This window comes from Pogona vitticeps, chromosome 3, assembly GCF_051106095.1.
Source record: "Pogona vitticeps strain Pit_001003342236 chromosome 3, PviZW2.1, whole genome shotgun sequence".
NCBI lineage: Eukaryota > Metazoa > Chordata > Lepidosauria > Squamata > Agamidae > Pogona > Pogona vitticeps.
In genome coordinates this window covers 20,655,211-20,943,568 of record NC_135785.1, presented here as the reverse complement: position 1 = coordinate 20,943,568, position 288,358 = coordinate 20,655,211, and the positions used below count along the sequence as shown (strand labels likewise).

Below are 288,358 nucleotides of genomic sequence, written 5' to 3'. Positions count from 1 at the left end.
GGAATTTTTTATTGGCTCAACAGGGTGACCAAAAAAAGAAGTGGGCAAGTGAAAAGCAAGACGTCACAGGACACAGAAAACAATGGCATTAGTAAGAGCTGAAACAATAATATCACATAAATGCAGAAAGCTGATGAATCCCCAAGATCATTTAGAGTTCTCTGCAGATCCTTAGTTGACAAAGTTATGGATCTTTCCTCAAAGCCATGGCTTTTCAAACATTGGAAGAGATCTACAATGTCTCCAGTTTTACATTGCTAATCCTTAAGCATCTCCAACATTATCCTCTTGACTTCACTCAAGTGGAGGGCTAAACTATATAATACATGCATGGTAGAAACAAAGAATATATGTATATTTCTACAGTGCAAGGGGTAGGATTTTTCTCAGGTGTTTGGGGCCAAATTCATGGGGCCACAGAATTACAAAATAGCTTATTTCATTTTTTATTTTTAAAGGAATGGGAAGTGTTTGTATGGGCACTCCTGGTTTATGGATTTTGGATCTCCCAGGTTCTTACTGTGAAACTGCTGCTCCTTGAGGATTCCAAGAATTTAATATTACTATTTACCTACTTACCTGCTTGTAAATGCATGTTTGGTGGGGGGGGGGAAGGTTGCAATGAATAAAAAATGTTTTGTAAGAAACTTGCAAGATTGTCCTGGGAACTGCATTGTGCCAAACCCTGCTATACTGCATAGACATTCATCATTCCTTTTTCTTTTTTTGCTTGCTTGCTTTGTTATTTGTTATGATTTTGCCACGATCTTGCATAAAACCACTTATTGGGACATTATCAGTGATCAGGAGATGATTACTGAGCTTCAGAAAAATGTTAGACCTATTTAGATGTCACCTGCTTGCTTTCATGTGATGCTTCTTCTGAGTTACCTTTTGCCCTTTTCCAACACTTGCTTCTTTCTCAGCTGCTCTTGAAAGATGATGTCAAGTGATCTCATTAGCTTTTTTAAAAGTTCTGTAAGCCATGCTGGAAAAGAACCTTGGCATAAGAGAAAAGCTGAAACAACCATCAGATCCCCATTTATTAAATATCCTATATCATCTGAAGTACTGTTATCCCCTTCTAGGTAATGTCAAGGCAGGATATCATCCACATTTTTGCTGACCTCAGCTTCCAGGCTTCTTGCCCACAGATAACAGAACTCTGCTCTAAATAACCATTGATTTTACAAAGAGTCTAAATTGGCCTGAGGCATACAAGACCCAGAGTATAACAGCCTAAGGCATTCAAATGCCTTGGTCTCAATATTATGACTTCAGCAGCTCCTTTGTACAAAAACAGCAACAAAAAGGTCATGCTGAGAAGGAAGAATTGAAAAGTTTTGTCAGGAGTTAGCATAACTCCATCTTTTAAAACATAGAAGTTTGCAACATTCCCAATGCATTATTGACTCAGAGATCTGTTGTTGTTATTCTTGTTGTGTGTTATCAAGTCGCCCTTGACTTATGGTGACCCCTAATGAATGAGTGCTCTCCAAAATGTTGTGTCCTCAACAGTTCTGCTCAGCACATGTAAATTCAAGCCTTTGGCTCCCTTTAAGGAGTCTGTCAATCCATCTTGTATTTGGTCTTCCTCTTTTCATGATGCTTCAGACCTTTCCCAGAATTATTGTCTTTTCTAGAGAATCCTTCTTCTCATGAATTGCCCCAAGTAAGACAACCTCAGTTTCAGCATTTTTTCCTTCAGAGAGTTCAGGCTTGATTTGGTCTAGGATCCACTTGTTTGTCTTTCTGGCAATTCCAGGTATCCAGAAAGCTCTCCTCCAGCACCACAACAAATCATATTTTTTTTCCCTTAGCATTCTTAATTTCCAATTTTCACACCTGTAGACAGTGATTGAAAATACAGTAGTGCGGATGATCCTGGTCTCCAGTGACATCTCCTTACACTTGATTATGTTTTCTAATTCCTTCATTGCTGCCCTTTCAAGTCTCAGTCTTCTTCTGATTTCTTGGCTATAGTCTCTATTTGGATTGATGGCTGAACCAAGGTATACAAAATTTCTATTTCTCAATTTTCATCTTCTTCACAGAGACGGGTTAGGCCATGTATTTGCACACCCTGAAATACGTCTTCAACTGTCTAAAAGTTTACATTACTTCTGAATCTTCTTTTGCTTCTCACAGAAGTCAGCAAATATTCTGATTAAAACTAAAGTTTTAGGCGGAATTTAAATAACGTAAAAACAAAAGAGCTTATAGCCTAATAAGGCACACTTTAAAAAAATACATACATCTCTATGTAAAAAAAAGCACTATAACTTTAAGCAATCTTTAATTATACTCAAAATATCAAAGTTGTTGTTCCATGTGTCAGCACATGGAAATAAAGCCTGCTGCTAAGCTGCTGTGTGGTTGTTGTTTTTTTATGTTTATTTTCCAAAGCGGCAATAAAATGATGACTGGAGTGGATGAATCACTTTTTCTTAGCTCCCTTTATTGATAATTCTTACCAATTCTTATCTGCAAGCCTTGGAAGTCAAAATGGGAAATTGTATTTTGCTGCAAATACAGTCGTGCCCCACTTTACGATTGCCCTGCATTACAATGAAACCGCATTATGAAGACGTTTTTGCGATCGCTTTTGTGATGATCTGAATGGGCTTGTTTCGCTTTGCGATGATCGGTTCCCTGCTTCGGGAACCAATTCTTCGCAAAACAACGATTTTCGGACACCTGATTGGCGGTTTCAAAATGGCCACCGGGTAAATAAAATGGCTCCCCACTGTTTTCTGGGACGGATTCCTCACTGCACAGGCACCTAAAATGGCCACCCTATAGAGGATCTTCATTGGACGGTGAGTTTCCAGCCCATTGGAACACATTGAAGGGGTTTCAATGAGTTTCAATGGGCTTTTTATTTTCACATTACGACGTTTTCGTTCTACAGTGATTTCGCTGGAACGAATTAATGTCGTAATGTGAGGCACAACTGTATGATAACACTAAAGGTTTCTAATCTACAATCTGGCAAGATGTCATTATGCTGATGAAATGTTTACTTTGGCTAACAAATCTTTGTAGAACCTATATGAAGATGGTTCTGTAGAATCACAGATTTGAAAACCAAGAAACTGGAAAAAGACAAATAGTGCAATACAAAGACATTGAAACTAGAAAGTGTACCAGCTATCAGACATGCATACAGGCATTTATATATTTACAAGTCATAATCAAACATAATACAGCAGCCAGGATTGTTTATAATTAATTGACCTTGTTCAGCCTTAGCTGTCTAATTGTTTTGGTACACTTGAGGAATGTTTTGCATTAATTATAGAAAACAATTTAAGCCCCATTTTAAAATCGACTTTCATTTCCAGGGAAACTTTCCTACACCACCTTAACTGTAGTTTTAACACCTTATGCACACAGAATTTCAAATATCAGCAGCATTCTCACCCACAAAATATTGAAGGAGCTGCAGGTATCTTGTCAGTTATTGGTCAGCTGCTCTGGCTGTTCTTCCTATTCTTTCTCTCTGTATGCCCCTTCCTGAATGTCCTGGGGGGGGGGCAAAATCAGGTTCCAACAATATGATGAGAGCCCACTCAGAGAAAGGGAAAAAAGAAATCTTGCTACAGGAGAGTCAGACCAGGTATATCACCCATGCAGATCCTATCTTCCACCAAAAGCGAAATACTTCTACCCAGCATGAGAAAAGCTACTTGACGTCTATTCCATCTTTTCTCATGTTTTAGTTGTGTTTTGTGGTCTGACATGGATTTTAAAAGCTGCTTAGATTTCAGCAAATGGCTTTAGCAAGCAGTAGTCTGTCGGTGAATCCCTAGCAAAATGACTGAAGGCAAAGAGAGCTCAGCAACATTTAAGAATTATTTTCTTCATTAAATTCCTTTACTAAATTGGTCTGTAATTTCAGTTTTAAAAACTCAGGAAAAAAAAAGCACAGGGTTGCTATCAGCTATGAAATTATACAATCTTTAGTTTAAATTCATTAAATAGTTATGTGAAAACAGGAATGAGCCATCTGTAATACACTAAAATTGCTGACACAGTCCTCATAACAGTTTCTTTCCCAGAGGTTTTTATTACAGTTATACAAGAAACCATTGGCTTATGAAGTTCAAAGAAACTTTCAAAATAGATCTCTCTCTTTTCTACCCTCTCTGTTATATTTTTGAGGGATGAAGCTAGAAATAAGAAGATGTCACACATAGTAATTAGAGCTGTGACTTCATGGGAAAATAAACTCTGGGACTGTACATCATTTTTTATCATTACCTACTAGAAATAGAGAGTTTTTAAAACCAAAGAACCATATAAACCCCCTTTTTTAGTCTTCAACTGTTACAAATTATAGCTTAGGCATCTCACCATCCTTTCCATTAGTCAAATAATATACACTACAGAGTGCATTCATTACCTGTTACCTTTGACATCTTGATACTCTAATCATTGGTGTTTAAACTGGAACAATTAACATAGTCAGAGGGTTGGCAAATGCTCATTAAGAATAATGATGTCACCAGAGCTATTTCCTGGTACAAAACGTGAACCTCACAGGATGCTCTCCAAAGGAAGTACAACCTACCTATGTTTGGCACGTAAAAGAGTCCAGATTAGATATGGGCCCTTCATGTACATATCTAGGGGTGTGCAATATGAATCTCAACAACACAGGTGCCATGGTGATCCAATTCACACCCCCAGAACTGGCCCACTCACTAGGCTCTGCACGGAACTGGGGTCCTCCTTTGGTAACAGAGCCTAAACAGTCCTTCCCCACTTCCCTGTGCAGCTGACCATTTCAGCATGGCGGTGGGACAGGGTGTCTCCCCACTCACCTAAGGAGTGATTGGCTGCACAGGGAGGTGGGGAAGAGCCAGCTGTTCTCGTTCCAGGATTGTCTTGCCATTGCTGAAGGAGGAACCCAGTGCCATGTGGAGCCTGGTGAGTTCTGGATGTGGGAATTGGGCCACCACAATACCTGTGGTGCCATGATTTGTATTTCATATCTCTAGATAGGAATACGAAGTGCTCATGCCTAGTCTAGATATAGTTCCAGGTCTCTTCTAAGTAGGAATTGGAATATTTCCCATCTGAAACCATGCAGAGCCCTCCCCAGTTAGTGGAAACAATGCAGATTGTTGGAATCTAAATTCTATTAAAGTTCTACAGAGCTGTGGAAAGGTCAATGCCTCAAAATACCGTAATATGGCCTTGCATGATTAACTTGAAGTTGAGGAAACCATATAAAGAATTGTGACCTAACAATAGCAACCCTGTCTTAGCTAGCATCTGAATCAAAGATCCAATTCCTAAGTGGCATGAGAAATGAAGTCGATAAACTTTTCCACAGGAAGCCTGTAGTCTTTTAATTTGTCATGACAGTGCTGTTGCCCTTCCTCCAGTCCACAACTGCTCCAGCCAGCAGCACTTGATCATCCAAACCATTTAGTCTATGCCAGTATTTAAGAGGCCAAATTAATTCTGGCAGCAATTGAGTGAACTGGAGGTTCAGTCCTTATATGAGCCTAAGAAGTTCTTGGAAGGAGCCCCAACATTTGCTTCATGAATCTATTCTGCAGAACCTCCAGATCGAACTTGACTCTTTCTCCCCGTGCTTCTGCCCCATAAAGTATCTCAGCCAAAATTTTAGCAACAAAAACCTTAAGGATGGGATTTATTAGTTACTCTCTTCTAACATTTGGAAAAAATATTTTCAAATGTGAGATCTATTATCTAGCATACAATAAAGTAGGTGTTGCTTCCAAGATAATTTGCCACCAAAGATTCAAGCCCAGATATTTAAATGAATGCACCTGTTCAAGGTCATGCCCATTGAGTAATCAATTATACTTAGAGTCTTTCTTCTTAAAGACCATGATCTTGGTTTTTGAATAATTGTTTCTCAATTGTTCGTCTTTACGAAGCTGGCCAAATTTTGTTAATAGTCTTTTAAGGCCAAATTTGTTCAGAGACAGAAATACCAAATCATCAGAATAAAGCAAAACTGAGTTCTTGCAAATATCAATACCTGGAAGAAAGAAGGAAGCCATTCCACGGATCAGTCACTAAGATCAAAATTAAATTGAAAAGGCACTATAACGCAGCCTTGTTTCACACCTTGGTTAATACAAATTTGTTTTGTATTCACACCTACAATATATTATCTTGTTGTAGCAGCTGTATAAGCCATAGGAATCTTCTGTCAATATTTGTTTTGGCCAATTGTTCCACTCAGTTTATAAGAAAGTCACACTGTTTTATTCTTTTAAAAGGCTTTTTAAAATGGATCAGTATTTCACCCCTTGCAACCTGGTTTCCTTTAAAATAAAAGAAAGCAGCTGGGACTAAACATTTTCTTTAAATATAAGCAAGATTGGTCTTTCACATCATTTGATCTGTTTTCAATCTTCAGACCAAAATAGTCACCTGCTTCTGCATGAGGAGAGAATACTATTTCTTTTTAAAAAAATCATAACCTGAAAACTCCTTGACCAAACTTCCACCAATTTGGCACAGGGCAAGCGCAGAGTTGTCTGTGTGCCAAGTTTCATGTTGATCCAAAGTCCAGGTTAAAAGTTACAATATTTTTGTTTTGAGTGCCCCCAATTTTAGAATTGTCTAGTGGAATTTTAATTTGCTCCATTGCACAATATCATTTGCTGCACTCCCATGCAGTAATAATTTCCTAATCCACATTTCCCATTGAACAAAAGACATTTGGGCATATTTTTCAACCACACATATTTTTCATTGTAAACAATTGCTTGGTTGTAATTGGGAAGGGAAAATTTATTGCCCCGTTTCTTCCTGATAAAAGAAAAATGAAAGATAGCTGCACATGTCCATTAATAGTCTCACAGACTAGAAATTTCACAGATTTCATTTAAAAGTTTATGTTAATTCAGAATTCTTTTCCATCTGTTATTGCTTGGTGTGTGTATCCCACTTAATGTATCTGAAAGTTGAGTCATGGCATCTCTTTGTTATGTTGAAATGTTTTACTATTTATCCAAGTAGCTTTTTCAGATAACCTTACCTGGATGACTGAGAATCTTCACAGATATATCCCACTTAATGGCTCTAATCCAGTATAAAGTTACAACAAGAATAGACCCAGTGAATTTACATGGGCATTGATTCACCAAATCCCCATTGATCGCATTGGATAATTTAGCCTACTCTAGTTGCAACTTACTCCTGGATTTGAGCCACTATCATAGCTGTGATGTGATGTAAGAACTTTACATAATTCTTCTTGGTCTTTCTCAGTAAACTTACAAAGGAAACTTCAATGCTGAGCACATTCTTAGAACCTCTCTTTCTCTCTCCCTTCCCTTTTCTTCTTGTAAAGAAAATTTATTTGGATTTCTTTCTTTGCTTCTATGGCTTTACCTCTTCCAAATCTTTCACTATAAATATTTCACTCTTTGACTGACACTGCTGTTCAGTCCAAGTATTCTTGTCTTTAAAAGCAAGTCAGTCAAAACCCTTAACATTTTAATCGTACATCAATTTTTATTGTTTCTCAGCCAAAGTTATAATTACCTTCCTAGAATTAATTTATTGCAATATGGATTCTGCTTTCAGTCTATAGAGTAGATTGCAGCTGATATTGTGACCCTTGTATTTGCAAATTAGTTAATCCTGGCAGAAAGCTACAGATCCCTTTTAAATGTATTGATTTCCTGAGAAAATACTGAACTATATAATCATTAATGAATCTTTAAATGTTCACAAGACACACACACACAGGAAAGGCATTTCTAGATACATTGAATTTAAGGTTTAAAAATTGCACAGATAGCAAAACGTCAAAGCTGCCAGACTACACTGAATGTACTTCAGTTTATACATAGCTATCTGAGTAGCCTATGCTACTTGCTCAGTGTGAACCAAACATAAATCTCAAGTGAAAATACCAATAGCAGCTGAAAGGAAAATATTGATTTTGAATCAGACCAGTGAAATTGGTTGAAGAGCTTTGGTGTAGAGTTGGGCTATTATTAACTTTCACAAATAGTTCAATTCACAGAGAATCTGAAGGACTTTCTTAGTGAAAATATCCAAAGAATTTCAAATTGCAGCCTAAGTGTCTCTATTTTCATCAGGCTAGCCTTTCGAAGGTTTTATGGCATCTTAAAGACCAATAAGCATTATGGGATAAGCATTTATGTCAGTAGCATTGCTTCATCAGATCAAAAAAAAGTTCACCTAGTTGCATATAATCCACCCTTTTCTGACAAATCTGGAACAAATAATTTTTTCGACCAGCTAGCAGAGAATTCTGGGAGTCGTAGTCCAAAAAGGTAACATTTCCAACCCCTGCTTTAAAAGTTTATTCTACCTACTGAAATCATTTCTTAAAGCAAAAATAATAGCTATTTCATCTCTGTTTGTGTCCCTGGGGTTGTGTTATCTAATTTATGGACAAATTGTCCATTTGTTTCTATGTTCGCTCTCCTGCTTCCATCTCCTCATCTTGATTTCATGATCAAAGTGGGCTGTCTTTCCCTTCATATCCCTTAATGACATTCAACAACATAGGTAAGCTTCTTGTTCAATGTATGAAGCTGTAATCTAAATATAAAGAAACAATCACCTTGAGACCAAAGATGCCATTTCGGTTCTGCTACTTTCCAAACATAATTAAAGCTTAAGGTTGATAAGTGTGCTGAAAACAATTTTTCTTAATATTTGTTTACTGTAATTATAATGCGGGTACTTGAACTCTCACTACAGTTGTTAAAAGTGTTTCATTTGTTCAGTGGAAGTAAATTAATGTGGTCCATTAGACTTTAATAATACACTTGGTAAATATAACTATGTGATATGGATCAAAAGGAAATGTTTCCTTCTGACCTAATTACCAGTCAGAGACATTTAAATATATAGTGCATCTTCTTTGAAACATGGTGGTTTTTGGAGAGAGAGAAAATCTTGCTGTGAAAGTGTGGAAAATATTCAGCACCATCCATGTAACTTATTTTCACAGTAACGATGCAAAAATATGGTATAATTGCTTTTGGAAGAAACATCAATTAATTTAGATATGAATACACCAATGTATTACTGGCAAAAAACAGCGATGACTTGAAACAACAGCTAATGAAAGTAAAGAAGAAATGTAAAAGCAGTACAACAGTTGAGAAACAAAAAGACAAAAATGATGACTCAAGAAGATAGAACTGCATAACTTTTAAGGATGACATTGAAGAAGTTAAAATTGGGAGAAAAAAAATCCATACCTAGCTTCAATAATCAGTCCTACTGGGGACTTCAGCCAAGAAATCAGGAAACATCTGAGAGACGGAAAGATAGCTATGAAGGAACTAGAAAAGATCCTCAACTGTAACAACGTGTCACTGGAGACAAAGGCCAAAATCATTCATGATATAATACTCCAAATTGTTCTATGCAGATGTGAAAGCTAGGCAATAAAGTAAGCTGTCAGGAACAAAATTGACTCATTTAAAATGTAGTGTTGGAGGAGAGCTTTATGAATACCACAGACTGCCAGAAAGAAAAGTAAATGGGTGCTAAATTGAATAAGCCTGAGCTTTCTCTAGAAGCAAAAATGACTACATTGGGGCATGTGTGAGAAAGTCAACAAAGCAAGGAAAAGTTGGAAAAGATGAAGACCAAAGATGAGGTTGATTGGTTCAAGGAAAGAAGTCACAGACTGTAGTTTGAGAGAGCTGAGCAGCTCTATGAATGAGAAAATCCTTTGGAGATCATCAGTTCATCGTTCATCATAAGTCAGAAAAAAAATGAAGATATTTCAATGAGAATTAAGCCAAAGTTTCTTAAAAGGCATTCTTCCCATTCCCAAATAGTTAAATTACATTTATCTTTTGCTTATTCACACAGAAAAGATAAGTCCCTTTGAAGAGTTTTCTTCAGACAATCTCTATCCCTTTTGTACCCTAGTAATGAGGCAACTTCCTTTCTGCACTAGGCCTATGTTGAACCTCAGAGTCTTCCCAGTTACTCCTTTTCTCCAAGTGAACCACATTTAGGATCTCTGTAGTGGAATTTCCGGAATGGAGAATTATGGGATTTGTAGTCCAAGAAATCATAAAATCCAATGCCCATGCCTCAGCTTTAATACTCATATAGCAGGCAGGCAAACCATAGTCGTTTTGGTGCTAGGAATAGCTCTTGAATTCGCTGAGTACAGTTTCAGAAGCATTTCCCCCCCTCTCTCTTTTTTAAAGTTTGGCATTAAAGAATATATCAAAATTTGCAAATCAGGTATTTGGAGAGAAAAGAATTGAAGGCTTAAAAATTGTGATGGAGAAGAAACAAAAACTGGCAGATTTTGCCATCCTTTCAAAGGGGGGAAATTGCTTTTTAAGTTTGCATTTTTTTTTTTATCCTGGCAATTAAAAGTATGTTTGATAAATTTTATCTACAGTAGAGTACATTCATGTGACACACCATACAATGTAAAGGGTACTTCTTTCCCCCTCCAAATGCCTCAATATCACCCTTTTTATTCTGTTAGAAGAATGGATTTTTCTAAAAATCTTCATTTTCAATTAATTTCAGTTTCACGTTTTCAGTGTCTTACTTTTACCTAGCTTAAATAGTCCAAAAGCACACTCACACATGAGCTTTTAAAAAATAGGTCACTGTTTTTTTAACCCAGAAAATTTGTCATACCTTGAATACCTCATATTTTGAGATGTGCTGTTCTTCTTTCACTAAGGCACGAGATACAGCTTTCAACCTGAACAATTTGAAAGGTAGCAGAATAGCAATGAGAGATCTATATCACCTGGTACCATTACTGTGTGAGAGTTCTCTTATGAATTCGACTGCTGCCTAGACTATTATTACTTCTGTACTACTTGGAGTCTGAATGACTGTGAATTCTGTTTTATAAAGGCAAATGGGCTGTGTATCCCAAAAAAGGCTGTTGCGTTACCCATACGAACCATTTTTTTCCTTTCATTTCTGTGGTATTCCTGGTGGATATAGAACTTTGTATGGTATCAATAGATTCATTTTGCATAGAACCAATGGGTTCTACTGCAGAAGAGTAGATTTCAAATGAATGGAAGGTGGATAATTCCTAACATGAAGTACTGAAAAACAGCTGCCTTGGGAGACAGATGACTACCATCAGACATCTAGTAGTAGCATTCTGTATTCAGAAGGAGGTTGAGTTGAGTCATCTACTTGCCATCCCAGAGTGCAGGACATGCAATAATGGGCTCAAGATAAAGGATGCTAGATTTAGGCTGAATGTCAGGAAAAACCCCTTAACTATTAGAGAAGTACAACAATGGAACCAATTGAATGATCTGTCAGATCTGCTTTGGGTTGTACTCAATGGCCTTTATCCACATGCAGATCTCCTGAGGTAATCCCAGGTTGATCATTTTAAAAAAACAACCTATTTGGTAGAATGGTATTAAAAGCAGAGCTATAATCAACAAACAACAGCCTCGCATAAATTCCCTGTTGTTCTAAGTGGCTCAATACAGTATGGAGTACAATGGACACAGCATCATCAGTAGATCTGTTTCTCCTGTATGCAAGTTGCCATGGGTCGTAAGAAGGTGGAAGACTAGCCTTAATGTAACCCAGCACCAATCTCTCAAAACATTTCATAATAATAGATGTTAAAGCTACTGGTCTATAATCATTGAGAGATACCACAGCTGACTGCTTGGGGACTGACACTATAATAGATGTCTTCAGGCAAGTGGGGACTGAACACTGCAACAAGGATAGATTGAAAATATCCGTAAAAACTCCAGCTAATTCTGCAGCACAGCCCCTAACAATTCGTCCCATGATTCCATCTGGTCCAGCTGCCTTTCGAACGTTAATATTCTGGAAAGCGCGTCTCACATCTGAAATCTGCAGTACTAGTGGTTGTCTGTCAGTAGATTCTAGTGATGTATTATAGACAATAGGTGCTGGAATAATGGTTGTTTGGAAAGAAATGTCAGTCAGGGCAACATGCTGCTGCTGTTTTATTGAATGGACCCGAGTAAACTGGGGTGTATCCTTCCAGCCTTCTTGATTGACCATGTTTGCCCATTAGCACACTCAGTTTAAAGCAGGGAAGGGAATTTTACGGCTTCTTACTCTCAGTGAGAAAATGAGGGGGGAAATCCCATCTTTTCTCCTCACAGAGAAGTTTCTTTGTGCACGTTCTTTCTTTAAAAGAAGTTTCATAAACTTTCTTAGATCCTGCCCATCCATCTCCCAAAGAAATATCAATCTGCATTGAATTATTACAATTCTTTGAGCAATATGACTGGTTTTTTGTGGGGGGTTTTTTGTTGTTGTTGTTCATAAGATTACATGGAAAGGGAATTGGGTGCATAGAAGTTCGCAGTTTTTTTATTTTAATTTTAATTTTTTGCATCAATGAATGTGAAAAGAGAGGAGGGGAAAATGAGATCAGGATCTCATTTCTGCAAGGAGCCAAGAAATCTGATTAGATCAGAGGGGAGTCTTGGCAAGAAGATATGATATGGTGATGCTTGGAAAATCACCATGTACATTTTTTTTAAAGTATTATCCACATTCTTAATTTAAGGTGCTTAATTTGATGCTGAACATCATAAAGTACTCTCTGTATGGTTTTGTTAAATGGCACCTCATATAATTTCAAGGCCTTGCTCCCAGTGTATTCCTGACAAATTAAATATGTAAGACTTCCACTTGGAAGTGCCAATCCCCTGGAATGTTGCACAACTCTTCCTTCATTCCCACAAACATTTGTTTCACATCTCGTCAAAAAAACTACTTCCTTCTGAAGGTTTCTAGTTAATGTTTTCTTTCCTTTTGAGTTTGCTTAGCTATTAGCCACTCTTCCCATTTTACAATTGTTGTTTCTTAATTGATGCTTTTCTCTGGCAGTATTTTTCTTCCTTGAGCTTCCCTTCTTCAAAGGGTCAGGCACAGTAGTTTCAATAGAGTCTTGTAATATCTTAGAGATTATCATCTCAAGGATCATAACTTTTGTATCTTAATAATCAGGCAGTCTTCTGTGTTTGCTGTCTGTGTGTATGCTTTGCTCCTCAAAGTGAAAAGACACTAGTAACATTTTATGCTAATTGTCCCTAAGAAAAAGGCCCATACCCAACTCCGATAAATGAACACCGTCTTCCCTGTATAACACGCGCTGGTGCACTCTCACATCTGGATGCTGAATCACAGCTCCCAGACCAGCCCTCACAGCTTGACCTACCTCACAGTGTACACCACGCCTTGCGTGATCAATACATCTAGTATCACAATCCACCTTCCAAACCCAACGTGGAATAATGTTGGACCACAGAATTCTCATTGCAGGAAATTTATCCTTAATGTCTGCAGGTCCTGGATAACCTGCAATATTAAGGACTTGCCCGTTCTCATCGTCAAGTCATTTCCTCCTAAGTGTACTACAAATATATCCGGGAGCTTTCCTGAAATGCACCCAAGAGCGTGCTTTAATAGGTGAGGCCATAACATACCCCTTTTTCCTTTCCAGTCTAGTGAGGCACTGGCCTTGAGACCTAAGTTAGAACCCCAGTTGGTCCACAAGGCGTGGTTCGCCACCCAATGAACATAACTGTGGCCAAATATAACTACTCGGATAAGCGTGGGAGCTGCCTTGTCATCTGAAAAAGAAAGCAAATTCACATCCAGAGTGGTCGATCAGAGTGGTCGACTGGACCAGATGGGCGGGATACAAATCAAATCAAATCAAATCAAATCAAATCAAATCAAATCAAATCAAATCAAATAATAAATAAATAAATAAATAAATAAATAAATAAATAAATAAATAAATAAATAAATAAATAAATAAATAAATAAATAAATAAATAAATCTAATGTGGAAAAGAATGAACATGGCTTGAATCTGTGTGACAACCACCTTCCCACTTTCTTTATCTTTTCCTCACGGCAGCGCAAGGCTGCTGCTGTGGATGCCGCACCTATCTTAAAGGAATGGCTTCCAAATTTCCAATTTTTATTTATTTTATTTATTTGATTTATACCCCGCCCATCTGGTCTAAAAGGCCACTCTAGGCATTGAGCTGCCTGATGCCCTGTCCTGCCAACAGATCAATCAGTTCAGGGCATTGGCCCCGGAAGCTCAAACTCATATAGAGACATTACCTCTGGAGGTTTGGACCATTGGAGGATTGAGGCCAAGAGGGCAATCAGTTTAGCCATCGCTCCCAGTACCATATAAGGAATTTTTTGCTTTTTGCAGTAGAGTAGGCTTGGGGAGACCATGGCCTATGACAGTTGATCACTTACAACAATATGGGGTTTATCTTTATTGGAAAGGTTTGGCTCCTCACACTGTACAGGGAAAGATCTCTGCACTCGTGTTTTATGCTAAAGTGTGTTTTATGCCCCGATCCAGCCAGTGATTTTAGATTCAAAAAATGATTGAAGGGTGGAGTACAGAGAGGCGTAGGCAAGATGATAACTTAATAATGCTTGGGAGGCAGTGTGCACAGATTTATTTGAGGTCAAATTATTTAGGACAGCCACGTTGACTGCCTTCTTTGGGGCCTTCAGGGTTAGCTAATTGGTCAGGGCTTCCAAGGATGACACTTCTAGGACAGCATTGCAGATGGACGACTTATTCGTCTCCAAAGAAAAAGTCTTGTTCCATCTCCGCTGGTCCAAAACTGACCAGTACAGTAAAGAGCAAATTATAACCTTGGGAGTTTGTTATGTTAAAGATCTTTGCCCGGTTAAGGCCATTTCAGAATTTATGCAAATAAGAGGCAATTCTGAGTGTTCTTTTTCGCCATAAAGGTGGATCACCCCTTACAAGATATCCTTGTTTCCTCCGGTGCCAGGTCATCCTTTAAAACAGGACGAGGAACCATGCGCTCCACCACATATGGAGCACTGCTGTCTAAACCTGCATGGCTTCCTGTTACAGAAGCCGTTCAGTTCTTGTTACATGCAGTGCACATGTTCCTCCCACCAAAACATATTTAAAAGACACTTTCTCAGTGACAACTTGTTGCCAGTCTGAAATTTTCTTCTTCAAGGCAATATACTTTTGACAGCTCTAGTTTGTTCAGAGCTCGGCACACTGGAGATTCATCTGCGCACAGCTCATAATACATGCTTTCAGAATCTGAGTTATCCATGTTTCCGCTGTTATGTATTTGGAACCTGGCACTGGTATGGTTGTAATTTGTCATTTGTAGAGATGGATATTTTCTTTTACTGAAAAGCCTGTAAAGACTTCCCAATTATACCTTCTACTATTTTGTTTCCAACTTCCTTTCCCGTATCGGTTGTAACTGATGTAGAAGCCCCCCATGCCATCAACCATGGTCTTAAACTGAAAATTGCTTTTCAAAACAGTTCTCTTTTTTTAACAGTAATTGAAGAACATCCCTTCCTGTGTCCTTGAAGTCACACTGTTTCCTTGCATCAGTAGTTTCCTTCTGCTATTTGCAATGTATGTCTTCCTTGTATTCTCCGTTGAAATATTAATATCAGAACAAGATAAAGATGCTCATTGTGTTATGAGACTATCCCTTATCAGCCTATGCACTGTTTTAAAAACTCTCAACCGTTCTTGTTGAGAAGACTGGATTAGGGATTTGAATCTTATTTGTCTGGTTTTCACATGCACAAGTGAGAAACTATCTTTTTCTTTTTCTTTTTATTTATTCAAAATATTTTTTTGCCCACCTTTCTCTTTAAAAAGGAGCCAAGGCAGCTTACATCATTAAAAGACAATGTTTAAAGCAAACAACAGTAACTATACAAATACTGAAAAGGATGGAACGAATACCACACTAAAAGATAGTAAACAAGAGCAACACCATAAACATGTTCAAAGCAGTAAGACACATTTAAAAACACCACACAGGTAGCCAGTCACTGCGGTAAAGCTTGCCTGAAGATAAAGGTCTTTCCCTGCTTGCAGAAGAACAGTAAAGGTGGGGCTGGGCTGGCCTTTTGTGGGAGGGAGTTCCAAAGTCTGGGAGCAGTAACAGAGAATGCCTTCTCCTGTGTCCCCATCAAATGCCCCTCTGAAGGTGGTGGTACCAAGGGAAGGACTTCCTCTGATGATCTTAAGACTTGAGCAGTCTCATAAAAGAAAATGCAGTCCTTGAGATAGCCATTTAGGGCTTTATAGATGAGAACCAGCATTTTGAATTGTGCCTGGAAATGGATCAGCACCCAGTGGAGCTACTGTAACAGGGGAGTTATCTGATCTCTGTGATCAGCCCCAGCTAGAAATCTGGCATCCACGTTTTGGACCTGCTGAAGTTTCAAGAAACTTTCCAGAAGTGATTATCCTCCACTGAGACACGGCAAGAGTTGTTCTGCCTGTGTTGAGGAGAGTTGTATTTCCAAGATTAATTTTTCGCACAAATAGCATAAATTGCACAAAACAATGAAAGCTGAAGCCTGGTTGTATGGACTTCGTTGTCGTTTAGTCGTTTAGTTGTTTCCGACTCTTCGTGACCCCATGGACCAGAGCACGCCAGGCCCTCCTATCTTCCACTGCCTCCCGGAGCTGGGTCAAATTCATGTTGGTCGCTTCGATGACCCTGTCCAACCATCTCATCCTCTGTCATCCACTTCTTCTCTTGCCTTCACACTTTCCTAACATCAAGGTCTTTTCCAAGGAGTCTTCTCTTCTCATGAGATGGCCAAATTATTGGACTTCAGAAGCACCCAATACATTGGTTGTTGTGGGTTTTTCAGTCACTATGGCTGTGTTTCTGAAGGCTGTTCTTCCTAACGTTTCACCAGTCTCTGTGGCCGGCATCTTCAGAGGACAGCACTCTATACTCTGAAGAACATCCGTTCCTGTGTCCTTGAAGTCACACTGTTTTCTTGCATCAGTAGTTTCTTTCTGTTATTTGCAATGCATGTCTTCCTTGTAACCTCCATTGAAATATTAATATCAGAACAAGATAATTCCTCTGAAGATGCCGGCCACAGAGACTGGTGAAACGTTAGGAAGAACAACCTTCAGAACACGGCCAAAGAGCCTGAAAAACCCACAACAGCCATTAGATCCCGGCCATGAAAACCTTCGCGAATACACCCAATACATTGTTTGCTTCTTTTTCATTGATAAGATCGTCCTTCTGTATCTGCTTTCTGTGCGTGTCACTTCACAAAGAGAAAAGTTACTAGCTGGGCAGAGGTGTTTTGCACATATTTTGGGAATTTCAACAGCAACAGTGAATCCTAGTCTTATTCTCATTCTGGAGGTGAGAAATCTCAAAGGGGGCAGTGATTTCTTACCTTGCTGTGTCAAGAATCTGTCCCATTAAAAATGAAAAAAAAAAAAAAAGCATTCATCACAACCCAAATGGTGACAGATCAAAGAGCCTTTTCTTACAGCAGGTCATATAAAATAATAGATTTGAGTGGAACAGATGAAGGCTGTGACTCCCCAGAACCATTTTTACAGCCCTTCCATTATCCCTGTCCCCTCATTCCTTGCTGGGAAGTAGCATCAAGGAGACTGTTGTGCTCCAGGTAACTTGCCCTGTGCTGTCTATGCTAATCTGCTCCCTTCAGGTGTAATGACAAGTGCTATCTCATGAACAGTTGATCCCTGCAAGGAGGGCAACAAGGATGATCAGGAGTCTGGAAACCAAGCCCTATGAGGAAAGACTGAAAGGACTGGGCATGGTTAGCCTTGAGAAAGGAAGACTGAAGGGAATTATTATGGCACTCATCAAATATTTCAAATATTGTACAGAGTTGACTCAGAATGTGTTCTCGATCATCCTAGAGTGCAAGACATGTAATAATGGGCTCGAGTTACAGGAAGCCAGATTTAGCCTGAATATCAGGAGAAAACATCTTAACTATTAGAGCAGTACGACAATGGAATCAATTACCAGGAAATGGTGAACACTATATTGCAAGAGGCATTAAAGAGAAAATGGAACAACCATCTGTCTGATCTGCTTTGATTTGGATTTTTGCATAGTGCAGGTGGTTGGACTTTATAGCTTTATAAGCCCCTTCCAACTCAATTATTCTGTGATTCTATGATCCCTGTCACAAAGCAGCTTGACCTTCCGTATACAGTATTTTTTTCTTAAACACATACCCTTTCTCCCCCCAAAATCTTTTTACCTCCTTGGGATTATAGTTGCATATATTCATAGTCTGTTCCAAATTATCAAATCATATCTGAGACTCAGGTGTAGAATTTATTTCCCCATTCCCACCTAATTCAACATTTTGCCTGAAGACCTAATGGAATAACTCTCTTCACCCTGTCTCTGTTTTGAGAGATTTGTGGCTTAATAGTTGGTAGCCTGCAACTCACTAACTAGTTGAACATACTGTAGTGACAGATATTCCATGAAAAAATTGTTGAGTTTGTGCCAGTTTTGAGATTAATGTGTATTTCAAGCAAATACAAAATCATATTTTACATGTCATGTCTCACATCGCTCATCAGGTTTTTGATACTTAAGGTACAGTAACTAATAATATCTTTCAAATAGCATAATTCATAATGGACAATGAATACAAACAGATCATCAGGTGGAACCCCCAAACTCCCTATCAGATGATAATATGAAGAGAGTTAAGGTAAAGTTTTCCCTTGATTTTTAGTCCAGTCGTGTCCGACTCTAGGGCGCGGTGCTCATCCCCAAAGAGAGTTATTATATGCCAATTTCTTACCATCAAGAAGAAAGAAATACGAATTGAACTCTATCTAGAAAGGGTAATGACAGGTTGACTAGTGGATAGGGATAGTGGTCAGAATTTTATTGGTTTTGCCTGCATTAAGTGTAAGTGTAAGGTCAATGCTTGTATGCCTAATCATGTGCCAGTGACATGAGTTGACACCCAGCAAAGGACACAAGTGACAGCCTTTTAACTAGTGGCAATATGCCATTGCAGTTTACATCACTGCACTTGCATTGGCTAACTACCAAGATGATTCTGTCTGCTATGGTAGTGTTGGGAAAATCTTGCTGGACACCCTGGCCACTCGGTTCAGTTCTGTCCCTCATGCTATTTAATATCTACATGAAATCACTTGGACAGTTTTTCCAGAGTTTTGACATCCAGCATAATTAGTATGCTGATAACATCTAACACTGTCTCTCCTTCCCATCTGATTCCAAGGAAGCTGTTCGGTGTTTAGACCAGTATCTGTTGTCACTAATGGACTAGGGGAAGACTAACAAACTGAAACTTAATTCAAATCGGACAGAGGTGCTCCTGGTCAGTCACAATTAGGGGATAGCGATCTATCCTGTGCTGGATGTGGTTATACACTCCTTACAAAGTTTGATTTGTAGCTTGAGTATGCTCCTGAATTCAGCCCTGTGCTTGGATACATAGGTTCCAGCAGTAGTAAGGAATGCTTTTCTACAGTTTGAGCTGTGCACCAGCTGTGTCTATTCCTTCAGCTGTCTGATCTGGCCACAGTGACGCATGCATTGGTTACATATTGTCTGGAGTAGTGTATCACAATAAAATTTGTGTCTTCAAGGAGCGCTTATACTAGTGGGTGTCCATGGTGCTACAGGTTTGCTAGACCCCCTCTCAAAGAGGCATTTGTCTTGCCTTTTGGTGTTCTGCATCAGTGTTGGCTGGTTGGTGGAAATTACTCATCACCTGTGGTATTGGTTACCTGGTTGAGGCTGGCAGGTTTGAATTCAAAATGCCTGCTGTGTCCAGAGCCATGTGGGAGTTGCAACTCAACCAATATATCATTCAAGAAGTCTTTAATGAGGGTGTCATTGGAAACACCTCTTCCTGTTCCTTGACAGAGTCCCCAAAGGAGGAATCCCCTCCTCCTCTAACCATACTGTTTCTTCCTTCTCCTCCATCTCCTCTGAGTTCTCTGAATCATCTCCCTCCTGTGGCTGTCTTTCCACCTTTAACCTGGTCATCCTGGAGCAGAGTTCCACCCCCTGTTCCTTGCCCAAGTGACCTTTATCCTTCAGCTTCCCCTCTCAGCCCTGAGCCAGCTGACTGGCCTCAGTACTCACCAAAGGCCCAACAGGAAGTGAATCGAATGCGGTATCCAAGGGGGCCACTGTGTGAGAGCAGATGGGCTGCCCAGGGTGCTAGAGGTGACACCCTCAGAGAATGAGAGAGCAAGAGAACAATTTCCTTTATAATTTATAGTGCCCTAAAATTCTGACCACCGAAGAATTGATGCTTTTGAATTGTGGTGCTGGAGGAGACTCTGGACTGCAAAGAGAACAAGCCTATCCATTTCGAAGGAAATCAACCCTGAGTGCTCACTGGAAGGACAGATCCTGAAGCTGAGGCTCCAATACTTTGGCCATCTCATGCGAAGAGACTACTCCCTGGAAAAGATCCTGATGTTAGGAAAGTGTGAAGGCAAGAGGAGAAGGGGACAACAGAGGATGAGATGGTTAGACAGTGTCATTGAAACAGCCAACATGAATTTGACCAAACTCTGGGAGGCAGTGGAAGATGGGCCTGCCGTGCTCTGGTCCATGGGGTCAAGAAGAGGCGAACATGATTTAATGACTAAACAACAACAAAACTTTATTTATTTATTTATTTATTTATTTATTTATTTATTTATTTATTTATTTATTTATTTATTTATTTATTTATTTATTTATTTATATCCCGCCTATCTAGTCAACTCAGGACCACTCAGTTGGCTGACAAGCAGCAGTCTTCCAAAGACAACAGTCAATAGCTTGAGGTTTCCTTATCAGCCTGCTTCATGCACTGAATATCTACCTTCCTACATTATTTTCTTTGACAATTTTCATTAAGTTTACTAATGAGATTTAAAATGTTTATGGACCCTTGGCTGCTGTTAGTCCTTCTTTCAGTGCTAAACCCCAACAGAGTAGAATCTGTTTGGTAATGAACTCTGAACAAGAAATCTCATTTTTCTGATTTCTGTTACATGAAGGAGTAGGAAGAGGGCAAGCTTACCATCTTGTTTGTCTCACAAGACTTTACAAATTAGAATTATATGTCTAGCCTTTGTCTCAGTCAATTGTCTGATGATCAAGAAATGCTGGTGCAATAACAAATATTTGAAAAATTCATTTAAAGCATTATTCATTTATAGAAGCACATTATTTTCTGATTAATGCAGCAGTGTGGATGGATGACTCAAAGAAAAAGCAAAGCCTATTGTACTCATCTGGCGGCTCATTAAATGACTCAATCTCTCATCGTATCCGCCTACAAACGATCCTCATACCAAGAAGACAAGATCATTGCAGTGCAGATAAAAGGATGAGTCTCACCATGCAAATACAACAAATGCTTTAATTAGGTAGTGCTTTTAATATTCCCAGATTTTTCCGAACACACTTCAGTGAACACTGATTTGAGATCCAACCGAAAAACCTCTGGACTATGGCCATTCTGGTGTAATATGCATTGCATTTCATCATCAGTCCCTAAGACAGGTTCAGAAAAATGGGGAGGGGAGAAGCATTATGCTGATTTTGTAAGCTTGCCAGATCTTGGGAAGCCAACTGAAAGTCCAGGGAAATGCTATGCTTTCTTGAGTCTGTAAGTGATGAGTTGTATCTCAGGGCAGGCAATGCTGCAGGATAAAGAAATTGGGTGTTCTTGCATGTGGTGACTCTAATGTCTGGGAGACCAACTCATCCCCACTCCCGAGGTTCACTGGTTTTATTGCAAAGATACTATGTGTGTGTTGTAGTTTTGTGCAAAATACTTGTTTGGGAGGCTGTCCAGGAACTGTGCATTATCTCTTTTATGTTCTCATTACACATGCATATTATTTTGCAATTTTTGCACAAGCAGCTACCTTCTGTGACCTCATAAGGAACTATCCCCATGTCATCAGAAGGCTCTTCTTACATTCCACCAGTAATTAACCTTGGGTCTTAGCAGGGAAATGGAAGCTGCTAACCTGGCAAACCATGGATGGTCTGTGCTGCTTTGAGTACATCAGAATATAAGAACATAAGAAGAGCCCTGCTGGAACTCTCTGGCTTTCTCCATAATCCAGAAAACGTTAGCAATTTGGTCTCTAGTTCCTCTGCCCCTTCGAAATCCAGCCTGTACTTCTGGGATTTCTCAGTCCACATACTGATGAAGCCCACCTTATCAGATTTTGAGCATAACCTTGTTAATGTGTGCAATGAGTGCAATTGTACGGTAGTTGGAGCATTCTTTGGCACTGTCCTTCTTTGGCATTGGGATGTAGACTGATCTTTTCCAATCCTCTGGCCACTGCTGAGTTTTCCAAACTTCTTGGCATATTGAATGTAGCACCTTAACAGCATCATCTTTTAAGATTTTAAATAGTTCCACTGGAATGCAATTACCTCCACTGGCCTTGTTGTTAGCCAGGCTTTCTAAGGCCCACTTGACTTCACTCTCCAGGATAACTGGGTCAAGGTCAGCAACCACATTATCTGGGTTGTCCAGGATACCCAGATCTTTCTGGTATAATTCCTCTGTGTATTCTTGCCACCTCTTCTTGATGTCTTCTGCTTCTGTGAGGTCCCTCCCATTTTTGTCCTTTATCATGTTCATCTTTGCACAAAATATTTCTTTAATATCTCCAATTTTCTTGAACAGATCTCTAGTTTTCCCCTTTCTATTATTTTCTTCTATTTCTTTGCACTGTTCAATTAAGAAGGCCCTCTAGTCTCTCTTTGCTATTCTTTGGAAATTTGCATTCCATCTTCTGTAACTTTCCCTATTTCCCTTACATTTTGTTTCCTTTCTCTTCTCTGCTGTTTGTAAGGCCTCGTTGGACAGCCACTTTGCTTTCTTGCATTTCTTTTTCTTTGGGATGGTTTTTGTTGGTGTCTTCTGTACAATGTTACAAGCCTCCAACCATAGTTCTTCAGGCACTCCATCCACCAAATCTGGTTCCTTAAATCTGTTCTTCACTTCCACTGTGTATTCATAAGGGATTGGGTTTAGATTATACCTGACTGGCCCAGTGGTTTTTCCTGCTTTCTTCAGTTCAAGCTTGAGTTTTGCTAAAAGAAGATGATGATCAGAGCCACAAACAGCTCCAGGTCTTGTTTTTGCTGACTGTATAGAGCCTCTCCATCTTTGGCTGCAGAGAATATAATCAATCTGATTTCGATATTGCCCATCTGGTGATTTCCATGTATAGAGTCGCCTCTTGTGTTGTTGGAAAAGAGTGTTTGTGACGACCAGCTTGTTCTCTTGACAAAACTCTATTAGCCTTTGCCCTGCTTCATTTTGGACTCCAAGGCCAAACTTGCCTGTTGTTCCTTTTATCTCTTGACTCCCGACTTTAGCATTCCAGTCCCCTATAATGAGAAGAACGTCTTTCTTTGGTGTCAGTTCTAGAAGGTGTTGTAAGTCTTCATAAAATTGGTCAATTTCAGCCTCTTCAGCATTGGTGGTTGGTGCATCAACCTGGATTACTGTGATGTTGAAAGGTCTGCCTTGGATTTGTATTGAAATCATTCTATCATTTTTGAGATTGTATCCCAGTACAGCTTTTTGCACACTTTTGTTGACTCTGAGGGCTACTCCATTTCTTCTACTGGATTCTTGCCCACAATAGTAGATATGGTAATTGTCTGAACCGAACTCGCCCATTCCTGTCCATTTTAGTTAACTGATGCCCAGGATGTCAATGTTTCTTCTTGCCATCTCCTGTTTGACCACATCCAGCTTCCCAAGGTTCATAGATCTTACATTCCAGGTTCCTATACAGTATTTTTCTTTGCAGCTTAATGTTTAATGTTACGCAATACTTTATAATGTGCCGTCAATTGTGACTTATGGTTATTCTTACAAGATTTTCCAGGTAGAGAGTACTCATAAGCAGTTTAACATTCTCGGGGGCAGCCTGAGACTGTGCAGCTTGCTCAAGGCCACACAGACTGGCTCTCATCACAGGAGGCACAGTGGGACATTGAACGCCCAACCTCTGGCTCTACAGCAAGATGCCTAACTCACAGAGCTATCCAACCACTCAATAGTTTAGTCCCTTCTTAAAGAATAAATTGCAGATTAATCACCTTTTGCTTTTTTATATATGTTCAATCAAGAGTATGAACAGAATTTTAAGAAGCTTTATACAAACGTTTATATGGATCAATGTTTAGAGAGGCATTGAGAATGCTTGGTACATTAGAGCAGTCACCTAGAACTCTTGTATTTTGTCAGATAGGATTCTGAAGCCTTGTAAAATGCAACCATCAGCATATAAACTCTTTTGCAGCTTCATGCATACCTGGTGCTATTAAAGTGTCTGCCTGAGTGTAGCTGACACCTTGTGAGATATACGTTCCATTTCCGTCTTTGTTTTATGTCAGTGTTTACAAGCATTTTGCTGTTTAACTTGGAGTACTGTCTGTCCCTTGTGTAATTTCACTCAGCTGACCACACTTTTTAGAGTTCATGGATTTAAATTTTTCTTCAGAATTTTACAGGATTACATTTTGATGTGCTTCCTCGGAAATTGCCTCCTTTCCTAAATCCATTTCCGTGGCAACCCACAATCTTTGTTGCTTTTTTGTCACCTGTAGCCATTGACAGGCCTTGTTCCCATTTAAATCAATGAGAAAAGTCATCATGATGACTGACCCATTTTTTCCTCTTATTTATTTCCAGCCTCCTCACCATTTACCACAAGCTTCCACTCATTTCAGAAAACAGCTAGCCTTCCTCAAGGACAAATTGGGCCATTTACTTCTCTCCTCCAAAGAAACTGATAGTTGAGTGGGTAAAATGTCTAGAACAATGAAGGGAACTTGGTGCTGTATTTCCAGCAGAAATAGATCTTTTGCAAGCAGCAAGTAGTGACTTCAGCAATCTCTCACAGTTATGAATTCCAGACACCCTGTACTCTTACGCTTAGCCCAAATTATCTGCATAAGACTCCCCTCTTGTTGCTGTTCCATGGCCACTGGTCATGCTCAGTCCTTGGTGGAGTATCCGTGGGGTTCCCCCTAGGAGTTCTGGGTAAGGAGGATATTCTCTAAGTAATATCATTTGGTTTTTTTAAGCCTACCTATTTGTTTTGTTTTTTCTTTCATTAAGCCAGCATTCAAGAGCCACTGGCCTCTTCATTAGACTTCCTACATCTTTTCTAAAGGTAAACGATCGGGACTGCTTACAGAATTGTCGAGCACAATCTATTTCAAGGCAATCACATGACACACAAGGAAATGGGCTACTGCCCAACCCCAATCCATGCCCAAGCTTGGCCTTTTTGGTCCAGCTATTGGCCTTTTAGTTTTTCAAGCTGGGGTGGATAGAGTCCCCAATAAAGAGAAGGGTTGTTTTTAGGGAGATTGCTCCATTTAAAGTAATCATTTTCAGTGCAATCCCAAGCATTCAGTTGCAGCCATTTGATCCCATTCTAAAAGGTTTTTTTTTTTTTTAGGTCCTGAGAGAAATAATGAAATCCTCACTTGACACACACACAAAAATGCAAGGTACGTAAGTGCTACACAAGCCTTTGAGGGTTATTCTAGAGCTGGGGAGCTACCACCAAAAAGACATTATCTTCAGTGGCCTGCTGTCATATCAGTAGATTGAGGGAATGTAGAGAAGAGCCTCTGATGACGTGCTCAAGAGCCAGTTAGAGAAATGCAAGAGGCAGTCAAACCCTACTCTTAGAAACAAACTACCTCCCCTGTTCTCTCTCTCTCTTAACTGGAAATTCGGGCATTATTATTTTCTTTTTCCAGTTTCCATCGTAACAAGCCATCACAAAAGAAGTCACTTCTTAGCAAGCAGGTCATGCAATCTCAAATGGGAGAAAATGTTTCTCGTAACAGGACAGTTTTGTGTGCTTAGCTGTGTGTTATCATTGGCCATTTTAGTGACCCAGACAGAACAGAGGGTAACTGCTTGAAAAGGATTATAAATCAAACTGACCACAAAGGCTCAGAATCTTCCACTATGTAAAGCAAAAGGGATTTCTTAAATAAATAAATAAATAAACAGGCATTCGTGAAAGCAATAGTCTTGTGGAAAAGATACATTATAGAGGGAACTGAAAGAGAGTGGAAAGGCTTTCATGCATGTTCCAAAAGTGGCCCAGAAAGGTACTTTTAGATGAAGGATGCACACAGAAAAAATCTCATATTTTGGAAGAAAATGTTCATTCGTTCATTCATTTATCCAGCCAGTAGCAAATATCCTCTGAGAACCAATAAAACGTTAAGGCTATTGCCCTATTCAGTGTAGAATGCTGTCTGAGGAAACTGCTGTGGTGATATGACAAGGTGCTGGTCTCATGCAATTGCATGCTAGGTCACATGACTGGGTCAGCTAATCACCCATGTGACTGTGTATAACCACCATCATGTTATCAGAGCAGCATGGTGGGATGCCAAAGTTAGAGTGCCACATGCACCAATATTGAAAGAGATAATGGCTTAAGGGTATAAAATACAAATGTTGAATCCCAAAGATACACGTTTCAAATCCAAGATGAAAAAACAGCATTTTGACACAAAGTTTAAACCAGTGGCCAAGTAAAAGCGCCCTGTGATCTAAAAGCACTAAAAAAAAAACAGTAAAATTTCTGGGAGAGTAGAAATCTGGCATGAATAAAAACATTATGTAGACACCATCTGAGTCCCTGTGGGAAGAGCATTTTACAGATGGAGAGCCATGCTTCATAATGTCTATTTCTTATTTCCACCCACCTCTCTTCATTTGGTGAAGCCACTTGTGGGCAGACCTTATGGTCTGGGTAGGTAGATATGGAAGGGAGCATTATTTCAGGAAACCAGTCTCCAAGCCATTTAGTGCTTTAAGGGTTGGACATCCCAAAACTCAGTGGGACTTTAAAACAGAAGGGATATGAGAAAGGGAAAGGGAAACATCTATATTTCAGGGACTGTGGTGTTCACCCTTGTGGCCTCTGCTTGTCCTTCTGTCACAAAGGCTCACACCGCATTTTCCTCTCACTGCCACCAGTGGATTACCTCAATCCACAATACCAATGACGTATATCAGAACACTTGTTTCGTAAACAGAAACAGAACTTATTTGTTAAGTGAAGCAGATTGAATAGTAGCAGAAGTTTCTCAGGTACGCATTATACATAAGCAAATCATCAACAGTTCTCTCAGTACATACTTCTTTTCTCTTGCTATATCATTACCACCTTCTCTATCTAATTTCCTATCCAGCTCTATCTCTCTCAGTATCTATTCCCCCCCTCTCTCTGACTAACCAGCCCTATCTCTGTGTCCTCCTTCTCCCGCCAAGCCTCATGTAGCTGCTGACTCCATCTCTCCAGTCCTCACATAGGTTCATGCAAATCAGCTCATGAATATGAATTGCATGAGTGACATGGGCGATCATTGCAGGGACATTGGATTGATATTGTCTCAGAAGCACACCCATACTTCTGATGGAACTATATCCATGGGGCTGATCAAAATCCCCTCCCCTGGGTCTATTTGTTCCTCCGCAGATAGTAAATTTACTCTACAAAAATTGTGTGGAAGTTTAGTTGAATGCAAGAGCCCAATGTCACATTGTTAACTTCCGGTCTGATGGAACATTTTCCTCCACCATCTTCAGACTTCATTCTAACAATGTTACCATGCTGGTTAAATGATGCAACCCATTTCCTGTCTGCACATCAGTGGCACAACAAAACACAAGAAATTGTCATACAAGAAAACAGTATGACAACAAATAAAAGAATTGTGAAGGAGTGGGACCCAGTGTGCCGTCCCCAGAAGAAGAAAGCCCGAAAGACGCGAGTGGCTGTACAGAAGGGATACTAGTAGAAATAGAGAGTGAGGAAGAACTACAGAGAAGGCCTACCGAAGTGTGCTTGGTGGATGAGGGCGGAGCCGAGATGGACTTGATCATGTGGGAGGAGGTGAAAGGGGAAGGAGATTTTGCGCGGGAGTGTAGTTGGCTGGGAGAAGGAGAGCTGGGCAGATGCACCACGAGAGGGGTGCAGACAGACTGGTTAAAGGATGCCAAGAGCCTAGCAGACGGGACCCCAGGTGCCCAAAGCGTGCCGGGAGGAGGAGGTCCGCTGCCTGAGCCTCCTACAACGTGCGGTCGCGGTAGGACTTACGAACCCTTAGAATGGAGGGTCTCGGTCTTCCCGGTGGGTTACCATGGTGGGGGACGGAGAGTTATCCGCCCGGGCCCCGAGTTCCAACAGAAACCCCCGGAGGGGGATTGGGCCCGCCACCCCTGCTGTGGGACCATCTGCGCCGTCAGGAGTGCGCCTTTAAGACCCCTGACGGATCGCGAGCGGTTTGGCCCGGCCCCTTGGTAGATGAAGAGATGTGCCAGCCAGTTGTTAGACCGAAGAAGTATGCCCTGTTAACCGATGACGTTATGAAGGATCCGTTTGATCCCGTGGAATTAAGTGTTCATGCTAATAAAGTTGTTATTCCTCAAGACTCGAACTCGCCTCCGCGCTTGTTTCCCGCCTTTACTACCCAACCCCCCCCGGCCAAAGACGAACCTCGTCACAAGAATCAACCAGCCAAGTTAGTTCACAATGAAAGCCCATCAGAAGCCTGGAAAAATAAAAGGAAATTAACTGTCTATCAAAAAAGTGAATAATAATGCTGGGCATGACACCAAGTAACATAGATGGGATAAAGAGTTATCCAATGACGTATGCAGCTCCCAAAATTAAAAAAGTATTATGTTAAAAAACTTAAGAAAGCAGAGATACTGAAACAAGAGAAACTTATTGTGAAAATATGGGAAGAGACAAAAATGGATATCCTGTCCGATGGCTGAAAGACTGTTCAACTCAAAAGGAAACTGAACGATGGGATGTATTGTATAAATGGCTGCAGTTATCAGATAGCGTTGGAGTCACATAGAATTAAACTAAAATTAAATTATAAGATGAAAGCAGGAGGGTAATCAAACTGTGAAAAAGCAAAAAGTTGATTTGTGATTGTAATATGAATTGATTGGATGATGGTATACTCTGTGTTCTCCTATGCCCCTAACCCTTCTTCCCTTTTCCCTTTTCCCCCTTTCTTTTTGTATACCCTACACTGTCCTTAAATAAATACTTAAAAAAGGTGAATAATAATGCTAATAATAGACAGAGGGCAAGGAGTGCAACCAGAACCCCTGTTGTCTTATGGGGACTTCGATGAAGTATGCAATGGACAGCTAATTGAACTACAAGGGGCCATTTGCTGTGCAGATGGGAGGAGCACTCCAAGTGGCACAGCGCTCCTCTCCCAAACTCAGCAAACTTGATCCACTCCCATATCCTGACCAGTTCCTTTTCCTTTCTATGTGCTTTCACTCTGACACACTCTGTGAGAGCTCGTGTGACATTTGTCACTACACTGAAGAAAAGATCACAGATGAGAAAATAGATAACACTAGTGTGGCTGTTCTGTACAGGAATGATGTTTAACCTTGAGAAATTAATAAATGCCAAAAATGGAAACTGCATTTGGTGGTTTTGGTGATGGACGAGGGGAATACTGCCATGCATTGGCAGTCCTTTATTTCACCTACAGCTTCTGGAGTTACCACCACTGGCCTCCTTGTTCCCTGCTACTCCCAGAGGTGACACTTCGCTAGACTGGCTGCTTTAATATGGGAGTGGATCAAGTTTGTTGAGTTTGGGAGAGGAGCGCTGTGCCATTTGGAGTGCTCCTCCCATCTGCACAGCAAATGGCCCCTTGTAGTTCAATTAGCTGTCAATTGCACACTTCATCTGCAGAGACTTGAAGTGAATTTTTTTTTACATTGCACCTCTCTCCCTCTGTCAGTGCAATTCCATTTTCTTCCTCCATGCTCCTGGCTTTCCATTCCTCATTCTTCCTTCACTTTCTCTCTCCTCCATCAGAATCTGCAGCCATGATGTCAGAGGCTGCTGGAGGCTGCTATTTGTGGGCTAAATATGTGTGCCAAAAAAAGAATGCATGCCTTACTGCTGGACCAAAGTAGTGTGCAACAGCTCTTAAAGGGGAAGGATGGATCACTTGTGGATGAGGTCATTTTTTCCAAATCCAAACTATGCCATCAGCAATCCATATATCATATCTATATGCCAGTGTGGACAGGCCTACAGTAGATGGTGGACAAATGTGCTGCTACAGAGGTTACAGTAGAAACTAGTCAGTTACCATGAACCTGCACAGCCCAGGACACGGTGCTCCATCTTCCACTGCCATCTTCAAATGTTTAAAGATGCCATAGAATAAACACCAGAGGTTTCACTCAGAAAATTGTCTCACTGACTACTGCTGAATACATCCCCTTTAGCTCAATTTGTAAGTAGTTTTGATATGACTATTACTTTTGTAAAAAAAAAAAACCTATGCAAAGTGCCTATTTGCATAGATTCCTTCCTCCTCCGTTCCGGTTTTTCAGCTTACCTTCACTGTGCTTTTTCATAATGGCAAAAGAAATGCTAGCATGGTAATTATGTATTTGCTCTTTTTTTCTTAGAAAATCCTATTGAGATATAATTATATTTTCTAATTATCTAATTTCCTTCTCTAATAGCATTTTTGCACCCACAGGATCTGTCGCGCTGTTGCCTTCCGGTCTCCAATGAAGTAATTCAGAGCATATTGTTTCAACTCTGTGTATTCCATCAAAAATTACTCACACTTTGCCATCAACTATGATATTGTTGTTCTTCTTTGAAACAATTTGCTCATGTTGGTTTTTATAATATCTACAACAGGCTAATTAAATTATTTCAGGAGGATATCTCTACATCACACATACACAATTCTTGATATTTAGATACTGCAGCATTTAATTGGTCTACTTCTTAACAGGAAAATCACTTGGGGGGCATATTTCCTCTGTTCCTCAAGTTGTTACAAGGCATAAAAACAGGTGATTGTGATCAGCATTGACCTAACTCTAACTCTGAGCTTGAAAAAATTAACTTAGGAAACTATAGCAGATAATAACCACTGTTTACATATTCCACTTCAGCCATAAAATCGAGGCAATGTTAGTGTACATCGACCTTGGTTCCAGACTTGTCTGGAAAGCTGGCTGATTGCCCTGCAGTGACTTTTAGTAAGCTGCTCTTCGAGCCTCATTTTTGAAACACAAAGTACATTGTGTTTTTTTTTACAGTCCCCTTAATGATTTTAACATTTTGTATATACAAAATTTTAAACCTTGACACAAGTATCATTTACCTGTTACTTTTATTTGTTCCTTTTTCCCTCCCAGGTCAAAGTGCTTAGGGGAAATGCAAATTAGAACAGTTTGTTATTGTTGTTGTTGCTGCTGCTGCTATGTTATTAAGTATAGTAACAAACAGGGATTTTCCCCCTAAAGTGCACACAGAATGAACTGCTCCCTATCCTCTCTCTCTCTCTCTCTCTCTCTCTCTCTCTCTCTCTCTCTCTCTGTGTGTGTGTGTGTATGTGTGTGTGTGTGTACACAAAAGCATTATATTTTCAGGAGTCTTCTCATTTTAGTAGCATTATAGAAGGTATTTAGAAATGTTAGATCTGTTTACCAAAGAAATTTAAAGTTATTTATTTCAAATTCTTTCTGTCTCCTTGGACAAAACTATTAAATTTGTTTAATATTTCATAATCATTTATAGTGGATGTAGGCATGGAAAAATAGCAGCATTTCCAATAACAATCTATATAGCTAGAGAATTATAATATTAACAAAACAAACTCCAACATTCTATTTGACTGTAAAGCTTTCTACTATATGCTAGTGGGTTTTATGTTGATTAAGAGGAAAGTAGAGGTCGGGTATAATCCAGTTCTATGAAACAGATTAGTGAGTCCATATTTTTTAAGATTCTCCCCTCTTCACTGCAGTCATGATACTTTTTAATGTAACCCAATAAGTGCTAGAGATTTCCATCATTCAGCTTTGGACAGAAACATTTCCAGCACCAGGTTTGGAAGGCCATTGTGAAGGCACACCTTTGCTATGTCTCTAGGAAAGGAATGCTGGGCACCATTTTACGAGCTTGGGAACTTCTTTAGACATACTCTAATGAATGCTTGCAGCATCATTTGAACATAGGAATCGTGTCTCCTCCATTGGTCTGGCTGTACTTAGTGCCTTCCAACAGAATTGTTGTAAGGTGGCTACATATATCACCAAACCGAGAACATGCATCACCAAAGGAAGATCAAAGAGGACACCAACATGCATAGAACTGTCTGTGTTCACTTACATGTTGAAAACTCATGTGCTGTCAAGTCCATTCTGAGTTATAGACACCCTTTGCGATTTTTTCTAGATATAGATTATTCAGAACTACAGTAGTTTACAATTCCTTTCTTCTGAGGAAGCATTAGGACTGTGCAGCTTGCCTAGGCTACACAGATTGGCTTTTATCTGAGTATTGATAGGGGAGAGTCAAACTCTTAACCTCTGGCTCCACAGCTGGGTACCCTACTCACTCAGCTATCAAGCCAGGTGTAATTAACCTGTATAGACACAAAAAGATAGAACTTTTATTATTATTTGAACAAAATTATAACATATCTCACCTGATTGTGAGCAAGTAACCTGTTTGCCTGCTGACGCTGTTGTATAATCTCTCACTATGTATTGGCAATATCAAGGTCCATGACCTATCTCTTTGTGGTTTTTTAACTTTAAATCAGCCTTGGACTGGACAGCCCTTCAAATGGAGGCCACCTTTTCAATAAGGAGTTTTCTCTGGTAGGCCTTCAAATGAAAAACTCCCCCCCCAATTAAAAAAAAGATATATGCGACCATGGTAATGGTTTATTCCTTCTGGCTGTCCATTAAGTATCTTGAGAAGTGAAGCTGCTGACAACCACCTGGCTCAGATGTTGGAGGTAGCAGCCATATTCCAAGGTGACAAGAAGATCCCACATATTGGTCCATAACCTGCATGTCATATTTTTCCACTTGCCAGTGTCCCTCAGCTTGCAAACCAAGAAAGGCAACCAGCTGCCTGTTAGGCCCTCAGATGGTTGGATTTATGACTTGGGCTCTCTCAAATACTACACATTGTAATCAATAGAATTTTAGCTGTTGCATCACATTGGCAATGTTGCTTTACTTCTCTTTCTTTCTCCATTAACTGTAGTTGTTGTTTAGTCATTTAGTCGTGTCCGGCTCTTTGTGACCCCACGGATCAGAGCATGCCAGGCCCTCCTGTCTTCCACTGCCTCCTGGATTTGGGTTAAATTCATGTTGGTCGCTTCAATGACCCTGTCCAACCATCTCGTCCTCTGTTGCCCCCTTCCCCTCTTGCCCTCACACTTTCCTAACATCAGCGTCTTTTCCAGGGAGTCTTCTCTTCTCATGAGATGGCCAAAGTACTGGAGCCTCAGCTTCAGGATCCGTCCTTCCAGTGAGCACTCAGGGTTGATTTCCTTTAGAATTGATAGGTTTGTTCTCCTTGCAGTCCAGGGGACTCTCAAGAGCCTCCTCCAACACCACAATTCAAAAGCATCAATTCTTCAGCGGTCTGCTTTCTTTATGGTCCAGCTCTCACTTCCGTACATCACTACAGGGAAAACCATAGCTTTGACTATTCGGACTTTTGTTGGCAAGGTGATGTCTCTGCTTTTTAAGATGCTATCGAGGTTTGTCATTGCTTTCCTCCCAAGAAGCAGGCATCTTTTAATTTCATGGCTGTTGTCACCATCTGCAGTGATCATGGAGCCCAAGAAAGTGAAATCTGTCACTGCCTCCATATCTTCCCATTAACTGTAGCTGCAAGTTAATCCCATTGTGCTCAGTGGTACCTCAGTGTCTATGTAGGATTGCAGGTTTTTGCAGTCTCAGGCTTAACTCCAACTGCTACTTCTAACCAGAGCAGATCCATTGAATCAGTTGCTCTACTGTGAATCAACATGTATATGAATTCCACATATTCAATGGGTCTGCTGTAGTTGAGACTTCCAAATAGATTTAGACCTCAATATTTTCTAACTAGAGATTTGAATACCTGCACAACCCATAAATTCAAAAAATATTTATCTTTTGTTCCAATTTCAAGTTTATAGTTTGTAACCATGTTCCAGGATCTTGGTTAGGCATCCTTCAGTCTTGAGAGACTATGGTAATGTGCTCTGTATGGAGGATTTGGAGAGTGCCTTCTCTAGAGCACGAAGCCTGTGTAAAATAATATGGAGGACAGGCTGTTAACCAGGCAGCAAATCCCTCCTCTCCACATCGCTGAAATAATCCAATGGAGAGGCAAGAGCCAATACAACTGGTTTCAGCGGCGTCGCAGGAGTTTCCAGAACAACACGAACTGCCTACAGGACTCTAGTTCCGGATTTTGCCTCAAGGTTAACTCCTGAAGCCTTTTCCATCAGTGGATATAGCCACAAGGCAGTGGAGGTTGAAATTGGAGTTTTCCTTCTCCTAGATGGGCTGCCTTCCAAGGCTGACGAGCCCCACCTACCCAGCATTTTCTATATATCCTAATCCAGTTCATCTACATGTCTGAAGAACTTAGTGTGACTCAAAGGCTCACCCGCCACTCTGTAAATTCTGGCCTATCCTGGATCAAAGTATGATAGTAGCCCCACCTCAAATGCCACATGCTACTCTTCACTCACCCTATACTCTTCACCCTATACTGATACATTATAAGGAAAATATAATTATTATCATCTTAGAACTGCAGAGCTGGAAGAGACCCTGTGGACCATCGAGTCCATCCCCTGTCAAGGAAATACCGTGGGGGATTGAACTCCTAACCTCTGGCTCTGCAGCCAGATGCCTAAACCACTGAGCTATCCAGCAGTTCTATCCACTGAATCAATGAGACTTACACTAGTGTTATCTTAAGAAGTCCTGTTTACTTTCTGAGTCTACTCTAGTTAGAACTACGAAACTGGACTTAACTCTGAGTTTCCTGGGGACCTCTCAGAAAGCTATATGGGAAGCCTATCACTACAGCATGCCTAACTTTCTAATTAATCCATCCTCCCCTCCTTGCAAACTAAGAAACTTACCTCTCATGAGAGTGGTGTAGGCCTGTCCCCATGCATGGCAGTGGTCACTGGTTAGCACCCTCAGGGGTTCCTTGTCTGTCTTCCAAGATTCGCTGGAGCTGCCAGTGCAAATGGTCTATGGTAAGAGGGGTCCCATGGCTGTTGTACACTTCGAGCTGTGTCATGTTCGAGTCAGGATCGTGTTAATGTATTTAATAGGACGTCTCTCACTTGGGGTGGGTGGGAGTTTTGTGTGTGTTTTGTTTGTTTTGACACATAGGGTTAGTTTTTAAAAGCTAATGTTCCCCCCCTCCTTCTTGCAGTTTGTAGACTAGGCCAAATTAGGACACAAAATTAGGCAAATATTTTATCCAGATTTATCTCTTCCAAGAAAACTGAGATTCCCCAAATAAAGCTTAACAATCCCTGTGAAGAGTACAACCTAACATTCCTATGAGAAAATATGCTCCAAATCCTCTCTGAAAGATTCCCTTTAAGAAAAAGATATAGAATAAAATCACAAGCTATACATTTCAACTCATGTTGCGTTCTGTCTCTCTCTTTATATATGAAAGATCTAATTTGTCCACCTCTTTGAACTTGTTTCTGTAAAGCTCCTATTCACAGTAGACGTACTATTATTTCTTTCTCTAAGTCTCAGTCTGGTCACTAAAAGCTTCTTGAGTCATGTAGGGGCACCAGTTTTTATTAGTTCATACTCTTAAGGGTTCATTTTCCTTTTGAGGGGGAAAAAGTCTTTGTAAATGTGAGCTCTCCACAATATCAAGAAGAATCTCCTTAAAATGAGGAGTTAAGTGCCAGTTTCTTTAATGGTATGTATATCAGGTTCATGACACTCAATTTATTATTCCCCCCCCCTCATAATTTGAATTATTTTACTATATATTAAGTGAAAAGCATGAGTTTGTGCTTGTGTGGGTTTATTACTGTTTTCTATTCCTGTACAAGAGCAACAAGGAAATTGTGAGGAAGAAAGGGTCATGGTTGCCTTTGTGGCTGAGCCATCATGCTCCAACCAGGGACCAGAGATCCATACCCAGGTTGGTGCCCAGACTATTTCAACTACTTCACTGGTTGTAGAGAGTTCACAGAGCACCTTAGCACCTGGTCTTTCCTGAGAATCTAGAACACAAACTGAAGCCACAGTGATAATATCATGGCTGGGAGTTGGGAGGAGGTCCCTAGAGGAATGGTGGGAACTAGTCTACTCCTAGCAGATGAGGGATTTAAGAGAGGCTTTTCCACCAGCGGAGGCAAAAGCTTGGCTGGAGGCTAACAGAGAGGGAGATGGCTGCCAGGCTGAGGAAGAGCCAGTGCCCCAAAACAGAGATCCAGTCACCACAGAAATTATAGATAGCACTGTGCCAAGGGTGAGATAGATAGCCTAATGCCAGAGGGAGAAGTAGATAATTCTGTGCCTGAGGAGGGGGGGATCCTCCCATACATTGAAGGAAGCCACAAAGGGGGGGAGGGATAGACATTCCTTCCCGGTAGGGACAATCCCTATCACATGAATCCCATGGAACAGAAGGACTGGGGGAGATGAAGGGCCATCAGGAAACAAGGGGGGGGGACATCTTGAAGAGTAGTCAGGTAACGTTTGGACTGAGGAAGAGTCCCCTGAGGAAAAAGTCCATAGTGAATACGGCTACCTATTCACTATGGATCCCTCACAAGTGATCTGGGTCCAGTTTCTGGTACCTACCTAAGGAAGAGGGCTCTAATTGCAAATATTGGACACTTTTGTGACCCTCCTATTGGCAAGAGAGGGAAAGAGTAGAAGGCAGGGAGTGAAGAAAGGGAGGTGACCAGACCCCTTCCCTAAGTAGATGCTGGTGAAGAAGGAGATCTTACAACTGCCAATATCAAGAAGCAAGGAGACAAGTGACATCAGAGGGAGAGTCCCAGTATACATGCCCTCAATGTAGGCATGACACCTCTCTCTCCAGAGAACACCTGTAGGAGAGAGAAACCTTGGACATTGGACTGGACTGGTGGTCAATCCAGGGGGTTCAGTGAGTTGCCCAAAGGAACTTTGACCTTCTAAAAAAAAGAGAGAGAGAGAGAGAGATTGGCAGTCTGGAACTAGTGCAGGAAACTCAGTCTATAGACTATGCAATTGTTTATTATCACTTTTTCCAGTCCAAGTACCTATAAATCCCTTTGGGTTTTACTACTTGTGTACTGGTTGTGTGGAGCAAAGGATGGAAAGTGAAGACCCTGCTAAAACAATTAGGACTGGATGGCTTCAAAGAAACTACTACTACTACTACTACTACTACTACTACTACTACTACTACTACTAATACTACTAATACTACTACTACTACTACTACTAATACTAATACTAATACTAATACTAATACTAATACTAATACTAATACTAATAATAATAATAATAATAATAATAATAATAATAATAATAATAATAATAATAATAATAATAATAATAATAATAATAATAATAATAATAAATGGGAAAACCGAAATGAAATGACCTGAACAAGGCAGTCCCTTCTGTGAAATGACCAGTAAATAAAAATCAGGAAAACAAAGACACCACCAGTGAACCTGAAATGAAACAAATACAAATAATTTTTCCAATTTGCCTCTTTTCCTGTAATTAGTAGTGCAGACCCAGCAGTAATCAGGATCTTTCCTGATATGCCAGGTGTTACACTTAAGTCCATTTCCACAACCAATTGGCCCAGAAACAATTCTCCATAACTCTTTCTTGCTCCACCCCTGGTGACATCACAAAGCTACATCCCTTAGACAGGGAGATTTTGGTCCTGAAATCTCAAGGAATGTGATGCTGCTATCCTGGCAAGCCGAATAAGTCTAGGAAAGGTTACACAGATGCATTTAGAGATTCACAAAAGCATAAATGGAACTCCTAGTTTTTCTTGTAACTTCACCCAAGTCCCTCCAAACATAAAATTTGTTCATCGTTTCCTCTACCTTGCCCTCAACATCCCACCTCACATATGCAATATGCAAACTAAAAAAAAAAGGGTATGTTTTCAAGTCACATCTGAATGGCTCCCTGACTCCCCCATTATTTTCAAAATGTTTTCAGAGTAAGTCTGTTGGTTCCCTATGGTGTGAGTTCAGAAAGAGGCCTGCCATGCCCTCTTTTAAGTGATGGCCTCAAGTTAAACTCATGAAGTGGTTCAGAACCTCATTCTGCAGGAAGCAGCCAAGGCACGGCTTTGTCCCATCCTGATGGCATATCCTGCTGTTCAGTAACTGCCAGCTAATTTTCGCTCGCTTATTTCACATCTTTTAACTTGAATTATCTTTAAAAACTTGAATTGGAAGGCAGTAATTGCACAATCAGTCACCTGGTGAGAAGAAAGCATTTCCCCACTTTTATATGTCACTTGGGGAAGCAGCCAGTGATGAAGTACAAACTTTGTGTTTCTTAGTGGATTAAATGTAAGCCCTATTTCCCTCTCTACATGTAGGTCCCATGAGTTGGGGATTAAGGATATGCCCATGAGCCATTTCCCATCACTTGAGCTTCACAACACAAGCTTCAACCAGGGGATGATTAAGAGGAAAACAAGTACAAAAAAGTGAATGCAATTCTAGGCTGTGCTATGCCATTGGAAATATAGTGCCTAGAACAGGAGAAATAATAGTGCCCATGTACTCTGCTTCAGGCAGACTTTACGAATATAGTGTCCAGTTTTGATCACCACAGTTTATTGTGGATATAGCCAAGCTGGAATTTGTCCAGGAGAAGGCAAATAAGATCAGAGCTCTGATGTTGGAGAAGAACCAGCCATGGAAGTATATATGTCAGCTGGTAGGGTGTTTCTGAGGTTGTATCTTCCCCTTAGTGGTGGGATTCTTTCTCCACCATCAAAAGGATAAGGTACATTAAATTAAAATTATTTCTTAAAATATCTCTACTGTATATCCTACCACATTCCAAAAGAATTCAGGGTGTATTGAAGACAATTAAAAAAATTAAAACCATGGACAATTTTAAATGGTTTAAAATAAACTAGAATTACTTAAAATAATTTAAAACTGCTTACCCAGTAGTGGAACTCTACAACTTGGTTAAATTATGAAAGCTTTATTGAAGAGCCAGTTTTTTGGTTTTTTTGGTTTGGGTGCCAACATCTTGGGAGAGTGTTGAAATTTTGGCTAAAACCTTCTAGCTATCCAGCAGACAGTACAGAGAGATCTTTCTCTCTTCAAAATCAAAGGCAGAAAAGGAACAATTGGTTACTGCTGGATTGGTTGACAATCATCCCAGCCCAGAAAGGCATTTCCCAACTAAATCTCTTTAAAGCAACATAGATAAAGGTAAAGGTTCCCCTTGACAATTTTTGTCTAGTCGTGCTCAACTCTAGGGGTGGTGCTCATCCCCGTTTCCAAGCCATAGAGCCAGCGTTTTGTCCGAAGACAATCTTCCGTGGTCACATGGCCAGTGCGACTTAGACACAGAACGCTGTTACCTTCCCACCGAGGTGGTCCCTATTTATCTACTCACATTTGCATGCTTTCGAACTGCTAGGTTGGCGGGAGCTGGGACAAGTGACGGGCGCTCACTCCGTCACATGGATTCGATCTTACGATCTTACGACTGCTTGGTCCTCTGATCCTGCAGCACAGGCTTCTGTGGTTTAGCCCACAGCGCCACCACGTCCCTCTAAGCAACATATGAGGTGTAAAAATAATTCCAGCACAAAAGGAAGTAAACATCTATGCCAGATAAGCCTCCAGAAGAAAGGCATTCCACAAGCGTGTTGCCACAACATGGAGGACCTTCTTCTGCCACATAATGGTCGGAGTCCTGTGGTCAGTGTCTGCTTATGTCAGGGAAACTGTGGAAGTCTTGGCAACAACCAGCTGCTCATTAATGAGATGCTAGATGTGTTCCTGGGAGTGAGCTCTGGCTCAACAATAGGATTACTACCAAGGCATTGTCCCCATTGGTGGAACACAGGGAAGAATCTTCCCAGATCTCAATGACTGGGCAGATATATACAAAAGAGGCATTCTGACAAGTATTGGAGACCCAGGAGACTTGGGAGATTTTAAGTTGTCATTAGCAGCATCCTGAATTCAAACTGGAAGCTTCCTGGCTTTTTTGGAAGGCAGAGAAAATTTATTTTGTACAACATTATTCCTTTCGAAATATCCAAGGGTACCTTTAAGACCTTTTATTTTCAGGCAGGCTTTTGCTTGGTGACAGATTCAGTCTTGAGAGACTATAGTAATGTGCTCTGAATAGAGGTCTTGGAACAGCATCTAGTGTGGCTGAGAAGGCTAATGTGAGAGAGACAATCCCTTCCACACTGAAGACAAATACAATCTGTCCAGCTCCCTGATTTTGCTAGATTTGGGACTGCCTCTTTGCCTTGGCCTGCTGAACAAGTGTCTCTTCAAATTGGGAGAGGCCATGCTGCACCGCCTGCCTCCAGGCTGAACGCTCAGATGTCAAAGTTTCCCATCCGTTGAGGTCCATTTCTAAGGCCTTCAGATCCTGCTTGCAGATATCCTTGTATCACAGCTGTGGTCTCCCTCTGGGGTGATTGCCCTGCACTAATTCTCCATATAGGAGATCTTTTGGAATCTGACCAGTTATTCTCACGACATGCCCAAGCCAATGTAGACGTCACTATTTCAGTAATGTATAGGTGCTAAAAATTCCAGCTCTTTCTAGGACTACTCTGTTTGGAACTTTGTCCTGACAGGTGATACCAAAAATGTGTCAGAGACAACGCATATGGAACGTGTTCAGCTTCCTCTCCTGCCGTGCACGAAGGGTCCAGGACTCATTGCAGTACAGGAGTGTACTCAGGACACATACTCTATAGACCTGGATCTTTGTATATGCCATTACTCTTATTAAGCCATACTCTTTCTGTGAGTCTAGAGAACATGGTAGCTGCTTTGCCAATGCGTTTATGCAGCTCAACATCTAGAGAGATAATCCACTGTTTTTAGCTTTAATATTGTGTTTTAATGATGTAAGCTGCCTCAAGTCTTTCTTAGGAGAACGGCATGGTAAAATATTTTAAATAAATAAATAAAATACTGATACTGATGTGTAAGTTGATGTTTAAATGTAGAACAGAAGACTAATCGTGTAGATGTTTCCAATGGCAGTTTTGTTACAGTGCAATATTTTGCTTGAGAAGTACATTGCCGTTAATTTGTGTGAGCATGCATGACAGGAACAAGTGAAGGCTTTCCCTTTCAAGAGATGTCATATGGTTCAGTAGCATTTTACATGCTAATGTGGACTCCAGTGGAAGGTACTCAACAGATAAATGAAACAGATGTTTCTGGATTTCTACCGTTCATTACTATAATTTTTAGAATTGGTTATTTGCCTGTGTGTGAGTAATGAGCCTATGCATTTTTCTGATGAATTATTGCTACTTCCTTCTCCTCTTGCATGGCTACTCAGCTTTAATAGATACAAGAAAGGCAGACACGATTGATCCTCTCCATGGTGGGAATAAGAGTGCCTATCCAATTTGGTGATTCTACATGGTTGAAAATGATGTTCATATTACAACTTACCAAATTCACAAAATTCCCTCATTAAAAATATCTTTCTCAGCAGTCAGTCCAAAACCCACTCAAACAAAAAGGCTAAATGACACCAATGTGGGGTTTAGTCTAGCTTCCTGTATAAAGAGTTCCAGAGCTTGGAAAGAGTCACCAAGAAAACTCAACTAAATGTTCATGGTAATCTCAGCTGAAGAACCCTAACAAACAGCCCATTATGTCTCCTTTTCCCATAAGTCCCAGAACATTGTTTTTGGGACAGGGTGATAAATTACTTGTGTGTTTCAGTTTGATCAGCGGCATGATCAAGAACCTGAATAGAAACAACTTTACATACCAGGAAATGGGACCACAGAATCCTTTGAGTCCTTTGGCCTGATGCATGTAAGTCTCATTGAGGAGAGTATGTATCTCTAAATTTCCTGTGAATGTTAGAGTGTTTATGAACATTCCATGACATCACAGCAGCTGAGACAATGACAGAAGCTATTTTGCTTCACAAATGACATAAGGGTTTACAGATGGGCAAAAGGTAGGAACTTTTCTGAAGAAATATTGGCTCTCCAAAGTCACAGTGAATATATAACAAGTCTATTGTCAACATAATGCTCCGTTGCATGGATTTCATAGGTGGACACACACAGACATACACAGAGCTTTAAAGTCATGGATTTCTTCAGCAGCTGTTTGCTTTCAAAGAAGCGTCATTCTCATGCCTCTGATCAAACTGAAATACACAACTAATACATAGGCTGCATTTTTGACAAGATGATGCCCACAGTGCACTATAAAAATCCACTTGCCACAATGTGTTTTCTTCTCAAGTTGTCATTAGCTGAGGAGTGTTATCTTTTATCCCTTCAGCATTTTCCCCCATGACTAGATCTTTTGCCCTGCATCTCTTGTTAAAACATCTGCTGCAGAGGATACGAGTTCACCTCCAATCTCCATGTTTTGGAAAAAAAAATTCTTAAAAGATATTGTTACCTTTAGTGGGTTTATGTTGCTTTAAAGTGCAAACTTTCAACTGATGTTATTATATTCCAAAGCTGGCTCTGGGGTAGATGATATCCATTTCCTGTTATCCCTGAACTCTTATTCTTTTAAACTAAAAAAGAAATTGTACGGTCTGAGCATAATAAAACCCTTCACAATTCTCCTATCTTCCAACTTGTCTGTGTGTCCACTTGCTATTTCATATTTTCATTCACATCAATTCAAGCCTGACAGAAAAGATGGATCAAGCTTTTAGAGAGGAATAACTTGACTTGTGCGGGGAAATCATGTGCACTAACGACTCTTAGGCAATTTAACCAAACATGGCTCAAATATTACTTGGTTCTGAAGACATTGATAGTGTATATTTGCACTGAATTGAACAAATAGAAATCAGAAGAAAAACAAACCCTATATTGGCACAGAGGGGGAGTTTGCTACTTGAGGGAATGTGCTACTTTTTTTTGCTTTTAAAAAACTCCTTTATTATTATTACATAACACATTTTCTTTTATCTTTGCAAAGGGATTCCTGTAAATTGCATCAGACCTCCCTCCTGTATAGTTATATCTCTACTGTTTAATTTTGCACAATGTTCCCAGTATTTAATGGCAGTAATTATTAATGGATAGTGAATGCATTCAATTGAAATGCACATTGCAACTCCTGAGGGTTCTTTCAAGCAACCGAAGCTCTGGTTTGCCATGTTCTTGTACCTTTTACTAAACATACCCAAATATATGAGCCCTATTCTGACATTTTTTCCCCGAGGATCCTTCTAGTCCTCCAACTCCTGAAGGTTCATGTCCATAGTGAGAAGTCTTATTTTTCATCTTTAAGACATGGGAGGTGATGGGCATAGTACAGTGTGTATGTGGGTGGATAGCTATGCAGAGCTAAAGGTTCAGCTTTGCTCTCCTTCCTCACATATTAACTGAATGCAGAATGAGAAGGCCTGAAGGAGGCTGTAACTCGCCAGAAATATTTTTTCCTGAAATTAATATTAGGTTCTCTGAGTCAACAATTCTCAACCCAAGATCCACCATTGTCATCTAGGTGAGACAAGAATGTTCTCAACCCTTACTAAGAATGGACTCTCCTTCAACTCTAGATCCTCAGTATTTCTCATGATTTGAATGACAACTATAATAACAGCAGGCTTGTAAAGATAAAAGTGTGCTTCATGGAAAAATTATCCCAAGCTTTATGTATCTCTCATAGTGAGAGTCAGACACCTGGATAAAGTGATTGGTTGAGTGCAGGTTGCAAAAGGCAGACACATCCGATTGTTATTCTGTATTTTCTGTTAATCCTAGTGTAGCGTTCATCCTTTTTTGTTAGGTATAAGTCATGTATTATTCATATCTATGCTAATGTGGTGGAGAGGTGGAGCCGAGAGAGAGAGAGGTCAGTCAGAAGGCAGTCAGAGTAAGAGTTAGTCAGACGAGGAAACAGATACTAATAGAGTTAGAGACTGGTAAAGAGAAATAGGTGGCGCTGCGGGCTAAACCGCAGAAGCCTCTGTGCTGCAGGGTCAGAAGACCAGCAGTCGTAAGATCAAATCCACATGACAGAGTGAGCTCCCGTCGCTTTGTCCCAGCTCCTCGCCAGCCTAGCAGTTCAAAAGCATGTAAATGCAAGTAGATAAATAGGTACCTTCTTGGTGGGAAGGTAAAACGGCGTTCCCTGGTCACGCTGGCCAGGTGGCAATGGAAACTGTCTTTGGACAAGCACTGGCTCTACGGCTTGAAAACGGGATGAGCATTGCCCCCTAGAGTTGGACACAACTGGACTAAAATGTCAAGGGAAACCTTTAGAGAAGGTGGAAATTATATGGCAAGACAATAGTATATACATCTGAAGAACTTCTGTGATTAATAAATTGGCTTCACTTTAATAAATAAGTTTTGTTTGCATTCACAATAGAAGTGTCTGATCAAATGTCATTTATTTTGTGGATTGAGGGAATCCACTGGTGGCAGTGAAAGGAAAACATGACTGGAGCCTTTGTGAGGGCACAAAACATAGGTGCTTCAAGGAGGTGAATGTCACACTTAGTTTCAGATTTGCCCTCTGACAGGCAGTTTGAATGAGTGACTGTCTTCTACCACACTGACCTCACTGAGTTATTGTGAAGGAGCCTAATGGCTAAACTGCAGTACTGCAGTGGACTCTGCTCATGATCCGAGTTTGATCTCGATGGGTTCAAATAGCCCACTCAAGGTTGACTCAGTCTTCCATCCATCTGTGTTCAGTAAATTGAATACCCAGCTCACTAGGGGTAGGGGCAATGCATAGCCTGCATAATTAAATTGTAAACTGGCAAGAGTACTATCACCACTATGCAGCAGTATATAAGCAGCACACTTTGAAGATAAAGATAGAACTTTACACATAGCCTGAACTCTGTGGAGGGTCTACTAAATATAAATTTACAAATTATTCCTCAATTTCATCTGCCTCTTTGAAATCCAGATTGTACTTCTGGGAGTTCTTGGTCCACATACTGCTGAAGCCTACCTTTTAGGATTTTGAGCATAACCTTGCTACCGTAAGAAATGAGTACAATTGTACAGTAGTTGGAGCATTCTTTGGCACTGCCCTTCTTTGGGACTGGGATGTAGACGGATCTTTTCCAATCCTCTGGCCACTGCTGCATTTTCCTAACTTGCTGGCATACTGAGTGTAGCACCTTAACAGCATCATCTTTTAAGATTTTAAATAGTTCCACTAGAATGCCATCACCTCCACTGGCCTTGTTGATAGCCAAGCTTTCTAAGGCTCACTTGACTTCACTCTCCAGGATATCTGGCTCAAGGTCAGCAACCACACTATCTGGGTTGTCTGGGACATCCAGATCTTTCTGGTATACTTCCTCTGTGTATTCTTGCCACCTCTTCTTGATGTCTTCTGCTTCTGTGAGATCCCTCCCATTTTTGTCCTTTATCATGTCCATCTTTGCACAAAATGTTCCTTTAATATCTCCAATTTTCTTGAACAGATATCTGGTTTTTCCCTTTCTATTATTTTCATCTATTTCTAAGGCCCACTTGACTTCACTCCCCAGGATGTCTGGTTCAAGGTCAGCAACCGCACTATCTGAGTTGTCCAGGACATCCAGATCTTTCTGGTAAACTTCCTCTGTGTATTCTTCCCACCTCTTCTTGATGTCTTCTGCTTCTGTGAGGTCCCTACTATTTTTGTCCCTCCCTGAGCACACCTGTCCTTCACTCTCTGTCTCCTCTTTCAACTCTACCTCTAACTCCCCTGGCAACTCCTTTGCATCTCCTACCTCCCAGCTAGTTCCTTTTCCCTTCTTCCTCTAGGAGATGCCCAGTGCTTTCTTGTGTTAATGCCACTGGCTCTACAGGCAACACTGAGTTTGAATCTGACTGTCCCAGGCCCTTGGTTCCCTCACTTTTAGTTCCCTACTCCTGCTCTCCTGGGGCCAGGGCTGGGGTTAGACAGCCCGTCGGAGAGACCTTCACAAAAGAACAGGCCTGGAAGAACAAAGGGAGAGACTGGGTCTACTGGAGAAAGCAGGGCCAAAAGACAGGGAGGAGACAGCAAAGTAGATATTTGGGTAACCTACATGGGGAGACAATTCTGAAAATGGGGTGCCTCTGCAGAACCGGCCTTTCCTCACTCCACACTTGCATTATTTTGATGGTACTGGACTTGGGGGAAAGCATTCAAGAACCATCTGCATGCATCAGTAGGCCGGATGTGGAAACACATTTTCCTATCTAAATGCAGGCAAGATGGTTTCCCCTCTCATTCTTGATTTTCTGAGCAGAAGCCATCAGACCTGTGAGATGACATCACTGATGATGATCCCTGATTCCTCAGCAATGTGACAATATCCTTTACTGCTCCTGGACTAGCTTAGAGGAACACGGGAAGTGCACAAAGCTCAGATTTCTGACATGTGAGTTCCACCTCTGCCATCTGAGGCAGTCACCTCACTCTGCCTAATGATAGGGCCGGTGTGAGTGAAAGCAGAGCTTGCTGTACTATGAAAGAGGAAAGAATGAAAACTCACTTGTAGTATTCTTAGTCTGTTGTCAAAGGATATATGGGAGGATGGGTGACATGTTATTTTAGTTTATTTCTTGACCTATAAGGAAGTACTTCTCAGAAGAACTATTTCCACAAAACAAGTGGAAGAATGCTGAAGAGAAACTGCATCACACTGAAAAGGAAACATATATCCAAGACTCTCCAGAGATTACTCCAGATAATTTTGATGAATGGTCCTTTCATCGCACTGCTTTCAGGTGTTTAGAAATGATTTCTTTCTGAATGCAGTTGTGCCACTAGATGTAATGGGGGCACCTTTTGTCTGGCTTCATGGTTGTTTGGTCTAGGGAAGCTACAGAGCTGAAGAATAAGGCATGGCAGTAGTCAAAGTTATATAGCTCTACCATTATTTTTTTTTTTAAGGAACAAAGCATAATTTAATTTTCTGTTTAGGAACAAGCAATTCTTATACCAACAGGAACAAGCCATAATTATTAAAAAGGGAGTATTTTGATGAAAAAGAAAGAGGATTCCTATATGTTTAAGAGTTGTAGAGAAAGAAGAATATAGTCTAAGTGCAGTTTTCAACATATGAATTAAAAAAAAATCTGCACCTGTTGAAATCTTGCCACGAGTCCTGTCCTCATGGCTCAATTCTCTATTTGTTGTCTTTATCTATTATACCATTGTGACGTTTGCCCCTTGTGCCTCCTGTTTGTCTCCCCAAAACAGAGAGCTCATGAAGGCAAACCAAAAAAACCACCTTTTCACACGCTGCCACCAGTTGATTACTAAATCAGCATACTTTACTTAGGAAACACGAAGGTCCATTCATCACTGTCTTTTGAATAAAACAGATTTATTGATTACAGATGTTTCTATAATAATTCATAAGTATCTTCTTCAGGTTCATCAAGCTTCAATAACAATCTTCTCTATTATCTTACAGGTTACTATTCACTCCTCAGACTAATCATTTCTCAGATTCCCAACTCTCTCTCTCTCTGTATAACTCTCTCTCTCTGACTCTGACTGAACTCTCCTCTCTCCCTCTCCTCTCAGGCTCCACCTTTTTAACAACCTTCGTGGCCACACCTCTCAACCACATCAGCATAGAACATGAATAACGCATAACCTATTGAGCATAATGGGGTGAGCGCCGCAACCATCCTTTCAGTGTTTACAGACTATTTGGGAAGCTAAAAAAACTACAGCAGTGTCACAATAATACTACAAAATATATTTTTTAAAATAATTAATGTGCAGTATTTCATAAAAGTCATGACCCAAATGCCTTCCTTAAGAGGAAAGTTTTTGTCATGTGGTGGACCACAGTTTGAGATGGTGCCAGACTGGTCTCATATTTAGTCAAAGATTTGCAAAATTTTGATGCTGCCACCAAGGCCCTTTCTCTTGACCTTGTAACCGTGGACTCTGTTAGGCCTCTCCTAGGGCCTTTGTTAATATTTACCCCAAAGGAGGCCAACTACTCCAAAAGGCTGTTGGAATTTGCATCTCAACCACCTGCTCCTGGCAGTTGATACACCCGATCCAAAATGGCTTTTTGTAATGAGACCAAGAAAGAACAGCTCCTAGGCAATATTCTGGAATTGATTCCAAAGGAGAGAAAAGTGGAATGAACAGATGTGACAAAGGAATGGAAAGGAAATGGGTGAATCACAGGGAAGAACCAACTGAGGGTATCCTAACTCCCACAAAACCTGGAGCCACCACTTAGTGCTTAAACTAAATGAGTCAGTGTTTTAACTTAGGAGAGGCCAAATGTCCTCCACATTTCATCTCCGTTAAGAATGTGTGAGTAGCTCCAAAGCCAATAAATAGCTATATATTTGTTATACAGGTGAGGACCAATTCATTCCAAACTGTTTTGGAGGTGACCTGTTCATGGGTTCATGCAAGTATTTTTACATTTTTGGATCAGTGCAGAAACCTGCAAATGAGGTAAACAGAGGCTGTACATGAGGTGGAGGAGCGTACTACACAGCACCATCATTTTGGGAAATGTATGGCCTTTAAGTAGAGGACTCAGTGTGCTTATATTTCTGACACTCGTGCACTTTTTCAGGTGTGGGTGAGAGTCCCCTCCAAAGTATTGTCTGGCATAAGGAAATGAATAATCTGCCAGACAGTTCTAAATGCTAAAATGGTGGCAGTGCTTCACAAGGAATCCACATCTGTGTAGATAATTCATCTAGTCAGTAAGCAAGCTTCCCAGGCAAGACACCAAAAAGATTTTGTCCCCAGTGATGACAGCATGCACCAAAGATCTAACATGAACATAAAAGCTAATTCGAGCTGAGAAATGCTCAAATCTTCATCATTCCACCAATAGACAAAAAGAGTAGAAGGCACTGACATTTCTTTATGGTGGACAAACAAGTAGAAAAGAAAAAAAGGGAGCGTAGAAAAGGGAGAGGGGAAGATTATCCCTAGTGCTATTGCTACCTGCACAATCAAAACATAAAGAAGAAAGAATGCATTCATCAATCTGCATTAATACAAATACACACAACCCACTGGTGTAATGTAAAAGTGTAACCTAGTTAACATATTTATAAAGAAGAAAATTCCAGAATGCAACCACTGGCATGAAAGCAACACAGTACCATCATTTTAACTGATCCAAATGGAAATGGCTGAAATAGATATCCAGGGACCTCACTTTGAGCCCTCCCCAGTGTCTCAGAAGATAGCTCTAGGGTTTTATTAGTGGTCCAGTTATCAATCTCCTTCTCTTAAAGCTCTTGTGCTCCTGCTTCAACTCTAATACTGCTGGAGCACTCTTGCACAATCTGTTAGTGTCTTACTCTGTCCTACTATTGACCAATAAAAAGTAGAATTGTTTCAATCCACTTTGCAACTTTTCTCTGAGGACAGTGGGCATCCCTGATCTCAGTGACTGAGACCATATTGAATTTTGTGTGGGGCAAATTTATGCCTGTAGATGTTCAGTTGCATGCCTGACTGCAATTAATTGTGCAACTAGTTTTGTAATTATGCTTGTGGAAATACTCGTTGAATATGACTACTGCCTTTGTGCAATTTCATGACTCTTCGTGCAACTTCAAATTACACAAGAACAACTACAGAATTTTGGCCAATAGATGGAAGCCAAGTTGTAACCCTTTTGAGGCATTAATTCTGCAAGTGTATTACAGGGCTAAAAGACAGGAATGACATGGGAGTGCAGGTAAGGAGGAGCTGATAAACAAGAACTGTCAGAGAGACATTGAAGGAGGATAGACGGATAGCTAGCCAGTTAGACAGACAGGCAGACAGACAGACAGACAGACAGGTTCTATTCCTGTATGCACTAAAAACACCTAAAAGCAAGTCAGAGATAAAAGATCCTGAGCGTCAAAGTCTTCATGATGACTGTGCTGCTGTTTTGAAAGACAGCTCTCCCTGCATGCCAGTTTCTGCAGTATCCTTGTGAAAGTCAATGTGATCTGTTAGAACCATCTGTGAGGCTGTAATAAGAGTTCATCCATGCAGGCAACGTCCACTGTGTTACAATTACCCGCTGCGTTGTCTGTGGCAAGCTGCAGCTGCAGCACAGCACTTGCCAGGTTTTGACATCACATGATTCAGACAAAAGCCACCCGTATGGAAGGATGCTGTAGATTTGCTTATCAACATGCTCATCCTGTCGTGTTTCAGAGTGAGAAGAAATAACATATAATATCCTCTTTTCATTTGCCTTGGATGTACTCCAAATTGCAAGGTCTTCTTTTGGTAACACACAGCATTTAGTAGGCTAGGAGGTGTGAAACTCCCAAAGAGGTTGTGTGGAATTAGTGAAATATTTAAGGGCTTAATTTGATCAACGAATCATTCCTGGGAAATCTTTTTTAAATCTCACATTCCAGGCCAGAATATCAGAATAGAAAGATAGTTTTCACACAGAAAAAGCACTTGCTCTTTCTTCGTCGCCCACACAGAATTCACATACCAGCAAGCTGTGGTTCAAGGAGGCGCTGTAAAATAAAGTTGTCAGATCAACAGTTCCCATTCACTGGGCTTTCAAGCTTTGGACTTGAAACAAGGAGGCGGTTTCCTGTGTGATGTCACTGGGTATGTCCTTATGATATCACTGGCAAAAGGCCTGTATTTAATCATTGCAATATAATACATGTGTTTCTGTGACTATTACAAAGTGAGTCAGATAATGTGTTGTCTACACTGTTTCTAAACAAATTCTATTGCACAGTATAGCAAATCACTATTCTATAAGTCAATTTTTAAAATGGGACAACCCGAACCAAAAAAAATTATATTTTGAAACTGGACTTCCAATTAGCACCAAATTTTCTGCAAGTGTAGTAGACAGACTGCTCTTGTTCTGTGACAAATTTGGGAAAGTTTGGGCAAAAGGGTTTTTAAGGCAAGATTTTTTTAAAAGTCTATCTGTTTTCACACACACACACACACACACACACACACACACACACACACACACACACACACACACACACACACACACACACACACACACACACACCATTCAGAAATAGGCAATCCTAAACATCCCCAAGTTTAAAACATGTCATAGAAATTGAAAATACTATTTCTTTTCTTTTCTTGAAAGAGAATGATGGGCCCCACCCAGTTTTTTTAATTTGGAAAGAAGCTAGGCTGCAGATGCTGAAATATTGATTCTCACAAAAGAAATAATGATGATTTTGTTATAAACTGAAGTTCCTTCGAAAAGGTGTGCCACCAAGAACATTGCAAAGCAGATACATTGCTGCAGCTTTGATTGGGCAGGTTTATACGGAGAGAGCACCTCCTTCAAATGTGCAGGTCCCAAGCCATTCACCGCTTCCTAACTCTTATCATGAACACCTTGAACTCAGACTGGAAGAGTACTGGAAGTCAGTGCAAATCCTTTAGAACTGGTACCATGTTCTGAAGAATGTTCCTGCTAGCAGTCTAGCTGCTGTGTATTGCACATGCTGCAGGATCTGTAACATGTCAAGGTCTTGAAGAGTGAATTTCAGTGGTCTAACCAGAAAGATACCAGGGTATGAACTGTTGTGGCCATATTATTCCTGACCAGGAATGGTTGTAGTTGCTGGAAAAGTCAAACCCAACTCAAGGCACTCTGAGCCACTGAGTTCACATATTCCTCCAGCAATGAAGAGAGATCTTGGAATATCCCCTAACTATGCAACTGTTTCTTCAGGTCTTTATTCCAACTCCATCCTCTACATGTTGGTTTCTTTTTACTTGTCAGTGTCATAGCATCTTTGGCAAAATTCACAACCGCTGTCTCCCATTTCTCTTTTTATTTTGTTCTCTGGAAGTGGAAAAACAATCCTGCCAGAAATCATTCAAGTGATGTTGTGTAAGCCCTAGTTCTAAATTATATCCCTCTATGGTTTTTTTTTCCATTTGTGGGAGTGGTGTTTTCCCTATAGATATAAAAATTCACAAGTGCTAGCACAGACAGGCTTACAGATCAGTGTATTACCAAAAGAACACAGGGTGAAATGAGCACTGACCTGTATATTTTCATTCAAACACAGACCAATTTGTGGGACAGTATACCACCCTAATTGCAACCCAATTGATCAAGCACACTGATTACTCTTAGAAGTTTTGAAGTACTTGTTTTCATTTTGTTTTGGATTCTGTAAAAACGCAGTTACTTAGTCATTTAGGACAACTATGCTTCTCTATTTTCAAATATTTAAATAGGTGCATGTATTCAAATGTCCTGAGCTTCTGCTTGATGTGGGAGCTCTGCTTTTGTTTTTGCATGGAGCCAGACTTTTTGAAAAGGAAACAAGACTGGGAAGAATCAACCCCCCTTTCTTTAGGTTTTTGCCAGCAAGCTTTCATTTGATTGGTCAATTTCAAGCTCCAATCCTGTCCCTTCCACTTGTAGTTCACATTTGCCTGGAGGATCATAGACTCTCTTTTGGAGAAAAAATATGAGCTAAAGTAAGGATTGAGTATCTTGTCTTTTCTTTGTTATCTCTTACCATTTTTCTATCTCACAATGAGTAGCTCAGCTACTATTTCTTTTCTCTGTCTTTTGCTATGTGTGTACCTGAGGAATGCTTTTTTGTTGCTTTTAGCATCTATTGCTAAGCTCAGCTCATTCTCAGCTTTTGCCTTTCTAACACCATCCCTGCAATTCTTTGCTACTTGTCTATACTCTTCCTTTGTGACCTGGCCTTCCTTTCAGTTCCTGTATGTGTTCTTATTTTTTTTCAACACTCTTTCAGCTTTTTGTGAAGCGACATTGGCCATTTTAACTATCTTTCAGCTTTTTTCCCTTGTTGGAATTGTTTCTAGTTGTGCCTTATAATTTTTTTAAAGAAACTCCCACCCATCTTGGACTCTTTTTTCTATTAGGATTTCATGTCATGCAATCCTGGTTATTATTATCCTAAATTTATTGAAATTGGTCTACCTAAAATCCAGTGTGCACATATGTCTACTCTGTAGTTTTACTTCCTTTGAAATCCAGAACTCCAGAATAACATGGTCATTTTCCCCACTATTCCCCTTTCTTATTTTTCATTCTTCAAAAAAAATCATAATCAAATTGACAAAAAGGTAGCAATTAAACCTTTTCCCTGTATTTTTACCTTCCACTTCCTTTTATATGCTGCAATCTCTCATTACAAGTGTTTTTATCTCTCTCAGCACTGCAGTCATCTTTATCTTGGGTATTGGTAACAGTCTTGGAGAAATCTCTTGATTAATCTTTTTCAATACAGTTCTCTGGCTAACCTTCTCACTTGCCCATATTTTGTAAGCTGCGTTGTCTTTTGAAATAATCTGTTCAACTGTGAAGTCTGACAGTGCAATTGTTTAGGCATTAATAATAATCTCTTTGAGAAATGCCTTTAATGATAACATAATATCTTCATAATGGCCCATTGCTCTTTGATATTTATATCTCAAGTGAAATCTTGCAGAAGTATCTCCTTTACAGCCCTTGCTGTCTGAACTAATTACTCCCTGTTTAGAAGTCCTTTGGAATCTAAGTGTTTCCTCCACAGTTTATAATATGCTCTGTTTTTGAAAGGCACATCCTTGCCACATCTTATGCTGGAAAGTGATGCTGGTTGGGGGAAAGAGCTAGAGGCAAAATGTGCTCCTCTCCAGTCACTTAAAAATAATAATAATAAACTACTGTCTTGATTTTAAATTTTGGTGATGAGGAGGCTCATGGGGGGCTGAGGGAACCTTCAGAATTGATTGATGCTCCATAGAAGGCACAAAGGGACATCTAGAGGCCAAAAAGCTTTAAAAATAACACAATTAAGTGTGTGGAATACTGGAGACCTTGAGTGCTGCCCATTGGCCTCTAAGTGTTGCATGTGACACACAGGCTGAATAGGGCCCACCTCCTCTTCCAAACAAGGAAAATCCAAACATAGGTGTGGCAATCAATGTTAGATCAAGATGCATACATGCAAGTCAGTCAAAGTGATCCCCGCCCACACTGTCTTCATACTACAGTAAGTAGAAGAAAGATGTGTCAGAAAACATTATCACTGTTGGGGAAGTTTGGGGGGGGGGGGTAGAAGAAACAGGTCCTTCCTTTTCCCTACTTATTATCAGAGCACTTGTACTGCACCAAACAAATAACCAGAGTGGGAGGAGTGAAGGAGGGATTGGAAGATTAGTGTGCATTTGAAAACAAGGCGTTGAGTCTATAAGGGAGGGCTTGTGATGGAGAGAGAAGGAATTTATCTGTAGCTCAGATTAAAAATCAGGCTAGCATCATGAACCCCTGAGGGTGTTTCCAAACTTCACTCAGAATGTCTTGTTTGCTGAGGTTTAGAGAGCAAGCTATATATCACAACCCTCTATTTGTAGCACTCATGTTCCCTTTGTTTCTTCTCCACATTTATAGAAGTTTCATCCCACTTTAACTGTCATTGTTCCATCCTATGGAATTCTGTTTTGTAGTTTGGTAAAATACATAGAATTCTCACTGAAGTTCAGGGAGTGTAAGAGGTTGTCCTTGTAGAGTTTTCCAAGTGGCCCATCAAAGTACTTAGCCTTAGGAATTCACAGGATGCAGCTGTGATAGCTCAGTGGCTTTGCTATCTAGATTTGCAGCCAGAGGTTGGGAGTTTGATTCCCACTGTGCCTCCTCAGAAGTAGAGCCCTTTCTGTGTGGCCCTGGGCAAGCTGCGCAATCCCTGGGCACCCCCAGAAAAGAATACTTCCAGGAAGTATTCTCTTCCTGGAAAAAACTTTGAAGAGGGTCACCATAAGTCAGAATTGACTTGATAGCACATCATCATCATCAGTATTACAACAACATAGAATTAGAATGTTAAAGTGGGATCAAAGTGTGGTGTAGAGGTTAAAAAATGGAATAGCTTCTGATTGTGAGTGATAGGAGCTCTCTAGAAGCACCCTTATATTTCTGAGCCCAGAAGTATGAGTTTTGGTGATGTTCCTTACACCATACATGCATGCATACTGACACATATCCACAAACATAGACATATAGCTAAGCAATGTCAGTGGAGTTTTATTTTCACATTAGTATAAATTACAAAAAATATCAGAGCTTTGTTGTGTCTTGTGACACATTCTCACACTGATAATCATCATCATAAAAAACAATTGCATAGTCTATCATGTTAGGCACTTAGCTGTTACAATGACATTTTAAGTCCTATGAAAAACCACCCTCGCCGCCCCCCCCCCCATCAAATCTGATTTCACATAGATTACCCTACCATAATGAGGGGTTTTTTTGGGCACTTTCTATTGGCTATTTTACAAAATCATAATACTTTTCTGTGCTTCAATGAAATAAACACCCATTCTCCTTTCTGTCTTCAGTGGCCACCACAGCATTCTACACTGGTCATGTACAAGTGAATAAGTATGGCTTCCTTTACAGGAAAATGAAAATGTTTTATGACAAATATTATCTGCAGTGATGTCATATCAATTTCTTCATTTGTATGTTGCAATTATAGCTGAACAAAACATAGTTCAAATCCGCAATACATTCATTTGTGACGAAGCAGTTGTCATCTTGCTTGTTTTTTTCATGGATGGTTAAGAGGTTGTCACCCATTTTACTTGGTCTAGCTGATAAATGAGGTAAACATTGCCAGTGAAATCAACTTCTAGAATCTGAATAGAAGGGCAAGAAAGAAAGGAAAGCTGATTATTCAATACTGCTTTTAGAAAAAGAAATGTAAAACAACAAATACATGACTAGCGTCCCACAAGGATTCATTATTTGGAACACCTTTGTCAAACAACACCTGTTGACAGGAGTCTGCCAGGAACAATATCTAACAGGCTAACCAACTTTAAATACCCCCAGATGTCACGTCTCACTGGTATCTTATACCTTCTTTCAGAGAGACAACATTTTATGCATAGGAACTGATAAGCATTACATTTTAGTTTGATTTTCATTCTAGTTTATTAAAAATCTGCTCATTTCTTCATGTTTGGAGTGGAACGAACTTGAAGCTCTTTAAAAACATCAAATTTAGGAGAAATCAAATTTGATGGAATTACTGATTCAACTCAGAGATTTCAGTTACTAGTAGTTGAATATTTGCATATCCCATCCTTTTAATATTGAATGAGGATTACCACCTTTTCTTTGCCAGTGGGTCCTATATGGCAGGCAGGTACAGTGTGTGGTCCTCCTCATGCTGGCTAGATAGTTCCATGGTTTAGGTGTGGAGCCAGAGTGTAGGAGTTGATCACCCACCATTGTGCCTCTGAGACATAAGCCAGCCTGTTTGGCCTCAGGCAAGCTGCACAGACCTAGGATGCCTCAGAAGAAGGGAACAGCAAACCACTTCTGAATATTGCCTAACTAGAAAATCCTGGAAAGGGTTGTCCTAAGTGGGAATCTACTTGATAGCACAAAATTTATTAACAGAATTTGGCTAATATTAATGGGGGAGAGTTTTCACTGAGTGTGTTAGGACAGGGTACCAGAAGCTGAAAACGTTTTCATATTCAGGACACAAATATGTTGGCAAAAATAAAACTGACACATTTCAGTTGCTAGTCACAGCTGCTGGAAATTACCTTCTTTGTACTATTCACTTCATCACACATGCTCAAAAGGGCGCTCCTCCCGAGGTTCTCTACAGAACTCACTCAAGCTAATACCATAATATGACAGATTTGAGTCCCATTTCTGCAACCATTGTCAGTCCTGATACAATTTAAATTTTGGTGCAGCGCACGGAATGTAAAATTTTTATAGGACAAGTTTTTATAGGACAAGATTCAGAAAGGTTTGGTGCAACCACTCAACATGTGGGCATGCCCAACGTTTCCCTCATCTTTCTCTTGTCTCCACAGAACCCAGACAATGGGAATCATGGCACAAGAAAGTTGTTATTTCCAAGCTTTTGAAAAATTATCTTTCACTTTAAATTTCAAAATGCGTAACCGTTTGAGGTAAATAAAAAAGGTGAGGGAAATATCTTCACTTTCTTGTAATATATTTCACAATAATTATGACCAAATATGCTATACCAGGGAGCTTTTTCCTGGGCCTCAAGAATCAGAGCAGTCACTCAGCAAAAAGAGCTACATAAGAACATGGGGATGAAACAAAGGGGATTTGATTTGTTTGCGGGGGGGGGGATATTTAATATTTTATTTGCATATTTTTAAACATTTTAAGCACTTCTATTTAGCTCAAAGGGACACTTAAAGCACCCTGCAAGTAATATTCTTATAATAACATGACTTGCCCCTACACTCAGGTTAACAATCTAAAAGACACATCATGAAAATAATAGCTTGGGATGTAACAGAAGGGAGAAGCAAACTTAGTCTCCAGATCTTAATGAAACAATAAGAATATTCCCCAAACAGGTAGACATAACATTCTGGGCTCCTGGTGGCTCAAAAATAAGCCTCTGACAAATCAACTTACCCTCCATCTTCTCCTTTTTTATTTTAATGACCTCTTAAGTGGGGGCAGATAAAGTGAAAGACATTTCCTACTATTCATTTTTTGACATGTTACTAAAACAATCTATTTACTATCATAGCCCTATGCACCATGGGCAGAATATGCTATCCATTTAAACAGAAACATGTCTACCTATTAATGGATCCCAGAATGTTTTGGAATGGGTTTCACTTCCATATGTTTTGGATTAAGTGTGCATTGGTAAGAACATAAGAGGAGCCCTGCTGGATCCGGCCAAGGACCCATCTAGTCCAGCTTCCTATATCTCACAGTGGCCCCACCAGATGCCTCTAGAAGCACATAAGACAACTAGATACCTGTCTCCTGATACCAATTCTCTGCATCTGGCATTTTGAGGTACCTTCCTTTTAAGCCTGGAGATGATGCACCCCCATCATGACTTACAACCTACAATGGACTTTTCCTCCAGAAATCTGTCCAATCCCATTTTAAAGGCATCTAGGCCAGATGCCATCACCAAATCCTGTGGCAAGGGGTTCCACAGACTAACAACATGCTGGGTCAAGAAATATTTTCTTTTGTCTGTTTTTACTCTCCCTACACTCAGTTTGAGTGGATGCCCCATGTTCTGGTATTGTGTGAGAGGAAAAAGAGCTTCACTCTATCCACTTTATCCATCCCTTGCCTAATATGTCTCAATCATTTCCCTCCTCAGGCACCTTTTCTCCATCCCTTGCCTAATATGTCTCAATCATTTCCCTCCTCAGGCACCTTTTCTCTAGCCTAAAGAGCCCCAAACGCTGTAGCCTTTCCTCATCAGGGAGGTGCCCTGAGTGCTCCCTGGAAGGACAGATCCTGAAGCTGAGGCTCCAATACTTTGGCCATCTCAGGGGGCAACGGAAGACGAGATGGTTGGACAGTGTCATCAAAGCTACCAAACTCCAGGAGGCAGTGGAAGACAGGAGGGCCTGGCATGCTTTGGCCTTTGGGGTCACGAAGAGTCAGACACGACTTAAAGACTAAACAACAACAACAAAAGCATGGAATTGGCCTTCTTCACTGCCACTGCACACTGGGTTGATACTTTCAACAAGCTGTCCACCAGCACACCAATATGTCTTTCCTGATCTGTCACAGACAGCTCAGAACCTGTTAGCTAATAGTGATCCATCATGGAAAGTCTTAAGTCATCCATCATGGATTACATTTTATGTCAAAGTCAACACTTCATGAACTCTATGGGCATCAGGTTATCCCTGATAAGAACAGGAAGTTCCCAATCTTGGGTAACCCTGATGTTATTGGACTGCAATCCCCAGAAGCCTTCACCACTAGCTGTACTGGTTGGAGTTTCTGGGAGTTGCAGTCCAAGAACAGATGGGTTACTCAAGGTTGGGAACCACTGTTCTACAAGGATGGCTTACTGAGAAACCTCTATAGCTTTCACAAAATCCTTAGTTGTTCACATGAAATGCCTTGTCTGTTCTGTTTTAAAGCAGGATCCTCCAATTTTAATGTTACAGTTTAAGCAAAATGTAAAGTCTTGCCCCTGGTTTGGAAAAAAAAAACCCACCCCCAATCAGGGAAGAGCATTATCTTATCTAAATGCTGGGGGAAAGGAGATGAGTCTAATGGTAAAACTCAAATAACAGCCTTTGTGGGTTTCCACTAGACATGTAGAGAACAGCCCTGAGATATTGCGTTAAACCATTGGCTCCCAACCTTGTCTGCAGATGTTCTTGAACTAAAACCCTCAGAAGCCTTGACCATTAGCTGTGCTGGCCAAGATTTCTGGGAGTTGTAATCCAAAAGCCTCTGGGGAAACAAGGTTATGGACCACTGCATTAAACTAATTCAGAACCACCTTTTTGTTTTCTCAAAATTCAGCTGACATTTTGCCTAACTAAATAATAGCAATGTAGGCAAAAAGGTCAGCTTGAAAAAGCTATGGTTTTGAACTACAAGTCCAGAATTATCCCACCAGCAAGACCACTGGGAGGCTCGGAGCATTTTTGTCCTAATAATAATGTTCATAAGCTTGAAAAATGAGCATAACTCTATTGGTAGGAATTAGAACTTTCAGCAAACATTAATTGTATGGTAAGTCACTAAACAGGAAAAAAAACCCTCAGCTTTTTATGATCAGTTGTAACTAAATTGAGAAAATTATGGCTTGACTAAAAAATGTGGTGTTCCCTCATATTTTTTTTTTCGCACTGTAAAATACTAGGCTTTTTAGTGTGGCATTGAATTCCACATTAGAAAACAGGCAAAGACATCCCGTTTGATTTGGGGATAAATCTAAAGTGTATAAGAAGGTAAGGTTATGCAAGAGTAAAGGCAGAAGTGGGACAAGGATAACAAGGAAAGGGTAGTCATCCAGAAGTTCAAAGTTAGGCAGCTGATCAAAGGTTAAACATTAGATAAGAAATAGTTCTATTAAAGATGGTTCTATTAAAGATGACGAAAGGACATTGTAACCCAAATAAACGTTTAGCTTCAATTAATATTCTTCAACATAGGCTGTTTCTATGCCAGGAAAAGTTCTCAAAGTCAGACCTTGGGCTTCTCTCATTTTGCTCTCCACCTTCCAACTTCAAATGTGAGATGTCAGAAGAGAGAGATTTAGTTTTCGCTACAGGAAGAGATCTCTCAATTTCATTTAAAAAAATGTCTCTTGTTATAGAAAAGGGAGGGCAAGTAAGATAAGATACCTTTTAAATTACCACATGGAGATGTGGCATGAAAATATTTGAGCATTCTAAAGCTGGTAGGGAAAAGATGGAGAAAGTAGAAGCTTAAAAGCGTTTTCTCCAAACTGATAGCAGCAGAAGGTCAGTAAAGGAAGGAGGCTGCCAGAGGAAATGAGAAAAGGAAGAACTAGGAGAAAGATTAGCTCAGAGTGAAATGCATTTTCTTGGAGGTAGGAAAGGAGAGTAACCAGCTTAGAGAAATGATTAATAGAGGGTTTTCGTGTTTCATTAACCACCAATTAGTTCAGTGATTTGGGGATATGTAGAACAGGTAAGCAAAAAAACACAAATTGAAAGCAATGCAAGAAGGCCTATAGGCTGGGCTTCAGTGAATTTACTTTCAAGAGAATTGATAATTGGTCCTCTTGCTCTTAAGTGAAATGCTGTTCTAGGCATATTTTTCCTTAGCTAACCAATATGAGCCGGTGGAAGGCAGCACTTAGAAAAACATTTTCTCTACTAGACTTGAGGTAAAAGAAAAAGATGAGGTTGTAGCAGCACAGACTTAAAGAAGTGAAAGGTGACTCTCATTCAGAACACCTTTGAGCCATATTCTACCTTCAACAATGTGATCCTTGCTCTGTTTCCTATGATATACAGTATAAGTGATAGTAAGCCGGGGAGTCCAAGAGTCTCAATAATTTATATGGATCTGGGCATGTCTACATACTATAGATGGACATGCAACATGTTGTTGGAGGTGGCTTCAATCTGTATTAACTATAGCGGACCCACCCGGCTAATAACAGAAATAGCACCAAGGACTGCATTCTCCACAGATCAGAAATGGGAAAAATATATTTTTTGGACTGTAGCTCCCCAAATCCCAAAGTCACTATAGCCCTCACAAATAATATTTTCTTTATCTGACACAAGATATCTTCCTGCTGTTTGGTATGAGAGTTCTACCTGTTGCCAGTTGGAGGATACAGGTCTAAATAAGGAGCTAGAGAAACCCATGTAAACAGCTTCTTGAAAGGAATGAAAAGAACCAGAGACAGAAAGGGATTTACATGAGCCTCATGGCGCAGTGGTTAAACCGCTGTACTGCAGCTAAAACTGTGCTCATGACCTGGGGTTCAATCCCAGGTAGCTGGCTCAAGGCTGATTCAGCTTTCTATCCTTCCGAGGTCGGTAAAATGAGTACCCAGCTTGCTGGGGAGGCAATGTGTAGCCTGGATAATTAACTTGTAAACCACCCAGAGAGTGCTTGAAGCATATGAGCCTACCCGGCAGTTAAGATCTAGCCAGGGGGCCCTTTTGAAAGAGCCATCCCTCGAGGTAAGAGGGATGGCTTGTAGACAAAGGGCCTTCTCGGCAGCTGCCCCCAGACTATGGAACGCCCTCCCAACTGAAATTCGTCTGGCGCTGACGTTGATGACTTTTCGGCGCCAGGTCAAAACCTTCCTGTTCCAGAAGGCTTTTAATTAAAATAACATCAACTGTGGGTCCTGATGATGGCAATTTTAATTGTATTTTAATTGTATTTTAATTGTATTTTAATAATTTTATTTTTATTGTATTGAATTTTTAATTATTGTAAGCCGCCCAGAGACCTCTGGGTAGAGTGGGCGGCATATAAATAAATAAATAAATAAATAAATAAATAAATAAATAAATATAAGCAGCACATTTTGCTTTGCTTTTTGCTTTAATATGTTGTATAGCTTGTTGTATAGCTTATCAACTATACAACCACCCACCTGCCTCATGTTCAGAACTTCATGTTAACAACATGATCACTACTAAACAGGAAAAGACCTCCCCCCTGCTTTAAGAGCAATGGGGCACTTTGTGCTGGTGTAACTTTAAACTCCCTTGGAGCTGAGATTTAGATTTGAAACCATGCCTTAGGGAAGGAGAAGATATATGCTCTGAAATAAAACAAGAATATATGCTACCAAAGAAAAGAAAAAGTAGTACCAGGTTAATTCTTGAATACTGAACAGCAACCATATTTGTTTGTTTGTAGTATTTATCATTCTGGTGGCCCAGGAGGGCACCCAACTCTTGGCAAAATGACATCAGCCAATTAATCAATCAACCAATAAAATTCTTTATAAATGGATAAAAAGACAAAAAAGTCTCTGAAGTCAACATTCTTTAAAAACAGAGCAATTTTAAAATGTGCTTTAAACATCTTCTACATACATGAGAATGACTATGCTCCATTGACTATGCAAAAGCCTTTCACTGTGTGGACCACAACAAACTATGGCAAGTCCTTAAAAAATGGGAGTGCCTGACCACCTTATCTACCTCCTGAGAAACCTATATGTGGAACAGGAAGCAACAGTTAGAACTGGATATGGAACAACTGATTGGTTCAAAATTGGGAAATGAGTACGACAAGGCTGTATATTGTCCCCCTGCTTATTTAAATTATATGCAGAATACATCATGCAAAAGGCTGGAATCCCAAGCCGGAATTAAGATTGCTGGAAGACATATCAACCAAAACATATGCAGATGATCCCACTCTGATGGCAGAAAGTGAGGAATTAAGGAAGCTTGTAATGAGGGTGAAAGAGGAGAGTGCAAAAAATGGTCTGAAGCTCACCATCTAAAAAACTAAGATCATGGCCACTGGTCCCATTACCTCCTGGCAAACAGAAGGGGAAGATATGGAGGCAGTGACAGCTTTCACTTTCTTGGGCTCCGTGATTACTGCAGATGGTGACAGCAGCCATGAAATTAAAAGACGCCTGCTTCTTGGGAGGAAAGCAATGACAAACTTCGACAGCATCTTAAAAAGCAGAGGCATCACCTTGCCAACAAAAGTCCGAATAGTCAAAGGTATAGTTTTTCCTCTAGTGATGTACGGAAGTGAGAGCTGGACCATAAAGAAAGCTGAACGCTGAAGAATTGATGCTTTTGAATTGTGGTGCTGGAGGAGGCTCTTGAGAGTCCCCTGGACTGCAATGAGAACAAACCTATCAATTCTAAAGGAAATCAACCCTGAGTGCTCACTGGGAAGGACAGATCCCGAAGCTGAGGCTGCAATACTTTGGCCATTTCATGAGAAGAGAAGACTCTCTGGAAAAGACCCTGATGTTGGGAAAGTGTGAAGGCAGGGGGAGAAGGGGATGACAAAGGAAAAGATGTTTGGACAGTGTCATTGAAACTACCAACATGAATTTGACCCAACTCCAGGAGGCAGTGGAAGACCGGAAGGCCTGGCGTGCTCTGGTCCATGGGGTCACAAAGAGTCAGACACGACTAAACGACTAAACAACAACAACATACATGAGGGGAAAAAACTAAGTAAATTTCCATTATTCATTCCAGTATTTGACCTACCTGGCTTTCTGGATCATACCGAAACAAGAAATCTTCTTCTGTTCCACCATGTGTCACAATTACATTTGTAACTGAAGCTGACACTCCCCAGATACGCAAATAACCAATTCTTAAATCAATTGAATCAGTTAAATAGTTGTTGTGCAGCACAGAGACCCTCAATGTATTCTGAAATTAGAGAAAGAGGACAAGTTATTTTTCTAAAAATACAGGAAGAGGTTTTACACGCGTTAGACCAGTGATTCCCAACCCTGCGTCCCCAGATGTTCTTGGACTACCACAGCCAGATAAATGCTTCTAGACCAAGAACATCTGGGGATCCAAGGTTGGGAAACATTGCTTTATATATATGGCATCTCTAACCCAGCCATTTGCACAAAGCATGAGTAAATGGCCCAATATTCAAACACATTGAAGTTCATCAAGCAGGAGCATGAAATCAATTAATCACAATTTCTTTTAAATCATCCAAAAACATGATATTCAAAGAGCTGCTTTCCACATGGCTACTCAATTGCTGATTCTGCCAACAGGAAAACTCCATGTTCTCCAACTCTGTTTGAAACTCTCTTCAGTTTTTAAAATTTGTAAAAGAAGTATCAGATTCTTAGAAACCTAGCCTATAATTTTAAGGAAGCGGATATCAGGTGATGTGCATGCATATTTGAAGTGGAAAGAAATGCTATTTGGAATGAAAATATTTAAGCAGCTTTAGAATATTATTATTATTATTATTATTATTATTATTATTATTATTATTATTATTATTATTATTATTATTATTATTATTATTATTATTATTATTATTATTATTGGACCCCCTTATCCACTGATTTAATATTAACAATATTAAAAGAAAAAAATCCAGAAAAAACTAGTCTCTTCTGTGTTACCAGACCTGGCCACTAGAGGGGGCAGAGTCCATGCTATGAATACTTCTTAGTGAAGAATACATAACATGGTCTCTGGCTCCCTCTAGTAGCCAGTTCTGTTAATACATGTGAAAAAAAAATTTCTGGATTTTTTACCTTTCCCCATGTTCTCTCTCTCTCTCTCTCTCTCTCTCTCTCTCTAGTTTGTTATTATCTACAATTTACAATATCCATGGTGAGCTTGGAAGCAGTCAGTATGGGGGTCCTACTGTTTAAGAATTCTAATATTTTGTTTCAAGGGAAAATATTGATATACATACATTAGACACTTGATATTCTGCAAGGAAGTAGTAACTGTTTTCAAATGAATCTGCAAAGAAAAGAATTTTTTTTAAAAAAAAGTAAAGAAAAACAAGAAAAAAGAAATGCTTCTTAGAACAACTGAGAAAACAATTAGCATGGTTGGAATGTGTGAGAGAGCATAATAAGAATGATTCGGGTCAGATTAACTGCACCTGAAGGTGTGTTTCCCTAGAAAATCTTTCCTATTATGCATCATTCTTGTTCCCCTCTCCCTTAAATAAGACAAGTGCCCCATGCAATGGTGAAATGGGTTCAGAGTTTTCTGATGGCCACAAATGAATGAAACTAGCCATCAGAAACTGAAACTACAGTAATTTTCTGGAGATGTTGGAAAAGCTTCATGCCTGACAACCCAACTAACAAATGAAGCCTGTGTTTATTTCCTAATGGCCAATTACACACAAGAAAGAAAAAGAAAAGAAACAAGCTAATTTTCAAATTGTAACAGGAATGACAACTTCTTGCTATGGCAGTCAGACACTTTCTGCATTTAAGGAATTCCCTCTTCTAATGAGATTCTCTCTGTAACTATAGTTTGGCCCTAAAACAACAACTGCTTTAACTCCTGCATTTGTTGCTTCTCATCAACCTAGGCTGTAAGATTACCCCGGGCATGCTGATACCTCCTGACAGAAATTCATTGCAACATCATGACAGCTTGTAGATTCCTCACCTACGGACAGTTTGAGGATTTTTGGAAGGGAATGTGTGAATTTTTTTTAACATAACACATTAATTTATTGATGCTATTGTCACCCAAACAGCTCCAAAGTTCAGTTGGGATCTGAATCTCAGCTTCTTCTCAACTATACCACACTGACAGCCCTAAATGTTTTTAGGTTTCCAACAAAGAGATGATTTTTATTTTGGATAGCAGATCTCCACATTTTATTTCATTAACATTCCAGAATTTAGCTGAATGGATACAGCTTCCTCAAAAGCCAAATAAAAGAAAGGAGTTTGACAAATATTAAAATACATGACTCTGTCCTAGTACTGCACAAATGCAAAATATTTTCCTAAAGTTGTTAAGTTCCAGCATTTTCAGCTTCTCTGACAAGCAAGTCTATCATCAGAGAATGGACAGAATATATAATAAAATGTGAAAATTAGGTTAGATATATTATAAATTTCATCTAGGGCCGATTATTATCTTTTCTTCTTCTGTTAAAATAAAATGGGGTATCACTATCTTGAAATATATGAAGTAAGACTCTGAAACTGAAATCCTGTTTTGTGAATTACACCACATAAGGCTGATGATGTAACCATCAACAGCAATTTTTCAGAAAGAAAACAGTTCCTATCCCACCTTTTAAGTTCCCAAATCTCCCTTGCACTCTTTTCATTGCCAGGAAGCTGTTTGGAAACTCAGCACTGCTAGGAAGTCTTTAATTTCCAAAAATCATTGGTGCCATTACCAGTGTGGTGATTTTTTGATAGTCGAAAATTCCCTATGCCTCACAGCCTTCAACGGCTTTCCAATAACAGAAGAGATTCCATAGGAGCCTCACCCTCTTTCCAGACAAATCAGAAGAGTCGTATTTCTGAAAACTCATTGCATCTGATGATGTCATCAGCCTTATGCAGCATACTTTAAGGAACAGGATTTCAGCCAAAAGTTAATATTTAGTATCCAATGTGTGAGCTCTGTTATGTCTGCCATACACTCACCAATACTGATTCCATCATCCCAATAAAGTTCTCCTGTAGCAAACCCGTAATCATCCAAAGCAACAGTGAGGCCCATGGGATTTGCACGGCTAGAAGAAAAAGTATAAATATTTTTACAATGGTGAGCTCGTCTGAAAAAATGGATGTATCCACTAAAGTTCAAATGGAAATACACTACTTAGTCTTTAATCTGCCACAATATTTTTACTTCTTTTTTTTCTTTAATTATGGCTGGATATGTTTGCACAAAGATGGCTACTCAAAGCAGTGCACTTTTCTTTGAAGACACGGGGAAGAGCATTACAGTCAGATGAGGCATGGAATTAAGACATACTGTATTAAAAGATCTGCAAGCACTAAAAATAGTTTGATTTCTCATAGCAATCCTCAGACAGCAGTTGAAAGACCATCTCAGATCCTCACAGAGGACTCTGAAGGGAGCTCAGACTAGAAGTATCTCGGAATGACATCATGTGCTCAACTTCACTGCACAGGCATTGCTTAAATTGAAGTGAAATCTGTATACAAACGAAGTTCCTTCTGTGACAGGTTGTACTTACCTGGCATTGGTTGTAATACCAGGCACTTGCCAGGGGATGATGTAGCCACCCCGAACATGAAGGTTTATATGTTCCAGTGGCGCATCCAACACTTGGAACTGTTTTCGCACTCCAATGTCTTTTCCCTGCAAAAAGATCAGCCAATATTTGGCATGGGGGCTTGGAAAGATGTGCAGCAGTGCATAGCACTGCAGTGGCAGAAGGTGCATTTCTCCATCCTCCCTACCTCTTATTTTTTTTTAAAAAAACAAACAAACATTTTTTTCTGGAAACTGTAGCTCGGCACTGGGAACCTCCAGAAGTCTGAACTACAGTATTATTTGTCATGTGCCACCAATGATCACAATGGCAAAAGCTGATGGGAACTATAGTCCAATAACACCTGGTCGACCATAGCTTCCCTAACCGCACTTGGGTAAAAGAAAATTAATATAGGCAAAGGTCTTCAATTTGCTAGACGATGGAATAGGCAGAAACTGTCACAGAGCTGTCAGTAAGAGGGGTGAAGTGCCTACTTCTTATAAAAATAACAATGGCATCCCATCAAGTCAGTTCCAAATTATGATGCTCATGACAAAATATTCTTGGTACAAACTAAGGTCCCTTTTTCTGGAGCCACTCCGGGGCCATGTCGTTTGCTGAAGGCCACTCAGGTTGGCTCCTCCCCCAGGAAGCATAAAGGGAAGTTGAACTCTCAGCCCCAGATCCTCCAAATCACCGAACTATCAATTTATGCAAAATCTATGCTATATATTCTGAGTGTGTGTGTGTGTGCACATGCACACATGCACACACACACATGTATGTAAGGAAATTATGATATATATATATCCCCCTCCATGGTAGGTCGGGCCTTGCCCTATACTTAGATTTGAAATATGGGATTGGGGCATCTGCTTAGTGGATAAAGTTTGAGAAAAAGAGTAATGGGCAGCCAAGAAAAGGGCTGCAGAAGAGCCAGGATATCATCATCTTCTTCTTCTTAGAACTGCAGAGCTGAAAGAAACCTTATGGACCATCAAGTCCAGCCACTGTCAAGGAGGCAAAGTGGGGAATCAAACTCCAAACTCCTGGCTTCATAGATAGATACCTAAGTCACTGAGTTACTGTGTCCAGCATTTCAATGGCTAAGATTGTTGGACTGGGCCTTGGGAGATTAAGGCTCAAAAATGCCATAAACCTGAAGCTCCCTGGAAACCAGTCATACTTTCTCTGGCATGGTTGTCGCAAGAACTTTGAGGAGGTTAAAATCTATGTTTTCTAAAGATGGAACAAATGCTTGTAAATGTCCTTATGCTTGATAATAAACATTGTCCCTTGACACAACGAAACACCCCATCAAATTCTTTGCCAGCCACTGGGGGGTTTTCATCCTTGAAGAAGAATGAAATGACCCAGCATCTTTTTTTTCTATCTGTAACATTTGCAGAAAAGTGGAGTGATGGTGGTGGTGGTGTGCACAGATTTGCATATGTCTTTTTGCACAAAATTCACACATTTGCACAAAATTACCTTTTCATAATTTTTCATTGCCACCTGTAAAACTGTCATGAATGGGGATTTACTCCCCAAATGTATACTACCTTGAGCTCACTGGAGGAAAGGTGGAATAAAACCAATTAACAAACAAACAAACAAACAAACAGGTAATGCCTCCCCCCCCCCCATTAAGCGCTTCTCCTCTGGAGATTAAAAGATTCAAAGAACTTTGAAAGGGGAAGTAGGTGACTGAGCACTGGAGACATAATTTGAAGGCAAAACGCATAATTGCCTGTCCATTTATACTAATGAATGAATTTTATTTTGGAGCCCGGTGATGTTTGACTTGCAAGAAGTATTCCATACTTTTAAAAGCTGGTCTTTTTCTCCTTCTGAATATATTGTATTTAACATTTAAACAGGGTTCTGATCCAAAGTGACATCTACTTTCAGATTTCTTAAATGGCTTACCGTATGATAGTCGTACCACCGTGCATCCGGTATGTAAGCATTCACTGTCACAGCACCCTAGAATTTAATGAAACACATGAAAAAATGAGGAGGAGGAGAAAATATTACGGGTGCATTCCAATAAAATATCCAGCTATTCCCACATTCAATTTAGATATAAGTTCTAGAATTTTGTTGCTTACTTCATCGAGAACCGGACTGATCATCAGTGCTGGGCCCCATAAAAATTGTCTGTAGATATCCCATGTCACCCTATCATTGACAAACCTGAGAAACATAGCAAACAAGAATTATTTCATCTTCCAGATGAACCAGCCTAAAAAATCAGTCTTACTGTGAAGCATAACTCACTCTTTTTGTTTTTAAGAAAGCAGATTTTTTCAATATAATGAGGTGCCCAGCTAGAATATTTATGACTCCCTACTTTATTATTACATTTATTAAAACAATTCCTAATGAATGCAGAGAAATGCTTATCACTAGATTCCCAAAAAATGAGTCATGGTTCCAATTTACAGTCAGGTGTAGTGACCAAATCCATTCATTTCATTGAGATCTGACAAGCAAACTAGCCGGGTACTAGCAACTGCCACATTCTGCATTTATATCTCAATAGCCTAATTATAGAAAAATATGACTGAACTTTGCTCACATGTAGTGGAGGGAAAATTAGTTTCCTTAATTCACTCTTATAGCCTGGGAAAGCAAGAGTGGGAGCGAAAATGAATAATTTGTATATGAATTTCCAAGGTGAACATTCACATTTCTCCCATGCTAGGTTGCCAGATGTTCTCACCCACCTGTTTAGCTGCAGAACCAAGGTAAGCCTGTATTCATGATCTATATGATCTTAATATGCTACCAAGGCATTCTATGCCAACCGCCAACATTTCTACACTCTGATTGTGTGTGGAGCGGTGGTGGTGGTGGTATTCTTAGCTTCCCTGTGCCAAGCCAAAGTCCTCCTTGACAATTTACAAGCCACAGTGTCAGGTCAGGGGTATTCCAAAGGTGCTAATCTAAGAGTAACAGTCACCTTCATTAAATTACTAAGAGTACCTTCACTTCTCCCCATCTCAACACTTCCTTTAGATTTTGAATAATTGAAATGGCTGGAGAGAACCTGGTTACCTATAAAGGTAAAGGTTAAGGTTCCCCTTGACAATTTTTGTCCAGTCATGTTCGACTCTAGGGGGCGGTGCTCATCCCCGTTTCCAAGCCATAGAGCCAGCGTTTGTCTGAAGACAAATCTTCCGTGGTCACATGGCCAGTGCGACTTAGACACGGAACGCTGTCACCTTCCCACCGAGGTGGTCCCTATTTATCTACTTGCATTTGCATGCTTTCGAACCGCTAGGTTGGCGGGAGCTGGGACAAGCGTCGGGAGCTCACTCCATTGCGTGGATTCGATCTTACAACTGCTTGGTCTTCTGACCCTGCAGCACAGGCTTCTGTGGTTTAGCCCGCAGCGCCACCACGTCCCTTTAGTTACCTATAGATGGGTGGAATGTGCCCTGGAAGTTTATTAAAAGGATGAAACCTAACATGTCCCGTTATCTACAGAGCTGTAAGTTTCCTAGGCATGCACTGCTGCTGCCATCTTCTCCCTATAATACTTGCTTCTGTGAGAAAGATGTTGCAGCATCCCTTCTCACATGGACAGCCCCTGGCTCCAAGATACTTTCAAGGTTCTCATTGAGTTTTGTTGCCTGGCATAATGATGTGCTTGGTTCTGTAGATTATTGGATCATAGATTGGTAGTTGTGAAGTGTTGGTTCGTGGACAGAGTAGCATGCTCTGCTCCAAATCTTTGGATGGTAGTCTTAGTTGCATATTCCCCCTAACTGGTTGGCAGGAGAAGGCATATTGCACAGGTCCCCTTGGCATCACTTAATATTTCGGAACTTACAGTAATGGGTCCAAGTGAAAACTGTGAGAAAAGCAACCAAATTATGTCATGATAAATTTCACCATCCATTATCTCCACCACGTAATGCCACTTAATACTCACTCATGTAACAAAGGACGTGCAACTGTACTGCCATATAAGTGAGCGTTATGCATCAGCGTGTACAGATAGGGCAACAATCTGTATCGTATGTTGAGCACATTCCTTGATATATCTTCAAAGGTTGAGTTAAAGGAGACAGGATCTTGCCTCTGCAAAAGATCACAAAGTTCTTTTATAACTTCAGGATATCTTGACTTGACTCAATGTACTCCAAAAGAAAAAGGGGGGAGGGGGGATCCATCAAAAGATATGCACTCTAGTTGAGCTCAAATAAAAAAAATAAAAATAAAAGCACAGCTTTACATTTAAAGGAATACAGAACAGACTAACCTGTATTGAGGGGAAAAAGGTGTAACAGTGTTTTATAGGCTTAGGATGAAGCTGGTAGTAGGATAGGAGGAAAAATACCAAACTGACTAAGGAATCTGGGATGCTGATTTATAGCCAACTATAGTTTGTCAAAATTGTACTATCAATGCCCACATACTCTGGAGCAAAATACAAGGGAAATGAAATATTAAATGAAACATCATTTGAAAATAAATACTGATGCTATTTGTACCTTTCAGCTTCTGAAGCAACGATACTCTGTCCAACCTGTTCCAAATGTTCCTTTAAAAGGTGCTTTGAGGTGTGCCTCTCACTTGACAGGATCATTGCTCTTCCAACTCAGACACTATCAGCTACTCACCCATTTCTGTGAATGATGTGTGTAACAAACTAGGGGGAACTGTGTTTGGGTGTATGCATGAACACACACACACATACACATCATTCAGCGCTGTGCTGCAATCTGAAATAACACTCAGTCAAGACATAAAACAGGCAGCTGTATTTAGCTAGCAGCCTTAGCCCTCAAAGCAGCCAAGTCAAGGAAAATGAAGCTTCCAAAGCCTTGCTTTATACCTGAACAATGTCAACAGTACTCTGTGGATAAATTTTTCTGTATTTATTCTTAGCGTCTTCATTTGTCTGTAAGCCCATTTTTGTATTGCTGTCCCAAATAGTGTATTGACATTGCACCAAGGAATAAGAACAGCAATTGTTTGACTTGCGCTCTGGAAACTAGACAGCTGAACCAATCTATCTTCTAGGGACAAACCACTATAAGTAGACACTGTATGAACGCATGGACTTGGTGGATGGACTGTTGTCTATTTAATATGTCTATGGAAATGGAATTTGTTGTTGAGATCCTACTCACTATTTCTGCCTCTGCATTGTCTTAGATCTCCTTTGAGACACTTGGTATTTCTGTTTCACTAGGCAGCATAGGTTTTAGGCCTTCCTGGGCATGGGATCTGTCCAAGTCCCCCAGACACTTAAATATGCAGAAAAACAGAACTTCTCTACTCTGGATAATCCCCGGTTGCAGTTCCCTGTACAAAGTTCATGGGACAGTGATGTTCTAAAGCAGCGGTCCCCAACCTTTTTGGGGCTGCGGACAGGCTAAGCCTCTGAAGAAGGTGGGGCACCCCCTGCGCTCGGGCACTCTCTCTCAGGTGCATGTGTGAAGCGGTGGGGGCGCACGCATGTGTGAGCACCAGCATGAACATTCCTCACACCTTTGTGCATGCGCAGGGGCACCTGCATGCCCGCACACCTGCACACCCGCACACCCCTTCGCACAGGCACATGGTACGCGTTTGTGTGCACAAAGCAGCTGTGGGGAAGGGAGTGCACGCGCGGGGACAGACGGTCTGTCTCCGCGGCCTGGTCCGGCTCAGGCCATGGACTGGCACCAGGCCGCGGACCAGGGGTTGACAATCTCTGTTCTAAAGCATTTGAAATAAATCTGTCAAACAGACACCCAGAGAAAAATGAGGTTGAAAAGAAGTGTTCAAAAATCTCTCTGTAGCTACCTATTGTGCCAGCCAACAGAAGCTGCAGACCTCAAGTCAAATTGAATGAGGAGGAGCCTCAGATACCCCAAATAGTATTTATTTGCACCAAAACATGTGCACCTCTTGACCTAGCCAACAGGGCTATCATTTGGCCTTTACCATGACCTTCCCTGCCTTGCTGTTATTCTGAAAAGTTCCCTCATAAAATCCAGAAAAGAACCTGAAAACTTCGAAGAGCACATTTCAGTTCTGTCAACCTAAATTTCACCTACTTGGATCATGTTTTCTCTCGTGGTTCCTGTTTCTCTACTAATGACTGCATCATAGCTGTCTTGTCTGTTCCTCACTGTATCACAAAGAGGAAGTTCTGTAGCTTTTTTGGATTTGCTGATTATTTCGGACAGTGGATTTTGAATTTTTTTGCTATTGTCAATCTCTGATTTTGTTACTCATTGTGATGCTCAAGATCTGAGCATGAAATGAACAAGCTCTTGTTCTAAAACTGTTCTTGCTTTTACTCTTTCCTTGGGTATCCTCAATTACACCAAACTTTTTCTGCTTATTTTGTGTGTTTTTTTTTTGCGATGGTGATTCTTTTAAATCTTATTCCTCATTACAGTTTCCCATCCTGTTTCTGTGCTTTAACAACAGCTGCATTCTTCATGGAAAAGTTTGCAGAACCAGTCCTTAGGTACTTATACATTGCTTTCGTTCCCTACAGTGTTTTGCTCTCTTCTAGAGCAGTGTTCCCCAACCTTGGGCCTCCAGATGTTCTTGGACTATCACTCCCAGAAGCCTTCACCACCACTTCTGCTGGCCAGGATTTCTGGAAGTTGAAGTCCAAGAACATCTGGAGGCCCAAGGTTGAGTAACACTGTTCTAGAGGACAAAATCTCAGCATCTTTTGCCTACTTGATTTCCAAATGTGCAGAGGTTTTGTAGAATAATGAAAATATGACTTTGTAGCACTGCATTTTCTCCTCATGCCACCACTTCAAAGACTTGAGCTAGGTCATTTACTAGGTCTTCTGCTGTGGTGCGTTCTATTTATGGGTCCCTCATAGATCAATCATTGGGTCTCATATGAAAATGAAATACATGTGCAGAAAAGTTTTTGGCTGCAGACTGAATACTTTTTGGGTGACACATTATAAAGGGGGAGAGAAAGCAGCATAATATCATCGGAAACAGGACCAGAGTCAACCATGTGAGAGGAGATATACTGTTGAGGCAGCAAAGGGCCTGATTTTTCTTCTAGAGACTAGGCAGTGTATATTCTCTTCTGCCTGAATACAATTAGTAGTCCCAGATAGAACAGACCCATAGAATCAGTGGGATTTATGTAGGTGTGGATTCAGCTTTCAACAGCTGATTTACTCCAGCTGGGACTACCAAATGGATTTAGGCCTCCTTCCTTTCATGTGTCCATTCATCATGGCATAGTTAGGAACACCTCCATAGAGCTATAGGCACTCAGCACCTACAGCCATACTGTTTGGCACTGAAGGAAATGTGTTTCTTTATGTAAACTGGGATAAAGAGTTAGAAGAGTGAGTATTTGAATTGGCAACTCTCCATACTTTCTCAGGAGATTACCAAACAGTCAGTATTAGAAATCATATATGGTAGTGCCCCTCTGGACTATTACTCCATTTAACAATGAATCCACTTAACGTTGACCTTTTTGCGATCGCTTTTGTATTGCAAAATGATGGTTTAAATGGGGTTTTTTCACTGTGCAATGATCGGTTCCCTGCTTTGGGAACTGATTTTCGCTTTACGACAATCAGCAAACAGCTGATCGTTGGGTTTCAAAATGGCCGCTGGCTGAAGAAAATGGCCCCTGCTCTTTTTAGGACTGATTTTTCACATTACGGGCACCATAAAATGGCTGCCCTATGGAGGATCTTCACTGGATGAGCAGGTATTCAGCCCACTGGAACACATTGAATGGTTTTCAATGCATTTCAATGGTTTTTTTATTTCGTTTGACGACGTTCTCGCTCTACAGCGATTTTGCTGGAACAAATTAACGTTGTCAAGTGAGGCACCACTGTATTACTGCATGCAACACACTGCCAAGACTGTTTAACGCACCCTAGTGCCCATCACATTATGATTTCTAGCGAAGGTGTAGAATGCCCCAAGCTCCATCCATCGGGCGCACAGTTCATAGGTTGTGTCATTGAAGAAGCCACAGATATCAGCACCACACTAAAAACAAGAAAAAAGAGAAGAGGTTAAAATGCCCCATGTCACATGAAACTAATTCAAAATATTTTTAAAAGCATTCTAGATAAACTTTTTGCCAACAAAACTTACATACGAGATTCCAAAGAGGCTGAATTCCATAATACCTGTCAAGACACAACAGCATTTTCTAGCATAGTTTTTTTAAAAAATAAAATAAATGTTATAAAGAAATAAGTATTGCATTAAAGAAACCTGTGTTTTCTTCATATATTTTTTGAATAAATACAGATTTTAAAATTAAACAGCTTTTGCTATAACAATGCGCTTTGCCCTCCCACTACGGAATAAAGAGGTGAGACGCAGGAGATGGGATAAACTAGGGCCACACTTTATTGAAAACACCTCAGGTAACTTCTTGCCCAAAAAATCAGGGGTCTGCGGTGGTGCGGGAACAGGTTTGGAACCAAAGGTCTCCTGGGACCCCCCTCATCAACCTGTTCCATGGGCGCTCCCTGATCCTTGTTCCTTTGCACTACGCACTGTGTGACCTATCCACAACATGTAACAAACAAGAACCCTGTGCCAGTTTGGAATAGGCAATAAATCCCCATGACCATCTTGCCAGTTCTAGTAGTGGGTCAAAAATTCCTATTCAGCCCCCAACCAGTGAAACTCATACTTGTTTAATGGGAGGGTGAGAAGTATGAAAAGCCTCGAAAAGAGGCAGAACATGTGAGGGAGTGTCCTTTTAAATATACCTCTTAGCCTCCCTCCTCTATGCCTCTTAGACCTCAACAGATGGGAAACCCTGACATCTGAGCGTTCAGCCTGGAGGCAGGCATTGCATCACGGCCTCTCCCAATTTGAAGAGACCCTTGTCCAGCAGGCCGAGGTGAAGAGGAAGTCACAAAAGCAGCAAAAGCAGGAAGCTGGACAGGGGACAGATTGTCTTTGTCTTCAGTGTGGAAGGGATTGTCACTCTTGAATTGGCCTTCTCAGCCACACTAGACACTGTTCCAAGTCCTCCATACAGAGCACGTGACCATAGTCTTTCGAGACTGAAGGATGCCTAACTAACTTAGCCTCCTCCCCCCCCCCCCGGTATCTGGATGCAATTCTCACATCTTGCGAGGGATTGCAAAGGAGCTCCGCTTGGCGATGCATGCCAGCAAAGCCTGCATTCAGTGAAACTTGCCCATGAGAAACCTGGAATCATCTTCATCACTCATACTATATATATATAGTATATACCTGATATATGGAAACTCTCCTTGACACATAGCTGGATGATAAAAAGCCCTAAAAAGTTGTTTGCTTCATCTGTGCCCAATTGTTTGCTGGCTGTAAGGATGGGGAGGACCCTAGTTTTATCCCTCTGTTTCCAGTTCCTTTCTTACATGTGGAGGGCAACAGAACTAGGCAGTCTCCACTATTAATGAAGAATGTCCATATATGTTAGAATTTGATTTTCCAAAGCCTCTAACTCCCTTGGAAAGTCCCATGGATAATGAGGTCTCTTTATTTCAGTTCCATCCTCCATGCTCAGGATGAGAATGGAAGTGAAAGGAGAGATCAACAGAGCTAGGCACTCCTCTTCCATATGCACTTTATATACTGTACATGCAAAAGAAATTACTGGATGGGGCTGAAGATGGTCAGCCTATCAAACCACGAGGGTACAAAATGGTGAAAAGGATGGGGATGGGGGCCAGGTTATTTTCAAGCATCTGTCAGCAAGAGAGTGGACATGTGAATAGACCAACCTCATACTATCCATGTTTAAAATTCCCTTCCCATTGGTTTTATAGGCATGACTAACTCAGAGGCATCAATATAATTATCAATTTGGGTTCCTTTTATGTTCATATTTTGTGAATTTTGGTAAATTATGACCAAAAAAATATGAATTGGAACAAAATTCTCAACTTTACTAACAATATTTCTAAACCAGATGGGGCTGGAAATACAGAGATCCCTCAAATGAATAAAGGAAAATTGGATCTAAGAAAGTCCTGTCCCTTCCCACCTCCACAATCCTGCCCATCTCCACAATATGATAATGCCTACAGGTTTAGCCAAGGTCTCTAAGTCAGATGTGTCCACCTCATTGTTGAAGATTTTCTCTGTCTGAAGAGATATCTATGCCATATTCAGATCCACTGTAGGGTCATCAAAGGGGCTAAGGTTGCTCTGTTAGTAATTTATATAAGTTTGCAATGTTTTCCACATTTGTGCAAGTGAAAGGATTTCATCACTTTACCCTCGGTCTCTTCACATAATGGCTCGCTACCAGGCAAATATAGAGCTTGCTGCATCACCTAATGAGCACTGCCCCAAATGACCCAGGAAATAGAAGGAGAAGTACCATGGAGTGGGACATTCTGGTAGAAGAGAGGCACAATCCTTTAGAATTCAATGCAAGTTTTGGATGGGATGGCAACAATCCTAATGACATCCAGAGTGACCTATTATCCGAATCTTCCATTGTTAAGAACTCCAGTCCATCCCTAAATATGTTGATGTGGCATTTCCCTGGCAAATAATAGGTGAATATAGAAAATTCTTCTTACCAATAATGGATTTGTCAAGCTGGTCCCATCTTGCATAGTTATCACCAAGCCAATGTCCTGCCCATCGTCCACTGGATGGGTATGTGGAACGGGTAATAATGATCCCACGTTCTCCTGTGGCATTGTGCATACCACTGGTGTGAAAACATAATGGCACATATAGGTTAACGGTTTCAACTTTTAAACCCCTTTTATAAACTTCCTATTAAATCCAGATTATGTTTCTCTGAAACTGAAATCAGAATGGCTCTCATTAACTTTTAGAATCAAAAAGTATGACATGAGCTCACTGCGTATTACAAATTTCAAAACTTGGAAAGCCCAAAAAATATTGGGAACGGGTCTAACTGCTCTTGCAAGAGGTTCTAGACAGTCCAATAACTGCAACTCCCAAATTCTTTCTTCTAAACATAATTCTGGACTCAATAGAACCAGCTAAATCTCATTTAACCATCCATATCTTGACAGCTGCAAGAATTCTCTTTGCTAAACATTGGAAAGACCTGGAAAATCCATCACAAGATGAGTTAATAGCAAGAATGTATATCATATGTACCTATGAAATGTAACAGAAAATGAGTATTCTTAAATGTTTATGTTGATTTGCACCCCTTGTTTATCTCACGCCCCATTTTCCCATCCCTATACACAACCCCTAAAACAAAAGCAAAAACAAAAAATCACTATACAGGAATACCCTGTTAGTTTTCAAGACATATTCAATGAATATGGAGTGCTATTCAAAACAGTGGTTAATTGGGGATATTGTAACTTTGGACTTCATTGCATGGGTGCAAATACAAATGAAAGTTTGAGGCAGTTCCAAGTTTGTGGTAGTAGACAGGGAAGAGAAGGAAGGCATACATGCACTGCTTTTGCCACGTTTACTGCACAGGGAGGAGCTGGCAAAGTGAGGCGGGGCTCCAGGAAAGCTCCCAACTGCTTTCTTGCTTGCTTTCTTGAGTGTGGATAGTGTGTGTGTTTCTGTCTGGGAGAACATGTGTGAATGGTAACTGAGGGAAGGGGGAGAAGCAGAGAGGGAGAGGGAGGGCGAGGGGAGGGGAGGGGAAGGGAGGTGAGAGAGAGAGAGAGGTGGGGGAAAAGAGGGGGTCAATTTGCCCCAACCAAAGAAACACTGACGGATTGACTGGTGAAACATGTGTAATACTGCAACAGGGTTGAATGGGGCAGTCAGTGGTAAGCGGGATATTACCATACTCCCAAATTTCAGCAGATGAAATCAAGCAGAAAAGCAATGTCCAATACAGTGATGTTAGAAAAATGGTTTTGTTTTTCCATTAGTGAATACATCTACTAGAATAGTCACATGTCTGATCTGAAGAAATGGGGATTTCAGGAAGATTAAAAATCACAAGTGGGAAGTTATTATCATATGTGGTGGTCATGTGGAGTAGCGAAAAAATACTGGAAAAGCGTACATACTATGTTACAACAAATAATCCTCTGTAATGTGCCATTAACTCCAGAATTGTTTTTATTGAGTATGATACCTGATAACATAGATAAGTCAAAGAAACATATAGTTATGTATATTGTTATGGCAGCTAGAATTTTATATGCAAAAAATTGGAAAAGTCCTACGATACCGAAGCAAGAAGATCTTATTGAAAAAATACGGGAAATAGCAGAAATGGACATTTTATCAGAAGTCATGAAGGATTACCCCCTACAAAAGGCAACAGAAAGATGGGACCTATTCAACAAATAGACTAAATTAACAGCCAACGTGTAAATAGCATATACTGAAATGTGTGCTTAATCTAAAAGGCAGAAAAGAGAAAACAGAACAATTTAAAACTATGATATGGCATTAAGTTTAGAATGTTATGGTCTCTCCTCTTCCCCATAAATTCCTAAGTCCCCTTTTCCTTTTTGTCACCCCTTATGTTAAAAAATAAAATTATTAAAAAAAAATCATACAAACAACTTACTAGTAAGTGGGTTCTGCTTGTGACCATCCATACAGGTTATGCACATCATAGTGTCTTACGGGTGTCCCATCAGGAAGTTGCTGTTCACTTTCCATGCACATTGTCACAAGGCTTAGTCCTCTCTCTCTTAATACCAAAGCTAAAGTGACAGAGAAAGAGGTGATTTGTAGAAATATATGAATCAGGAAAAATATATTAGAGTTCTTTTCATCCGTATGTGTGATTCTCACAGTCTATGACATATGCCCCCAAATGAAGGATTTTACTTTGCTTCAAACCAAACAGCATACACATTATTGGTCAAAATCATATCTGGTACTTTCCTGAAACAAGGGACTACAGTCCTTTCTTGGATACCCAGTTTATATTGGAGAGCACTTAATAACTGGGATCCACCTTCTCACCCACAAATAGTGCCGTAATTTGTAATGTAGATTTGTAGTGTACCTCCTTATTTGGCTGCACTGCAGAGTCTTAACACAAGCAAGCCATGATTTGGCCAGTAGTTGGAAGAAGTATGTGGAAAGCCATATGCATTACTTTGGAGGTTCACACTCAAAGCCATCTATGGGAAGAGTGCAAGGAGAAGGGAAAGGATAATTTCATATTGGCCAGAATTGTAATTCTTTTCTCGGTAAGCACAATGGCCTCATTGTGCACTCAGTTCCTGAAAGAAGCAAATTGGGCAAGAGGGTATTCACCACCCACTGGCACAAGTGTAAACACTGTTGTGTCTAATAAGGCAACTTCCAGCTTGTATAACTACAAGCTAGAGGTCACTTGAAAATGGTGGAGCAATTCCACTATTACACATAGGATTCCAGCTGACATATTTAGGTTGTGTTTGTTTTTCTTTTTAAACCAGTCTTCTTCCCCAAAGCCAGAATAGAAAACTAAAATGGAAAAAATACATTTTTACCTTAACCTTGAAAAAAAATGTTTAATTTAGCATGCCTTTATTTCTATTTAATATCAAAATATGCAGTTATTTTTTTTCCTGCTTTGAACAGAGGAATTCAGTAGATTGATTACATAACCAAGCCCAACTCTAATTTTAAAAGAAACCATAACAAATAGAAACAAGTAATGACAACTAGTAAATTAACAAATATATCCTATATTATATGGTGTCCTCCCCCCATTATCCTATGCCTGTTTACATAGGAGTAGGATACTAAATGTTCAGTAAAACGTACTGTCTTGGATGTATACTTACAGTTGTGGCCCATACTATAAATCTATTCCAACTAAGCCAAACTAAATTCCATTTAAATAAACAGAACAAATCAGCAGTCTTCATTAGGATTTCATTCCTCATAACTAACTAGATCAGATCCTGTGAGCTATGGAAATATATTACCTGGCAGATATGGAGGATAATTTAATTCTCGGTTTCTGCAGCCATCAACAGCTCCATCAATAAAGTTGGATGGTTCATTCATGTCCTGAAGTAGTTTTTCAAGAATCAAAGCATTAATAAATCAGTAACTCTGAACCATCCTACAATAGGTTGTGAATTGTGACTGATGCTAATCTATATTGATAACTATATTTAAATATTATGGGTTTATTGTACAAAATCTGGATGTATGTATCTCACTCTTCTAATATATATATATATATATATATATATATATATATATATATATATATATATATATATATATATATATATATATATATATATATATATATATATATATATATATATATATATATATATATATATATATATATATATATATATATATATATATATATATATGCTGCATTTCTGCTGTGACGGCTCTCTGTATGATACATAATATCAAAACACAATATTATAAAACATTATAACATATATGGATGGAGATATGCCAGGTATTCTAGCCTGATTCAGAAAAGGAAGAGGCATTAGAGGTCATACTACAATAGATGTGTTTCAGGAGTGTACAAAGGAATTTGAGAAGAAAATTAATTCATACTTTAGAGATTAAAGCAGTAGTTCCTAATCTTGGATCCTCAGAAGCCTTCACCAATAGGTCTGTTGGCCAGGATTTCTGGGAGTTGTAGTCTAAAAGCATATGGGGACCCAAGGTTGGGAACCACTGAATTAAAGTAAAGTCTTTGGCTGTGTAGTTTGTGAAATTTGTGGATCAATCTAAAAGAAATGGATGTACCACAACATTTGCTTGTGCTTATCAGATAACCTATACTCTGGAGAAGAGGCAACTCTTAAGACAGAATATGAGGGACAGAATCATCTCCACTTGTGAAAGGTACCCCACAAGGGTGCATTTTATCTCTCTGCATACTCAGTCTATCTGCAAAACATAATGACCAGAATCTTACCAGTGTTTTAAGTAAGGTTTGAATTACTTGCTGCAGCTAGTTGTGGCCAGTCAATTAGGTGTCGGAGTGGTCTCAGACACATGTCTGGTCATTTGTCCCATTGCATAGCCAAGATGTGCTCTAGCACTTTGCCAGTTAGCCACAGTTAGCCACAGCACATTATGCAGTCCTTAGATTAAAAAAAAATGAAAGGGTTCTGGCTGTTGTATGAAAATTGGCTTATGAAGAGTGAAGGAGCGGTAGAGGACACATAAATAATTTTAAGACATGCAAATGACACTGCATACTGGCAGAAAATAACAATATAAGAAAATACCAAATGAAAGTTGACTACAGAAGCATTGCATAATTTTAATGTTCATGATGAAGAAATTAAAGTTGATGTGATTTTCTACACCTTGATTGAAACATCAACTAAAACAAAGATAGTAGCAAAGAAATCTGAAGAATGAAACCTGAAAGCGCAGCCACAGAGGAACTGGCCTTTGAAGCCAGATGGGCAGTATATCAATCAATCAATCAATCAATCAATCAATCAATCAATCAATCAATCAATCAATCAATCAATCAATCAATCAATCAATCAATCAGTCCTTAAGAATAAGGATGTGTCACTGGTGACCAAGGTCATGGTCATCCATACTGTGTTATTATTAGTAATACCTGATATTTTTTAACCAGCTTCTATTGAAACTGCATGTTATTTATTGATGCTATATGTTTATTGAGGCTATATGTTTTTGTGTTGCTGATTTTTTTAAAAAAATTAAAAAATTGATTTTAATTACATAATATTTTAGTACTCCTTTTTAAACAAACAGTGATCAATTTTACCCTTGTGTAATATTTCAGTCTGTTGTTTACTACTGATATATCTGTTAAGGCAGTTATCCGGTTTGCTTTTACTTACAGTCCATAGGCCATCAAATTTCACATAATTGGCATGATAATTCCTTATTTCCTCTTGCCACCACGCTGATGTTGCATTGCGGAAGAAATCAGGAAAGGCAACATATGCCCGGTAGAGCTGAAAATGGCACGGAAACCATAAATAAGAAACTATTTATTTCAACAATTTCTATACCTCAAATATCTCTGGAAGCAAAAATAACAAAATTAAGGCTATCACACTTTGGGCACATCTTTGGGCAAGATTCTCCAAAACTGAAGGCCTCAAGAAAAGAGGAAGATCAAGGATGAGATAGATTGACTCTATAAGAGAAGTCATGGGTCACCATAAGTTGTAGGCAACTTGATGGCACATGACAACAACAACTACAGAGTTTCAATGTGGTGTATTAAAAAGGATCCAATATAAAGTTCAGAACAAATCATAAATTAGAGGAGGTTAAAATACATGAACATGTTTGGAATAAGATATATGTTTTGGCTTCACTCTGAAAGAACAACCATGTTGATGTCAGGCAGGCCTGGTGTGGGAAGAAGTTAAATCAAAGAAATGTATTTTAGACATAGGGAAATTCTATTTTAAGTAGTGGATTTTACAAGTAAGTTTATATGACATTAAAAAGTATGTTTAGGGATATTCAGACTAGCAGCAAGATTTAATACTGAAGGAGAACTAATGACAACAGTACCTCAAGCTGTACTTCTAAACTTGCATTTTCATCAACTGTTACGTTGGGATAATCCGGCCATACCTAAATGGAAAGTCAAAAAGGGGTTGTCATATATTTAGAGTTCTTCATTGTATAATTCAAGCATGAAAATCTCTTAGGATTTGAACTGTATTCATCCAGTCTGCACTGTGTATATCTGAGCAGATATCAACAATATAGTGTGTATCACGCACACGCGTGTACACATGGACAGACACACACTGAGCTTCAACAGAATGTTGCAGCATGGTAAGCTCTGTTGCAATATCAGCAAGGGAGACATACCATTTAAAAATGTTACATTCTATTCTTCCACCATCACCAAAAACCAGTTTCACATTATTTTTTCCAAGAGATACAAAATGTTATGTGTTCAGTGCCACTCTTAAAGATTCTTTTCCTGAATTATTTTTGTACTTGTGCAAGACCTAGGGCATTCCCAAACCAGTTGATGCCTCTTCATTGTGTATCCCTGGTGCCATCATGAGTAAATTAATTGTTGTTACTGTGGGAATGAGTTGATGATGGTTCAACAGGATCATGTAGACGCTGTTTGCAGTAATTCAGCAAAGAGAGAAATCAGCCTCCATATGCTTAGAGCCATGTGGTTTTTTTTTCACTTATATACAGATTCATACACAGATAGTCAGCATTATTATATTTGGAGGAAGAAGACCTAGATTTGGCCCACATATAAACCCTCTTTAGATATTTATATGGTTGTGCACAGGAACAAAACTGGGTCTGGAGCTATGGGTGTGCATGCATCTCCCACCCCAAAACATCCCAGCTCACTCAGATGTATGTCAGACTTGCACATACTGAGCATGGAGATCCCTATAGGGCTCTGTAATTGTCCTTTCTAAACATAGTTACAGAGCTTCTGAAATCAAGATTCCAAGATTCTGGTCATGGCATCTCTGTTCCTCGGGACTCATAAGTGTACATGGATCCTTTGAAACAGTGTACAATATGATGAGAATGTTCCCTTTTTGCCTATCACTTTAGTAGAACATAAATTACCTATGATTCTGATTTTGTCACAAAAAGCACCCTATAGTGGCTAAGAACTAGAACCCCATGTTTAAAAAACAATGATTCAAGAAAGGCACATGTGTCTGCCGTTTCCTGCTTTTTAGTCTTATGATGAAGAACTCTTAAAACAGATTATTATTATTATTATTATTATTATTATTATTATTATTATTATTATTATTATTATTATTATTATTATTATTATTATTATTATTATTATTATTATTATTATTATTATTATTATTATTATTATTATTATTATTATTATTATTAATTTCATTTATATCCCGCCTATCTAGTCGGTTAAGACCACTCTAGATTGAGCATTAAATTTATTTTATTTATTCAGAATTGACCAGAATCCAATTGATGACTTATGCTTGCATAAATGAAGTTGCAGAACTGCTACTGGCAAACTGCCACTAACTACCAAGGTGCTGGCTGCATTTCTGGATACACACCCTATCTAGCACCTTGCTGCTGCAACGTGTATAATTTCACTGATGCAAGTGTGAATTTGCCATTTAGATTCTGGACATCAAGACATATCACTTTCAACATCCATTGAATATTATGATGTTGTAAAACAGCATTCAGATGAGAAAACTAAGCTGTAGTATAGATTTCTAGATCCTCTCACTACCTCTAAATGAGGATAATGAGATCAGCAAATCTTAAATGATTTCCTGCCTGTGTATAAAGGAATGGCCAGACAGGGCTCATATCCAGTTCTTCTTGTCCAACAATCAAATGGGTTTTGGGAGGTATTGAGTAGGATAGAGGCAATAACAAGCATACCTTTGCCCATGCAATGTCTGTGGTGTTGGGCCATGTGATGAAGACATTGTTCTGCACACCTTTTGTGAATGTAGGATATGACTCAGTTTCATTGCCTGATATAGCTGGGTCCTAAATATGAATATAAGACAATTTTGTGTTGCAATTAAAGTAGTAAATACGTCTTTGCATTTATCGATCCTATGTTTGTCTTTTGTGCTCCACATAAGTCAAAGATGCAAGTGATTAACATTTAAACGTGTAACAATATGTAAACAATTAGACAATCCATACAATAACATTCTCTGTGAAATGCAATGGAATATATGACACATTTAATTCTCTGTTATCAGTAACCCACATATTTTCAAATCTGTATGGGATATAAAAGTTTTGGATTATTTCTCAAGAGGTTTCAGTGAACTATAACAGTGAACATCTTTCTCAGGACAGAGTTTTAGTAAAGAGATACCATCACTTCCACAAAATTATTTGTGTACATCAATTTATGTTCCCTTGGACAACATAGGGCAGGGCCTCACTGGATAATTCCAAAGTAAAAAGGAATTATATAGGACAAAGGACCTCTTTATATTTTGCAGTGAATCATTGTATGGAATAACACAATTCCATGGTTATAGAATTGACTGACATGGTCACTGGCTGAGATGCCTAGAAAAAGAGACAATTAATGGAACCTAAGAGTCCAAAGATAATGTATGTCTGAAGGTGAAATCCTGGGATATAAGGATGTTGCCTTATTGTGTCCAGGAGGAGCTGGTTGGCTTTAGCTGGAAATCATGACACTGGGAAATACTCTTACATTTAGCCTTCAGGAGTATCTATATCAAGAAAACCCAAGAATGTCTGAGTTACTAACCAAGATGATGATGAATCTTGAACCCTCTGATTTTATTCGATCAACAAAAGCAGGGAGATCATGGAAGTTTTGGCCAAGAGTGAAGTCCAGCTTCCGTTCCATGTAATCAATGTCTGTATACTGTACGTCCTGTGTCAAATTAAAATTAGTAAAGAAATGTAAGATTGAATATAATGGGGACATAGTTATTATGATGAAGACATTTGAAGACTTGTTTAAGAAAGTCTTTAAAAGTTCTAGGAGGCAATCTTTAAAAAAGGTATCTGCTTAAGTCACATATGTGCTTAAAGAAAATTATGCTTAATCAAGTATCCTTAAACACATATCTAGATACATAGTTTTTTTAAAAAAAAATCTGTAAATGGTACAGATGGTTTTTAGACATATATTATAATAGGGTTTCTTTAAGGGGGAAACTGGCATGGAATATTGCTTCATGGCTGGGCCTACCAGAAGACTCATTTTGCTGCTGCATTGGTGTATAATATTTGATATTTTTCTTGTTTTGTAAACTATAGTTTACTCTAGTCTAGGATGGTATAGAAGTCTTCTAACTAATATAATCTTTAGCTCTTATAATTAATAAAGCTCAAGCCATATTTGCAGAAAACATGTGTCTTCTCCCTTTTAGAAGCAAAGCAGCAAAGGTAGAATGATTGGCTGATTGTGAAAAAGATCCAGAGAATTCCACAGATGCTTTTAATTCTTTACAAACCAAGCAACATATAGCCAACCTATTTTTGTTCTTCTTTTTCGAGAGCTCTATAAATTGCACTGCCTCTCATGGGGGAAGGAGAACGATTTTGTAGCCCCTAAGTGTCTCATGTGAGGAGGAGAAAAAGAAGCATTTAAATTCTTAGTTCATGCACTCTACAGATGTATGCAAGTTTCTCTGCTCCTCTATTCATTTCAGTGGAGGGAACTCATAACGTTTGACAGAATATCTGTGCATCAGAATGTACACAGGTCAGGTTGTCTGCCTGTTTCATTTTCCACTTCACTACGGCCATTTCCACACAGTCTGACAGCAGGCATTAGCCATAAATTGAACATTTAGTAATGAAGAAACCAAAACATGCCAGCAAGATATGCAACATTAGTTCTACTACTTAGCAGTGAAAATTATTGATATGTTACTCCTTCGATAAATGTCAACCTTTCTTTAAATTTAGGCTGCCATCTTTTCTCCAGCCATAAATTCACTCAACGTAGCAAATCTAAAACACAAGCTGGAACCATGAATATCTGAATTCTTATCAGATCATTAATTAGAGGTAGATTGTGCTAAAACGAAACTCTGAGTTTTAAAAACTAAACAATCAAATTTATAGGGCATGACAATCTGGCTGAAAAAATATTACATTAATTTTAGGAGCTTCATATCAATGCTTTGATCCATGGGTCAGGAAATCTACAAAAGGCTCCAAGCCCATTTCAGCACCACTGCAAAAACCAGCTGTTGAATTTAGGCAACCATTAGCATTGCTATTGATGGGAATTGGGGAGGAATGGATTTAAAGCAAGCATTTTATTTGCTTTGTGTGGCTTGCAGTGCCGCGCTGTTGATACCCATAATCCAGCAACAAGTAAGGAATCTCACTGAAAGTAAAGGCATTAAGCTTCAAATGCTAGTTTAAACGCCTTGCCCATTTTACTGCCAGACTTCGCCAGCAAACTGTTCCAAGGCACAGGAGCAACAGACTGGAGGTGCTAAGAAACTTACATATGGTATCCGAGCTGCCCTCATCGCTGTATACAGATCGTCAACTTCAGAAGTATTTTTGTATCCATAGCGGCAAAGCTGGAATCCCAAAGCCCAATAAGGGGGCATAACTGGTCGTCCAATTAGCTAAAAAGACAAATTTTAAGAAGAGATACAAATCAGAAAAAGATGCAAGGAAGATTGCAGGACACTCTTACTCTGAAGGAGTCTGTCCATGTGACAGCACTAGGCTGGATACTTTTTCACATATTCTGTGCCCTTGCCCTTTTTATGCAACTGGAAGAGAGTGCTTTATTTGGTATATTGGAAACACCATTCTCGGAAAACATTGTGCCTACACGTTTTGAAGATAAAAATCCTTATTTCTCTGTAGCAGTTGCTAAATTTGCTGCTGTGGTTCAGTCGTCCAAGATAACTGAACCATGTTATGTTATTTATATATTTTGGGTTTTGTGGCTCGAGTGTTTTTCATGAGCTTCTAAGGGAGGAAAGGAAATAAACAAAAGAATTACAGAAGAAATCCCCAGCTGCATGGCCTCAACTTACCTCTAGTTCCTGCTAGCATAAGAAGTTGCTTTCCCTCCTCTACCATCTTCACTGAGCCTTGTGGCACAGTGGTAAAACTGCAGTACTGCAGTCCAAACTCTGCTCATGGCTGGTGTTCCATCCCAGCAGATTCAAGAAGCCAGCTGGACTCAGCCTTTCATCCTTCCAAGGTCAATAAAATAAGTAACCAGCTCATGCCCCCACCCAAAATCTTTGGCTTCATAGTTAAACACTGTAAACTGCCCAGAGACTACTTTAAGCACTATGGGGTTGTATATCAGCAGCACACTTTGCTTTTTGCTTTGCTGCTTCAGCCTCCTGCTCAGCCTGAAAACAAGATTCAGAGCGTTTCTCAGAATTCTAGAGCATGTTTTGGGGTAAAGATCCATCAGCAGTACTATGCCCTTTGATTCAGGTGAAGGAGTCCTTTTCAATAGCTAGCAGCTTCAGTTGGATAATGTATATCCTCCTTTATTTCAAAAGATGCGTCCAGACAATCTTATTTGAGCTAGATAAACATGAAAGTGCAAATATATATATTTAGCTAGTTTAGGGCATACATATTAAAATACCAGATCTGTCTTACTCTGGTATATTCCTCCACTACTTCTTCAGGTGTTGGTCCCAAAACCATGTAGAAATCCAAAATTCCTCCAATTGTGCGGTACGTGAGGGCAGGTGTCGGCTGGAAGGTGACATCTTAAAAAATATCCAGAAGATATAAGTAGGAAATTAATAATGATTGCTTGAAATATATTTGCAGTAAATTATATTTTGTTTGAAATAGGAAGGTGACTGGCTTTTTACCCATTGCATTACTGTTCAGCAAGAAAACCCCATGAGCATTTCCATCTTCTTCCAGTGCCATGTAGAAGGGATGGAAACCATAGGAATTCAGCTTGTACTGGAAAACAGTTAAGGAGGAGAATGTTATTTTTCCTGCACCAAAATCCATAGATAGATATACTGTAGATACAGATAGCTTTACTAGGCAGGCATTCTTTGTCCACCATCATTCCTGAATAACTAGAGAAGAATGATCTAACAGAACAACTTTGTAAGTCGAACTCATGAAACTTTAAAAATTGCTTTGCTTTTGTATTCTATTGGAGCTATCAAGATAACCATGTTTTTTCCTTTTGCTACTTAAGGTCAAACTCCACATTAAGTTGACAGAGTAGCACCATCAAGTTCTCGCTTTGTTTTTTCTTTAATTACAGTCATTGATTATTGTTACTGGAACTGACATGGTTTAATGCTGCCCTCCTCAGCTGTATCACAAAAAATGGATGGGAAGCTATCAAACTAGGATTGTTGGCAGTATGTTTCTGAAACACTACATGCTATGGTCAGGATCCTCTTCGGTCAAACTACTTGTGCAACAGATGGCAGCGGAAGACATTTAACATTTCTGCCACTTGCGCAAGGAGTACTTCCTTGTGAAAACAGAGGCACCTATCACAGATTTAACAAAATTAAATCTGTGATAGGCAGGAAAACCTACATGGTGGAGCTTTCTTCTCTTCTGGTGCTGAACAGGGTCCTGCCCAGAGTTATCACTTCATTTTCCACACTGGAAATAGCATACAGCAGGAAAACCCGCTCTACTTACTCCAGGAGGTTGATCTTTAGTGAACATTCCCCAGCTCTCCCAGTTCATATCTCTCCGGAAATGAGTGTGTTCATTTTCTCCAAATCCATATATGTATTGTGATGGCAGGCGAGTAGCAATCTGAATGAACATGTCACTGAAGGTGAAGCCTGGGACCTGAGAATTCCATCTGGAAGAGAAGAGTGGTTACTCCATATAGTGCAGCACAGCTGAGGAGAACACTGAAATTATAACTGGGAGACCCAGGAAATGTATTCATGCTGAGCCATCACTGAAAAACATATTTGAAAGATATAGATATCTAGAAAAGACATATAAACATGAAGATTGTAGAATGTTATGAATGGTTCAGACAAACGATTTTAATTATATTATGTGAAATCAGTTTTACAAGCTTGGTATCTGTCAGGATACAAATAAGCGATGCAGAAAACCTGTACAGACTTCAAAATTTGGCCTCCATCTGTCCCAGAACTCTAAGGGCTAGATGAATTTTTCAAATCTTGCACCTTTCAGGCTTGAACCTTGATGAATCTCTGGAGAACGTTCTCCATTGCTGACAGGCAGCAAACTCAAATAGATGTACCGATATTCTCAGAGCCTAATCTGGTGTACAGGAGCTAAATTTGAGATAGCACTTTCGAGTTATGTTAGCTGTCATGATAAAATTGACATCCACATCAGGCCCGCAATGTGTAGTACAGATAAATAGAATTCTGTATGAATTCCACCATGCACTAAAAATCTCAGCAACCAACACAGTACAACACCTTTATATATGCTAATTGGGGTTAAGTATACAGATATTAATCTGGCTGCAACCGTAGGGAACACGTTAGCCCATGCAACCACGTCTGGGGATTTTCAGGATGTGCAATGAGGAGAATATAGATGAAAAATGGACTTTCCTCCTTCTGTGGTAGCACTGGTACACTGTTGCATAAACAGGACTATCGTGTGTGGGACTGGTAGAAAGATGAAAGAGTGCAAGGCTGTGCCTCTTGACTTGAGGCTAACTATCACCTAAGCTGTTTAGGAGTTTGTATGTTTTTGGCTCTTTGTACGATTGCACTACATTCTCTGCTCTAAGCATATGGGGTTGACAGATGAGCTAGAGCAGTGGTCCCCAACCTTGGGCCTCCAGATGTTCTTGGACTACAACTCCCAGAAGCCTTCACCACCATCTCTGCTGGCCAGGATTTCTGGGAGTTGGAGTCCAAGAACATCTGGAGGCCCAAGGTTGGGGACCACTGATGAGCTGAGATGAAGTGAGTCCCTGACTTGGTTGGGGGAGGAGCTAGCAGTTGTTCGTCTATAAGTTTACTCCAGTTCTGAGTCTCTGGCTACCTTTGATAAGGAGCTTGTGAATAGGATGGCTAAATTGTATGTTTTGTCCAGGCATTTAGCAGAGACTGAAGACATGGAGAGCTGTGTCATGAACTGTATATAACAAGAGGCACACGTGTTAAAAAAGCAGGCGCAGTGCCCTGCAACAGCTGTGGCACTGGTCTTCTTGCTTGAGAATGTAAAGGTCTACACCTGTCCCAAGAGCCAAGCTGGCAGCCCTACTGGAATAAAAGCCACAACAGCTTCAAGCTCGTCTCTCCACATCCTTTAGGCCATAAGGGAAAATGAAGTATTTCTGGGTAAAGCTGAGTAGACTGTCCTGGAAGAGCAACAGATTAGGAATGCTTTTGGAGAGGAAGAAAAATGCCAAATGCGGGAGGCAAGAATGTGAAGAAATTATGACACAGTGAACCAATAACTCAAAAATATTGTGGCAACTTAAGACTAACTGCCATATTTTAATGTGAGCTTTTGTGGACAAATCCACTTCATTGGACATAAGAGTGGGACTACATGGCAAATGTTTATACATTGCTCTGTAGTCCCACTCTTATGCCTGAGGAAATGGACTTGTCCATGAAAATTCACATTAAAATATAGCAGTTAGTCTTTAAGACTTTTTTGTCTTCTCTTTTATTTATTTATTTTCCTGCCTGATATGCTATCACAGACTAACACGACAACCTCTTCCAAGAGAACCAGGACATTTCAGAAGCATGCTATACTTTTTGAAGCTACAGAATCAGTATCAGGCTCTTTCCATGATTCTGAGCCACTGGAACAAAGACAACAGTCCCTCTCCAATGACGGTGATTCTGAGCTGCTAGAATATGAATAGACAGCAGTGGCCATGGAGGGTACTATAAATGCAAGAATTTCTGCCACTTTCCAGAGGAGGAGGAGGAGATTATGTGTGCTGTTAGCAGGTGTCTCCCTACTGAGGTCAACAGGGGCAGCTGCTTGTGGACCTGAAAGGATGTCTCAGTAAATGTGCTAGCTCTCTGGTACAAAAATCCAAAATGTGACAGAGAGCTTATCAAGCCCACTGACCACAATCCCTTCCTTTATGATCCACATGAGCACAAATGATGCTGCCAAACACAGCCTTCAGCAACGCCAGGTTTCAAGGCACTTATGCTGCCCTTGTTAACTTTAAGTCAGCATTCGACAACATCCCCTCGGACAGGTTATGGGCCAAACGTAAAGCTTTCACTACAGATTGGAGACTACTTGCAGTCATCTATACACTACACAAAAACGATCATGTCAGAGCATGGTGCAACCCACAGGGTTATTTATCTCACAGGGTTCCCCTCAGGAGGGGTGTGAAACAGAGATGTATTCTATCTCCCCCTTTGTTCATTTTCTAATATTAATTCTGTGGCTCAAGCTTTAATAAATCCTGATTTTTGCCCACCCAAACTTGTAAACAGGCTGATTTACTATATGCAGATGATACAGTAGTTTTATGCTTTACTAAAATGGGGCCTCGAAGTTACCAACATGAATTTGACCTAACTCCAGGAAGCAGTGGAAGACAGGAGGGCCTGGCGTGCTCTGGTCCATGGGGGTCACAAAGAGTTGGACACGACTAAATGACTAAACAACAACAAAAAATGGGGCCTAGGAGAGCCTGATGGACTTTTTCAGCATAAGGCTTTGAAGAGCATCTTGTAACAGACTAGCAAAAAACCAAAGTTTTGGTTTTCACCGAAAGGTTTGTTAAACACAAAGCTCTATCCCTAATACCTTACTCAGATTAGAAGCTGGGATGGCCCCACTTGAAGCAAGTGTGTGGCTTCAACTAATCAATCTTTGGCTGAAGTTAAAACTTAATCCTATTGGTTTAGCACCTCTGAATTTAGTAGATAACCACCCCTCTGGCAGGGCAAGAGCAATGTGTGTGGGTGAATTATCATCCTATGGAATATCCTCTCCAGCTCTGTTACATTTGGGATTTATGAAAGCCAAAGAGAACATTAGAAAGCAGATCTGGGATACAGCCCTCCAACTTGACAGAGTTTTACTCAGTGGCTGAGAATCACAGTAAGATCTTCATCCCAACAGATCACCTTTACAACTTAGAACTTGTGAGACATCAGAGAGCTTTCACCCTCACCTGTTTCAAATCTCTACCTTCAGCCAGGGAAGATACTCATATACTGTATCTGTTATGACCAATGTTTTTGCCCTTGCCAATCTGGAATGGTGGAAACTGTGGAAGATGTTCTGCTGTATTGCACATTTTACAAAGATTTGTGCAGTCTACTTATTTTTCTAATTTTAAAATATTATCCAGATAGACCTGATTACATCTCTTTGCTCCTCTCCTATTTCTGAAGTGAAACTACAGCTAAGGTTGCAAAATTCTGTGCAGTGGCTTGTATAAAAATAAAACAGATGATTAAATTGCTGCGGCAATCAGATTAGAAATTGACACTCAACTGTGATTTGAATGTCAGACTGTTTTGTATCGCTTGTAAATACCATTGTATTTTAAATTTGTATAGCTAACATGGCTGACCTATGGCCATAATAACAATAAAGAAAGACTTTGATGTATTCAGTTGGCTCCAGGGCTCTGGATAGGCACGTGAAGGATTTTGGGGTCATAGCCGGTTTTCTCATCACTGCTTCCTGTCAAAGAATGCAGCCAAGGAAGAGAGCCTGGTTGTGCAAATTGTGGCTATAATTTTGCTTCTTGGACTATAATCTACATGACCAGGAAAATAACCCCCGTTTTCATTTTATGTGACGCGTTGAGAAAAACACATTTGCTAGGTATCTTTCAAATCTGGTTAGAAGGGCCTTAAAGTGAACTCTGCTGGGGAGCGTGACAATTTTCCAGAAGACAGCAGGTGCTAGAGTGCTGATGAAGGTGCTGCAGGATTATTGCCATCAAAAGCTCGGACTATTTAAACAATAAACATTTATTGACGTGACTAGGAACCCATGAGCAGTTTACACATAGTAGAAGCTGTTTGGCAATGGAATGAACTGCCTCAGATTTTGGTGGATTCTCCTTTACTGAAGATTATAAAACAGAGGTTCCACGTTGCTTAACTTTGGATTTCCTCCTTTGGCATTATGGTCGCTTCAAGCTCTTTGTTTCTACGATTCTATATATTTTAGATGGTCTTTCCCTGATTATCTATCTAAAATAAACTTGGAAAGTTTTCACTTACATAACAGTTCCTGTGCTTCTACGTCGGATTCGGATACCAAATGGATTGTCCACAATTTCCACCTGATAGAGCCGATTTACCTCTGAACCGGTAGGACTCCGGGTGAAGAGTGGAACTGGAACTTCATATCTTTTGGAGTTGGGATCATAGATCTAGGGAAAAGATAGCACCAATTCTCAACAGGAGTAAATTGCAACCATGCTCCTCCTCTCATGTCACAAGGGCCTTCCCCACTGTGCAGGATGAAAGCTGGTACTAAATTCAATTGTTTATGCAGAAATCAATATGGGCAGCTCTCGTTTCATGGGTGTTTGAAAATTTGTTGTTATGCATCATATGAACTATAGCCTCATGTATGTTGTTATATATTGCTCTATCATAAAAACACACAAATAATATATTCAGTGCATGAAACACTCTTTTAACTTTTTGTATGTTATCTGGATTAATATGGGTGATGGTCATTCACAGCAGATGAACATTCACCCTTTAAAGTTGTATAATATCCAAATTTTATGTATTCCTGAATGTGTGTTTCTCAGTAATTACAACAGTGTAATCATCAAATGATCTTTGGTCAATACTTATTCTTTTACACCTCTTGTGCATTAAGTCACTATTGGGAAAAGCTTTTCAGAACCCTTTGTTTGTAGATTATATGTTCAGTCTAGCTTCAAGACATGATGTTTTAAGAAACAAAAATCTAAATCTTATTATAAATACCATCTACAGTAGCCCAAATAATCAATGGAAACTTGGTAAATTCCACTGATAGAAATTTCATGTATTAATGTCACTATTTGCTATTTTGTTACTCTGTTGTTTTTTGTTATTTGTTGTAAACTGCCCAGAGTGACCTTGGCTGCCAGATGGGCGGTATATAAATAAAATAAAATAAAATAAAATAAAATAAAATAAAATAAATAAATAAATAAATAAATAAATAAATAAATAAATAAATAAATAAAATAACCAATGAGATTACTTTAGCTAGAATTACGAATAGGATTTATGCCAATAGGATTCATGCCAAGAACAGTGAGAAGTCCATTATGACATCTATTTTATTCATCTTTGCCATTATCTGGCAACACAAATTATCACAACATACAAGCAGACGGCTCATGCCAGGAAAGGATTAACAGCATAAGTCTGCTGCCCAGTGTTGATGTTGCTGATGCCCAATGAGGGGTGGGATGGCCAATTAGTAGTCAAAACAGACTGACCAATTAGAGGCACAGAACTATTTCAAAATTAGGAGCAACTTCCTTTGCTTTTTATCTTGTTTAACTTTAAAGACAAGAGCATATGGCCATTATGCTGCCTCTAATGACTGTGGTAGACTACAAGATTTTTATTATTATTAAGATCCCAGGAAAATGAACTCTGAGGGAAACAGTACATCTGGCTGAATGAGGGAACTATGCTTACACTTTTTGGTTAAGTTTTCCTGAGATGCTTATATGCGCTTTCTGCTTCTAAGCCAATGCCCAGAGAGAACACTACAGTCACATTATACCCTGAACAAACTGCATAAAAATTAACTTTATTTTACTTCATAAATTTGACTTCTTTCAGCAATCCAGCCTACTGGATGCTTGATTCTGCTATACACTCAATTCTGCTATACATCCGATTATCTTCTTGTCTGGTAAGAAAAAAATAAGCTGTGTATGAGGTAGGTTTATTTCAGTCTCCACATTTATGGGGAGGGTTAAAAATGGCACTGTGTAGTGGGAGTTATTTTTCCTCCTACTGAAGAGAGAGGTTTGGTCCTTCCATTGGAAAAGTGGTGGTAACCTACTCCATTTCAGCTCTTTTTCTATAGCAAGGAAGAAGATATTTGCAAGCCCAACCTCAACAGTTAGATGTTGCATGACAACCAGTCACAGGTCACATAGTGCAACTGCTTAGACGAAGTTGGTTCCACATGTCAAAAAACACAACAGGATATTTGGGCCTATGTGTGTGTGTGTGTGTGTTAAGTTTTTTTTTTAATTTATCATCTGCCTTTCACTCATAAAAAGCTTCATGTTGGAATCATAACAGAATCATAACAGAATCATATTAGAAGTAAATAAATTCAATTCAGAATAAACAATGAAACAAATTAGCCATGTCAAAAACAAACTGAGCTTTCTAAATCCAACTTCTTTTTGTCCAATAAATTTGTAAATGCTTTTAGTATGAAGAATCAAAGATCAAGGGAGCAATTTATTCCAGTTCACATTTTAATACAAACAATGTGATATTCACATCTTGGACAGAGATGCAAACTGGAATTTAGTCATCTTTATTCTTTGCCGTTCTCTGAATTTTGTGATGGATCTCTGAGATCAAAGAACCTATATGAAAATGGGCATATTATGGAAAACTGCAATGCAAAATGCATGTGTTAGGGAAAATTGCACAGACACACACGTGCATGAACTGAAGAAAATGTGCATAAAATGAAAATATTCAGAAAAATGTGCACAAAAGGTATATACTAAGAATGTTCATGTAGGCTATCTATCAAACAAAGTGTAAGCTGATTAGGAAATGGGGCAGGATAAACTTGTGAATCAAACGGTTAGGTTGTAGAAACTGAACATGGATTAATTCTTTCCAAAGTAGACTAGAATTACCTTGAACTGTAGTATATCATTGGCATGATAGGTCACTTCTAAGCGCAGCGGGTCAACTGCTGGCGATCTGTTTCCATATGGGTTAGGAAACTTGGTGTTCCTTTGAAGATCAGCTGACAAGCCCACACTAGTATTTTGAACATTACTGACAGAATAACCATAGTCACTAGGATAATAACAATGTGGAACTCCAATAGCATTGACAACCTGAAACAAAATCAGAAATGGGTAATATTAAATTAAGATTTGCACCTTTAATTCTAAATACAGTGTACAACCATAAGCATTTCTGTTCCCCCGCTACGTTGAACAATATATAGAGCAAAAACTGCTTATGCTTGTTCACTGAAGAACCTCACACTGAACCGTTGATAATGAAGGTGTACAAGCACTGCAGGTTCCCTTCAACATTTTGCATTAGTTCTCCTTAACAAACTTATCTCTGCTTCTTACCTCCCAGATACAGCCACGATCTTCACAGTCCTTTTGTGTTGGTTCTGGGTAGGGATGGCAGTTGAATTTTTCATTGTTTATGGCATCTGGTCCCCAGCGCAATGAATATGTTTCTCCCAGGGCAAGCTGAAGACCCACAATGTTCAAGACCTTTGGAGGGAGGACCCAAAAAAACAGCAAGAGACAAATGGTGAATTCAGATTCACAATGTGTACAATGCATTAAAGAGTGTCCTAAAGGAGTGACAGAGTGGGATAAAAAAATCACAACAAAAATGGCAAATTCCAGGCAAGGAACTGTGAGAAAAGTCAGGGAGATTAGCATGACTAGTGCTCTGTACAACTGAAATCTGTTGCCAGAGTCAATAGAAAGGCTGATGATTAGCGATACGAATACCCCCACACAGCTGGACGTAATGAGAGTCCAGCCTCTGAGGCCGGACTGTCCAGTTACACGTCCGGTGGCGGCAGCAGCCTTTGTCAGCCTTCCAAACGCTCCCAGAGCACCGCACTCTTTTCGCTCATCTATCCAACTCCAGGCAGTTGGCATGGCTGCCGAATGGCTAGATGAGCAGAAAGAGAGCAGTGCTCTCAAAGTAATAGGAAGGATGACTGAGGCTGCCGCCACCGCTGGACATGTGAGTGGACAGTCCAGCACCAGGGGCCGGACCCTTGTTAAGTCCAGCTGTGTGGGGATATTCGTATACAAATACGAATACCCCCATCTCTATTGGTGATCTGAATTTACAGATCAATCGGACAGATTACATTGATTGGGAGCTAGACCACCATACATCGAATCAAAATCCCTTCTAGAGTGCTGAATTACCCCGTGTGAAGTCTCACTCCGGAAATGATTATGGTGACCCAGGTCACCAGAAAAGGAGACAATTTTCAGGATGAGCAGTACTAGAGGAAGAGAACATGTGATGTTTGTGTGTCAGTTGTATTTAAGCTTGTGTACCCATCATTACCCATTCTTTGCTGGTGCCCAAGTTCACTTACTTGATGTCAAGGTGCCTGAATGTGTATTGTGCTTATAAAATGTCAAGGCACACAAAAAACATGAGACTAGGCAGAGAGTTAGCAGATGTATGAGTTCACACCTGCTGTGCCATTTGGATTGAGGTAAGAAGGGACGTGGTGGCACTGCAGGTTAAACCGCAGAAGCCTCTGTGCTGTAAGATCTGTAGATCTGCAGCTGTAAGTTCAAACGCATGCGTCGGAGTGAGCGCCCATCGCTTGTCCCAGCTCCCGCCAACCTAGCGGTTCGAAAGCATGCAAATGCGAGTAGATAAATAGGGACCACCTCAGTGGGAAGGTAACAGCGTTCCGTGTCTAAGTCGCACTGGCCATGTGACCACGGAAGATTGTCTTCGGACAAAACGCTGGCTCTATAGCTTGGAAATGGGAATGAGCACTGCCCCCTAGAGTCAAACACAACTGGACAAAAATTGTCAAGGGGAACCTTTACCTTTACCTAAGAAATAGAATGCCAGCATCATGAATGTAAGCCTTCGTGTTGCATAAGCTGTGACAAGAGTGGTACAAAACCACTTTAAAAAATAAGCTCTCCATGGACTGACAAAAAGCCTTCATAAGCCCCATCAGCAATATAGGGCCTGGAGAAACACTGCCTGTATTGTGAAAGCAGTAAGTGAGGCTGCATGGGATGTGAGCCTTAATGGGAATGGAAGCCACTGCTGTTAATGCTGCTGGGTACATTATGCTGTCTGGCAGAAAGTATGGCTAAATATGAAGCTGACAGCATATACAAAGATCCAGGTCTATAGAGCCTGTGTCTTGAGCACACTCCTGTACTGCAATGAGTCCTGGACCTTTTGTGCACAGCAGGAGAGGAAGCTGAACATGTTCCATATGTGTTGTCTCAAACACATTTTGGCATCACCTGGCAGGACAAAGTTCCAAATAGAGTAGTCCTAGAATGAGCTGGAATTTTTAGCATGTATACACTACTGAAACAGCGACGTCTATGTTGTTTGGGGCATGTTATGATTCCAAAAGATCTCCTGTGTGGAGAATTAATGCAGGGAAATTGCCCCCAAGGGAGACCACAGCTGTGATACAAGGACATCTGTAAGTGGGATCTGAAGGCCTTAGGAATGGACCTCAACAAATGGAAAACTTTGACATCTGAGCATTCAGCCTAGAGGCAGGTGGTGCAGCATGGCCTCTCCCAATTTGAAGAGGCACTTGTCTAGCAGGCCGAGGCAAAGAGGCAGTTCCCCAAACCAGCAAACTCAGGGAGCTGGACAGGGGACACATTGTCTTTGTCTTCAGTGTGGAAGGAATTGCCATTCTTGAATTGGCCTCCTCAGCCACACTAGATGCTGTTCCGAGTCCTCTATTCAGAGCACATTACCATAGTCTCTCAAGACTGAAGCATGCCTAATCTAATCTAAATTCTGCTGTCTGGCTAGCCACTTAAAATATATTTGCCCCACACCATCTCTGTATTGCCAAAAAAACTGGCTAGCCTGGTTTAACCAGGATTCTGGGCCAGATTCCCCTTGTGCCCATTTTTTCTACTCAGCCATTCGAGGAACAGTTCTTGTGTCTCTGACCCAACCTACCTTTGTAACTTCACAAGGGCTCACTTCATGGTCTCAAGTTACAGAGCTTCAGGTTTTTACCTGAAATCCCAGGGAATAGGGTACTGCTAACATGGCAACTACAGTTGTAAAGCTTACAAGTAATTTTTTGTGTAGTCTTCCCCCCCCCCCCCCCGAAAGAGTGGAAAGACTAACAGAAAAGTACAACTGATTCAGCCATCAGGGAAACATCTCTAAGCACTGGCAGTAGTTCATAGTGACAGAATCATTTGTTTTTACCTGACTTGAAGAATTAAATGTCTCAATATGATTGGATGGGATTGGTGCACCATCCTGATAGAGCAAGACCCCAGGAGGTGGGTCTGTTACTCCTAGGATTTTAATTTCTCTAAATATTAAATTGTTTGGATCTGTATATCCCTTGTAGTCCACAGTGATGTCCAAGATATTCTGAAAAGACAGAAGCAGATTTAAAGCAAATTCAAAATTATGTAGTTTACAGCAATCAAGTATAACTCAATATTTCCAGAGCACTCAGGCATTGTACAGGATCAGATATGAGGCTGCAGGATTACATAATGGAAATTATACATACCCCACTGGCCTTAAATGTTTGAAGGAGGTAAAGACCCTTCTCATATGCATCTATAATACAAAAAAGCAAGAAAATGACTTTGTGGGCAGCTGTTATAAAAAATGTGTTTAAAAAATCCCCCTTCCGCCATCCAGAGTGTTAGGGAAAATTTCCATGTGTTTTCAGGGGCCCCTGCACTCATGGGCCACCCTTGAGAGGAAGGTCGGGTATAAATAATACCACTATTTTTCCTACATTTTCATCCATCTGAGCTCACATGAAGCTTTTGAAGGAAAAAGCCATTTTAAAAAAATTTAATGCAGTTATGAGGGCTTGTGGAGAACTCCAAGTTTGAGGGGTGAATGAATGTGATCCCTGGACCAGTGAGGTTACTTATCTCAGTATTATACAGTAGATACTGGATTTTGGCCTCTTTCATCTATGAGGGCACTTACCAATACTAATTCCATCGTCCCAATAAAGTTGACCTTGGGCAGTCCCATTATCATCCAATGCAACCGTAAGTCCCATTGGATTTACTCGACTACAAAGAAAGAAAAAAGTAAAACTTAAACAACCATTTCTTAGGAAGAATCAATGTCAATTCATTTTTCCATCACCGAAAAGAAAATGTTGACATTTCCTCCAAGACACCTGAAATATGCTTTTAGTGAACTCTACCAGTGTACTTAATTGCTTGACAGACATGTAGAGACAATGACTGCAGTGAGTTAGAACTGTGAGATTTGCATTCTAGGCTACAAAAGCATTATATTCTTAAATATATTATAAAAAGAAAGGGTATTGTAATGCAAAAGGTGACAAATTGTTGTACCCATTCAGAGGTAAAGCCCTTTATTTCAAAATGAATGTGTTAAAAAACTTATTTCCATAAGTTTCTATAAATTTTTGAACTAGGAGTTGTTCCCAAAAATTAGGTGAAGTGCAACATCAAAAGGATAACAATGCCTAGCTCCTTGTATTAGTCCAGAGGCCATCTTATATTAGAATTTGCAAAAATCAAAATCCTCCAGCAGCCCTAGTTTAAAAACTTTGTTCTGTGCAGTAATATAAACTCGACTGGGTATTGTCCCTGCCCTGCTTTGCTCACAGTTTTACTGAAAGCACAGAGTAATTTTCTGACAGTGAGTGCTTCTGGTTCAAATACTGGGGCTCCTGTTTACATCCTCCCATTTATTTATTTATTTATTTATTTATTTATTTATTTATTTATTTATTTATTCATTCATTCATTCATTCATTCATTCATTCATTCATTCATTCATTTGCTGCCTTTCTCCCTATAGGGAACCCATGGTGTCTTACAGCAGATAAAACCACAGATTTTAAAACACAGTATAAATACCACATTTATAAAACAGCTAAACACGCATTAAGATTAAAAAAACAAATCCAGAAACAAATTTAAAGCAATTAAAACTCTGCAAGATTAAAAACCAGCATTTCTGAAAGAACTTTACTGCTTAAAAGCCTTCCTGAAGAGATAGGTCTTTGTGCGACAATGGAAGGGCAAGAAGGAGTGAGCCAAACTGGCTTCTTAAGGCAGAGCATTCCAAAGTCTGGGGGCAGCCACTGAGAAGGCCCTCTCTCATGTCCTCACCAAACAAGCTTGGGAAAGTGGTGGAACCAAGAGAAAGGTCTATCCAGAAGACCCCACCCCACCCTAATAAGGCTCATATTCAGTCCTTCAAATAGCCTGGATCAAAGTTGTACAGGGTTTTTGAATCAGCCCTGTTTCCTTCCCCATCTCTTCTACTTGATGCACAAAAATCATCAGCAGGATTCTGTCTGTTCTTTTCTAAAGGTCATCCCATCCAGTAAATTGGTTTTGTGAATACTGATATGAATACTGATCTTCCCATTCTCTGACAAAGAATGTCCCATTCCAGGCACCTGCCCCTAGGAGGGTGAGGCAGAAAATATCAAGTCGTCCTGTAATATACTTAGCTATGAAAATTCCATGATTCAGATAGACTGCAAATGCAGCTGACTTGACAGCTCAGTGGTTTTGGTATCTGGCTGGAGAGCCAGGTGTTGGGGGTTCAATTCCCTACTATGCTTCCTATGAGTAGAGCCAAACTGAGTGGCCTTGAGCAAGCTGCACGGTCTCAGGGAGTCCCCAGAAGAAGGGGATGGTAAACTACTTCTGAGTATTCTATATCTGGAAAATCTTAAAAAGGGTCCCCATAAGACAAATTATAATTATTTATTGTAGAGCAGAAAGCCATTTGCCCAGTGTGCCAACTGCACTCGTTCCTGTGTGTGTGTTTAGTCATTTCGTTGTGTCCGACTCTTCATGACCCCACGGACCAGAGCACACCAGGCTCTCCTATCTTCCACTGCCTCCCGGAGTTGGGTCAAATTCATGTTGGTAGCTTTGATGAGACTGTCCAACCATCTCGTCCTCTGTCGTCCCCTTCTCCTCTTGCCTTCACACTTTCCCAACATCAGGGTATTTTCCAAGGAGTCTTCTCTTCTCATGAGATGGCCAAAGTATTGGAACCTCAGCTTCAGGATCTGTCCTTCCAGCACTCTTTCCTAGAGAGGTCTAATGTGGCCACCGTGACACATTCCTTTGTTATATCCCAGATGGATTACTGTAATGTACTCTATGTACATTACTGTAATGACACTCTCTTGAAAGTGTCAGGAGACTTCACTGGGACCAAAATATAGCAGCAAGATTGCTAACTGGGGCTGGACACAGTGTTCACATAACTCCCCTGTTACGGCAGCTCCACTGGCTACTGATCTGTTTCTGGCACAATTCAAAGTACTGATTCTAACCTATAAAGCTCTAAATGACTTGGGCCAAAATAATGTCAAGGACCACATCTCCCTTTGTAAGCCTACTTGGGTGCTGAGATCCGCAGCAGAGGCCTTTCTCTCAGCCCCACCACCTTCACTGATGTGTTTGGTGGGTACAGGGTAGAGGGCCATCTCTGCTGCTGCTCCAGTAAAGCTAAAGGTTCCCCTTGACATTTAGTACAGTGATGTTCGACTCTAGGGCACAGTGCTCATCCCCGTTTCCAAGCCGTAGAGCCAGTGTTTGTCTATAGACAGCTTCCACGGTCACATGGCCAGCGCGACTAGACACGGAATGCCATTTACTGTGGAGGTACCTATTTATCTACTCGCATTTACATGCTTTCAAACTGCTGGGTTGGCAGGAGCTGGGACAAGTGATGGGAGCTCACCCCATCGTGTGGATTCAATCTTACGACTGCCGGACTTCTGACCTTGCAGCACAGAGGCTTCTGTGGTTTAACCCACAGCACCACCATGTCCCTTGCTGCTCCAAGATGTTGTAATTCTCTCCCACAGGAAGCCAGACTGGCCCCATCTTTATTGTCCTTCCACAAGCAGGCAAAGACCTTTCTCTTCAGTCAAGCTTTCTCTTACTGCCTGCCTGCCTGGGTGGGATTAATAAATGGATAGTCGTGCCTTACTGCTTTGAATATATTTTGGTGTTGCTTATGTTTTTTAGCCCGGTATTTATAGGATACTTTTAAATATTTCTGCACTCACTACTGTTAGCTTTAACTATGGTCTTTTAATGAAGTACAAGTAACAGTGCACAGAAGGAGTCCACTGACATTACCCTGGTAGACTGTGTGCACACAGGACAAAGCCCTAACCTAGATTACAGAAAACTGGATTATCCCTTAAGACATTATACTTACCTGGCATTAGTTGTAATATTAGGCACTTGCCAGGGTATGATGTAACCACCTCGGATATGAAGATTTATATGCTGCAGTGGTGCATCCAATACCTGCCACTGCTTTCGAATTCCAATATATTTATCCTAGAAGGATATTAGAAAGAAGTTTCTACTGCAGCGGATTTAGTTTGTCTGTAGATAAACAATCCTTTGTTTCCCATTATGCTATACTCTATGCCTTTAAGAAGTCTTTCTTGCATACATATTTTTATAAACAGAAAAAGAAAAAGCCAGCCACATAAAATCACGACCCACCCATTAATGTGCCATTGAATCAGTGGGAGAGTTGAGTATGTGTGACCACAAGGAAGTAATCAAGCAAATACAGAGAACAAAATGCTGTGATACTTTTAATACTGACAGAATATAGTGTGTGCTGTCATGATTTCTGGCCCAATTGTCATGTCTGAAGAAAACCATGAAAAATTATGCTAAAATAAATCACCTTGTTGTATCTGTGCTGGAATAGATCAGGATAGATCCTCCTTATGACTAGAGAGTTAATATGAACTTCCTTCATTAAATAGAATGGCTGAAATCCTGTAATAAGTTATGTCTAGAGTAGGCCTATTGAACCCTTTCCAGTTGCGACCTGCTACTAGATTTAAGACAATGAATCTTAGATTATACTTCACCTCTAATAATTCTCCTTTGCAAAGCATGTCTAGGACTCTAGATTTTCAACAGGGAGCATTGCTTAAGTTCCGACCAGTGTTTGAATGTAAATAGGACCTAGAAACTCCTCTTTATAAGGATTAATTTGGGAAACTTGGCAGACAACAAAAAGACAAAATACTCTCTTCCCACCCATATTTCTTTTCCTGCTAAAAATTGAGTACCACTATCTGAAAAATACTTATTATTTGCTAAATTTTCTTTTGTTTTACATGTATTAAATCACTTACCGTATGATAATCATACCACCGTGCATCAGGTATATAAGCGTTCACTGTCACCGCACCCTATAATTTAAATAAATGAGTATGAAATGAAAACAAATAGAAAAAAGAAATCATTTTGGTATTAATACATGCTCTGTAAGTGTGATTTCGTACCTCATCCAGCACAGGACTAATCAGGAGAGCTGGGCCCCATAAAAATTGTCTATAGACATCCCATGTTTCAATGTCATCTGTAAACCTTGAAGAAATATTACAAACAAGAACTATTTCAGCTTTCATATTAAAACTTTATTAACTAATTCCTCTTCTCTAATGTTGTTCTATTTTGTTATAAAAATGTATTCAATATTGGGTCACTGATTTTGTGGAATATTTAATATACAATTTATGTATTGCCAAATCATCTGATGGGATGGAACATTTCAAAAATTAGCTTTTCAGCCATTTGGAAGCAGTGGGACTTGGTGGATAGAAGACAGAAATCTTTCTCATATTATTAAAGTTTGAGAAGATGGCATCTGTTCTTCCATTGTGCCCTCCGCCTTCTACTCATATGAAGATAATATTGGCAGCCAGAGAGGGCTGAGAATTTAGTGTAGTTTATTTCTGAAGAATTTATCAACATTCACAAATATCATCATGTTCTGAACTCCACGTTTAAAACTATTTCCATGCAGGGGGAAAAAAAGAGAAACTGTCAGATTTTTCTGTTTAGAGAGTCCAAGTGCTCTAAACAGATCTTGATCCTGCAAAGAGAAAAGAGTCTCATGGATGTATCTGAATTCAGTCCCATCCCCTAGTATTGGCATCTTTCTGCTTATTACTTACTCATGCAGCATAGGACGTGCAACGGTGCTGCCTTGTGCATGAGCATTATGCATTAATGTATAGAGATAGGGTAACAATCTGTATCGTATGTTGAGCACATCCCTTGATATGTCTTCAAAAGTTGAGTTAAAAGAGACAGGATCTTGTCTCTGCAAAAGAGATAAAGGCATTTAAATGTAAACACAAAAACTTGCCTACCTTCTACTGAACTGAACAGAAGATGTATTACTTCAGTCAAAAGGTATACAGGTGCAAGGTTTATATCTAAAATAAGTACAGTGGTGCCCCGCATAGCGACGATAATCCGTGCCGAAAAAATTGTCGCCATCCGGATTCGTAGCTATGTGGGGGAAAAAACCCATAGGAACCCCATTAAAACATGTTTAATGCGTTCCTATGGGGACAAAACTCACCGCTATGCGGAAATCCTCCATCCCGCCGCCATTTTCGCTGCCTGGTAAGTGAGGAAAGGGCGCAAAAACACTGCGGGCAGCCATTTTTTTCCGGTGGCCATTTTGGAACTGTCAGTCAGCTGTTTTTAAAACATTGTTATGTGATAATCGGTAAGCAAAACGGTTACCGATCATCGCAAAGCGGTGTTTTGCTATATAAAACATCGCAATGCGATCGCTTTTGCGATTGCAAAAACCTCATCGCTATGCGGATTTGTCGTTAAACGGGGTGCTCGTTAAGCGAGGCACCACTGTATACTGTTTGCAGGATAAAAATTAATAAATACATAAATTTGATATTGGCTAATCTATAGACTATAATCTCTAGATACCCAGTGTTTTGCAGTGGATAGAGTGATGGACTGGGACTCAGGAGACATGGGTTCAAATCTCTGCTCCGCCATGGAAACTCACTGGGGGAAAGGGACAGATGAAACCACTTCTTAAATACCTCACATACCTTGAAAGCCCTATTAGAGTCATGATAAATCAGCTCTGACTTGATGGCACATTACATAACATAATCTATAGAAAGCTACAGTTTCTCAAAATTCTATAAAGTAAAAAGAGTAGTAAATGGCATGTCTTTCAGGAATTATTAAATGCTGATAATCTGCTCTTCCTTCAAGCCACTAAGATTTCAATGGCAATTTAGATGGAACTGAGGATGACACAAGGTCAAGCTAGTTTCATCTGATCCACATAACATTGTCTTCTGGCCTGCTTCTGTGAAGGGTGGACGTGTATTGTATAGTTAAGAAATCTGCCCTTCTGGATATACACAGACATGTGTGCTGAGTCACAATCTGCAAGAACATTGAAAGGAAGACACACATGTTGGTTGGAGGTATTAATGCTTGGATTGGAGGTGCAACTAATGGAGGGACCTTACTTCTAGAGAAGCTACCCATAGAGTTAGTGAAATTGTCCCATGCCTTCAAGCTGAAAACAGGGAAGGCTTAGTAGTAGGTTGTGGTGTGTAGGGACAAGGACGGATTTCATTCCCTTCTCTCTGCTGTTGCTCTGGCATGTTTATCTACTGCACAAAGCCAGAAGGGCCGTGGGACAGGTAGTTCTCCTAAGGTCTCCTGGACATTATGTTCTAAGATGAGTTTATCTAGCATCCTCAGGAAGACGGAGGAAAGGAGATGGGCAAACTTCCTTTCTTCTCTGTGTGACCTTTCCTGCTTCCAACACCACTGCTTGGCTAGAAAATTTAAGCAAAAAGAGGACTAGATTTGCTAGAAGGGCTCCTGGGGACATCATAAGTGCAACACAAGTGACCCACAGGTTGTATGTAGCTCCCTGGGGGCCCCTAAACCCCTCAGAATTTAAAAATAAAATTTGGAATAATTTTCCTGGAAAGCCTGCTTATGCCCTCAAGGAGGCAATTCCACCATCTTTTGAGGGCCCTCCAGGGGCCTTTTGAGGGTCAGTTATATGGACCCCCTATATAATTTGGTGACGACACTAGAAAAAAATCATTAGAAAAAAAAATTAAACCACTTCCAGAGCTTTTTGACCTTGCAAAGAAAAGAATAAATTAGTCTGTCTGGTCACATGCCTCTCCTTTTGTTCCCTCTCTTCCCTAAGTGTGGCCCTCAGATTCCTGACAGATCTGTAAAATAAAATTCTTCAGCTTTGCTGAGATTGCTTACTTCAGGACATAACAAAGTTTGACCGGAAAAGCAGACACACTGTCTGAACTGATGGATTAGATCATAGAATTTACTCTGGATTATTTTTTAAAAATGAAACATCTGGATAATTTTAAATTTTATCTGAGCAAAGCTTTGCAAAGTTCACTTATCCCTAATTCAGTTCACTGAAAAAATGCAACCCATTCATAAGAGATTACTGAACACTTGGAATTAGAAATCATATATTACTGCATGCAACACACTGCCAAGAATGTTTAACGCACCCTAGTGCCCATCACATTATGATTTCTAGCAAAGGTGTAGAATGCCCCAAGCTCCATCCATCGGGCGCACAGTTCATAGGTTGTGTCATTGAAGAAGCCACAGATGTCAGCACCACACTAACAACAGAACAAGAAAGAAAAGATAAGGATTAGTTCCTACACACTAAATTACTAGAAAAGGCAACTTCAGAGAATTTCAGAGCCTGAAGTCAATCTAACAGTAGAACTTACATAGGAGATTCCAAACAGGCTGAACTCCATGATACCTAGAAAACAGATGATTTATGTTTTGGAGTAATCTTGTTTGTAATGAAATAAATATAGTATACTTGAAATTCTTCTAAATCACATTTTCAGATGTATATAATCTATCTTTTTTTCTGTTTCACAAATAGTGTAAGTTTTCTTAGAATGGTCTTTAAGAATGATGATATAATAATGAGTGAATATCACCCACTGGATCAGAGTTTGATGGAAAATGAAGAAATTGTGCAGGGCATCTATTGGTCATGATCCTGTTACTTACATGTGGTGGTGACTTGATGAATATCAAGGAATACAAGCCTCCACCTCTTAACTAGTGCCAATTTACCGCTGTGATTTATACTGTTTGCTATATGCTGACATTTGTATGAAAAAAGGATTCTGGCCATTCTATTATATCATTTCTGATATTCTGCCACTTTTTTCGGATGAATAAATTCCCCTACTGTGAGGCTAATGATACGGAAATTTAGCTACCCATGAGCTGCTCATATACTGCCCCATAGCACTTAAAGCATTCTCTGAGCAGTTTACAATTGGATGATGCAGGCTACACACTGACCCCCCCCCCTGCAAGTTGGATAGTTAATCTACCAAAATCGGAAGAATACCTGGGATTGAACCCCCAGGTCATGAGCAGAGTTTTGCCTGCAATACTTCAGTTTAATCACTGGTCCTTGAGACTCCTCTATGCTTTTGAATTCTAAGAAGCACTAAGGAGGATGAGGTAGGCTAGGAATGTGGTATTTGGACTTTTCAAATGGCAGCTCCCAGAATTCTTCAAAAATTCTCCAAGATAATTCTGGAAATCTGACTTCCTTGAAAGGCACCCACTATATAGTGAGACTAGAACTTCCAGGAAACATTGTGGCAGCTTCTCTTTTGCTAGCATATTAACAACAAGAATTAGGTAGAAGTAGGCCATGCAGTTTCTGGGACAAGGCCCTGATCCAGGTAAATGAAATGTAGGTGTCTGTAGGTGTGGGTCTGTGGCCTAGTACTCCCAGAATTCTGACTGGAAATGGCGCATCCCTTGGGTAGATTTGCCCTCTGTTGCTCCTGAGCAAATGTGATGGAAAGAAAGCAGAGTATAAGGTTTTTTAAAAAGGCAATGGCATGAATAGTGAGAGAGATGGACTCTCTTAACAGGACACAAATATGGAGGTGCTAAATGGCCATATGTTGGGGACACTGTAATTGCCTCCTGCAGATCTTGCACTAAGCAGAGAATTAGGCTAGATGTCCTTAAAAGACTCTTTCAACTCTTATCATGGAAATAATTCATTTATAATATCTAATCATTTCAGCTATGTAATTAAATATTTGACAACAGCAGTGAATACTAGAAAACTATGAGGTGTGCACTTTGTTCAGTTTTTATATCACTTTTGGACTTATGGCTAAGACCATCTGTGTTTTTATATTGGTATCTCTGTAGACAGGCAATTTATCCTAACATTTATGGAATACAACAAGATGCAGATCGTCTCCTCAGAATTGAGAAAGTTCTCTGTCTGCAAGCCAGGCACCTCACCTCAGATTCTAGGGGAAGCCAGAGAAGCCTCCATATACTTTCCATGTCTTTTTGCATCCTTCTGTGGCTATCGCTGCACCTTCTCAGAGTTGCAGTTAAGTCCAATTGAGGAGCCTTTTACAGCACCCCTTGTAAAGTACCTCAACTGGTCCATTAAGTTGGGAGAAAGAAGGAAAATGGCAGTGCATTGAGTACACTGTCGGAGGCAAAACATAACCAAGTCCAAACTCTGGAGATGATTCAAACACCTTAGCTAGGTTCACAGACACAGAAGTTGAGACTCTTGTGTTTAAATCTTCTCTATCTCAGATTATAGCAGATTATTAATACAACAATCTGAATCTGACATTTTTCTGGTTAACCACACATGTTCACATTCAAGATTCATCTTACCAATAATGGATTTGTCAAGCTGGTCCCATCTTGCATAGTTATCACCAAGCCAATGTCCTGCCCATCGTCCACTGGATGGGTATGTGGAACGGGTAATAATGATCCCACGTTCTCCTGTGGCATTGTGCATACCACTGATTTGAAGATCCAAAAGCAGACAGATTAGCTGTGCCAATTCTTTTGAACAAAACTTATATAAATTACCTTTACATTCTATAGTATTCTTGAAATGTTACAAATACTATATTCTTCAAACTTATCTCTTCAGGCTGTCCACACAAGACACTTTGACAAGGTACTTTCAGACTCAATAATATTATTTCTCTCTGGCACAAGAATGAACAGATGGCTGTTTTTCTCTCATCCAGATGTCAAAACCCCCACAATTTACAACCCATAACCTTTCTAATTCTTAAATCCATGAAACAAGTCATAGCTTGGACAGATTTGCAATATTTCCACAGAAATCATTTTGGGAAATAGGAAGAAAACCTTTATCCAGGCCTGCAGAAAAGTTTCATCCTCCTGCAGATAAAGTGAAGAATGTTGTGGTTTCTCATTCATGTTCACAAGAATGAGAGAAACAGGGCTTTACATCCCTAGATTATTTTATTTGCCTATTCCACTAAGGATAAAATTAGTTTTTAAGTATATTATTCTAGGAGCTCTTTGATTTTAAGAAGAGAAAAAAATATTATTGTGATAACGAATTTAAATTAAAAACTACTTCTACTTGACTTCTAGTCATATTTAAATGTTGCCATAGTACTCCATGTTACAGTGTTTAATTCTAAAAATATGCTTTATATATAAAATTTACATAAAGTGAATAACAGGAAAATACAGTATTTACTTTTATAGCTATCTTCCATGTCTTTGAGTCCCTCCTAGGGATTTCACATTCTTTCTAGGGAATGTGAAGTCTTGTCAGTCTTGTTTAAAGATATGAAGATTTCAAGAAGCTTATAAGCAAGAAAACAGCTTACTAGTAAGTGGGCTTTGCTTGTGACCATCCATACAGGTTATGCACATCATAGTGTCTCACGGGCGTCCCATCAGGGAGCTGCTGTTCACTTTCCATGCACGCAGTCACAAGAGACAATCCTCTCTCTCTTAAAACCAAGGCTAAAAGAGATATAGGAAGACCACACCATTAGGACAGACTACAATTAAAAATAAGTGCCAGAGTTTGGAAATGTTCCCTTTTTGCTCTTAGAATTCCACATGTTGGTTAAGGGATTCTAGCTAGGACATTCTAGGAGTTACAGCACAAGAAGTAACTTTTCCAAGTTCTAATAAATGATAGTTCAAGTCTATTTTCAGTGTGTGATTCTCATAGATTGTTCCCATGAAAGGGAGGTGTTACTTTTCTGGCGTCCTGTGGGAAGGAGTTCCAAGAAAGTCTGTGAGTAGCAACAGAGAAGATCTTCTCTTGTGTCCCCATCAAATGCAACTGTAAAGGTGGTGGGAGAAAGGCCTGCCCTGATGATCTTAATGCCCAAGCGGGTTTGCGGTATTGGAGGTTGATTGGGCCTGAGCTGTTTAGGGCTTTATAAGTTAAACCAGCACTTTGAATTGTGCCCAAAAATGGATTGCCAGCCAGTGGAGCTGCTGTAACAGGGGGAATTATGTGATCCCTGTAACGAGCCCCAATCAGCAGTTTGGCTGCTGCATTTTGGACCCACTCAAGTTTCCTGAGACAGGGACGTGGTGGCACTGCGGGCTAAACCGCAGAAGCCTGTGTCTGTAGGTGTGGCTCTGTGGCCTAGAACTCCCAGAATTCTGACTGGGAATGACACATCCCTTGGGTAGATTTGCCCTCTGTTGCTCCTGAGCAAATGCGATGGAAAGAAAGCAGAGTATAAAGTTTTTTTAAAAAGGCAATGGCATGAATAGTGAGAGAGATGGACTCTGGCGCTGCGGGCTAAACCGCAGAAGCCTGTGCTGCAGGGTCAGAAGACCAAGCAGTCGTAAGATCGAATCCACGCGACGGAGTGTGAGCGCCCGTCGCTTGTCCCAGCTCCTGCCAACCTAGCGGTTTGAAAGCATGCAAATGCAAGTAGATAAATAGGGACCACCTCGGTAGGAAGGTAACAGCGTTCCGTGTCTAAGTCGCACTGGCCATGTGACCACGGAAGATTGTCTTACAAGTTTCCTGAAGCCTTCCACACATAGCCCCACATAGAGCACATTCCAGTAATCCAGCTGGGATGTAACTAAGACATGTGTCACCATGGCCAGATCAGAGCTCTCAAGAATGGTTGCAGCTGGTGCACTAGTTTTAATTGTGCAAATACACTCCTGGCCACCCCTGACACCTGGGCATCAAGGCTGAGAGATTAATCCTGGAGCACTCCCAAGCGGCACACTGTGTTTTCACAGGGAGTCTAACCCCATCCAGCAAAGGCTACTTCCCTATTCCTTGATCTGTCTTTCAGGAAATGATGACAAACAGTGATTTAGAACCAAAACAAGTTCCTTGGATTAAGATGGAAAGGAGAGATGAGTTGGATGTCACCATTCTGGTGACACCGGACCCCAAAACTCTGGGCAATCTCTCCCAGTGGTTTCATGTAGATCAGGCTTGTCCAACCTGCGGCCCAAGGGCCACATGCAGCCCAGTGCAATTTTTTATTTTTAAAGAAATTCCAAAGTTTCAAGATACACTGCCGGCGCTTGTGGCCAGAATGTGGCCGGGGCATGTCACAACAGTAGAGGGGGAGAGAGGGAAGGAAGGAAGGAGTGGGAGGGGAGGGGACAGGGGGGCTGTGTGACTGCATTGCACCATCCCCGTCAATAGGTGGACCCCCTACTGGCCCCATAAAGCCGCCGGAGTCGAAGCTGGCAGCCTCTGCTGTCTGAGATTGCAGCTGCCAGTAAATGCGCTTGGAGCGGGGCTGCGGAGGACGGCTAGGGCTGCCTCCCCATGTGGCCCAAACCAAATGTATGTATGGCCCAAACCAAATTTTCATCTTCTAATGTGGCCCAGGGAAGGTGAAAGGTTGGACACCCCTGATGTAGATGTTAAATAACAGAAGAGACAAAATACAGCCCTGGAGGACTCTGCAGGCCAGTGGCCAGGGTGTCTAAGAGGAATTCCCCAACACCACCTTCTGGGGCTTTTCATCCAGGAAAGACTCCTGGAGTCCACCGTAAAAAAAGTGTCCCCAAAGACCATCTCAGAAACATGGGTCAATAGGATACTATGGTCAATAGTATGAAAAGCCACTAGGAGGTCCAGCAGAACCAGTAGGGACACACTCACACACATACTATCTAAATTATCCCTTACAGGTGCTCACCTAACCTTTGTTAAAACACCTCTAATGCTGGAGAATCTGTCACCCTACAAGGAAGACTATTCAATTGTGGAATACTATTGAGAAGTTATTCCTAATGTTGAGTTAAAATCACCTTTCCTGTAATTGAAATGCATTACTTTGTGTCTTACCCTCTAGAGCAAAAGAAAATAAAGTCACTTCATCTTCCAAATGACAGCCCTTTAAATATTTATATTTACTTCGATTTTTATAATCTAAGAAATACATTTTATAATCTAATCTAAATATGTGACAATGACTATCAAATCACCTCTCAGTGTTTTCTTTATAAGAATAAATATGCCCAGTTCTCTCAACCACTCTTTATACAGCTTGGTTTCCAAGCCTTGTACCATAACAGTTGAAATAGGTATGCCTCAACATCTCGTTGCCTTGATACATAATTTATGTTCTGGACAGAAGGCTATTGTTCAGACAGAACCTGGTGAAACAGAATGGTTTCCTGCTGGCAAATGTGTCACCGAAGGGTGACACTTTTTATCTTCCTATCTGCTCACTCCATGTGTCGAAAACACCATCTGAATGCTGAATTAGATTCTGACAGAGTGAAAGTTGGTGGAAGAAACAATAGTGTTCCCAATTATTATTTGCCCAAGTTGAACAATGAAAGAAGCTGTCAGGGAAAAAAATACTTATTTTAAGTGGAAGAGAACTTTACATACGCTACAGACAAGCATATGTAAGATAAAGAAAGTCAAACAAATAAGTTTTCAATTGTTTCAATCTAACCTGATCACTTGCTATAAGCAAAAATGACTAAACTAAGACTCTTGTCCATTGGATAGATCATGAAAATACAAGACACACAAGAAAAGATAATAAATCTCTGAAAAAACTGAAGGCAGTAGAAAAACAGGAATCCTGAATATAAAATAGATTAACATAATATATAAATTTATGGTGATGAGTTTGCAAGAACCTAAGCATGGCTATTAATAACAGGACTTTCTAATGGTAATTAATTAACAAATCACAAACTGGTCTAATAACAAATAAGAAATATATTCAATAGTTATTTTTTTCTGTTTGGATTAAATTATTTCTTTATTGCTATCCTGTGCCTGATTATTCAGAAGAACAGCATTCAGTTTTCAGTGGGGCTTATTCTGTAGGTAGCAGATATAGACTACAGCCCAGGTATGCTCTCAGAGCAGATGTATAAACGCTGCTCCCAGAGCAGATGTATAAACATGTGTTGGAAAAAAAACAAGGATTATTGAACCATGACAATAGTGCATCTTGACATAGATTGGGCTGAGTATATCACACTCACAAACAGCTATTCACAAAGGGGATTTTATTAGAACAAAAGAATTAAAATATAGGAAAGATATACAGTGGTGCCTCACAAGACGAACGCCTTGTGGGACGGAAAACCCGCAAGACGAATGATTTTTGCAATTGCTATGGTGCCTCGCAAGATGGCTTCTTCTACGGCCGTGCTTTGCAAGACAATTTTTTCCAAGACCGATGCCTCGCAAGATGAAAAAAATGTCATTTGTCTTGCGAAGTTCCCATAGGAATGCATTGCAATGCACTCCTATGGGAAACCGGTTTTCACCAGATCTCAAGACAGTCCTTTTACAAAAACAAATCAATACAAACAAACAAAAACAAAAGAAAGTTATCTACTCTGTATGGCCTCACTAGAGAAGGTTTAGTCTATGACACATTTCTTTGAATGGAATATTCATGCAATTTTGATAGGGGTTCTTTAGAGAAATATTCCTGTCAATTACATACTCTTAAGAGGAAATAAGAGTATGTAATTGACAGACATATATTGTTCAAAAAGAACAGAAAGGAAGGTGGAGTTGCAGCATATGTCAGAAATACGTATTCCTGCACAGATCTACAGGAGGATGACCTTGGTCGTCTCATTGCAAGCATCTGGATTAATATAACTGGGGTGAAAAACAAAATCAATGTGGTAGTTGGAGTCTACTATCAACTTCCTAATCAAGGGGAAGATGCAGTTGAAACCTTCAAAAAACAAATTGCAAGAATTCCAAAAAGACACTCTGTAATAGTAACGGGAAATGATTTCAATTATCCTGATCTCTTTTGGGAGGCCAATTTTGCCAAATATGGCTGTTCCAAGAAATTCCTGGCTTGTGTGGCTGATAATTTTCTCCTACAAAAAGTGGAGGAAGAAACATAGGATTAATTATCCTTGACTTGATTCTAACCAATATAAATGACTTAGCAGAAGAAGTAGCAGTAAGTGGAACTCTGGGGGAAAGTGACTATATTTGGCAGAAGAATGTAACAGGAAAAGGAGTCCAAGATGTGTGGAAGTGTCTTTAAAATGCACAACTCTAAACAATTCAAACAAGGGGAAAAGGTGGAAAACATTGAAAAGACCAAAGTAGCCTCATAAAAAGCTCAGAGAATACCTGAAAATAAAAAGGATACATATAGGAAGTGGAAGAAAGGCTGGGCCACAAATAAAGAGTACAGACAAATAGCAAAGAATTGCAGGGATGAAGTTAGGAAGTCAAAAGCTGAGAATGAGCTGAGGTTAGCAAAATGAAACAAAAAGGTTCTATTCATGTACCAGCAAAAGAGAAAAGAAGTAGTGGCTCAGAATTCAGTGGGGATGGAAAAATGATAACAGATGACAAATATAAGGCAGAAGTGCTCAATTTTTACTTTAGCTTGGTCTTTTAAAACACACCTGGCAGTACAAGTGGAGGGGGCGGGGAAATCACAGCTTGAGATTGATAAACAAATTGTCAAAAATGTCATGTTACTTTGAATAAATTCAAATGCCCAGAGCTGGATAAACTGCACCCAAGAGTATTGAAGGAAGTGGCTCAAGAGCTCTCAGAATCGCTGTCTTATTTTCTTGAAGTCATGAGGCTGGGTGAAGTGTCAAAACATTGCAGGAGGGCCAATGTTGTCCCTGTCTTCAAATAGGGCAAAAAGGAGAAACCACGGAACTACAAACCAATCAGCCTGACATTAATCCCAGGGAAAATTCTGGAGCAGATTATAAAGCAGCCAGACTGCAAGCACATTGAAAACAATGCAATAATAATTAGAAGCCAACAAGGATTTGTCAAGAACAAATCCTGCCAAACTAATCATATTTGATTTTTCAATCATGTAACCTTCCTGGTAGATGGTGGGAATGCTATAGAGACAACGTAACTTGATTTCAGCAAAGCTGTTGACAAAGTGCCCCATGATGCCCCATCTTCAGCAGTATGTTGTGCTCTGAACACAATAAATTAAGATGCCAACTAAACACAAGTTAAGAAGAAAGCAGTAAGAGTGATTAGGGGACTGGAAACCAAGATGTATGATGTAAGACTGAAAGAATTGAGCATATTTAGCCTTGAGAACCCCTTCATGGATTGCTGCCTTGTCGTGGTGAAGGGGCTTGAGTAATTCAGAGAACCTATGGGCTATGCCATGCAGGGACACCCAAGCCGAACAGGTCATAGTGGAGAGTTCTGACTAAATGTGATCCATCTGGAGCAGGAACTGGCAAGCCGCTCCAGTATCTTTGCCAGGAAAACTCCATGGACAGAAACAAAAGGCTAAAGATATGGCACTGGAAGATGAGCCCCTCTGGTTGGAAGGCGTCCAACATGCTACTGAGAAAGAGTGGAGGACAAGTACGAGTAGCCCCAGAGCTAATGAAGTGGTTGCGCCAAAGCCGAAAGGACGCTCAGCTGCAGACGTGCCTGGAAGTGAAAGGAAAGCCTGATGCTGCAAAATAATAATAATAATAATAATAATAATAATAATAATAATAATAATAATAATAATAATAATAATAATAATAATAATAATAATAATAATAATAATAATAATAATAATAATACTGCATGGGAACCTAGAATGTAAGATCTATGAACCTTGGTAAGCTGGATGTGGTCAAACATGAGATGGCAAGAATAAACATTGACATCCTGGGCATCAGTGAACTAAAATGGACAGGAATGGATGCAAATTCAATTCAGATGATTATCATATGAACTATTGTGGGCAAGAATCCGGTAGAAGAAATGGAGTAGCCCTCATAGTCAACAAAAGAGTAGGAAAAGCTGTAATTGGATAAAAACTCAAAAATGATAGAATGATTTCAATACAAATCCAAGGCAGACCTTTCAACATCACAATAATCCAAGTTTATGCACCAACCACTGATGCTGAAGAGGCTGAAATTGGCCTTCTTAAATGAACAGTGCAAACAAAGAGAGGAAAATAATAAAAAGAGAAAAACCAGAGATCTGATCAAGAAAATTGGAGACATTAATGGAACTTTTTGTGCAAAGATGGACATGATGAAGGACAAAAGTGGTAGGGATATAACAGAAGCAGAAGACATCAGGAAGAGGTGGCAAGAATACATAGAAGAATCATACGAGAAAGATCTGGATTTCCTGGACAACCCAGATAGTGTGGTTGCTGACTTTGAGCCAGACATCCTGGGGAGTGAAGTCAAGTGGACCTTAGAAAGCATGAATAACAAGGTGGCCAGTGGAGGTGATGGCATTCCAGTTGAACTATTTCAGAGGATTGGAAAACATCATTCTACATCCCAATCCAAAAGAAGGGCAGTGCCTAAGAATTGTACCGTACAATTGCACTCATTTCACACACTAGCAAGGTTATGCTCAAAATCCTACAAGGTAGGCTTCAGCAGTATGTGGACCGAGAACTCCCAGAAGTAGAAGCTGGATTTAGAAGGGGCAGTGGAACTAGAGACCAGATTGCTAACATGCACTGGATTATGGAGAAAGCCAGAGAGTTCTATAAAAACATCTACTTCTGCTTCATTGACTATGCAAAAGCTTTTGACTGTGTTGACCACAACAAGCTATGTCAAGTTTTTAAAGAAATGGGAGTGCCTGACCACCTTATCTGTCTCCTGAGAAATCTATATGTGGGGCAGGAAGCAACAGTTAGAACTGGATATGGAACAAATGACTGGTTCAAAATTGGGAAAGGAGTATGACAAGGCTGTATATTATCTCCCTACTTATTTAACTTATATGCAAAACACATCATGCGAAAGGCAGGACTGGATGAATCCCAAGCCAGAATTAAGATTGCTGGAAGAAATATCAACAACCTCCGATATGCTGATGATACCACTCAAATGGCAGAAAGTGAGGGGGAATTAAAGAACCTCTTAATGAGGATGGAAGAGGAGAGCACAAAAATCGTCTGAGGCTCCACATCAAAATCTAAGACCATGGCCACTGGTCCCATCACCTCCTGGCAAATAGAAGGGGAAGATATGGAAGTGGTGATAGATTTTACTTTCTTGGGCTCCCTGGTCACTGCAGATGGTGACAGCAGCCACAAAATTAAAAGACACCTGCTTCTTGGGAGGAAAGCAATGACAAACCTAGACAGCATCTTAAAAAGCAGAGATATCACCTTGCTGTCAAAGGTCCGCATAATCCAAGTTATGGTTTTTCCAGTAGCAATGTATGGAAGTGAGAGCTAGACCATAAAGAAGGCTGACCACCAAAGAATTGATGCTTTTGAATTGTGGTGCAAAGAGAGCAAGCCTATCCATTTTGAAAGAAATCAACCCCGAGTGCTCATTGGAAGGACAGATCCTGCAGCTGAGTCTCCTATACTTTGGCCATCTCATGAGAAGAGAAGACTCCCTAGAAAAGCCTCTGATGTTGGGAAAGAGTGAAGGCAAGAAGAGAAGGGGACGACAGAGGATAAGATGGCTGGACAGTGTCACTGAACCTACCAACATGAAATTGACCCCACTCCGGGAGGCAATGGAAGAGAGGAGGGCCTGGTGTGCTCTGGTCCACAGGGTCGCGACGAGTCGGACATGACTTAACGACTAAACAACAACAGCCTTGAGAAAAGAAGACTGAGGAGAGATATGATACCACTTTTCAAACGTCTGTAAGATTATCATACAGATTTGGGGCATGATCCGTTCTCATTCATGCCAGAGTGCAGAATGCATGATAATAGGTTCAAATTACAGGAAGTCAGATTTCAGCTAAATATCAGGAAAAAATGGCAACTGTTTGAGCAGTACAACAACAGAGCCAATTACTTCAGGAGTTAATTTGTGCTCCAACACTGGAGACATTCAAGACAAAATTAGACAAATATCTGTAAGATAGAATTTGATTAGTATTCCTGCACCGAGCAGGGAATTAAACTCGATGGCCTTCTAGGCACTTTCAACTCTGTTATTTTATGATTCTATGACTCATTTGAGAATGGAGGCTATTTCTTCAGAGCCACTGTTTTTAACCTGTTCTTGCTCTTGGCCTGACAGATTTTTAGTTACAACAGTCTGTGGCACTCACATACATGTCTTGGCAAAAATGAGGCTCTGCAGTGGTGTTGTACAAACCTGGCCAGTTTGGAAACACAGCTTCCTAAGCTGTAAGTCCCAATTACTATATTTAAATTAAAGGACAAAGGTTTTTTTTTTTACCTGGCATATATGGTGGGTTATTTAATTCTTCATTTTTACAGCCACCAATTGTTCCATCTATGAAGTTGGAAGGTTCATTCATGTCCTGTAGAATTTTTTTAAAAATCAGATATTAATGAATCAGTTAATACAGTCTGCCTTAGAGTGATTGAGATGCAGATCACTACCAATCTGTATGTATGCACACATATATTAGTAACAACATTTAATAGAATAATAAATGATAGAATTGGTGTCCAAAAATCTAAATACATTTATTGAACACTGTTCAGATGCACTGTTTTTCTACCATAAAAATCCTCAAATGACTTAACAATGAACCTTTAAAACATACAATAAAACACCATAGATGTGTTATTTATGGTGCAGATTATTGAGATAGCAGCAATAAACAGAAGAAATCTCAAACAATAAAAAATGGGAAAATATGGAAAAATTAAAAAGACAAATAGTATTCAACAGGCCTAAAGAACTCCAAGTGGAAAATTTCAAGGTTGCATTAAAAGGAAATTTCACTAAAAAATAAAAAGTAACCCCCCTCTACCGTACTCATGATGCATCTAAAGTATGCCTGGCTCTTGCATGACAAACTATAGTATGCCACAAAGACTCAGTCTTTGCCTTGGTCTATAATTTACTTGGGGCTGTGGCCACTGTACGTAAAGTTCTGTTTACCTTTTGGCTATTTCCTTTTGTTGTTTTTATTAATTGTTTTAATGATACGCTCCTATGGAAGGTTCACTGTTAAAAGTACCTGATACTGTAAATCCTTTAATTAAAACATAATTTATTAAGCAAAGGCACAGAAACAGTGATGTAAGGTACTTACAGTCCAGAGCCCATCAAATTTCACATATTTGGCATAATATTCCTTTATTTGTTTTTGCCACCACTGTGATGTGGAATTGCGGAAGAAATCTGGAAAACCCACATAAGCCCGGTAGTACTGAAAATAACACAAAAAGTTTTTTTTAAAAAACTAACAGCCAGCCAGAAATAATAAATTTTGATTTATATAAAAGATTTTTATGCCATACTTCAGCAAAACATCAAAGCAGCTTATAAAACAAATACCAAAATAAAGTAAAGCAAATTCCATTATAAAGCCTCTGGGACAAAAATTATATATATATATATATATATATATATATATATATATATATATATATATATATATATATATATATATATATATATATATATAAAATACTCCATAGGATAGAATTTTAAAAATCAGATGCCATAGGTAAGAAGGCTGTTTTTCTATAATCACTAGTAATTCTATCTTTCAGATGACAGAAGCATCTGGTAAACAAATGTTCTACATTGTCCTTCTCTGTTTGATGAACTACAAGCATTATAATCTGAAGCATTAATTAAAAAAAATACTGGCCGAGACCATAATAGTCAACAAGAATAAGTATGCTGAGGAAAATTTGAATGGGATCCAGGAATTATTTATTCATTTGTTTAATGGAGGATGGCAAGATTGTAACAACATGGATGAATGTTGGCCGATTAAAAAATATGCATACCTCAAACTGTATTTCCAAACTTGCATTTTCATCAATGGTTATGTTGGGATAATCTGGCCACACCTAATCGGGAAAGCCAAAACAAAATATCAGATATACAGGTTTGACTATTGCATGACTTTTGAAACATTTCACTGTTGTAGGATCTGAAAGGTTCATTAAGTGAAGAAGGGGCATGCTTTGACATATCTAATTACTGTATTGAAGAGAGTGAATCCAGGGCTGTAAGTAAGATAGAGCAACATAGACTTTACCCCAAGACGCCAAACTACATAACTAGAGGTGAACTCACAGGCAAGTGATAGGAATATAAACATCAGCATCTCCTGACCCTTTTCTGTTCTCAATTTTTTTTCTGAAAGCAGAAACTTACTCTTACTTTTTTGAAGGGAGGAGCACCACATTCTACTCCTCCTTTTTCTGGTTAGAGGCTTGTGCCCACATCTAAGGGCAGAATGGGCAGGAGATAGTACTCCTTGCCCTGGGTGCCAATATTTTGAGCTACTGCTCTGACTGAAGCTACTTCAGGCCTTAATGCTTTTAAGATGCATTGAAGCACCCAGAATTACACATAGAAATGGGCACGAACTGCCAGTACTTCATCTAGCCACCTAGAGTGGTCCATCGGTCCAGATAAGTGGGGTATAAATCAAATCAAATCAAATAAATAAATAAATCTGAACAGGTTTTCTGCATTTCCAAGCCCCACCTTCTCTAGGTACTGCCCCTGAGTGCTTTTGAGTATATGCCCTTCAGAGGAAGCAGGGCTTAGAAGCACCAAGCAGCTGTTTGGACGAAGTATGAACTGGCATGAACTGCCAAACAGAAATTTTAAAGGATCTACATCGATATGAGAACATGTACAGAATTAAAAACTACATCAAACAAACAAGTGAAAAAACTAGCTTAGAAATAGCATTACTTCACCTCCTTCAAATTATCAGTAAAACAAATACAGTAATTGCTGCATTGCAAGCCAATGGGTCAATGGTGGGCTACTTTCTTAGTTCCTGCTATGCAAGAATCAAAGGAGGATTTTCCAAGCAACAATTAAGGTGAACATTATTTTGCAAACATACCTTTGCCCATGCAATATCTGTGCTGTTGGCCCATGTGATGAAGACATTATTCTGTACACCTTCTGTGAATGGGGGATAGGGCTCAGTTTCATTGCCTGATATGGCTGGGTCCTAAAATGAAGTGAAGACAGATATATATATATATATATATATATTCTATATATCTTCTAATTCTCTTTATATACTTGACCTGTGTTGATCCTGACTTTAAGGTTTTAAAAAGCCTCCAAGGCAGAAAAGCAAAACACATTAAAAAGAGCAACCTATGAACCACACACCCCTGACACTTTTCAGCCTTTACAAAAAGGTTATTTTTATTAGTTTTGTTTTCCTCATATCTGTATGCCTCTAAGAATGCAGCTTTTTCATCTAGGACCCATGGGTTGTCCTGCAGGGCCCTCACCCAAAATATCCAGAATCAAAAGCAGTTATCTGTGAATTTCTTTCTTCCTCTCTTCCTTTCTTTATTCCTTCCTTCCTTTCCCATTTTAATTTTTTGGGGGGTGGGTCATAAGGGCAAACATTTGACCTCCAGACCTGTCAGGGTTGCCCACCCCAGATTTAAATACATAGCCAAAAACAGATCAGCCAGAAAGCAGCATTTTGCACAACAAAACATATACCTTATCCCAGGGGTGGGCCACATGAAAAATCTGAACTGTGTTCGGGGGCCGAACCAACTTTACTTAAAAATAAAATGAAACAGTGATATTATGATTGTTTTTATTTTAAACTTGTTAATCTTCACAAATACTAAAGAGGTTTTTTTGCAGTATGTTAAACATAAGCAACTGATCAACTTTAGACAAAAAGCTATACAGTGGTGCCTCGCTTGACAAGGGTAATCCGTTCCAGCGAAATCGCTGTAGAGCGAAATCCTTGTCAAGCGAAATAAAAAAGCCCATTGAAATGCATTGAAAACCGCTCAATGCATTCCAATGGGCTAAATACCTCAGCGTCCAGTGAAGATCCTCCATAGGGCGGCCATTTTCCAATGCCTGTGCAGCGAAAAATCTGTCCTAAAGCACAGCAGGGAGCCATTTTACACAGCGGGTGGCCATTTTGAAACCCGATGATCAACTGTTTTGATTGTCGTAATCTGAAGAATCAGTTCCTGAAGCAGGGAACCCATCATCGGGAAGCAAATTTTGCCCATTAAAACATTGTTTTGCGATTGCAAAAGCAATTGCAAAAGCCTCCTCATCAAGCGGATTCATCGTTTAATGCGGTAATCCTTAAGCGAGGCACCACTGTAAATGGTTTTGATGTTCAAAACTGTCCAAGGGCCAGGCAGGAGCAGCCTGCAGGCCATATGTGGCCCTCGGGCCGCACTTTGCCCAGGTCTGCCTTATCCTGACCTATTTGCCATGTTCTAGGCAGGTCTGTCTTTGAAAGGTGTTTAGAAACCTGACCTGCTCCAAAGTGCTACAGCTAGACTGTTGACTGAGACCAGGGACAGGAACAACTAATTACCCTGTTACGACAGCTACACTACTTTGTCTCACTCTTGGCCTATAGTTCCTGCAAAACCCTATAAAACCATCTGAAACACTGCATCTTTTAATACACACTTCCATGGATTTTAAGATCATTGTACACTCTCTTGGTCTTGCCACAGGAATATGTAGTAAGAACACAAGAAAAAGCATTTTGGTGGCAGCTCCAATGCTGTGGATATTCCTTCAATGGAAGGCCACACAAGCCCCCTCCTTGCAAAAAGCAAAAATTTATCTCTTTCAGCAAGTTTTTTGACTAACTCAACAGGTTGTTCACAGAGACCATCTGGAAGGCAGAATCATGAAAACTGAATACAAACCAAGATGATGATGAATCTTGAACCTTGTGACTTGATGTCCTGAACAAATTGAGGTAGGTCACTGAAGTTCTGGCCAAGAGTAAAGTCTAGCTTCCTTTCCATGTAATCGATGTCTGTATATTGTACATCCTGTGTCAGGATAGAATTTATGAGTTAATATGCAAAACAAACATAACATGAATCTGTAGCAGGGATAAGACTAAGAAAGAGGAGGGCTTTGAGTAAGAGATCTGAATCAGAAAGAGTAAGGGAGCTGAAGAAGCTGGAGCTGCTGTTGCCATTTGGACTACTGAAGCTCTTGCCAACTTGGTCTAGGGCAGTGGTTCACAGGCTTGGATCCCCAGATGTTCTTGGATTGCAACTTTCAGAAATCCTGGCCAGCAGAGCAAGTGATGAAGACTTTTGGGGGCCCAGTTTGAGAACCACTGGTCTAGGGTTATGAAGATTCCATAAGTGGAGCTGATTTTTCTCGGTATTGAAACCCAACTCAATAGAGAAGGATGTCTTGGATTTTTTTCTGAATTCAAAGGGACACTTGAACTTTCCAATTCTACAAGAAACTTCTGTATTCATGCCATTGCCTAGGACTTGAGTGCACAAATTCTAGCATTTTTGTTCTTAGAATTGCTCAAATTTCTCTTATATAACTGCAAATAAGAAGACTCATTTTGTGAAATTGTTTTTGCAAGATTCACCAATAGATATCTAAGTAAACAAACAGCAATATAACTTAAAAGTGTTACACAAACTCTATTTTAGGGATTGATATCTGTATGCATTAGAATATACACAGATCAGGCCCTCTTTGGCCATGATCCTGTTGGAGTTATTATGCAACAAAAATGGTTTTCATTATTTCATTTGGTGCTCCATTACAAGGAACCTGACTGGCCACACTTTCAGTAGCGCAACTAGTGCGGAGTCAAGCATACACAAAAGAGCACAGATTGTTCACTCATAGTAAGTACATGTATACTGCCCAATTTGTTTAGAGTTATGCATTCTGCCTTGCTGCAGTCAGATCCACATGGTTTAATGTGACAAGAAACAGTCATAAATCTCAAAGCCAGCAATAAAGAGGGAAAAAAATGTCTAAGCTAGATATGCAACATTAGGTCTTCTATTTAGCAGTGAAAATTATTGATACAGTAAAAAAGAAAATACATAGCAGACAACTCTCTTGTTACTATAAACCAGAACAAAACTGTAGTAACACCAGCCAGAACAAGCAAAGTGTAAATTCCCATCAGATCATTAATTACATACAGAGTATGCTGCAATTAAGCTTCTCAGTATTAAAATTTAGACAATTAAGTTTATGGAAAGGCACAACCTGTTCAAAAATATTATAATCTGGTGCACTTCATTTTCTTTCTTTTTAACTCATAAAGACTTTTTTCTTATGTCCTATAGCCTTTTGCAGAGAAGAGTGATTTTGACAGCAAAACTCATGGACAAAGGGTTACAGGAGATAAGGAACTGCAACTTGTTTTACAGTCTTCCAAGTTGATCATGTCACCATACCACAACATGGTGTTGCATCGATTCCAAAGAATGGTGAGCAGAAGGTAAATAGTTGTTGGCATTCCTTTGTAAAACTTTTCATACAAGACTTTATACTAGCATTCAGGCAGTTTAATAAAAAGTAAGCTGTCTCACTCTACTTGTGTGTCTCCTTGTGGGCTTTGTCATGCAATTAGAAAAAATATATGTTGATTTTAATTTGCGCAAGGCCCTAGAGCAGTGGTTCACAACCTTGGTTAACCCCAATGTTCTTGGACTGCAATCCCCAGAAGAACTTAATCACCAGCTGTGCTGGCTGGGGTCTCTGGGAGTTGCAGTCCAAGAATACCTGGGATACCCATGGTAGGGAACCACTGCCCTAGAGTGAAACAACAGGTAGCCCTCTTTTCAGAAGGGAAGGGCATCTTTGGAATCAACTTGTTGCAGGTAAAGTCCATACATTTTCTGCTCCTTTTAGTCCCAAAGTTATCAAAATGCTACATAATTTTTGTTTGTTATCCTTGAGTCCATGTATTTCTAAGTAACAATATATGGATGCATGTGATACAGAGTAGCAGTAGTAGTAGTAGTAGTAGTAGTAGTAGTAGTAGTAGTAGTAGTAGTAATAATAATAAAATAATAAAATAATAAAAATAAAAATAAAAATAAAAATAAAAATAAAAATAAAAATAATAATAATAATAATAATAATAATAATAATAATAATAATAATAATAATAATAATAATGATAATGATGATAATGATAATAATAATAATAATAGTAGTAGTAGTAGTAGTAGTAGTAATAATAATAATAATAATAATAATAATAATAATAATAATAATAATAATAATAATAATAATAATAATAATAATAATAATAATAATAATATGATTACAACAGCTATTTTTCATATTCTATATCCAGGTCTCTCCACTACCATTAATGAGATTACAGTAGATTCCAATGTAATTGTGTCAATTCTGATTTCTTTTTCAGTGAAATAATTCATGCTGGATGAGAAACAGCATGAATAAATTGCTATTGGATAAAACTTACATAAGGTATTTTTGCTGCCCTCATTGCATCATACAGATCAGCGACTTCAGATGTATTTTTGTATCCATAGCGACAAAGCTGGAATCCCAAGGCCCAATAAGGTGGCATAACTGGTCGTCCAATTAGCTACAGATAATATAATTTGGGGAGAAATATATACATAAATGAATTAAGAGGGGAAATTGAGAGAATTCAACCAACTACAGTATATGGCACCAGTCCTAGTATGCCTACAAAGAAATGATCAAATAAAAGACATTTCTCAGATGGAATTTTATATGCCTCCATCAATACATGCATATAGTTGATTTAATTTGACCGGAACTATCATAATACGTTCACTGAAATGGGTATGTGTTTTCACACTGGATTCACTCAAAACCTTGTCTCTAAGCTGAGGCCCCAGAAGCCTTGTTGGATCAGGTCCTGTATATTAAAATATTGAATATGTCTTACTCTAGTGTATCCTTGAACCACTTCTTCTGGAGTAGGCCCCAAAACCATGTAGAAGTCCAGAATTCCTCCAATTGTGCGATATGTCAGAGCAGGTGTTGGCTGGAAGGTGACATCTGAGTACCAAAAGACAAGAGTTAAGGAATTAATGCTGGTTTGTATCACATGTATATGCAGTGGATAAAACTCTTCAGATGAAAAAAAAATTGTCATTTACCCATAGCATTGCTGGTCAGCAAAAGGACTCCATGAGCACTTCCATCATTTTCCAGTCCCATGTAGAAGGGATGGAAGCCATAGGAATTCAGTTTGTACTGTTAAAACAAAACCAAACATACACATTGCATTTCTGCTCCTCCAAAGTCCGTCCATCTTCAGCAGAGAAGCTTTTACTATATATATTTCCCCTGGATAACTATAGATGGAGAAAGCATATTTGGAATTGGAACACATTAATCTTTAGCCACTGAATTGCTATTGCACTTCAGTCAACTTTCTTTTTGCTAATTTGGGCCAAGGTACATGTTCCGTTGAGTAAGCAGCACTATGTAGTTTCATCACTTTTGTAGCTTTCCCCCCCCTCTTTGCTCAAAAAATGTATTACAGGCATGGATGCAATGCATTTTTTTTTTGTAATGATTCCATTGGGGTTGAAATGTGTATACGGGGTAAAAGTTCTGGCCACTCTCAGGATGAGACAATGGCACAACAGATGGGTATGAAATTCAGGGAGGAAAGTATCTACTGGAAAACGTAAGCTTTTAAGAAAGAAAATGTAAATTCATCAGTCTAATTTCCACAGCAGAAGGGGAGAATAATAATATATTTTTAAAAAGATTAGAAGAAGAACATTCCTCTTCCCAGAGCTTTACTTACACCAGGAGGCTGATCTTTAGTGAACATTCCCCAGCTCTCCCAGTTCATATCTCTCCGGAAATGAGTGTGTTCATTTTCTCCAAATCCATATATGTATTGTGATGGCAGGCGAGTAGCAATCTGAATGAACATGTCACTGAAGGTGAAGCCTGGGACCTGAGAATCCCATCTGGAAGAGAGGGGTGGTTACTTCATATCATGAGTGACATGAAAAAACTGAAAGGGGGACTAAAATTAATCATAATTCAAAGACACAAATTGTTACAGATTTCCTTCTCTCAAGTGAGAATGAATAGACAGACAGATTTTGGTAGTCAGATGTTTAAAAACAAGCAAAATACAGAAAGGTTTTGTACATTTTCTTGTGAGTGATTATCTGTGCAAAAGCATCTTTTCCCTCTTCTAGTCCTGCTGCTACTGACAAAAAATGTGGCTATCTTTTAGCTCTAATGCAGAACAGAAAGATTTCATAGCAGTTAGGTTTTTGGGGAGGGGGGACTGGCTGAATAGTTAATGAAACAGTCACATCTTTAGTCTTAATAGAAATAGATCTCTTCAGCGTTTCCCATCCTGGTAAAGCGACCCAAAGTGTTCCAAATTATATTAGCAAATTAGTGTGAGGTTCAGACAGAAACATGCTTCTTCTGGAGAATAATGCATTGTAACTGGCTTACCAAGTATTCCTCGTTAAAACAAAAATATCCATGATAAACCAAGTGATTCTTCCAAAATTTTCTTGATCTGGATTTTCCTCTAGCCTAATTTTGTAGTAGATATGTTAGGAATAAATCCATAAGAATTTTCCTTCATTCTATTTGTTTCATAGTTCTTAATTCTGTTCAGAGGCCTGGGCATGCATAGTCCCCCCCGCCCAGTTCTTTTATGTCTTATTTTATTACAGCACCACAATTATCAACTGAATATTGATAAAATATTACTCAGTGGTTCAAATCCAGTAGCAAATCACAACTAGAGAATAGGCCTTCTAAATCAATAGAACTTACAGAGGAACTGATTCATCAAACACTTACTGATTCAATGGGCCTATTCTAGTTGCAAGTTACTGCTGGATCTCACCCAGAAGCCAGATTCCTGATCATCAAAGCACAACATTACATTAAGGTAAAGGTAAAGGTTCCCCTTGACATTTAGTCCAGTCATGTCCGACTCTCGAGCGTGGTGCACATCCCCTTCTCCAAGCCGTAGAGCCAGCGTTTGTCCGAAGACAGTTTCTGTGGTCATGTGGCCAGCGCAACTAGACATGGAATGCCATTACCTTCCCACTGTGGAGGTAACTATTTATCTACTCGCATTTACATGCTTTCAAACTGCTGGGTTGGCAGGAGCTGGGACAAGCGATGGGAGCTCACCCCATCGTGTGGATTCAATCTTACGACTGCCAGACGTCTGACCTTGCAGCACCTTCTGAGGTTTAACCCACAGCGTCACCAGGTCCCCATTACATTATTTATTTATTTATTTTATTTATTTATTGGACTTATATACCGCCCCATAGCACTACAAGCACTCTCCGGGCGGTTTACAATTTTTAATTATACAGGCTACACATTGCCCCCCCAGCAAGCTGGGTACTCATTTTACCGACCTCGGAAGGATGGAAGGCTGAGTCAACCTTGAGCCGGCTACCTGGGATTTGAACCCCAGGTCGTGAGCACAGTTTTTAGCTGCAGTACAGCGTTTTAACCACTGAGCTGAGTGTTCCACAAGATTGCACAAGTTGACTGCACAGTTTTTCCCATTTGACTAATTGTTCAGCGTGCCAGTGGAAGTCCTTCATAACTGGTAAATCCACCATAGTATGCTTGTAGCTGCTGGGGATGTATTACATTTTATATTAGATTGGTTTTAATTCATATGTGCCATCAATGACTTTTACCAGTGATAGGACCTACATTTTATTATAAATAACCCCAGGAAAGGTGTTTGATATGGAACAACAACATGTAGTAAAAGTCATAGAATCATTATTGTGTTGTGCATAAATTCTAAAAACTGGTCAGAAACTTGCTGGCCGTGTGTGATAAGAAATATAAGCAGTGACTCGCAAACTAGAGACAATCTACTACTACAGTTTTTGCCACTGCACTTATACTGGCATAAATAACCAACAGGAATCTAGCCATTATGTTTAAAAATCCAATTGAGCGTCCCAACTAGAGCAGACTTCACTTACATAACCGTTCCTGTGCTTTTTCGGTGGATCCTTATGCCAAATGGATTGTCCACAATTTCCACCTGATAGAGCCGATTAGCCTCTGAACTTTCAGGAACATCTGGGGTGAAGAGTGGAACTGGAACTTCATATCTTTTGGAGTTGGGATCATATATCTAGAAGGAAGACATAACTATTGCTCATTAGGTATAAATGTGCAATAAAACCATGTTATTCTTTTGGTCTTACAAGAGATTTTTTTTGTTTTTGATTGTGTAAGAATTGTAATAATCACAATATATCCAGGAAACCTCAGATGTTTTTCTAGGGGTTGTGGGGCGGGGGAATCTCATGCAGAGAAATATCACTGTGGAGAGAAAGATTACTTTTTCCCAATTTCTCTATGATAGCATGAGACTGTGAGATTCACATTCTCACAGCTGAATCATGCAAGGAGCTTCAAGACAATTGAATGACCACTTTCACACGAGAATGGAGTCTTATTAATGAGCAACGATATGTCTTCAAAGATAACTCACTCCTATTATTTATGGAACTTGCTTCTGATTTTGATGGAACTTCACATTTACTGTCCTGCTATAGAAAACCTCAGTTGTGGCAGGGGTTTGCTTGACAGCCATTGATTCTTAATAGCTTTTCATCAAATATATAACCCAAAAGCTAACATGCGCTCATTGATGTCAGATCATGGAACTTGTATTTGGCAGTTGCTGCAGTGATGCTTCAATGCAACAAACAATTGTGGTGACACACTATGTAATAGTTTAAACTTGACTCAGATCATGTGTACTGTTGCTGTTGGGAAATGGCCTCTGGCTTATAAGCTGTAATGTTCCATAGCTTTCAGCCAAAAAACTTAAAACGAGAAAATTAATGTGTCTTGCGACATTATATTCACCTTAAATTGCAACATGTCATTGTAATGGTACTTCATTTCCAAGCGAAGCTGGTCCACTGGTGGTGATCTAGTTCCATAGGGGTTCGGAAACTCAGTATTCCTCTGAAGGTCAGCTGACAAGCCCACATTACTGTTTTGAATGTTACTGACAGAATAACCATAGTTACGAGGATAAAAACAGTGTGGAATTCCAGGAGTAGAAACAACCTGAAACAAAATGAGAAATAGTCGATACTAAATTAAGACATCCAATTTCAATTGGAAATCTAAACTTGAATCTCAACTGGAAGCATGGTACAATGAAGATTGGAATCTTGCTGTAAATGATAAATTGACTTGTATTCTAAAAGTTAAGAAAGGGAAGATAAAAAAAAAACTTTTTATGATATATGGGGTAGATTTATTGAATTTGTGTTAATAAGAGGAAGAGGTAAAGTCCCAATACAAGGATCAATGCAGTTCTGGAAAGGAGGATAATGAAAAGAAGAGCTATCTAGAAGGTCCTGATGGTGGTGGGGAGCACAATTATTTTAGTTTGTATCTTGTATTTTGTATCTTTTCTCCAACTCTGGCTGCACTGCATTGGCTGCTGATTCGTTTCCGTGTCGACTTCAAAGTCCTAATGCTTACTTACAAGGCCCTAAACGGTTTAGGACCTTGATATTTGACGGAACGCCTGCTTCCACCAAGATCTACCCGAATCAAAGGCCCTAAACGGTTTAGGACCTTGATATTTGACGGAACGCCTGCTTCCACCAAGATCTACCCGAATCACCTGTGCGAGTCAGGAGGTGAGGCTGAGGAGCCTGATGCCGAGAGAGGCCCAGAAGGAGAAGACACGAAATAAGGCCTTCTCGGCGGTGGCTCTTCGCCTCTGGAATAACCTCCCTTCGGTGATTCGCACGGCCCCTACGCTGGGTACCTTTAAAACCCAATTAAAAACTTGGCTCTACACATAGGCCTCCCCTCCAGCTAATTCCTGACTTTTCTTTTAACCCTTTTCTATTTTATTATAACTGTTATTGAATGATTATGTACATTTTGCATTTTATTGTTTTATTTTGTGTTGGAAGCCGCTTAGAGTGGGCCGGTGGCCCAGATAGGCGGGATACAAATCAAATAAATAAATAAAATAAATCTTGTATTTTGTAAAATTAAAAAATTAAGAAAAAAAATTAAGACATTGAGCTTTATTTCTAAATACGACATGCTTTTAGCATATTTGTGCATACTTGAAATTATTTTGCATAGGTTGGTGTTTCTTGATTGGGGGGGGGGAAGATTGTTAAACAACCAAGCAACTACAGAAGATGTTTTGATATATATATCATAGGAAAGTGATGCATGTAGCTTCAGGACACATATTCTTAATGAGCCAATTAAAGGGCTTGTCTACACAGGTTCGTTTGGAGCAGGCTGGTGCAGGCTAAAAAAGGTTGGAGGTGCAATATGCCATCTGGTATGATCCTCACTTCCTACCTGTTAGAGCATTAAGACAAGAGAACCAATTACTTCAGGAGGAAGTGAGTGCTCCAATGCCAGAGGCATGCAAGAGAAAATTGGACAACCATCTGTCAAATCTGCATTGATTCGGATTTCTGCACTGAGCAGGGGGTTGGACATGATGCCTTATAGGCCCCTTCCAAGTCAGTTATTTTATGATCCTAGGAAAATACTCCAAAATGTTGCAAAATTAGGGAATATGTATATATGTTTTGAAAAATACATGTTTACTGGCTAAAGAAGTGAAGCCATGGGTAATCCTAAATAGGATGGCATAAATTCTAATCTGACTGCAGCAACAACAAAGTGTTCCCTTTAATTCATTTCACCAATTGCATCTTGCTTACCTGCCAGATGCAACCACGATTTTCACAAGTGACTTGGGTCGGTTCAGGATATGGATAACAGTCAAACTTTTCTGTCTCTTGATTCCATCGCACTGTATATTCTTGCCCCAATGCAAGCTCAAGGTTTGTAAGGTGTAAAGCCTTTGGGAATAAAAGAAACAACTTTACACTACATGAAATATAATAAAATGACCGGGTACATTATATCAGAGCCTCGTATACAGATAAAATGTCCTTTTTAATTAGAGTTTATATATGAAGTAGCATTGGACTTTTATTGCAGAGTCTATATTATAAGTAAACACTGGACATGTGAGAGTAAAAAAATGGAGAATCAGAATAAAGGAACCTCCTCTACTCATCTGTAAAGTTCCTAAGGAAATAATCCCCCAGAGACAGAAGCCAAATAAAATTGGCAGATTCCAAGTTAGGGCAATTTCTGCCAAGTTAGGGCAATTTCTGTAAGTCAAATGAGTTGGAAAGATCAGTGACCAGGGAATAAGAGCATCAAAAGAAGGAGAAACCAGGAAGGGAGAAGTCAAGACTTTAACTGAGAAGACAGCTTAGACATAAAATGTTAGCAAACTATTTTAAACTACTATTCAGTGCAGAAGATCCACAGGTTTAAGTGATGTAATTTGAAGTATGTTTTATCAACTAGTCTTGGGACCTGATTTGGACATCAGATATCATATACGCTCCATCTAATCTATGAGCTTTGCAGGTTTTATGATGGGCTCATTTATGTAGCATTATGAGGACTAATATTTGACTTAATAACTTGTTTCCCCAGCATATGACTACAAAAGAAGGGTTTCTGCAATTTCTAAGCATGTGTAGAACATTATGGAACCATGAGGTGACATGGTTTGGGACCATAAGACCTTTCAAAATGTCTTTCACCAATGTCATCTGCATGACCCACCAGAGTTTTCCAGATTAAACTTCTCTGGATACTCCCCAAGGGAAGCCCAGAAGCTGTCAACAAGAAATCAGACCTTTTCCACAGTGGATCTGATACAGTGGTGCCTCGCTTGACGATGATAATCCATTCAGTTCAAATCGCTGTTAAGCGAAATCGTCGTCAAGCGAAATTAAAAAAAACCATTACAATGCATTAGAAGCCAGTTAATGCATTCTAATGGGTGAAATACCTCATTGTCCAGTGAAGATCCTGCACTGGGTGTCCATTTTTCGGTGCCTGTAAAACGAGCAATCAGTGCTGAAAACAGTGGAGAGCCATTTTGCACAGTGGGTGGCCATTTTGCAACCCACTGATCAGCTGTTTCAAAATCATCATTAAGCGAACAATCGGTTCCCGAAGCAGGGAACCGATCGTCGTCAAATGAAAAAAGCCCATAGGAACAAAAAACCATCGTAAAGCAGATTTGTTGTTTAACGAGGTAATCGTTAAGCGAGGCACCACTGTATTGTGAAACCAGCTCCCAGAGGACCAGTGCTTGGCCCCCTCCCAGCTAACATTCAGAAGATAACTTTAAACTAGAGATGGGCATGAACCTTGGTTCAGAGATTGATGCCAGTTCATTGGACTGGCACCACAGGTGTGATACATTCACTTCTCCCTCTTCCCTGGCTAGATGCTCCACTCACCAGCCAGCATACATTGTTCTTCTCCTCCTCTTCAGGTGTTCAGCCAGTCCTGGCAGGAGTTTGTGCTTCCCTCTTCTGCCTCCACTGGCAGATGCCCACTCAAAGGCAGTGCTGCAGAAATCCCTGCCCTCCCTCTTCATCTGAATGGGTGGCAGCTGGAGGAGGTGGAGAAGGGAAGAAGGCACTCCTGCTGGGACTGGTTGAACACCTGAAAAGGAGGAGCATGGCAGTGAATGCTGGCTGGTGAGTGGAGGATCTGCCCAGGGAGTGTGGGAAGCAAAGGTGTGTCACCTGTGGTGCCAGACCAATGAACTGGCACAAACCCCTGAACCAAGGTTTGTGCCCATCACTAATTAAAACATTGCTATTCAGTGAAACTTTCTACACCAACCTAATTTAATGTTGATCTTTCGCTCCTTGTTCTGCCATCATTTAGATAATGGTTCTTGGTGCTGTTTGTTTTTATTTTATTAATGTCTTAATATTTATTAAATTATTATTTAGTATTTAGTACACATAGTATACACATACCACCTCATTAGTGCAAATAAATAAATAAATAAATAAATAAATAAATAAATAAATAAATAAATAAATAAATAAATATAGGTACAGTGTGACTTTTCCACTTTTCAAATAGAACAGCAAGAAAATGCAAGAGTTCATGGGGAAAAACAGCAAAGTACCATGGCATTTTGAGATCTGTATACTCGGAATAATATCTACAGTGCAAATACACCCAACAGAAAGGTTATGGGGGAACATCATAAATATTAACAATATGATGGGAGATTGAACACAAGTGGAATAATATTTCTTTACATGTACCATATTTAAATTATGGAATTCATTTCTAGTATGACGATGGATACCAAGGACACATTGAAGTAGCATTAGCAGATCCATAGATTGTAAGATGAACAGTTGCAATGCATTAGGAGGTTTACTGTATATGCTAGGTGCAGCATCCAAGACAAAAAGCAAATTGCTGAAATCCGATAGTAAGTTGCAACTAACATAGTTCCATTAATGGAGATTTGGCAAGTCAATTCCTCCTTAAGTTCCATTGATTTAATAGGTTTACTCTAGTTACAACTTACTACTGGATTTTAGTATCTGAATAACGGTCCTTGACACCAATGGTAGAAGAAAGCTACTGTCTATACATCCTTCATATGAACTTCCCATTAGACTCTGTTTAGCTTCTGTGAAAGCAGGATGATGTTTTAGGCAGTGCCCTTTTCATGGGGTTCACAGTGCCAACATTATTTTTATTCTTACCTGAGACGAAGAATTATAGGTTGTGTTATAGTTGGACGAAATTGGCACACCATTTTGAAGTACTGTAACGGAGAAAATGGAGCCGCCTACTAGTCCTAGGATTTTAATTTCACCAATTTTTAAGTTGTTTGGGTCAGTATATCCACGGTGGGTGACACTGATGTCCAAGACACCCTGAAAGACAGATTTCCCTAACATGATTAGTTATAACTACAGTACTTAAAAGTTTTTGTTACATTTGGCTCCATTTGGTTCCAGTTCCTTTCACCATGCGAACTACCACTTGAAAAGCAACAAGTGAGCAGCACAAATAAAGTACCGTAAGTATAGTGCATTTTTAAAATGCTTAATAACATTTTAATATTAATCATATCTTGCCATTATCTTTTTTTTTTAGCAATGTCTGTTTTGCAATCATGTTTCAGTATTGCCTTGGATTGCCTTGCCTTGAATCTCAGTATTGTGAGAATAGAGGGTCATTAAATAAATAGATAAAAATTGGCAAAGTATGTAAGACACCCAGTTCTAAAAATATAAAAACCATAGTGTACTGGGTCATTCTGACTTTGATGTCAATCAGCCAGATGTTTTAATATACATTTAGTAAAATAATTTAACTGGGCAGACACAGATGAGACAACAGCTTTCCAATTAGAACCAGAGGTATCTGAAGAAGGAAAAGACATTTGATTATTGTCCAGTGCCGATGAAAAGCCTGCACGATACAAATTAGCTTGCTTTTGTTTAGTAACTGGTCCTGATGAGGTAGGCAATGACTCTGCATATTGATGGTGGAAGTCTAGCTGCTGCAAAGGCTATGTTTTATCACGTTTTGCTTGCAAAGCTGCCAGTCTCATTTCTTCCTGCACAAGGAAGTATTCAGAACTCACTAAAAAGAAAGAGTCCCATTCTTTGCATTAATTAACATGGGTTTCCCCCCCCCCCACTCCACTCAATTTATCTAAGCTCAAAAATGCTGCTTGTCATTTCGGGAGATAAAGTATGTGGTGTAAATCTGGAAAGTTGAAAATATTTGTAATTAACATAATGGTCAGAATCCTGTTGGAGCAGCTCTGTGATCCTAAGGCTGATGATGTCATCAGCCATGGCCTTTTATTTATAACTGAAGTTTCCTATCCTTCCTACAAGAGTCTGAGGCTCCCTTTCAACCCAGGGAAGCCATTGGAGATCTTGGGAGGGGGAGTTTTAACGTCAAAAAAAAAATACACCCTGTTTCCAGAGCAGGACCATCAGTGACATTTTTTGAATAGTAAAGACTTCCCTTAATAGTCTTCCAGTGATTCCCCCAGGTAGAAAGGAATCCACAAGTAACCTTGGAATATGAAAGGGGAGAAAGGGCATTAATTAAAAATAAAAGGCCCCTACTGATTACATCATCAACCTTACATGCACACAGCAGCAGCAACAGGAATCTTGGCTACGTGTAGTTAAAGTAATTGCTGGTATTTCCATTATAATTTATAAAGCGTACGTTGCAAGTTTTGTAAGACTAGTTTTCATTATTTTCATTTCACTTAACAAGAACTGCCATGGAGTAACACAATAGATTTGTGTCAAATAGTCCATTATCAGATCAAGAGCTTGCCTGTTTATGACATTTTAGTAGTTGAACAAAGGCATCACCACACGTCTTCACATTATCAGCTTCATTATCTCCAGATCTTACTTACATTTAAAAAGAACAAATTATTTAAAGCTGCCTTTAATAACAGCATCTCCAGGATGCTGTCAATAAAAATAAAACAAAACACAATTCTAGATTTTTTTATAGAGTAGACCTTTGGTCTAGATGGGCAGGATAGGAATCTAATAAATAAATAAATAATCCATATTTATGGATATAATTACTGTATGTTGTATTACTGTGTTGTTTACTAACCATATGTTATTTGTTATTGTGGGGTGTTGAATGAGTTTTAATCTTGTGTAAATTGTTTAATATAATACTTGCACTGAATACACAGACAGACAGACAGACAGACAGACAGACAGACAGACAGACAGACAGATGTATGTATACATTTCCCTAAGAACCCATTCTGCTATTGCTAAACGGTTTGGGACCTCAATATTTGGCAGATCATCTTCTCCCACCCAGATCTACCCGGATCACCCGCTATAGCCAGCAGGGGCGGCTGAGGGGTCTGACGCCGAGAGAGGCCCGGAAGGAAAAAAACAAGAAACCGGGCCTTCTCAGCGGTGGCCCCTCGGCTGTGGAATGCCCTCCCAACAGAAATTCGGCTGGCACCCTCGCTGGGTGTTTTTAAAAGCCAGTTAAAAACTTGGTTATTCAAGAAGGCCTTCCCTCCAGTCAATTAAGTGTCTCTCTCTCTCTCTCTCTCTCTCTCTCTCTCTCTCTCTTTTTGGCTATTCCATTTTGGTAATCCTCTCTTTAAATTAATTGTTTTAAATTGAAATTTGTAATTTTATGATTTTATATATTTTTATACTGTTTTGTTTTATTTTGTAAGCCGCCCCGAGTAGACATGGTCTAGAGGGGCGGGGTAAAAATCAAATAAATAAATAAATAAATAAAATAAATAAAGATATGCAGGGTCATCCATTATTTCCGTGAACATTTCTGCTATGCATAAAAGTCATGTCATACATCCAGGATGTTTGATATGCCATTTTCATCATAGAAGGTTTTTACAAATTGTTCATTTGTATGCAACTTTGTATCCTAAGAGAATCCAGCCTTCCTCATCATTTAAAGGTACAAAGGTCGTATGAGAGATCTATATCAATAAATGCTAGATTTCTCTTTTGTTTGGCACAGGTATTGTACTCATAGCTCTCCACTCAAATGCCAACATTCTCATTAATTTGTATTCTTTCTCATAAAATTAAAGCAACGAGCACACGGTTTGAACAACAAAGCAAAAGAGCATCATAATGTTAAACATTTAGAAATTAATAAAATAAGGACCACCTAACTCAAACCAAGTTATCTTACTGTGTCATACACTGAATTATTTTATTTCAGTGAACCTAACGTAATTTCAAAATTTGTTGCCAGGTTCAGAATACCTGTTTGCTGATGGAAATGGGGTACTGGAATTTATGCATGTTCGTTGCATTTTATCTATCATCTATTGCATTTACTAGCAAGTAGTTCCTTTAAGTTTTAAAAATTATTTTTAAAAACATATACAAAAAGATAACAACACTACCAATAAATCAACTTCAAAATAAATAAAACCACACGTCACAGCCTCCACCCCAGCAAGTTCTTTCTGAACTCTGCAATCATTTCGCATCATAAGACGCACTTTTTTCCCACAAAACAGGGGGGGGTGGAAAGTCTGTGTGTCTTATGGAGCGAAGAAAACAGATTATATTTTCCTGTTTTCTTCTCCTAAAAAATTGGTGCGTCTTATGGAAAGGTGTGTCTTATGGAGCGAAAAATACGGTACAGTGGTCCCATGGAAAAATAATAACAGTTGAGGTCCATGTGACTAAAAGTTCCTTTGTCTAGTTTGGCATCTTGATTGCACTGCATACATGGACATCTTTTTGTGTAAATTACTTAGAGCAGTAGTTCCCAACCTTGGGTCCCCAGATGTTCTTGTACTACAACTCCCAGAAATCCTGGCTATCACAGCTAGAGGTGACAGCTTCTGAGAGTTTTAATACAAAACATCTGGGGACTCAAAGCTAGGAACCATTGAGCAAATCAAGATTTGCTTAGCTCTGCAGAGCATGGACATCCTACAACCCCAAAGAATACAAGATTAGAAGGTATGCATACCGGACTGGCTTTAAATGTGTGCAGGAGGTATAGACCTTTCTCATATGCATCTGTAAGACACAAAAAGTGAGAGTAATCTTCTATATATCTATTATTTGTCTGATAAATAAAGAGCAAGTGCTCCCCCCCAATAAATAAAAATGTATGAGTACAAGAAAGCAATTTTCACTGGTTTGTGGACATATAGCAATCAATGTGTTTCTGCTGTAGAAACATTGTCTTAAAGTTATTGTCTTTAGTGGCTACAGAAGAAAAGTTGTTATTTTTTTTAAAAAAAAAGCCATTTTGATCACAGATTTGTATTTAAGAAGACTTTTTTTAAAAAAAAATCTACATTATATAGGTATACTGTTCAGGATTCATTAAAGAACTTCCTGCTCTTTCTTTCTAACAGGCATGATCCCCTCAAATATATGCACTCTTACTGGGATACAGTTAAGCATATAAAATTGAGATTTAAAGTCAGTTTTCGTCTCATACTGCTTAAATCATTTCCATAATACATGTCAGCTGGAATCCTGTTGGCATAAATTTATGCCATGCAAGCTGGATGATATCATCTGGTGATAGAAATCTTTAATGCAATTCAATTAAAGTCTTCCTACTACTGCTCACCCACCCTTGCTTTTCAGAACTTCTCTGTGAATCCTTTGTGCCCTTGGGAAGCCTTCAAGAGCCCCAGGTCTGCAGAGATGCCTTTAATTTTGGAAAATTCCCATCAATGGTCCTGATGCCAGATCATCACCACTATGGCAATCTGGCAGCCATTTTCCAAAAAGTTTTGGTTTTTGAATTGTCTTTTAAAAATTGATTTGAAAAATTGACTTCAGTCTTAATATATGTATAATTCCTATTTAAAATATAATATGTATATAGTGTTTTTAAATCTGTTGTTTTATCTACTGTGAGCCCCCTTGAGTTCATTATTGGGAGAAAGTTGGCAAATAAATAAATAAATAAATAAATAAATAAATAAATAAATAAATAAATAAATAAATAAACAGACAGACAGACAGACAGACAGACAGACAGACAGACAGACAGATAGATAGATAGATAGATAGATAGATAGATAGATAGATAGATAGATAGATAGATAGATAGATAGATAGATAGATAGATAGATAGATAGATAGATAGATAGATAGATAGATAGTGTTGCCCAGCCCCACCCAAAGGCTACCAAAAGCTTTCCACAGGTAAAAGAGTCTCTAGGGAACCTCTGAACCAGTAGGAATTCGGGTTTTTTTTAAATGTTGCCCCATTATTGGATGGGTCTAAATCCTTAAGACCAGGCTGTTGGCTCCTCATACATGGTTTTCAACAAGTGAAATTACACCAGTGTTTTAGGAGGTATCCTAAGTATAGTTTTGTCTTTGTGACTTGAGACATTATCAGAATGGGATTTAGGTTAATAGTATACCTTTCGCGCGCGCGCCCCCCCATTTTTTTCAGTACCATTTGATTTTACTACATCAACCACAGCTACTAATTCTTCATAAAACAAACATACGTATATCACAATGCCTAAGCCAATTTACACTGAAAATAATAATGATGAGGACTTAGCTACAACAGAGAATAAAATGCAGGCCCTACAGCATTATTCTCCCAGTTTCAGATAGATTGTGCTGGCACGCAGAAAAGCCGTGTTGTGGACTCTCAGTAATTCTTGAAAGAATTACTGCAACATCGCTTGGCTTAATTTCAAAAAGCTTTCTAAAGAGTGATTCATTCAGAAAGAGAATGGAAGAAAGAGGATAGGAAAGAAGGTTGACCCAGCCATTTTTTATTCTGACCTTACCCACTCCTCACTTTAATCATCCATTACTGACTCCAGAATTAATAATTCCAAGGGACAACCCACCAATGCCCTCAGGCATATCCCCCAGAATCTGAGTACTGATTACACTTATGTAATAATGTAAATTTTGGCAGCAAATTGCTACGCATTAAGGACCTGTCAGTTGCGCCCCAGGGCATGTACCAATCATGTGACTGGTTGCACAGTAAATAATTGAACCAGCCCCACCTCAGTGTACAGCAATATACCTCCAAGATTTACATGATCTCTCTTATGTAAATAGAATTTGGTAGGAAGATTTCGGCTTTGAAGTAGTTCAATAGCATCTAAAAAGGTTTACATTCATCTGCCCAAAAGTCCTGTTAGGTTGGTTACTGTTAAACCGTTTACACTTACCAATTGTTGTACCATCATCCCAATAAAGGAGCCCCTGAGCAGACTCGTTATCATCTAAAGCAACTGTAAGACCCATCATCTTCTTTCGGCTAGAAAGTATGAGAAGCCATTTAGAAAAGAAACACCAATTTAATTGTTTTATAATTAAACTACAGCCGCTGCAACATAGGTTTCTCTCATCTTTTCAGACATAAGCATTTGATGTACTTTCTATTTTAATTCTTACTATTTCTGAACAGTAAACATTGGTTTGCTCTTGTCTACCTACCCACCATCCACCTTAAAAATTGTGTAGGCACTCAAAGCATGTCTGATCATACCTGGCCTCGGTGTTTAAACCAGGCAGTTGCCATGGAATAATGTAGCCACCTCGGAGATGCAGATTGATGTCTTCAAGGGGAGTAGATATGTTTTGGAACTGTCCCCGCACTTTCTCAACTTTATCCTGCTCGCGACAAACAAGAATTAATAGTTTTATTTCAAACATGAAAGTCTATGTCCATAATTAATTGCAACGGCAACTGGCTATTGAAAGATTCCATCCTCAAATGATTCCAAGCAAACTACAGTGGATGCAATTAAGTTAAAAATAATTGGATTCTTCTCTCAGCTGCTTACCTTTGTGCCATTTCCTTTGCTGTAGACAATTAACTCTCAGCCCCACATGAAAAACAGACACACTTATTTCCCATAGGAATTAACAGGACATAAAACAGAGGTGTGACCAACTTGACAGACTGATTTCAGATGGCTGATGGACAAAAATGAGGCCATTTCTTCTGCTTGATAGATAGGGATTAGCTTTGCAATAGATCTGTTCTTTCTAAATCAGTTTTTTTAAAAGTTAAGATGATTGCAAGCTCATTAAAGTCTATCAGACTGGATCCAGACTGTTTTAGCCAATTTGAAATAAGTAGAACTGAAGCTAGCCACGACCACCTCAAATTCTGTACATGTCAGCAGTCATGTTTTGAGTACAAGTAAGCTTGGGTCCAACCCACTGAGTTCTTAAGAATGCCATGCAGTGAGAAGACTGACTCAGACTATAATCTGTAACATAACTAGAGCAAACTTTATTTTCATGCTTTAGCTCCCGTTTTCAGCTAAAATATTAATTAACATAATTTTAGCCGCCTAGAGTGGTTGACCAGACCAGATGGGCGGGATATAAATCAAATAAATAAATAAATAAATAAATAAATAAATAAATAAATAAATAAATAAATAAATAAATAAATAAATAAATAACAGACCATTCTCCTCTGCCCCAAATAACGCTACAGTTCTTGTAGAGAAAAAGAAATAGATAGATTTTATTAAAAAAAACTTACCGTGTAATAATTATACCAGGGAGCATCAGGAAAATAAGCTTCCACTGTTGTAGCATTCTAAAATTTTAAAAATTTGTTAAAGTCAGAGGAGGGGAAAAAACTAAATTTAGGTTTTTGGCTTCTTTTTAAGAAAAAGTGGCCATACATACAGTATTTACATATTATTTCTGTACTTACTTCATGCAGAACTGGGCTTATGAGCAATGCAGGTCCCCACAGAAACTGTTCATATATTTCCCATGTCGTCTTATCATCAGTAAACCTGAATCCAACATAGTAATTTATCTTTAGTGCAATGTTTTTAATGTTTTAGTTTTGTGTTGTTTGATTTTAAATTATTCTCATTCAGAGCACAGGGTGCTGTCCTCTGAAGATGCCGGCCACAGAGACTGGCGAAACGTTAGGAAGAACAACTTTCAGAACACAGCCAAAGAGCCCGAAAAACTCACAACAACCATTAGATCCCGGCTGTGAAAGCCTTCACAAATACATTATTCTCCTTCCCTTGTGAATATTTAAATAGGGCAGACAGATAGATCAACAGATTGATCCTGAACAGCAACAGGAAAGGCATGACCAGAATGTGCCACCAAGGCTATTTTTGAACTCCCTCTCCCCCAGCTTCCTTGGACCCTCTCCAATGCAAAAAGCAGCTTTTCTGTAACTAAAAAGGTAACGTGCTGTTCATGGAGGTCCATGGGGCAGTGACTCAACTTTTAAACAGGTGGCAGAAGAATCTCCCCTCTCTCTTTCTCTCTCCCTCCCTCTCTCTCACACACACTTAGTTTAGAACCAGGTGTCCATATGCCCTTCAGACAATTCTAGGAGAAGAAAACCGACCCTAAACTAACCAAAGTTCACCTGCATTCATCTACCATACTCTGTGTTTATCTAATTCAAATAAAAATATTGCAAGGCATGAATAAAACTATGAACATTTAGGAGATCTTAGAAGCACTCAGATATCCAAGTGGTGAAGAATAGAGTTGTATGAGGATCCATAATTTCAACCTGACTGTTGCAGATTACATTTTTCCTCATTTGTGGGCTTTCATTCAATATGGCACAAAATATTTATTTATTTATTTATTTATTTATTTATTTATTTATTTATTTATTTATTTATTTATTTATTTATTTATTTATTTATTTATTTATTTATTTATCTGTTTATCTGTTTATCTGTTTATTTATTTATTTATTTATTTATTTATTTAATTCTATTTATATTCCACCTATCTGGTCATTATGACCACTCTAGGAGGCTTACAATGTCGCAATACTATAATAAAATGATAATAATAAAAAGAGAGTACATTAAATAATCAAAGATGGGGAGGAAAAATGAAAGATAAACCACAAAGAAAAAAAAGAAAAGAAACAGATATTAACTGGAGGGAATGTTTGCTTATGCAATGGGATTACCGCATCCTCTTTTTTTCTTTGCATATTCAGGGTTATGAACACATGAAGCAATGTATGGGGGGATTAGTAGAAATCTATTCCATCTTTAATAATTTCCATTCTGCTGAAGGATAGTTTTAGGTCTAAGCCATGGTAAAAAAGCACAAATTGAAGGAATCTTGAGCCCCCCACCCCCACAAAGAATTACTTGTCTCACTCATTCGTTGTCTTACTCATTTGCTGGAGGCAAATGATCTCAAGAAGGTTTAAACCTTCCTCACCGAGGTGTTTCATCATGTCAATATAGCCTAAATTAACAGGAATAAGGATTTTAGGCAGCATTATTCACATCACATTATGTAATACTTACTCGTGGAGTAAAGGGCGCACAACCGTGCTACCATGAGCATGGGCTTCATACATCAATGTGTAGAGATATGGGAGTAAAGTATATCTGGTATTGAACACATTCCTTGCTATTTCTTTAAAATGATCATCAAAGGATACCGGATCTTGCCTCTAAAGAAAACATATGAGTATAATTGTTAAACTTTCAGAAACCACCTCTAAGATTCATACATGGATTATTTAAATCTGCTAGTATATTATGCATTGGTAACAGCTTTTTATATAATATAAATAATTTATATAACCAAGAATGTATTCTCTTGTGTCCTCTTATTTGGATCCATTATGCTTTTTTGTTTTGCCTGATTTTATAAGTTACATAAGCTGTACATTATCTTCTTGCAACATTATGAGGTCAAAAAACTCTCTTTCCCAGCTTTATCTGTTCCCTATGCAATATGGCCGAGCTTCGGGAGGCAGTAGAAGACAGGAGGGCCTGGGGTGCTCTGATCCATGGGGTCACGAAGAGTCGGACACGACTAAACGACTGAACAACAACATGCAATATGGTAGTCATTTTGATGAGTTAATCCATCTTTTCCTCCTCGTACTTGAACAATACTACATTTTGTTGTACTGTCACTCCTATTGGAATATTCTGTTCCAAATTAGAAGGAACAGCAAGTAGACTGCTGAGGGTCCTCTTGTCAGTGTCTTAAAGAGGAAAAGGGAAAGGATCCTATTGTAGTTTCTTATTAACATGAACTTTTTGAATTTTCACAACTTCCTTGATATTTGGGAATGGGAGGATCCTTGAATATTTAAAAAAAAATAGATGATATGAGGAGGAAACTCAGAGCTCACTGATTCATTCCTCTAAGGCTTTTTAATTAAATGCACAAAAGTCAACCATAATAAAAATAATAACCATGTACTATCAAGTCAATTCTGACTTTTAGTGACTCTTTTCAGGATTATCCAGGCAGAGGGTATTCAGAAGTGGTTTCTCATTCCCTTATTCTGCAGGCATTCTGGGACTCTGCAGCTTGCCCAAGGCCACATAGGCTGGCTTTTCTAGGACTCACAGAGGGGAACTGAACTACTGCTGAGCTATCTACCCAAATCATTCAGCTATATAACAACCATGCAACACTTAGTTAAGATTTCTCTTTTTTTCTGAGCCTCCTCATATGGCATGCTAGGAATACAGTGGTACCTCGCTAGACGATGATAATCCATTCCACTGAAATCGCTGTTTAGCGAAATCATTGTCTAGCGAAAAGCATTTCCCTATTGGAATGCATTGAAACCTGTTTAATGCATTCCAATGGGGAAGAATCGTTGTTGTCTAGCAAAGATCAGCCATAGGAAAGCTGCTTTGCGTACCACTGATCAGCTGTTTAAATAGCTGTATTGCGAAGCTTAGGTCCCGAAAACACCCATTTTGCGAGCGCGGAGGGAGCTGTCCAAATCGTTGTCTAGCGAAAATTGGTTTGCGAAGCAGGGACCAAACATTGTCCAGCAAAATTCCCCCATAGGAATCACTGTTTTGAGAATCGCTATAGCAATCGCAAAAAGTCAATGTCTAGCAAAAAAACTGTCATGTGGGGTAACTGTCTAGTGAGGCACCACTGTAGCTGTTACTGCGAAATTTAACCAGTGCAAATCAAAGAAAGTTTTGTTTGAAGTGTGTTATGTTTTGCTTTTTTTGGAAAAACTTACTAAAATTCATAAATGACAAACTCATAGGCAAATACAAGAAAAAGCCAAAATGACCAATTTTCCTATCGCTAGGGAGAACCATCTTTGTATTCCTTCATTGAGTAGGGGGTTGGACTCAATGGCCTTATAGGCTCCTTCCAACTTCATTATTCTATGATTCAATTATATTTTTGGAGGGCAGTGGATTAGAACTTTCCTGCCTCATCCTTCATTCTAAGCCAACCTCAATTTTTTTTTCTAAATATAGCTCCAGTCCTCAAGGACTATTTTTATCTCACTCCACCCTGAAAAATGGAAAGTATATGGGTGTGTGTGTGTGTGTGGGGGGGGTGAGTATCGTGCTTCAGTTCTATTCCAAAGAAGCAAGGACAGTGCTTGATCCAAACTGCTCTTCTGCAGAAGAAAAGCAAAACATGATATGGGGATGAAAGTACAATGCTTTCTGTTCAGAACAGGAGCATTCACCTTTAAGACGGTTTCACAAAGAGCAGGAAAAAAGAGTCAGAAAGAAAGTAAGAAATTCCCCAGCCAGGTCTCCAGCATATGTGCCACATTTTGTTATATTAGTCTTCATTCCTGTAGGGCACTACTCAGGACTTTTAAAAGAGGGAGAAAAAGGAGAGCTAATGAGTGATGTAGGCAGTTCTTTCAATCTTTATTAAATGAAAGGAACAATGCCTTGGCAAATTGGGTAAGACTGGGAGCAACACAATAACCCTGAATCTGCATTTTAAAGCTTTTAAAAGACCTTCTGAAAGATGTACTGCTGTAAGATAAAGCCATGCCTTTTTGCTTTTTTTCTGAAAGAGGAAATTGTAATCCTGTACCATAAAAATAGATCTTACACGACTACTCCTGAAGTTTTAATAGCTATGGGAGATGGTTTTTTTATTTAATATATTTTCTATCTTACTATTTTAACCTTTTCCCACCATGCAGTACATTTCTAATTGCACTCTGCCCTCTGTGCTGGTTTTTTTTTGGAGGGAGGAAGGGGGCAACCTACTTTTTAAATCTCCAAACACTACCTGGCTGATGTGAAATCGTGGGGATTTTGCATATTCACCTATTAAATTAGCTTCCACATTACATCTTGTTTCTCACATGTACTTACATATAACTAGTGAATCACTATGCCAAATATAATTCCTTAAATACGTGTGCTGTCCTAAACCAAATGTTAGTCCCATCTCCAGTAAACCCAATGAGTCTGTGAAGACGTGAAAAATCAACACTTATGAGTTTCATTCATTGAATGGTGTACTTTAGTTAATATTAGAGTAAGGCCATTAAAATTAGCAACATGTTTCTGACAAAGAGGATGCAAAGCATTTTCACAGTGCAAATCACAGGAACATCGTTGGTGTATATTTTCATTTTATTAATCTGCTTCGTGGCAGTAGTATAAGGAGCTACTTAGACAAACCACTGATCTATTTATAACCCAATTGTTTCAAATTTCCAAGAACTAACCACATCCAACCCTGTTTAGCTTCCAAAATCAGACCAATATGGCAACATCTATGTGCATGGAATCTTATACCATTCTTGCATTGTCAGCAGCATCCAACCCCTTGTGGAGTGACGGGATGCATGGGGATGGGGGGCGGGGAGGAAGTAAGATCCCTGCTCAAAGAAGTTACAGTTCATGAAAACTTAATAGAAGGAAGGGAAAGGGAGGGAGGAAGAGATGAATTGATAAGTAGATGACACAGGTTGACTATGAAGACATTCAGTTACATCTTCCTAGTTCCCTACAGTGGCATTGTATTTCATACTGAAGAAGACTGAGCTAAGGGGGAAGGTACGCATTTGGAAGATTATGTAGAAAAATGCACGTCAAAGAAGTGAATGATCTAATTAATGGAGTGGGGATGCTTTCAAGTGGTGTACACAGTTTCAGCAATGTGCACAATGAAAAAGAATGCACACAGTCTTTGAATTCTATATTTTTATGTATCAGGACATAATATAAATCCTCCGGTCCGCTGCAGGTCTGAAAAGGACTCAGTGGTTTTTCTTATGTCCTGATACATAAAACCATAGAATTCAAAGGGTATGTAGTTTCTTTTTCATATGGCTTTATGTGCATGTTTTCAAAAAGAAAATCACCAAAAATAAGAGATCTTACAACTTAAAAACACAGAACAAAGACTCAGCAGAACCAGCTGAAGATGGGAAAGGAAAGATAAACACAGATGCAGAATTTATAGATATGAGCATCTCTTTAAGTTGTTGGGGGCAATTTTTAGGGATCTACAGACTGCCACTCTCACTGGTCCTTGAGGGTCACCCCAGGTCCTTTCAACAGCCACATATACAGTTCCATCATTTTTTAATTTTTTTAAAAAAAATTAATGCAAAGGACAGAAACAGAAAAATAGTCATAACATGAATGGCATCCTGAGTGAGTTTGGCAGCAGAGATATAGTGAAAAGTGTAAAAATTGAGATGTATTTAGGGAAGTCCAAGAAAAGAAGACAGCAACAATCAAGGTAGGAGATGGGATGGGGGTCTGAGTATTATCAGATACACACAAGGAAAATAAAGTTGAACAACTCATAATTCAATTTACCTTAGATCCTAAGCCATTGTGATTCCTAGAATACGGGTAAAAGGCACCCAGCTGTGTCCAGCGAGCACACATTTGGTAGGTTGTTTCTTCATTGAAGCCACAGATATCTGCACCAGTCTGAGCATAAGAAAAATAACAAATTAATGCTGCATTTTATGTCGGTTATAAAGGTACTTTTACAATTGTCAGGTGATGGATCAGACTTACATAGGACATTCCGAAGAGGCTAAATTCCATCATGCCTGCAAGGAGAACAACACAACATTATCAATTCACAGTAACAGCCATTTGTGGAACACCTGCTTTGTGGCTCCCCAAACTGACATACATCCAAGCTGTTAAGCTGTCGCTTGGATCCATATCTGGAGGAATGGCATAGATCAGGGACAGAACATGTGTTGTACATGAAAAAGGCCAACATCTCTGCTTAAGATGGTTAAAGGTACTTTAGGTCTGAAGAAATTACCCTTGCCAGTTTGAATAGATTGTGATTGGGGAACAGTTATTTTGAAATCTGCAAGGACACAATGATTGTGTAGTACATTTTTCTATGGAGAATAGGGATGTAATTTAGCACAGTTTCAGATATCTGATGGTCCAGTCACCAGCCAGTACTCTGCCCGTATCCTGAATGCTAGCAGGGTACGGGAGCCCACTTGATGTGGACTGCTATGGGTGTCCCTCTGACCACTAGGAATAAGCTGACATGACATATCCCAATTAACTAGTAGCCTCTACCCACATAGAATGGATATACATACCCTGCTTCTCTTCCCCCATGAACCCCACTGGATCTAGCCCATTGCTCACAATGCTATCATGATATGATAATGAAAGAATATGTAGGGAAAATATCAACAAATCACATACATTGCTATCATGGGGCGAAAGCTTCATGAACCAAGACATTGTGCCCACAGATAAAATTCCTCCTCAGCCCCAGTAATCAGTGACAAAAAGAAATCAATAGCAATTTGTAAGCTTAAAGAGAGAAAGATGTGTTACGGAAGTTCCCTCTGGCACTGAATTGTGATTTCATGGTGGGTCTACATTTAAAAAAAGATAGACAGACAAGAGAGCAAACATCCATCATGGAAGCTGGACTTCTCCCACTCCAACCAGCTACTCATGTCTTCCCCAACCTTTCTGCACCCCAAGAGGGTGAAAAAAAAACAAAACCCAGGCAAATGGGGATCTTTTCCTATTGTCAGAAGCTATATTCCTTATGCTTTATTAGTGCTGTAATGACAATGGAAGTTAATTCATAAGTAACTAATCCCAGGGCAAGACTAAGTGCTGCTTACATGGATTTTCTCTGTTAACAGTTGTGTCATTAATAGTTGTACTGAACTGCTGATATTTCTAGGTTAGTCTTTTAATGGTCATTAGCTTTTATTCATGTAGTCCATGGCAGAACGGCTCATCAAAGCTCATGAGCAACAATATTATAATTCAATGTTATAAAAAACTCTTCCTTAAAGCTCAAGCAGCAGAACTGACATTAGGTCTCATAAAACATACAAAGCATGTTAAGTGTCCAGTGTTCACTTACCAATTATAGATTTGTAAAGCTGATCCCATCTTGAGTAGTTGTCACCCAACCAGTGCCCTGCCCACCTGCCACTTGAAGGGTAAGTGGAACGAGAAATGACGATACCACGTTCTCCGGTGACACTGTGTAGTGCGCTAATATTGGAAGTAAAATCAGATATCAATTGAGTCAGGAAAATAATAATTCATATTCAGAAGAACAAAAGCATACAACTAATAGTTATTACATTAAAAGGGGTCCATTCAAATCCCCTGCTTTGGGGATTGGGTGGTCCCTACTTCTGGTCACTACATGAGGAACATTTTCAGATGTTTGTCTCCAAGATACTGTAAACAATAATATCCATTGTTGACAGTCTACAGTATTGAAATCTGTTCCTTAAGAAGGAAAGGAATACCTTAATTTATAGATATCAGGTGTTTAGTAGGGAAATTGGATCGTTGCCCGATTCGTCCACTAAGTCCTAACATTCCTTCTATCTCATGTTTTTGTTGGAAAGCTTTCTGTCAGATATCCAGACAAGATTAAGGATATAATAATGGCAACTAAATTTTTTCATTCTTATAGGCTTAGGCTGTCTTAAGAAGACAAGACACCTCAACAAGAAAATTTCAAGGTGCACTATTTTTTCTTCTCAGGATCTCCATAATTAGCAGTGCTACAATTGCTAGTCTCAGAGGCAGTGAATGAGGTCAAAAATGATCCAGAATACAGGCAGTGTTTAATCAGAAGTACAGTGTTATATGCTTTTTCCTGAACATTTCAGCCATTTCTATGTGCTGCAACAAATCTTGTTGGTCATATTTTCTGCATTTTTTTAACTGCAGGGGATTTCACTGAATACCTTATTTTGCATTTTATATTCCATAATCAGAGAACAGATCGGCTGAATTGGTGTAAAACATATTGGAGGAAGACGGACAAAAAACAGCAGTAGAAGTAGTTTTAGAAAAAGCAGCCATGTTAGTCTGTCCGAAGAAATGGGTTTACCCATGAAAGGTCGTATTAAAATATAGCAGTTAGTCTTTAAGGTGACACAATGTTTTTGTCTTAATTTTTTCAGATTGTGTTTTTATTCTATTTTGTCAGCACCCTGGACAGCAAGAAACTTGGCAGTGACAATAGCTTCAAATTTAGGGATTGGATGGTTTCCTAGCTTTCCAAGTTTTTTTGAGCTCTTCTCTGACGGCTGTCCCAAGGGCTACACAATTCCCTGGAAATTGAAATATCCATTTTGAGGGAGCTTTCATATGCGAACTATTGACAGTCTCGAAGATTTGGAAGGATGAAAAAGAGGAAAAAAATGGTCAGGGTTTCTTGAAAGCTGGCTGAAAAAAAAAAGGTTTCATTTCACCGTAACAAAAGTGAAATGAAACCAAGTAAGATTGGCTCGGCTCAGCTCAAAATTATACTTTGTAAGTGGGAAATTGTTCTTTAATAGATTGCAATGTTTCCAATAAAACTTCAGCGTATTTTCAAAGTAGTAGTGAATTTAGTAATTTCCTCTCTGCAGAAGCATCTTTTTTGAAGAACAGAGATATTTGACTGGATTTTGTTTCATCCGTCATCTTCAATATCCAAAATATCATTATACGGAGTGCTGAATTATTGCCTACTGAAGGCATTCAAATCATATTTGATCGGCCTAACAATTGAAGAATCGGAAATTCTTTTTTTCGTCACATCAGCAGCTTTGTGAGTATCTTGACTGTTGGTGAAACACTGGAATGCTGCCAGATATAAATTCTTCTCAAGTAAAAAGAAATCCTGGCCTTTCCCCTTCTCCCTTTTATGCTAATATTAAACTTTTACATTTTTGTGAAGCTCAATGAGGAGGGGGCTGGGTTCTTTAGTTGCTTACTGAAGCAGACAGAAAATAAGCTAGATATATTTTCATTTGATCGTATTAGACAGGTGGATTCAAAGCATTTTAGTCCTCTTAAATTCTGTGAAATTTCCTGCCTTTTTTCTTCCTGTCCTCCCTGCTTCAAATTTACCTGTGTTCAGGATATTCTGAACTTCTTTTTGCAAAATCATGCACATAATCCCAGACCATTTCCCCCCTAGAATTGTTTGTTTGTTTGTTTACATTTATATCTCACCCAACTAGTAGCTAGGCTACTACTCTGGGCGGCTAACAAAAGGACATGACGTGTAGTCTTGAAAAATAATGATAATGAAAAAGATAAGAAAACAAAAATAATGATTAATGGCAGGCTGGTGGCAGAAGGGATCTATAAGGTAACTTAAATGGGGACAAACTATTGAAAGGCTTGAGAAAACAAGCAAGACTTTAATCCCTGCAGAAGAATGTTGCTTTTTTAAAAAAATAACTCTTTACAGAGAATAATACATCTGTGAATGAATGTACAAAGTAAGAGAAGTCAAGCTGGCTTGCTCTTTGCTGTCCTTCCACAGGAAGGTAAAGACATTTTCCTCAAACAGGCTTTCCTTCAGTGAGTGGCTGCCTAACAGATTGGCTGCAGTTTGTCTTTTGTTGTTTTGCCTGCTTTTTCCCCTTCCAGTTTTTATATTGTTCATTTTCAATATTGTAATATTCAAGAATAGGCAGTGGAAGATAGGAGGGCCTGGGCGTGCTCTGGTCCATGGGGTCACGAAGAGTCGGGCACGACTAAACAACAAATATTCAAAAATGATGACAACAACAACGAGCTCTAGGAGCTGAGAGGAGCCCAGGAAATCTTAGTGGGAAACCTCAGTATAACAAAATGTCAAAAATCAAAAGAGAAGTTCCATCACATCCCTAAAACTGGATGTTACTGAATAAATTCATAAAGCCTTAGTCACTTTCTTTACGTAATATGTATCACCTTGTCTCTTCTTGACATTTACTTTTTTTGAAGTGAATTATTAAAGTTATTAAGTTAAGAATGAATACATAAAGCACTTAATTTAAAACAGTCATTTTGCATAACTAACATAGAATCCTAGTCAAACAATACATGCTTTTTAATTAAAGTAGTCCATCACATGCTACACGTAAAACAAAAATGCTATCTTCTTTAATTTCTTATGTTAAATGTGTTATCAAAATGATGCAAACTGCTCCATGTTATCAATGAATGGCAGAGCACTCCTTTGGTATATTAGCTGAGACTCCTTACATCTTCATTATGGAGGACTATCTCAATCTGGATCTTGAAGCTCAGTGATTCAGGTATCTGGCAGAGGTTGGGAGTGTGATTTCCCCACTGTGCCTCCCTGACAGTGGCTGGACTTGATGATCTATAGGGTCCCTCCTAGCTCTGCAGTTCTAAGACTATTATTATTCAAAAATACCAGGCTTCTTCTTCTTGTTGTTAAAATACCAGATACAGTTAACTGAAATTATGAAACATTGACTAGTATTTTATAACAGATACAAGTTTTAACCTAAATCCCAAAGCTACTCCTAATATTGTCATTTTTGTAGCTCTGATGGTGTTTTCTAAGATTTGCAACTGCTTATAATACTGTGTGAAATTTCTTGATATTGTTCCCAAAATTGCGATGACTACGGGGACCACTGAAGTATGTTTCATCTACAAGCGAGATGTTTTGTTTGCTGTTTTTTTTCTCTCAACTCATAGGGCTACTATCATTTGGAAAGGACTGAAGGTAGATCTCATGAACACAAATGTTGCAATAATTCAACGTAGGCCTGGCTAAAACTGGGAGCATTATGGAAGAAAGGGAAGGCTTTATTTTTGCTGCACGAGAACAAGCACTCCAAACCAGTGAAAGGAATTATTGCTAACAGAAAATGTCAACTGTCAAGAAAAATATGAAACTGTGTCACACCTCATCAGTGAATGTCCAAAGATTGCACAAATGGATCACAAAATTAGATATGATAGCGTGGCAAAATTAGTGCACTGGTTATTATGCAAAAAATATAACTTATCAGCCTCCAAAAATCCATGGGAACATCAGGTAGGGAATGTGTCAGAAAATGAGGAAGTCAATATCTTGTGGGCTTTCCAGATTCAAACTGATAGACACCTTGAATATAACACACCAGACATAGCAGTAATAGAAGAAAGAAATATCATTGCCATTGCAATTCCAGAGGTTGTTAGAGCTGAAGATAAAGAAATGGAAAAACTAACAAATTACAGAGACGTGTCAGTATGAAGTATCAAGAGTCGTAGGTTTTACTAAAATCAATAAAACACTGGGACATATGTTGTATGTAATTAAATATATTATTAAATTAAATTACCAATCTAGCCATTTCGTTTCACAAAGTAGGTCAACATTTAAGCTTACACAAGATAAATTTGTATAGATATCACCATTTAAATGTGTGTACAAATAACTTCTCTCTAGAAGAAAAAAAATTAAGAAACAAAGGTTCTCATACTTTGGGGAAGTCATAAGAAGACAAGTCTCACTGGAAAATACAATAATCATTTTCTTCAGAGAAAATTTGAAGGCATCAGGAAAAGAGAAAGACCATACTGCATTTGAGAAGGATTGATTCAATAAAGAAAGCCATAGCCTTGAGCCTGCAAAAGCTAAGCAAGCCTGTTAAACATAGGGCACGTTGGAGGTCACTTATTTACAAAGTCATCATACGTCACAATAGACTTGATTGCAAATAGAAGCAGCAGCAGTAACAAACAACTGCTTTCAACTAGATCGATGATTTTTGTGGTCCAATATACTTGCTTAGAATTAAGGGAATGAAGATTAATTCAACCAGAAAGCTTGATGTCTCCCTGGTACACAGTTTCTACAGATACACTATGCTATATCCATGCTACTGCATTTACTAGCATGAGACAAAGGTCTTTTGTGGAATTCCCATTGTAATGTAATAGTGGGTACCATGAGACGAAAGTCACAAGGAAGACCAAAGCTTGTCTCTCATCTTATTTGTCTGATAAATTCATTCATTTATCGGCCAACCAAGAAGATCCTCTGAAAAGGATCCATGAAGGATGTTAACTGTTCAGCCCTATGTCTGAACTGTTTGATGGTAGGTCCCATCAAATTATATGGTATGTACCTAAAACAAAGTCATTATAGTGGCCTTAATTTACTCCTTTATTAAATCTTAACTTAGAGGCTGTCATGCAATTCTGTCTACGATTATTAATAAACTCCATCATTTTTCTTTCTCATTTATTCTTTCAAATTAGAAGGAAGGAAGGAAGCAAGGAAGGAAGGAAGGAAGGAAGGAACTTAAAATAAGGTTGAGCATTTTCATGTAATTAAAAACAGAGCAAAATATGAGATTACAGTGGGGTCTTGACTTGAGAACTTAATCCATATTGGAAGCCGGTTCTCAAGTCAAAAAGTCTGTAGGTCAAGCCGTCTGTAAGTCAAGGGTCCACTGTATACACAATTAACTATATACAGATTACTACTGCTAAATAAATATCTGAATTATTAAAGTATAAAACAAGTTTCAAAGGAAACTGAAATGCTAGAAAATAAAACTACTACTTACTCATAGGTGGGCTTAGTTTGTGACCAACCATAGAGGTTGTGGACATCATAGTGCCGAAGTGGGCTACCATCAGGCAAATGCTGTTGACTTTGCATGCACAAGGTTTTGCTACTCAGTCCAATATCATTTCCCAAAATGGCTGAGAAAAGTACAAGTCAAAATAAGGGAGGTTGAACCAATTTTAACAATCTTTATGATTGACATAATATAAAAATAATGTACGTATACATTTTCTCTCCCCACCCCTCTCTCGGAAAATAAGCAAGCATTATAAGGCTTTCCCATTTACAGGGCAGCAAAAAGATCATCTCATGGTTGACTCAAGCTTCAATTATTTCAAGATCAGCAAACTGAGTACCCAGCTCGCTAGGTAGGATGGGGGGCAATGTGTAGCTTGAAAAATTAAAATTGCAAACTGTCCAGAGAGTGGTTTGAGTGCCATGGAGCAAAACACTTTGCTACTTTTTCTTTTTTTTAAAAAAAAAAAAAATCACCAACAGCTTTTGCAGAAAAAAACAGTAGGTTTTACATAAAACAAAAGGTTTTCCACACAAAATACAAGTTTTCTGCAGAAAAAAATTAGTCTGTTTGCACAAATGCCACTTCAGTGAATTTTTGTCAAAAAAAAAAAAGGAATAGTGAAAATTTAAACATGCACATATGCTCTTGTAGTTTCATCCAGTGTGGGAAAAACCTTTTACATTTTTTCCCTTTATCTTCAAAAATAAAACAAGAAAATAGTTACTTTCCTTCAGCTAAAAAAAAATAGCCTTTTTTAAAAAAAATCAATGCAGAGTTTCTCATTCCTGATCCATTTAAAAGAGTTCCAGGAGACCTAAAAAAATATAAATGATAGATACACTTACCTGGCAAGTATGGAGGGCGATTAAGTTCTGAGTCTCCACAGCCAGTAATTGCACCATTGACAAAATTTGCTGGTTCGTTCATATCCTTGCATTATAGACAAAGGAATAACCATAAGTAATTCAATATCTACTTTTAAAATAAATCTTGAAAATTCCACTAATACAAGAATATGGCATAAGTGGGTATTTTGACTTACTTTACATCAAATTCAAAAGATCTCTCTGTTCTGAAAGTATGCTAAATCACAGAATCATAGAAAAATGAAGTTGGAAGGGGCCTACAAGGCCATCAAGTCCAACCCCCTTCTGCAGGAATACAATCAAAGCATATCTGCCAGGTGATTATTTAAGTTTTTCTTGAATGTCTCCAGTGTTGGAGCACTCACTGACTCCTCAGGTAAATTAAACATCCCTTAAGGATAGACAGGGGAGCGCAACACAAACATTGGGATAAGCAGCCCCTCCATACAGGTCCATAAGTCAGCCCTACCTTGAAGTATATAACATTTATTTTAGATGGCAATACATAGAAAGCCACAGTTTGTAACTTTCTCTTTAGTTCAAATCATATTCACAGTTTTGCTTATAGAATACAACTTCTCCATTTTAAATTTGTATAAATCTGCCAAACAGTGCAATATCATAGTTCAGCTAGCCTATGAATGAGGAGTTTTATTTATTTTATTTATTTATTGGACTTATATACCGCCCCATAGCGCAACAAGCACTCTCCGGGCGGTTTACAATTTTTTAATTATACAGGCTACACATTGCCCCCCCCCCAGCAAGCTGGGTACTCATTTTACCCACCTCGGAAGGATGGAAGGCTGAGTCAACCTTGAGCTGGCTACCTGGGATTTGAACCCCAGGTCGTGAGCACAGTTTTAGCTGCAGTACAGCATTTTAACCACTGTGCCACGAGTTTTCTGTTACTAAAAGTGAAAAATATATTTAGGTTTGATACAAAAGTTCTGCATGTATTTCAACTTTTCCAGTTTTCCCCTTTCTCTCCCCTACTCCAACCACCTCTCAAAAACCATTGAGTTTTTCCCCCTCAATAGTTTTGAAAAGAGGGATTTTTTAAAAGAGGCTTATTTTGATGCCAAAGGTAAGTCAAAATATAATTAAAAGACACAGATACATACAATCCAAAGTCCATCAAATTTAATGCTTTTTGCTGGAGTAACAGGATTTGTGTGATACTCCTGAATTTCTCTCTTCCACCACTCAGCTGTAGAATTACGGAAGAAATCAGGGAAGGCAGCCCAAGCGCTGTATTTCTGTAATAATAGATAATTTAAGGCGGAAAAATTAATTTAATGAATGTTTACATTTATTGTAAAATATTTGACTTATTTTGAGAACAAAAGCCACACATGGAGAATAAAGAAACTTTCTAAAGTTCTCTCAGTGAGTTTTTGTGGTTGCTGTTGCTTTATTTTGTCTGGTAACAAGACACATCTCCATCATGAATAGCAGCCACTGATGCTCCATGAATGTATTGAAGTCCTTTCTTAAAGCCATCGAAGTTGATACCCTTAAATATGAAATTCCACAAGCCAACTACACCAGAGCACAGAGTGCTGTCCTCTGAAGATGCCGGCCACAGAGACTGGCAAAACGTTAGGAAGAACAACCTTCAGAACACGTCCAAAGAGTCCGAAAAACCCACAACAACCATTAGATACCGGCCATGAAAGCCTTCGTGAATATGTTGTTTATGCAAACTTGATTTACCTCCACTTTTTCATCCCAGTCTGCTGAAGGATCCACCACGACACCAGGTAGATATGGCCACACCTAAAAGAATTATTGAAAATCGTTAATTTTAGTAAAAATGAAATTATCCATTGATTGCAGATTTCACCACTGGCACGCCATGTCCACAGTTTCATGCCTGATCTCCTGTGAAATTTTATGTATGATCACCATGCATTTAGGCATTTTTTACATTTTAACAGATACCAATTCTGGTATTATCGTGCAGAAACTATTACCTTTCCCCACACAATAGAACTGCCATTGGGCCATTTGATGAAGACATCATCCTGAACACCTCGTGTGAATGGCGGATAGTTAGTTTCGTTTCCTGAAATGGCTGGATCCTGAAATGAAGAACCATAACTTTTTACACTTAAACACATTATGGACCTTAGCTGGGCAACATATGCTAGCTAACAGGATTCCATTATAATTGAGTTACAGGATATAATGTAAGGACTGTGACATACGTAGGAGGAAAAATTATAAATAATTCTGTGTGACAAAGATGGGACAATTTCATTGTTTTTGGACTACAAGTCCAGAATACCTCAGGTAGCAGGGTCATGCTGGCTGGGTTATGGTGAGTCTAAAATGGTGAATATTTTGAGCCCATGCGACACACAGTGAGAGCTCACAAGTGAGTGGAACAAGAGAAAAGATCAGGTTCTTAATAAAAGCCTCTCACAGCCTCTTGCAACTAATGAGAAACTGAAGGGGTAGGGAATCCTCTTTTGTCCTCATGGCAACACCTTTACTTTACTTTACTTTACTTTACTTTACTTTACTTTACTTTACTTTACTTTCTTTCTTTCTTTCTTTCTTTCTTTCTTTCTTTCTTCCTTTCTTCCTTTCTTCCTTTCTTCCTTCCTTCCTTCCTTCCTTCCTTCCTTCCTTCCTTCCTTCCTTACTTACTTCCTTACTTCCTTACTTCCTTACTTACTTACTTACTTACTTACTTACTTACTTTTGCAGAAAGTTATCACTTTTGTGATAATTTTTTTTCTGGGACACATGCCAAGCCACAGAAGATTGTTGAGAGATGCCACTCCACTGAATGGCATCTCTCCCACTCAAGATTAACTGACAACAGGATTCACTATTGCACAATTTTCTGTGCAGAATGCACAGAAAAAAATGAATAATAAAAAAGGGAAGGTGAGACCAGCATCTTATTTTTATGGGAAGCTAGGAAATCTCTCTGATGAAAAGCAATGTCTCAGTGAGAAATCTTGACACAGTGAGACTTGGAAAATGGGTGAGCAAAGATTTTGCAAATATTTATTGCATCCTTGCTTCAAATAAATTTGAATGTAGACTTTAATACACAGCACTAGAACTCTCATAGCAACCTCACTGTTGAATGCATGACGAAAAGGAAGATTTGTGAGATCTGTTGAGACGTCATCTGGTCTAATAAGGGGGAAAATGTTCATATACTGGAGGAAGGATACTGATCTTTGCAGCACTCTTCCCTTTTCTTCCCATACTGGGATTTTTCTAACTAGAACAATTTCTTATTTCTTCTGTTGTTGTTGTTGTTGTTGTTGTTGTTGTTGTTGTTGTTGTTGCTGTTGCTGTTGCTGTTGCTGTTGCTGTTGCTGTTATGTGCTGTAAAGTCAGAACTGACTTACAGCAACCCTAATGGGTTTCAAGGTGAGATATGGTTTTACCATTTCCACTCCTCCAATGAGTTTCCATGGCTGAGTGGGGATTTTAACCCTGGTCTTCAAAATCCTAATTTGTCACTCTATCCACTGGGTACCTTCTCTCTTCTTCTACTGGGTAAATATAGACTATGGTGGCCATTCTGCCCTCCATAAAGGATGCATTATTTGACCAGCTCATGACCTGTATAAATGAAAGTCACTGGCAAGAACCTTGTTGAAAAAGAGACACAACGGTAGTCGCAAAAGCAATTTGTGCTTTCTAGCAGGCTATCTGTCATGTGACAGTTGTACAGTCATTGCAAAATTAGTTGCACAAAACACATCTCAGTAAAGGGTGCATGCCCCTTACATGATTACTGTCTTATGCTTCTTCTTCTTCTTCTTTTTGGTAATGCCATTAAATAGGGTGTTGATAAGTGCATTAAACAGGAAGGCTGTTGGGTAAACAAAACAGGTATACTAACCAGGATGATGACAAATCTCATGCCATCTGCTTTTAGTCTGTTAACCACAGTTGGAAGGTTAGCAAACTTGGAACTGAGTGTGAAATCTAACTGCCGTTCCATGTAGTCAATATCAGCATATTGTACATCCTATAGAGGAAAAAAGTGAAGACTGTAAACGTCTATGTGTTGCATAATATAAGGGCAATAATAACTGTTTCTCTGTAAAAAAAAATCATTGAAAAGTATACATGCAAATAAGGAACCACAGTAGTACTTTTCAAGGACTTCTCTTAAATTCCTTTTAAAAAAACAAATATAGTGTTGCCTCCATGCTTTATATGTGTTAACACTTTGGGGCATTTCCCTCTGTATGAGTGTTTAAAACTTACATATGTTTAAAAACCATAGTCTTTTTTTCCTCCTTTGAATTTCCTTATAAAAACATTTCCCCTTTTCTGTGACTTTCCCATTCTGAAATCCATGTTGTCTTTTCTAGTCAGGTTTTTACTTATCCATGGGGAATTGAAATGCTTTCATTGCCCCATTGGGGCTAAGAATAGAAGAAGAGACCTCTTGGATCAGAAGTAAGCCATAATTCCATTTGCGGAGTGGCCAACCAGTTTCTTATAGGAAGCCCATAATTAAGACATACAAATAAGATAATTCCCTATGTTGCTCACTCATAGACTTGAATCAGAATTTAATGAAGCATGGCCTTTTGTCCTATTGCCTCCATTACCAAGCATCCTTAGGAACAATATTTGTATACATTGTCTTTCTGCCCAACAGATCCCCCAGAGGTGATTTAGACCATCTTCTCCAATCAGTGCCTTCAGATAAAGACCAAGGTATCCCAATTTCCTCTCTCTGTCAGCCACAAAGCTTCCTTGATAACCTCTTCGATCAATCACAGCTTTTTCTCACTCATATGGATAAAGTAAAGGTAAAATGTGGGCGAGGAACCTTCTATGTGACCTTGAACTGCTTTGAATAAGGACAGGCTACAAGCATAATAGATATAATCATATCTGCAGATAACTTACATAAGGGATATTAGCTGCCTTCATTTGATCATACAGATCAGAAATTTCTGTATCATTTTCATATCCATAGCGGCATAACTGGAATCCCAAACCCCAATATGGAGGCATGACTGGACGTCCAATGAGCTAATAATGATAAAATGAAATAAATGATATCTTTTTTACATTATGCTGACAAAAGGGCAGAATAATAATAATTTTAATACAGTTGTTTCATTAATAATTGTGTCAGCCTTACTGCAGTGTACTCCTGAACTACTTGCTCAGGAGTTGGGCCCAAAACCACATAAAAGTCCAAAATTCCTCCAAGAGTACGGTAAGTCAAAGCTGGAGTTGGCTGAAATTTCACATCTGAAAAGGATAAAATAAGGCATGAAATTTTAACATGAAGGAATGGTAAGTCACACCTTTCTTGGCCTTGGAAGGTTTGAATTCCCAACTAAAGAAACATTTAGACAGAATTAAAATGTAAAATTTCCTTCCTTGACTCAACAGAAGAATGGATAACCTCACACATCCCGATGGTAGGGGTGTCTGTTACATAAGAAGCTGGAAAAAATAACCACAAGCTACCCTTGATTTAGCTAATATTGATTCCTGAGTATTCATATGAGAGAAGACTAGCTAAATGGGAATATGTGGCACCACCATTTTTGTGCTGAGTTCCCATGAAAAAAACTATGGGCTGCCTTAGTATCCTTATTTCCATACAGGTACATGAGGAAGACACTGATGCAATAAAAACTACTATCTCATGTTTCCATACTGGCATCAGAAACAACAGAATGGGCTTTGATAAATTGGACATGGTTCATAAGCCACACATTGTGAACCTGCCCTCGAGAACCACCATTAAGAAATGCAAAGATACATAAAAGATAATAAAGAGTAACTAAAATAAAGAGTAACTGACCCATTCCATTACTGTTTAGTAAGAGAACTCCATGAGCATTGCCATCATTTTCCAGGCCCATGTAAAAGGGGTGAACTCCATACATATTGAATTTGTACTGTTAAATGAGAACAAGAGCAAAATCATCGGTTATTAAACTGATTTCCTCCCTGTCTTAACACATTGTAAAGGTAAAGGTTCCCCTTGACATTTAGTCCAGTCATGTCCTATTCTGGGGCGTGGTGCTCATCCCCGTTTCCAAGCCATAGGGCCAGTGTTTGTCCGAAGACAGTTTCCATGGTCACATGGCCAGTGCGACCAGACATGGAACGTTGTTTACCTTCCCACTGCGGTGGTACCTATTTATCTACTCGCAATTACATGCTTTCGAACTGCTAGGTTGGCAGGAGCTGGGACAAGCGAAGGGAGCTCACTCCATCGCATGGATTCGATCTTACGACTGCTGGTCTTATGACCCTGCAGCACAGAGGCTTCTGCAGTTTAACCTGCAGCGCCACCACGTATACATATGTACTCCTGCATCACAACATGCAAAGTTAACATGTATTTTCTTTATTTCTTTAAATTCTAAAATCATGTCCCTCTAGAAGGTTGGTGAGGATTTTTTTTTTATTTTTTTTTGTAATTTTAACACAATGTTTCCTCAATAACATATATTTCCCTCTTCTGAGGAAACAGGCTGCTGCTACTATGGCTGCTTCTTCTACCACTACTAAGACTACTGATATTGATATTAGTATATGACCTTTGCTTCTGTGTTGTTCTACTGCAGAAAGGCAACATTACATGATAAATAGAACAAGGAACAAATATGCCTGTCCCCGAGAATTATAATGACTGGGAAAATACACATTTCTAGATGTGGAAAAAGCACTGGATCTAACATCCTCAGGTATATCTATTATTTGTTCTAAAAATATATATACCATAATTCAGATTTTTACACTCTAAGAAGTAACTTAGATTCATGGACATCTTAGTCAATATTTACCAATGTCAGATCCAATGGTGCATCCAACATGATCAGATCTGAACTAAACTGGTTGCATATAGTTGGTGTTGTAATGGGACTTAAAAGTCATAATCAAGTTTTCCAGTGAGACCTATATCCAATTATTTGATTCTGAGTTGACATAATGAAGATAGTAATAAGTGGGGATCCCAACAAGCAATCTATACTCACTCCAGGAGATTGATCCCTAGCAAACATTGGCCAAGTGACCCAGTCCATTTCATGCCGGTACTGTTGATGCTCCGTTTCACCAAACCCATACACATACTGTGAGGGTAAGCGAGTGGAAATCTGGATGAACATGTCACTGAAGGTGAAGCCAGGCAATTGGGAATCCCAACTGCAATTTAAAAAAAAGTAGCTAATCATCACACTTAGAAAAAAAATGAGAAGAATAGTACAGAGAGGATATTAAGTGTTGTTTGTCAGACAAAAGTGGGCAGAGATTGATTTTTTAAAAAAGTTATGTGACTATCTAGAACACGTGTCAAACTCAAGGCCTGAGGAATGAATCTGACCCAACAGGCCATTTCATGTGGCCCTCACAGTGCTGCTTGCTACTATGCAGTATACAATACGCAGGCGCTCACTCAGTCACCCATAATGCTCTGCAAGGATGCTGGGAATATGCTTAGTGGGGCTTCTAATCCCAGCATTCCAAGCATCAGAGAGTCAGAAAGTGCAGCCGCGTGGAAGGCATACAGCACCTTGGGAAATGTAGTCCTCACTATTTGATATGATAAAGAGCAGATACATTTATATAGTCTTACAGATACAACTGGCCCTTTGAGGGCAACCATAATGCCAATGTGGCCCAATACGCAATTTATTTGACATCTCTTATCTAGAATGTACATTATAACTTCAGTCCTATAGGTAGCTGTTAGCAGCTACAATAGAGCAATGATCTCCTTATTCAGCAAGGATTATGGAACTGCTACAAGTTCAAATGTGGTGTTAAGTTATGCTACTATGTACTATATTAGATGGTAATGCTGCACTGACATATATTTACAGTTTCAAAAGGCATGGCAAGATGATATTAAGCTTCCTTCCTATTATTCTCCTGTCCCCCATCATTATATTCTTGCTTTGTATAGTGAGAGTATGCTAGATATAGGCATGGCCACCTGTAGTCCTATGCTGGAAAACACTGTGGATCAACACATAACAATGGGCCCAGGCTACAGGAAACCAGATTTCAGGTTGAATGTCAGGAAAAAAAACTTCTTAACTGTAGAGAAGTACACCAATAGAACCAATTACCTTAGGAGGTGGTGAGTGCTCCAATGCTGGAGGCATTCAAGAGAAAATTGGACAACCCTCTATCATATCTGCTTTGATTTGGATTCCTGCATTGAGCAGGGGGTTGAACATAATGGCTTTACAGGCCCCTTCCAATTCAATTAGTCTAACTCTTAAAACAGTTGCAGTATCATAAATCACAAGGATATTGTGCAGACTTTCAGTGGTACTGTAACTTATTGTGTTGCAACCAAGCAAAAGAGATGCATAGTAAATACTGTAGTAACATTCCATAGCTCCAGCAGTGAAATCAGAAACATGCTGTAGTCTTTGGGTTATACAACTACACACTTTGATTTCATCTCCTAACATTCTAGCAACTAGAGAAACAATCACACACACATGCACACTCACATATGTGCACATACACTCCCCCCCCATGAAAACAAACATTAGGATTCAAGTAATGTGGCTTATTTGGAACATTGGCAATAGGAAGAAAAGTTGAACATCAGGTTAAGAAGAATTTATGTGTGAACTTTTTTTTTTAGATGCAGCTTTATTCAATGACCATAGATCCATGGTGGGCTTAGGTATAGGGGAAATACCTGTTTATTTCTCTTTTCCGCACAACCTTATCCAGTTATCACTTCTAGATCCAATACAGGAAATTATACATAACTAGGCCTCAAAATGTTTACAGATTTTTATGGCATTCTCTCTTTTTAAAAAAGTTCTTCTAAAACATGGATCTAAGGGAAATGGCCCACAAAATGTGCATATTAATGAAATTAACTTCATTGCATTAGAGGAAAAACCAACAAACCAGATATTGAGAAAATATGCATATTGGGAGAAGCATGATGACATTGAAAAAATTCCCAGCTTCCATCAAAATGAGAAAAACAAACTCAAGGTTAAAAATCCAAGCAAAACTGAAACAGAGATTTGTCCATAGGGACGCCCCTTTTATATTTTGTGTTCAGCAACCCTCACTCAGAGGCCATAAACCTCAATTATGAACATCACAGCAAATCATTAAGGTTGGGGTCCATTTGAACTCTGACAGTTTTTTCATCCTCTGATTTTAAGGGACACTGAATGCTGAAAGGTATAACTGACACTCTAATAAAAGTGGAGATGGCAAAATGCAGTCTGTAGACCTTTGAAATTACTTCTGTTATCCGTACCAGGGGACGTACATTTTCACCAGATCAAAGTATTAAATCATGCTCTCGAAACATACTGCCTAGAAATTTTACTTTGGAAACTCCTAAAATCCAGTTAAGTTTTTAAATAATACCTCTGATTTTAGGGCTTATCAGCATACAGAGAGTAAGGGAATCAGGGACCTACATCAAAATGAAATCATTGCAGAAATCATTCTGAATCAGTGAAGGAAATATTTAAACATAGCTAGTGTTCAAAAAGTTTTAAAAAAAAAAGATAACATCCTCTGCTTAACACTGTGCTTTTCTCTCTATGCTGCCTGATCACTTGCTATGACAGGTATGGAGACAAAAAGCTAAACTAAGCTTAGTCTGTTGCCTGGTGATCCTCAGAGAAACCAAACATTTACTGAAAAGCTTATAGGAGAACAACACTCTTACAGGCTTTGTGTTTTTGAACACCCAGGTTTGCCCCTGTGCTGTCAGCCATTTGTGGTGCTTCCTTATATGACACACCTCTGGGTTTTCTCCCCCTTAATCTTCATACTTTCACAACTACTTGGTTGACAGGAATATTAGCCAGTGCAGTTGGCTGAAAATCTCATTCAGCTCATTTCTGACAGGAACTTAGCCAAAATTCATTTCTCACCCTCAAATACATGAAAATGGGGCAAAACTAATTTATATGGGGCAAAACTAGTTTATGTGTTTATTCAGTATTGGCAGACAAGCAAGCTTTGTGTGTAAATGTTACTTCCTTTCACTGTACAGTTGCCAGAATATACATTTCCAATCATAGAATCATAAAGTTGGAAGGGGTCTATAAGTCCATCGAATCCAACCCCCTGCTCAATCCAGGAATACAAATCAAAGGATATCTGGCAAGTGGTCGTCTAAATTCCTCTTGAATGCCTCCAGCACTGGAGCACTCACCACCTCTTGAGGTAACTGGTTCCACTGTCATACATCCAACAGTTAGGAAATTTTCCCTCATATACGGTCAAAATCTGTCTTTCTGTAACTTCAGCCCATTGTTGTGTGTCCTGCACTCTGGGATGATTGATAACAGCTCCTGGCCCTCCTCTGTGTAATAGCCTTTCAAGTATTTGAAAAGTGATATCATATATTCCCCCCCCCCGTCTTCTTTTCTCAAGGATGTATTGATGGACATTTAAAATGACCATCAACACATCCAGAACGTGCCCTTTCTTTGATTTTGATTTTATTTGGAACATAACATCCATTCTCTTCCCAATTCTGAACACAGTTGACAAGAACATGAATATGGCCTGAACATATTTAAAGAAGAAATCTATTGCTCAGTTTTATTGGGTTTAGCCATATTTAAGGTTTTAAATGGCTGCTCTGAAGCCATGGGTTGGCTTTCCAGAGATCCTTTCTGAAATTTTTCAGTTATAAACAACAACAGGTGAGTCTATGGCTTCTCTGTAGAGTTTGGGAAGGGAACAGCCATGAGAGCAATTGAGTCTGACGATATATTCTGAGAGGGAAAGTATTATATTTCCATTGTAAAACCATGCTAGATTTTTTATATTCACCCTCTTTTTCTTTTTTTGTAAATATTCTGAATACACTTTCTTATCTATCTTGTAACAGAAATGGTAGAGAAGAAAAATACCGTATTTTTTGCACCATAAGACGCACTTTTTTCCCACAAAACAGGGGGGTGGAAAGTCTGCGCGTCTTATGGAGCGAAGAAAACAGATTATATTTTCCTGTTTTCTTCTCCTAAAAAACTGGTGTGTCTTATGGAAAGGTGCGTCTTATGGAGCGAAAAGACTCTGTTTTCTTGTCCTTAAATAGATTGTGCACATTACATTTGACTTGTTAACAAGTCTTTACATTTTTATTTTCCCAGGAGACTGGAAAAAATAAAGTGAAAGAGGTTCCCCACTGTAGTCTTAAATAGCATGTAAAACATGAGGCATGGAATGTAAAACACGTTACCTGCTAACATTAATACAAAGTGCAGTTGTCCATGAAAGTTCATATTTAAAAAAATCTAGAAGTTAGTCTTTAAGGTGCCACCACATATTTGCCTTTTCCATTTGTGTCCCCTGTGTGCAGAGTCTGCCTGTGTGGGTCTTGGGCAAGCTGCACAGTCTTGGGGTGCCCCCAGAAGAAGGGAATGGTAAGCCACTTGTGAGTATTCTCTACATGGAAAACCCTGGAAAGGGCTGCCATAAGTCAGAATTGACTTTACAGCACATGATTACTATTTATAATAATAACAGGAATTTTCCCCCCGATGGCAATTTAGTAAGTGATATACACATTCAAGGTAAGAATTTTGCTTTTTTAAAAATGTGTTTGTAAAAATGATTAAAGCATGTTTGTTGAACATTTGAGTCACACATATTTTTAAAAGCATATGCCTATGCACATCTTCTCCCATGAAATCCATTAGCATCCTTGCAAATGTACAGATTTTCAAAGCAAAAAAAGCATTATCTATCTTCCTATGGCTATTTTTGGGAGTTGGGGGTGCAAAATAGCTATTTACATTTTGCTTTGCAATACAAAGCAAATACGAATAAGACCTCGTGTATTCCAATACCATTTAGATAGAATAAACAAAAATATACTATTTGACCTTTATAACTATGTTGCTAACAACATATTTAAGATTATTGCGGCACTCTTAAAACAAACAAATTTCTGTTTGACACAAGCTTTTCTGGACTGTGGCTCACTTCTTCAGATGCATGGAAAGTAGCTTCAACAAACAGACAATAATACAGTAACATGGAGGGTAGGATTATGAAGTATAATGGATAGGCAAGAGGTTCTACATGGTAGTCAAATAGCATTGTTAGCAGTCTTTAGGGACCCTTCATGGCCAACATCAATGGCTCTTAATGGCCACTGGTTGACTACCACCATACTGGATCCCTTACGTTTCCATGACATTTCATGCTCCTACCTTTCCTATTACTGTGTAAATATTCATCTCTTGAAGCTACCGGCCATGCCTCTGAAAAAAAGCGAGCAAGAGTGTATGAAAGTTAATGCCAAACTAGTCATCTTAAAGGTGCTGCAGGACTCCTTGTGGTTTGTCTGGCTACTTGTCTACTAACAATGTGGTGTGGCGTAAAACTATCCTATTTTATAAAGCTTCCACTTACATAACTGTCCCAGAGCTCCTGCGTCGAACTTGGATGCCAAAGGGGTAGTTTTGTACTGATACATCATAGAGACGATTTTCAAGAGTACTTGCAGGAGTGCTAGAGAGGTTCAGTGGTACTGGAACTTCATATCTTTTATTACTGTAATCATAAATCTGTTAAAAAAAGAATGAATTGGTATTATGCTTAGAATATGATCAGAAAAATACACATCAAAAGACTGAGCCTGCAGTTTGTACTCCAGCTTGACTTGACAAGGATCAGACCAACCTCAAGCCTGCCTACCCTGCCAATCCAAAGTTCACCGTCTTGAATGGGGAACAACACAGGCAGGCCTCCCTCAACACATATTTGTATACATGTTTTGAATAGCCATGATCAGTTCTAGCGGCTACTCTTGGTCTCGGACCCAAAGCAGTATTACTTTGACATGATTTAAGCAACATTTGCCATTTGTAGTCTGACCTGAACTGGTTCACGTTTGCACTGAAGATGGGAATTAGAAAGTAACTATAGTAAGAATCCATCTTGTTGCTTCCCTCCTCATTCTTTGGTTGGTGTCCTCAGACAAGAAGATGATATAAGAGCACATAATGTACCACCTTGCTAAGGCTAAACAGATCTGTCCAATGCCTGGATGAGTGACATTCTGTGTAAACCTACCCATACTGTCTTGAGTTCCATGATAGAAGAAAGAGTAATATAAGTGCTGGAAGTAAATACATGCAGAAAATAGTACACCATTACAATACTGCATGTCTCTATTTCAGGAAACTCATCTGGATAAAGCAATGGCTACATGTAGAATGGCTACATGTAGGATATTTTCTTTGGAAACATTCACTAATAAGAGCACTTAACACTCTACAAACCTCTTTTATGGACTTTTAGAGCCAGTGTAAGAATATAACAATTTTTATGCACAGCACATACTAGTCTTACTCTGTTACCATATTCTCTCACTGATGCTAGGAACCAACACATCTAGCAATCATATTTTGAATTCTTTTTACCTTAAACTGAAACATGTGGTTCTCATGATATATCACTTCCAACCTCAGTGTGCCAATGGGCGTTACTGTCAGCCTGGGACTTTTAATGGATTTCATATTTATCCCAAGGTCTGCCGTTAAACCAGAAGATGTGTATTGAACTTGTTGAACAGTATAAACGTCTCTATCATAATTGTCTGGGTAGTAACAGAATGGTACTCCTTCGGGAACCAAGTCCTGAAATTTTTAAAAAAAACACACAGAGAGAGACATTTTGGAATAATGTGTGCCTCGGATAATAGAATTAGCCACAAACAGATTCAGAAATCATTAAAATATACACCATAGTCAATATTTACTCATAATATTTACCCCATCCCTGTTTATACTGTAATTAGTTCAGATTACTTTTTTTAATGGATGTATTTGAGGAACTCTGGAGAAAGTAGAGAATTATGGGGAGTTCTCTATGAATTGCCCAAGAAAGTTCAGAAACCTGAAGCCTAAAGACCATCTGCTAATGCCTTCCTTCCTGTTAAAAGGTGCTGCGGTAAACTAAAGGAGCAGGAGTTTAATGAAGAAAGGCTGATATTTTCCATATAGAGATGGATGGAAAAAAGGTAACTGTGTTTTACAGACAGACGATGTGCCTTTCTACAACCTTCCAAAGCACATTCAAAACTTCAGGAAGGCTTAGCTTCATTTCACACTATAAAGCTTCAGAGGCACTATAAAGAGACGACTCAGGGGGAAAAAAGTAGAATACTATTGGCATGATTGGAGGAGGAAGCTGATGTTTGCAGTAGCATTAAAGGGAAAAAAATGATAAACATGATAAATGGGAATGAACAACAAAATGAGGACTGAACATGCCTAGCAAGCATGGAATATCATATAAGTCGTGGGGCTGGACAGAGAACACAGAAGAGGGATCCCCTTTGTTGAGACAGTAGTTACCTGCACTCTGTGAGACCATTCGTTTTACACGGAAGGATGCATCACAACATTTTGTCACAGATGCCACGTTTTCTAGAATTATTTCCCAAACGATGCTTTTCAAAAGCGCTGTTGTTGCCATGATAAAGCTGGCTTCCTCAACTTAATACTTTCCTGGATAGACTTCAAATTCTTAGATATCACTGGTAACTCTGAACTGGTTCTAACCCATCTAGAAATTTACAAGTGGGGAAGACTGCCCTAATCCATGGGATTTCATCTGTTCAGAACCTATTTGGTTATATTTTGTCTCTGGTCTACACTATTCTTCTCTTCTTTTTCTTCCCACCCAGGCCAGCAGGGACACAGTTCATTCACTCTTCCAATGCCCTGGATTACTAAAAGGTATTCCAGTGTCTAGTGAGATAACCTTGACCTATTGCAAGTGCAGTCATTAAGTGACTAGCTCCAAAAATCAATCAGCAAATAAAATAGATGTTCTGATTGCCTCTAAGTGTGTGTGCAAAACAATTCTCTATGCAACTAAACAGCTTTGGCCTCGCTGCCTTTCCAGTCATTTAGAATAAGAGCCAGATGGTGGCAACAGTAGTGAAGACTGGCTTCTACTCCTTGCTCCAAGACAACCAACATATTCCTGTTGCCTCAGGGTTGATAGTTTTTATTAAGAAATTCATCTTTCCCTTCTGGTTGTCACAAAGGAAGCCATTGATTGTTATTGGGTACACAACTTCCTGCAGATGCTAAGAAGAGTGGCTACTTGAGACACATCTTGTGCCTATGTACATTGGTACTCAGTGTTCAGAAATACCTCCACCCCTTCACACACACACACACACACACAGAGAGAGAGAGAGAGTTTTGGAATGCAGAATGAGCCAGGAGCAGAAAGCAAGGGAAAAGACTATCTATCTATCTATCTATCTATCTATCTATCTATCTATCTATCTATCTATCTATCTATCTATCTATCTATCTATCTATCTATCTATCTATCTATCTATCTATCTATCTATCTATCTATCTATCTATCACATTCATGTCTGTTGTTACTTAAACTTTACTTTGCTACAGAATATTATTCTTTCTGGCTATATAGTGTTATTGTTCAGAGCTAAGATATTATCTTGTACAACCCAATCCTATATAGACAGACAGACTGACAGTAGAAAGAGGTATAGGTACACATACTCCCAACTCAGCATAAAATTTGCAGATAACGCTTGGCATGAATTCAAGGTTTTGCACTTAAAAATCTTTCTTGGATTATTTGAGGGTGTTGGTTCTGTAATGATGTAATCCTGTACCACTTACCTAGGATTTGATTAAATGTGTACTGCTGTGAAGCATGTTCACAGAGAGGTGTTTTTGTTTTGTTTTGTTTTTTGAACATGGCATATGTTATATCGTTTTCCTTTAAAGTCATATTTTAATATACACAGGCAATGAGCTAGATTTAAAAGAATTGATCAAAGGGCATCTTCTCTACTATTCGGATGAAGGAGGCATGTAAGAAATGACAAATTAAAAATAATTTATAGGTAATTAATTGTTTCAAAACTATAGAACTATGTAAAGACACACTTAGGCCAAAATGGAAACAACAGTTTCAGTCTATTGCCACCATGCATTTTAAAGACTTACATTCCACAAGCAGCCAAGAGCTTGACAGCTTTCGAGTGTTGCATCTGGATCAGGATGGCAATCAAATTTGTCACTATTTGTCAAGACCTGGGCCCAAGAGATTGTGTGTGACTCTCCCAATTTAAGCTGAAGTCCTGTTATATGGGCAACCTATGGAAATTAAAAAAAGTTAAGCAAAAGTCAGGTCATCATTCATGCATATATAACATTTAAATTATTTGTCTTTTAAAGGTAAATTTAGGATTGAAATAGGCATACACTCTACAAATTGCTAAGGTTAAACTCTTATATGATACTTTTCTGCTTTTCTCCTGTAAATTCACCTGAGAATTTAATTGAAGAGAGGTACAGAAACATCTATGGTAAATGCATGACTAGTACAAGGAAACACCACTTAAAATATCCTTTTAAAATACCTGGAAATAAACATCAGTCCTTGGTCATTACTGTCCCTGTCCATTTTAAAGAAAAAATGGAGGACAACAAACGCATTATTTTATTACATTTATATCAGTGTCATCATTAAGTCACAGCATGAATGGCAATGATCCTGTTGGAAGTGGACTTAGAAATAAAAATTCCACAGAAAGGGGGAGGCAGCATTATACAACTTTATTAGCAGGCAATGAGGGGCAGCAAGGGAAAAAGCAGAACGTTTGGAACAAGTGGGATGAGACTAAAAATCTAAAGCGAGTGAATGATTGAATTATTGGCTGATTTCCTTTATAGTCTGCATTTCTCCCAGAGCTCCAGGGCAGCGTACAGATATTTTTAGAAGAGTCAGCTATGTTATTGTTACAATGCAGTAGTAATAACAACAACAACAATCAGAGGAGGAGGAGGAACCTCATGGCACAGTAGTTAGACAGAAGTACTATATCAGGACTCTGCTCACAATTTGAGTAGACTTTGATCCCTACTGACTGAGATAGACATCTCAAGGTTACCTCAGTCTTCCATCCTTCAGAGGTCAGTAACTGAATGCACAGCTTGCTGGGCAGGCGTGCAATGTATAGCCTGCATAATTAAATTTTAAACTGCCCAAACAGTGCTTCAAGTGCTATAGGGCATTATATAAGCACTATACTTTGCTTTGTTTTTAATAATAGCAACAATAGCACAACAGTCTAGTAATTTAAAGACATGTTTAAAAATAAAAAAAATGTGCATTACAAAACACATAAACCTAGTAACCTATTTAAAAGAGTGAAAGCAAACAGAACAACATATCCCCTCTTAGAAGTTCCTTTCTCCTTAACCCATTCTGCTGACAAAGGAACAGCAGGGAGGAGGGGACAAACCTAAGGCTAATGATGTCATCAGCCACCATTATTTTTCAGAAGCAAAAATTCCCAGGCTCCCATGGAATCCTTTTCATAATCAGGATACGGTTCGGGGCCACAGGATGATGGCAAGATCACTTCCCCCAGGATGACTTAACCTGCAGTGAGCATTTTCTGTAACTGAAGCCTTTTCTCCTTCCTCTCTAATCTGGTCATTTGAAACACATGGGACAAAAAAGTTTCAGATCTAGGAATTTGTGAGTATAATCAGCAATACTTACCTTATCTGAAACACTGTAATTGACATTTACAGGATATGTCTGAGCCACATTGTTTGACGTCACTTTCAGCTCTGTCGGCTGAAGGGGCAAGCCAAGGATTTTAATTTCCTCAAATTGTAAATTATTGGGATCTGTGTAGCCACTGTGTACCACAGTCATCGTTAAGACATTCTGAAAGACAACAAAAAATACAGATAATATTGCAACAGAAAATATTTTAAAGGGGGATGTAAAGAAGCAAAACAGTGATACATTTTTCCTTATTTTCTAGTGATATTTCTTGTTCAACATCTTGTAACATAGATGCCTTGTTGCTCATATGCATTGGCAGAAGTGCAATAGTATAAATCACAGTGGCAAATTTCCATTAAGGAGTTGCAGTGTGCATTCCTTGTTGCAATCTAGTCTCATGGGTTGGTGAGTGTTGAGAAATGCAAGTGATAACTCCTTAACTATCAGGATTTTCCTTTGTGATTTATGCCAGTGGTTCTTAACGTGGGCGATAATGCCCCCCCAGGGGGCGATTTCATTTTTCAGGGGGGCGGTAGAACGAAAAGTGGCGGCGGAGGGGCCCTGGAGCAGAAGGGGGGCGGTAGGAGGCGCTGGAGCAAGCCAAACCTGTGAAGATGGCTGCAGCCTTTTTATATTGTGCATGAATATATATTTTCCTCCAATCTTAATTTAGTTTCAGAGTTTTCGTCTTGAAATTTTTAGTTCCTGCATTGCGGGTTGTTTTTATGCCCTTTTTATATTTCTTTTTGCGTCTTAAAATTCACTTACAACTAAATCATTAAATGTTACTTTTTGGGGGGCATTTCATTTTCTTGGAATAGAATTTTGTTTTCAGGGGTGATTGGATTTAAGTGTTTTAAATAAATAAATAAATAAATAAATAAATAAATAAATAAATAAATAAGATATCATCACTGCGGGGAGGGGGGCGATGATAACTTCCTCAATGGCTCAAGGGGGCATTTCTTTCAAAAAGGTTAAGAACCACTGATTTATGCCATTGAATTTGCCTTACTATATATAAGTAAAAGTGTTTCAGTCATCACCACTCCCATTGCTACTTTTAAGGACAATAATCATCCTTTAGGAATGAAAAGCAAATTGGAGTTTCCCCGTTTGTGAAAACCAGCTGTCATAAGTGAATTTGTGGCAGATATTCAATAGGATTGGCATAGGACTACATCTGTCCCCTGCTTCTATGTAAACAGCACTGATTTCAAGTTAGAGGAGAAAATGCAGCAAAGGTCTTCTCAATATCTTCTCCACAGCATGCTCTACTCAGAGTGTCTTATGCTTAGATTAGAGTTGCTGTGAATTGATTGCACTGGATATACTCTCAGAAGAATGATTTGATTATTTATTTATTTTATTAAAAAAAAAACTTGTATTTCTTCCTAAATGAAAAGATTTCATGGTAGACAACAAAGTAATTCTGGAACAATGTTGAATAAGGTAAGCAGTATTTTATTTATTTTAATTATTTGAAATACTGTATATTTATGTTGCATTTCCCCTTAAAAAGGACCCAAGGCAGCTTACATTATTAGGAAACAATATGAAAGCTAACAACAGTGAATATACAAATACTAAAAGGGATCAAACAAAAAACATACAAAAGACATAAGCAACAATCAATTTAAAAACCCTACCCTAGCCCCACTATTTTATGATTATGATGATGATGATGATCATCATCATCATCATGATCATCATCATGATGTTTTATTTATATGCCACATTTCTCCCAACAAGGGACCCAAAGCAGCTCACAACATTAAAATTCCCACAATTTAAAAACGCAGTAAGTTAAATATTAAAATATAAATTAAACAATGTATGATTTAAAATACAATTAAAAGATTAAAATTATATGAAAACATAAAAAAGATTAAAATTATCTGCTCTAAGCCTAATAACATTGCTGAAGATCCTAGTATTGACAGTGAATATGCATGGTTTACATGCCCAGTTTAATATCCAGAATAGCTCCAAAGACTGATGCATACCACTGAACACAGCAGAACTGACCTCTGAGTAAAAATTGTGCTGCACTGTAGTTCTGCTTAATAGCACCAAACAAAAACTCTTGTAAGCAGTTATCTTTCAGATTTGCTGACATTAAATATGGCTGTATGTCTTCCTTTGTCAAATGACAATATTGCTTCTTGTCAGCTACCAAATATCACTTTTTAAATAACACTGCATGCCAGACGATGGACTGTAAAATTCTCCTTTATGTCAGCTATCAAACACTGATAGTACTAAATTCAAATCAACTGTCAACACTTGTCAGATAACAACCATTTAATTTACAAAATTGAATAATACACCAAATGTTAAGTAGAAAGATAATTTCTGAATACGAGGCCAAAAAATTGATGGAAAACCATTTATGGGGAAATATTTATTTTATTTTTAGTGTTAATAACAGTACTTACATTGGAGACGCTGAACTGATATAACATGTAAGCTTGATTTTCCACTGTACCTAAAATATAGAGTCAAAGTTGGAAGGTGTGGGGTTTTGTTTTGTTTTTTAATGCATCACAATGTAAAGTTTGGTTAAGTAGAATTAAAACACAGGTTTAAGGTTCTGGAATGAGGGGAGCACAACATGTATTATCAACTGGAAGAACAATGAAGTGCAAAGAATAATCAAACAAATCAAGAAATAATAGCAAATGAATGAAAGACTTCTGTTCTACACATCCCACGGCTTTCTGGCAATGAATGGTTTATGCAGGACCCCTGAGAACCTCAAGATTTGAGAACCAGGAAGTTTGTTGCATCACCCCACAATTCTTTGGTCTGGAAAAAGTCGGGTCCTCTGGTTTGGATGAATCCAAACCAATCTGAATCAACAAATTAGTGATTTTTGATTAACTTCATGGTTTGTTATTAGCTTCATGCCCATCTCTACTCAAAACAGAAATAGGAAATATTTTGTTACTGCAAAATCACCCCTGTTGCTGATTCCATATGCCTTACATGGGCATATATAATGCAACAAGATTTCAGGTAGTGATTATTAATATTGCTTTTTCAGTTTCATGATCAACATTTCCTTTAGAAACATTTTGAAGGACCACTTATGCAAATCTGTTATTATTTCTGGACTCTCTCTCTTTTTTGGTATTTTTAATGGGGGGGAATTAAGTCATTGAATGGTAGGTAAAACCAGCATGTTAGTAACATCCTACTACTAAAACAACGAGTTATGGCCAGAATCTTAACACTGAGATATATCAGTGTAACTGCAGCAACATAAATTGCTGTGGCAATCTGAGGCTAGTTAAGGTGCTGACCTTTTATCCCTCGTCATGTACTAAGTCACATGACTGTGCATGAGACAAAGAACACAATTGCTAACTCCTTATCTCAGTGGTCCCCAACCGTTTTGCTCCACGAACCAGTTGGGTAAGGCGGGGCACAGACCCCTGCACTTGTGCACATGCACAAAGGAGCAGGGGGCACTCGCGCAGGTACGTGCACACTCGCATGCAGGCACAAAGGGTGGGGGATGCTTAGGCACCCACACACACTCGTGAAGGGGTGGGGGAACGCACACGCATACATGAAGGGACTTGTGGGGGGAAGAAGTGCGTGCGGGGTGGTGAGAGATCTGTCTCCGTGGTCCAGTCTGGTCCAGGCCACGGAGCAGCACTGGGCCACAGACCGGGGGTTGGGGACCCCTGCCTTAACTGGTGGAAGTTTACCACTGTAATTTACACCGTAGTATTTGTGGTGGCTAACGTAAATAATACAATTCTGGTCAATGACATTTTTTATATAAAAATAATATTCTAAGCTCTGGTGGCAAGGGAGTTTACTCATTCCTATTCTTTCCTCTTAATTTTTTTTTTAAAAGAACAGCATAATTATCCCTGGGTAGGCACCTGAAATTCCTCTCAACATAGAAAAGCTTTCCCAGCTGCACCTTTGCTTCATACGTTGCTATTAAATGCATAGGAAGTCTCCTCCACCCCAAAAAGGGTTTCTGGCCCTAGCTATATGAGCATTAGTCCCTTCTCTGAAAGAAAAGTTTTAGATGCATAAAACAACTGCAGTATTCCAACACATTACAAAAGACAGAAGAGGTTTGCCCATTTACTTGAGAAGGTACATCCAGTCTGGCATCCTTTGCCTTCATGGCTAAAGTGGTGCTTTTAACATCACATTGCTACGCAGCAATGAGCAGGTGAGTATGTTCGTCTTTATGCTGATGAAAGCCTCACTGCATTTAGAGGTATAAGAGGAGGACCCTACATTATTTTTGCTGCACATTTTGCCAACGCTCACAATTTCACCAACACAAATACAAAGAGTGGTGCTTATATACCACCCCATAGCTCTTAAAGAACTCTCTGGGCAGTTTACAATTTAATTATGCAGACTACACATTTCCCCCTCCCCCAGCAAACTCACTACTCAGTTTAACGACCTCAGAAGGATGGAAGGCTGAGTGAACCTTGAGCCAACTACCTGGGCCGGAACCTGGGCCGTGAGCAGAGTTTTGGCTGCAGCACTGCAGTTTAACCACTGAGCCATAAGACGCCCTGCCTCAAATGTCATCTCTGCTCTGAGAAGTAGAAAACAAAAGGATCTCTGTATACCAAATAATTTTAAATTTACTCTGACATTTTAATATTCTCAGTTTATATGGGTGACCCTCTGAACTTGTGACATTTCACTCCCGCTCATATATTCAAAGTTCAAAATTTCAAAACACCACGGTGTTCTAGAGGAAGAAAGCTTAATAAACTTATGTCTGTCAAGGACTTTATCTTTGGTGAAGCAATTCCATTTCAGCCAAAAAGAATTAGGACTACAAAGAATTTGGCACCCTTTCCTATACCAATAGCTATTAAATATTTTGTGTGTGTTCTTTATTAGAAAAAGAAACTCACATAGGGTGAAATCGTGTTGGTGAGGCTACACCTATGTAACAGGAATTACATCATTGTCAGAGGCAGATGGAACCTGATCTTCTTGTTTTCAATTTCGGCATACATCAAAATTCACCTCATGGTACACAAGCCATGCACACCAGAAAACTAAAAAGAAATGAATTTTTTTATCAGTAGCAATCTGCCACTGACCATAAATATCACTCCTGTTACACAAGTAAAGTTCTGCAACTGGATTTTAGGCACAGTATGACAGGAACATTAGCAAGTCTTTGGAGCTGAGTCCCGAGTTTGAGTCTTTGGTACCAAGTCCTGAGTCAAACATCCTGAGTCACTATTAAAAATAAGCTTTTTCCACAGAAAAGAGAGAGGGGTAGGTAGGTTCTAAGTCATGAATTGAGTTCGAGTCACGGGGAAAAAAATGAGTCAAGTCACCAGTGCAACTTCAGTCTGATTTGACAGTAGGTCTTGCAAATAGAATCCCCATCCCTGCAGTATAATAAAACCATGAATTTTGTATGGTGCTTCTTCTCTGGTGTAAGGTCTCTGATATGGACATTGAGTTCCTGTACTTTTCAATGTCTATTGCAACTAAAGAAGCTCTCTGACCAAATATTGTCTCCAAGAGATCCGACCAAACCTTGATCTAAGTATGGATAACAATGTTGCCAGCAATCCCACTTACAATAGGCAGGCAGGCAGGCAGGCAGGCAGGCAGGCAGGCAGGCAGGCAGGCAGGCAGGCAGGCAGGCAGGCAGGCAGGCAGGCAGGCAGGCAGGCAGGCAGGCAGGCAGGCAGGCAGGCAGGCAGGCAGGAAGAAAGAAAGAAAGAAAGAAAGAAAGAAAGAAAGAAAGAAAGAAAGAAAGAAAGAAAGAAAGAAAGAAAGAAAGAAAGAAAGAAAGAAAGAAAGAAAGAAAGAAAGAAAGAGAAAGTCTGCAGGTTCTGAGAAATACAATGCTAAGATCTACCATATATCTGGAGAATAAAGAGGACCTTAGAAAATTAGAATGTAGATGGTATTTTCCTACTCTAAAAAAGTTATCCATCATAAGTTGTTTAAAATAGAAAACAGATTTCAGTAATACCCTTAAATTTTTCAAAACTTGAAAATGATACCATTATGGAGAGCAAACTACATTATATATGTCCTACAACAGAGGTGACCAATTTGATAGGGCTTGAGGACCATGTTCAACACCCCGCAGGAATTTTCAAAGCTTGGACCCCACTGCTAAAATTTCCATGGCAACAAAAACTAACTTTCCTTCCTTCCTTCCTTCCTTCCTTCCTTCCTTCCTTCCTTCCTTCCTTCCTTCCTTCCTTCCTTCCTTCCTTTCTTCCTTCCTTCCTTCCTTCACATTTTTACTTTAGAACAGAACCTGTATCTCTTAGATAACTTTTCATATTGTTTTCAGTCAAATAAGCTTCATTTTTAAAAAGGCAGCTGTAAAAAGCTTTGGACTCTGTTTTTCCTCTGATTATTTGCACAATCTCACCATCCTGAATGAAAACATAAGAACAGTGACACATTTATCACTTCTCTTAGTCTATCATTTTTGGACTTACCTCTGGTTACGCCATCATCCCAAAATAAGTCTCCAACTGCTGACTGATTGCCATCTAAGGCAATTAACAATCCCATGGGATTTTGGCGGCTGTAAAAATGAAAAAAGTGCTTTTTTAAAGATATGAATCCATAGAAAAATCAAACAAGTCTCACATGTTCATTGTACTAATAGTAAGAACAAAAGGCCATTTATTTGTTCTAAAATTGCCATCAAGTAACCAAAGGAAAAACAATAACAGGTCCATGAAAGGGTAAATAAGAGCATTTGGCTCATTTGAGAAACCTTGTTAGTTTGTTTGACTGAGCGAGTGAGTGATATTCTGCCTTCATGACAACTAACAGTCTAAAACAGACAGTAAAAAACATGAATTATATGTATACTTCACTTAAGTGTCTAGTAAAATAGAAATAATATTTTTAAAAAACCAGGAAACAAATATATAGTAGCATTCACTTATCACCCAACAGCTCATATAAATCAATCGTCTTTTAAAGAATAGCACAGTGGAACGGAGCTCCATAACTGGTGTGCCACTACTGAGAAAGCTCTGCCACATTACTCAGGGAGCCCAAAAGCAGATTGTCTCCAACTAATCCCCTTCTCAGTACATCTATACCAAGGAGTAATTCATCCTGAATCAGCATGGGTTTTATACACTACTATGAGCATCATGGGAACTGGCAACTTACTGCTATCTAATGTGGAAATTTCAGAACAAAGGTTAATTTGCCCATTTCTCACATGATGAAATTAGTGTACTTACAATTTGCATAAGCAAGTATACATATAAATAAGCATGCTATTAAGTAAAATAAATATAAATTTGCCTCTTTAACTATAATTTGCTACGAAAATTTATAACAAAATAGCTCTCGGATACTGTATTTCATGGGTATACAGTATCCGAGATATGATTTCTATGCTGTGGCATTTATCAGCTCTTAATGACTATTAAGATTTCCATCAAATTCACAGAAAGAGTTCTGCTGTATCTGTTTTTCAGGTTATGCTGCAGCAACATAATAGAACAATTCTCAGAAAGCTACTTGTTCCACTTCAAGACAATCTACAGTCCTTTAGTGATCTTCAGGGAAGACACAGAAGATTCAGCTACTGACACCACTGTATACATATCTGCTAGGATATAAAACAGTGCTTCCCAACCCTGTTCTTGGACTACAACTCCCAGAAATCCTGACCAGCACAGCTAATGGTGAAGGCTTTTGGGAGTTTCGGTCCAACATCATCTGGGAATCCAAGGTTAATAACCACTGAAATAAAGGCTGGAAATAACAGGTGCGCCAAACCTGGTCCACAGAAAATACCTGTAAACTGTTGTGTTGGCTGGTTGCTGAGTTGGAAAGATGTAGCCTCCTCTGAGATGAAGTCCTATTTTGTCTGCTGGGAGATGCATCTGACATTCTTGTTTTCTGCAAACTGCCTTTGAACCCTAATTAGAGAGAATCACAAGGCCAGAATACATGTTTATCATGTTCTTAAGGTCCCCAGTTCAAAACTGAGAAATGAATTCTTCCAGATGAGCATTGATGCTTCTCATCTCTCTGACAATAGAAAATCTTATGGCATCTTAATGGGTCTTATTTCACATAGGTTTTCATGGACTATATAGTCTGAATCAAAATTTACAATGACTATGGCCCTTGTTTCTCAGCTCTTCCTCTTCCCTCTTCCTTATAGTCCTCTCTGTCCCATCCAAAAGCAAATCTAGAGAATTTCCCAACCTTCCAGAAGTTACATTTGTGACAGGGAAGATGTCCTCATCTTGACTCCACTGAGCTCTACCTTTCTACCACTGGAGGTCCACTGTTGGACATAGGCCTTAGATGAGAGAAAGTCTAACTGAAAGTCAAGAACAGCCATGAGTAGAAGGGGTTCAATATGCCAGAGAATGAACATTGAAAAGAATGACTTATTGTCATATGTTTCTATGTGTGTAATAGTGATGGCCAACATTTTCATGAGAGAGTTTAATTTTAAAAATATTCATCTATACTTACTGTCTCATACTCATACCACACAGCATCAGGCATATATGCAGTCACTGTATCCACACCCTAAAATTAAACAAGCAAGCATTTCATTTTTTCAAGGTACATCATGGAGAGATGATTTTGTGACATGAGACAATAATATCCTATTGATAGAAGAAAAGAATAGAATTTATTTCACATTTACTGTACTGGGAATTCCATTCCAAAGTTTTCTTGCAGAAGCATCATCAAAATCAATGAAGGCTATGCAAAAAACACTGTGTGCTCCCTTCATCAACAAATGGCCCCACATATCCTTCAGTTATGGTTCTGGGCCAAGAAGCAGATTCACCATGATAGATTTAAGTGCACAAACAGAATTGTGTTGGTTTCTATGCATTTGCAGTCTCCACTTTTAATCAAAGAGTGAACATTCATAATACAAGTATATCTCCCACGAGAGAATGAATACATTCGTGAAACTGTTATACTCATAATAAATGGCTATTTAAATCAACCTCTTCTCTATAGTTAGGAGGAACTTCTGCTTTAACTCATGTTGTTTAATTTATCACACTGAACATCTCCGACTGATACTTCTCAGCAGCATTTCCTCTGGTATTATATCAGAGTAAGTTTCCAGTTCATTTTCCTCTTCTGAGGAGCGCAGGAAGCCACGCAAAGTTCAATGGAAAATAATTTAAGAGGCAGTTGAGCAAGGAGCAAGTACTTATCACACCATTACATCTGAAGCATAGTCCTTTGCCTAGGAGGCCTTTTTTCTCCCTTCAAAACAGAAGATGGAAGGAAGATGGAAGATACCACTAATGGCCTTATGCAAGAGGACAGGATTGTGTCATTACTCAGTAGTTTTCTTGTGATGTGCACATGAGATTGAAAACAAAGAATTCTTTTTTAAAAAAACAATTAATTATTCACAGAGGTTGCAGGTTAATAAAGTTAGACGTACTGCATCCAGGACTGGAGTAATAAGAAGTCCGGGGCCCCATAAGAACTGTCTGTCGATAGCCCAGGTGGCTTCATCCGAGTAGAACCTGGAGGAAGAGCATAACATTCCTATTAATTTCAATGATATGGGGCATCATAGGTTGCACTTTGTATTTCAGAAGCACTAAGATCATTAGAAGAAAGGAGCAAAATAAATGTAAATAATAAATAACAGACTATAAAAAATGTGATCTTTGACTTAAAGATAAAACAATATACTTACTCATGTAGAACAGGTCTTGCTACTGTGCTTCCTTGGGTATGTGCTTTGTAAAAAAGGGTATAGAGGTATGGTAACAAAGTGTAGCGGATGTTTAGATAGTGTTTGGTTGAGTTCACCAAACGAGAGTTCTGTCCAAAAGATGCAGGATCTTTAGGCTGAAAACAGATGTTACAAGTGTTATTGAAAATAAAAAGGGGGAATTTAACCAAACCTAAATCTGATCCGAGTCTGAAAAACTTACTTCATTTATTTCACTATTGTGATTCCTAGAAAACGGATAAAATGCTCCAACTTGCAGCCACCGTCGGCAGAGTTCTTCTGAGACATTATCAAAAAACCCACAAATATCTGCTCCAATCTGAAAATCATGTACATATTAGAAATGTGTTATAGTATAGAAAATTGATATTGGATCTAGCAATAGCATAATTTCCAAATGTTTTGTTGAGGCAGACATCTTTTTCGTTGAGAGTATGGAACTGAACTATACATTTTACATGACTGCAAATAATAATAATAATAATAATTTATTGTCATTGTAAGTATATACACAGTATACCCATACAACGAAATTCACAAAAAAGTCTTGAATATGATTGTTTTGCTCCAATGTGAGGATATAAACTTAACTAATATAAAGTAGAAACCTTTGTTTTGGTTCATTTAATGTGAAAAGAGATGACAGAGAGAATGTGCATTTCCTGAGGTAACCTGTTCTTCTAACAATAGAAATCTGTGCTCCATCAATCATGCTTGCAAGGTGGGCACACATTTACCTTCCAATGGCCAATCAAAAAGCAAAACACGTAAGATGAAAGATATACAGGTGTGCAAAATTATGGGCTGTGAAAGAGATGTCTGTTACCAGAGAGCCTTCTAAAAATCTGCTAAGCATATTGTCCATGTTGACCCTAATCCAAGAGGAGGCCAAGAAAATCTAATTTGTGTTTTGGCAGTTCAGGGGTAGGCAACAGGAAAAAAATGAAAGTGAATTTTATTTGAGAATTTTGAGATGTCCATTGTTCATAATTTTGCAATTGTTACTTAGTGTCACCTTTATTCAGAATGTACTCGATGTGATGAAATCTGGTGTTGACCTCAATCACTTTATTTTCATCCTCCCATTTCTGATGGCTTTCCAGTAGATTTTCACAACATTGCAGTTATGAAATCTACCAAAGAACTCCTTGACTGTGTTCCTATCGGCTATGTTAAGTTTTATAATCACTGGTAAACTGTTTATAGTAAGCCCTCATTACAGCTCTTGATGATTGTTTTTTTAAAATCTGTACTAAGCGAAGAAGGCACCATTATGGCCATAATACATGACTGGCATGAGGCAGCTGACTTGGCAAGACACAAGTTGTGTGGAACTGATCTACAGGATATGATATACACCCAGATCTTTCCAAAGAGCAATGACTATTGAGGAAGGAATCAGCCAATGGACATAAAAGGAAAAAAGCCACTCTGCCATGAGTTCTAACACCAACCAATAACACGAGGGGGGAAGAGTCAACCAAGCATAAGGTAGGCTGCCCCTTCTTTTACAAAAAAAGTGGTCCAAGTATAGTTCTCCAGATGTTATGGACTGCAGCTCTCCATGTTGCTAGCTATGTAGGCTAGACTAATGGGAGGTGAACTTCAATACAGTGGTGCCTCGTATTACAACGTTAATTCGTTCCAGCGAAATTGCTGTAAAACGAAAACTTCGTAATGCGAAAACAAAAAACCCATTAAAATCCATTTAATGTGTTCCAATGGGCTGGAAACTCACAGTCCAGCGAAGATCCTACATAGGGCGGCCATTTTCGGTGCCTGTGCAGTGAGGAATCCGTCCCAGAAAACAGCGGGGAGCCATTATATTTACCCAGTGGCCATTTTGAAACCGCTGATCAGCTGTTGAAAAATCATTGTTTTGCGAAGAATCGGTTCCCGAAGCAGGGAACCGATCATCGCAAAGCGAAAAAAACCCATTCAGACCATTGTTTCACAATTGCGATCGCAAAAAGATCGTCGTAATGCGGTTTCATCGTAATGCAGGGCAATCATAAAGCGAAGCACCACTGTATGTTCTGCAGGACCACACATTGCCTCTTTCTGCTTTATGAGAACCAGCTTAATTGTATTTTTAATTTTTTTTTAAAAAAAAGCCTTACAAAAGGGTATCCAAAGAGACCAAATTCCAGCATTCCTGGGAGGGACCACTTAATATCATTCCAGGTGGCAGCATTATCCCCCAGCCAATGTCCGGAGAACTTTCCAGATCCAGCAAAAGTAGAACGAGACAGCATGAAGCTTCTTTGCCCAGGGAAAACAGTTTGGAGAGCTCTGAAAACAAAAGGGATAGGTGGCATTAGATCAAGATATTCCATGCTGATGTAAGAAAGGGCTAAGGGCTGAAAGTGATATTTTCTAAAATATCACAATTTTATGCAATCTGGACATTTGTATTTGCTTCCAGCAGTTCATCCATAAGGAACCGTACCATAAACCACCACGCATTTCCTTCAGTGACTGGCTGCCTGGGTTGGATTTTTAAATGAATTGTTATGCATTATTGCTTTGACTATGCTGTTAGTACTGCTTGTGTTTACCATTTCTCAGAGTGGTATTTGTTCCTTTTTAAGATCTGTCGTCTTACTATTTACATTTTAAAATATGGTCTTTTAATGCTGTAAGCTCCCTTTTTTATACTCATTGTTCTTGGCTTTAAATATTGTCTTTTAATGATGTAAGCCAGTGTTGTATACTTATTGATTTTAGCTTTAATTACAGTGGTGCCCCGCATGACAACAATAATCCATCCCATTGAAATAGCTGTTTAGCGAAATCCTCATCATTTATTTATTTATTCTTTTTGTATCCCGCCTATCTGGTCATGTGAAAACCCTTTCCCCATTGGAATGCATTGAAACCTGGTTTAATGCATTCCAATGGGGAAAATACCTCGTCGTCGAGCGAAGATCGCCCATAGGGAAGCCATTTTGCAAGCACCGATCAGCTGTAACAATGGCTACCCTGCAAAGCATGGGTCCAGAAAACACAGGGCAGCCATTTTGCAAAGCCGACAATCAGGAGAAAAAATCATCATCTTGCGAACAAACGGTTCGCGAAGCACAGACCTAATCAACATCCAGCGAAAATCCCCCATTTGAATGACTGTTTTGCGAATCGCTATAGCCATCCAAAAAGTCATCATTATGCGGATTCATCGTTTATCAGGGTTGTTGTCCTGCGAGGTACCACTGTACAGTGGTGCCCCACATAACGAGCGATTTGTTTAACGACGAATCCGCATAGCGATGTGTTTTTTGCGATCGCAAAAGCGATCGCATTGCGATGTTTCTAATTTTAGTGATGTTTTTTAAACAGCTGATCGGCGGTTCCAAAATGGCCACCGGGTAAAGAAAATGGCCACCCACTGTGTTTTCGCACCCTTTCTTCGCTTACCGGGCAGCGAAAATGGTGGCCACATGGAGGATTTCCGCGTAACAGTGAGTTTTTTGCTCATAGGAATGCATAAAATGTGTTTTAATGCATTCCTATGGGCTTTTTTGCCCCGCATAGTGACGAATCCACATAGCAACAATTTTTTTGGAACCGATTATCGGCGCTATGCGGGGCACCACTGTATTGTTTTTCAGTTAAGTAAGCCGCCTTGTGTCCTTTTTAAGGAGAAAGGAGGTGGATGGATGGATGGATGGATGGATGGATGGATGGATGGATGGATGGATGGATGGATGGATGGATGGATGGATGGATGGATGGATAGATGGATGGATAGATAGATAGATAGATAGATAGATAGATAGATAGATAGATAGATAGATAGATAGATAGATAGATAGATAGATAGATAGATAGATAGATAGATAGATAGATAGATAGATAGATAGATAGATAGATAGATAGATAGATAGATAGATAGATAGATAGATAGATAGATAGATAGATAGATAGATAGATAGATAAAGGTTCGGAAGCCAATAGGCTCTTGGAAGGCCATGTGCATTCAGTGTAACAACACAATTTGCCAATGGTACCTTGGTTTTTTGAAGCAAATGTGTCAAGCAGAGAGAAGGTTATCTTAAAATATACAGGAATATGACAGGAGCAACTAAGCTGCCACATCAGACTGGTTGTTTTCATTCACATCTACTGCTCACCAACAGAATTCACAAATCATTGTTTGCAGAAAGAATGTGCGTGTGGAAGAGAATTAGTGGAGGATTTTTTTTTTTTGGTCCTGGATTTGACAGTTCTCACTGAAATAGCATTTTTGCATATATACACAACCAAGCAACCCATACAAAGACTTGCTACAAGAAGAAACATATTTCACGGTGACAGCGCCACACCTTTGCACATGGGCTTTTTGGAGAAAAGCAGACACAATACTATGTTGCCATTCAAAAATACAAATCAAAGCATTGAGGGGGGGGGAATACTATGCACAGAATTGAAAAAGTACACACCTTATTCTATGGATGACAACGAGTTAATTAGATACAATCCGTACATAAATGCAAACAAATGGGGCCAGCATTTTGACATGCAAACAACTGAAAAATACTGTATATGCAAATCCCTGAATCAGTGTGGGAAAATGTGTAAGGTGCAATATGTAAATATATGCATATATTAATTAAAATGTCACCTTAAATCCATGCACCAGATAAAATATTTCTGAATTTCAATGTGGGAAATAAAAATGATGTTTTTCAATTGGATTTGAAATGAAGATGGGAAGAAAATGCAGGTGGCATTGGAAAAAATGCAGACAGGGATTTCTCATATTATTTACTCTCATTTCTCCAAAATAAGTGGTTTCTTCTGTGTGAAGCAGGTGCTGTCCAAAGCTTCTTACATGTCACCCAGCCGAGGAGAATTTATGAAGGAAATGACAATTTAAAAATTCCTTACTGATCAGTAGCGATGGTCATAAAATATCCATAGAGGCTGTGGACATCGTACTGTTTTCCCGCCTTCTGCACTGCATCCATGCAAAGTGTCTTTGAATACATGACTCCATCAATAATCTCTGTGGAATAATGAGAAGAGGGATTCCATTGATGAATATCTCTATGGTAACCATTTTGGTATATAAATTCTCAGATTGGTTTATCAGTTTTGTATGTGTAAAACACACAATGTTCAGAAAGGCAGGAAAGTATGTGTTTTTTCCCATCAGACCTGCTATGCTAGATTCAATTAAATATGTATGCATTATCTTTGTTGTTTCCTTGAGATGGTTTGCTTGCACACTCCAAGTCCCCTGATTTAATGTTGTGTCTTCCTAAATATCCTAGCAGTCAATATATCATTACAAAAGAATTCATCCATTAACTTATAACACTTTAATAAAAATACTGCTGTTAAGTAAGAGTGAAGGTTAGCAGGCATGAGTATACTTCAGATACTTTAGATACTGAAGAACAAGCCAGATCATTACATTATGAACCATGGTCTACAGAGAAGGGAAGATCTGAAAGCATTAAGTTGTCTTTTCAGCCTAGTGGTACCCAAAACAAAATAGCTGCCACATACTACATACCAGGGAGGGCTCCTGCCAACCTAGCAGTTTGAAAGCATGTAAATCCGCGAGTAGATAAATAGGTACCACCACGGTGGAAAGGTAATGGCATTCCATGTCTAGTTGTGCTGGTCACGTGACCACAGAAACTGGCTCTACGGCTTGGAAACAGGGATGAGCACCGCCCCCTAGAGTCGGACACGACTGGACATTTGCCAAGGAGAACCTTTACCTTTACCTTTTACCTAGCCAGTAGAAGTAACTCTGAACAAAATAAAAGAGAAATGAACAAAAAATCTTGCCATTTATCTAGATTATGATTCATTCATAATCAAGCATGGAGTGGTCGCAAGACCAGATAGGCGGGATATAAATAGAATAAATAAATAAATAAATAAATAAAATCATGTTTGGCTGTTGGTGTGTAGCCGACAAAAGGTTAAAGAAGCTCCTTCTCATTGTTTTTAAGGAACTACTATGACCCCTTCAAACTTGACTTTGCTCCTATTCTTTTTGGGTTTCAGATTGCTTTTACGATGGATCACAATGGATCCTACTTAGCCTTAAAAAATGAAGGCTTCAGAGCTATTCTTGAGATACCTGTAATGTAGTCCTAGATCACAATAATCTACAATACTGAGGATCAATATAATAAAGTTATATGCAGAAACCTTATAAAAATACAGTAATTCTGCAGTAGTATAGAATGTGATTTTGAGAGCAGAATTAGGCTTTCTAAGAATCTGGCTTCTTGGGTAAAGTATCCTGGGTTTTCTTTTTTAAATTGTTTGGATATAGTCCGTGAAAGTCATAATTTGTGTTACTATGTGGATTTCAATCACCAATCTGTTTTTTGTATTTTCCCTTAGTGGAAGTGAGTGAAAAAAGAAATACAAAAGGATAAATTAAACAGGAAGGCAATTATTCGGTTAATCTTTGATTTGCATGATTTAAAGCAGTGGTGCCCAACATTTGGTTGTGGACTAAAACTCCCAGAAGCCTTTGCCACTAGCTGTTCTGGCCAGCATTTCTGAGAGTTATATTCCAAGAACATCTGGGAACCCAAGGCTGGGTAGCACTGTTGTAAATCACAACTCAAATGGCACTATAGCTCCAATTTAATTGTGCCTTTGAGTGGAATCAAGTTGGTAGCAGAAGAAAAATTGTGCAGTTTATAAACTTTGTAATGATGTTGCATCTAGTTTAGAAAACCCAGATCGTAATTTGGGGAATGGCAGACTTTATTGTAAAAAATATAACAATTTCAGTTGCCAGTAGAAGTTCCCAAATGTTACGCTCAATATTTAAGGTTCTAGCCCTCAGTTATTTAGTTACTTAAGTATTAGAACAACGATCACGTGAGTACGCCAAAAGCTTGCTTTTTTAATTACTCATCATAAGACAAACCGAGCAGGTCTAACTTTTGATTCAATAACTTACTTGGAGTATAAGGTGGATAATTTAAATTGTTTTCTTCACAGCCCGTTCGGGATCCTTTAACAAAATTGGATACTTCATTCATATCCTAGGACAAAAGATTTGTAAAAATGTGTAAGTCTAGGTTGTAATTCAAATCTTCATGTTTAGGTATCTGATTATGTAATAGCTAAGGGAGAGTGCATTAAACAGCTTAGGTAATCATTACACTGGAGGAGATGGATTTAACTATGGAGGTTAACTGGATGTACTGCTGTATTGAACCTGTAGCAAAAGATAGAGTTTATATATCTTAAAACATAACTCTCATTGCATTTGAAAGGTAATTCTATACATTTTATGACAGAAACTGTAGACTCAGCGGTGATCAGATGTGCATTTAACAAGGATCTGCAACAATTTTGCCTTTAATGATTATGATCCAACTAGGATGGAGGCAGGTGTTTCATTCCACAGTGTAGGTTTAATATCTTCCACTTTACCAACTATAGAGTCTCTGTAAAGTTATGAATTGCATTTTCTGTATAATGCTTGCATTGAGATGTCTGTGCTCTTTAAAAAGGGGGGGGGAAACTTCCTTAACAATTCATGGCTGAAATTCTGTTGTTTAAGTTATGCCTGTGGAAGGGTGATGACATCACCAGCAGACACAGACTTATGGTAATCAAATTCATCCTATTCTGTCCCTTGATTTGTCTGATTCATGATCAATCTGTTTATCATGTGGAAGTTGTTGGAGCCACAGGACAAAAGGAAAAAGTACTTTATTACTGAATTGTCTCTCTAGAGGTGGTGAAATTTGGCAATTAAAGTCTTCTTCCGTCACCTTTCTGCAGGCATAATCTATGGAACAGCATTTTGGTTTATGAGTTTATCAGTAGTATAGTTTATCATTTTCCTACTTCATTATCCAGCCTAAAGTGCACAGAGGTGTGTGAGAAATTCACAAATGTTAAGGGTTTCTTTTACAGATTTTTCTAATCTCAACTTCCCGAATAGAGAGTGAATCTGACAACAATTATTGGTTGGAAATTTGTTGATTTTCAGATTTGCCATGTGCCCAACAGAACAACAATACACAAATTGAAGACATATGTGTGAAGAAGAGTACACACTGAAAAAGCAGAGCACAGAAAATTGGACCCATTTAAGGTGGGAAACACACTTATTTTTTCTTTTTGTATGGCTGTAAATACTTTGTTTCCTATATTAGAATGCATTGACTAAACTGTCCTGAACAACCACAGTGTTGTTTGTGAACATTTTGTGAACGTTTTGCTATTTGCAAATATGGTGAAGAGGTCTGAGACATTTTCAAGTCAGTTCTATATGGACTTTCTTCCAAAAGGTATAGTATTAACTAAACCAATATTTACAATCCACAGTCCATCAAAGTCAAGGGTGTTGTGTAATGTTTTGCTCTCATTAGTCCACCATGTAATAGCATCAGGATTTGAATAATCAGGGAAGACTGCTGTTCCTGGCCAGACCTATAGTTTAAAATAAAATAAAAAGTAATCAATACAACTTTCAGCTATACATGGGCATTATCTTTCATTTCATTACCAATATGCCATCCTGAACACACTGGATCCCATCTGATTTTTAAAACTAAACATGGTTGGGGTGATTAACACTTGGATTATACTAGGGATATTCAGGTAGATCTTAAAAAAAAGTCTTGCCAGAACCACAGGTGAACAATTGCAAGTCAGAACAGGTATTACTGGCTCAGATGGATCAAAGATCTGACGCAGTGCAAGGCAGCTTCTTATGTTTCTCATACGTCATGTGTCAAATTTTATTTTTTAATGAATAAATCTTTGGCTGATTTCCTTATGGTTTCTCTATTTCTCAGGTGAAAACCACACAACTAAGATCTCAAAGGATTTGGTCTTAGTTGACTGTTCTATAGTATGATTCATGAGCTTCTGATGCAACAGTAAGTAGGTGTTTCATGTTTTCATAATTGTCACTCTCAGCTGATAAGAGCTAAATTATCAGCATAGATAACATTTTTGGGGGAATGTTATAGATTGGTTAGTTGGATTTCTTGTTGTCTACCACTGAAGAATCAGTGGTACACAACAGAATCATCTGGGTACCAGTTCTTTAAAATGCTCCATCCTTTAAATGCTTAAATGCTCTTCAGAAGATGAGAATAAACCATTGTTTGATTGTTGGTTAATAACAGCTGACAGAAGAGCCAAAAGACAGAGAAAGGATGGAGTAAGGGTGGAGCTGAGTTAAGCCAGTTCCAAACTTCCTTCAGTCCAGAGACATAACCACTGTAGAAAAGTCCTAAATAGTTTCCAACAACACCAGCGTCAGGAATGATTTGGACCCACTGGTCTAGCTCCAATTGACCTGTCAGCTGAGTAGGCCCCCCAGTCAGCATGGCTAAAAGGAAGTCCAATTTGTCAGCCAATCCTACAAGACAATAATAAAGTCCTCTCTTCCTTTTCTCCTGATAATTGTACATTCTTGGCCTCTGACCTTGGAATAGAGATAACCAATAACATCTCACAAAGGCATATTTTCCCTCCTGATTTCATAATTATAAAATGAATTTTTATAAGAATGCCTTCCGCAGCTACTTACCTCTCCAATAAGAGGGTCTATTCCATTTGATGCATTTACCCACACTTTCATCCGTTCACCATTTATATAGGCTTCATAAGGGGTATTATTGCGACGATTCCCAGTAGAAATGGCGGGATCCTAAACCATTGGGAACAGAAAACATGTTTGTTTCCAGCCTTTTTACAGAATTATGAGCCTGGCAAATCAACTTAGGCAAGTCAAGTCTCAGGATAAGTAATAAGAAACGAGGAATTAAATGACAAAGCAGAGGGTCTGTCAAAAACAGTAAGGGCTTGATTAATAATAACTTTCCTGTTCATCTGAGTGAAGTATTACAAGAATGCTGGGTAATGATGCTTGATGAGTAGCTGCTTGCTCAATATTCCCAAAACTCATAGGATGATTACTTTTTAGCACTTGAATACTGAGGTTCAAGGCTACATAAGCAGAGAAAGGCTATCATAATGGTTATATATTATGTCCAGCACCAGGATCACTTTCAATAACAACTTCTGAACCACATAACTGCAGTGAGATTCTTGCAATTCCTCCACACATGAAAACCTGCATAATGTACCTTTAGACTACAAACCCCAAGACCCCTCAACCATCTGGGGTTGAGAGGAATTGTACTCCTAAATGAAATTTCCTAACTCTGTTTCTGTTATCTGCCTCCAAGGGGGCCCGTGAGCATGCATAACTCTCAAAAGGCCATTATTGTTGCAGTGTTTAGGTCGGGAGGTCTCTTAAAATCAGTTACAAAAATAAAGCCTTTTTTGTGAAGACTTGAGAGGTAGGTTCCCCTTGACATTTAGTCCAGTCGTGTCCGACTCTAGGGCATGGTGCTCATCCCAGTTTCCAAGCTGTAGAGCCAGCATTTGTCCAAAGACAGTTTCTGTGGTCATGTGGCCAGCGTGACTAGACACGGAATGCCATTACTTTTGCACCGAGGTGGTACCTATTTATCTACTTGCATTTGCATGCTTTTAAACCGCTAGGTTGGCGAGAGCTGGGACAAGCGACGGGTGCTCGCTCCATCACGTGGATTCGATCTTACGACTGCTGGTCTTCTGACCCTGCAGTACAGAGGCTTCTGTGGTTTAACCCACAGGACCACCATGTCTCTTTAAAGACTTGAGAAGTGCCCAATGTTTTAGAACCCAAGGCAGGACAGAACCATCTCCAGCAACAGGTTTCTCCTAGACATGGGAGCATGCCTGGAGAAGTATGGGTATAATTGCCCCTTGATTTGCCATTCTTCTGTGTCATCCATTTTGCAAGACACTTCTTGTAGCATTGATCTTGTAGAATTAGGGAGATAATCAGTGCAAACAAAGCAAGAAAGAGGCACTGTTTTGAATCAACTGTGGCAGAAAGCACTGCCATGTATGGTGTAAGGAAAGAGCCATTTTGCAGCTGAACAGATGGCCTGTTTCAGTATTGAAAAGGACGATAGTGACAAAGATCATAGAGAATGAATAATTTCATCAATATTTCCACCTGGAGAAGATGCAATTGTAACATGAAAATACATGGAATTACCAATATTATCGCATATTTCTGTCCATGGGCATGAAGGTCTTGAGCAAATTCTGGGAGGCCTGCAAAGTTTATTTCATCATAAGTAAAATCTTTGGCATCTTCCATGTAGTCAATGTCAGTGTACTGAACATCCTAAAACAAAATTAAAGAAATTGTATAATATTGTCAAAGAATGACAACAACAATAATAATATAGGTTACAATGATATAAAACACACAGGATAGCATAATATTAAATCTTCTCAGTTGTTAAATTGTTTTACTTGCACAATTCCTATTGAGATTTGAAACTAGACATACAGTACATTTACCAGTAAATGAAAGTTAGAAGGAAAGCTTATCAAGCGCTTACAGATACATTTCAGCTTATTAAAACTAGACACAAATAGTTTGGGTTTTTTTTAACTGCTTGCAAGAAATCAGAAGTGGCTTTCTTTTCTCTCTCTTACATATGTTCAAGTCTTTCCTCTCCCTGTCAACTTTGATGTGGCAAAGTTATTTGGGTTTTAGACACTGATTGTAGACAAATTTCAAATTCTTATTCAGTCATAAAACTCACTGTGTGACCTTAAGCCAGTTATTATCTCTTGATGTACTAGGACTGTCCAGGAGTATCTTTCATCAAGGTTTTAAAATCAGCACCTAGTCTTCATTTCAAACTCCAGTCTAATATGATGGATAAGCCATGTTACAGTATGGGTAAGTAACAAGTAAGCTGTGAGTCATATGCAGCCTAAACATGAATTCCTAGCTTAGTCAACCTCAAAAAATTAAAAAAGGTGTGCATACTTCTCAAGATGTAGGAGCAATTCTGCCATGTTTTGAGGAAACCCTGTGACAACCTCATTTTTAATTTTTTTAAAAAAACTGACTGCTAAAAGGTGAATGGATATCATTTCTGTAATCCACATGCCCCTGGCACAAGAATCTTTTTTGAGAATTAGGGTTATAGGATTGCTTGTAGTCATGGGGTGAGCATATGTGGCCTCTGCATCTATGATAATAACCCACCCTGGGTTGCAGATAGCATGTTGTTAGAATGACAGGTTGAAAAACACCTGAATCTTGTAGCACAATCATTTCACATGTCTATAATATGCAAATTTCTATGGGAGACAGTCTTATTTTATGAGAATGGTTGAAGTGACTGTGCTTTAGCTTTTGTACAGAAGCAAAAAAATAGTATCACAATGGTTTACAGTTTTTCAACAGGGTTTCCTGTTGTGTCACTACACCTTTTTTCCAGTGAAAATTAGAAATTTTGTGAATATTCATGAAATCTGTACTCTGGGGCACTAACATGCTTTCATCTTCTAATGCCACGATGCCTGTAACATGTAGTTCAAGCCCTAGTTAGCATTAACCAATCCTAGTTATTATCAGTGCCCTATAGTTAATGGTGAGAAAGAAAAGAAAAAGATATGGTTTGTTCAACCATGATTACATAACTGCAAACACTGCTTCTACATTGCACCCCAGTTCCTGGACTTGACAATACTGTACTACGAACATGTCTTAAGACCACTTTCCTATAAAGTGGCTTGTTCATATGTATATTTTCATTCAGTCAATTCCCCATTTTGCTCCTAGAGTGGACAATTCAGAAATGGAAGTACTTTCCAACTGTGCAGTTTCATGCATGTAAAGACTGAATAAGAACCATTTACTGTGTGTTGCATAAATCATTTCTCTGCCTTCCATTACCATGGTACCCTGCTGTGCAGCATATTCTAGGTAATTTCTACTGTAACATGTAAGAAAATAAAATGAAATGTGGCCTTCAGGCAGGGGGTGGAATCACACGGATTAATGGTACATAGAAATTGGTTTCTCCCAAACCCAGTATCATTAATTGTACCAAGAAAATACCTACTTGCTATCTGATGAGACTGACATTTTCAAAGTCAAAAGTAGTGTCTTTCCCCACTGAAATCACTGAACCAAATATTCCCAAGTGTGACAAAATTTAGCACCTGTTCTCATTTTATTTCTTTGGGCTCTAGGGAAGATGTCTTTCTTGTCATTTTCCCAGTGGGAATTATACCTTCTGAAATGGCATCCTTCCTTCACTATCTCTACATTCTTTCCTTTTAGTCGCTTGACCTAGAAAACTTTACCGTAACCTTAGCAAATCTAGAGCGGTCCTCACCCAACCAGATAGGTGGGATATAAATAAAATAAATTAAAAAATTAAATTGTTACCTGGTTAGAAGACCAGTTTATTGGAAATGGAGTTAACCCAATCACTCACTTTACACCCTGCTCTGCCTTAGTGCCAAGAATTCACTGCATTAGGACTCAGAATTATTTGTTGTCTGATTGCATATGCCAAAGGTTATGAACATTTTGATCTTGAGATGTTTCTTGTTTCAACGTCTGTAAGTCATTGGCCAACAAAAATTTTTCTCTGGGGAAGATGATGTCCCAAGCATCTGGAGGGTCAAAAGCTCCTAATCCCTGATTTTTATAGGTATACAACATAATTTGTGTTCTAGCTGTGTGGGACCTGCTTCCCCAGGGCCAATTCCAGAAAAAACTATAAAATTCATATATAAAATCCAAAATAAGTTGAATCAAGGGATATAAGTGCTTCTCATCACATCAACACTGTTTCTTTCAAGCAGCGAGCTTTGAAATGAGGTCTCAGAACAGCGTAATGTGTGGGCTAGACCCCAGCTATATATTTTTGTTATTCACATGCATATGGGGAAAATGGATTTCAGCAGAGAGGAACAGTGCCCACTTCGCTAAAAGTGTGCATGAATGGGTCCTGAATTTTGCATAAAAGAGCGAATATATCAACTACTGGGCAATCAATTCTGAGCCTCTTTTCATCCTTAGATATAAGCTAATAATTAATGAGTTCATGGATTACCACCTAGGGCAAATCAGATGATACTTAATTAGAAACAGAATTCCTTTAGGGAGAAAAAAAACTATTTATTCTCATATGAGTTTGCCTCAATCTCCATTTGCAAAGTAAATTGTTTTCTTTCTTTTTTTTCTTTTTTGGTAATTGGTCATTGTGGGATAACAATGGGTTTTTCTTTTTTGCCATCTGATTTTTCAGGCACACCACTCTGAAGGATCTGCATGCCTTGAGCAAGAATATGCTAGCAGGAAGAAATATTAATTCAGAATAGACCTTTGGTCTAGATGGGCGAGATACAAATCCAATCAATCAATCAATCAATCAATCAATCAATCAATCAATCAATCAATCAATCAATCAATCAATCAATCAATCAATCAATCAATCAATCAATCAATCAATCAATCAATCAATCAATCAATGTTTGCCTTAACACACTGCAGGGCCACATATAGCTCATAGGCCACACACAGTATTCCCCAAAGCCAAATGCAGCCCCTGGAATCTTACCACCCCAAAGTTATCACCACACCATTTAATTTAATAAAAACACTCAAAAAGATATCTTATATGCTATTGGACCATGAGCCCAATTTCTGTATGTTTTGGGGGGCAGTGTCCCTGGATCCCCACAACATCCAAAATATTTTAAATTAAAAAATATTGGCTACTAAAAGGTGTAAGTTACAGACTTCTCTGGTCGCAAAATTTAGGTTTGACTTGCAGACTGAGATTTGACTTACAGACCAGAAAAAAATCAAAATGGAACAAAAACGGCCTGTTACGGGATTAATCGGTTTTCAATGCACTGTAGGTCAATGGAGACTTGACTTACAGACTTTTTGACTTGAGAACCGCCTTCCAATACGGATTAAGTTCTCAAGTCAAGACCCCACTGTATGTGGCCTCCAATCATCTCTAGAGAACATTCACCCTGTCTTAATGTTTGAGCTGACCCCCAGTATCAGTTAGCTATGGTCTTCCCCACAACTTATATCCATATTGCATTCTAGACCCCAAAAGAAATGAATTGCACATCCAACCAAGCATCTGCTTCCCTAGTCCTCTGATACTTACATAAGGTATTCCAGCTGCTCGATTTCTTTCTACAACTGCTTTCACATCATTGAGATCCTTGTAATCCCAACGGCAGATATGGAACCCAAGACTCCAATAGGAAGGCATCCATGGAAGTCCTATGAACTATAGGGTAAAACCATGAAAAGGAATTAGGAAATAAATATACGTTGGCCTCACTGCATTTTGAGAATGAGGCAGAAGCTCAGTGGAAGATGAGGACAGTGGAATATCATATTTTTTAATGGCACTGTAGACATTTCCCAGATGTGATGCCCTCTACAGATAACACAGTCTATAGGTGAATCTTACACCTAATTTCTTCCTGGGACTGGTGTTCCTTCCATAATTTGCATTTCCCACTTTGAAAAGCAGAAGTAAAAAAGCTTTCCATGCAGACAATGCAAAATTTATAGTAGAGGGGATTTTTTAATGAAAAAAAGAGGGATTGGCACTGTTGTACAAAATAAATAAGGATAAGAAAAATAATCATTAAAAAGAGGTGTGAAGAATACAAATAACATTTCTAATAGAAGTTGCATATAAATATACAACAACAATAGTGGAGGTGGTTGAAATGTAGGTAGGATACCTAGATTTGTTCTGAAGATATAACTTTTTTCCACATCTAGATGTTGGAAAAGTGTGTATCTTGTCAACAAGGAAAGCTCTCACCTAGTTTTGGACCATTTAAACTTTTTTGAGAATGACTTAAAACTCAAAATAAGTTAAAAAGAAGTAACTTGAGGAGGAAGCTGAGCAGTGTACAGTATACACTTCACAGAATGTAGGAAGACTCCACAAGTAAATGATTTACTATACACCCACTTTCTTGGTTCATTCGCTTCTATTCATCTTCAAGGCAAGAGTCCAAGGCATGTATTGGACACAAGAGCCTTCTTCACTAAGAGACTAGACCCAAAGAAAGGGCATGTGCATCAGAATAATGATTAACATGTGGTTTGACTCAAAATAACTTTGTTACTACAAGAGATTTCCACAGGAGGTTTGTTCTTCTAATGACTTATGAGTTAACCTGCTGAGTAAAAATGTTGCATAAGATACCAAAACATACCGATAAATATTCTTGGACAACTTGCTCTGGTGTGTTTCCCAAGAAAATATAGAAATCTAAAATTCCACCAATTGTTCTGTATGTAACAGCTGGAGCTGGCTGGAGAGCAAATTCTGCCAGGAGAAACACAGTGAGGTTAATGGCTATTCTAGCTAGGTACTCTGTGATTTCCTCCATCTTTCAGTACAGGCTACACAAAAGGACATTTTTTTGTCGGAGGATGCTAGCTAGGATCAACTCAAATTCTGTCATTAGTCTCTTATCCTGAACTGTTGTAAAAATATAATGTCACAACATGTCACCTGTGCCCAGATGATCTGCAAGTTCACAGATGTTAACAGGATTCATGAATATTAGCCTTGTGCATTTTATATTTTCATGTTTTATTTTTATTTATTTATTATTCAATTTTTATACTGCCCATCTGGCTACAAGGCCACTCTGGATGGTTCATAACATGATAAAAAGAAGAGATGGCAATTTAAATACATTCACAACATAACATATGGTGTGATCCTATATTGATTCTAAAAGAAAATTATTTTTATGGAGACGACAGTGTCCAAATACTGACCCTTCAGCTTCTGTTAGATGGCATCCAGCTTCTCTTACTCTTGTCTTATGCTGGCCATGATGGATAGTAGCTGAAGTTCAATATCTGGAGAGCTGTTCTTTCCCTGCTCCAATCTAGACACTAGTTTTTCAATACTTGGGTAGAAGTTTGCATTATCTTATTAGGAGAACTTATTCAGGGCCAAAAGATGATTTATTTTAACTAGAATGTCATCCAACACATTATGAACTGCGCACCTCTCTGCAGATTTGAGAGCAGATTATCTTTTTTCAGACAGATTAGTGTTTGTTATTGCTCTGTGAGTGATGTGGATCTTAGCACATCAAATGAGTCCAGCAATTAACACTGAGCCACCACTACAGAATGCCAAGCCAAACTTTGAAGGTGGAGGGACAATTTTTCCCAATGAACACAGATGCAGGACTTTCTCAAAAGACTGTGTTCCATGTGCGTCTCCCTAAAGGTTGATTGGCAAAATCAGCATGCAGTGAAAGCTGTTATGTCAATCTAATTTGTAAAAACAAGGAAACGTTCCAAGAACAGCATCTATCCAATTATACAGCTTTGGGTTAATTGGCCCTTTCTATTCTATCAGAATATTTTAGAAAAATAGAGAATATTTTAGAATTCTGTCCAAAACTCAAGCTATTATTTCCATTATATATATGTCACCAAAAATATACTCTAGACCAGTGGTCCCCAACCTTAGGCCTCCAGATGTTCTTGGACCTCAACTCCCAGAAACCCTGGCCAGCAGAGGTGGTGGTGAAGTTTTTCTGGGAGCTGTAAGTCCAAGAACATCTGGAGGCCCAAGGTTGAGGATCACTGCTCTAGACAGACTTCCAGTCCTCTGAAGCAATGGTTCCCAAACTGGTTCCCACTGTTCTAAATAATTTCTCAAGGCAATGTGGGGGCTACTGGGGAGTGTGAATCATCTGATCCCAGGTCTGCTCACAGAAGCAATTCTGTCAACAGAACTATCCTATAGATTTTGATCAGTATGTAAACAATAGGAGAATTGTAAATATGCTGTCCTAGTGTAAACCATACGTATGTCTTTTGAGAAATCCATAAGAATTGGCCTGCAACCCTATGCCTGCTTACCCTAAGAGTAAACTTAATGGGACTTACTTCTGAGTAGACACGTAAAGGAGTACACTGTTACACAACTACATTTGAAGCAACGTTCATTTTAGCTGCTCAGAAGAATACAGACGTGTTAAATGAAAAGCATTTTGATCTTCCGTTACGCAGATTTATCATGCAATGAAACATGTAAAAGGCTAGAGTAATGCCATCTGATCAGCATGACAGCCACAAGTAGCATCCTTACCCATGGCATTGCTGTTCATCAAGAATACACCAAAAGAATGTCCGGTGTTGTCTTCCAGGCACAAGAAGAAAGTGTGAGCACCATATAAATTGCTCATGTCCTTTGAAGAATAAAGGCAATTAAAGTGAGATGAATACAAGAAGCAAATCTGCAAAAGCAGCATTTGTGGTTTGAAATGTTTCTAATATTTACCCAAACTTCACAAAATTAACATAAACTATACTGCAGTTCCAGTTATACTGTTGTTGTTTAAGAGATAAACAACTAGAAAAGAACATCAATTTAGAGAGTGGTTTGTATCCTTTTGCTCCAGATTCCCAAGTGGAAGGTGCCTGTAACTGTGATTTTATTAAGTTAAATGAGATATATTCTTATGTAAATCGGTATAAAACAGCTGCAAACTTATGTTTCCAAATGAATTAGGAAACATATATTATATACTGTGGATGATCTCTACTTTGAAAACAATATTTAAAGCACATTAAGTGAGCTTAATTTTCCCCATCAAATATATCAGTTCAAACACTTTTGGGCATTGGGAGAGATGAAGAATGAGTTGACCTATAGTCTTGGAAGATGGCACACTCAGTGAAGTTTTAATTAACATGGTTAATAATATTAATATTAAGCTGAGCCTTTTCAGATTACAATATTTAAGAAGGTCCCCCCCCCATTTTGATTCTAACTGTTTTTAAACCCAATATTCCAAGCTTTGGTTATGGCTAATTCTTCTACCACACAGCACAGATATTGATTGTTTAGACACAGTGGTCCCCACCCTTTTTCAAACTGTGGACCGTTTAGGGGCGTGGTCCATGTGAGGGGGTGAGGCACTCCCCCACATTCATGGGTGGGCGTGGCACACTCATGGATGGGCTGGGCAGTGGGAGTTCACGCACATGCTCAGATGAACAGGGTGCGCTCACAGGTAGGCAGGGCATGTTCCCATGCATGTGTAGGTGGGCAGGGCACCCATGCATGCAGATGGGCAAGCCATGCACGTGTGTGGGCATGAGTGGGGGGAGTGCATGCGTGGGGTAGGAAATCTGTCTCCGTGACCCAGCTTGCCAAGGCCACGGCCCAATACCAGGCTGCAATCCAGGGGTTGGGAACCCCTATTCTAGAGTATCATAAGAAAGGTTTTTTCCCCACTTACTCCATTAGGAAAGGCATCCCGAGTAAAAATGGGCCAAGTTTTCCAATTAAAATCATGTCGGTATTGTTTATGGACATGTTCTCCAACGCCGTATACATTCCAGCTGGGTACTCGGATGGAGAGCTGCAAGAACTGGTCAGCATACACAAGTGGTCCAATAGAGGTGTCAAAACTGTTTGGAAAAATCACAAGGTAATATGATATCTGTGCATAAAAATCTTCTCATCTGTAGACATATATACTTGAAATTATTGCTTCCTTCCATCCCTTCATCTCAAGCAATGGAAAAACAACAGTATGATTACACTGGCAGTATGTGTGCCTTCAACTTTCATCAGATGGTCAGGGATGGGAAGCATTACTTTTCTAAACTACTACTCCCAGAATATTCATGAGAATTGTAGTCCAAAACAACTTTCCTCATCTCTGTCAGTGATGCCTTCAACAGTTTAAAGCTTCTAAAGGACAGGCAGTCAACAACATAAGGGAAAGTATTTACTCTCAGCTATAGTTTCATCCTGAAAAAACACAGTTTACTTCCCCGACTGATTATCTACTTTCCTCCTTTCTGTTACTATTTCAGAATGTGTCTTTCTGCCTGGTTTAGACTACCACATTTGTTTCTAGTGCTTTGTTACTCATGTATGCTTGAGCTGGTATCTAACAGTTTGTGAATCAGTAAGCACTGGCCAACATTCAGCATGTATTCCTCCTAGATGGGTCTGCAAGGCAAGCAAGGCCTTCCAAAACAATTCCTATAGTGAAATTATATTCACTTGGTGCCATTTCTGCGTCATTTTAGATATCTACTGAGTATATATCATGTCTGTAGTAGTCAGAGACAGGAAATATTTGAGCTTTTTGACGGCACATCCCAGAATCTCATAGAAAGTATGACCATTGGTCCAAAAAAGCCTCAAAACACTTCCCATCTCTGAGAATAGATTAGTTTAGAGACAGGCAACCTTTGGAAAGTTTAGTACTGGAAAACATACAATGGGAACCTCAGAGAAGAGAAGCCAGATTAGGCTGAATATCAGGAAAAACTTCTAAACTGTTTGAGCAGTACAACAATGGAACCAATTACCTTGGGAAGGGGTAAGCGCTCCAATGCTGGAGGCATTGAAGAAAAAAATCGACAGCCATTTGTCAGATCTATTCTAATTTGGATTCCTGTGCTAAGCAAGGAGTTGGACTCAGTGGCCTTATAGGCCTCTTTCAACTCAATTATTCTAAGATTTTAATGTGGGACAAGCACTTTGTGCTAAAATTTGCAAGTCCTAAGTATGTACTGCTGGAAGGCCATGAAACTACCTGCCCTGAGCATGGATACTGTCTCTAGCTGTTCTTCTACACACAGAAGGAAACACAAAATAAGTAGGCTGAACACAAAACCAACATAGCCATCCCACACTCAGATCCAGGCATTCATCGGCATGCCTTCATCTTTTCTTCACATATAACAATCTCATATGACTCGAGCTTCACCAATAGGGCTATTAATGCCTTTTGCCTGGATGTGAAAGATAAACTGGACTTCTCTGCTTTAAAGGACAAACCAATAGGGACACCCAAAGTGCCACCTATTCATAATAAAGGTGGCTAGATGCAGGGAGAAATTTAAGGACTCCGGATTGAAACCAGTACTGAGCTCTGAAAATATAACAGCATGAACGTAATCTGACAAACTCACTAATGTTAGTGTGTATTAATACAATGACAGTCAGATACCACCTGCAATTGACTAATCAATCTCTTAAGTAAAGTGTTGATTCAAAGACATTTAAAGTACTGACTTAAAGGTATCTAACTTGCATGTATATTTATTTTGTCTCTAATTTTAGCTGGTTTTTACTGTCATTTTTATGACAGTCTGACTGAATGTAATTGTTTTATCTTGCCATGGTCTTTGACTGGTGCAATAATAATAATAATAATAACAACAACAACAACAACAACAACAATAAAAGTAGTAGTAGTAGTAGTAGTAGTAGTAGTAGTAGTAGTAGTAGTAGTAGTAGTAGTAGTTCATGCACATCAATGCATCGCCTTTGAAATCAGCCTCAATAGTGTAAATAAAAAATGGAAAAGCACAGGTTGAATGCAACTAGAGGATAAGCTATGGGAACAGGGATAAACTGGGATGGGATATAAATAATAACTTTCTTAAAAATACTACTACTGCATATCCCATTTTAGATGGCAGCTGAAATTATAGCTGTTATATTGTGTGCCCCTCATAGAAAATATGGCATCTGGCATGACAGACTATTTTAATAGCATCCTTTAGCATCGGTAGAACTGGAGGCAAATAATATTCTGTACAACAGCTGACAGTGATTTGAATGATGCATCATAATTCATGATATATACACCTATTTTCCAATTTTATTCCATTGTCACCTCTGGCTAGACAGGTTCAGCACATTCAAAATAAAACATATCTAACTGATGTTACGGCCACATACAACATCAACTAATGTAAAACCTGTCTAAAAATGTAACACCATTCCTATCTAACCAGCCACATTTTCCAAAGTTGAAAAAGGTGAGCATATAAATTAAACTCAAGTGGTGATCTATGCCGCAAAATACTATCAGGTCTCTTAAAATCTGGTGATAACTGACAAAAGCTGGACAAATGTTGTCCAGGTATATAGTCGACTTAGGTGCCTTTGGCTTTTTGTTATTGTAATTCCTCTATCAAGGCCCATGTTACTCAGATTTAACACCTCTTGCAAATAGTGATGATTGTCCCCATAGATTCTTAATTAGACTGCATGATCCATTTTCGGTTTTTGTCATCATTACAAAGCAGCAGTCTGCACTTGCCTTAAAATTGTAATTTTTTGTATCATCACTGAATCCTGCAGCTTCACAGGCTATGGCTGATTTCACTGCAGTTGGCTACACTGAAGCCAATTCTAAAACTAGAACAGGGGAGTAATTAATCATCTTTTGTCTGTCATCATAATGGGGGCCGAGAAAGTGAACAGTGATGTTTCTGACTTTTCTCTCCCTTTATTTTGCCTCTTTAATGTCTATATTTCTGTCACCATCATCATTGATCCAGACACTGAAGCCTTCCAGATTATAGTTTTATTGGACAGTGGATGTACAGTAGTTATCCAAGTGTTACAAAGATTCCAAACATCTGTACTCCAGGGAGAACATCAGCTCATTGTGGAGGCAGCACTCCAGTGGCAATCTTTGTGATGAGGAAAGTGTGATTTCCCACTCGAATGATGCAAATATGTAGTGCTGACTGGCCAGTGCAATTCCTTGCGATGAGCTATAGTATATTTCTCCCAATTTGCCTTGAGACCATGCATTTGGAGAAATGTGGGATAACAATAGCAACAATAATAACAATGACCAACTTCCCTTCCCCAGCCAAAGAGAAACCTGGAGTTTCAAAAAGGCATAAAGGGATAAGGGGGGCGGGAGCAGATTGTTTGTGACTGTCCTCTGCTTTAATAATAATAATAATATAATTTATTGTCATTGTAAGTATATACACAGTATACCATACAACGAAATTCACAAATTTAAGAGATGGGCCATAATTTACAAACTGCTAGCTGAAGAAGAGCTTGAAACCAACATGCATGCTGCAGCTATTTCCATCTAAGAAGCTTAACATCACATAGAAAATTGAAGTTGCAGAACCACAAGGGCTATTTGCTGAAATATCTGGCGGGTTATTACTGCACCAGAGCACAGAGTTCTAACTCCTGTCCTCTGAAGATGCCAGCCACACAGACTGGTGAAACATTAGGAAGAAAAATCTCAAGAACACAGCCAGACAGCCCAAAAAACCTACAGCAACCATTGGATCCCGGCTGTGAAATCCTTTGAGAACACAGTCAAGAGAATATTGGACAACCATCCATCAGATCTGCTTTGATTTGGATTCCTGCATTGAACAAGGGGTTGGACTTGATGGTCTCAAAGACCCCTTCCAACTCCATTATTATGAGCGAGGTTTCCAATAAAGTAACATCAGCAGCAAAGTACCACTAATAAACAAGGTGCTGTTCACAGGCCTAGTGGCACACCCAATTGCATGACTTGAATCTCATTATACTTTGTTGAAATTTGCTCCCACAGCTTAGGTGATTTCACTAAATCGCCTGCAAAATTCCAATAGGATTCAAGCTACTGACTCTGAAGAAGGGATTTCTTGAAATGATTTGAGGCTAATAAGATGCCTCCTTTGACACTTCTTTTTCCCTCTTCCTCCATTCCTTCTCATCCCTGCTCTAACTCTCTCAACCACAGAGAGAAAGTAATATGATATATTACTAGACATAACTCTCCCCAAACAATACTACTTCATATACATGTTTTACTTTTTAAAAAAATGGGAAGGAGAAGTGAGGGAGGCAAAATATAGCACCACTTTGAAGACTAACAGATTTGTATCAGTGAAAGCTTTCATGGATCAAAATCAACTTCTTCAGACACAAGGACTGACAATACATGCCTCTATACATATCACTAAGGTGGTGAGAGTCATGTTTCAATGAGGATAGAGATAATAGACAAGGTGGCAATGGTTTGTTAACACAGGAAAGAAACATATATTTGAATTCCTTATGCCTGAAGAAGTAGGTTCTGCTTTCTCCTCTCTTCCCCCTGACTTTATTTTTGACATCATGCTTCTATGGTAATTCTTCATACACAGTTTTAGACAACCGATTAAACAGATTAAATCCTCAGGCTCAGACTATTCCCAGAATCTTCTGCAAACAAATGTAAGCCCCATAGCTACAGTGCTGCAAACATGTACCTGCCAGAGAACTTTTAGTATTAGGCCGTTCAAAAATGTAATAGATCAATAAATAATTTCATTTGTTTAGTAAATTTGGGAACCACTTACTCAATGTATTATTTATTGATTGGATCAGGGAAGCGTTTGAATCACTGAAAAATATTATGTGTGTTCTTTTTAAAAACGAACCGCTAAAAAAAAGCAACTTACAGGACTTTGTTATTGCTATTCCGGATCACCTGGATGCCAAAAGGATTATTAATTACTTCAACCCTGTAGTTTGGATTGGTTGCTTTTTGTCCCTCAAAGGGTTTCACATGTTCATGTGGGACTTCAAATCTTTTTTTAGCAGGATCTGTAATCTGCAAAAGTGGAACAATTAGAGCAAAGTTAACAGAGATGCCAGCATTAACTTCTCCTCATTTAATGCCAACTTCCCTTCACAGCTATGCATTCTGTATCAGTGGCAAACATGTTACAGGTTTAATGAATATAATTAATTGTATTAGGCTGCTGTATGGTTAAACACTTTATTCATTAGCCAACCTTCTGCAGCTGTAGTTAATGAATCTGTACAAATTTTCTAATTGACTGAACATTCTCCAGACTCACTCATTGAAGGTCATCTTTTTATTAATATTGTCTTATTATTATAAACCAAAAAGGAAATAATTGTTCAGAGTTTGTTTTTCTTGGACAATATGCCTTTACCAAAAGATCTTCACAAGGTTTGTGTTAATTTACCTCTGTTCCAACCCTCATAATTTTCCACCCAGTATAGCAAGCAGCCAAGTTGGCTAAGAGAATCTGGTACCTTTTTGGCCCACCTTACCTTACTGCCATATTTGAATGGTGAGTGGGCTCTCTCTCTCTCTCTCTCTCTCTCTCTCTCTCTCTCTCTCTCTCTCTCTCTCTGGCCTATCCCACACTGGCATTATTGAACTTATTGGGGCTGGGTAGATCTTAAATAGGTCACTCTGACTAGTATAGCCAAAAGCAAAGTGTGCTGGTTATATGCCACCAAACAGCACTTAAAACATTTTCCGTACAATTTACAATGTAATTAAGCAGGCTATACATTGCCCCCCTCCCATGAGATAGGTACTCAATTTGCCAACCTCAGAAGGACAGAAGGCTGAGTGAACCTCAAACTGGCTACCTGGGATTGAGCCTGGGTCATGAGTTTTGGTTGCAGTATTGCAGTTCAACTACTGTACCACAAGCGTAGTATGGAAGGTAAAAATATTGGTAAGTTCCCATTAGGGCACCAAAGGGGTGCTAGCCCATCTGATCTCCTGGTGCTGCAGATCCCGAGATTATGGTGCCAGTAGGTGGATGTACTGGGAGCCTCCATGGTCCACTTAGGGTCAAAAGGCTGGGCAGCCAGCTAGCCAAGGAGGTCAACTGGTCATTGGCCATCCAAGGCCGGGCTGTCTTGCAGACTGCATAATGTCAGAGTTTGGGACTCACCTGCATGAGTTTGGAGTGGAGGTCAGGTGGGACCTTCAGCTCCAAACCAGGATCTCACACAACAGCACACCCCTACTCTGTCTGACATGGGAATGGTTCAAGTTAAATGTTAATAAAGTGCGACCCTAGTTTTGCCCATGTGGGATGGGTGATCAAAGAACTGATGGAGTAAGCATCCCCACCACCACTAGTCAGGCTGTAACCCAACTGTAGAAATGTACTCATCAGATGAAGATGACTGCTTTTAAGGAAGGGGGAAAAAACTAACCTTAAACCGGAAACGGTTTGTTGTCTGATATTCCGCAGTGAGGAGAACTTCTGAAATATCACCTCCAAACAAGGATGGGGCAGCATTTCTTTTTAGTTTAACTTCAAATCCTTGAAAAGAAACAAGAGGGTTGCTTCTATCACTGTTTATAAAATCCATAGCATAAGGTTCCATATGTAATAGCCCTGGATATTTTATTTTAGAAGAAATGTGTTGGATTACTCAACATTTATTACCAGCCTGTTTGCCGTTATTAGTATTCTTTGCACTGTGTCTTATTGGACACAACCTGTTCTTTGGCATAATAAATCACACTAGAGTAAAACCATTGAGTCAGTCGAGATTTGGTGAGTCAACGGTGAGTCCTTTGTAGGTTCCACTGGTTCAAATGGGCCTACTCTAACGGCAACTTATAAGCAGCACACTTTGCTTTGCTTTGAAACTTAGCCTAGTAATTCACAATTAGAGTAGGCCCATTTGAATCAGTGGAACTTATGGAGGATGTGGGTCACCCATTGATTCAATGTGCCTACTCTAGTATGGTCCACTATACTAAGTAACAGGATTTTGACATTCTGTTCATTAATACTAATAAAAAAATGCTATCATCAAGCTGATTCTGACTTGTGGCAACACGTTACAGCATTATTTGGGTATACAGTACTTAAAAGTGATTTCCCAGTCCCTTTTTGGGAAGTGCTCTACAGCTTGCCCACTGATATGGTGGTTTGCTCTTCTCCTGCACAGCACAGTGTTAATATGAACTCCCCACCTCTGGCTTTGTAGTCAGGTGCCCAGTTCACTGAGCTATTCAGACAGCTGTACGAGAAATCACGAAAATACAGGTCAATACTATCTGGTTCCCTCTACTGGCCAATTCTGACATAGGAAAGTGAAAATAATTTCAGATTTAAAAACCAACTTTATATCTGCCACTTGCATTACTTGTTACCAGCGAGTAGCTCAATACAGGCAGTAATCTGAGTTGTAATTAGTGAATTCTGAGCTCTGAATATCTAACAGCTGATCCTCCTAGTTGTCCTACCCTTCATACTTTTTGAAGTGTGCAGTTAATATTCTGCGCTTTGGAAAGCAGTTTATCATCATTCTCTTTACCTGTGTTTGTGTCTTTTGTGCTCCCTGCAGTTCTGTATCCGTGGTTGCTAGAAAAGTAGCACCAAGGTATGGATGACTCATTCTGAGGGCTCCAGCAACAGCCGCGGAGTGCACATGCAGCCTGTACAGAATGAACAAGGAGTGTGGCATTACGTGGGTACGGGAAATGATCTTCAGATTCATTTCAGGGCAATAGAATTTGTTGCACAAAGTCCTTGGAGCTCATTCAGCATTGGTGGGCAGTGAGACAAGTAAACCCCATTATTTATTTTATTTATTTATTTATTTAATTTATATGTCGCCCACGCTACCCAAAGGTCTCTGGGTGGCTTACAACATTTAAAATACAATAAAAATTCATAACAATTAAAATGCAATTAAAATATATATAAAAATTGCCATCGGACCCTCAGCTAATATCATTTCAATTAAAAGCCTTCTGGAACAGGAAGGTTTTGACCTGGCGCCGAAATGTCATCAGCGTCGGCGCCAGACGAATCCCAGTCGGGAGGGCATTCCATAGTCTGGAGGCAGCTGCCGAAAAGGCTCTTTGTCTACAAGCCGTCCCTCTTACCTCCTTGAGGGACGGCTCTTTCCAAAGGGCCCCCTGGCTAGATCTTCACTGCCGGGTAGGTTCATATTATCCCAGTCAGAGATGGGAGATCACTGGAGTTCTTCTCCTTTCAACAGGACTGAGTTTTGGCATGGGGTTAGAACAAGTGTGGATTGGCTACTGATTTTCCCTATGTGTGTCCTCCTTGCCATCAAGTCAGAATTGACTTATAGGAACCAGATTTACCACAACATTCAGAGATATACAGGATAAAGGAATAAGGGACGTGATGGTGCTGCGGGTTAGAAGACCAGCAGCTCCCCGCCAACCTAGCAGTTCAAAAGCATGTAAATGCGAGTAGATAAATAGGTACCACCTTGGTGGGAAGGTAAAATGGCATTCCCTAGTCACGCTGGCCACGTGACAACGGAAACTGTCTTCGGACAAGCGCTGGCTCTATGGCTTGGAGATGGCGATGAGCACCGCCCCCTAGAGTCGGACATGACTGGACTAAAATTGTCAAGGGTACTCATTTTACCTTTTACCTGGACCCAGCTTCCTTCTACTACAGAACAGTTTCCAATATTCCAGAATCTGGAAGTCCAAATGGATTTATAATTGTTCTATTCTAGCCTACAGCATTTTTTTGGGGGGGGGGATTTCAAAATTTCGATATTTGGCGGAATACCTACTCCCACCAAGGTCTACCCGTATCATCCGTGCGAGTCAGGAGGTGAGGCTGAGGAGCCTGACGCCGAGAGAGGCCTACAAGGAGAGAACTAGAAACCGGGCTTTCTCGCCGGTGGCTCCTCGCCTCTGGAAGAATCTCCCTCCGGTGATTTGTGCGGCCCCTTCGCTGGATATCTTCAAAAACCAACTAAAAACTTGGATGTTTGTGCAGGCCTTCCTCCAGTTAACCCTTGATTACTTTTTCTTTCTTTTTCTTGCCATCTTGAATAATTTATTAGTTTATTAGCTCATGTTATCATTTTGTGTATATTTGTATGTTTTTATCTATGTATTTGGAAGCCACCTAGAGTGGTTGTAAGACCAGATGGGCAGGATATAAATAAATAAATAAATAAATAAATAAATAAATAAATAAATAAATAAATAAATAAATAAATAAATAAATAAACAAACAAACAAACAAACAAACAAACAAATAAATAAATAAATAAATAAATAAATTCATCAAGTCATGGAACTTGTTGGGGCAAAAGGGATCATTTTGAGGCACTAGGTAACACCACAGCATTCAGAGATACACAGGACAAAGGAATGACAGCTCAGCACTCTTGGTATATTGGAGAAAATAATATTATTGTTTTGAATTAATGCTTCAGCAGATGTGGGCAGATTTACTGAACGCCTAGTGGAAGTGAAATGATGAAAAACTCCCAGATTGAATTGTTATTTAAATATTTCCACTCATCTTTTATATCAAGCCATTTTAAATTTTTGGCATAATTCCAGTTTCTAGTACCAGCTACTGAAACAGTTGACTAATAAGTCATCACTTAGGTAAATCCTATGGGTGCAGTGGTTCAACTCTAGTTCAGGCTACCAATTTGAGTTTTGGGCAATGACATTCATTTTTTGTATATGCAACAATTATCTACATATCATCTGTATCTATTGCTACAGATTAAAAAGAGTTCAAAGAGCTCTTTCCCTCTCCCCCATGGTACTTGTGAAAAAAAATAGTGGCAGCATTCTCAAAAAATGAATTGTTCGTGCATTCACTTCCTTTCCATTGATTCAGTGATCCCTCTTCCTTCAATTGGTTTTCAGAAGAGAACTAACATAAGTTCAGAAAATTGCTGTATCAATCAAAAATCATGTTCAAACAAACCTACTTTATTCATTTTAAAGCTCACACTGCAGGCTAATGAATTCATATAGAAGCTGTTAATCACTGATACAGAAGTGCCTTCACTGAGAGGCTGATTTTTATCACAAGGAAATGGCCCATTAATAACAACGACTAAAAGGGAACAATATGTTTTACACACTTTAAAAGTACTTGAATCTTTCCTTTACAACAACCAAATTGCTTTGCATTCCATCTCTATAGCATGCACAAACATTAATTTTATCCACATGGACAAATTATATTCATACAGTGATGTAAATAAATAAATAAACATCCCTACTTATGACCATTTCAAGTTACGACCAGCTCCCACCCCAAATTTTGCTTCTACTTCTGACTGGAGCTTCAAGTTATGAACAGAAAAAGGCAGGGGAAAAAGGCGGAAAAATCAAATTGCTAATTGTAGATGGCAACGAGGCTGCTTCTTTGTATCTCTTTTGACCCAGCAGTTAGAGAGTGTGCGATCAGAGGAGGCTGCCTGGTAAGGTAAGGTGCTGTTTTCTGCTTTTAAGAACTGTTCTGCGTGTTTTTGCAGGGTGGTTTTGGCCTGGGGAGATTATGTTTCTGTGCTGTGGTGGGTCTTGGGGGGTTTGTTTGTTTTTTTATTTTCCACCCATTTCTGATGGGTCTTGGGGGGTTTGTTTGTTTTTTGTTCCCCCCCCCATTTCCAATGGGTCTTGCATGCTTCCCTTGCTTTTTACTTTGTTTTCTTTGTATTTCCAACCTGCTCCGTTTTCTTTGCATTCCCGACCTGCTCCCTTTGTTCTCTTTGTATTTCCAACCTGTTCCCTTTGTTCTCTTTGCATTTCTGACCTTCTCCCTTTGTTTTCTTTGCATTGTGGCACAGTAGTTAAACTGCTGTACTGCAGCTAAAACTGTGCTCACAACCTGGGGTTCAATCCCAGGTAGCCGGCTCAAGGTTAACTCAGCCTTCTATCTTCCGAGGTCGAGGTCGGTAAAATGAGTACCCAGCTCGCTGGGGGGGGCAGCAATGTGTAGCCTGCATAACTAACTTGTAAACTGCCCAGAGAGTACTTGAAGCACTATGGGGCAGTATATAAGCAGCTCGCTTTGCTTTTGCTTTGCTTTTTGCACTTCCGACCTGCTCCCTTTGTTCTCTTTGCATTTCCGACCTGCTCCCTTTGTTCTCTTTGGATTTCCGACCTGCTCCCTTTGTTTTCTTTGCATTTCCAATGGGTCTTGCATGCTTGATTGCTTTCCCCCACCCTTCAGCCGGAAGGGATTAATTGCATTTCCAATGGGTGTTGCAGTGATTTTTGGATATTCTGATGTTCAGGTGATTAATAATTTATTCATGGCAGCTAAACTTTAACTGGAAGGATAAAAAAGTTAAAGTTTAGCTGCCATGAATAACTGCCATGAATGACTGGGTTTATCAAAATTGTGATATAATGATGAAATCAATTTATTTTATTTGTTCCAAAGAGCACAGGACATACGCAGACAGCTTTATGAAAACAGTGGTACGGTTTACTTCTTTTTTGAATGATCCATTCAAACAAACGTGTGGTCATCTTTTTTTCTCTCCTTAGATTACAAATATTCTTTATCTCTCAATTCATTGTGTATATAGTAGTACCTTGGTTTACGTACACCTCGGTTTACATAATTTTTGGTTCACGAGCCAAAATCCATAAGAAATAATGCCTCGGTTTATATTTTTATGGGTTTTTCGCTGTACAAAAAGTACACATATCTGTTCTTTTTCTGTTCATTCATTGTGTACATATAATATATAATACAGTCTGTGTATATTATGGTTACGTATGCATACTAAAACTAATAGCTAGTATTTCTTAGACTTGGCAGACCAGAGAAGAGGCCAAAATGCAGAGTTTTGCCTCAAGACAGCCTGATAAAATTATATAATTAACAATGTTGTTACACATGCTACTCAGAACTAGAATGAAATAAAGCATGAGACGGGACAGACATGCTTCTTGTAAATCAGTAAATGTCAAGTTTTTATTTTAACGCCATAACAAACGAAGGGCAAAAATCCTGCAGAGAAGCTGTGCCTGCGCACTAGGAATGACATCATTGGGACTCGGTGACTGCTGATGATTGAATGGTTCCTTTTGAAATCTTGGGAGGGGGTGCACACCTGGCACACAATGCAAAAGATTTGCCTGCACTCCAAAATGGCAAAAGGAAGCCTTTAGCCGTCTCCTACTGATGATGGCATCATCCCTTCAGCCTGTATGTGTCATTCTGTTCAGTGTTACAGGCTGAAGGTGGACACTGTATTGAATTATGTGATAGGAAAGACCTTGCAGCCATCTTCATTCTCTTTTTCCATCTGGTAGAGTAGTGGAGAAAGGTTCCAAGGCTTTTTCCCCCTTTGGCTTATTAAGCACAACTTGCTGTTTGGTCCAAACCTAACAAAATGTGATGAGTCATAACTATGGTAAGTTTGAAACTAGCTCCTTTCAGATGTTGGGCTACGATGCTCCATTGTTTAATCTGAATATCTGGAGATGAACCTAGAAGGAAAAGTGCCTCAGCCCAAAATTGCAAAGGTGCCACGTCACTCCTCCAGTCATAAACCACTCTATGTTAAGATTAGCCCCAGTTTAGTCTTCAGTTGAAATGCTAAGTTTTACAGTAGTTCGTCAAAAACACACACAAAGGAGCTTCAAATATCCTTTCTGTATCTGTGTTGAACAGGTCAGGATATTAGCCCAAAGTTCCCTGCAGCTCAGACCCATCTTCATAAAGCTAGATTTATCTCCAATAAATGATTTGTTGAAACATTTGTTCTCAATCTATGAAGCATCGTATCTGCATTACATGCATGCACATTCATCTGCCACACCATTCACTGGATCCAGATTGCCGGTTGCTATGCTATCTGCTATTCTTTTGCCCCTTAACTTGTAAATACGAACCATGTGTTGTACATTCATAATAATTTAGGCTGTATTGAGCTTTGCCCATCTGAGTTCCTTGAAGAAGAGCGACAAATTTAATTAGAAGTCCCACTGCAGCCCCGTTTACTAATCATTTAAGTGAGGGAGAAATGAAAGGAGTTGTGCTATTCCTGATCATAATCTTGGTTCAAAATCTTTGTGAGCAGCGATCTTCACTGAAACAGCCAAGTACGTTGGGCACTTTTAATCAATACAAAGCACCAGCCAATGCATCTAAATTCACCTATTAGTCCTCAATAAGGTAGCCCATTCAATCAATAGGAACTTGGAAAACACTTAGTAAATAGTAGGTTGCATTGATTGAATAGAACTACTCTACTTAGCATTTCCAATTGCAATCTGCAATATTGTACACCTTTCAGAAGTTAATATAAAAATAACATTTCTGTGTACATATCCTTGTAAAATAAATTAACTCTTATAAAAGATAATGAGAAAGAATCAAAAGATCCCATTAGTAATATTCGGTGTTAACCACACTATGATTATAAAAGTCCTAGCCCCAAAAGGTAAGAAAGATGAAAGGTCAAAGCTCAACTACAGTTAATTTTACCCTTAATAGCATAACTAGTTCATGATGTTCAAATATTACTGGACGAAGGACATTTGCCAGGGAGAAGAATTATTATTTACACCTTCAAAAACTCTCCAATTTATTAATGTGGGATATTGATTCAAAACACCAGGAAATGGCTCAGCATTGCTGCACAATCTTGGGCCCACATTGCCATCAAGAAAAAGGATGCCAAACTTTACATAGAAAAGGCCAGTCTGCATGTTAACAACACCGATGTCAGCAGTCAAGATGGTCTACAGGTTACCCTCTAATGCTGACTACCACTCACAAAGAGACATCAAGCAAGAGAAAATTCCAGATCCTGACTCCCTTTTTCATCATTTAACCAATTCTCACCCAAACACAAAGGAATTGACGTGGCTGTTTTTTGACCAGTTCTCTAGGAGTAGAAAGCAATCTTTATGCCAAGACAGAATCTGTCTTTCAGGTGAACTGTGTGTACCCAAGTATATCTCTCTACAGTTTAAAAGTATTTGATTGTTCATCCTGCAGGCATTTATATGCACGTGGATTGCTTCTGACACATGAAATCCAGTGCACAGCAGTGCTAGCCATCTGGGTCTAGAAAGAGATCTCAGCCAGCTTCCTTTCATGTGTTATTCAGGGTCAGAGTTCTTTTAAACTCAAGAGTGGAGCACACCACATCCAGATTTAGAGGCTAGACTAACAGAAAGAAGTAATATTTGTTACAACATCAAGTTTTAAGTCACTATTAGGTATGTGTGGTGCATATCTTTCCTGCCAAATAATGCTTACTGGGTATTTACCTGAATCTCTTTGAGAGGGAAATGAAATGGCTTAAATTGGGGCAATTAGGTGACTGAATCTTTTATTGGGAAATTTGGTTAATTCATTTTATAATCAGCTGAATATCAGATACAAACGACTGCACAAAGAAATCACAAGAGAATAGCTTACGTTTAGTAGCTCACCTCTTTTCACAGTGACTAGCATGTGATTTTTAATGTTAAATTAAAAATAAAAGATGTATGCTTACATACAGTTGCTGTCTATATTTACAGACAGTAAAAAACAGAAAAAAATCTAGAGAGTCCACATGTGAGAGAACTTCCTCCATGCTTCCTTAATGCTTGCAGGTCAGGAAAAAAAGAGAGAAAGTAACAAACAAAGGACGGGCAGCATACAAACAGAAAGAGAGGAGGGGAAAGCTAGAGGCAGGAAAAAGAACCTCAACAATAAGTTAATGGCAGGGGACAATCACCTCACACGGTTACCAGTGCTAGTGGATGCAAGATTGTTATTATCTCAGCACCCTTTCTCAAGCTTGCATGCAATAAATATTATAGGTGACATTTTTTAAAAAAGTTTTATATATATATAAATGGCATATCATATATAAAAAAAGTTGTATATATATAAAACTTTTTTTAAAAATGTCACCTATTATATATATATATATATATATATATATATATATAATCATGGCACCTTAAAAACTAACTTTCATATTTTTCAATGTGAGCTTTTGTGGACAATGTGAGCTTTTGTGGACAAGTCCACTTCATCTCAGATAAGAGCTCTTAAGAGCTCACATTAAGAAAATATAAAAATTAGTCTTTATGGTGCCATCCCGCTTTTGTCTCCTCCCCCCACACACACACCTATGATGCTTGCACAGACTAACATGGCTACCCCTTCTAAAACATGCAAGAAGCAGTTTCTTGAGGACACAACTACAACCTCAGCATTTCCCTACAGGGCCTGAACACAACTGCAGAGTCCAAATTCTGCATTAAGTCTCAGGTAGGCAGTAAGGAAGGTTGGCTAGATTAGTGTTTGTGACTGGCACAAAGTGAGTGTGGTGGCCACAATTCCCCTTCTCCTTCTTCCAGCAAGGCCAAACGGTTGCCTCCAGGAAAGGCAGGAGATGGGTAAATGGTTCAGCCTTCACAAAAAAAGGATGAGGAAAGTTTCCAGTGCTCAGAGGTATAAAAATCTCTACTTTTCCTCAGTAAAAGTCCCATTGTCAAGGTTCAGTCCTTCAGCCCCCTATAGAACTGGTTCTTAACCTTTGTTACTCAGATGTTTTTGGACTACAACTTCCAGAAGCCTTCCCCATCAGCTCTGCTGGCTGGGGTTTCTGGGAGTTGCAATTCAAAAACACCTGAGTAACAAAGGTTAAGAACCACTGCTTATAGAACTGATTTACTCAGAATCAACAGAAGAGGGTAGGATAAGTACTAATCTGTTAAGAAAATAAAACTAATTGTTCTCAGTTTATTTGAGCAGCTCCTGATCTGGTTTAACTTATTCATTCGTTAAAACAATACAACAATAAGGACAAGATAAAAATAATTATTAAAAGATACACTTATTTAGAAAAAGTACTCAGTTAGATTAATAAGGCCTTTTTTATGAGATCTTACAACAGAAAACAAGAACTTGGCTACAGACTCTTTAACTGTTTGGTTTATACCTGCCAACAAATACTTCTGCATGGGAGTAAATCAGTGCTTTAAAAAAAAAAATCGTAACTTGCAATTGTTTGTTGAAACCTCCCCAATTTTTTTCATAGAGAAGAATGCTGATTTGAAGACCAATTTTAACATTAGAATTATTTTATAAATGATGGTGAGCACTATTGTTTTCTAGTTTAAATAGCTAAGCACTGGTCACTGGAAATTCTCAAGTACAAGAAGAGGAGAAGAGGTCTGAACCACAGATGTTATCCATTGAAGGTTTTGGATTTCACCCACCCTGCATTTCTACTATACATATGCAGTCATGATGTACAGAGTGCCATGCATGGAAGTAATTTATTAACAGCTACATGTTATGCTCTGTTGCTTGTATAATTATGTTGTAAACTGAACATAGAGTGATCCAGCACTATACACTGGCATGTAAGTTGAAATTCTATTACTATGATTACAATTACTATTACTATCGCTGCTGCTGCTTAGGAATCTCATAATTCTCAATTCACCTTATGTTTTAGACAGTTTGGTGTCTGTTTATGTGTGCTCTAAATAATCATTCTTTCCCCACAATATAATGCTTTTCATAAGAAAGCATCACTATAAATACTGATAAAGTGAACCTCCATAAGTGCAAGTGCTGAGACACCCAATGAGGAGAAACATTTATAGAGAAGTATTTATGTATTGATTTAAAACATTTTTACCTCACCTTTCCCTTTAAAAAGGGCCCGAGGTAGCTTACATCGTTAAAATACAACATTTAAAGCTACACTAAAAAGGATGGAATAGATACCACACTAAAAGACAGCAAACAAAAGCACCACCAAAAACATATTCTTGGCACAACCATCCATTTTTTTTAAAAAAAAGCACTCAGTAAGCCAATCATTAAAGAGAGCTTGCCTGAAAAGTCTTTGCCTGCTTGCGGAAGGACAGCAAAGATGGGGCCGTTCTGGCCTCTTGTATGAGGAAGTTCCAAAATCTGGGAGCAGCAAGAGAAGGCCATCTCATGATGATCTTAACACTTGAACAGACTCATAAAGGGAGATGGAGTCCTTGAGATAGTTTGGACCCAAGCCATTTAGGACTTTATAGAACCAGCAGTTTGAATTATGCCTGGAAACAGATCGGCAGCCAGTGGAGCTGCTGTAACAGAGGGGGTTATGTGCTCCCTGTAATCAGTCCCAAATAGCAATCTGGCAGCCATATTTTGGACCTGCTGAAATTTCCAAACACTTTCTTTTAAAAGGAGGGACTTAGCCAAGACCTAGTCTCTCTTTTAATGCCAAAATAAATCAACATTTGGTATTTTTCTGTGTATAAAAGACTTTTCCTAAAATAATTAGAAAAATTGAGGGTTGTTTTATAGATGAAAGTAAGGAGGGGGTAGGGATCAACGTGCTTTGATCCCTGCTTTCCGCCTCCACTATTTTCAAAGAAAGTGGAGGGGAAAATCACCTCCTCCACTTTCTTTGCAAAAAGTGGAGGGGGAAAGCTGCTTTTTGCAAAGAAAGTGGAGGGGAAAAGGACTTTTCTTACAAGAAAATGGAGGAGGAAAGCGATTCCTTCTTTTCCCCTCCACTTTCTTGAGAAGAAAGTGCTTTTCCCCACCATTTTCTTTACAAAACGGTTTCACCCCCCTCCACTTTCTTTGTAAAAACTGCTTTCCCACTCCACTTTTTTCAAGGGGAAAAGCAGCTTTTTGCAAAGAAAGTTTGAGTTAGAAAAGTGGGGGGTGGTCCTTATACATGGGGGTGTCTTATACATGGAAAAATATGGTAGATTGCCATTAGTGTACATGCTTGACTCCTTGAAGGGATCTTCTCTCTTAGTGGAAATACCTCCATCCCCCCCCCCCCCTTGTTACCGGCACAGTAAATAGTGATTAAGGCTTCCCTTCTCCTCCAAAGAGATCATGCAAGAAAAGTTATGTCTATTCAGATTTCTCTATTTTTTTCATACTTGTTAATTTTGTAACTCTCTGTATTATTATTTAGAAAGAAATCATTACTAAGCTTCTGCTTCTAAATGAGCTTTCATACCTGAGTTGCCACTTGGTCTTGAAGGCAATTTATTTTCTCAGATGATTGTACATTTGGACATGTGGGTGAAAAATCTAGAAAAAATCGATACATTTATTGAATTAGCATAAAATATTACCGCTATTGCTACTACGACTGTCACGAAGAGGGAGAAGGTTATTACTATGATGGCTACTTGCACAGCTACTAATAATAACAGGGCTAATGATAATAACATGGGAAAACATAAGCAGGATATAATCAAAATACAATAACATATTCATTTCTTGTAACTTATTAGCATTTTTAAATCAAATCCTTGTAGCTGCCTTTGTAAAACAATGTTGATCTCAAGGACTCGTGTTTAATAAATTTCAGCCAATGAACTAGAAACACACTTTGATTATATTTTTATGCACAGCCGCATCACCATTTCTTCTGGAGATGTGAGCACCACAGAGACACAGAAAGGATATAGGCAACAATGAAAGCCTATGAATATTGAGTTGCATGTATGGTGCTCTTCTGTACAAATTATATTTATAATTAATATGTGGAAACTGTGGGTGAGTCCAGTTAGTGTGACCCCATGCTCACATATACACATCATCTTTTTGGACAATAATTTCCAGAATCCCTTGCCAACATGGCTATCAAAGGCTGCAAGACTCTGGGAGTTGTTATTTAAAAAAAAAACACTTTTCAGAGTTCTGTCTTGCTTACTGATATGGCCACAAGGCCTAGGTTTCAATGCATGGAGATTCCATATATCTGACTACATAATAATCAACTAGACAAATTGAAAGCCATCGCTATGTAAGGTGGAGCAGCAAACGGTGCCTCTCCCTTCCCACTGTAAGTCAAGGTGAATGATAACAAAGTCATTGTCACCATCCGTCTCTGGCAGTAAAAAAGTTATGTGAAGTGGGTGTTTGGCTGTGCCTCATAGTGAGGTGAATCTGAGGCATCTGACACAATTCCATTGAAGGTTAAATAAATAGTGGTAATGTAGGTACATCTCCACACATCCGGAAATCATTTAGGCCTTTTAACACTGAGTCTGGAGTTTTTCAAAGGAGATAGCTGAACTGAAGCTCCTTTGGCTAATTGCAATTAAAGACCTCCTGTGATCAGGGACTCTGATAAGGCAGACCAAGCTTTCCTCTGTAGAGCTTCCTGGTGAACATGTAAAGGAGGGAGTGTTTTAGCTATGTGAGGATTTTTTTTCTCTTTTTTAATTAGTGTTCAGAAAGAGGCAGTATGGTGTAGTAGCTGGACGGCTGGCATGGGATTTGAGAAATTCAGATTACATTAACATATTTTACCTCTCTTTCCAAACCATGAGAGCATGAAATGGCCACAGCCTTATCTTAGGGCTCAGAGGGCCTGTCTTTGAGCCTTGAAATTCATTGGATTATCTTACATCTGTTGGAGTTACAGCAACCTCACATGCTGTCTTTAGTAGCTGTGGCTGGGAGAGATCTTTCTGGGCTGCTGTGATAGTCAATCAATCCAGCGGTAATCAATAGTTCCCTCCTGCCACTTATTTCAAAGAGAGCCCCATCTCTCTGCTCAGTTTTTCCCCCTCTCTGTTGTCTGCTGGAAGCACTTAGTCTGTTTAAGGTCCATTGTTGAAAATCAGTCAGCTATGTTTTGTCAGTCTGCTGTTTGAGCTGTTCAGTTGTAAGCAACTGAAACCTTTTTATTCTTTCTACCACTAATGTCTCAGAGGGAGTTATTGAGACTGCAAGTGCCAGTTGATGAGTTAAAGGGGTGGCCTACCTGAGGAATGTAACACTAATTCTGCTCTGTGAATCTTTGCACTTCTGCTACACAGCTAGAGCGTTTTAAACAAAATTCTAAAGTCTGTAAAAAGATGTGCCACTCATTCTTAGCCTGGCCTACCTTATAGGGCTGTTATGCGGATAATGTGGAGAGGAGAGCCATGAGTGCTGCTTTGATCTCACAGGAGGAAAGGCCAAATATAAATGAAATAAATCACCATAACTTAAATCTTCCCATTTATATTATCTGCCTGCTAAGTCACCAGCTAACCTTTTAAACACAATTTTGCAATGGATAATTTCCCTTTTCTCCCTCATAGTATTTCAGCTGCATTTCTTGTGTAAGAAACATTTTCTCAATAGTCCTTTATTACACAGTGATCTCCTCCCTGCTCAGGTCAGACAAATTACTTGTATTTAAGCCAATTTTCCTAGAGCTACTACGTATATTTTAAAAATACTTCGCTCATTTTGCTTCCTCCCTCCTTCCAACCTATTTGTCTGCTCAGACTAGAACAGGAATTTTTAAGAAGAAGGGGGGAAGGTATGATCACTGCCAAAATTAAACCCTTTTTAATCCTCATTGATTTAAAAACAACATCTCCAGTAGAGTCCATAGACCTATATTGTGACTGGATCATATAATAAATTAGAATAAACTCCTAATGGCTTTACTAAATGCCGGGCGAAACAGAAAACACTGGAGTTCCATATGATAGTTCTCACAATAATGTGACAGTATTGCAGAATTTTAAATTTTGGTTAAATTCCTCTAGCAGTGAAACAGAAGTGCAGAGACTCCCAGGGAAGAATTAGCTTCTAGTTTCCCAGTTTAGTCCACCCCTTTTTCTCATCAACAGGCACATACAGTGTCTCAGATAGCTGTAAAAAGTTTCATTATTTACAGATCAACACATAAAACAAATATGGCTGACTGATTTTCAGTAGCAGGCATCAACAGACTAACTGACTGCAACTTACTCAAGTGGGGGAGGCAGAATCAGAGGCCGGGAAGGAATTATTGGTTAGTGCTGTTGTAAGTTGACAAATCAACCCAGCTCAGAAAGATTTCTTCCAGCCACATTGACTAGAGGCAGCATGCAATGTAGCAAAGAAACAAAAATGAAACAAAACTCCAACAAACAGATGTTACAGACTTGGAAACACATTAGTGTTAGAATGACATGATCCATACAATCTTAATGCAACTACAGTATTATGTAGACTTGTGCACTGAATATGAAAAGGGCTACAGGACTTCCAGGTGAGAGAGGGATTTGGAAGTGTTGCTTACTCCATCCTCAGGCTGCCATCACCCTTTGATGCAAATCAGTTATGCTTTCAGGCTGAAAATCTAAATGGGGCTTCCATCTTCTCTCCCGTGAATCCGAGCAGAGCAACATAGGCCATATGGAGACTTTTAAAAATCCCATTTTCCCCCTCCCTTATACCATCATACACTTCCAAAAGTGTTGTGCTGCCATGAACAAAATTATCTCAGCTATGTGTTGGGTTTCTTTACACAAAACACTTAAATAATAACATAATTGCATGCCATCAAGTCAATTCTGATGTATGGCAGCCCTTTCCAGAGTTCTCTACGTAGAGAATACACAGAAGTAAGTTACCCTTCCCTTCTTCTGTGGCACCCTAGGACTATACAGCTTGCCTATGGCTCTTCCCTATGAATCACAGTGGGGAATCGAACTGCGAACCTCAACCTCTCCAGCCAGGTACCTAAACCATTGAGTTATCCAGCCAGCTCCAAAAGACATTAGACAGGATAAATTCTCCTGGTGGGGACTTTAGAGGTCAATCCTTGGTTGTTTCATCAAGCAAGAGTGAGGACTTGCCCAATGTTTTCTCCCCACTTTGCAAGAAAGTGATATATTTCCTAAGGCTATCAACTCAATGGTTTTAGATAAATTATGGAAAGTGCAAATGTTGCACAAAATGATGATAGCTGCCACTTTGTTTCATGAACTCTGAAAGATCTGAAGCATTTTATGGGCCCTTGGCTTCTTTTTCCATAATCAGCTAGTCCTCCTCTGTTGACTCTGGGTGTGTCAACTTTACTTTGTAAAGAAAAGGGACCCTAGATTTGCACAGGGGCACTCTTCTCAAGCAGAGGGAGGAAAGGCCATCTTTGCCTTCCTTTCAGACTAGGGTTCGGGAAAAGAAATGGGTAGGAACTGAAATAATGACGAATTGTGCTGGCTCATTGGTTCGTGCCTACCCACAAACCATGAACCATCGCCAAACCTTGGGTAAAAAAATGAACTGATTTGTGGTTCATTTTTTTTTCCAGTTTGTGCATGGTGGAGGGGAACCTAACACCTCCACCCCCTATGCCTGCCACCTGCCCCCTTTCCACTGCCCCCATCACCTCCCTGCAGAGAGACAGCTGGCCTGGACCCCAGAAGGGAAGCCAGGCTGCTGTCTCTAAAGGCAGCAGTAGCAGAGGATGAAGAGGGGGCAGTGGCAGGACCAGGTAGGGAGGCAGTGGGGGCAGGAGGAATGGGGCAGGGCATCCATTTTGCCAAAGCACCATGAATGGCAAGCAGAAAAAAAAAAGTTTGGGACCACGTTTCATTTCAACACAATGGGGCCAATGAACCATGAATGATCCTGGTTCAGGTTTGGTTTTTTTGTTTGTTTGTTTGTAGTAAAGATGGGGGATTCATTTTCAGCCATGATTATCTCCCCCCTCCAGAACCCGCCAGTCCACTTACAACGCAGTGCACAGTATGTGTGGCCGGCATCATCAACAGCACACCAATTGCAGAAGTAGCATGGCTGCTGCAGTGTCACCTCCCTGCTTGCCCGCCACTCCAGCAAGGGGTGGGAGGACAAGTCCCCTCACTCAGCTGTTGATTGGCCAGGCAAGCAGGGAGGTGGGGCCGTGGCAGCTGGGCTACTGCTGAGATTGGAGCACTGACGCTGATGCTGGCCATGAGCATCACATTCCACATAGTAAATGGACTAGTGGATTTTGGAGGTAATTGGGCCAGCTTTTGCCAGTGGGATTCGTCTTCCTAGGCAAAGATGTATCCCCCCCATCTCTAGCTCATAGTTCAGTTCATGTCCATCTTTAGTAAAGAGTAATGTGGTGCTTGAATATTCCTTGTTTAGTAGTCTCATGATGATGTCAGGACAGCCCACATTGACAGGAATGAGACATTCAGTGAGTGTTCTTCCCATTCCCAATACAGACTACCCTTCAAAGAAAACAACAGACAATCTTTGCAGTCCTACTTTCTTCCATAAGCAAGACAGTGCTGAAGGTTCAGATTTATGTTAGGAAAAATGAGTTGTTGTAGGTTCAGATTTTTTCAGCTTGGGGTTGCAGCCTGTTCCTTGAACAACTCTGAAGACTGACTACAGAAAGGTTTCTTGCTTTGAGAGGTCTTGCATCTGTGAGGCTGCAGTGAATGAACACAATGTTTATTTCCTGCTTTAAATGATGAGTCAAATATAAGGCCCACACTTTGGTGAGATTAGACCAATGATCTAATTGTTGGGTTGCTGGTTTTTTCAATGTGCTGAAGGTTGTTTAAAGTAGTAACTGAGAGAAACCGATTAATTTTCTTTGATCATAGAAAATTACGGTGAATGTCTGGAGAGCTGCACAATAGAATGTCATATCAATACCTTAAAATATGGCTCATTATTTCTAATAATGAGGTCCTATTGTATGCAACTTGTTGGTATAATTATCTGATCGGTATGTGTCACTCTTTGTAATGACCTGTTATCAAGACAATTCACTGAAGCAACTTCAGGGAACTCCAGCAATTCTTTTAATATTACACTGTACAGATAAAGGACCCATAAATATCCATCAGTTCTCCTAAAAAAGACCTAAGGCAGCTTGCAATAATTAAAAGATGACATTAAAAAGCTAAACATAGTAACTATACAACAAGGAATTAAACAAGCATTATATTTAAATGAAATCAATACTAAAACACATTTAAAAACAACAGAGCACAACAATCTATTTTAAAAAAAAACCTCTCAAGCCACAAGTCACTAAAGAAAAGCCTGTCTGAAGAGAACAGTCTTTTCCTGCTTGTGAAAGGATTGCAAAGATGGGGCCAGCCTAGCTCCCCATGGGAGGGAATTCCAGATTCTGGGAGCAGCGACAGAGAAGGCCCTCTCCCGTGTCCCCATCAAGTATCCGGGGGGGGGGGGGGCTGAGAGAAAAGCCTCCCTTGATGATCTTAATTCCTGGGCAGTTGGCATCTTTTAGATGACTTGGACCCCAGCTGTTCAGGGCTTTATAAGTTAAACCCAGCAATTTGAATTGTGCCATTATGTCTTCTATTTAATATGTTGTAAACTGTCCAGAATAGTGCATTGCACCGATGTGGCAATAGATAGATAGATAGATAGATAGATAGATAGATAGATAGATAGATAGATAGATAGATAGATAGATAGATAGATAGATAGATAGATAGATAGATAGATAGATAGATAGATAGATAGATAGATAGATAGATAGATAGATAGAGACAGAGATAGAGATAGAGATAGAGATAGAGATAGAGATAGAGATATGCATGTAGACTGGTTATAGGAAGGTCTGAACTGGCTCTTGAAGGGCATACCAGAAAATCACATGAGAAACACCTTGGAGAACAGGTGTTTTAAGTGCTTTTAAGAGTCCCCCCGCCCAATCATTTGAAGCAACTTTCCACTTATGGCTCACTGAAACATACGTTGTTATTGTTTTTACATTTACCTTTAAAACCGGAATGACCAGTTGCTAGAAGGCCTATCAAAATACTTGCTACGACCGCTGCCAAAAGGAAAAGAGTGATCAGTGTGACTTCAAGTCCAGAAAATTTCTTCTTTTCCATCTAGAGACAGAAAAACAGAGAAGTGTTAGGAAGGAATGTCCCTGTGAGCTAAGTGTCTCACAAGCTTGTATCCTTGATCCAAGGAGTTAAAATGCAACCATAACACTTTTAGGAACAAGTGAAGTATTAAGTTCTTTCTTCTTTCCCCTTGAAGGCAGGAATAATCCTGTTGATAGAGCTATCTGTAGCCATGTAGGTGAAGGTTGTGAATCATCGCTGAGAACATTGGGAAAACCTTGACTGATCGACCAAGGCATATACCTCTTGGAAGGAAAACTTTGCACTGATAGAAACAGGCATGTTTCCTCAACCTTTGTTCCTGCTTTGATAATAGCTATCAGTACCCTCATTAAGTCCTTGAAAAAAAAGGTTTAGGATTGGTTGGTAATATGCATTTGTAAAAAGTAACCAGCAAGAATCAGGAATTAAAATATAGTGCAGGTTTGATCTCTTAGCTCGTGATTCAAAGGAAATAATTATACCAGCTGCTCATCTTGGCATAACTCCCCAGAGAGAGAGAATGCTTAGCAAAGTTAGAAACGGTGCCCATCTTTGACAAACACTGACTGTCAAAGTGTTAGGGTTCCACAGCCAACTGCTCAGTCTTGTGTGAACAACACCATGGTGCTATTAATGTTTAACTATGACTAGCAATAAAATTCCTTTCAAAAAAAATCTCTAGCTTTCAGATCAATGAACCAGCAGTTCATCTTGTCTTCATCACTGGGATAAAAGCATTTTATTTGTTTGCATAGGCTAATCGACAAGGGGGAAAGCTGGTGGGGAGACAGCTTGCTTTGTTAGCTAAAAACAGGGTGGGAGAACACTCCAAGGAATGTTAAAATCAGTTTAAAGTATTATTGGAAATGCGCGAATGTTTTTTTGCAATGGGGTAAAGAAACACTGAGCAGAATCCTGCTGGCAAATTACATGGGTGTAAATGTCAGTTGTGAATTGACACTAATGAAGAAGTCAGTGCTTGCATTTCTTGTGAAATGCAACTGACAGCCTCTAAATTCTTAGCAATTCACCATTGAGATTTATGCTGATGGCCTTAATAGCAACAAGTGTAAATAAAAAGATTCTGGCCATTTGAGGTATCTACACTGCAGTGTTATAGTTGTTTGATTCCATTTTCGCTGGCCTAATTCTTCCCTGTGGATGCTGGGATTTGTGGTCTGATGATTGACTTTGGAAATCCTTTATCTACGTTCTTATTTTCTTAAAATTTAGAAAATTATTGCTTAACAGAAATTTCCAGATTGATAAGTGTGTTGGTCTGTAGCAGCAGGAAGAACAAAGAAGTCTTGTGGCACTTCAAATCTTACAAAATTTTGTTTTGGCCTGAGAAGCCACTGTGGTTCTCTTGATGCATCTCAGTCATACGCTATGGGCATACCCAGTCATAAACTCATTTTGGAGAGGAGTTATTACTTGCATTAATTTTGTACTGGACCAGCCTTTGATCTTTTTGATGCTTATATTCTCTTAAATTATATATCTGCTTCTTGGAGATTAAACACCTACCAGCACAGATGAACTTTCTGTGCCCTTATAACTGCAAAAAGACTGATTTTGTTCATTCACTGTAACATTTGAAAGATAAAGCCCATCACCTATAATCCAGTGGATATAGGACCTTACAACATTATCAACATATGAACATATGGCATACAGACAGCAACTGTGCATGGCTGTTATATATATAGTCTGTATGCCATATGTTCATATGTTGATCTTATATCCACTGGATTACAGGTGGTGGGCTTTATCTTTCAAATGTTGCAAAATATATGAACTTTTTATACAAAAAAAAGTTTCAGCTATGTTCTTCCTCTTCTCTTGTGGTGCCCAAGTGGCCATGTTATTCATGCAAAGGAGTGATGATTCCCACCACATCCTTCTCAATGTGCATCTGTTTCACAAAGTATCCCACACCTTTCCAGGCTTCTAGTCAAGCAGCTTTATTTCACACTAACATGATTTTGAACCAACCTCAGATGGTAGCCCCACATCGAACACACTGCAGTAATCCAACTAGGAAGCTACTAAGCATGCAGAACTGCGATCAGAATACAACCCATTTTCCACCGGGATCGTCCATTCTCATGATTACAATATATGATCCTTCTTCACAGAACCGCAAGCAAATACCAGATTAATTTACTACTTCTCTGTCTTATTTCAGTTGCTTTATACTGGCATACAGTAAAGAGTTTAAGAAATCTATAGCCTGTAAAGGCATGCATATTATCTAAAGAGAGCTATCTTCTAAAGGGATATTCTGTTCTATAACAAGCTTAACACATTAAACAACCAGCAATTAACATATTTAGCTGATGAAAGTTAGAAAGAAATACTATTCTTGAAAAATAAACAATCATACCTTTACACACCCTTGATTTCCTCCATGTATATAACTTGCTAGGTAGTCTTATCACGAGCAGTGTATTGTTACCTAGAGGACTGCAGCTATATAGAGTGAACCATCCCCCTATCAGTTCATTGTATTATATTTTAACTATCCTATCAGTAGATGATACACTATTCACAGTCTAATTGTTTCAGCCAGAGAATGGCTAGTTAATTAATAATATCCCACCTCCTTTCAGATCATTTAGGCCTCATTTAACAAGTAGAACAGGGACAAAGCACGCGGGTTGAGTATCATTTCTACCTTTGCCACACCCTAAGCCACCATGCAAATGTTATTTACAATCTCTGTTGGACCTTCACTTTTTTTTAATCAGTCATTCCCCTGTCCTTAACCTCAGTATATATAAATTATCCAGCCATAATGACATCTGAGGGTTAGCTGATAGGTGAAGTCACATGTAATCTTCACACTTCTGTAAGGTTCAAAAAAAAATTCTTCCTTGGAAAAGCTATTGGTGTGGCCAGGAGAGGACTGGAGGAACTTTTAGACTCTGGGTTTCTGTACGCTCCGAACCAAACCACTGAATCTGTTTTCTAACATGGGAGAAAGGGCAACAGTGTTTTTGTGTGAATAGTTCTTAGGCATCTCTGGTTACTCAGCAGGGATGCAGATGTGGAGACAGTATAATCCAGGGAACCTAACAGATCTGATTATGCAGATGAGTCAGTTTTTTTCGGAACAGCAATTCGGCACCCTTGATCAGTTACACAGACGTTGCAAAGAAGCAAAATGATCTAAATTTAAGAAGTGCGAGGCCATGTATATGTCATAAAGAATGAATATAGGTCTTTAGTTAGTCCATGGAGAGCTATATAAGTGAAATTTGAACAAAAAGCATGGTCAGGGGAAGATTTAATATTAAGGAGTCCTGTAGTGTAGTGGCTAAAATGCAGTACTGCAGCCAAAACTCTGGTCATGACATGGGTTCAGTCACGAGAAGTTCAGGTAGCTAGCTCAAAGCTGACTCAACTTTCCGTCCTTCTGAGGTTGGAAAATTGAGTACCCAGCACATGGGGAGGGGACAGTGTGCAACCAGCATAATTAAATTATAAACCATCCAGAGAGTGCTTTAAGCCTTTTCTCTCCTTTTATTAAAAAAATCTGGCAGTGTAAAATTAGTTCATTTTCTCTGAGCAAGCTCTTATAAGCATTATCTGCACAAACAAATGTATACAGAAAACAGGCACAAAAGAACAGGCAGGTCAAAAAGACCTGATTAGTTAGTTAGTTAGTTAGTTAGTTAGTTAGTTAGTTAGTTAGTTAGTTAGTTAGTTAGTTAGTTAGATAGATAGATAGATAGATAGATAGATAGATAGATAGATAGATAGATAGATAGATAGATAGATAGATAGATAGATAGATAGATAGATAGATAGATAGATAGATAGATAGATAGATAGATAGATAGATAGATAGATAGATAGATAGATAGATAGATAGATAGATAGATAGATAAACCCAGTCACTAAAGAAATGGAAAGCATGGCTCTCTGGACAATAACATCTTGATGGAACAGTTAACACAATAAATCAGATGTTAAAGAAATCCTCAAGGTCATGACTCATCCCATTTTTTGTATATTTCCCTTTTATAATCCTTAAGTCTAAACCATCTAAAAGACCGCATCTCTATAAGCCTGCCCAGGCATTAAGATAATCAGGGGAGGCCTTTCTCCCAGTCCCACCACACTCACAGGTGTGCTTTCTGCGGACATGGGAGAGGGTCTTCTCTTTTCCTGCCCCCGGATTCTGGAACTCTCTCCCATGGGAAGCTAGCCTGGCTCCATCTTTACTGTCCTTCTGTAAGCAGGCGAAGGTCTTTCTCTTCAGGCAGGCTTTGCTTTAATAACTGGTGGTTATTAAAGGGCTTTTAAAATGGATTGTTTTGCTCTGTTGTTTTAAATGTCTTTTAGTATTCATTCTATTACTGTTTTTAATGTAATACTCTAATTCTTTTTTAATATTTTGCATACCTACTGTTTTTAGTTTTTAAATACTGTCTTTTTAATGATGTAAGCCACCTTGTGTTCTTTTTAAGGAGAAAGGGGGGATAAAAACATTTTAAATTAATAAATAATAAATGAATAAAGTTTCTACCCTTCCCCCAGTCATTTCTATGGATGGCATCCCTGACTAATACCTTTCTTTGTAGTAAACTCTTGCTCTTGCTGTGAGACAGCTCACCTTTTTCCTGATTTGTACCTTTGGCAATTTATTTTTCTCAGTATTCAGTGTATATTTTTAATAATCATGAGCTTAAGCAATTTAATTTATTTAATTGGTTGTATTTTCATTTATAAGTAAAAAGGGTATTTTAAAAAAAAATAATGTCTGAATAGCACTTATGCGGGTTAAACCGCAGAAGCCTCTGTGCTGCAAGGTCAGAAGACCTGCAGTCGTAAGATCGAATCCATGTGACAGAGTGAGCCCCCGTCGCTTTTCTCAACTCCCGCCAACCTAGCGGTTCAAAAGCATGCAAAATGCAAAAAATGTGAGTAGATAAATAGGTGCCACCTTGGTGGGAAGGTAAAAGGTGTTCCATGTCTAGTCACACTGGCCATGTGACCACGGAGGATTGTCTGTGGACAAAATGCTAGCTCTATGGGTTGGAAATGGGGATGAGCACCGCCGCCTAGAGTCGGACATGAGTGGACAAATTGTCAAGGGGACAATTTATACAATCATTGAATAATGCAGCTTTAGTAAGCTTTCTTCCACTCACTTTCCTTCTCCTCCTCCTTTTGTTTTTTTCTGTTTAATTATATACTTGCACTATATTCATACTTATTTTCCATGATATGTTATCCAAGATACACATTTCATTGAAAATACATAATACTTGAAAGGCTAATGCATCTGTGCATGTTAATTGCTCAAACATTATTTATTTATTTAATTATTTCTTTCTTTATTTAAAATATTTTAATCCTATCTCTCTGGGCCCATAGCAGTTCACCTTTCCTCTCTGGATCCTGCCTTCTTTGTGCCAGCCTTCTGGATGACTTTGCTGAAGTCAAAGAAAATCAACTCCAGAAAATAGCACACATTAAATTAAGGATTAGGAACCACTGCCATGGTTCCATTCCTATCTGAAAGAACTTGTCATATGAAGAGAAATATATTGTACAAGGCTATTCAAAAATGTGTTGTGAAACTTGAATGATTAAATCATCTGATGCCATTAAACATCCTGAGCTATCAAATGACTACCTTCTGAATTATGCCTTCAGGCTTCATATATCTCTTAAACTCAGTGTGCAATGTAATAATTGCCCATCAACCTAAACCTAGGTGTGCCTATTTAGACATTTACGTATGTGTGTGTTATGTGCCATCAAGTCACATCCGGCTTATAGTGACCCTAACAAGGATTTCAAGGGAAGTGAGAGCATTTAAAGGCTGCTGTTACTAATTCCACCCACCCCACTGTAGTACTTCATGGTGCAGTGGTTAAACTGCTGTACTTCAGCTAAAATTGTGCTCACGACCCAGCATTCTACCCTGAGTAGCCAGCTTAAGGCCTTCTATCCTCCCAAGGTCAGTAAAATGAATACCCAGCTTGCTGGGGGTGGGGGGGGCAATGTGTAGCCTGTGTAATTAACTTGTCCAAAGAGTGCTTTAAGCACTATGGGGCAGTATATAAGCAGCATGCTTTGCTTTTGCTTTGCTTTGTTTCCATGGCCAAATAAAGACTCAAACCAAAGTCTCCTTAGTCATAGTCCATCACTCTATTCACATTAACAGTGGGTATTTAGATTCTGTCAATTCCACTAGACTGGGTATTTTGACATACGTCCCACTACATTCAGTTTCACTTACTGGATAATAAATCTGTTTTGCATTTTTACAGCACAATTTTATGCTCATTTAAACAGAGGCAAACCTTATCAGTGGTTGTTTGGGCTTTTCCTTCAAGTTATATCTACATACAATTACATTGTACATCTCTAGTATGAAGTTCTCTTCCAGTGAGCATTATGGAATTTATTCCAAGGTAAATGTAGGATTGCAGCCTAAATATGACAGCTAACTTGCAGGTGAAATTCAATCTGATTATTTAAAAGCAATCCGCTGCAAGACATTTAGCTCTTCAAGAGTCATGTTAGGTCATATATTTTACAACTAGTTTCAAATCCATTGCATTTGGTATGGAACAGACCAATACTACAATTTAATATTGGACACTAACCTGGAAACCTATGTCTTATGGTTTCTTTGTGTCCATGTTCCTATTGTATGGAAATACAACAGTAATGATGTTCTAATCAACTAGTTCTTTGTACTGAATAACTCTGGTTGCTAGGAGGCTACTCTTCTTAGGGCTGAAAAGTCAACAATGTGAAGCTCAGGCCTATAAATTGCAAGTTATGTGGCCAACCTGAATCAGAGATAAGCAACGTAAATAATTAGGGGGAACCCAAACCGACCTTTGGAGGTTTCAGGTGAGTATTAACCAATTTGACTATCCCTTCACAATGTACATTCAATCATTCATCTCTTACCCTAGCCCCACTTTACTGAGTATTTTTCCCCACATTTGAATCTGCATTAGGTGTAACCATTTATGATTATCTTCATTTTGCAAGCTATTTGTGTGAGGGATTTCATCCTGTTTTTTTCTGCCACTATTTGCCTACCATCCATGAAATTCTCTCTGTGTCTGAATTTCTTCCCCAAACTCAGCCACTATCCCCTATCAAGAGTCACAAAGACCAAAATATATGACACTTCACAAGAAATCTAACTAATATCTGTATATCTATATATTTTGGAGGCACAGAAGATATTTTTGACTACAGCTTCCAAAATCTTTGAGTGTTGGCTGTGTTTGCCTGGGTTTATGGAGCTTTAGTCCAAAACAACTGAGGATTGGTATATTATGTCTCCTGTTCATGTGCACATGTGTACCAATTTTAATTGTTTTACAAATGGAACATGACTGTAGCTGTATCATGGAGAGTAATATGTATTTATTTGTTTTATTGATTTATTTATTTCATTTGTATTCCCCTCCCATTAGTGTCACAGCATTACTCTCGGCGGGTAATCACTATGTGATCAGGAGTCCTTGGGACCTAGAATAAAATGACTTAAGAAATAAAATAACTACAGGACATTCATGTAAAGAAATTTTCTATCCTTTTCCTACCTTTTCCAGCCAGTGTCAGCTGTATCTTTCTGAAGATATAGAAGGGGCATCAAGAATAACATGAGTTGGAATAAGGTGATGAGAGCTTGAAGGTGAGAGGATGGAGAATTTTTACTGTTGAGAATTTTGATTATAACGTGTATTCTCATAACATCAGCAGAGTAAGGAGATATTGGTTAGCAGAGATACTTATGACACTGAGAGAGTAAAACCAACAACTTAGTCTAGTTACATATATACATAGAGAACAGAAATTCCTATGGCAGCATAACATGACATGAAGCAACATACAGCATAGGAAAAAGTGATCTGACTTACAGCAGATAAAGACGTTCATTTTACACATGACTTATGTACAGTTCTGTGACTAATCAGAAAATATATTACTTCATTTTCTGTTACACAAAGTTTTATCATGTACACAGCTATACAACATTAAGTCTTAATCCTTAATACCCACAACTGAATACAATCAGTACAGTGACTCAGGTAAAAACAGTCATTTTACATTTAACTATACAACATTGCAAGAAAGCAAAGTGGCTTTCCAACGAGGCCTTACAAATAACAGACAAGAGAAGCGAATCAAATGCAAAGGAGATAGGGAAAGTTACAGAAAATTGAAAGCATACTTCCAAAGAATAGCAGAGAGAGAGAGAGAGAGAGAGAGAAGAGGGCCTTCTTAAATGAACAGTACAAAGAAAGAGAGGAAAAGAATAGAAAGGGAAAAGCCAGAGATCTGTTCATGAAAATTGGCGATATTAAAGGAACATTTTGTGCAAAGATGACATGATAAAGGACAAAAATGGTAGGGACCTAACAGAAGCAGAAGACATCAAGAAGAGGTGGCAAGAATACACAGAGAAATTATACCAGAAAGATCTGGATGTCCCGGACAACTCAGATAGTGTGGCTGCTGATCTCAGATAGTGTGGTTGCCAGATATCCTGGAGAGCGAAATCAAGTGGGCTTTAGAAAGCATGGCTAACAACAAGGCCAGTGGAGGTGATGGCATTCCAGTCAAACTATTTAAAATCTTAAAAGATGATGCTGTTAAGCTGCTACACTCAATATGCCAGCAAGTTTGGAAAATTCAGCAGTGGCCAGAGGATTGGAAAAGATCAATCTACATTCCAATCCCAAAGAAGGGCAGTGCCAAAGAATGCTCAAAATACCATACAGTTGCATTCATTTCACATCCTAGCAAGGTTATGCTCAAAATCCTACCAGGTAGGCTTCAGCAGTATGTGGACCAAGAACTCCCAGAAGTACAAACTGGATTCATTGACTATGCAGAAGCCTTTGACAACGTAGACCACAGCAAACTATGGCAAACCCTTAAAAATGGGAATGCCTGACTACCTTATCTATCTCCTGAGAGATCTATATGTGGGACAGGAAGCAAAAGTTAGAACTGGATATGCAACAAACAAAATTGGGAAAGGAGTATGGCAAGGCTGTATATTGTCTCCCTGCTTATTTAACTTCTATGCTGAATACATACCATTCTTATTATTCCTAATTACTCTATGCAGATGTGAAATTGAGGAATATTGAGAGGAAAAAAGCGATTCATTTGAAATATGGTGCTGGAGAAGAGCTTTGTGGATAGCATGAACCACCAGAAATACAAACAAATTAGTGTTAGATCAAACCATGACTGGGCCCTCTCTAGAAACAAAAATGATGAATCTGAGGCTTTTGTACTTTGGGCAAATCCTGAGAAGACAAGTCGTGTAGGAGAAGACAGTAATGCTCGGAAACGTTGAAGGCACCAGGAAAGGAAGCGGAAGATGAAATATGATATTGAGTCAGCAAAGGAACCACAGCCTTGCAAAACTTAGCAGGGTTGTTATGAGAATAAATTTTGGAGGTTAACTGACTCACCATAGGTAGGACACAACTTGAAAGCATACAGCAATGACAACAACCCTTATAGAGCCAGAGGTATAAAGTGAAACATGCAGTTGCTGCTTTGGCCAACACTTTTATGGGTAATAGGTAATAAGATTTTTCATGTGATTTACTAATGAGTGAAGCCATCCACTGTTTGATAGTATATACACTTATCCACCCTGTTTTAGCTGTTTGTATAAGGAAGGGATTGGTTCAGAAGAATCTTCCTGATGAATAGCTTCCTTTTATTTTATCTCCTTAAGGGTGAATTTGTTTGCTCGCTTTCTTTCTCTGACTAGATGGTTCTTTTGCCAGAGGGCCCTAATCTTTCTGCTGAGTCGGAGGCAAACTCCTTATTAAATAATTCTGAGCATTTCTTGGTGTTCTTTTCCTTTTGTGTGAAACATGAAACTTAGCAAAAATATAAGAAAATGAAAGCTCTACCAGGTCTGAGTGGGATATTTGTTAGAAGTGATCATTATGAAAAACACAGAAACCGGTACCAAGAGGCATTCTCAGAGAAACAAACAACTACATGTACAGACTAAATTTTAGTGTGTTGTTGTTGTTGGGATTGTACCTGCTGAGCTTTTCTCTGAATGGCATGCACGTTGATATCCCCAGTGTCACACATCAGCTAAAAGAGAGAGCCTATAGTTGTCCAGTTATAGTATATGGGCAAAATATCTCCTAGGGTTCTCAGTAGAGATGAGACCAGTTAAATGGTTTGTGACAGTTCATTTTTCATCTGAACAGGTATTTGGCTCTCCCCAGCCCTGCCTCCTGCACCATTCTTGGCACCATTTATATACTAAAAGGGAGCCAGTATAGTCCAATGGTTAGAACACAGGACTTGGAATAGAGAGGCTGGAGTTCAAATATCTGTTCAGTTACAAAGCCTTCTTTGTCTAATTTCACTTTTCATTACAATACTTGTGCTATTTAACTCATGTTTGCTATAAAGCTCATGTGTGCTACCACTCAGCTATTTATAGTAATTACTGCTCTTTGTGCTGTTTTGATTCACATGACCTGTCAACCCCAAAGACTGCCTCCTGTCACCAAAGCATGCATATATTAATAAAGCAGTATTCTGTGTACCTGATGGAGTGGGTTGTAGTCTCTGAAAGCTTGTGACAAATAAAGCATGGAAGTCGATAATGTGCTACAGAATTCTTGAACTGCTTATCTCAGTAAGCAGTTTGAAGGAACATACCATACTCTCGCAACAAATAAAAGTAGCATTAGTCTTCCCAAAAGAATTTTATCATTTCCATATCATTATCTGAAATCACTTTCCAGAAATCTAAGATTCACAGCAAGCATAAGTTCAGTAAGTTTATAGCTACCCTTTCCTCTTCCTTTCATCATCTTTTCTCTGCATGCTAAGATCTCAGAAGCCTGTTGAAGATGAAATGGAACATGAGCTGTCCCCTTAGAAATCAAGTAAGATTCATAATATCAGAGCTTGGAAAAGTTCCTTTTTGAATTCAAAGTCCCACATTCCCCCAGCATTAGAGTTGTAGCTCAATGAAGTACCTTTTTTTCCCCAGGCCATGCCAAGTCTGTAGCAGTAAAAAACTGCTGTGCCTATAACCTTAAATACTAACAATTACAAAGGTATTTCAAGTGTCCATCCTGTTTTGCATAAGGATTTTTGTTGCCATTGTTACACAACCATGATTCATTCATTCCTTTGTCTTCCTTCCTTCCTTTCTTTGCAGAACAAACCCTATTTGTCTACAAACAAGCTAGAACCATTTTTACCAGGGACTGTGATATTTACTAGGAGCTGGGAGAGGATTATTTTAAAACTTTGTCAGAGCACAGTTACATCCAGAGAAATCTTTATTTGAATTGGGTTCCTTGTTGTTATTGTTTGGTCGTTAAGTTATGTCCAACTCTCCGTGACCCCATGGACCAGAGCATGCCAGGCCCTCCTGTCTTCCACTGCCTCCTGGAGTTGGGTCAAATTAATGTTGGTAGCTTCAATGACACTGTCCAACCATCTCGTCCTCTGTTGTCCCCTTCTCCTCTTGCCCTCACACCTTCCCAGCATCAGGGTCTTTTCCAGAGAGATTTCTTTTCTCATGAGATGGCCAGTTTCACGATCTGTCCTTCCAGTGAGCACTTAGGGTTGATTTCCTTTAGAATTGATAGGTTTGTTCTCTTTGCGGTCCAGGGGACTCTCAAGAGCTTCCTCCAGCACCACAATTCAAAAGCATCCGTTCTTCCGTGGTCAGCCTTCTTTATGGTCCAGCTCTCACTTCCATACATCAGTACTGGAAAAACCATAGCTTTGACTAGGCAGACCTTTGTCGGCAAGGTGATGTCTTTGCTTTTTAAGATGCTGTCTAGGTATCTCATCGCTTTCCTCCCAAGAAACAGGTGTCTTTTAATTTTGTGGCTGCTGTCACCATCTGCAGTGATCATGGATCCCAAGAAAGTAAAAATTGTCACTGCCGCCATATCTTCCCCTTCTGTTTGCCAGGAGGTGATGGGACCAGTGGCCACGGTCTTAGGTTTTTGTTTTTTTAATGTTGAGCTTCAGACCATTTTTATGCTCTCCTCTTTCACCATCATTAAGAGGTTTTTTAGCATGTTTCAAATTGATTTTTTTAAGGTGACTACACAATGCGCATGGAAGTGCAGAAGTTTTTTTTGCCTGGGAAACATGTTTGTTGGTTGGAAATTGAAATATTTTACTCAACTGAAATGAGGTCAGTTATTTTAAATCACTTGGGAATTTTTTTGTCAGTTATTTTTGGCATATGTGAATGTTTCTGTCAGTGTAAACTGTGTCCGTGGGATTTGCTACTTAGAGGTATTCCTTCTCTGCTTCCCCTTGTTCTCCACCCCCTGTGTGTTTTTTTGTATATGTGTGTGCACGCACATCTTTCATCATCTTCGAAGCCTAGATGTAGTCAAAATGTGCCTGGTCAATTTCAGCCCTGGCTCTGTTGTCCCTCTCCTTCTCCACCCTTTCTCTCTCTCTCTCTCTCTCTCTCAATCTATGTATGTGTATTTGTGTGTGCACATGCATGTGCTCACATGCGTACATGTGTGTCTGTTTGTCTGTCTATCTCTGTCTACCTGTGTGTGGACAGGGAAACCTCTGTGTTAACTTTTTAAAAATCTGCCATTCTGTTCTAGCACTATGCCAGGTTGTGAGAAAAAAACAAATAAATATTTTAAAATAACACCGCAGCAGCAGTGGCTAATGACTGTGAGAGGCAGCCGGTGTGAGAATGGGTGGGTGTGGGACAAAGCCTCAAATGCAATGATTTTAAAAGCCTATACTGTATAGCTGCAGTATCACTATTGTATGTTGTATACAATATTCAATATACAAGCAATATACAATTTAAAAACAGATTAAACATTTTCCCAAAAGGACACACACACTGACCCCCCAAATCTAGTGACTACCACCTGGCTTTAAACTGAATTCAAGAGTGTCAGTCTATCATGATTTATTTCAATAATGTGACTGTGCTGTCAGTCAAAGCGTTGATAGCTTCATTGTCCATTGAGTATTTATGCTGAAAGTCTTGTTTCTTGCCTAACAATTGAGCGAAACAGTGACCAGACAGCTTGCTTTCTGTCTCCCTCCTCTATAAGGGCTAGAGTTTTTTATTACTATTATTAATGAGAGCAGAGAATCCTGATCAGGAGTTTGGGAATAGGTAGAGATGTGTGCCCAGGTTTTAATCCACCGTACCCAAGCATCAAGATTCACCTCCAAAAATTGTTTTTCCTAAAATTTGTATCTCCTTGTGGAGACCTAGGGAAGCATAGTAGTTCTTTGGATGTTAAGCTGGTATCCTAGCAATGCTAGAGGATTTCAGATCATATTGATCTCCAGTGCATTGCTTACAGACAGCACAGGTATCATTTCAAATATGTGGATGTGATATCGAAATATGCAGTGTTGAAGGCAGAGCTGACTTCCTCTAATTTCATATTTTGCATAAAGGAGGATATGGTCAAAACGGAGTAGCTTTTATGAAGCATTCAGAAACTTTTCTCAGACAAATCTGTGAAGTCTCATAACTCTTGGCAGTAATTTGCGGCTCCTTAATGAGGTGCTCGTTGTATTCCTTGATATACACCCAACTGCATCATCAAGTGCACATCTAGAAATGCAACCAGCACATTGCTAATGATTAGCAATTTGTCACTATATGATTTCCCTTGGCAACAGGATTCTGGTCATTATATCTGTACCTGCGGTATTAATTCCCAGGCGTAAATCTATTCATAGAGCCCTAAACAGCTTAGGCCCATAATAAAAGAATATAGTAGGAATATGCATAATAGACCAGTCACATCCATGCTAGTAGGCAAAGACTAGAGTCTGATAGTGGTGAACACATTTACTTTGCAGTTCCAGTTCAGTGAACATGAAAACCAGCAGTATAAGGAGAGATGATATTGAGAAAATTTCACTTGGTGGTGATGCAGAAGACAACAACCTGGAAAGGGGGGAAATAATGCAAAGTGTGCTTTTTCAGAAAAGCAAGTAAAAGGCTCATTCCAGCTGTATTTATTTTGACCTGCCAAACCATCCCAGGCTTTAAGTATTTTTATTATTTGATAGCATATACTATCTTCTTAACACTTTAACATTTGGACTTGTATGACAGCACAGTATGAAATTATGATGTTTCATTGCAAGAAAATTCATGCGCACAAAAATTATCATTTCAAACACATTTTGGAGTCACCTACTCTTGATTTAACATACATTGAATCATCTCAATTAATCCAAGTACATTTATGTATCAATTCCCCCACAACCCTATTCATAAACACTGGATGAAATGTTGCTACCATTACACAACATTTTAGTAGCCACCTACTTTCAGATAATATTAACAGCTCTCATGTCAGAGGTTTGGAAGCCTTGGGATAAGAGGAGTCTTTTATTTAAAAAGAAATCAGCATCTATAAAATCACCTCCTATCGCACTGATGGGGTTGGGACTAGCGATGGTGGTTTTCTGATATTCAAGGCTCCCTTCACATATACATTTTGAGGCTCCCAAAAGCTCCCTCAAATAATAAGGTAACCTGGAAGTAGAGAGGGCTAGAAAATTTAGAATAAAGAATAAAGTCCAGAGATCTATTTTTGGATGTCATCAGCCTTAAAAACTATGCAGTTCCACCAAGAGGATTCTGGTCAGTATGTTTAATTAATTTTACTAATACAATTTTTATATTTAATAATGTAATTGTTTTGAAGTTGTATTTTTAATTTTGAATCATATCTAAGCTACCTTGAGTCACTCTACAGGGAGTGATTAAATATGAATGAATGAATGAATGAATGAATGAATGAATGAATGAATGAATGAAATATTTCTCAGCACATTATCAATCAGCTGCAATTCGTAGTAGCAAGCTATGCAAACTTTATGCAGCAACCAATAGGATTTTGGACAATGTCTTCCAGTCATCATAGATTTCCATAAGTACATCCAATGGAAGGATACTCTTTTAAAGGTTATGTATGCTGTCATGTTCATTTAATAGAAGACTTGTTATAGTTTGAACACCTGACTATGTTGTAAAGATGAGACATGAAAACAAAGCCATCTCTTTCCCCTCACTATTCTCTAATCTAGACCTATAAAAATAATGGCCTGTGATTTTGTTGGCCTTTTCGATAGCAAGATTGAAAATCGAACAGACTGCATTTGGGGAGTTTTACTTCACATACCAGTTCAAGAACCTAGTGAAATTCAATCAATTATTGCTTCCTGTGTTGGAAGGTGAGAGAAGAATAATGGGTCTCTTGTGGGGAGAAATACGATGCCACAGGAGAAAAGAAGACACCAAAATCATAATCAAAGGCAGTGCCATGATGCACAACCCACATAAAATACATGTGTGTCCCTGAAATGATTCAATACTGCATTGACTGCCATTTATGTGGGTCAAATTCTTAGGACACCTCACATCTAGAGATGGGACATTTGTCTATTTTTGTCCTGTATAATTTGATCACATTTTAACCCATGATTTCCAACACAATACTTGAAAAATGTGCATCTCTAAATGAATATTACATATTTTTCTGCATTTAAAATGCAGACTTGAGTCCCAAGTCTGATTTCAAGTCTCCAGGCCCGAGTCCCAAGTCCCAGGCCTCAAGTCTATGTCTTGCATCATTTGCCTCCCCCCTCCGAGGTTTGGGACCCATAGACGCAGACTGTGCATTCACTGTCCAGCTGACAGACTGGTACATGTGCAGAGACAGTGTGTCTCCCTACCTGCCACTGCCTCCACCACCCACCATCTCTGCCATCTGCAGAGGCAGCAGGTCCAGCTTCCCTTCCCAGAGCCAGCCCCTGCCTCTACACGTCAGCTTATCAGCTGGCCAGCATGTGTGTTGGTTGAGGCAACCACTGGGTCCTAGAAAGGAATCCAGGCCTGGTGCATCTGAAGATGGCAGCAGCAGCAGGCAGCAATGGGCAGCAGAGATAGGTAGGTCCATAGGTACTCAACAATGTGACTTGGACAAATATGTTTGAGTTGTGAGTTGACTTGTGAATCCCCTCTACAACCCCCAAGTCCAAGTCTAGTCACCCATGTGACTTAAGTCAGAATCGACAGTGAGTCGTGACTTGCAGCCTACTCTTTTAAAAATATATATATTTGAATAAAATCACCCTAGTGCTTGTTTTTGACAGATGATATAAGAACCTAAGCCAATATATTCTTTTCCCTTCATGTACAGTAAGCTTATCTTTTTGGTGTTTCCTTTTAGGAGAGAAATGAAAATTAATTAAAAAAAATCAGGGAGCAGTGTAAATAAGCCAGCTGGCATTTCAGATTGTGAAAGAGAGTCCTTGTTCTGTAAAACGGCAGCCTCCTGCATGTGCATCTATGCTTTAAGCAAAAGCCTAATAGTACATTGCAGGGATAAGGAACAGGTGGCCAGATGTTGAACTGAAACTCTCATCAAGTCTAGGGAAGATGGGAATCACAGTCCAAGAACATCTGAAGGGGTGCATGCATCTGCTCAGAAAGCCAAATAAATAAATACATTCACACAAAAAAATACATATTTATAGAAATAAATAAAGCCTTCATTTACGTAGTTCAACCCTAAAAGCTGGATTTGCCTAAATAAGAGTACCCAGAGACTGAATGAGGGTATTCCATGATCCTGTCCTCTGAAGATGCCGGCCACAGAGACTGGCGAAACGTTAGGAAGAACCACCTTCAGAAGACAGCCAAAGAGCCCGGAAAACCCACAACAACCAACATAAATTGCACATTTAATCCTATAATTTACCTAGCTGGAAGCAAGTCCCTTTGATCTTAATGGAGGTTAACTGAAGACAGATCCAGAGATAGAGAGATTATCACTCATTCATTCGGCATTTGCAAATATTTAAAATTAGTCACTCTGTATAAAATGCCATCTAAACCAATTCACAAAAGAGTTTGGAATGGCTAGAACAAGCCCACAACTTGAAAAATACAAACCTGAAACAGACCAAAATGCAAATTGTTCACCGTTTAACTTTCTGTTTCCCCAGAGCTTTTCAATATGAGGGGGAAAAATTTCTCGTGGCTTCTGTTTATGGATGGAGTGATTCAGTATCATTATTTAGGCTGGGTACAGAGTTTGAGTTAGTAAATGAGCATCAGGAAGATACAAAAAACCATTATCAGGAAGATACAAAAAACAGACCAGCGTTCCTGACGTCGGGGGAGCTGCCTGCAATATCTGCCGTCCCCAGGCACGGGTGAGAGACGTGTCTGGGAGAATTTCTGGCTTGCGCTCCCCGGCCTTTTTTCAGGACTGGGACCCTGTTGCTACTGCTCCTGCTGCTTCAGGCCATCCCACCCCCTTCCATAACATCAGCCACCTGGCTGGGAGGGAGGGAGACCATAAAAGCCGGAAGCTTGTGCCAGGGCCCTCACAGACCAGCGTTCCTGACGTCGGGGGAGCTGCCTGCAATATCTGCCGTCCCCAGGCACGGGTGAGAGACGTGTCTGGGAGAATTTCTGGCTTGCGCTCCCTCGGCCTTCTTCAGGACTGGGACCCTGTTGCTACTGCTCCTGCTGCTTCAGGCCATCCCACCCCCTTCCATAACATCAGCCACCTGGCTGGGAGGGAGGGAGACCATAAAAGCCGGAAGCTTGTGCCAGGGCCCTCACAGACCAGCGTTCCTGACGTCGGGGGAGCTGCCTGCAATATCTGCCGTCCCCAGGCACGGGTGAGAGACGTGTCTGGGAGAATTTCTGGCTTGCGCTCCCCTGCCTTTCAGGACCGAGACCCTGCTGCTGCTGGTGCTGCTGCTGCTTGGGGCCACCCCACCCCTTCCTCAACACCAGCCACCTGGCTGGGAGGGGAGAAGGGGCATTAGAAGGGTGTGTGGGTTTGTTCTTGCTTGTTTGTTTTTTTTTTTTAACTGTTAGTATTACTAATTGCCATCAGGTTGCATAGAGACTCACAGTGGACCTGATGGAACAGGAAGGGGGGAGGGCGTTGGAGGGGGCAGCCATTGAGGTGGTGCTGGGTAGGGGAAGGAATGGTGGTGGGGGTAGAACATGCCCGCGTAGGAGAAGAGAGGTTAGATATCTTACATCTATCCCCTCTTCTAGTCCTACCTCCAACCAAATGGTATCAGGCGACCATATCAGCAAACCCTCGAGCCACACGGTGCTGTTGATGAACGCCAGGTCAGTACAAAATAAAACTGCCCTCATCCATGATGTAATTCTGGATGAGGGTGCTGACCTGGCGTGCATTACTGAGACCTGGGTGGGAGAGGAAGGTGGTGTCCCCCTCTCCCAGCTGTGTCCTCCTGGGTACTCAGTCCAGCACCAGTGTCGCTCGGAGGGTCGGGGAGGGGGAGTTGCTATAGTCTATAGGAGTTCTATCTCCTTGACCAGGCTTCCTATCCCTTTGAGAGGAGGTCTTGAGGGCCTGTATTGTGTGTTGGGCTCACGAGACAGATTAGGGATTCTGTTGGTGTACCGCCCACCCTGCTGCGTACCAACAGTCTCCCTACCTGAGCTGACGGAGGCAGTCTCGGACCTGGTGTTGAGGACTCCCAGGCTGCTGGTGCTGGGGGACCTCAACATCCATGCTGAGGCTGCCTTGACCGGGGCGGCTCAGGACTTCATGGCCGCCATGACAACCATGGGACTGTCTCAATGTGTCATCGGCCCGACACATGAGAAGGGCCACACCTTGGACCTTGTTTTCACAACGGGACTGGAAGAAGGTGGTTTGGATGTGGAGGGGCTGGTTGTGACCCCATTGTCATGGTCAGACCACTTCCTGGTCAAGTTTAGTCTATTAGCTTCTTCTTCCCTCTGCAAGGGTGGGGGATCTATTAAGATGATCCGCCCTCGGAGACTTATGGATCCAGATGGATTCCTGAATGCTCTGGGGGAGTATCCGTCTGATATGGTTGGCGCTCCTGTCGAAGCTCAGGTCACCCTATGGAATAGGGAGATGACCCGGGCGGTTGACACGATTGCGCCTAAGCGCCCTCTCCCTGCTCGCCGAGCCCAGACAGCTCCCTGGTATACTTCTGAACTGCGGGCGATGAAGCGAGAGGGGAGACGGCTAGAGCGCAGGTGGAGGAAGTCCCGCTGGGAATCTGATCGAACACGACTTAGAGCCCATTATCGGGCCTATTTCGTGGCAATACGGCTGGCGAAACGGCAATATTTCTCCAGCCGCATTGCTTCCTCAGAATGTCGTCCAGCAGAGCTGTTTCGGGTGGTCCGGGATCTTCTTCAACCGGGAAACCCGGTGGAGGTCCCGGACTGCTCATCAGCTCGCTGTGATGAGTTTGCTATTCATTTTGAGGAAAAAATCGCTCAGATTCGCAGTGGGCTGGACTCCACTGTTACTGCAAAATCGGAAGATGTGTCCAGTGTGCCGTGCTTAGGTCAAACTTTAATGGATGAGTTTCAATTGTTGAGACCCGAGGATGTGGACAGGGTGCTTGGATCTGTCCGTTCTACCACCACGCCGCTCGACCCTTGCCCATCTTGGCTAATTGGAAGATCTGCCAGGGGGGTTCACACTTGGGTCCAGGAGGCCGTGAACGCCTCTCTGAGAGAGGGAGTGGTCCCTACCGCCTTGAAAGAGGCGGTAATTCGACCACTCCTTAAAAAGCCTAACCTGGACCCAAGGCTGGTGGTCAACTACCGACCAGTGGCGAACCTCCCTTATTTGGGCAAGGTGTTGGAGCGGGTTGTGGCCGGGCAACTCCAGGCGCTGCTGGATGAAACGGATTTTCTGGATCCATTTCAGTCGGGTTTCAGGCCGGGTTTTGGTACAGAGACAGCCTTGGTCGCCCTGTATGATGACCTTTGCCGGGAGAGAGACAGGGGGAGTGTGACCCTGTTGATACTCCTGGACCTCTCAGCGGCTTTCGACACCATCGACCATGGTGTCCTTCTGGATAGGCTGGCTGGGTTAGGAGTTGGGGCACTGTTTTACGGTGGTTCCGCTCCTTCCTAGCTGACCGTATCCAGAGGGTGGTGCTGGGGGACAGTTGCTCTGCCCCATGGCATTTATGTCATGGGGTTCCTCAGGGCTCGATACTGTCCCCCATGCTGTTTAACATCTACATGAAACCGCTGGGAGAGGTCATCAGGAGGTTTGGGCTGAAGAGTCAGCAATATGCTGACGACACTCAGCTCTACCTCTCGTTTTCCACCAATCCAGGTGAGGCGGTTTCTGTGCTGAACTCGTGTCTGGACCTGATAATGGACTGGATGAGGGTTAATAAATTGAAACTCAATCCAGACAAGACGGAAGTGCTGTTAGTGGGTGCTTCGCCGGACAGGTTGGAGGGCCACTTCCCTGTCCTGAATGGGGTTACACTCCCCCTAAGGGACAGGGTCCGCAGCCTGGGGGTGCTCCTGGACCCCAGTCTAACTTTGGAAGCTCAGGTGGACTCGGTGGCCAGGGGTGCCTTCCTTCAGCTGCGGAAATTATACCAGCTACGGCCCTACCTGGACGAGTGGAGTCTCATGACAGTTACACATGCACTGGTAACATCTCGTATTGATTATTGCAATGCGCTCTACGTGGGGCTGCCTTTGAAGACGGTCCGGCGACTGCAACTGGTTCAGAATCGAGCTGCGCGGCTGGTGAGTGGTGGGGCCGCCAGAGAGCACATCAAGCCGATTCTGTATAATTTACACTGGTTACCAGTTGCTGTCCGGGCCCAATTCAAAGTGCTTGTTTTGACATATAAAGCCCTAAACGGCTTGGGCCCTGGATACTTGAAGGACCGCCTCCTTCCATATGAGCCTACCCGGCTGTTAAGATCTAGCCAGGGGGCCCTTTTGAAAGAGCCATCCCTCAAGGAGGTAAGAGGGATGGCTTGTAGACAAAGGGCCTTCTCGGCAGCTGCCCCCAGACTATGGAACGCCCTCCCAACTGAAATTCGCCTGGCGCCGACACTGATGATATTTCGGCGCCAGGTCAAAACCTTCCTGTTCCAGAAGGCTTTTAATTGAAATAACATTAACTGTGGGTCTTAATGATGGCAATTTTAATTGTATTTTAATTGTATTTTAATTGTATTTTAATCATTTTATTTTATTCCATTGAATTTTAATTGTTGTAAGCCGCCCAGAGACCTTTGGGTAGAGTGGGCGGCATATAAATTAAATAAATAAATAAATAAAATAAATTATAAGAAAAGAATTGTGATATATTTCAGTTTCTTTGGTATCCCTTGTAAGATAATTCATCAATCTAAATGACAGGCATTTTTTGGACAGAGATAAGGACTTTGTCTGATTTTTAAAAACCTAAAGGCTTCAGGAATATAAATTCAACTCATTATGCCATACTTATGCAGTGTCCTGTCAGACTAGACAACACCATAAGAAAGTCTAAATTAAGGATAATGTGCAGTAACAGTATTTTTTTCAATTTAACTGAGCAGCAAATTAAGTCTACCAACTTCTAAGGATAAAGACTTGCTGAATTAAGGCTAGCATTAGTACACTACTTTTTAAGTGGCTATGATGTGTGTAAGCAAGCATACTCTTCTGAAAATATAATAATAATAATAATAATAATAATAATAATAATAATAATAATAATAATAATAATAATAATAATAATAATAATAATAATAATAATAATAATATAATTTATTGTCATTGTAAGTATATACACAGTATACCCATACAACGAAATTCACAGACACCCAGAGACCAGACACATGCACACACATAACATTCCCCAAACACTCCCCATCCACTAGAAGTCCCCCACTAAAAATACAAACATCTACACCTCAGGCCAAGTAACACAGTCCAACTAATTATTCACTACTGGTGGTCTTTAAGCTCATTATTAATTGCAATTATAGCTCTAGGATAAAAACTATTTAGAAAACGTGTGGTCCGAGTCTTAATTGTTCTATATCAATTGTTATATATAAATACTGTATATGGGTTAAGTCCAATTTTCCTGAGCCATCTTTAAAAATGAAGTAGCATATTAAAAACAGTAATAAAGGCATGAGTAAGCATTAACCCCTTGGTGCTCAAGAATTACAAATGGCTATTAATTCAAACCAATAGTATAGCGGTAAACTTTGAAGTGCATGCGCTTATTGTGACACTCTCCATAGTTAGTGACCCCCACGTTAAAAAGGCCAAAAATGCAGACCACTGGATTGGTCTCCATTAAGAAATGAGGAAGAGGTCTTCTGTGAACCTCATGACTCTTAACTGACCATTCAGGAACAGAAGCACTATCAAATACTTTGTGTTTCAACAGATATAGTTTCAGCGCTAAGTTGGGAAAATCCATTTCTCTCCCAACTGCTGTGAGAATGGCGGCTAAGCTCAGAGGGAATAGGGAGCTCTCTGATGAAATCATAGTCTGATAGTCTCCACCATTGTCTGATTGGTAGCCCTGACTGCTTTTGTAAGCCACCCAGAGTAGTGGCTTGGCCACTAGATGTAGTGGGCAAAATTTTTAATTTACCACATTTTTCCATTTATAACATGCCCCCGTTTATAAGCCCCCTCCACTTTTGTAACCCCAAATTAAGAAAACTTATCTTTGAGGATTTAGCCTCTGGGCTCAGAACATCGGACACTAGATGTCCTTGTGGACAGGGTACAGGCTCCACCTCGAATGAGGTGTGTTCAAATTGGTTTGTTCAGCATCAGCTGACATTAATCCCATAAGGCTCGTGACTGGTGAAAGCAAACTCTCCTGACTGTAGGAAGCTAAGCCTCATGACTGAAGGAAGCCTGTTTACAGAGGCAAAGTATGTGCCATTTTGATCTTTCCTCAGCTAGCTCAGCTCACTTCTGTGTAAAAGAAGCCCCTCAATTCTTAGTGCAATGACACAGAAAAATAGGGTAAATTAAAACACATCTCTGGCTGGGTCTTACTCATAGTTATGTAGATCATCAGGAAGGGTCATATAGGGATGGGTTAGTAATCTATGTAAAGCAAGTGGAGGAGGGGAGCTGTTTTAGTAAAACATGGCTCCTACCATTCCTTCTTATATTTTGAGAACCATTATTCTAAAGGGGTTGTTAGCAACCATTAAGACTGTAATTTTCAAAAGTGTTTCATGCAGTGGCTTAATAATAAAGAAGATTGTCCTCACTGATTGTCAGTGCCTACAAATGGCTTCAAGGGCTTTCCCCCCAACACTGGAGGAATAATATATTTTATCATTGATTTCTTAATAAATTAGAATATGGCCTCCCACAATTTGTGGCTAGCACTCCGCTGATTAAATATTAATTGAAAGGGAAATTGTATAAGTGCTTTCTCCTTGCTGCAAAAGGCTTCCCATTCTGCACATGGTGTCACACTGGTCATAGGCTTGGCTGCACAACTAGTTATACAAGAGGGAGCCTGACAGAGTAGACAATATTCTTGAGTGATTTCCTTTCTACTCTGCATTTAGGCAAAAACGCAGGGGGAAAGAGTGGGAAATTCTAATTTTTAGCCCTTTTCCCTGCCTTTTTCCTTTTTTCTTCCCTCAGAACGCATTGACCGGTTTTCAATGCATTCGACTTAAGAACTTTCCGACTTAAGAACGCAGTCCCAATATGGATTAAGTTCTTAAGTCAAGGTACCACTGTACTAAACCCTCCTCTGTATGACTACCTTTCAAGTAATTAAAGAGTGCTATCATATCTCCCTCCATCCTCTTTTCTCACAGCTAAACATGGCAGGTTCTTTCAGTCTTTCCTTGTAGGGCTTGGTTACCAGCCCCTTGATCATTCTTGTTCTCCTCTGAACTTGTTACAGTTTGTTGACATTCTTCTTAAAGTATTGTGTGTCCAGAACTGGATACAGTACTCAATTTTAGGCCCAGCCAGTGCCAAATAGAGGGCAAATAGTACTTCACAGAATTTGGAGATTATATTTATGTTAATACACCCTAAAATAGTATTTCCTTTTTTTGTATCCACATCATACTCTTGGCTCATATTCAGATCTAAAACTATTCCAAGGTCCTTCTCATTTCATAATATTACTGAGCCAAGCATTTTTTATCTTGTAACTATGTATGGTTTCTATTTCCTAGGTGTAGAACTTTGCACTGATCCCTATTAAATAGATGTCTATTGTTTTCAGCCCAGTGCTCAAGCCTACCAAAATATTTCTGAATTTTGTTTCTGTGCTCTGAGTATTAGCTATTCTACCCAATTTGTGTGTGTGTGTGTGCATGTAAATGTGTGTGTCTTCAAAATCAATGGAAAAGAAATCTATGATGGAAATTTCAATCAGTGATACAACGATGTGGTGACAATCATTAAAAACAAGATTGTACAAATAGGGTGCTATGTAAAATGTGGAAAAAACCTAGATGAATTTTGTCTGCAAAATCTCTTGTTGATTTCCACTAAATGGGTTATCAATAGGAATGTATAGGTTCAGAGCAGAATTCATAATAGGATCCCAGTAAATCACAAGTAAATTTCCTTTGTGTGTACTGGTCATTATATTATATTCTTAACAATAAAGGTAGTTGGTTCTGCCCATTCAATCACCATTTTCTTTGTGTCCAAATAGTGGATGGTGAAGTTCTACCACCATGTACTTAACACAATGCTGAAGTGTGGTGTCCCCTGTTCTATGTTAACTACATTCTAGCCTTTGATCTTGTCAATATCTATGGATAAAGAACCCACAGAAACAAACTACCTGCAGGCACAATGTATAAATGTCACCTTCTTTAAAAAATGTGCATTTGATTTTGGCTGACAATAAGCTTCAATTCTCCTACAAGCCCTTTCACACCAACATTTACACAGCTGAATGTTTTCCAAGCTCACCTAAGTGACCTTGATAGAGTCATGTGACTTTTTTATTCCCTGGAAGATCTCCAGCCTTGATCTGCAGTGACACGGTGTTTTGCCAGCTTTTACCCCACCCATTGTGTCTTTTCCAAAATCAAACCAACCATTTCCTGATATACTGTCATGCATCTGAGAATGAACTTTTGTACGTCTTTGCATAATGATTTGTAATGGAAACAGTCACTGAGGGTTTATTTGTCTCTGCAGCAAAGAATGCACTTTTAAAAAAAGGCTTTATGCTATGCAGTAACTCACCTGTACAGAGCACCTGTACTCTGCTTACTGCGCAGATTGCCCAGAAACTGCTCTTATGATTATTGTCTAGCCTTTAAAAAGAGCCTTGCAAACAATGGATCCAGATATGTTTATTATTCTTTTATTTTATTTATGTTCCATCTTTCTCACAAGGTTGCTAGAAAAGACCCGTCGAAATTAGTGAGACATAATTCAGTAATAATAAAATAATCTCCGAGTGGTTTCAGTAGTCTGGATCCAACCAAAATCTGGAAGCTCTTGCAAAATCTAAAGATTTGGACAACTAGACCTCCTTCCTGAAAGGGAAACAAAGGCATAGGTGTCAGTCTTCCAGTAAATGTTGATGAGCCGAGCCAGTGGAACCAGAGTTTGTGTGTCATCAACTCTGGTATGTTTCCATGACCCCCAGCACAAATGCATCTCTCTATTTCGGTCTTACTGCATTTAATTAGACTATGTTGGACTTTCAAGCTTCAAGAAAACCATTATTTTTAAAAAAAAAAAAATCCCCACCATAATTATTTTGAAGAACCATTCCTAAACATTAATTATATGTATAAAAATATAATCTCATCAGCATTTCCCTAATATTTGTCATTTCTCTTGACCATTATTATAGAACCCACATTTCTAGCATGAAACATTGTTTAGATCTAAACTTAACCCAATGAATCTGCCCATTGGCTCATGCCTGGAGCAGAACTTAAAAATGCAGTACAAAGCAGCCTTGTAATAACTATTATAAAACTATCATAAAGATGGGTTCCGTAAAACTGTGATCAAGAATAAAATATAAACTGCAGGATCATTATGAAAATAAAACCAAATGGGCAACTGAGCTTGCAACAAGCAAATGAAGCCAAAATAATGGAGACAGTTCAGAAACTATGAAGCTATGCTTAGCAGGGTAAAACAGGTGAAAATCATGAGGGGAAGAAAGGGGAGCTTATTTCAGACAAAACAAGATGGTGGCATGTGATATTAAAATATGACTTCCATTGCAAACATAGGAGAAAGATATACTGTTCCCTCAACTTGTTGGCTAGATAAGCAGTTTCCACATGATGCAAACATCTGAATTTGCTTCTTGGTGCCACATTTGGTATGTTTAAGCCAATGAGAGTGCAATATAACCAGCAAAAGCCAGAATCCAACAGGCCATGTAAAGGATTCCAAATTAACACAGTAGTCCTCATGAATGAAAGATTGTACATCTGTATGGAAAAGGGAAATTGCTAACCCATCTATAACCCTGAAGATTTGTATCAAAACCCGTCACTCTTATGTTAAAGATCCACCAGAAGAATAAATGAACCCAACATCTATTGATCAATAATGCTTGTAGCTTTGCGGTGTCTCTGGATCCACCAGCAGGTCTGGGGGATCGTTTTCTAATGATATTTCATGCCATTGCCGTTGGTGACATAGGTGAGGAACTTCTTGTCTCTCTTGTAATGATGTTTTCATGCAATGAAAAGATGCTGGGTTGAATTCTGTTGCACCATTATGCAAACAATGTAACTTTTGGAAGCAAATTGCTGTAAGTTAAGAAGTCTCTGTAGGCATTTTCTGTTGCATGTCAAGTCATGCAAATCAATGTATGTAGAAATGCTTGACAATACAGCACTGATGGATTCAGCAATGACACGTCTATTAAATATAGTAGATAAATACTGTACAGCCACTTTAACTACTGTGATATGCGTCATCAAGTCACTTCTGACTTACAGCAGTGCTGTAAGGATAAGTAAAATCCTTAAGGAGTGGTTTTAGCAGTGCCACTCCTCACGAGTTTCTATGGCAGAGTGGCTGTCTACTGCACCACACTAGCTACTGATACCTGTACATATTATTTAACAGTCACAGGTCAGTAAAGCACTACCAGTGAATACAATCACTGAGGATAATGTTCAGCTAATGGACAGAAAGAAGGAAAAAGGATTATATCTGAAGCTGCTAGTGCATCAGTGTCTTCTTTCACCTCAGTTATTGAAGCCATCTGGTAAATATTCATAGAATCATACGATGATGAAGTTGGAAGGGGCCTATAAGGCCCAATGCTCAGTAAAGGAATACAAATCAAAGGTATCAAGTCAAATGGCCTCATCTTTGCTATCCTTCTGCAAGCACGCAAAGACCTTTATCTTCAGACAAGTAACTAGTTACCTGTGTGTGATTTTTTTAAGCTGGACTGCTACGCATTACTGCTATGATTGGATTATTTTTACTAGTTGTGTTTTCCTCTCAGAGTGACATTTTTTAATTTTTTGTTTACCTATTGATCTTTATCTTAATATTGCCTGTTAATTGATGTAAGATGCCTCCTTTTTAAATATTGCCTTTCAATGATGTTAATCACCGCTATCTACTCATTGTTTTCAACTTTAAATAAATATTGTCCTTCATTGTTTATAAATATGACACTCACTACCTCTCAAGGTAAAAGGTTCCATAGCCATACTGCTCTAACAGTTAGGAAGTTTTTCCTGATTTCCAATAAAAACCTGGCTTCCGGCAACAAGCCCATTGTTGCGTGTCCTATACTCTGGGATGATCTAGAACAGATCCTGCACCTCCTCTGTATGACAGCTTTTCAAAGATTTGAAAAGTTTATCATATCTTCCCTCAGTCTTTTCTCAAGGCTAAACATGCCCAGTTCTTTCAGTCTTTCTTCATAGGGCTTGGTTTCCAGCCCTCTGATCATCCTTGTTTCCCTACTCTCGACCATTTGGCTGTAACCTACAGTTCTTTATTTTTATTGACCTCTGCTGTGTTTTATTTAAGGAAGGATAGGACTTCATGTATAAAATGAGCACAGCTTGTAGTTGATTTTGAGAATAATCTAATATAGTAAAGAGCAAAATGAATGGAGGTGATGGCAGTATTCCACTTGAATTATACACACAGAAATCACCTGCAGGTTTTACTCAAATGTGTTGGACCCAAAGGAGAAAACTGTATTCCCAGCTTGCTCCTTGATTTTATTCTGCATGTGTATATCCCACAGTGCAAAAGAAGAAGAAAAATTTAAGTTTATGTCACAAAATAGTCTCAAGGCAGAGAAATATGGCTAGGGGTCACCATGTCAACACATCTGTTGAGAGATTTCACCGTGCTAAGTTGATTTCTATCCAGGAAAGTGAAATACAGAAGAACATAGGAAGAACTATGGTGGATTAGACCAAAGGCACATGGAATCAAGCTTCTTTTTCCATAGGAACCAACCACAGGCCAGTGAGAAGGTCATACTTGATCATAAGCTCAGAGTGATATAGATGTATCAGATGGGCGGGATATAAATCAAATAAATAAATAAAATAAATAAATAAATAAATAAATAAGCGAAATACCATTCTCCCATTCATTTAACCCATCAACTAATATTAAGAGGCACACATTCTCTCATTCCTAAAAGTCATAGTTCTCCATCAAAACTAGTGTCCATTCTTACTAGTTTAATTGTCTACAAATAGTCTAAGAATTTGTCTGATCCACTTTTAAATTTACAGTCGTGCCTCGCTTTACGATTGCCCCGCATTACGATGAAACTGCATTATGACAATCTTTTTGCGATTGCAATTGTGATAGCAATACAATGGTCTAAATGGGGTTTTTCCGCTTTGCGATGATCGGTTCCCTGCTTCAGGAGCCGATTCTTCACAAAACAACGATTTTAAAACAGCTGCTCGGTGGTTTCAAAATGGCCACCGGGTAAACAAAATGGCTCCTCGCATGACAGGCAGAGAAAACGGCTGCCCTATGGAGGATCTTCGCTGGACAGTGAGTTTTGACCCCATTGGAACACACTGAAGGAGTTTCAATGCGTTTCACTGGGGTTTTTCCCCGCTTTACGATGTTTTCGCTTAATGGCGATTTTCCTGGAATGGATTATCGCCGTTAAGCGAGGCACCACTGTAAATGGAATATGTTCAAATATTTCCATTACAAGCTTTGCAGTCTTTAAGATGTAACTCTCCAAATCACTTTTCCCCATTCGGAATCATAATTTTTCATTAAAATGCATTAATTATAATGTTCATAATCTTTAAAATCTATCAATGCCATTTGATCACTTGCAATCAGAATCAAAATTGATAGTTTAACCAACTACTACTGTTCTCTTCAAAAAAATTTCATTGCTTTCCCCAGCCAAACAAGGGCAATGAGTTTTTATCTTTCACATATACATATAAATCTCATTTCTACAGCTCTATATGTTTTAAATTTACATTTTTAAACTTAGCTCCAGTAACCAGTACATTGTAAACTGTTTCCTTCAAATCAATGTGTGAGCATTAAAACACACACACATACACACAAAAGACATCAGTAACTTGTGACTTATTATTATACCACTTGTTAATAAAGTAACACATATGTATCTGCCAAAGAAAAAACACCACCTGACAGCTTTGGGCTTTAAAGACTGAAAGGAGAGGAAAGTCCAAATAGAAAGAAACAACTTGCAGAGTTAAACTGAGGAATCAAAGACAATCATTTGGATCCAGAATTCCTGTGTGCCTTACTGAATGCTTCCATCAGAGAAGTGGAAGAAACCAATGTTCACAGATTCCTCCTTCCTCAACAGCTCCCACCCCACCTTTTACCTCTTAATATTCTCAACTAGAAAACTGGGGAATGGTAATGAAAAAAGGAGACCATCAGGAGGGGCTTTCCACCAAGAGTGGCACTATATGCCACCTCTCTTTTCTTTTTCAGTGGAAGCCTCCAGTGTGCCACCTTCACTTCTGTGAAGTAAAAGAACTTGCATTTGTGGGACAACTCACAAAACTGTCATTGTCCACTCCACTTTCACATTTGGATAGAACAAGCAGTGTACCTGGAACAGCACGAAATCATTAATCTGTTATCTGGGTGGCAGTTGCTCCAACTACTATTGATTCTTCAGTGACCTCAACTTGAATCTCCTTCATTCATGGTTTATCATTTAAATCCAATGCTAGTAGTGCGAGCTCACAAGTTCTACTCATGAAACTTCCTTGTTCACCTCACCTTGTTCTTCTCGGAAATAAGGGCAAAATATTTTGTGTTATGCACTTATTCATGCCACATTACTTTAAACAATACAATTGATACCTGCCTTTGAAGGCTAGCCATGACCTCACCTTGCATGAGTCATGTGGGATCTCTGTTTTTTAGCTTTATGCTTTCTGTTATCATGAAACCTCTTTTTAAGCTACTGTAAACATATGGTGTGTGTGCTGAGCCGAAAGACAAAACCAAAAGGATATTGGGACATACTGCTAATGTTGTTGGTTGTGGATTTGAACAATGGCTTGTTTTTTCCTCTTCTTTTTAAGACAATAAGAAATGCTTATTTATACAAAGTTGGTCAAAGAAATGTTAATAGTGATTCTGGGTGTTACAGCAAAAACAGGAGGATTGCCAAGCAGTAATTAGCCATCATAATTATCCAAAGGCAATGAAACCTTGAATCTTGATCTGCTGCGTAAAGACACAAGGAGGATTTTGCCTTCATTCTCTATGGTTTTGAATTCAGAATTAAGAAACTAAAAGTATGAATTTATTGTAACCATACTTAAATTTAGATAGCATTCAGAACCAGAGAGCAATTGAGAGAGAAAAAGCAGGCAGGAATTACAGGATGACAAAACATTCAAATACCTAACATTTCTGGGTGTTAACTGGCAAGGCTGAAGTGGGAGAGACTCCTGGGCTGATGTATTTTCCTTCCTGTTCAGAAAGTATAGAAAGGAACAAGGAGGACTTTAGAAATTGCAAAGCCTTCCTAGAGTTGACATCAGCATCAGCATGCCTCCTCTTAGACAGCCATTTACTGAGGAAACACTATCTAAAAAGGAAAGATAGATAGATAGATAGATAGATAGATAGATAGATAGATAGATAGATAGATAGATAGATAGATAGATAGATAGATAGATAGATAGATAGATAGATAGATAGATAGATAGATAGATATAGATATAGATATAGATAGATTTATATATAAAGATCTGCACATTGGTCTTTTCTTCCAAGACTCTGCTCTGTTCCTTTTCTTTCAGTCTGCCATCATCACAGGTTCATCTGGTGATGAATCTGTAGATGCTACCATGTTGTGTATATATTTTAAAAATTCATAAGCAGAAATATGTTTCTCGAAGTTAAATTTGAAGTCTAAGGCCACAGTAGACCTGAAATGCACATATTCACATGTACAACTGCACATACAAATACAGAAGCAAAATCCGATGCTTTGGAGAGAGAAACTGCATGCGATTTTCATGTCATATGTACCTTGACTGTAATGTCAGGGTTCAATTCTTGTCCATCTGGATCTGATCACACTCACTCTAACTGCTGGGGTGAAAGAGCTACAAAGAAGCAGCCTCTTCACCTACCAACGGTTAGCAATTTGAATTCCCTGTCTTTTTTCCCTGCCTTTTTTTGGGTTGTAACTTGAAGCTCCGGCCGCAAGTCGAAGCAAAATTTTGTGGCCGGATCTGGTTGTAACTTGAAATGGTCGTATGTTGGGACGTTCGTAAATCGAGGCACCACTGTAGTTTGGTACTTCACCAAGCATCCTAGTTGTTGCATTTTGTTTTGGATGCAGTTTCTTAAATGTGTGCAAAGTTATCCAGGAATGGAGTTAAATTGTGAAGCTTCCAGTGTATAAATTATGGTTTCAAGAGCATAATTATCTTGTAATGGGTGCATGACTGGCACCTTATTTATTCCTTATTTGCAATTTGCTGCTGTTACTTCCATGACTTCACCTACAGTGGAATAAAAACTTCCAGAAAGATTCTGGCCACCATATGACAATGACTGGCTAAAATGTCCTTCCCAGACTCTTTCTGATAGCACAGATAAGTTATATTTATACACAGTGAAAAGAATCAGCATGTCCTCAGCTTGTCGCTAATAGACTGCAACTACCCTTCCTTCCTCATAAAAGCTCTACAAGCAGTAAGTGTGAATTATTACCAGTCCATATTGATGGTGCAGTTTCATCTTGATAAGGATCTTGGAAAGTTACCCATTGGTTCTGTTTTGCCTTGCATAACGCTTACTGAATTGGCTTTGCATTCGTGAGATAAGTGCTAGATATCATGATCACTTCACCATGGGGTGCTTGTCCACGTGCTTAGAGGTATCTACACTTGGCATGTTTAAGAGCCATGTTCAGGCTGCCTTCATGTGATTCAGGATTTATTGCTGGCACTGGGTTTCCTCTCCTGGAAGGCAGGTGAAGATTTAATTTATGACAAATCTTCTGCTCAAAGTTCAGTTAAACTCTCTCTCTCTTCTTTCCACTCCTCTTTTTCATACATATACAGCATGTTTTAGGTTCAAGGTTTAATCACAGACATCTCAACACAGGGTAAGTAAGGACTCCTGGTTGAATGTGCTGTCAAAGTAGAGAAAATTGAGTTAGATAATCCAATGATCCATTGGGACGTGTGTGTCTGTGTGGGTGTATAGAAACTAACAGTTTTCAAAATTGTGGGCCTGGTTTCTATTCATTCTCCGCATTCTCTCTCTCTCTCTCTCTCTCTCTCTCTCTCTCACACACACACACACACACACACACACACACACACACACACACACACACACACACACACACTCACTCACTCACTCACTCACTCACTTTCCCTCTTTCTCTTTCTCCTCCTCCCAAACTCCCAAAGCCATTAAGATATATAGGATTATATGTACAGTTCAGTTATTGATGACTGCCATAAGCAAAGAGCGATGGACATGTTGAACATTGGAAGCAGAATCCTTTCAATGAAACATGCAACGTAGCACCCAAAACCAAGACACATAAACAAGTTAGACTTCAGCCCATTCAACAAAAAGGGGCTTCCTCTTGTACAATGTGGATGTGTGTACACTTGTGTGTAAATGGCAGAAAAAGTGCAGTTGGACCCTTGCAAAAGTGGTAAAAACAAACTGACTTTGGGGCTGGGGTAGAGCAAAAAAATGAATTCCTCGTTTGCTATGATCAAAAGTCTCATAATGCTTCATTCTTGGATGCCCATAGGAAACATTGCTTATTGCTAGTATAACAATTTTAAATTCCCTAGTGCAATTTGTTTCCTTAGATATCTATTGATGAACCTTGCAAACACAATTTAACAAAAGAAGTCTTGTATTCGCAGTTATATAACAGACAATGTGAGCAATTAGAACAACAACAACATGCTGCAATTTGTGCACCCAAGTCCTTGGTAACAGAACCAATACAAGCGTTGCTTGTAGAAATTGTAAACTTCAAGTGTCCTTTTGAATTCAAATTCAGATAAAAATCCAGGATATCTTCCTCAACTGGGCTGGGTATTCGTAATATGGAAGAATCAGCTCCACATGCAGAGTCTTCAAAATAGGGTAAAATAGTAATTAAATCACATGTGGTATGCTTGAATTCACTATGTGGATTCACTCATCTAAAACAAACATATAGGAATTATACCTAGGCCAAGTTGGCAAGGGGCTTAGCAGTCTAAGTGGCAACAGCAGTTTCTGTCTCTTCAGCTCTTCTGCTCTTTCTGATTCAAATTTCTTACCCACAGTCCTACTCCCCCTTAGGGCTCAATCAACATTTCATAGGGATTAGACTAGGACTGTCCAGTCAATATCAGTTCTCTCCCTAGCTTTTCATGGACAACACCTGAGATTATGGTGAGCCCTTCTGATGTTAAAGGGCCAGGTGGGTGAGATGTGGGAGACTAGAACTTTCTCTGGGTCAGCTGATACTGGGGATGAGCAGAAGAATGTTTACTTTCTGTCTTGTTCCAAATAGCACAAAAATTCCAGTGCATGCCCACAATGTTTCTCTTCCCTGTTTCTTCACCTTATTTCTGGCCTTTTCCCATGTCAAAATTACACAGGCAGAACACACATACAGATATCTTGTTACGGGACATTGATGTAGAGGGACAATTAGAAATGGGTGAAGATATGTGTCCAGGAGTCAAGTCACCTCCAGCACAAAAAAATTAAAGCTTCTTTCCTTCAGTGAAACTCATCTTTCTTGCCTTGCATAGAGAGTTGTTGCCTTGCACAGAGAACCAGAAAAAAGTAGCATTTCCTCAACACTTCACCAAGTAACTTGAGAACTGGCAACCCTCTTTCTTGTCACCCAGCCAGGCCCATGGCAATTGAAAAGAGAGCAGGAAGGGGAGAAGGGTTAACAGTAAGTGAGGCCATACAGTTGCTCAGCCTCCCTTCTGAGACCTTAAATATCAAGACATGAGTAACACATAGGCGGGGGCAGTCTGAGAAATCAAGGAAGAAAGAACCACAAAAGATGCTTAAAGAGATTAGTGTCAGAGGGTATTAGGTATTTATTGACTAGATTGCAGACACTGGATGAATAAGATGTTTAACAATCAGATTTATGTCTCCTGCAAGAAGTAGTAAAGGGAAACCAATTTCCTGGCATAGGTAAAAACAAGATTAGGCTGGTATTCATTGAATTAAATTTCATTGCACTCATTCAGATGCAGTACTTTGTCAGTGTAGGCAATAATGGGAGAGTGACCAGTTCTTCCTTGTACTCATAGACAGTGAGCATCTGAAATGGAACTATATCTACAACTGCTGTACATGTGGAAGCCTTTGTACCTCTTGGGGCAGCCCTCTTACTGACTGAATTCTTGAATGCACAGCTGTACCATTAGGCTGTGTGAGGTGGCTTCAGGCAGCGCAAGGCCTAGGTAGCAATGGTGGCAGCTTCTCAGCTATTCTTTCAGAATAGCCTAGGTGTTTCCCAGTGTTTGGACGATAAGAGTTGTGTTACATCATATCATTCTTCTGTCAGATGTCGCAGATAATGCAATACCCATCTCCATTGAAATAGGACTGAATTGCCTCTCCAGTTAGATTCTGTAGAATGATTTCTCAGAGGTTAAATCACACATTGTGTCCAAAATAGCAGAATGTCTTGGTTCAGCCCTGGCACAAAGAGGCTTCTGTGTGCTTACTTGTATACCTGTGAGCTCTGCTTGGTTTATTTTTGTCACTGACTTTCTCTGTTTGCATTATAAGGCTGAGTGATTTGCCATATTACTCTGAATACACGGATCTTGTTTGATTTAGGAAGTTTAGTGAAAATAAGACTGGACATAGACATTTTTCCACCCCCGAAGAGCTGCATTTATTACATGTTTTCTCTGAGAGGTGTCTTTTGGATCCCTTGCAGTACAGTATTGCATGTGGTACTAAAACATGCCTAAATACATTGCTGTATGTTGTTGACATCATGGTTGTTGTTGTGCTATGGAAAATTTATACATGCCGTCACTGCATCTCTTTATTGATGTTTGCATCGGTAGACTGAGATATTTATGGCAGACTCATTTGCACCTATTCATGTACTGAATCAACATGTGCAGATTTCAGGGATTCACACATCAGAGCCCCACTCTTCTACCATTGCATGTTCCAGTTGTGCTACTACCATCCTTGCAGTGATGGAACTGGGTGCATGGATGTTTGGGAAAAGCACGGGAGAACACTTGCTCTCTTTCAAATCCTAAATTTGGTTATTCTTTAATTCCTTCAGCACCACATCGTGATGGGTGATAGGTGCATGTGGTTGCCAATACAGTATTGTACAAACTACAGTCAGGTCAACAACAGGTATTAACAATAAACTCCCTACACCATGCCCAGAATTATTTCTTCAGATACCTCAACAGTATACATAACATCATATTGCTGGATAGCTCACTTTTTGATTAGATATCTGGCTGCAGAGCTAGAAGATGGGAGCTGAGGTCCCCACTGTGCCTCCCTGACAGGGCCTAATTATCCATAGGGTCCCATTCAACTCTGCAGTTCTACAATGATGATTATGATGATTTGCCCCACAGACCAAGAACTGATGCTGAGACTGAAGATGATTTGAGGAAAATCAGTTTCCCAGTCAATTTTCTTTTCCATAGGCAAGTAAAAATGCAGCAGAGAAAAGTAAATGAAAGACAAATAAATTAATGAAAGTAATTCCACAATATCTGAAGAATGGGACCTTGATTATCATGTCGATTACTAAGCTAAGCCAACCCCTTGCTCCCTGTTTACGCACAGACTTTGCACTTTCAAATCCTGCTAACATTAGTTTAATCACTGAGGAACAATATAATACTCTTCAGGAATGTGTTGCATTTTGTGTTTCTCTGTGGAATGAACTCTTTGTCACTGTACTTTATCAGCAAGGTAATGCGGAAGCCCAATGAGATTGTCTAGAGCTGTGAGATTGTCACAGTGTGACCCGTCAGGTGTTGCTAGACTGCAGCTCACAGTGGTGAGGGACAATGAGAGTTTCAGGTGAAAAACATTTGCCCCTCCCTTCTTTGAAGGAGGAACAGATTTTTTTTGTTGGTGGTGGGGTAAACGATCTCAAAGAAAGTAGCATTTACCTCACCACCCAAGACTCATTGCAACAAGAAACACAGGTTAATTCAAGAAAAAAAAAAGGTAACAGAGATGTCATGAGACAAGCTTCCCTAAAGAATATGTTCACCCTTGTTTAACCCATTGGAAAAAATTAACCGAGCAGCAGGGAGCAGTGGTGTTGAATCACATTTTCTTTCCTCAGCCTTTCTCCTCAGCCTATCTCTTACAAAATAGTAATGTGCACAAGAAGACATGTGTGCATCTACCTTGGGTGAGGAGGTTGCTACTCCCTCTGTAGAGCTGAAGTGTGTGTCTACACACTTCAGCTCTACCGTTTCAATATTTCTAATAGTAAGGAGGGCCATCTCCTCCACCTCAGGTAGCAAAATGTTTTGGAGCGGCCGAATGTCTCATCCCTTCTCCCCTTTGTCCAGATTCAAATCTCAGAGTAAAACACTCTCTTTTAGGCTATTATATTTTGAAATAAAACAAATCCACTCTTCTCCTGGAACATTGGCTTAGTCTTCAGTTGGAATTGGTTGCCACCAGACATTTGTGTGGCTTGGAATAGTCATATCAGACTGGCTGGCTGGACTTATTGGGAGGTCAGGGAAACAGCTGTGTTTCATTACTGTCTATTAAAGGGCATGTTTGTCTGCGTGTTTCACAAGCAGGTAAATAATACATAAAGGTCAATAATCATGTGAGGGAAATTCAGTGGCTTCACAACACCCTTTATTATCCAATAGAGAGTCACATTTTACTACCAATACTCTCAGTGTTAACATCTTTCTTTTCTTGTCTTGGGGTTTAATGGTCTTCTAAGCTTCTTTTAGGCATGATGCATGCTATATTTCTGATGCCAACCTAGCAGTTCAAAAGCATGTAAAAATGCAAGTAGATAAATAGGTACCACCACGGTGGGAAGGTAACGGCGTTCCGATTCCAGTCATGCTGGCCATGTGACCATGGAAACTGTCTACGGACAAACGCTGGCTCTATTGCATGGAAACGGGGATGAGCAACGCCCCCTAGAGTTGGACACAACTGGAGAATTGTCAAGGGGAACCTTTGCCTTTACCTTTATGCTGTATTTCACTGCCTTTCCCTGGGTAGGACCCATATGACATGGAAAAAATGTCCAACTTGTGGCTTTCCAGAGGTAACCAAGCATAGCTGTCTCCCTAAAACAGAGATCTAATGGATGAAAAGAGTGCAATCTCTGTCTTCCGCCTTGCTTTTTGTTACACCTATAACCTACATCCTATAGTCCATAAGACACCCTGAAGTATTGACACTGAGCCTGCTACAGATATAGTTGTTTGAAAAGTAGTCCTTGTTATCATGAATAGGTGTTATCAAAGTGTACCCTGACCTATTATTACCAAAGTTATTTTGCTACTCTGCTTTGCCCTCCCAACCCGGGAATAAAGACGTGAGACAAGAATTATGGATTAAAAACACTGGCCACACTTTATTAAGCGTAATCAATGTTGCCATCCTTTGGCAAAGGGGGGCCTGCCATAGTGCGGAATTAAAGTGCAGAGGTCTCAAAGGACCCCTTAAGCAACAAATGGGCGAGTCCCTGGCCCCAAGTTCTTGCAGTCTTAAAGACAGTGAGAACCCGGCTGGCCGCAATTTGACCACCCCTAGACCTCAAGCCAGCTTCTCCTTGTTGACTGTTAGTCTGGTTGTGGCCCCAGCACATCTTTCCCACCCCCAAACACTGTAATTGCACGATCCACAGCACTGGGAGATCTGATGGGCTATACCTTACCTGAGTCTGCAATGGGACTCACCAGAAAACCTGTTGTATCCGCACTATGTGTCAGTGCGACCAAATTTCCACCTCATCACATGCCAGTGCCATATTCCTGTATGGTTCGCGGCGCCAAACCCTCCCTATTCAAATAGACTATGAATTGTTGGCAGGTGTTCTACCAGCACCGGCCAAACTGTTTCCAAATTAACCAGCTTCCTAAATTCCTGGAAATCTGTACTCACAGCCGAGTACCCTTTTTGTGTCCTCAGTGCCAGGGCCAAGTCTATTGCCCTTTCCACATCTTCACACCAATTTGCCAGGCCTCTGGTGGCAGAATCTCTGGGAACCCATTGGCTCCTGGATCTAACTCACTGAACCGTTCAATCATCAGCTAATCTATTATCTATACCTGGGACATGTCGGGCCTGCACTAAAATGTTAAACTGCAAGAGCCGTAATGTGAATGCCCTAACTAGTGTCATGACTTGGTCTGAGTGCAATGTAAGGTTGTTTATAATGTAAACAACCACCTGATTGTCACACCAAACTGCACAACCAAGTTTGACCACTCTTCTGCCCATTGCCACAGTGCGCCAACAACTAGGAAGAACTCCAGAAATGTTAAGTCCCTGGTGATACCAGCCTGGTGCTAGTCTTCTGGCCAAGTGCCGGCACACCATCTTCCCCTGAAATAAATTCCAAATCCTAACGGACCTGCAGCGTCTGAATGGACCTGAAAGTCCGCCTTATGCCCTATTTCACTTCTCCAGAATGATATTCCATTGAACTCAGCCAAAAGCTGATTCCAAACCTGTAAATCTTCTCTCACACCTCACGTAACCCTAGTCCTATGCAAAGGGTGATGCAGACCCTTCATTGCCTCGCAGAGCCAAAGCAAAAAGGCACACCCAGGCGCCACAACTTTGCAAGCAACGTTTAAATGCCCCACACTCTCTTGGAGCTCTTTCAGAGACACCTTTCTTCTCTGCAATAGCGAGGTTATCCTAATCCTAAAATCAGCTAATTTGGTGTCAGGCAATATCAATGTCTGTTTCACAGTATCTGGCTCAAATGCCGAGGAAAGTCAGGGCCGTGTCCGGTCCCTCTATGTTTTTCCTCTGCCAGGGGTAAACCTAAATCCTTGGCCATTGCTTGAAAAGTGTGTGGAATAAATCTACACCTCCCTGTGTTCCTGCTACCACAAAAAAATATAATCATCAAGGTAATGGGCCATGAAGTTACAGCCCGCCTGCTGTCTAAGCTTCCACTCCAGAAATGAGCTGAAGCGTTCAAAGGCAGTGCATGAAACCAAGCAGCCCATCGGCAAGGCAAATGGTAATGCTAGCTTCGTTGCAGCACCTCGCTATGCGACCGCTTTATTATTATTATTATTATTATTATTATTATTATTATTATTATTATTATTATTATTATTATTATTATTATTGTTGTTGTTGTTGTTGTTGTTGTTGTTGTTGTTGTTGTTGTTGTTGTTGTTGTTGTTATCATCATCATCATCATCATTATCATCATCAGCAGCAGCAACAGCAGCAGCAGCATTATCATTATCATCATTATTTTGCACAAATACCCAACAGGTGGCACTAGTCAAGCGAAGCACCAACACTCCCTGCAAGTGCCGACCACTTGCAAGGTAAGAAAAGGTGAGCCACACTGCTGAAGCTCTGGTTCAGCAGTGGCTCGAACATTCATGAATCAATAAGCATGACTCAGGACCCTAGAAAAACAGTATCCCAAGTTATGTGGAGAGCCACCACATACAGCAGAGGGACTCCTCTGTAGACTCATTGCTTTCCACATGTAGAAGATTGATGACACAGGAAAGAGGGGAAGAGCACACGTCTCTAACCATGGTACCTGAAAAGGTATTAAGTGAAAGAGAAAAAGTGTTCTTCTTCCAGCTTTCAGTGTTCAGTTGTTTATTCATTCTTGGATTTACTCTCCAAAAAGATGAAAGTTCTTTTCTCTCCTCAAATATTACTGCCAATATGTCAGGGCCTAGGGAGATGACAGGAGCAAATCTCTGCTGAGGGGAGCAATGAGCCCCCCCCCATGATTTTGGTGCTCTAAAAGTAGACCCCTCCCTTGACTCTATAAGATACTTTTGCCAAAAGGTTGTGTGTATGCACAGATACAAGAAAGAAAGAGAGACAGAGTTAGAGAGAAAGAAAGAATTTCCTAGCATTCTTCCTTCCTATTCCCTCCTTCCTTATTGTCAATTCAACTAGATAACCAGGCTTCCCCTCTTGTGTATGGTAATTAAATAATGCTAGATAAAGAGCAAATAATTGTAAAGTACACCATCCTTATCAGAGGAAAGCTGGGTCACAGCATGGCCTTCTAGTGAAAATGGCATGATCAAAGCCAATATGCACACCAACAGACATTGTGAGGTATCTTTTATGGGGTGATTTGGGGAGAAAGCCTGCTTCTTCAGCCTGACCCAAATGGGGAAGTTTTGCAGCTACTTGCACAGAGATAGAGCATGTCTGTGGGACTGTGCAGATAAAGCTCATACGGACACTGGCTGAGGATGAGAACAAGGGACACTTTTTCAGACTTTTTCTCTATGATTTAAAGCAACACACTTTGCTGCAGGGTTGGCATTAGGGGTGTCCTCATACTACATTTGTCACAAAGACACTCTGGATATGGCACATTGACTATTAATTTGCACATTCATATGGTTAAGCACCAGAAATACCCAATGTGTGCACATCATAACTGTAAAATGTGTCTGATGTGGTATGTATAGGTTTTCACCCAGAGACACGGGTTTGGAGAGCCATTCTCTGATTTTCCAGTTTGGGACCTGAAATCTCAGAGAATAGAATGCTGTCAATTTGGCTAATGTAGATTCTGGGACTCATTCTAATGGCTTGCGTGTAGAGATGGTTCATCCTGGTTCATTTACTAAACCAACAGGTGTTCTGATGTTTGGTACCCTGCCCATTCCAGTAAGGGCCCATTCAGAGGCAGTACCCCAGCTTCTCTGTCCCGCCTTCTCCAGCTGCTGCCTCTGAGTGGGCACCCACCAAAGAAGGAGGGTCATGGAAGCGCCAAACACCTGGTTCAGCTGGTAAATGAACCAGGATGACCTGCCAAACCAGCGGTATGTGTCCATCTCTACTTGTGTGCATGACATTTAGGCATGCCAAAACCACCCTTGTATGTGTTTTGCATATTCCAGAGGTGCTGCTGGATGTCACATGTCAGCTTTAAACTTATCAGAGGATCTATATTCAGTCTGCCTTTCACATACACACATGATACGTTTTGTAGCTCTTACAGTGCCAAGGATTAACCTTAAATCACAGACTTTGGCTTTGAAATTTCCAAGTGGCTACTGACCTGGCACGTCTAGTGGATGTTTGACTGAGTGCAGCTCAGCTTACATTCAAAAAAAATTACATGTTTTTCTAAGAGGAAAAGCAGAGAAAGAGTCCTCTTCAGGCTTTCTAGACTATCCTTGTTAGCTCTGACATGTGCTGACCTTTCTTTGACCTCAGTTTGTTATTCTTAGAAGTACTGGTACCATTTTTTTCTTTTTCGCCCCTGTCTTGTCCTTCTAAGGAGGAGACATATTGACTTATTTGTTCTCTAGAGATGAAAGGGATAGCCATGGCTCCTGACATCTCCAATTTAGCTAGAACTAGGGCTTGTACGATCTTTCTTATCCCAGGTGTGTTTCTCTAATAAACACAAGCTTTCTTATTTTCTTAGAAAGAAGTGTGGATGTGATTTGTTAACTGGGGGGAGAGGGAAGAGTGCTCAGGTAATCATTCTGAGTCTCAAAGGGCTGCATCTGCAAGTTAAGATTGCTTCTATACTAATGCAAATATACTTTACAAGAATGAAGACCCAAGATGGACTAGGAGATTGGAAATAGGAAATGTAAGACTTGCATCAACCATAAGCCAAATAATGGCACTGATGATGACTAGAGACGGGCACAAATTTTGGTTCAGATGTTTGTGGAAGATCGTATGCATGGCACCACAGGTGCTGCACATTGCCTTCCCCTGCCTCCCCAGCCAATGACCCACTCACCAGTCAGAGGGCATGGCTTCCTTAACTGAATCAATCCATCTCATATTAAGTCTTTCCCCTTCCCCCACCTCCCACTTTTTCTTACAAAATTACATATGATTTATTAAGAATCATTTTAAAAGAATTACAATATGTCTCCCTTGAATGGGGAAGACACTGACCTGATGATTTTTCCCCCTTCTTAGTCGGTTGTCCAAGTGCTGCTACCTGTGAATAGTATGGTTGTTGTAGGTTTTTCAGACTGTTTGGCCGTGTTCTGGGGTTTTTTCTTCCTAACGTTTCTCCAATCTCTGTGGCTGGCATCTGGAGTCAGAACTGTGTCTGTGCTCTGGTGCAGTTTGTGGGATAGCTGAGTATTAACAGCTGTGGGATCGCTTTTGTCCTTTTCAGGAGATTGGGTGATTATGGTGATCAACGTGTTTTTTGTTGTGAGTGTATTGTAGTGATAAGGGGGAGAGATGATCTGTCACTGTGACTGATGGGTGTTGTTAGCTGGTCTTTTGTGTGTAGTGATCACCGGTCCTTGTGGCTGGGTAGATGTTGTTGACCTTTTGCAGGCTGTGAAAGCCTTCGAGAATGCAACAACAAGATCTCCAATCTTCTCCCTCCTTTCCCTCTTACTCCTTGCAGTGTTTGTTCACTTTCTTTTTTTTCTTTCAATCAGAGTTGCACCAGACAGCCCTTCAAAAATTGACTTTGGAAGGCCTTTAAATACAATATTCTCATCCCTAAAGGAGGACATGTGGCCAAACCATCTGCATTTATATATGAAAAAGCTCCCTCTGAAGTGAACTCACAATATTGAGTTAATGTGTGTGATAAATTCTAAACAACTGAAGAAAGATATAGTTTAATAATATTTAGTACAATTCTTCAGAGTTGTTGACTTTAACAGGGGTTTATGAAGTTCCTTTGTGAAATGTGTTTGTGTGTGCATGTAGTTTTCTGTGCATACTGAAGATCAAGCACTATATGCAAACATTTTAGTTCCAATATATTTTTTCTTGTTACCATACAGTTTCTGTGAAGTAGGACATCAACCTTTAGATGAAATCAACCTTTAGCTGTCATCACTAAAAGTCAACACAGGTTTCTCAAAAACAAGTCATGTCAGATTAATTTTATATCTTTTTTTGATAGAGTTACAGCCTTGATAGATGAAGGGAACACTGTGGATGTAGCATATCTTGATTTCAGTAAGGCCTTTGACAAAGTACCCATGATATTCTTGCAGGGATGCTGGTAAAATGTGGGCTAGACAGTGCTACTGTTTGGTGGAATTGTAATTGGTTGACTGACTGAACCCAAAGGGTGCTCACCAATGGCTTCTCTTCATCCTGGAGAGAGGTAACAGGTGGGGTGCCTCAGGGCTCTGTTCTGGGCCCTGTGCTATTCAACCTCTTTATCACTGATTTGGATGAAGGAATAGAGAGTATGCTGATTAAATTTGCAAATGATACCAAATTGGCAGGGGTTGCTAGTTCTCCAGAGGGCAGGATTAAAATTCAAAATGACCTTGACAGATTAGAGTCCTGGACCAAAACTAACAAAATGAATTTCAACAGGGACAAATGTAAGGTCCTACGGCTAGGCAGAAAAAATGAACTGCACAGATATAGGATGGAAGACACCTGGCTAGACAACAGTACCTGTGAAAGGGATCTGGGAGTCTTGGTAGACCACAAGCTGAACATGAGTCAGCAGTATGATGTGGCTGCCAAGAAAGCCAATGCAAAGAAAGATGTTGACAACCTGGAACATGTCCAGAGGAGGGTGACCAAAATGGTCAAAGGTCTGGAATCCATGTCCTATGAGGAGTGGCTTAGGGAGCTGGGAATGTTAAGCCTTACAAAAAGAAGGTTAAGAGGGGACATGATAGCCATGTTTAAATATTTGAAGGGATGTCATGTCAAGGAAGGGACAGGTTTGGTTTCCACGGCTCCAGACACTAGGAAAAGGAGCAATGGTTTCAAATTACATTCAGAGCTGATTGGCAGTGGAATATGCTGCCTCGGAGTGTGGTGGACTCTACTTCTTTGGAGGTTTTTAAGCAGAGGCTGGATGTCCCTCTGTCGGGAGTGCTTTGATGGAGTTCCTGCATGGCAGGGGGTTGGACTCGATGGCCCCTGTGGTCTCTTCCAACTGTGTGATTCTATGGATTCTATGATTCTATGAAGGCAAATGTGCTTTGCTGATTAATAATGACTACAATAATTCATTTGCTCCAGGTCTCTTTCAGCAAATCACACAGACAGCATCTAAAGGCTAGTTTGCACTTGATTCTCTACTGACATGGAAATTGTTTGAACTTGTCAGAATCCTCTTTAAGACACCATTGATAGCAGAGGGATCACTGGTTGAATGGGAAGGAAATATTTTAAGCTCTGATTCTCAGAGCAAAAAGGTCAGGAATGAGTCAACCTAATGGTCTAAAACTACTACAGCTGTAATCTTTTGCAAACATGGCTGCACCGTGATACCTTTTTTCTTGTTTACATAAAATGCAGATGTAATAATTTTTAGGATTAGTTTGTAGGACTGGAACACCAGCAAGAGTATTTATGTAACAATTTTATGTGGCTTGAATGTTAACTTTCATTAAGTTGTTTTTTCATGTCTTTTTAAACCCTATTTGGTTACTTTCTTGGATTCTGACAACATACTGAGAGAGAAGCATATACTTCTCCCCTCTCCATTGTTGGAATGCAGGCTCTCCCTGTGACCCAGAACCCTGGTTTTCTAAGTGTAAAATTTAGGTTGTGAACTGCCTGAAAAAGAATCCAGTAACCACATTTTAGATGAAAAGACCTGAAGGTGAGTCATTATTATCTGTTTGTTCTATTAGATCATTTTTCTGGGGAAATATCTAATAAACCCAGTAGGTTAGTCTTAGTCCAGAAACAGATGTTAGAGATAACCCATGACTGGAAGTAGGAAACACTTAACTAATGTGAGCATCTGAATGGTTACTCTAGTGCAATTTACTATACCAAGCAACAGGAGTTTGGCCATAATTAATTAATGAAAGGCAAACCCTTCCTGTTTATAATGTAATTAATTCAGGGTCCCCCCTCCCCAAAAATGTATTTGAAGAACAGTGGGAGATGAAGATTAGATGTTGTCTTAAAAATTCTCAAGAAGGCTGTGAAGGGGCCACCACCAGCTCCCCAAGCAGGCCGTATCCCATAGCCTCTTGGGAGCCCCAAAAAACCATTAGCTCCTGGGCTCCTGAAAGGCATGGGGGAGGAAGGATAGGTGTCCAATACAGACTCTGATGATCAACCTGACGAAAATGAAGAAAGAAGCACTGGAGGAAATAAAGGAAAAGGAACAGAAGGAGTTGGGCTTTGGGAGTGGCAAAGACTGGAGGAAACTTGAGAGGAAGCCATTGAGGGAGGGGAAGGAGGCGAATCTTTGTCAGGAGCTTGAAGCAGTCCTGGTTGTGACAAGAAGGGGCTGTTGAAGAGGGGTCAGTGTTCTGTTGGCTCCAGAGAGATCACTGCCACCTACAACTGCTTTGTGCCCTTGCTGGAGCAGCAGCATTCACCCCAACACAGTTCTTGTGCTGACAGTGCAAATGCCAGTGTGAGTGATAAAGGAGACTCCAGGAAGAGTAAAGAGCATCACCCAACTCTATTGGCCATCTTTGAAAGGATTGGGTCCTGATCCTGGACTCATACTTCCCTTCCTTCTCTCAGGACTAGGTCCTTTGGGGAGGGGAGAACCAGTTACTTTGGGCCCTCCTGAAAAGAGACGTCCTATCTGAGCCTTTGTGAACACTGCTTGACCCTCCACTGCTGGTGTTGGCAGTTGTAGTGTCCCCAGATAAATAACTCCACCAACTCTCCCCCAGATAATAACTCCACTTGCTGGCGTAACCAGTTACAGTCTTTATTGGAGAAAGTTTTTATTGAGTTACAGTATTTCTGTGTCTCCTTGGGGTTTCTGAAGGATATGATTCCCTTCACTACTAACCCCCCACATATTGTCTTTTCATCTCCCTTTGGACAGCAAGTGCTTACTATGGAGTCTTCTTGACTGATCTCTCCTGTTGCTACGTGGGGAATTAATGGTGTTGACTTTGGACAGCCCAGTTCTCCTACTAGTACCTCCCTGCTTGAAATCAGATCACTTACATCCGGTTCTTTTCCTCTCTTGTCTTTTGTGTGATTTGACTCTTCCTTTATATTTGATCAACGGAGGCTTGTTGATTTTTGTTTATCACTTCTCCATTAATTTAGAAGTATGCCTTTTTTTCTTTATTGGTCATTTATAAAATGCATCTGCTTCATTTAATTTTCTAATCGTTTCTCTTGAAAAGCATTTTTTTTTTGGCTGGTTGTTAATTTTTTTTGTGTTACAAGTTGATGTCAGTTAATTCTACTTACTTTGTATGTGTGCATGGTTGCTGTTGTTTATTGTGAGCCTCCTACCATTGGTATAGGAGGCTCTCCTTATTAATAACTGATTACAATCATTTATCTACTTCAAATCCTTTGTTTTCTCCAGTGCTTTTTGTTCCTTGTTCTTTAGCACAGGTTTGTTACTTAATTTTTCTTCAGTTCATGGGTGCCTGTTTGTATTTGAATAAACCTGCCGTATTTATTTTGAAAATATATTCATCCTTTGAGTTCCTCAGTCTTTAAGCCCCCATCATTTCCTAAAGCTGATCCTTACAAATATTTTGCTAACATGCTTTAACTCAACATGGCACTCATTATTGTGTGTATAGGTGTATGTATCTTTATGAGTTTATTATCTTTAAGACTTACAACATAATAAACACAACTTATTTTTAATGACAGAAGCACAGACAACTTGGGTTTGCATATTAATCATTATTTAATTTGTTTTTTGATTTTTCAAAAGCCATGTTGGTGAGCAGTATTTTGGTTCACAGTTTGGTTCAAAAAGCAGTATGTATTTCCTCTTGCTTCTCTTTATGACTATTCCTTTATGGTTCCACTCCAACTATTTATAATCATTACTATTGCTATTATTTTATTTTATAATTATTTGTGATTATACTGCTACTGGTTCCAGGTAGTTGTCTTGTGATTCTTCCAGCGTAAACTGAAGACCTGCTATACTGGGAACCTGCATAAAAAAGAAAATAAAAGAAAATGTAAAATTCATACCATCAACCACAAATATGTAGCACCTAAATCAGAAGAATTAAATTTGAAACTGAAAATGGGCATGCTAAAAATGCTAAGTTTAACTCCTTCCCATTACTTTATCGTGCTTGTCAACTTTTACATAAATTATCCAGGAAACTCTCTCAAGAATTTAATTGAAGGGACCTTAATAAGTAATAAACAAGGGACTAATAGAAATGACCCTTTAATTTTCATTTTAATATACCCAGAAATGAACATTGATTGTTTTCTGATTACTGTTACAGTTCACTTTGGAGACAATGTAGGAGCAGAAATGTATTTATATCTATCTTATCATCAGTTGAAATATACAAGAAAAGATCCTGCTTGAAAGGAACAAGAGACAGCAAGGGAAAAGGAGGATCTTTTGAGGGAAGAGGAAACCTCTGGTCAACTATAGTTGATAATACTGAGGGGAAAAAAGGGTGGGTGAATGGTGGTTGACTATAGATTGATTTGAACCAACAGTGACAGGTTTGGGAGCAACCTGAAGGAATTGTTAAATACAGTTTTGTACTAAAGCAATAAGTATTTGTCAGAATCACTACTGAAGAAAGAAGTAAGTTAAGAATTTATCCAGCTGAGTAAATTGTAACAGCTGAGAGAGCAATCCCAGGATTGGCTAACCCTGGGATAAAGCTAGCAGACCTAGCACACACACTCTGTGGGTTGTTGGTTGGTGTGGTTGTGGATTGTTGTTGTCGTGTTGTTGTGCTGGAGTATCCTGGAAGAAGCTGTGTCTTCATGCTGTATACTGGAAGAGGAACTCTGGCTACTGGACTAAACATATGGTATTTGACTGCTGAACTAATTTACAAGGACTTTGACTCTGATTTATGTATTGAACTCTGTGGAAATTGCTATGTATGACTTTGGGACTGGAAACAAGGACTAAGCTATACATGTATGTATATATCCTGTAAATAATACAACTATTCTGCTATCAACACTCCTTTATTGTTTGGCGTCTTCATCTCTCAGGGAAGTTCTTTTGGTTAGCACCACCTGGTGCATCCTGGTAATACCGCAACTCTGTCAAACAGGATCACAGCCTTTACCTCAATGCAGTTCAGCAGACCAATCTCAATAGCTGTAGAAGAAATTTTGTGTAGAGTGTCTTCAGATTGAGTCAGCTGAGAAGTGAGTTCAGTAGGGCCACAATCCTACACACTTTAATCTGAGGAGAAACACCAGTGAACCAAAGGGAACTGGCTTCTAAATAGACATAGTGGTGGAATGTACTATAAGGCACAATGGTATCTCATGAAAACTTTTGCAAGCTCTTGCCTTTCAAATATTCACTAATATTAAACATGATTGCATGTCTTCCTCTCACAAATGACATCCTTGCTTGTGAATTACTAAATATCAACTACTAAATAACATTGTCTATCACACAATGGACACCAAAATGCTATGTTCTGTCACTTATCAAACTCTGAGTGTACTAAACTCAACTCAGCTGTCATATCTTGACAAATACTAACAATTTAATATGCAGTGTTTAATAATATACAACAAATATAGAGATAATATCTGGATATTAGACATAAAAATTGGTAGAAGATCAGTTCTTGGGTATAATTTTATTTTATCCTCACTTTTACTGAAGATACTTACAATGGAGATACTGAACTGCTACGAAAGGTAGGTTTGATTTTCCACTGTACCTACAATACAGATAGATACAAGGTACAATTTTTAAAGAAGGGATCAAAAAAGTTTCTTTACATTTTTTTTGTACAAAGACTGTAAGTCAGGTATGCCATATGCTCTGTATTAAGGTTGTGCACTGAAAAAAATAGAAAATGTTTATATTTCTTTCTTTTTGGGTACTCTTAGGATGCCTTTCATGTATTTTTCTTTTTGCCTTATTTAATAAAGTGTATTTTGTGTTTCTGCTCAAATAATGTGCTATGAAAAGCAGATGTCTGTCACCACTTCAGAAAGCACATCTTCTAAAAATTATGGATGCACAACTGAGGGCTCTTCACCCTTCCCACCCAGAGAGAGGCAAGCAGCTCTGGGGAAACTTCTCGCATTATGCATGCTGAGGGCAGGGATTGTATGCAACCTGCTCCCTTTGCGAGTTCCTCGGTTCATTTGCCCATACTGTGGATCCAATGCAAGACTAACTGGCCAGTTTTAAGCTCCTCGGCTATTTCCCTTCTTGGTTTGTAATGATTCTGTTCTAATAGAGTGACTTTCAAATCTTCCGCCGAGTGACCTGATAGACTAAAAAGTTTGGACAGAAGTTTCTCTGTGTGTTGGTTTCTGATGTCAGATTTGTGACTGTTGACCTGTTTCTATAGAGATTGTCCTGTTTGTCCTTCTGCAGCTGAGATAACATTTGTATGCATAATGGGCACCCGTGTAAATGGGTTGAATATAAGCCTAGGTTTCTTAAGTCATATTATTTCCACTGTTACTTCCTGCAACTGTTATTTTCTTCACAACTACCAAGCCCATCTCTCATCACAAGTTTCAAAGGCAAAAAATATCAATATTTATTATTTATTTACTTATTAGACTTCTACCCACCCATCTAGACCAAAGGTCTACTCTGGGCAGCAGATAATAATCCTACATGAATAATCAGACAATAATCCCTACATTGACACCTGTGATCCTTCTGCCGTTTTCTTTCACCTTTATATATTTAATATTCACTTTTTCTTAGGTTTCTCTTTTTTAAAGGTTTGAGTGAATCCCCAATCTTAAAAAAAGAAGGGGAAAAAAGCCCACATTCACACACACCCCATCTCTGCCCAGGCCTAGTGTTTTGTTTTGTCTTCTGAGGCATTTTTACAGTAAAGCACTAAAACGACAGAAACCATAAATCACTGCATGTAAATATGACATACATCCAAGAGCCAATCAATAGTTAGTATGAAACGGATATTTCCTTCAACTTTTCATTCTGTTTCCATATGTCTGACAAAGTGGACGTTCCCACAAAAGTTCACATTAAAATATAATAGTATTTAAGTTGTCACTTTCCCTCCTTTGTTTTGTTTTATTTCTTTGGATTTTGCCTGATATGCTTGCACAGACTAAGATCTTCACAGCATCTTAAAAAGCAGAGACATCACCTTGCCAACAAAAGTCTGAATAGTCAAAGCTATGGTTTTTCCTGTCGTGATGTATGGAAGTGAGAGCTGGACCATAAAGAAAGCTGACCGCCGAAGAATTGATGCCTTTGAATTGTGGTGCTGGAGGAGGCTCTTGAGAATCCCCTGGACTGCAAGGAGAACAAACCTATCCATTCAACCCTGAGTGCTCACTGGAAGGACAGATCCTGAAGCTGAGGCTCCAGTACTTTGGCCATCTAATGAGAAGAGAAGACTCCTTGGAAAAAACCTTGATGTTAGGAAAGTGTGACGGCAAGAGGAGAAGGGGACGACTGAGGATGAGATGGCTGGACAGTGTCTGCGAAGCAACCAACATGAATTTGACACAACTCCGGGAGGCAGTGGAAGATAGGAGGGCCTGGCGTGCTCTGGTCTATGGGGTCACAGAGTCGGACATGACTAAACGACTAAACAACGACGATGACGCTTGCACAGACTAACATGGCTACATCTTCCAAAACTATAGGTAGTGCAGACTGGGATGTTCTTACTAGTGAGTTTACAAGGGCTACCTTGCGGTGCTACTGCATCCAACATGTTGGCACCTGAGATCATGTCTGTCTGGAGGAGAAGACACTTTCAATACTTGGGACTCACCCATAAAGGGTCAGGAGCAGAGATAAAGTGGCTCCTGACTCAGTTTCCCTACTATGATAAGCCCCCCTGGAAGGCTACAATTTAAACATTCAATGAAGCTGTGTCCCTAGTTAAACCCATCACCTGTGTCTTGTCTCCTTATTCCAGACTAGAGGACAATGTGCTAAATCTATTGCCTGGTTTGACCCCCTAACACGAGAAGAATCCATGGAAATCTAATTGATGTGTTGATGGTTCAGTGCAGGTGAATGTAACGGATAAAAACAAGGGTGTTTTTTATTTGACGGAAACAGTCTTTGAGTAATCACATGATACGGACTAGGTACTGTCGTACTTATTTTGACAGGACATCGTCATTCTGAGATGCTTTTTCTGCATCATTTTGCAATTGTTATCCAGTAATCCTTTGTTCTGAAAACAGGCCATGTGAAGAAATCTGGCTCAACTCATTCAACTTATTCTCATGTTTTCTGTAGCTGCATAGGAAAACTACACAACATTTCATTTACGAATAAAAATTCCTCAGCTGTGTTCCTGCCAGCTGTGTTAGCTTTTGTAATCACCGGTGGATTTGATGGTATTGTACTGGTGGGTGTATATTGAAATTTCTACATGCCTGCCTCCTTTGTGGTGTTTATTGTAAATTAATCTGTCCTAGCCTTTGAGGCATACAGAAAGAAAGGAAAGCACCATTCTGGACACAGTAGATGATTGGCATGCTGCAGGTGACTTGGTCAAACATGGGTTATGCAGATTTGGTCTATGGGATATGTTAGATACCCAAATCTTTCCAGTAGTGACACAAGTGCGCCTCAAAATTTGTTACTTGCCAACCAGCTTGGGATAATTTAAGCAGAAAGTAACAATAAACCATTGCTTACTGACCAGTAAATAATGAATATGAATGGAGGCCATGGATGTCATATTGCTTTCCTGCCTTCTGCACAGCATCCAGGCAAATTGTATTTGAATACGTGACTCCATCAAAAATCTCTGTGGAACAAAGAGATGGGAAACTCCATTGAAAAAAAGAAAATCTCCATGGTGAAGATTTCAGGATATAATATCTCAGACTCTTTTGACTGGCTCTGTATGCATGGAACACACAAAGTACAACAAGGTGGGGTAGCATGCAGCTTCCCCATTGGACCTACTACACTAGACTCAATAAAACTTGTATATCCTCACTTCATCACATCAGGTTCAAGTTTCCAATTCATGTTGTCTTGTCCTAGCTCTCTTAGTAATTGAAAGAGTTCATTCAATAGCTCATAACACTTATAAACAAATGCTACTATTGTATAAAAGTAAAGGTTAGCAGGCTGAGATATGTGTGAGATACTCTTGTTTTGCTAGCAAAATCATCCCATTACACAAGCCATTGCTACAAGGAAAGGAGATTTGAAACACTAAGTTGTCTTTCAGACTAGTGCTCTCCAAAGAGAAATAGCTGCCCATAGTTAACACTTCTTAGGAATGGATCCTGGCCAGCAGAAATATCTTGGAACAACAGAGAAGAGAAAGGAGTTTCATCATCATCAACATCATTGTCTGTCAAATATCGGCACAGCATGTATACTGTTCCTAATATTGCTATTTTTTGTTGTTCTGATGGTGTGATTTCTGAGATCTGCAACTGCTTGTAGTACTGTGTGAAATTTCTTGATATTGTTCCTAAAGTCCCAACGGGGACCATTGAAGTGTCTTTCTTCCAGAGGCGAGATGTTTTGATTGAAAAGTTTCTGTACTTTGTTAGTTTTTCCAATTCTTTATTTTCAACTCTGGCATCCCTTGGAATTGCAATGTCGATGATTCAGACATTTCTTCATTCTATTACTACTACGTCTGGTGTGTTATGTTCAAAGTGTCTGTCCGTTTGGATCCAGAAATCTCAATGTGGAAATCCCAACTGACTTCCTCATTTTCTGATACCTTCTCTACCTGATGTTCCCATGGGTTTTTGGAGGCTGATAAGTTATATTTTTTCCATAATTACCAGTGCACTGACTTTGCCACTCTATCATGTCTACCTTTGTAACCAGTGTTTTGATTATGCCTCTTTTTTGCCATGGGTGGTGGTTGGAGTTTTTGTGTAGGTACCTGTCTGTGTGGGTGGGTTTTCTGTAGACCTTGTGTCCCAGTCGGAGGTCAGTTTTGCGTAGGACCATGACATCTAGTAACGGGAGCTGGCCCTCTGTTTCTTTTTCCATGGTGAATTGTATATTAGGGTGGATGCTGTTGAGATGGTTGAGAAATTCTTCCAGTTTTTCTTCTCCGTGACTCCAGATTGTAAAGGTGTCATCCACATATAGGAACCAGACTGTGGGTGCGAGGGGTGCCGAAGCCAGGGCAAGTTTCTCAAAATGCTCCATGTAGAAATTTGCTATGACCGGGCTGAGAGGGCTGCCCATGGCCACCCACGGCAAAAAAGAGGCATAATCAAAACACTGGTAGACCGTGCAAATCGGAACTGTGAACCTCAGTTTCTCAACACTGAACTCGACCACCTGAGTTGGGCCCTACAGGCAAATGGCTACTCCAAAAATGAAATCACAAGAGCCATCAAACCAAGAAAACAACACCGAACTGAAGAACAAAAACAGCCACCCACAAACAAAGTATTTCTGCCATACATCAAAGGGGTCACAGACCGCATGGGAAAACTTCTGGAAAAACACAACTTACAAACAGTATTCAAGCCCACCACAAAAATACAACAAATATTACGGTCAGCAAAGGACAGAAGGGACCCCCTCACCACTGCAGGAGTATACCGGATACCTTGCAGTTGTGGCCAGGTATACATTGGAATCACAAAACGAAGCATCCACACCAGAATCAAAGAACATGAGAGACACTGCAGACTAAAACAACCAGAAAAATCTGCAGTAGCTGAACATGCCCTAAAACAAACTGGACATGAAATTCTATTTCAAAATACTGAAAGACTGGACAACACCAGCAATCATTACGTCAGACTGCACAGGGAAGCCATTGAAATCCACAAGCATCAACAAAACTTCAACCGGAAGGAGGAAAGTCTGAAACTCAACAAAACCTGGCTCCCAGCTCTCAAAAACACAGAGTGCAAAAGGTCAACGAACTCCACCCAGCCACAAGGTCAGGGGATTACTACACACAGAAGACCAGCTAATGACACCCATCAACCAGAGGGACAGATAATCTCCCCTCCTTATCAAAACAATACAGCCACAACAAAACATACTAATTAACCAGTCTCCTGATAGGACAATAGCCTTCGCACAAACAAGCCTTCTCACAGCCAAAAATACTCCACTCTCAAGCCTTACCCAGAGCACAGTTTGCTGTCCTCTGAAGATGCCAGCCACAGAGACTGGCAAAACGTTAGGAAGAACCACCTTCAGAACACGGCCAAGAAGCCCGAAAAACCCACAACAACCAATATTTATTTATTTATTTAATTATTGATTGATTGATTGATTGATTGATTGATGATTTGATTTGATTTGATTTGTATCCCGCCCATCTGGTCTGGTCGATATGGAATCAACTGCACAGAGCAGAAACATAAATTATGCAAATAACTGATGGTCTGTGTGATTTAGATTAATTGTGGAATTCAAGTTTATTGTAGAAGTCCGCCCAGTTCCAGTCCCATAATTGTACTAAAGAATATTGCTTCTTTCACCTCAGTACTTATTCCCGCCTCCAACATTACCACAAAGCTGGAGTAATAACTTCAGTAAAGCTTGACAACCTACCAAGGTCTAAGCTGTCAGTCTTCTAGATTCCTTCCATGAACTGATTCCCTGATAGCCAGTCCTTAGGCTGCCAAACAGTGCTAGCAGTACACAAGGAGGAGATAATAAGCAGCTTGACAGAAACCCAAATTTCCAAAGTGTGCAAAAGAGTTAAAGGGTCAAAACAAAAGTGAGAGCAACAACAAACATTGAAATAGTGTCAAGAGGACTGAGTATGCTCAGTGATCACAGAGTGCTAACTGATGGAGCAGGGAGCAAGAAGATGGAATGATAGATCTTGCAAGATGCTGTGGATTGGTGGAACTCTGAACAAAATCATTCCAATTTCCAGTATTTTGTTGCTAGCTTCATATGTAACTTATTCCAAAAGTACCTCCTAGTTAAGAAACAAGGACATACATTTACTGGGACATATGGTATATCCAGTGTGATGTAGTGGGTAGAGTGGTGAATTAGAATACAGAAGACCTGGTTTTGGGATGGCCATTCAGCCATCAAAACTTGATGGAGAGGAGAGTATTAGTAAAATCAGTCCTTAAATATGTCACCTACCTTGAAAATCCTACTAAGTTTCGTGTAAGTTGGTTCTGGTTTTACAGCACATGACTCACACATATACATTTAAGAATGCTTTGGGGCATTCAATGATTAGATTTTAAATATTATTGTAAATCATTATTCAAGAGGCACTGCGGCTCCAATTTAATTGTGCTTTCAAGTGGAATCAATCTAGTGGTAAAAGAAAATCAATGTCATTTACAGAATTCCAAACCATGCAATTTCTACTTTAGAAAAAGCAGCCTGTGATTTGAGAAATGAGATATTTTACCACAAAAAGATAACAATTTTGCTACATATTTTTCCTGATAGCAAAAGTTCTCAAATGTTATGCTCGATATGTAAAGTTCTAACCCTCAGTTACTTCTTTATTCATTCATTGTAACAAGAATCACCATGAAATATGGAAAAAGCTCCTTTTCTCATTACTTATTATGGGACAAACTGAATAGATTTGGATTTTGACTAAAGAACTCGCTTGGAGTCTAAGGTGGATAATTTAAGTTGTTTTCTGTACAGCTGGAAGAGATCCTTTAGAAAAATTGGATACTTAATTTTCTAGAGGAAAAGATTTGTAAAAATGCTTGAGTCTAAGGTGTCCAGTAAATCTTCATCTTTATGTATCCAATATTTAATGGCATAATTAAGCGTGCACCCAATCAACTTGGCGAATCATTACAACGTGGAAGCATTTAACTACAGAGGTTACCAAGATGTAAGGCTATATTAAGAGCCTCGTGGCGCAGTGGTCAAACCGCTGTGCTCACGACCTGGGGTTCAAATCCCGGGTAGCCGGCTCAAGGTTGATTCAGCATTCTATCCTTCCGAGGTCGGTAAAATGAGTACCCAGCTTGCTGGGGTAGCAATGTGTAGCCTGCATAATTAACTCGTAAACCGCCCAGAGAGTGCTTGAAGTACTATGGGGCGGTATATAAGCAGCACGCTTTTGCTTTAAACTAAAGCAAAACTATATTTTATGCATTTATAATGCATAGACCCAATCCTTAAATTCTACACATTCAGTAAAACAATATATAGACAATATATAGACCCAGCATCAAATGCACATTCAACAAGGACTTGTATTAACTCTTGTTTCTATGCTATGTTAGGATGCTTCATGGCTGACCAGAGTAACAAGCAAATATGTCATCCGCAGCTTGTGATTTGGGAAATGACTTGCGTTACCCAAAAATATAAGAATTTCGCTACATACTTTAGTCATTAGCAGTAGTTACCAAGTGTTATGCCCAACATGTAAAGGCAGAAGCTTAAGTGGAGTCCCTGCTGTGAAAGTCCCACACTCAAGGTTTAAGGTTCCCTTCCTCACTCAGACTATGGGGCATATTCATGCTACATTTGGGCATGAACTGCTGTTCTACAGCTTGGCCAGTTTAGTGGTTTTGTCTGCACAGGTTCTTCTGTGAGCACCCCAGCTTCCGCTGATAGGCTTCCCAGCCCTGCCTCCTCTGTTAGGTGCCCACTCACAGGCAGTGCCTGGAGGAGGCAGGGCTGGGAAGCCGTACCAGTACTTTCTCTGAGTGGGAGCCCACCAGAGGTGGCAGGGCTGGGAAGCTTCATCACTGCCTCCAAGTGGGCGCCTGCCAGAGAAGGCAGGGCTTGGAAGCTGGGGTCCCACAGAAGACGTTGTGTGGCCAAACCATTGGTTTGTGCCTGTAGTGTTCTCTATTTAGTTGATCTATGGTTCTTGTTGTATAATGTAATGATTTTTGAATATTCATGTTGCAGAGAGGCGGAGCCGAGACAGATACTATAAGAGGTGGAGCCTGAGTGAATATTTCAGTCAGAGTGTGAGATGAAGTGAGTTTAAGGCAGATTGAGTCTCTGAGAGTCAGGGTGTGCAAGAGAATGTGTAGTTTGGGGAATTTAGATGTGATTAACTACTGAAGATATTTATGAATCTATGTAATCAATAAATCAAAGTTTTATTTAAAAGAACTGGAAGTGTGGACCTGAATCTTTCTGAAGTAATGGTGATTTAGAGATCACCTGGTGGCAGCAAGTGTAAAGAGGGAGGTTTGTTTGCCTTCGTGGGCTCTGGGGCTTGAAGAGACCTTTGGGTAGTGTGGGCGGCATATAAATTAAATAAATAAATAAATAAATAAATAAAGGTGGACATCACAGTGCCCATCTCCAGATGTGACACATTGGATTTCTTCTACATTACTAGCATTTTTAAACCTGCACCCTAAAAACCGAATGTGTAATCTGTTCCTATCAATTCATGAGTTTAATAGGTAACTATGCATGGCTTTGTATTACAGCAAATCACTGAGCAACAGAAGTCAATTATATCACCGGCTTCAATTCTGCTGCACTCCCCTTTTCCTCAGCTTGTAATCGAATCTCATTATACAGGGGCGTGTGAGGAATTCACTGTGTTGAGGTTCATAATGAATCGCTTCAGTCTGCAAGACCCAGAACGGAGTGTAAGCCTAGAAACGATTTGTGGCTGAAAATATATGCGTTACTAGATTCGTTGTATGTTCAGCGAAGCAAAAATATGTCTTCATTGTGTAGCAGCCATCTATACAAAGAAAAATGCTTGCATTTAGATTTAAAAAAAATAGGGGGGGGAATACTTGATCTACTATAGGTATGACTGGATGTTTCCTACATCATGAGAACACTTTATTTATTCATTTATTATATTTTTTCCAGGGCAGCTTACAATAATTAAAATACAGCATTTAAGATTATCAGGCAAACTCCAAAGAAACAACAAAAGCCAAAAAAGAAAAAACCAAAACATGTAGGACCTTGACTATTATATATTAATTTTAAGCTTTCATGGATTATGTCCACTTCTTCAGACATATGGGAATTAAATCAATGAAATGCAGACTTAAATACGGAAATCATAATTAAAAAATTCAAAACATTCATTGGCTTTACGAATCCTGGGTGTGTGGTTATATCTCACATGCAGTACTTTATGGCCTATGTTTGGAGTAAAGTTCTGTTGTAAACATTTCCACAGGAGAAAGAAAGCAAATAACTAGGAAGCCACAACACTGCGTCTGAGTGAGAGCCCACCAGAGGTGGCAGGGCTGGGAAGCTTCACCATTACCTCTGAGTGGCCACCTGCTAATGCTTTGCAAGATGTCTGGAATATTCAAGGTAATGTGAAACATAAGGTTCTGAATGTCCTGAAGCCATTTGGATGGACCTCAAAATGTATAGTTGCCAAATTGGCAGCATTCTGTTCGTTGTGATTTCAAGTCCAAAACCCAAGAATCAGAGCACAGATCTGAAAACCTGACCCTCCAGGCCAAAACCTGACACAGTAACAATACAAACATTGAATGCTATGTGTGAATAATTACCTAAGTGTGCAAATCAACTGTCTTTGTAGACAAGTACACAGACTTGCCCCTATAATAAATGTAGTGGGCAAAATTATGTTACTTTATTATACCTGTGAAAGATACATGTCATATCTTAGAGTGGGTTCTCACTGGTAACTAAGGAATTTCTGCTTGGATTTTTAAATACACATACTGTTTTCATTGGATATGTTAATTGCCATTGAGAACTTTCTGCCTTATGCCATTTGCTTTTAAGATTTTGACAATTAATGCCAGGCCATCAGCAAATGTGTAGTCCTCCAAATAGTGAAGGAACAGGCTTCAAAAATAGCCTTGGATCCACCCACAGAGAGCATCCAACACATAAACATGTGTGTGTGTGTGTGTGTGTGTGTGTGTGTGTGTGTGTGTGTACACACACATATATTGGTTTGTTGTTTTGACCGTATTTTTGACCGTATTTTTCCATTTATAAGACGACCCAATGTATAATCCCCCAAATTAGAAAATTTGCAAAT

The 288,358-nt window shown here is 39.4% G+C and overlaps 1 protein-coding gene across 2 annotated transcripts; it reads right to left on the bottom strand.

The window, feature by feature from the left end:
• Window positions 1-45,176: 45,176 nt before the first annotated feature.
• On the bottom strand, window positions 45,177-259,097 carry SI (sucrase-isomaltase). 2 transcript variants are annotated; one of them, XM_072996157.2, is made up of 94 exons: window positions 231,411-231,499; window positions 228,907-229,024; window positions 222,397-222,470; window positions 211,957-212,077; window positions 210,841-210,950; window positions 209,313-209,464; window positions 204,329-204,500; window positions 203,173-203,272; window positions 201,266-201,378; window positions 200,191-200,316; window positions 196,242-196,373; window positions 194,718-194,837; window positions 193,493-193,606; window positions 192,120-192,204; window positions 190,070-190,187; window positions 187,303-187,474; window positions 185,385-185,501; window positions 185,144-185,298; window positions 184,883-184,967; window positions 183,940-183,996; window positions 183,247-183,371; window positions 181,920-182,008; window positions 177,885-177,934; window positions 175,435-175,605; window positions 173,871-174,020; window positions 171,294-171,509; window positions 170,281-170,435; window positions 164,892-165,060; window positions 163,709-163,805; window positions 163,034-163,146; window positions 162,796-162,921; window positions 161,771-161,899; window positions 159,873-159,980; window positions 159,613-159,675; window positions 159,021-159,155; window positions 157,876-157,960; window positions 157,010-157,148; window positions 151,555-151,688; window positions 150,210-150,244; window positions 150,003-150,119; window positions 145,728-145,876; window positions 144,131-144,215; window positions 143,954-144,010; window positions 142,943-143,067; window positions 142,623-142,711; window positions 140,423-140,472; window positions 136,651-136,824; window positions 133,759-133,899; window positions 131,909-132,115; window positions 131,011-131,165; window positions 128,817-128,985; window positions 128,158-128,254; window positions 127,944-128,056; window positions 127,488-127,613; window positions 124,924-125,052; window positions 123,108-123,218; window positions 122,029-122,091; window positions 121,323-121,439; window positions 120,494-120,578; window positions 111,703-111,841; window positions 110,717-110,850; window positions 108,757-108,791; window positions 108,526-108,642; window positions 106,150-106,298; window positions 105,475-105,559; window positions 105,325-105,381; window positions 104,379-104,503; window positions 101,130-101,218; window positions 100,696-100,745; window positions 100,380-100,550; window positions 97,529-97,678; window positions 97,076-97,282; window positions 94,449-94,600; window positions 89,917-90,085; window positions 89,112-89,208; window positions 88,891-89,003; window positions 87,759-87,884; window positions 86,036-86,164; window positions 85,177-85,287; window positions 83,323-83,385; window positions 82,635-82,751; window positions 80,754-80,838; window positions 79,394-79,532; window positions 77,442-77,575; window positions 75,001-75,035; window positions 74,776-74,892; window positions 70,835-70,983; window positions 69,006-69,090; window positions 68,824-68,880; window positions 66,874-66,998; window positions 66,314-66,402; window positions 64,597-64,646; window positions 63,405-63,572; window positions 45,177-55,568 (listed from the first exon to the last, which is right to left on the bottom strand). In XM_072996157.2, exons 2-94 carry the CDS (start codon window positions 229,022-229,024, stop codon window positions 55,491-55,493), a joined length of 10,785 nt encoding a protein of 3,594 aa, XP_072852258.2. In that variant the 5' UTR covers window positions 231,411-231,499; the 3' UTR covers window positions 45,177-55,490. The 2 variants fall into 2 exon arrangements, with proteins under 2 accessions (XP_072852258.2, XP_078245152.1); XM_078389026.1 differs by lacking the exons at window positions 45,177-55,568; window positions 63,405-63,572; window positions 64,597-64,646; ... (6 more) ...; window positions 75,001-75,035; window positions 231,411-231,499 and adding an exon at window positions 258,943-259,097 and having other exon boundaries at window positions 76,361-77,575.
• Between the last annotated feature and the right edge of the window lie 29,261 nt (window positions 259,098-288,358).

What these genes read in the sequence shown, in the direction of transcription:
- SI (XM_072996157.2), bottom strand. Translation starts at nt 229,024, where the DNA reads ATGGAAAAGAAGAAATTTTCTGGACTTGAAGTCACACTGATCACTCTT. An exon ending in GCAAGACCTGTTCTACATGA is followed by an intron (nt 184,968 to 185,143) that starts GTAAGTATATTG and finishes CTCTTCCTCCAG; the next exon opens with GTTCTACTCGGATGAAGCCA. An exon ending in GTTTAGAAGTACAGCTTGAG is followed by an intron (nt 82,752 to 83,322) that starts GTACTGTTGTCA and finishes TGCCATTTTCAG; the next exon opens with CTCTACCGGGCATATGTTGC.